Below are 229,146 nucleotides of genomic sequence, written 5' to 3' on the forward strand. Positions count from 1 at the left end.
TACAATTGAAGCACACCCATTTTTTTTTTGTGGCAGTATGACAAGTTGGGCATCTTCCAACATTTCACAATCTCAACCTGCTTTAGCATATAGTTTTATGTTTGTCCTTTGAAAGACCTGAAATTTTCATCAGAAGTGACATTTTGGCAGCATGTTTTAGAACTTCAGATCTTTTCAGGAAATCTTTTCCCTCAAATATTTTGACTGCTGCATTTTCAAATATGGACATGACACAACTGAACCAGCCTCACAAAAGAGGCTGATACTTAAATCAGGCTGATGGCAGTACCGTCTGTGGAGGGTCACAATTTGCATGCCACTTCAGCTGAAGCAGTTGTGTGGTCTTTTTGTATTGCTTTGTGGTGAAATTCATCCCATGGCTTGTACCAATACAAAACCTCTATGTCACCTAAATCCCACTATGTTTCAATGAGAGATATATGGCACACAAGTAGAATAACCTTTGCTGGGGGCTCCCTGGAGTGTTTAATGAGGACATTATTAGAGCTGCCTCCTGTGTCAGAGGAGTGCAAGGTGGAGTTTTTGAGGCTAGATGACCAGTTGCTTGTTGCAACCCTGTGGAAAGCTTGAGCTCATAACTTTAAAATGTGCCGGCTGGCTTTGTAGCGTGATTTACAAGGTAAGGCTGTGCAAAACCCACCAACAGCAATTTGCATACATTTTGGAAAATGGAGCTGGTGTGCTCACTTTACAGTGCTTTGGGACATCCCCTTCCTCTATCTGTACTTTGAGTTTCAGTGTTGTGTGAACCTAAAAACTCAAAGTGAAACTGGCCATAGCCATGCAGACGTCATTGTTCTGTTGTGAGCAGCAAATCTGTTACTGCTGATACAGACTGAACTGTCTTCGATCCCAGCCAAAAGGTCTGCAGGAGCCATTTACAGTTACTGCAAAGAGGAGGCTTTGGCCAGGGATAGTACTGTAAGTCAGCTGCCTTTCCTCTGCACCATGTACTCACATGTACCCTGTGTCATTTGCAACGTTTCCATGTGTATATGTCTGCCTTGTTTAAAGATAGGAGCTGTGTGGAGCAAGAGAATAGACTGGGTGAAAAACAAATTTTCAAGGTTCTGTTTTCAAGTAATTACAAATATCAAGGATTTCTTGTTCGAGTATAAAGCCAAAGTAAATTTCTGAGGTCTGTGGTCTGCAGAGTTTTTACAACTCAGCTAACAGAGGTACTTTTTGTTTTGTGGAACACTCATTTTTGGTTCATATCAAAGAGTCTGAATTGCTCCTGAGTGTAAACTAAACTTGTAATCTACAACTTCAGCAGGTTTAAAAAGCAGTGAGATGACTTTTTAGTTAAATTAGTTTTGAATCAGAAATTTCTGTTAAAGATATGAATATCCATATAAGACAGACACAAGCATTGATGAGAGTAATTTTCTTCATAAAAATCTAGTGAACATTATGTGAATATGAGAAAAACTAACTTTAATTTCACTACATTTCATTTAGGGCTTTACCTATTTTCTAGCAAAACAGCACAACTATTCTGATTTTCCATTTTGTAATGAATACTTGAGAGCTGCTAACAAATGAAAGGCAATGAATTAAAAATGTATGGTTTGATGTAAAAGTCAAGTATTTATTATAGAAATCTACACAGTTCTGGTGTTTTCACACAGCACTGATTTATTACTCTAAATAAAGATTCAAAATTTACAGATAACAGTAAAACAAGTCAATTGACAAATTATTAAAATTCCTATACTGATGCTTCACATTTCCTTACTCAAGTTCATAAAAAATTACCATCACTGTTTTTTTCTCTCTTAGTTATTAAAAAAAAAAAAAAAAGAGAAGAAAAAGAAAGTTTCAGTAGTAGAGAAAAATAACAACTTTTTGCATCCCCTTAAATCAGGGTATTCCGTAACTGCAAAGCAAGCCAACTTATAATTAAACATCATTTATCTAGAGTAACTATCCTGTTGTATGAGAGGACCCCAACCCACAGTTTTTAGAAACAGGTACCAAATTTCAAGTAAATAGATGTGCATAGTTGCTCTGAATTTTGGTTCTGCAGAGAACAGATGTAGAGTTTAGCTCTTAGACTGAGTATTCCCCATATCTGTAGATGTGAATATTTGAGACTTGCCTTTTGAATCAAGGCAGAATAGTTCATTCTGCTGAACCACTTAAATTGTTTAACGAAATCTAACCCATTAACCCTCATCTGCAAGATACAACAAATATTGAACAATTCTGCCTTCTCAAGCACTTTTCAGGAGTTACCACATTTACTGCTATGTGTTCAATGGAAACAAGTCCAAACTCCTTTGATCTCCATCACCTTATCTGAAGAAAATGTCATTACCTGCTTGCTTTTCACTTAGTTATTAGTGACTAACTAAACACATCTCTGTTTCTTCAGCTGACTGCAGAACTTTGAGGTCCTGCAAGCAGCTCTTGCTGTATTTGCTCTTTCTAGAATTGCCCTCAACTATATCTTTCTCAGGGCAATCACATCTCAGGTCTTCTTTTGGATAGAATGAGTACACTGCTGATCACAAGAGGCATCCAGACTGTACTGCGGAAACAGAGTGAGAGGGACCTTGTGGACATGCACACACATGCAGACTTGTGCACACACACACACACACACAGAGGTTTGAGCAAACACACAGAGTACTCAGCCTGTGCTAATAAGGGGACTAAAACCTGGCAGATCTGCAGGTGATATAACCCTGTCCATCTCCTGACGTTTCTGCCTGATTGCACAGGCTGACTGGTTTTGAACATGCAGAGAGAATCTTTGCCATGTGATTGTTACTCAGACACCATCTTTGTAATTTAGATTATGAAAAGCTTCTGGTGACTTTCAGGTTTTGTCATCAACAGCATGTTTTTGGCGTGGGTGGTGTAGCTGTGACAAGCCCACTACATCGTGATGAAAGCATAAACTCTTTCAGGTACTCTGCTATGATAACTTTGCTGTGCTTAATTAAGTCACAGATTAACCCAATAGGAAGAACAATCAGGAATACATCTGTTCTACAGTGTCTGAAGCTTATCAAAATGATAAGTCACACATGGAGGCCTGACCTTATGGGGAAAAGGAGGAGGTATGGTACCCCTGGACTCCTGCCACAAGTGGCACACTCTTCTCATAGTTGCATGGTGCATAAAAAGCCCTGCTTGTTCCGGTTGTGTGCTGGCAGCTGGTGTTACTATGCACACACAGCAAATGTACAACCTCACTCCACCGCATTTTCTGAGATACAAGTTTGTTGGGATATTAAACTCCTCCTGAAACTTTATTTCTAGGAAATGGTCACACACGTGCCTAAGCAGTGACTTGCATTGGTCCTCTCTGCAGTCCTACAAAGGTCTGCCCACCCTTCCTTCTATCACCCTGTCTCTACTAAGCTTTCCAATAGCTGTCCAGGCTGGTGGTCTTTGGGATGAGCGTGCAGAGATGCTCTCATATCACTGAAATCTTGGCTGTTTTTCCTATTCTCTTTCCTTCCTCCCCTGATTTCCAGTGCTTATTTTAATTTATAGTGATAGAAAGTTCTTTGTTGGTTGGGCAGTTAGGACCAATCAGATCAGGTGGGAGAACTGTGCATCATTAATTTAAGTGGAGAGTACAAATTCAATGCCATAATAAACCTGAGCTTGAAGATCATTTTTTGTCCTCTGGAGAGATAGATAACATATCACAGGACAAAACTGCTAGGCCCTGCTCCCCACTTTGAATGGCCATCAACTGTGGTGTATTGAAGTAGGAAAGAGTGGGTGACTCAGTTTCCTGCAAGTACAGACTTAATGATGCTACACAGTACAGCCCAGAGAAATGAGAGCTGGTGAGACGCTCCATGCTTGACCCTAATGGGCAGTGTTCAGGATGTTGGTCAATGTTCTTCAAACAAAAACAAACTCCAGTTTGTTCTATAAAATGAGGAATGCAGCACAGAAAACTGGGTCTGTGCCGCAGAAAGCCCAGTGATAGTGGTAACTAAGAATTTTGTACTGTGTTGAGTAATACTGCTCTGCAAGGCGATGCAGGAGAAGGAACAATTTAGCACAGTGTATGTTCAGATTTATAGAAAATCAGCTCCATGGAAACTGCCAGTAGAGCAGTACTGACGGGTTTGCATTAAGCTAGCACAGCAGCAAAGCAAAACAATGCTGGGAAACAGATTGGTTTTGTTCTCAGCTACTATGCACAAATGAAACTTTATTAAGACATGTTGGCTTGCTCTGGCAGCAGCCTGAAAATTGCCTCCTAAAAATCCAATGACCTAGGATCTGCTCCCTCTCCCATTGCCACTGTTTGTAAGTCAGTGTACAGTGAACTGGTACATTAAAGCTTTTGGGGCCTAGGAAGCGCAGGAACAGGCTGCCCACATGCAAGCTAAAGACAGTTGCTCTGCTCTCCAGTGAAGCTGCATGCATGGAGTAGAGAAACGTGTAATCACTACCAGCTACTTGGCAGTTACTTCTGTAAGTTTAAAAGATAATTGCCGTGTTGGGCCATGTGGTCCTTGCAGCTCATGTATACAGCTCTCCTTGAACTCATGTAGATTTGCCTGGAAGGAGCAAGGGCAGTGTAGGATCACCCTTATATTTTCTCAGGAGTAGAGAAAGGAGGAGAAATCATGCTTTTACCTTTGCAAACTGAAAATCTCCCTCCTTCCCCATCTGACAGCTGTGCCGTGTTTCTATGTGCAGCTGTGCCACAAGCTTTTTTTTCCACCTATAGGCTTTTTCTGAAAAGCAGCGAATTGACAAGGAATCTGTTCTGAAAAACTCAAGTTAGGAAAACATTGCATACTAACATCACGTAGACTGGAAACAGATTTATTTCTTTTCAGGCCAGACTTTCACTCCGGCCATTTCCATAACAGAATGTGCTTTTACAAACAAAGCAAGGAAAATTGGTGAGCAAAGGTAAATCTTTTATTACCCAAGCTGGGGAGAACCAGACAAACTTCAAGGCAGACCAATTCTTCCTTAGATACAAACAAGCACATTCATGAGATCTGGTTTATCATATGGCTGGCTGCATTCATGTCTTCTTTGTTTCATTTTTCCACAAACACTTTCTGTTTGTCTGAATGCCTGTGGTGATGCCAATTTTATGATCTTTTTAGACACACATGAACTAACACACTTCATGCCATTCTCAATTCTACATTTTAAAGGAAGTTACTCCAGAACTCACCTCAGGAAGAGAGGGCAGACAAAGGCAAGGCAGACAAAGCCACTATTGATTTCTAGTTCATCCATTAAGAAAGGGCACAGTATTACAAATGTCCTTTTATCACATGTACATGTATTTTTACACTACACATTGTGGTTTCTAAATTACTTGCAAAACCTACTGCAGATTATGTTTTTAAAATTCAGAAAGTGTGTTTGCAAAATATTTCCAGATAACTTACACTTGTTTTGTAAAAATTTATGTACAAATATGCCAACCCTACCTATGATTCTACGATTCTATGACAATATATACTATAGCAAAATACTGATCATACCTACCGCGCTATGCAATGAATTATGGCTCAGTATTTTCACATGGTGGCATACAGTCTTACAGATTTCCAACGGCACTGTTGTTATTCGCTTCCACCATGATAATATCATGTGGCTCCAGTTAATATGAGAGCTTGTAATTAGAAATTACAATGGTAAATGCTGTAACTACACAGTAAGAGACTTGTCCTGAAAATCCTAACCAGCTGGCAGGAGCGCATTTAATACAATTTACGCTAATAATTGTTGAAGAACTTGCATGCATGGGCTGGAGCTGTGGTCAAACCCCACTTTCAGGTTGGGAGCTTAACCATCTGTATCTGCGTGACAGCAAGCCATCTGTATTTCTGTGTGCACTTTACATCTTATCACACTCTAAGACCATGCATGTAGCAGATGTTAATTTTGGTGTTAAAACTCATCTTGGACTTGGCATGAGGCTGAAAATGCTCATGCTGCATTTTGTTGCGCCTTATTTTGGCAGATAACTTAAGGTTTATTGTAACTTCTACCAGTGCAGTCTGACGGGAGGGTCCTACTGAATTTTTATGTGAATCTGTGACTGAGAAATTGCCTTCTGACAGCTGAATTTTCTACTGACCTCCAGCTCACACTAATTTTGAATGCACACTTGCAGAAATATGTCCTGAACATACTTGTGAAAATGTGTCAAAATCATGGAGGAAATACTAATTAGATTTCACTTCTGCTGTTATTCTCAGCACTCTGCAGGATCTTAAATTTGTAGATGTGTGGAATAACAGAAGACTTTTCAGTTAATTAAAAAAATCTTTGCACTGGCTGAGTACAGAAAGCAACTTTATTTAGTTTACTTCACTAGTTTACTTTTTGCTGGTTCATTTTCTGTAACCTATAGATCTTCCTGATCTGATACCTCATGTATTCATATGACTACAAATGCCAGTAAAAGTGAGAGACCAGAAATGAGCAGTAGAGTGGAGGGACTGACAGATATTATTTGTGTGAATTATACTGTTTGTGCACTATATCTATATCCAGATATTTACCATCAACTACGTTAATCAGACTATGTCCTGACATTACTAACCCTTTATTGTCTGAAGCTTCCAGAGATACTTTAGCCTTCAGCATGTTAAAAGGACCTTGGATGAATGGAGCTTTTTTCAATCATAAGTAAGTTTTCAGAGTTAGCTTACTGCAATTTCTGTTCTTGAAAGGAACCAGATTAACAAGCAGGCAGACTTTGACCCACTGCAAACTGCATTGGTTCTTCAGTTCACATGGCTAGAAGGGACCATCACGCAGCATGAAAGAATAACTCAGTCCCTGTTCCCATCAAACCCTTGACCTCTCTGTGAGACTGCCAACATGGATACCAGTTATGGAAGTAATCTAATGCACAAACAGTATTTACCAGGAATTAAACTGAGACCACCAAACAAATTTCACAGTGGAGTCCAAACAGCCATTAGGCTGAGGCAATTTTAGGTCACTACCAACTTGGGTCTGGTTCAAGAAAGCAATCTCAAGATAAAAGTCTCTACATCTCATCCTCCAAGTCCCTGAGGCATTCGATCCCTGAGTTCCTTTTCTGTTATAAACATAATTCCTGCACGAGATAAGAAGTTTTACTGTACATTCAGTAATCCAGGAAAAGATTAGAAACAGAAAAGAGGGGGGAGGAAAGGCATTTGAAACATTTTGCAGAGACAGAGAAAGTGCAGTATTCGTGTGAAGAAGTGGGAAGAAGCTCCAGAACTCTTTCCTAATGTAAGAGCACTTAATCACTCTATGGGAGAACCAGTGATCTGTCCTTCAGGATCTAATCGCTGACATCACACACTTTGTTATTCCATAGTGCTCCCTTAATAAGATTCCTACACTGAGTTATTTTAATTGTCTGTATGCGTTTGTTAATCTTTAAATACTTCACTTCTGCTTTGTTTCTGTCTTCATTTTTTTTTTGTTCCTTCTGTGAATACAAAAGTAAGGATGAACTGGCTCCTCAGAGAGAGTTCAACCTCCATGATAATGGGCGAGTGCTTTTAAGAGCACAGTTTTTGTCATAGACATGCAGCTTTTAGAAGGAGCAGCAACAAAGGGTACAATCCTGACTGTAAGTAACACAAACTATGTTGCTAGTAGAAAAGCACGGAGTATACTTGTTATGTATTTGATAGTGTGTTTCAGCTCTTGCAGGGAGCTGGTTTGTTTTCCTCACCTATTTGCTCTCATAAATGAAAACTCTTCCACCCCTTCCTGCCCTGCATATTTGCTTTCTAGACAAGGAGGCAATGTCCAGGCAACATTACACACACACACACACACCCTCCAAGAGCGGGACACAGTAAATGTGTGTCTGACTAGGAACAGAGCGGTGCACTCTTACCCGTTGTTCAGTACTAGAGTGCAGCCCATCCTATGGATGTAATTTAATGTGTCAGCAGTCAGGAATATTAAAAAGATTACCTACCTGATTTTGTGCCTGTAGATGAGCACACCCCAGCATTCCTCTCGTCAGTGTCCTCTCATCACTGCTGGAGAAAGTGCTACTGTGCTATGGATAGAAAAACCACTCTCAGTCAAATATATCTACCTACTTACTTTAGCACTGAGGTCAGAATTATCAGGGACTATCCCTCATGGTATGGCTCATTCCTTTCTATACAGTTATTACTGGTAATAAGCTGGCTCATCTCTATATGAGACTTTAAAGCAAGAGAAGTTTCCTAGTTAGTTTAACCCAAGTATAAAGCAGTGAGTATGATAAAGAAGTTTAGTTATTATGTGTGATAATAGTCAAGCCCATGTCTTCAGTAGTGGTTTTTCGTTCAGTAGAAGTTAATGTTTATAAAAGAAATGTGTATATTAGATTAAACCTGAATATGAACCCAAATATGGTCATTATAAAATAGCAAGAACTAAGGCTTTGGGTTATTAGTGTTCTTTAATGTGGGGTTTAAAATCTAGAGTACATTAAGTTTTACTAATTAATAGAGGTAAATTGGAAGCCTGATTGTTATGCAAATGCAAAACTGGAGTTGAAATCCAAAGTTCAAAATCAGGCCAATCTTTTGCTGTTGCACTGAGATGCTATGAATAATTAGGTAATAGTCTATGTTATTTACTCTAGAAGAAGGTACTCAGTGACTAATGACTGTAAGTTCACAGCAAGAGGTCTTTATTCAGCTCCTCTTCTGGCATCAGACATACTATATCACCAACTAGAGAAATGCCCGACACATGAAAGACTAATGAGGAAACAAATAAGTCACACATGAAGCTAGCTGTTGGCCGTAACAGTGGGAAGTAGTTGGCTGTCCATCACTAGAATGAGGTCAGACGGGGGATAGGGGTGGTTAGGAGACTAAGTGGATTTACAGAGAACAGCAATATAATATAAGTATCGTATTTTGAGATGTTGCAACAGATGATGATCATGGTGATATGACATGTTCTTTCTGAAACAAAGCAAGCTCTGGAGTGCTCATGTTCTGCCAGAGCTGTTCCGTTCACAGTAGTTACCTCTAACTTTTTTTTTTCTTTTTCAGAATGTAGTCATAAAATAGACCATCTTGCATAAAACAATTTAGAAACTCTCTTCCTTCCTAGAAAATGCCTCCTGCCATTCTTGTAATTTGAGTAAGTCACTGAAAGCATTTTTTTTTAAGCAGCACTTCCTTCCATTTGCTTGCTCATTTGTGGTTGAAGTATATTTATTCACTTTGTAGCTCTCATCCTGCCAAGGAGCAAACATGCAACACAGGCCTCTAAAATAAACGACAGAGCTACTAAAGGCAATTTCTGTTATCCCCATTGTAAATCTAGAGGGAGGCCCAGATCCACAAGTTGTTTTGGCTCTAGGATCCTTGTTAGATGACCTCAATGGACAGCAGGGCACCTGAGCTGGAGTGAGGCCCCATAACCTTTCTTTGTATCTTCTTTCCACTAATGAATACAGACTCACAGTAATATAAATAAGAATAATAAGGATACTTGATAAAAACCTTGATAAAGTGGGATGCAAGATATTTCACTGTTGTCAGTATTTTCAGTGTCACACTTAAGCCTATTTGGTAGAATAGAGGGACAAGTAACAAGGAAGACTGAGCACAGTCTCTGTGCATAGCCACAAAGCCAGGGATTTAGTTTTTTTGGGGACAAGGAATGATTTTCTATGGCAAGCAAATATTCTTCACCCAAATAAGCTTGAAATTTTAAGTTGGCAAAAAAGTTTAAAGGAAAATTTCTCACTTGCTAGAATCTGCATTTGGTGATACAGAGTCGCAAAAGTTAGAACAGCTCCTTTTTCAGAGATCAGCATCCCAGTTGTTAGAGTAGCAAAGGGTTTCACAAGCAACTTTGAGGCATTATCTGCCTGTGACAATGGTAACATTTCCCATCACTTCCCTGCCTTTCTCTAAAGATTTTTAGTGGAAGTGCTGAAGGTATTAGCACCTGTCCATCCAAGTGTTTCCCACCTCCTATGACTGCATGTGTGTTGCAGTAAAGCTAAACCTTACAAACACACACAACAGGTTCTGCCTCTGGGGAATGGCCAGTGCCAAGCGATAGCTCAGCCTGAAGACACCTGTGATGACAGAGTTCATCTGGAGGAGTGTTTCAGTGCCCCACACCTCCACAGACATAACACCCTCTGCCTTTTCCATATGGCAGCATCATGCTTTGATGAACAAAGAACAGGAATATCTCTGCATCAGGTGGACCTGAAATTGCACAGGAAAGAGTGTGACAAGACATTTTCACCTTGTGGAAATCTTGTTTGCTATGGTCAGTTTTGCCATGTATAAAACCTTTACCCTTTGTGGGTTGACGAAATGCAAAGTCCAGCATCTGAGCAGGGGCCATCATTGAAGGACCATCTCAAGACAATCAGAAAAAGACCACTCCTTAAAAATTACAGAGACTTTTCTTCAGCAGTGCAGGCAGTATTCTATTTGGTTTAGGTTGTGTTTCACTGGCTTTCTTGACAGCGGGCTTCCTTGTACTTCCATTACTGCCTGCCACAGCAACAGGCAGAGCCATCACTAGCTTGGAAGAGGTGATTAGCATAGGAGGAACACAGGCCCAAGGAGAGACAAGAACGACGTCTGCATCCTTTGGTAAACACCTGGGATGAAAAAGGAAGGCTGTGCTTTGTGTTCTTGTCCAGGCATGCTGCCAAGTGTTTGCAGTTCATCTCTGACTAAGAGAAAGTTAAAGTAGGCCTGCTCACGGAAATGTGACCCTTCCAGAGTCACTTTTGCAAGAATGAGAGAACTTCTGGAAACGTGGGTAGGAATTACTTGCTGAGGTGGGGTAATAGTGCCAGTGTGATGAGAAGCCCATGAGAAATGCTGTACTTGCCCAGGAAGGAACAGCCTGTACTCTGATTACGACAGTAAGAGAAAGACCAGTACTGAGTATGTAGCCAAGGTTTCAGAAGTTACAGCCCCACCACACACACCCAACCAGATCCAAAACCCCAAACCCCACCTCCTTCCACCAATACAGAGCTTTGCAAAGAGTGGCAGGAATGCCCTCCCAGGAATGTCCATTAGGAAGGTAAAAGGGCCTTATGTGCTTTTGCCTGATTCCCTTGCTTTAATCTTTTTCTCCTTTTTTTTTTTCTGATAAATGCTTCCAGCATGCATAATGCTAGCTCTCTGCATACTCTCACATCTTCTCCTTCTCTTTTCAGATCAGTAGAGTAGCCAGATTCTTGCTCTCATGTATTAGAACTCCTTTTACAAGCTACTCACTGAACTGAGTAATTTTACTGGCTCAGGACAGGTACAGTCCCTCATAATTACACGCCACTTCCCCACTCTGAATGGTAGCCAAGTCTTTGTGCTGTGTGTTGCTTATCACAATAAGATTAAAAATAGTTTTATAACAATATGCAAAGTGCTGCTAAATCTTGTTCTGCCCACATTAAAAGCAGATGCCCAGGCAGACTGAATAAGATTGAGCAAATTTATTGAGTTAATTTAGATGCATAAAAACTTCACAAGGATCAGCTTAAGTCTGTGTTTAAATAGGACTGGCAATATTTTCAGATTTAAGAAAATACTGTTTCAGTATAGACTGAACCCTCTTGTTTGGAGTTACAGTACCCTCAAGGTCCAGCCCTGATACCAGTGAAAAATCAACAGAAATCTGGATGGATAAGGAAGAGTTCAGACTCATTTTAGGGTATCTCTCCCAGCCTAAAGAGTGTATGTGTAAAGAACCAAATTCGTTATAGTAGCAGGAGTTACTACAAATATCCCCCCAAAATAATTATCTAATGAATTAAAACTTTAAAAATATTAGAAGTCAGAGAAAATAAAATGTTCTGACTATTCACAAGGTTTTAGGTAAGCCTTGTTTCTCTGCCTTTCACTGCTGCTCCCTGAATTCTAAATCAAGAGACTCTCAAAGTCAGGAAGCCAGACAGACTTCCAAAATATGTGGTGACGCTCAGGGGCCTGTGAACCGGAAACGGACATTTACTGTCTTCTTTCCCAACCCAAATGGCTCCAAGTATCTGTGGCTGATGTTCTGGGATTTTGGGTTGTGGCCAGAAGACCTAACCTGAGCGACTGGCAGCGCACAGGTCATGGAGGTCATGAGTCGCTTCATCTCCACCCACTTCTCTTGCAAGGAGAGTTTACAACACTGGCACTTTCACAACAGGAGAGAGAGGAAAAAAAAAAAGAGGATGTTTTTAATCCATCAGACTGCTGCTGATTCAGTAATAATAAACATGAGTCGGTTTCCTTGATTATTCTGTACACAGCAAACATTTGTGTAATGTGTCTGTTAAGTACGTGCTCTGTAAGGACCTCTCATTGAAGTGTGTCTGCGTCAATAACAAATATATGAAAATGTGGCTTTGTGTGAGTTTTTGCGTGCCTGCATGAGCAAGAAAGAGAGCAAGAACTCAATTCCCAAAACCCTTAGTCATCCTCTGATCTTTATTTCTGAGGGTGATCAAAGTACCAGCTTTTGGGAAGACAATTTGTCTCTGCTAGGCTAAAGATATTAAGGTCAGAAGATAGCATGGTTCCCAACAGCCTGCTAGGAATGAATGCAGTAAAAGTTTTGGATGTTTGCAGTCAGCAAGAAGGGAGTTTGTTGCTGCTGTTGCTGCTGCTTTTGCTGTGCCTCTTGCTGTGTTACAGACATCTTGACTGGCCTCACTGATTTAATGATGAGTGTTTGTTGGCCTGCAAAATGCAAACACATTGTAAGACTGTTTGTATGCTAGCTAAACTTTTGCAGGCAGTTTACATGCTAGAATGCGCTCTTTGCACACGTTGGTCTGTATTCCCAAAGTGTATTTTTCTCTCCCAGTGCAGACTTGCTTTTGCTCTTATTTCACCTTTATGTTGCAAAACACAGTAATGTTGCCTAACTTTTGATCTTATGAGTAGAGTAAGGTCATTTACATGACAGCTAGGCTAATTTACAATTTGTTGAAAAACTACAACTGTATTCAGAAACAAAATAGAGAGGACAATTGTACAGAAAGGTCAACATTTAATTTTGAAACACTTCTTACATTTCAGTATTAACCTCATTTTTTTGGGGGGGAGGGGGAAGAGCTAAATCAGGCCAACACTAAATGCTTTATTTATTTCAGATACAACATTTCAGATCAAAGGAAAATGATATATTGTATGTTTTCCATTTTCCTTCCCCTTTCTCCATATCCCATCCCTCATTTTTTCCAGCTTAGTCATGGCCTGAAACATTTAACATTTACACAACTGTATCTCATAGACTTACAGAAGGGGAAGTACTTAGGGACTTTGCTGGATCATGACTTACATTTATCATTGGTATTAAAACGACAATATATAGGAGAAGATAAAATTTGAAGTTTAAACTAAAATACATATGGTAGCTGATACTGTATGATTACAGTGTATTGATATGATATTAGAAGTGACCAAAAAAAGCCCTACATATTAAGGTTACAAATACAGATAGGAAAAGAAATACAAAAGGAAAGCCAAAGGACAAAAAGCTGCTGATTTTTCTTGCCACTTTTCTTCAGATCTTTTTTACCTCTTCTATTTTTAGCAAAATCTGATCCACGCTTCTGGTGATCTGCGTCTTGTATCTCAGTGCCACGCTAGACCAGAGCTCCAGGACTGGACTACTTCTAGATGAAGGCTTTTAACATTAGATCTGACTGTGCCATTACCACTCTGTCTTTTGTCTCAGTTCTTAGACTCAGCTAACGCAGAAATGTAGATCTGAATCTGGATCCAGTGCTTTAATACCAGACTATCTGTGTTTCGACGTTTTATGCAGCTGCTCCTTCCACCCCCCCAAAAAAAAACAAAAACAAAAAACAACCCACAAATGACAAAACAACATAAAACAATTAATGAAACACACAGGGTGAAACTTTAGTCCTGCTGAACTCTCACAGACCTTAATAGAACCTGAATATCATTTAACATACTTACTTTCTGGCAATCAACCAAAAACCCTTCCCAGTAGCTTGAGAAGCCATATCCCCCTCTATCCCAGTTTATCTTTCCATCAAGGCTTTGCCAAATAATGCATCTCACCCAGACATAGCGTGCAACTCCTAGTAATGTTATGTTTCTCACTCCTGCCACTCATCCACTAACAGCTGTAGTTTCCATTGCCTCCTCCCCACAAAAGATTTCTGCCTTCCTTCCCCACCATGGCATTTCCTATGCCAGAAAAAGACACATCAGATCCAGTCTCCTTTTCCAACTCTCAGGACTCCTGTTTTTTAGTCTGCTAAATTCAGTTTATTCCCTCATTTAGAGTATTACTCATAAACTTCAATTACTGAAATGTCTTCATGGATAAACAAAAAGCAACGAGTTAAAAAGCAGTAAGGAAGTTTCAGGTTAGACACTAGGGAGAAACAATAATCTGGAAACTACTGACATATCTCATAAATATTTGGGAGACATTTTCTACTTCCAGATGTCACTGACTGCTGAGAGAGCTCTGGGCTAAGCTCTCCATCTCAAGATGAGCTTCAGTCATACAAAAAATCAAAGAGAGGAGGCACATGCAAAGCCTGAACTGGGGACAACATAGTCCTGTCTGTGCCAGCTCACAGCGCCACGCAATGTGCTGTGTGCTCTGAAGGTGTGTGGGAGTGTCCTGATGCCGTTGTGCCCCTGAGAGCATGGGGGCATGCACACCACCATCTCTCCAAAGGTCTGTTGACCTTAAGGCAACCTTTACAGTGTATTTCCTAGACATTGTTTAGGATTGGTGCAGAAGGTTTGCATGTGTTTCATGGGACATGTATGGGTTTAGGAGATGAGGCGCTAGCTGAGACGGGAATTTCCATCCAGCCCAGCAATCCTGTGACGTTTTGCGATTTACGCATTGTCTGTCTTCAGCCAGCTGGACAGCAGTCCCGGCTCCTTGGCACTTCTGGCACATTTTTCCAGTAAGCTCTAATAAAATGCTTCCTATCGTCCCATTTCGTTGGAATGAGGAGGGTTCCCACAGAAAGTGTGCAAACTTGGCCTAACACAGCAAAGACAATGTTATCCCAGCACAGCCGACATGAAATAAACCTTTCTTATCATGCAATAATCAAAGGGCTTTTCAGATGACTCTGACACTCCTTTTAGGTACTGTGGGATAATATGTTAGGTGCCAGACTGTCACATTTATCCTCAGTTCTCCTCTGAACTGGAAATAAGGATAAAAATTTTAATGACACTGTCCTTAGACATGGCTTCGCAATATACTGCATGTCTAGACTGCTGCAAAATTAGAAGGATTTTGTTTGAATGATTTGTTTATATGACTCCCGTAATAAATAGCCCAAGTCTCTCTAGTTGTATTAAAAACACATTGGAGCAAATTCTATGCCTCATTACACCACGGCAAGTGCACCGTCAGCTATCAGGAGTTACTCTTTGAGAACGGAATTTGTTTTGCCATGTTTGTAGTCATTGCACCGATGAGAAGTTTGGCTCCAGGGTGTTGCATGCATTGGAGTATCAAGGGGTGTAAAGCTGGAGGAAGCCTAAGGCTTTTGAACTAAGAGGAGAGAATTAAATCAGGTTTTGACTTCATCTAGTCTCATAATTCATCTGCAATAGAGATGATGCATGAGAAATGCAGAGTACTGAAAGATTCAGAAACCAGTGCCTAGCCCAAAGGAGAACAAATGGAAACATCATTGCCTAGAATTGATGTGTTTGTGACTTCAACCTAAGCAGAAGCAGGCCTTGCAGAACACTGTGTCATCCAGAAGATGGATGCTTTGCTAGAGAAAGTTATGATGCTTTCTCTGTAACCCATTTGCTCCAGACTTTGGCTGCCCTGCCCTGATTGTACTCAGACTTATTCAGTCTTGCAAGTTAAGTAGCTCAGACATGTCTGGTCCTTGAATGTGAGAGTGGTGGGAGGTCCCAGTTACAAAAGTCTCAGGCCAAGAAGATACAGCTGAAGAATCAGTGTCTGAGCCTGCAGGAGCTGGGATACTGCTTAGCCACACTACCCCAGCCTTGTTTAAGCAGACAGCCAGTTTCTGCTTTACTTTTTTCTTACACATGCGGGGGGGTTCCCCAAAGCTGTGTACTCAGAGCTGGGGGAGTCTCTATGCCCCTCTGTATTCATGGCAGGCTTTGTGCATTCTGAGACAGCATCTGCTGTGCACCAGGAAATGCCCAGAAGAATTTAACTGTGAATCACAGATTTCACAGGTTGATGTCAAAATCACATGATTTTTCTTTCCCTGTGCCATGATCAAGTTCTTTTGGAGTAGCTGACTCAAACACCCAAGGCTGTCTGTCATGAGCTGGAAGGTTTCTGTGCCAGGAAGCTCATCCCCAGGGCTCCAGGGGAAAAGCTGGTGGAGGTGCTGCCTTCAGACAGCAACAATTTTTCCCCAGCACTACCCAAGCAGTTGCAGCTGTGGGTCTCCACAGCTTTGCCCCCAGCTGCAGAAGCTGCAGAGAATGAGGTAAACAAGGCTGAGGGATACAGCTACTTTGAGGAGGTGCTTCAAAAAGGGCCTTTTTCTGAGGCTGAAGAGCCCAGCTTGCTGAACGTGACAAAGATGCATTCTGTGTGGAGGAAAGAAACCTCAGTTGCTGCCAAAAAATTGTGTTCCAGATGCGAGCTGACGAACTGTCACTGCAGAAGGTTAGGATGATACAGGCCACCTTCCAGGAAATCTGCAGGAAGCAAAGCACTGAGCTGCAAAGGCAATGCAGAAGAGGCAGTACAGTAATAGAAAACCTCTTATCTCTTCAAAATCATGAAGCCATCGCCATCCTGCCTTCTGCTCAACAGGTTGGCTCAGGTAGGTCATCTATGAGGCCACGAAGATGAAAGCTTACCAAGTGAGATCTCTCCTTTGCATATGGAGGCCTGTGCTATAGTTAATATTGTAAGTTGGTCTGGAAATGTGTCCAGTGCTAAAATCCTTGGGAACTCCTGTCTCTTTTTCTCTGATGAAAAAAAGCTCAGTGTGTGGCTGGCAATAGAGCCAGCAATCTACAAGTGATGCTTTTTGCTATTCTCTGGTCAGTGGAAACATTTGCAGAAACGACAGCCTGGTGACCCTGGAGGAGTGCTAGCACACCTGATGACATGCCAAATTGAGTGTGACAGCGCACATTAAGCCCATCTGTGTGGCTTCAGTCAGGTCCCTTTCTCAGCAAGGAGCTGGTGACTAACCCCTAAGCGTTAACAGGGAGCAAGTTCCCTCAGCAGTAGCTGAGGCTGGGAGCTGAGAGAAGAAGATGTCATTACTCTGATGCTGGTTGCCATCACCTGACTCAGGCATTTCAGGGGAGACCAGCTGTTTAGGTGAGCCACCTTTACTTTAACTGTTTAACTTTGCCTTGAAGAGGCCAGAGGTACTTAGTATGTCAAGCATCCTGCCCCACTCCATTGACCATGCCCCTTTACAGGCACTCATCTTTGGCTCTGCATGTGAAAGTACAAGTCAGGAAGCTAATATGAGCTGGAGAATCAAAAAAGGACTGCCCTTGCAGGTGCACTTTTGTAATCCCAGTACAACCTGAGTGTGCCAAATAGTACAGTGTTTAGTGCAGAATTCCATTTGGATCCAGGTAGGATGCCTCAAGCATTTTAGGCATGGGAACTACAGCAAGTATTTTTCTAACTGAACCATGCTGTAACGCTTCAGTGAGGATATCAAGAACATGGGAAGGAGAGAAACTGGACTGAAGCTGCAAATCTTCTTCTAAAAGAGAAGATGGTCTTAATGATAGTAAAAGCCTGGGAGCAGATTCCAGCCTTCAAGGCCTCTGGTATGTAACAGTGACACCCAATGTTCTTTGCATTAACCATAGATTTTTTGAGGGGGTCACTTTTTCTTTCTAGGGTTCTGTATACTTCAGGGCATTTTCATTCTGCCTAATTTTACACACCTAATTCAGTCAGTAATGTGACAAGTCTATCTCCCCAGACTGTCTTTACCATTAACAGAGAGACAGATTGGTTCTTTTAGAACGGTGTAGAGCACAAATTTACCTTGGGTACCTCTGAATCCCTCTGAGGTACCTACTAACTTGCGATGGAGCCTGTAGCATCATAAATCTGGGAGTCAGTGTCTAAATTTATGTGCTGTAAATAAGACCCTCAAGGCCCATTTCAAAACCATTTTATAGATTTCACTGGAGTTACTCCATATTTACGTCGCTGTTTGCAAGATCAGAATTTGACATAGCTCTCATTTTCATTCTGGCACCTCTTGGTCTTCATCAGGAGGCTGCTGGTGGGTTTGAATTTTGTTTTTAATGTCACTGCACTCATTTGCTAGTTTTCGGTTTGAGTGGATGTGAGCATCGGCTTCTCTATCTGAGAAGCTTCTCCATCAGTGGGGGCAGCCTCAGCAGACTGCACTTTGTATTCCCTTCCCATCCCTATGCCTCAGTGCAGCAGCAAGCCAATTATATGAATTAATCGCATCACATTTACTGAGACAAATGCAAAGCAATTACACTAATCCTAGAATCCCTTTGGTGGCATAAATATGTTTAAATCACATTTACGCTGTGCTGCATGACTATATTTGTATAGTCTGATTAGTTCTCCCAGTCTACTCTCGGGAGCAACAGACACACTAGCAAAAGAGGGGAATTTAAGCACAGCTGAAGTGAGACATGGCTTGATGTGCACACGCAGTGCCACACACACCTCTGCTACAAGCCTGCCCAAGCTAATGGACTTCCATCAGAACCACATTTGCCCCATGGTGGTTATGTCCTATGAAGGCCCAAGGCCACATTGCAGGTGCAGAAAGCTTGGCTCTGTACAGGGTGAAGTTGGCAGCCCCAGAGGGATTTACTCTCTCACCTTCTGTCAGACAGCTGGCCTGTGTGAACGCAAGGTTGGTTTGCTTTTGATCATACACTACCAAGAGGTAAACGTGCAGCTTTACTAGCAGGGCCCTGGGCAGGGTGGCTGCCCTAAGGCTGGCACACAATGAGGCTCTCAGTTCAACCAACCGCCACCAAATCCTGGCTTGAATCCTCATCTTTTAGAGGACAAAATGTGCAGTGCTGCTGGTACCCATTTGACTCTCCCAGCTGTTGCAAAGGCATCCATATAATCATAGGATCTAGGGAGGTGAGTGCCCCCAGGTTTTCTGCAGCTCCATACTGGCATATCCTTAGTCATTATTCATAATATATGGAGAGGTTCAGAAGTTCTGCAGTCTTTCTGTGCTCCTTTCCATGACAAATTTATGCAAAATCTCCCTAGAATGAATGGATGCAGAGAGAAATGACCTCCCTGGAGCAGGTTAAAACAGTAAGAAGCAAGCAATAACTGGTGATGAATATCCAGCTAACCCCAGAGACACATGTCTGGGTACTCACAACTCCTCCATGAGATCACATACTGCAAATGTCAGTTAATACTGCATTTAGTGCCAAATATTAATCACAGAAACAACCAGCAGTTGTTAATAATGACACCTATTTCAAATAAAGATTTGGAACACAGACTGAGGTGAATTCTGTGAATTTATTATGATGTGGATCAGCGCTCATCTTAATGGTGCTGACTTCAACCAGGAAAACTGGTTCACTCCAATTTTCTCCAAAGAATTCATTGGTTATATCCAGATGTTAGGACTTACAGGGTTGGTTATGTGGTGGGCTTTCACAATAAGATGTGAATTGGTCATGGAAAAAAATTCAATAAAACTGTTTTTCTCAAAATAATTATTAGTTTGTAGTACAGTGTACACCAAGTAATCAAGTTTATGGTAAGCTTGAAAACCCATAGTAATGTAGGAAGTCTGCTCCTTTGTGGACACTGTCATTATTGTCACACTGCAAATCATTACACTGCAGACACTTGCAAAAAATCATCACGAAATTATGAAGAAGGCAAGGAATGAAATCTGGGAGGCTTCACATTTCCTCCTGGTTCAGCTACAGGCTTTCTGTGTGACCTAAAATACTGATTTTTTTCATTGCCACAGTTTTCCCTCAGTAAAATGGAGATAGTGTTTCCTTTCTTTCCAAATTCTTTTTTTCCTTTCTTTTCTATTTAGATTGGAAACTTTTTTAAACCAAGAATATCTCTAACTGTATATTCATCAGAACAAGCAGGGGAGCTCCAGCAACCACAGTGAAAATAGCAAAATGAAGAAACAAACAAGAAGAGGGTGGAAAAAGCAGGATATCTGTAAACAAAGAAGAATGAAAAAGTGTCCTGAGTTTAAAAAAACAAAAGGAGAGAGGTAAGGGAAGTAGAAGGGAAGCATGAGTTCGATGAATTGAAGAAACAAAAGACAGAAAGCAGACAAAAATAGAAAAATCAACAGGACAAAACCCCAGAATCAGAAAAACAAAGTGAGGAGGAAGAAGCAGGGGGAGGAAGACAGAAGACCTGAAGCACTGAAGATTAGAAAAATGAAGGAAGCCAGAAATACAGTGTTAAAATAATTTTAGTATCGTCTCAGACTGCGCTAAAATCCTAATAATGAGGGAGACTGACCTCTTGGTTTTGGCCCCCTCTGGCATACTCTGAGTATCTAGAACATTGGTGAGTCAGTTGCAGTTTGGGTCTCTGAGAATACAGTGTTGAGCCCTTATGGTGCTCCTAGGAAAAACATACAGAACCATGCCTAGAGCAGTCTTATGCAGGAGTGGTGTGATGTCAGCATTTCCTGGGGGAAGAAAAATTTCTTGCAGAACACTGAAAATCAAAAGTGATTTCCAGGAAGCAAAAACCAAACCATCAAAAAACAACCCAATCACGCATGAATGATAAGCAAATAGAATTCACTTTCAGCCATGTAGCTTTGAGTCACAGGGCAGTGCATGCATTCTGTCTATTGTGTGACTCAAAAAACAATGGGGTGTTTGCAACGTGACAGAAAGTCTGTGTCCATCTTGCATGTCACCTTTCCCACGAGGTTTCAAACAAGATAGACTAATTCCTCTGACAGGAAAACCCACTCCAGATGTAAAGGTCAAGTATTTTTAAAACTCAAACCATGTTGCTGATGGGGCCTGTGCCTTTCTGTCTTGAGGAGTGGTAAAGGGGACCAAAAAATGTGTGTGTGTGTGTATATATGAGAGAGAGAGAGGGATGGGTGAAGACTAAGATTGCTTAACAGCAAGGATGCACCAAGGACAGCTCAGGAAATCCCCTCTCACATGTTCTCATTTCTTATTTTACATTGGAAGCTTTGCATTCCAGCTTGCTGTGGCTTGGAGCCATGTATTACATGGATGCCTTTTCCCAGACAAGTTAAAAGAACAAGTAAAACACGCCTTCAGTAGCTGTGATTTTCTATGTTTAATTTTTGGCCGATTTACCTCTAAAATAATGACAACAGCAATTCAGTATTTACAGACTGCAAATGCCAGTACTGTCTCATGAATGAATCCAATGACACTTCTGCACAAGACTGAAGTATTTGTTCCATATAAATACACTTTAAACAGCACACATACTAAGAAACACTTTCCTACAAAGCAGAACAAAGGAATCGTGAAATGAAGCATAGTTGGATCTTGCCCATAAAGAGTTCAGCATAAGGAATTCTTGTTGCTTGTTATGCTATCGAAATAAAACCTCCTCTTTCTCTGGAAGACCTCTAGCACTCAGCTGTGCTAAGAATTGTAAAATATTCATTTATCTACCACCTTTTCTTAAGTGAAATATTGTGGCTCTCTTTGGCATCTCAAAACATTGGCAAACTCTCCAAAGAACAGATGGCAAATATCTCCCATATTAATGTAAGAAAAGGGTTATTTTTGAGTCTGAAAACATGAGCAATGAAGAAGAGATGATTTTCTGACAAAACAAGTAGCCATGCTAGAGTGAGAACTTCTATCCTGATGTACCCCAAAACAGAAGTACCAGTAATAACTGTATCAGTTTTTAACCTCATTTGTATTGTAGTCACAATAAGGTAAATTGATGTAACTGAGGTTTCAGCCACTACTGCAGTAAGGAGCTGATCACTCCTGAGTCAACATGACAGCCCATCTTGGTGCTGGAGGAATAATCCATGATGCTGAGGTTGCAGCTGGAGGCCAAGATGTTTCACTTGAGGCTGTTAAGGGATGTGATGTTCCACAGAAACCCTGGGAAATGGCCATACAGTAGATGCTTCTGTTCCACTGAAAGAGCTAAATCTAGCATGGGTGACTGAGATTCTGCCTGACTTTCATATAGCAAATAACTAAAGCTGTTGCCAGGATGTCTCTTAAATGTGGTCTCCACTTGAGAGGTATTTCACTTATTTTTCCTCTCAGTTCATCATTCTTCATATTTTAAGAGTGAGTCACTGACATCTAGCAAAGTACAATTTTTATTAGCATTGCCTGAACCTCAGGTTGTCAGCTCAGGTCCATATGCTTGAGAAGGCACAGTCTTCCAATAGAAAATGCTCAGACTCTAAACTCATCGGACAATAATCTCATGATTTGAGTGAATAAAATGTGTTAAATTATGGATAAATAACACGTATAAACATTCTCATTATTACAGACTGGGAGTTTTTGTTTGGGTTGTAGCTCAAAATGTACAGGGAGAAGCTACATTTTGGAAAGGCAGTAAACAGTATGGCAATCCGCTCAGTGTCAACTTTCAGATTGATAAAGCTTTCCATTACTGGTCTTCTGTACATGCTATTGGAGAGGGAGAAATGATCAGTGATGTGGTTATGTTCCTTCTGAAGATGGGGTGACATGTACACAGATTTGGCCACAGACCATTTCACATGACAGGTGCTTATAAATCACCCAGGGTTGCTTCCCATAGAGCAGAGATGGACAATTTTTCTGAAAAACAGAAAGTAAGGTGTACATTGGGCTCTCAGTGAGTTCATTTCCAGACCTGAAGGACTATATAGCAATGCATGTCCTTATAAGTGAAATATTTAGCAGTAAGGGAGCCAACCAGGTCACACAGCCTTAGAAAAAAAGGTCCCTGTTGGGTTTCTGAAGGAAGTCTTAGAGAAAGGACTGGGAGCTAGGAAAGATGCTTGAGGCTAATCACTATTGCTGTGAGAGAGCATTGAAATGTACAGGGACAGGTACCAATTAACATTTGGCAGGAAAGCAGAAAAGCCTCAGTAAGATGACAGAGGATTTAATCAGGATAAACTTGAAGTAAAAAATTCAAAAGCACCATATGGCATTTCCAGAGGAACTCCCTGTTATCTGCAAAGAGAGATTCACTGTCTTGCACGCGGGGGAGGAGACAAAACTGTAACACAATTTTCTGGGAAGAGAAGACAGGTCTTCCATACTCTGTTGTTGAGAAAGAAGGTAAATCCACGATGTGTGGGTGAAGTGTGAAGTTCTGCAAGCTTCCCTTTGAGTTTCCCAATGAAATAAGCATTTCCGAAGCCCCAGCTTCGAAAAAATTATTCTTAAAAGCTTCTCTCTAATGACTACTTGTCACAAATACAGCAGCTATATACCAAGTTAAAAAGTTCTCTCATAAATTACATGACAGTGAGTGCACTGGGGTGATGATACTTAAATTACATTGCAGTAAGCTATCTTGATTCAGCAGGGCTGGAACTGACATGGCTGAACTGAGCTGATTACACATAGCCAGCTGGTTTTCTACTCCATCCCATGTTGCCCATGCACGATTTTTCCATTGCCTAGGTAAAATTCTGCCTCCCATTTGTCTAAGTAATGGTAGCTGGCTGTATCTGGAGCCCTCAAAATGACATAGAACGAAGTGTCATTCTGGATCATCTGATGTTATTAACAGTTCTAAAATAGGACATAAAGCAGAAGCACTAACAGTCTGGAGACAGAGTGTTTAGGTGGGAGATTTTAGAGCAACTCTCTAGACAGATCCACTAGGATTGTACCAGTAAATTGCAGAATGTCAGTGCCATGGACTTGGGTGCTGAGATATGGTCATTCTATTAAACTGTTAGAAAGCTCCCTGGCCCAATTTTAGCCCAGGCCTGCTACCATGGCTCAGGAGTCAGCACTGGTTATCATCCCAAGTGCTCCAAGTGGATGCGAGCATGCAACAGGGTGGCCCTAGCCAAGAAGGTACCACAATGTTGGAGACTACCCCAGCACTGCTTCCCTCTTGGTTACAGATGTAGCTGTTTGGTCCTGCTTGAGGCTTCTACATCTCCTGTGTCTTGAGTGCTAATTCTTTGCTCTGTGTGTGTGAGAAAAGGGCTTAAAGGCTTTTGATTCATCTTAATGAAGTGCAGATTTATTGAAATAAAAAAAAGTTTTTAAAAGTTTTGAGAGAGAGAAAACATTGTTTCCTGTCTGCTTTAGCCTCAAGTCTAATAGGATGAAAGTTTCATTTATGCTGTATTAGATATGGGAGCAACATGCAGATAAGAGATCTGTGTCTTTTCTAAGACAAAAATGTGCTGGCTTCAGCCCTGAACATCTTAGCTTTTGCAGTAGATCAAAAGTAACTTAAAGTAGGGCCAATGGCTTTCCAACAGCACAGACCAAACCTCCAGACTTTTTATTAGTCCAACAGTTCTGAGCCATTTCAGGCCAAATTGACACCAAGACCATCTTGACCCTACAGTAGGCTTGGGGAGAAGCAACTTCTTACCTAACCTAATGGGAGGCAACATTTCACAGCTATGTTGCTGTGAACACAGCAAGAAAACTGTGTTCAGATTTCAGCGATTTTCTTATTGCTTCGAGAGTTGAAGTACGTGAAAGGATGAGATGCTCTCAGTGTACCAGGTTCCTGTTTTGAAAGAAAGAGGAAAGTACACAGCAAGACGTAGATAACTTATCTGTGTTTTTAACAACGTTTCTTTTTTTCTTTTACACTATATGAGCAAGAAAAACTATTTACAAGGCACACAAACTTCAGTTTACAGTTAGAAAGATGTTTCTCTCTGTCTGTGTTGTCTCTGCAAGTGTCAAAACAGACTTGTATTTCATACCAATAAAACATGAATTTCATGCCAAGAACAGCAAGAAACAAAACAAAATGAAGCTATTTCCTTGGAAAAAAAAATTAAAAAATCAGACTCTACAAATCTGCCTCTGATCCTGTAATTGTGCTGGTGGGAGCAGACACCCTGGGAATTCATATAGCAGCCTGCCTGTGCGGATCCATTCCAGTAGCCACCCCCCCCCCCCCGTAGTTTCTAAGCCATAGGGAGGGTGTTTCTTTCCCCTGATTAGTTCCTTACTTCTCAAGTATTCCAGTTAATTTCAGAGGGTGAAAGGTTGTGAATTTAGCCCAGAGTGTGAAATCCAGAGTTACTGCTAGCGCTGGTTAAAAATTTTTCCAATTGAATGTTTTTTTTTCCATCAGAAAATGCCTTTCTGTCAAACCAAAACTACTCTCTAAGGCATGTTGATTTTCACAACCTTTTGTTTTGGGGAAAAAAATTGGGAAGAAGTATTGTGAGAAGGTCAAAATATTCCATTTCAACATTCTTGTAATGGAAGCTAAGGGGGAGGAGGTGTTTTTTCAAAACTACTTTTAGTTTCAAACTGTAATTTGCTTTCTATCACAGAAAGAAAAGTATTGCGATACGAGATTTTTTTTTCACTCAGGGCCATTCATTTGTATTCATTCTGATTCAGAGCAAAGTAAATGTTAATTTCCTAGAACTCCTTGGAAATGGAAATTTCTTGTGCTTTCACAGCATTAGTTAGGGCTATATTATTGTTGTGAATATATTGGAGGTGCATTTTATCCATCAATCTTCACAACAAGTGCTTAGATGGTTATTTGATCCTAGCAATTTTCTCGGTTAAATGAAAACCAAATTCATACAAACAACACTTGGCCTGAATAAATGTTCACAGATAGTGAACAATGAAGACATAAAACAGGCAAATGTGGCAGCTGATTGTGATTTGTCATAGTATTCTTGTACAAATTCTTAACCAGTCAAACAGATTTCATGCTTGTTAACTCTGAAATAAAGAGAAGTAGTAGATCTTAATATATTTTGAGTAATGTTTTTAAATGTGGCCCTGCTTCAACAAGGAAATTAAACTTATCTTTAGGTTCATCCTAGTTCAAATAGGATGTGCTTAATTACACTAGGCCTAATTTTTCTTAGGTGTTAATTAAATATTTCGTCTTGCTTGTATTTCCTTAATGCTCTCATTTTATTTTAATCATTTGATGTATTAAGACTGTTAAATCACACACAGCATGTAGGTCAGTCACAAATGAATAAACAGATTGAACAGTTTGTTATCTGTGCTTAACTCTGAAATAGCACCTTACAGAGACCTCCTTATATTTATACTTTTCTAGCTATACTCCATACCTTGACAATTTAAATAATCCAGAACTGTGTGTTAACTTATCCCAAATTTGCGCATCTCAAAAGGCTGTTGAAAAACTAAGGGATCAAAGATGTTAGAGCATATTGTGGATTTAAAACAAAAAGTAGCAGTATTTGTTTGATCCTGTTAGATTTCTAAAATTATCATGCTCCTTAATAACAGAGTGCAGTGACACATAGGAATCTAGAAACTTGGCCTTGGTAGAGACGTATCACCAGCACCTTGCAAGCAGAACAGACAAGTCCAGCACTCCAAGAGAGAAGTGCCATCAACACAAGTAACAGCCTCTCTTTCTACTGCTTCTACTTGCTCAGCGCAAGTCAACAACTTGCAGGCCTGCCAAGTTAGTCCCCTAGAATTATGGGAGTGGCTTAAAAACCTCAGGGTCCTAAAAAATGAGGAATGTCAGGTCCTTTTTTGTTGCCTTTGGACCTTTGAATGTTTTGATTTCATGTTCTAAATACATGTTTGAGCCTTACAGACAAGAAATTTAATTCTTAAAGACAGACTGATTTTCAGTTACTCACCTTATGTCAACAGATGAATTTTGATGTGGGAGTAAAGAACATTGGAGAACATCAAACATACCCACTTCTTCAGACATAGCCAGGCTTTGTCATTTGCAGATGCAGAGGTGGTAAATCCTGTCACATGTATGTTGGAAAAGAACAGCAGTAAATATTATCTGTGATCAGCAAAGTATTATTCTTTCTTAAGGGAGTAACACTAGATCTTCAGCTAGTATAAGGTATCCTAGGCATAGCTAGTCCCTAAAGGTTATGAAGACAAAAAGTGAGAACATTATAATTCAACTCAACTGGAGCAGGACTGGGCCCTAAGTTGGACCTTTCATTTTCATGTGTGTACAACAAATTGCAAGAAAATGATCAAACCCAAAGTGCATGTATTGATGGGTGAATTAGAATATCTGTGTGTACATACAAATTCAGCATGCCAATTTGTAGAAAGTTTATGTGCGTATGTCCTTTCTGGAAGTATTTATAGGATGAAATAATCAAGATCATAGTTACAGAAAACTCGGGTCTTTATAGTGCAAACTGTGTTACAGTTTTTAAAGAGTGTCACATGAGGTTCTGTCTTCATAAGGCATTTATAGAGACAATAAAAACCGGAGGGAAAAAGCTTTACTTTGCAACCCTTACAGGTTGCTTTTCTTACTCGTGCTGTCACTACACCCTTCCGTTCCCGCTTTCTGTGGCAGAGCATCGGCACGAATTCCCCGTTTATACTTCCATTTCATGCCTACCTCAGAAAAAATCACTTCTTCATCCCTTCTTAGTTTAGTTAGAATCTGAAAGTGGACATTGTTCAGAGGTGCAAGTGTGGAGATGTAATCCTACCAAGCAGCAAGGGGTCCATATAAATTTTAGTTGCTTTATCTGACAATTTCCTGGACTCGGGTGACAGTTCCTCAGTTGACCTTCTGCAATTTTTTTCTTTCTTTGCTTGTTTTTGATTTAGAAGAATGGGCTGGAGTGACCCTTTCCCTACCCTTTTTTATATGGCTTATTGCCATTTGGATTCCTAGACAATAGAGCAAGTCCTGGGCTCTGTTAGAAACTGTATTTTTTAAGTCATATTGTCTTTTCTGACTCAACCACCTATGTCAAATGCACAGCCTCAGTGGGACGCCACAGTTAAACGGAGAAAATGGAGGTGTCAATTGCTTGAGATGTTCTACCAGGAACAAGGAATGTGGTTTTGTTGGTTTTGTTGGTTTTTTTCCTCTCTCTGAATAGATCAGGGATTAAAACAAAAACAGTTAAAAGAATAGGAACCATGTCAGAAGCTGTGTAGACATGCCTTCGATCAGATGTGGACAGACTGCGCCGCATGGGCTCTGAGGCGGATGGACCCCAGCCAGCTGAGCGCGATGGCAGCTTCTGAGGGGTGGCACAGAAGAGCTCAGGATCTCCTCCCAGGCTGGCTTGCTGCGCAGGTGGAATGGCACCAACCAGGGGCACCAGGCTGCACAGGCATACCCAGAGTCTTCTGCCAGTCAGGTTTCTTTTCCAGTTGTGTTGTGCCCTAGGCACTCTCTTAGATTTTCTCAGGACATTCAGGATGCTGCTCTGACTGTGTCCTCCCCAAGACTCTCATTGGCTGCCCCAGCAAGTACTGGCACACACAGCTGCATCTGTCCCTGCCACTGCTTTTTTTCCTAGTGATATCTCTGAGCTTCAGCGAGAGCATGGCTTGCAGGCAGTGCTCTCCCTCCTTCCCTCTGTTTCCAAATAGAGTGATTACCCTCTCCTTCATTATGTCCCAGTGGAAGAGTTGCTACTACACACACCCACCTAATAAGGCCTGACCCAGCTCACTATTGCAATAATAACTGACACAGCCATGAAGTACCTTTAATTCCCCAAGCACTTACTGCTCCCAGCTCATCACCTGGATCCTCTTTCATCTGTTGCTCGTGACTCAAGTCCTGGGTCTTCTTGTCATGTTAACAGGGGTCTGTGTGAGACTATCTGACTGTTGGGGAGCACCTACAGGGGATACAGCTAAAGGATCCCTTGAAATGTAGCCAGGATTCTATCAGCTGCCTAATGATATGATCAGTGGCGGTAGGTGAGACTGAGGAAAAGTAGAAGGGAATATTATGCTTAATTGAAACATTAGGGATAAAAAGCTTGGCTTGTTTATCTAAATGGGATTTATCACACTGAAGAAAATTACTTAGACTGCTCATTTTCTTTGCAGTTTTATAGTCCCACAGTGTGATTTAATGCACAAATTCGTGTAGCATTTCAAGGTACCAGTTTCAGTCTCCTGCACTGATGTCTCCCTCCCCACCCACACTTGTGTACAAGTCTTCTGCAAACAATGTGGCATACAGCAGGAATCTTTGGTTTGATAGGAAGTTTTCCACAATTACATAAGTGCAGCCTGAGAGCTGATGCAGAGGTAGCCGAAAATGCGAGAGTGAGATTTACAGTAATATAATTAGATCACTTACAGTAAGAGGGAATGCTCTTTCCCGCGTTGGGACGAGCGCCATAGGAGCCTCCCACTACTCCTCTGAGTCATCTTTCCAGAGGCACTTCTGAGAGCCAGCCACCCTCAGGTGTTGAGCAGTATTTGTTTGTGCTGTGGGTGAAGAAAATGTGTACTCACACACACAACCCTGATTTGATTAAGCAAACAAGGACAAAGAAACCAGAGGGCTGTGGTTTCTTTGAATGTCTGTCTGTCTGCTTGGTGACAGAGCCAGTGCTTACAGTCTCAGCCACAATACCTTGACTCATCATGCAGTCTAGAAGCAGTGTTCATCCTGGGAAAGGAGGGCGGGAGCTAAACCACCACACGCACCAGAGAGTGGCTGGGAGAGCACTGACAGCCTTATCAGCCCTTCTCTTGGCTCCTCTTCCATGCTCATCCCCACTGTGGTAAACCAGAAGTCCAAGATGTATCACAATGGCACAAGCCTGTACTTTAACTTTTGCCAGGTTAAATAACTTTGAATGCACTGCTTTGGCCTAGGGATTTAAACACATGGTTTGGAGCAACCCTAAGTTCCCTTGCAGGCTCTGCCTGGGCAAGTTGTTTATCTTTGGTGTACCAGCAACAGAGTACTGTCTCTCAGCTCACAATAAATAATGGCTTGTGTGCATAATAAACCTTATCTACCTCCCAGGCATGTTGTGAGAATGGATGGATGTTTTTAAGGAGTTTTGTAAGCTGTCCATGATAAGAGTTACAAGCGTGCAGTATGTAATTATTGCCCTTATCTTGCCCAACCATCCAGGTACTGAAGGAGCTCTGGCTTTATACATGTGAGGCAGTAACAGCGTACTACAACACCAGACTTGCAGGAAGAAAAGAGGTTTCCACTCCATAGCAGTTTTGGGTAAGCCTCAGTACTTATTCCAAGTGGAGCGAGGTATGGGACTGATATGATTATTTTATTCTACATCAGCTGGGTGAATTATAGGTACTGGGTAAGCTACAAAAGCCTGGAAGTAGGGACGAGAAGCCAAAACAGCTTTGTTCCAAATGACTGCTACAGCCACTGGCATACAGAGTCATGCTTCTGCTTCTGGCTCTCTTTGGTCCTGTTAGATCCTTCTGGCAATGCAACGCAGCTTTAATTCAACCAGTGGAAAGTGCCCCTGGCCATACCAAAGGGATTTAGCATTGATGATGAAAGGCAACTGAAATCACAGGTAAAATCCACAGAAATGGCCTGTGCTATTCACCTCTGAGTCATAGACATTTTTTTAAGCAACACGCTGCCAGGCTTGAGCACAGCTGCATGCAGAAAGCAAGACAACTTTTGAGTCAAGTGCTATGTTCTGACATAACAGACTGACCTGAGTCATCACAGGCTTGAGCCAAGACTTCATTTTTCAATTAGGAGATGCAGTTAGAGAACTACCTCAAAGCAGTAGCAAGAAGAGTCACATGAGAGCCAGGTTCTTATACCCACTGCAAGGGAGTTATATCCCCTGTGAGCAAAAAGAAGACCCTCAAAACCTCAGAGTGGGGCAACTGCAGACTATGCCAACTGTCCTGCACTTTATATGACATGGGGCCCTATCTGTAAAATTCTGAATAAGCTTGACCTGTGTGGTCAAGGGATGCTGTAACAGATCTCTGGCTAAAAAGAGAATGCTAACAGCTTCAAAGCACTGAAGCATATACAAGAAGGTGCCTAAGATCAATATTTTATAGTTTACTTTAATGAGGTAAGAGAAAGGAAGTAATATCCTCTTTATTTTAAATGAGCCAAAGACCACAAGTATCTTTCTGGAGGTCATCTGGGAGCTTGTCACAGAGGCAAGACCTGACTAGTGCCTTTTTCCTCTTGGAATACCTGTCCTCAGCTTGGGATATAAATGTGCTGATTCCTAAGCTAAAGTGGCCCAGTGACAGAAGTGCATCTGTGGGCTATAAACTCAAAAGGGGAATGGGAGGGAGGAATGTTCTGTCTGTGTGAGAGAGAGATCTGAAAGTGTCTATAGCTAAAATGAGGATGTGAATTCCTATAGCTCGGAATAAGGAAATAGCACTGATGCTTTCTTTGGTAGTGGTAAAGTGGGTTTTGTGTCAGCTTCTGTGTAAGTGAACCTCATCCGTGCCCTGCTTTCCCAGGTAAGTGCCTGCTGCATTTGACAAAATGTGTAATCTGTAGAAAGAGGGTAAAATTCCTGTTACTGGCAAAATCTTACACAGTCACAGGATGATTATGTGAAAAACCCTTATACAGCCCCTGTGGGACAACTGGTTTAACTCCGAGCTTTTGCTGTAGTTTTTATGGTTGGTCTTTCAGAGGATACACATGGCTCCATCAAAAAATATTAGATTTTTTATTACTCTTTAGACCTATGGATCTTCCTAGGAGCTAAACTGTCATCCCACCTTTATGATGGTGGCATATTTTCCACATCAGTTCTGGTCTGCTAGAGCCATGCTGCATGGTTGACAGAAAATCTCTTTGTAGTGAGAGTGAAATTCTGCAATCTCACCTCAGAGGCTCCTGAGATCTTGCCTGTCTGTTCTCAGCATACAGAAAGCCTTGTCAATTTGCAGACACAGACCCCCAAAATATTTGCTCTGAACATCTGAAAAGCAGTCTGAAATCAGTATCCCTAGGGCTAATTGCAGTGAGATCTTTGATTTGAAGATCATTTTAAGCAGGGCAACACGAAATTATGTTTGAACGTTTAGACTTTGCAAGTAGCCAGTAGTCTCAAGGACCTCATTTCACCATTTCTTTAAGAATAAAGTACACTCCTGTTATGGTCAATATGGCAAAGTAGTTTACCATGCCCTTATTTTTGGCCTTCACTGTTGCAATATAAACAGCTTGACATTAGCAGAATACTCTTATATTGATTTTAGTTTTTTATTGTCTTGTATTTATTTTATCTTTCTATTTTATTTTCATTTTTTCAGATTCTACTCTATTTCTACATTTTTCCAGGGAACAGAATAGGAAGAAAAAGCCAGGGCTTGATTTGAAGGCACTGCAATCAGGCAGCAGACTGTCCTTTGCTTCAGTCAAGCAAAGTTGCGTGCTGTTAACCAAGACTTTGAAAAGCTTTTATTTAATCTCTGACACAAAACCACCCTTCTGCTGCCTTGTCAAACCATAAAAAACAGAGGCAATTCATACTGCTTAAGCACCGGAACATGTTATTAGGAAAAGCTATACCAACCACAACGATATTCTGCATGCCAAAGGTTGGCTTTTCACTCAAGTCAGTGGTATTGGTGGTAAAATCCAAGCCCAAGCTGAGTGGTTTTTCTGGAGAACTCAAAGACAAGCATGTAGAGTTCTTGTTTTTCACTGCAGATGTGGTCTGAGAGGCAGACTTTATTATTTGCTGGGAAGTAGCATAGAATGTAGGCTGGATTTTGTCCTCTTGATCCCAGCAGGCTAAACAGTGGCTTGCAGAGAAAACCCAGTAGTTCTCAGAAGTGGGTCTGTCCTCTTCTAGGTGAGATGGTTGTGTTTTCTGAACTCTGGCAAAGAACAGCTGATTTTGCAGAAGGGAAATATTTAGAGTAAAACCACTACAAACACTGATCCTACCAGAAATAACCAGCTCTCCCTCCCCACTGTTTGGAAACAGGGAGTACAAAAATTGCAGGGATTCCTTCTTCTACCTACCAGAACAGGGAGAAAACCCCGCCTAAATAAAAGTGAAATATTTTACTCAGGCAATATGACTTTACATGAAATTTTGTTAACCCCTCACTTTGCGGGAGTTTGTGGAAGACAATGAATACTCAAACTTCATATTCAGTTCCTTCCTAAGAATTCCCCTGAACTGTGTTGGCTGGCAGGCTCTCTCTGACCGACCTGGTCTCATGGATTTCCCAATGATCTTCTCTCTAGATAAGAAGAAACCTTTGATGGCTTATCCTGTCTGAGTTATTTTCTTGAGAACAGACCTGTTTGGTACAGTGAGGCCTCCTTTCGTTTCCCCCTATGCCCTCAGCTACCTGGCAGCAAGCAGACAACTTTCTGTTCCTGAGAGTCCTGAGCTCTTCTCTGTACCAGCATGCTTATGAACAGAGGCAGAGAGAAAAGTGCCAATATTCAAAAGGTACCTTTATATAATCAGTTTTAAAAGTTGGTACATATTGGTTACTTCAAGGCAAGGCTGAACCCGTTTGGTTTTTTTTATCTTTTCCTGCTCTGGTTACTGATCATTAGTTAACTTATGATTTAAAAATCCTGATGTTTCTAACCTGATTAGTTTTTCGTTCCTTGCCCTTTCAGTAGCTCAGTTCCTTCATTCATCAATCTGAAGTCAAATGGAATTGTTTTGTACAAGAACAAAAAGGCCAAGCGTTTAAAATAAATCATATCAATTTGTGTGCGTGAAACAGATAACCACAGACCACTTATGCCAACACTGCCACTCGTGGGATTTTATTTCAGATTAAATGTGCCCTGACTTCCTAGTACTTCACATCTTTGCATTTTGTTTGGCTTTTTTGGGGTGTTTTTTTGCCTTTTTTGTGGGTTTTTTTGTTGTTTTTTGTTGTTGGTTTTTTTTTAGGCTGAGAGAGGTCTGATTACATTGTAATTCATTAAGGAAAAGAACTGGCTACAAACATATGACTTCATACTGCATCAGAGGGTTTGTGGCTATTATGCCAGAACTACAAAGCGAACACTGTGCACTAGCTGGTAGATGAAAATAGATTTAAACATATGTATGCAATGGGTAGACACCATAGTTGAACCATCACAAGCTTGCTTAATGAACCAGGATTTTTATGAGTCAAGAGAAAGCACAATGCGGGCAAGTAAAGCAACTGAGCTGCAGCAGCTGATCCAGTGACCACATTTCAGACATAAAAAGCCAGTGTGATCAAGATGGCCAGTGAAGTTCCCAAGCAATCAGATGCTGTGGTAAAAGTATCACAAATTCAGTGTTTGGTCTAGACATGAGTGAGAAGTGAGGAGGAGTGGGAACAAGATTTAGTAATTTTAAGGCACAATGCACTGTCATAATAGGTCAAAGAGGTTCAGTAGTCCATTTTGCCCCTTCTCCTCCTTGTGCATGTTAAGGCCTCTTTAATGCTTCTGATCAGCTCTCCTTCCTATATCAGATGAGAACTCAATAGTGACGTGATGACTTAATACACAGGAAAGGTGAATTTGTGGCTGTCAGTCACACAAAGCGTTCTTAAATCCTTCAGAGACGTGCAGTAAAATAAAAGTTTCATGTAATTGACAGCTTGAACATTTGTATCTGCAGAGGAAGAAATATATAGTTATTTGGGAGTCATCGCCTGACTGCTTAGGTGGCCACTTGCTAAAACTCATTCAGCGCTGAAATTAATTGGCACACCCACTGGCAGCCTCAGCAGAGAAGTCCAGCAGTAACAATAAGATATCCTCTAACTTCCTGGGAAGTTTCCTCTAGGCTTGAGTGACTTAAGCACATGGGCTGCTCTGCTTGAGCACATCTGTGGTACTGTTGTCTTTCTCTCCCTCATTTACAGCTTAAAGACTTCAAGGTTGGCCTTTAAAAGCTCTGTTTTCCACTCATTTTTAGGTGTGTTTTCTGCCCTGCAGTTTCTAAAACTGTGATGCAAGTCCCCAGACTCTATAGAGATTAAAGAGCATCAGCTCCGCATGCCTAAATAGTAACATTACTCCTTTGTTTACCAAATGGCTCAGTAATTAGGTCTGTACCAAGGGACAGGTGCCTGCCCATTAAGATTTATCCAAGAAGATTTTATATTACTCTTGAAAAATTTTTTACTCTCCATGGAGCTGATTGATACTTCTAGGTCTGTTCAGCACAATGAATTAGGCAACGCAGAGCTCAAGGCCATGACGGCCGCCGTGTTTCTGGTGGAGGGGAAAGATCAGTTGCCTGGAAGCCAAATCAAGCTTAGTCAGCGCTGCTGCCGTTTTACCCTTCCCCAGCTCATCTGGGCAGGCAGCCAGCTCTCAGGGCTGCGCTAGGTAAAGACTAACCCTACAGAGCAAAACAGCGCATTTCCACCTAGCTCAGCTCCCTGGCTGGGCTTGTGGTAGGGAGGGAGCAGGAACATGCAGCTGGGGTAGGAGAGCTCTAGGTTCTCACTAGGACCGACCTCCCTCTGGATAAGGACTTTCAACATGAAAATCTGGGGAGGGGAGTATACCTTTAAGCAGGGTTTTGAAGATCTTCCCTTGAGAGCAGATAGTGTAACCCTTGGGATTCTACCCTTCATTCTCCAGAATCCTTGACTCTTATTTCTGCCCTACATTTTGAATAGAAAAGTAGCATGCAGCCGGCCAGGTTCAGCACAAAAGAATCTTGCTCTGGTTGCAAAGCTGTTCATGTATTTGTTCCTCTTGCTTTCAAAAGTCCCCATCTCCAGCTGTGATGTGCTTTATGCTGTGAATTTGACTATTCTCACTGGTCTTTGTTAAGGGAGTAGCACAAAAGCTTCACTTGTACAAAACTTACGCATTTTGACCTAAGAGATGCCTACCAGTTGGATGGGCTAGCCATGCAGAAATGTAAGGAAACTTTCTCTGCTTACATCCTCCATGAGCAAGCAGGACACAACAGCACTCCCTCTGCCATGGGCTTGTTTTTTCTTAATGCCCTTCATGACGCAGACCACTTTAAAGGGGGCTGGAAGGCACTCTTTGTCAAATTTCTAGTAACACATCATGGATCAAGTTTATTTTACTTTTTTTCTGAACCATAGTTACCAGCACTAATTGAAACCTGACAGTGCTGCTGAGGCCAAATTTCATGAGAACAACAAAGTTACTTAAAAAAAAATAAAATGATTCATTCCCCACTTAGTGCACTGTCAGTTACTGGTACTCCCCACGCTTAATGCCTGAGGTAGCTAATGGCATTAACACATGAAAAGAATCATCAACATGCTTTTGACTCCCATTGGAATCCTTTATTAAAATAGTCCTGACACTTTTTTCTCTGTTTGTAGAGCTGGAATGCCAGCAGCCACACGACCAGGACTCTGACCAACAGAGTGATAATTCCCAGAAATACAGCATTTGCTTAGACTGCTCCAGACAGAGCCACCTTGACCAGATAACCTCTTCTGAGCTTTGCGGTGCCGAATGAGTATCTGTTCTGGCAAGGCAGGGCCAAACTCCAGCAAGGAACATGGCTTTCCTGGAGCAGCATTCAGCAGGAAAGATGAAACAAAAATGTCTCCTGTTTACAGCCACCCTGTGCAGTTGCTCTGGAGACTTTTCCGTTCTTTTCCTCCTGCCCCAGGGTGCACACATTTGCAGTGTGCTCAGCAGCCAGGGAGTCACAGGGTCTCCACAGAGCGTGTCAAGGGAACCCACTGGTGCCAGAGGGACTCCCACAGCCAACAAGCAACCCACCAGCCATTATAAAAAATGTGCATGGAAAAGTAGAAGTATAGATACTGGTGGTAATATTGTCTTCTGTGTAGTAAAAGTAGTGGGGCTTACTGCCAGAAAATAGTTCCAACAACTGAGTGTCCATTCATCTGAAGAGAAAGAAAGGACAACTAGCTGTGAGCTTTAGACTTCCCCTACACTTGTGTTGCTGTGTGTGAGCCACTGCAGCCATGCTGCTTGTTTTCCCTTCCTACCCTCCTCCCCCTGCCCTGCACCAGTCCTTTCCACCCAAAAAAAGCATACTTGTGCGCATAAGGAGGAGCGAGCCAATGGGGAACGAGCAGGTCTTGCTGCAGGAGGCACTTTACCCTAATTATCAAAGCTGTGGATTCACCTCCAGACCATAGGCAAGTGGTATTTATCTAGCTTCTGATCAGAAGAGTTGAGAAGGGAAGCAAGCTTTAAACAGAAGCAGAAATTACTTTGGAAAGATGCAGAGGTTTAGATAAAAAAGTTGTGGTCTTAAACAACAAAAGCTTTCACCTTTATGCTCATCAGATAGAAGTAAAAGCAGTGAATTATAATCTCAAATTATAGCATGCATTTGTACACTACGTCACCTTAAACAAGTGTTTACCTAATAACATACTGCCCTCATATCTCTTGCACTATGCTGTATAATTCTACTACTTTCAGAGTTGTAGCTCCCAAGACCCACTTATATTGCTGGTCAGGTCTTTTTTTTTAAAATAAACCTGAGCCAATCTACTACCAGGAAAGTAAAAAGCAATAATCCAAAAGTGATAAAAGACAACTAAATCAGTGGAAGTGTGTCTAAATCCAGGACATAATTCAGCTCTCAGACGACCTGTTATTTTGAGACAGCTTCAAGCTCCAAATAATTGCAAAATCTTACAATGGTGAATCTTCTCCATAGCTTCTGTGTTAAACTGAAATCCCTGAGGATTTGTGGGAGAGATATATTTCAGAATTGGGTTATTTTTTTTGGTCCTGGGTGGAATAAAAAGTCACATTTCCTGCAAAGCAAAAATTCCAAAAATTTCAATTTGCAGCCACAGAAGCATTTTGTCAGTGTCTTACAGCTAATTTGCAGAGACTTGAGCAGTCCAGAAAATATTTGACAGACACAGCATATGAAGCATATTGAAGTTGTATTATAGTAGTAATATTCCAATATATTACCTTTTTATGCATATAGGCTAACACAGCAATTTATCTTAAAGAACCCCAACAAACCATCCCCCCCTGGTCACTCAGCAGCGGTGAACTGGGCACATTAAGAAAAATATAATCTGAGTTGCTCCCTTCAAATAGTCCCTCTTCCTCCATTTCCCTCCTGCCTCTTATTTTCTGTAGCCTCTCTGCAGTTGTGCCATGCTTCCAGAAGCAGCTGGGAGTATCCCCAAGAAGAAGTGGTTAATTCTATGGGGAAAGAATACTTGACTTGCCAGTGTCACAAAAAAATTGTTTTTATTTCAGCAGTTGACTTCTGCACACTGAACTTCAGCAGACAGATCCCTCCTGTGGCCATGACTGTAGCTTTTGGACACAGGAAAGCATCATTTTACTGTCTGGCTGTGGTTTGTACTTTCTGTATAGCGGTGAGAAACATTTCACCTACACAAAACCCAAGTCTGGCTGGACTGTCAGTGTTATTTAAAGGGGGATTTGTCAGAATCATGGGACAGTATCCAAGTTGGCACTGCTCTAATTTTTAAATTCAGCTTCTTTAACACTAATACCCAGTTTCCCCATTCCTTGAGTGTTTGCATGTCCCGTTTTAGCTGTTCTTTCGTGACAGTGGCTACCTGTGGGCAAATGGCAGAACCTGAGACACGTGTCACTCACCCTTCTACAGACTATTTCTTTTGCATTGCTTTGTGTTTGACCTGGTTTTAAACACACGAGACCTATTTTTACCAGGCTGCATAGGTACTCTGAATTAGCTCATGAAGTAATTAGCCACTCATTTGGGATATTAAGCAACCACAGCCTAGACTACTATTTGTGCATGTGTGAGCGTGGCTGGGGTAGGTTTGTCTCAGCACGTATTTATTGCTGCAGCTGCCACGGCTAGCAGTGAGCATGGAAGACTTTCTCTTGTTTTCCCTTCAGTCTTGAGGTACATCAAATAGTTCATTCCAGGACTCCGCTTCTGGTAATTAAAATGTCCATCCACCTCAGAGATAAATCTCCTGAAGTAGCACTGTGCACCCTTAGCTAGGAGAAGGGGTCCACAGCTGTAGACCAGAGTTTGAGCTAATTGCTAACTTAGCTTTAACCTACATCACCCCAGGAGTGTTCTGGGCACTGCTCATCAGGAGTAGCAGGAACTGTTTTTCTGCCATGGCCCTCTTTCCTGGACTGGCTAGCTCTCAGCTCTGACTTGTGCTTTCCCTTACTCTCCTCACTGCTACATGGGAGAGTTGTGCACTTGCTCAGGCCATTTGCACAGGGATGCACCGTACTGTGCATGGCCCCATCCTGCACGCCGTCACTCCTAACGCAGCAAGACTGAACATACAAAGGCAAAGTGTGGTTTTGGTTTTGGACATGCAAAATGCAGCTGCTTGGGTTTAGCCAAAACCACCTTTTCCCCTGCCTGCTTTAGCCTCCACTTTCATCTTGGTGTTCAAAAACATGTCCCCTCTGGGATTTATCTAGAGATGTGCTGTTGGACTAAAAAAGACATAGAAGACATCTCATTTTCTCACTGGAGTATTAACAGAATAACAATCGTAAGCAGTCCAAAATGTTCTTGTCTTTTTTTTTCAGTCCTGTCATAAGTGTTACTTTTGGTGGTGGTGGTGGTTGTTTATTAACCCCGCAAGCCTTAATTACAAAGTCTTGAGGAAAAAAAAACAACAGTTGCGAAATTTCCAGAGCTGGCATTGTGTCCCTCTTGCCCACAGCACGTAGTGTTGTTGCTTAACAATCAACCTAAATACTCCTTGTCCCTTCACTGCTGAATACATCACAAGCGTCTGACGCCTTGTCTCCTAGACCAGCTAGGAAGTTTAATTAACTCTATACTTAGGCAAATGTCATTGCAAAAAGCCAGGAAGGATGAGCTTAGGTGGACCTAGTGCTACCTCTGGGATTTTTGCTGATCAGCTCAGGGTAAGATCTTCTGGGTGAAACTCAGTGTCTCTTCTTCCATGGTTAAGTAGTTGCCTAGGCCTGATGGATGGTGGCTTTGTGGACTCTAGTTCTGATGATTTATGAAAACAGTGAAACTTTAGAACCTGGTTGTGAATGTCCACCTTTCTCCTCCAAATTTGAGTGGTCCCATAGCGGGCTCTGCTGGTAGTATTGGCAGTGCCTGAAATGGAATCACTACAAAAGGCAATCCAAAACCAAACAAATTGCAAATAAATATAATATTCCTCACTCCTTTGTCACTTTTCTCCTTTTGCTTAAAAAAAAAAACAACAAACAAAACCACACAAAAAACATTATGCAACATATTCTTTGCTTAGTAATGCACTTAATCTCCACAAAAGAAACAAATGATTCATTACAGTTCAATGCTTTACCTCCTGGATGAATGTTCTTCAAATTAGGAATGGGTAATTGCTATGAGGCTAAATAACTGAGTATTTTTGAGAAATACTTTTTGAGGTAAACAGCCTTCTGAGAGACATGAAATATTGCTTTCCAGATTTTCCATCATCAGATCTTGGAAAAAAAAACATGTGATCTCTTGCAAAGCTGCTAACACAGTGCCGTTATGTTCAGGGTCTGAGTAGATATGAGTGGAAAATCCATACTTGCTCACAGGAAATAAATGCAAATGCCTCATACGGAATATGATCTGGATGGAAATAATCTTTCAGCCTCTGATTAAACTTCTGATTCAAAGCAAACAAAAAAACCCCAAACAACAAATCCAACCTAGAAATATTTCCCAAAACTGTGTTTAAAAAGAAGAGTAAAGAGGAAATTTGGCCAACAATGTAAGAGAAAATTAATCCAAGTCTGTCTGAGATCATCTTTCCTTCCACAATTCCCAGATTACATTTTTTCGAACAGAATCCTAATCAAAAGATTTATCTGTAACATGTCTTCTTCGAAGCATAATTAGACAGATTAAGAACAAGAATCTGAAAAGGGAAGGAGGATCTTTCATAGTTAATATTCCTAAAGTTGTATTTTTGTCCATATGTTATGAGCTTTTTGCTGTGTTCCGTGGTCAGTATTGCAGGGAAGGAAATGTAGTACTTGCAACAGCTAGTTTTTGCTTCAAGTATTTCAAGGATTAAAATAAATCTAAGGTATCTAATGAGAAGGAAGTGTAAAAAATTTTTTCTTTTCCAAAGCATTGAACTGGAGTTTGCAATTTTTCTCAGAAATATTGTTCTGCCGAGCATTGAATCTCAATATTCCATTTTTACATGAAAATTTTAACTGACTTATTTCAGAGGGAAAACATTTTCTTTTTTTTTTTTTTCCCAGGAATAAAACTAATTTATGAGAAGATAAAATTAACCTTCATTACAATGTTTTCCTTTTGTGCCAAACAAGCAGGCTGTAGAGTGCTAGACTTCATGATATGTTTTGAAATGCTTTCTTAAAATCCATATACTATTCTATGCTATTACAACATTATTTCAATTTGAAATAACTTCATTTAAAAATGTAGTGGTGCAGTGACCCACATTTAGAGTTGGTGTACTTAATCAATCCACACATTTATAATTTAACATTCAATCCTGGATTTTCTAATTTTGTTTAAAAATATCTCATTTTGTCTTGTAAACTCTGTACTTTGTAAGCCTGCATGGCCTTTTCATAATGAGGAACAAGGATGTCAGCAGTTACCGCATCTCAGTTTAGCTTTGTTTATTAGTTAAGAATTGGCTTCTTTTGTATTTAACATTACTTCTTTTAGTATTGCCACTACCTGCTCAGCAACTTCAGACTTTCCCTGTTCATCTTACACCTTGCATGTATTAGATGCTAACAGGTATCACAACAGTTAAAATTCTTCCTGAAGAAAACTTCCTGTTTTGTGTTAACCCACAAATCAGTGTAGAAACTCCTGATTCCCTCTCCTACCATACTCTGCCAATCTGGACAAAACATAAGCGTTTTCTTTTGGAAAAGGACAACACAAAACAAAACCAAAACAAATGCACATAATTTGGACTTTTTTTTTCCTGGCACACTTCGCAGAGAACTTTTGGATTTAAGTTATCACTCCGAAAGGCAAAAGAGGCTAGCATAAAACTACCAAATGAAATATTTCCATTTGAAAATGGAGCTATAATACCTCCTAGGGGATTAGTCTGGGTGTCCTCCATCTCCCAGGTTTTTAAATCTCTGATCCATGGTTCTTTTTTGCATGTTTTTGGACAACTGAGATACTAAGAAAGAGATACTCAGTTTAAGTTGTTCACCCAAGGGTCTGTGTTTCCACTCAGAGATTTGGAGGTGACCACACTGATGAAGCTTGAAAACCACTGATCTATAGCCTAGGATGGAGGTAATGGGCAGCTGCCATTTCCCTCCACTGCAGGGCTAAAAGGGTCAATGCCAGCCTGAGAAGTGCAAGCAGGAACCTGGCGTCAGAACAAATGCTGACATTCTCCCTTTTCCCCTTTTTTGGAAGCTAAGTGTGGAGAGCCAGCTGGCTGGCCGGGACATTCCATCTGTGGAGGTTGTGAAGATGCCAGGCCAGGCTGTTCCTGGGGGGGTCCCCCGTTTCTGCCTTTGGCGGGTGACACAAATCCACGTGCATGAAACCCTCCGGGAAGGGAGATGGAGTTTCCATTGTGAGACCGTCTCACCGCTTGTCTGGAAGCAGGGTAATTTTTACCTGGCAGCTCAGGAGCGGCTGGCACCGTGCTCCCTCCTGCTGGTTTTCCAGGAAGGTGATGCGAGGAAACTCCCTGCAGCCTTCCCCAAGGGCAGGGGTGAGTCATGGGATCCTGCAGCTGGGGTCAGATCCTTACAGACCAGCTGTCTGTCTACAAGCATACTACAACCCAGCTTGTATAACCCAGCCTGTTGCAACTGTACTATCACCCTGGGGGAAGCTAGCCTGTCCCAAAGTAACACAGACCTGAGGCACGCGTCAGATATGGGTAGGAAAATCCTTTGCAATAAATCTGGAAGGACTGTGCACAGAGAGGTAAGCCTGCCAAGAGGATGAGAGGGGAGGTATAGGAGCAATGGCCACCCATCCGACAAAGAAATAGGAAGCAGCCTTTCCAGCTTCCCTCTCACATTGCATTTGCGCACATTGTTCTGGAAAATATCCTCAGAGAAATATGAATGGGCTTGAAATGCAAAGACTTTTAGCTGATAGCCTTTAAGCTGCTCTTTAAACATTTACATGTGAATTGAAAACCCTCAGTTTTTGATTTTTGATTTTTTTGTTTGTTTGTTTGAAAAACTTGCTTGAACTTTCGCTCTGTGCAAAAAGTGTCTGAGGCAGAAGTGTCAAAAGTTCTGTGGAAAAAACATCGTTAAAATGTTCACAACTTCACATACCCAGTGCTGAATCATTGTTTTGAATTACAGGCAGTTACTGTGGGTTGAGACATGGGTCTGGCTTGTTTTCTCAACAAAGTATTCATATATGAACAGAAAATGTATCATGTTTTCAACTTGAATTCTGTTATGATAGTTCAAAATCATATGTTTTCTCCACACTGCTTTGGTTGGAGTCATTAGAAACTGCCCTTATCTTTGTTGCTAGCAAAGCTGTGAACATACTTAAAATACATGTTCCCATGAAAAGTCACACTGACTGCAAAAAGAAGAAGAATGGATTTTTCTATGGACTACATATTTGCTTGTCATTGACTAAAAAAGGGCATCAATCTCTCAGAGGTCTTTTGCTGTTTCTAAAATGTAGCAGTGACAGAACATCAGATGCAATGTTTTACTGAAATTTCCAAACACTTTCCCCTGGAAAAATACAGTGATTATGTGCTTGGGACAAATGCTGTATCACTGAGTTAGGGGTTACAAAGGGAACTGAGGAAACCACGTTTTACCCCTCTCCACCAATGTCTTTTCTTAACATTATAACCTAAATTTTAATAAGAGGGTTTTTTTTCAAGCTATTTAAAGAGTGAATTCTGCAGTGCTCATTTTTCATTAAATTCTTTCTCAATAAGAGACAGTTTACAACTGGAAATGGACATACACTTATTGGAGTGTCACTCTTGAGATATGACTCCAGCTGTGGCTCAAGAAGGTGCTTTCCTCAAGTGGGATGACCCTCTCTCTACCTTTGGAGACTCCTCAGCTGTTTCATTCCCTGCACCCCAAGTATAATTGGTAGCTGGCAGTCACTGTGTGCAAAAAGAGACCTTGTCATCGTTCACACACCTATATTTGCACAGCTTACAGGCACTAAAGAGAAAAAAGACTAACAGGATCATTTCATATGATCAACAGCAATTACAGGCTGTAGGGTTGCCTCCAGAAATTCCTGCATCATCTCATAACCTGCGGCTGAATTAGAACATATCTTTTTGAGAAAGCTGTAATCTTGATTTATTAGTTTGATTTGATTTCTTTGCTTTATCCGCTTGTGGTTTGAGTTAGTTCCAGCTATGTATTTTTGTTTGAAATGGAATTCCTAAATTCCCAAGTGAAAATCAATCAGGCAGCAAGTTGTACTCTCAGGCATATCTTGCACTACTGGTCCTGGGCACAGACACTGTGTGAATTCTTGGCCTTATTTATAATTTTTCAAGTATGCCCCAAAATTGAAATGTAAATTGATGACATGGCTGTGGGGAACATAATACCTGAAACAGTCCACTGTGATACAAATACACCTGAGCTGCATTTTAAATGGTCTCTGCTTGCAAAGAGTCATAGCTGTAGGGTGCCTCAGTGCTGTGGGTTCTCACAGCAGGATAGCTTACCACAGCTTACCTGTAGGCTCTTGAGACAGCACGGACCAAGCAGAAATCTCTGACTATCTGCCCTTAGGCATGAACACTGGTGCCAGGACTGCTATACCCCAGGTTCCCTAGCTCCGAAATTTGCTCCCATTGAAAACCTGCCCTGGTTTCTGTGGGATGGGGTTCCTGACAGTAGGTAAGGAATGTTTATCTGATGTAGTTTTCCAGCTAATCTTTGCTGTTGATTGACTGACTCCTGCCATGGAGGAAAGAAGTATGGTGATGAAGAAGTATGGTGACGGTGATGCTAGTCCCTGTGGGTGATTTCATACAGATATGGCTTTTAAAACTCTTAGGTGGCCAACTTTCCATTACAGCTGTAAAACACTTAGGGTTACTTTACCATGCTGCTCCACTCATCCTTGTCCTCTTTCCACCAGTAGAGGTGGAGGGGATGCATTAGTAATGGAGGTACTCACTGTTATGCTGTGTTTTCTCTTTAGTCTCAGAGAAAGAATAATTTTTACATATACAGCGTTCTTACTGGAGTCATATTTCTCATGATCTGATATGTACTATTTTACTGATCTGTCTTTCTTCTGCTGTAAGAGGAGAAAGCAGGGCGGAGCCAAGGAAGGGGTAAGTAGCACACACTACAGAAATATTGAGAAATGCTGAGTGGGTGGGGGAAGGAAATGACTTCAGAAACTGAAGGAATTGAAAGAGGAAATGACTTCATGCCACACGTTGCCATGCAATGTCCCAGCATCCAATCACAGGGAACAAGGCAGGTAAACAGGAAAGGAGAAGAAGTAGGTCATTCCCCACTGAAATGGGAAAGGAGCACTGCAAGGGATCAGGGTGGCTTCAGGAGATGTTCTGAACAGTTAAAGTAAGAAAGGATGCTTGCAGCCTAGGCAAGGCTGGTCATAGCAGCTGCCAGGCCTCCTTAGCAAGTTACCTAGGGACTGGAAAAGCTGTGGGACCTTCTTACTGTTTAGTCTTAATAATGTGGTTTTGGTTTAGTTTTTGAGACTTTAATCATTAATACAAAAGTATATGCTACAAGCAAACCCATTTTTCCATACATAAATGTCCTGCTAAAGATGGTTCTGAATAAGCTTACAAGCAACGCATTTCCTTCGTATGGACACAGTGATCTTTAAAAACAGAATTATGGGCTGTCTCCTGTGTGCCCTGTACAGCTGAAGTAGTCCCAGCAGGTAAGTCATTCCCAGCAAGTTAAGCATGACCTGGACTGCTGTCTGCCAGCACAGCGAGGCCCAAATCTGTTTGTCTCCAAAGTGGGACAGCTGCATCAAACTGCCCATCAGCTGTGCTGTTGTGATCCCTGGCCATGCTAACTTTCAAGTGTGCCCAGGAATGGTTTGGCATGAGCCAACACCATGCAGCAGAGGCTGTACAAACAATTTAAGAGAGGCTCTCTTTCCAGTGCCTGGGAACACTTCCAGTTTTATTTGCTTGCATAGACGGAGCCTAAGTGCTCCTGCACTAAGCTGCGTGATGTGGTTTAGGGGTTTAAACCCCGGGGTCTGTGTGCATGTAATCTCTTCCAATACTTAACATAATCTAGGGAAGTTTCTTTGGCAGACAGTAGTACACTGGATTAGAGCCTGAACCACAAGAGTCTCCGGAGAATAGGTAGCACATTTGCAAGGCTCTCTTCTGACCTAGCCCAGCTAGTGGCAAAGATCTAGGAGGCTGATAGAGAAGCTGTTGTGCTTCTGCTAACTGCTCTGCTCACCCCCTTGGTGACTCCTGCCTGAACCAGCCGTCAGGAAGCAGCAGTCTCTGGCTTTGGTTCTGTGCCAGCTTCTGCAGCCTTGTCCTGTCCTGGCAGTACAGCGTCCCTCACCCTGCTGCAGCCTTGCCTGTAAAGCATGGAGGTTTATTATTTTTTAATTTAATTTTTTTTTTAAAATGTTCTGAGTCTTCCTTAATTTCCTCTGGGGAATTTCACAACAGCTGGATCAGCTGAATAACTTGGCTCAAAGATGCTCCATTTTTACTGATTTCTGTGATTACAGTGACAAAAGTTGTGGTATTGAACAGTGTTTCACTAAGGTCCAGACAGCTATATAAAAGAATAGTTCTTTGGGGGCTTCCAGTGCATGTGATGTATAATGCTGATGACTGTGGATCTGACCTGTTCTGGCTGCTTTATACAGCTCCACAGGCAGTCCAGGTTTATGACTGTTTTGCATCACAAAGACTATGCAAAGCATCCCAAGCGTACTGGTGAATGTGGCTCACCGATTATACCATATTTCTTGATACCTAAGGGAGATCATTGTTCTTTGGACTGGAGCACTCTTTGTGATCTTGACTCATTTTTGATTGCAAACATAGGAGCCAGTACAGGAAGAGCATCCTTAAGCCAAGTTTTCCCGCTCACCCAGCTGCTAAAAATTCCCCAGAGGAAATGAGGAAATACCCAGAATTCAGGAAAGTCTAAAGCTTTGCATTACGGATGTATTAATAATTGATTTACTGTCCCCTTTTGGCCAGTTCTGTGTTAACTTTCATTTGTTTTCTAACCCTAAAGCTATAATGCTCCTAGGCCTAATAGTCTGGCTTATGTGGCTCAGTTCTGGATAAGCATCTGACCTTTGGAGAAGGGGCTTTATCCTGACAGAATCACTCTGCTTTTTGATAAGCATGTACCTCTGATCAACCGCTTCTCAGAAGAAAACAGTTTGGAAAGTACATGAAATAACTTGCTTTGGTATTTTAGATCAGCTTTAAAATGTCTGAAAGTTACATCAAATAAGCTATGAAGAAAAGAATGAATGTCCTTCCCCAAATCAACTGAATGAAAAATTTGCTGTAATCACCTGGCACTTTCTCCTTATGTCCACGTGCAGAGAAATAAAAATCCTGCTGAAACAACTCCATTGTTTAGGGAGACTGTTTCACAGGAAAACCAAGAACATGCTGAATCACATTAAACTCTTGACGATTGCTTTCTGGCTGCACATTAGTTAAACATGCTCCCAGATCTTGTATTTCAGCAGTCATGCTTTTGACTGTTTTTGCTTGATCTCATTCCTGTAAGCTGCATAACGAGGAGGAAGCTGGAAGGATTGGCTCCAGCTAAGGAGTATTTTTCTGGAAAAGTCTAAGTCTTTGATACTTGAGACTTAGTTCCTGATGATGCCTGTGGCACATGGCAATAGAGGTGGGCTTGACAGCATAAGGGCTCAGGAGAAAGACTATCAAGAACTAGACTTGTGTCAAGGCCTGCTTTACTGAAGTGCTGGTTTTGCTGACTAAGTCAGTCACACGTTTTCAACTAAACTTTCCTGTTCAGAAAATTTGCAAGGCTTTCTTGGTGGTAGCAGAGGGATAAGACCTCTCTGGCATCCTTTCTTCTTCCAGGCCCACAGTCCTGAATGCATCCCTGAGTTTCCTTGCTGAGATACAGGAGCTGATTCTCTGTGAGTTTTCTACTCAAAACAAAAAACACACGTGGAAAAAGGATTCAGGGTGTTACACTCCAATGTGGGACACTGTGGGAACAACAGCTTAGGCCATGAAGTAATTCTCTGGTGTAAATCTGTAAAAACATACATGAAAAACTTCTGTGAGAAAACTGATGACCTGCCCAGGAAACTGAAAGAGAGTTTAACCCAGCTGGGGAGAAAGATTCTGTTTGTCTGATACTTTGGTGTCATCCTGACAACAGCCAAGGCAATAATTAAGTCATTAGTGCCAGGGTTCTTTTGCATTCATTTCCCCTGCAGAAGCATGCTGCACTGAGTGTGCTCATTATGTTGGTTTTAGCGAGTGTCCTGTTGTAACCAATTTTTATGGATGTTTGTAGTGTTTCCCTCAAACCACTGAAAAAAAATGGAGTAGTTTACCATAATAAATGGGTAGCGATGATTTCACTACAATCCATGTTTTAACAGTTGTAAAATGTAATCATTAAAGGAAAAAAGTTGCTGGTGCTGATCTCTCTGGACATCTGCTCCATCCTGGTTCACAAACATGTGGAAAAAGTAAGACATTTCTAAAAAGAAAAAAAAAAATTCTATATATATAGGTTTAAGGAAGTAAATTTTACACACATCACTCACTGGAAAAAAGAAATCCTCTCCTGATTGTCCAGCTGAGTCAGACCCAGGCTGCATCACACAGTAGTAGCTGGCCTCTGTATCTGTGGGATCCTGCAGTTCCACCAGAGCTCCTGTGGACAGTTTCCCACTGGGTGCTTGCCCCAGGCTCCCCTCCATCTGCAGCAACTCTCCCTGTGGAGCCAGCGCTGGGGAGTTGGGTGGAATTCAGGCAGTCTGAATGTAGCCCCGAGGCAATCAATAAAAGGCTATGTTACTTTGATCTCCACATCCAGAAGAGTTAATTGTGAGCAGCTTCATTGATGTAGGCATGGTGTTTTGCCATAGAAAGATACCCTGAGATACGTACTGAACTCAGGCTACAGAAGGGTTGTGCTCCCCTAACTGAAAGCAGATTTGCTGTTCTGCTTGGAAAAAATCAACAGCAGAAGCAATAAACAACTGCAGCTATTATCTTTAAAATAAAGGAAGGATTTCCAGTTGGCTGGTTTTCCCTTATAAAACTATTTATGGTGCACATTTTTGTATATGGATAAGAATATTAAGATACAAATAAATCAGTTCTCTGAAGACTTGTGGAAAAAAAACCTTTGCTGATCATGTGATCAGTAGTTATTTTAAGTGGAAAGGGGGAAAAAAAAAGGTATGGAAAGTGGTGGGGAAGGTGAACAGTCTAAAGAAATTAAGTCCTCATATATATTTCAACTGTGTCTTAATATGCAGCTCTCTAGCAATATGAAATCTGTATAGCATGACCTTCCTCAGAGTGTGCTGGTCCTAAGACTCTCAATCCTATTTTCAGCTGAGAGCCCAGACTTGGTTCTGGACTTGCCTGAGGCAGTAAAACTGTCATGGCTTGAGGTTTTATTTTGCCTTTGCCATAGCCCTGCAGATGTCTACCAGAGCAAGTGCTGCCATCACTTTTGGGAGGGCTGTGATCTGAAGACAGTTACTACTAGTGAGAAGGTGAAGCCCACCTTATCCTTGGGGTCACTCTGTTGTCGATTATAAATCAGCTGAAAAGAAGTGTAAGCTAGTTCTACTCACATTTTCAAATTAGTTCTGAAATTCCTGGTTCCTTCCAGGGAATAGGATTCTGGAGGAAACTGGGAAAAGAGTGAAACCCTCTCTGTCCACTTCATTAGTGAGAAGATGGATGGGCTGGGTAAGGTCACAGTGCCTTTGCCACCTGCAGCTGTCACCAGTGTATCAGAATGAAAGCATTCAGGTCACACATTCCTTGGCAGCTCTTTGTCCTCATCCTGATTGGGGCTTTTAAGTTTGTTTTTTAAGGTACCTAATTTCAGCCTTTCTTCTTAGCTGTACTAGCAGTTGCTTCTGTGGCATTCTCAAGCGTCTGACAATATTGAAGTCTCAGGAAAGAAAAAGTGGGCATTTTTTGCCATATTTTACAACAATCCTAGGTTAGCGACTTTTCTGCTAGACATAACTTTACCTGCTGCTGCAATCTGACTGAACTGTGCTTTGCATTGCTGGCTTAGCAATCCTTTTCACCCCTGTATGTGGATAGGCGCATTAGCACACAAATAAGAACTCGCTTTAACCTACCACAAATTCCCTTCAGTGTTTGCTAGAGAACATTAGTCAAAACTCTTTTTTTCACTGGCTCCAGGTGTATGCAGTTCTTCTGTCATTCTCATTTTTTGCTTCCATTTGGTTTCTAACTCCAAGAATGGAGATGCCAAAACCTCTCTAGGCAACTTGTTCCAGCATTAGACCACTCTGATGATAAAAATTGTTTTCCTCATATTTGAATGGAATTTCCCGTATTTTAATTTGTGCCTTTTTTTTCCAGTCCTGTCACTGGATATGACAAAAAAGAGCCTGGGTCCCCTCTTTTTTAATTCCCCCAATCAAGTATTTATACACATTGATCAGATTCCCCCTGAACCTTCCAATCCCATAATTATCTTTGTTGTCCATCGCTGCATTTGCTCCAATTCTTTCTTGCAATGGGGAGCCCAGGACTGCATCCAGCACTTCAGATGTATCTGTAATTTCAGATTATCTTAACACTCTACTTGAAGAGTTGGGTACCTTTCCATAGGCAAATATAAACACAGGACATGGCATTCTTAAATAGAAGCAAAAGATCATTAGTGGAAAGTGTTGCCAGTGGATGAGCTAAACATAAAACAAGAAACCCTTTGGACAGGTGTTTCAAAGTGATCATATACATCAGGTGCTGGATTATTTTCTTGATTATGCATGTATAGAAACCATGATTACAGAAAGTACAAGTGCTTTTACATCCAAGACCTGGGTAGCAAATAACCAAAGGTTTAAAGCTACACACTCTGTGCCCACGTGAGTTAAGTCAGCCCTTTCCCTCCCTAAATGAGATTGACAGCAAAGTACCCTCCCATATATACTCTGATACGGCTTGCCAAAAAAGCATTGAAAAATGAAGGTCAGCCTTATTAGGACAGTAACTGTTAGGACAATGAGAAGTAGACAGCAGATGGCTGAAAGGAAAGGAGCAGTTAAGGAGCTAAATTAACCCCAGAGAGAAGAAGCCTCCTCTGGTGTCCTTTCCTCATATCTTACAGAGTTGGAGAGAGAAAGCTGAAAGAAGGATTCCTATCAGAGTACTGTCCTACCAGTACTGTCCCTATCCTCAGGGATAAGGAACTAGCAATTTCCCCATCTGATGTGATGACCTTTGTAATAAGGCACACCTTTTACAGAGCAGAGACCTCTTCATATAACAGACCCAAGATCAAGCTGCTCAGCCTACAGTCTCTTAAATGAACTTGCCAAATCCCAGCATTTGCCTGGGGTTGGTTTGTTTGTAAATGGGAAAATAAGCAATACTCCATGCTCTCTTCCCAGGCCCCATAAGTCCTGGTACATAACCTTTTGCTGCTGTCACCCAAATATTCTTGTGACTGAATTTTATTGCCTGAAACATATGTTGAATGTTTTTTTATGGCATTACTTTGCTTTAGCATGAAAAAGTAATGCATGTCAGATATTTCCCTCTTCCCAAATATTCTGTGGACCCTTACTGGCAACAGTTCCCTTTTCAACTTTATAGGAAAAGGAGATTTTACAGTCTTCTGTTTGTTCATTGTGCCAAATGTGCTTGAAGAACTCCATCACTCTGAATAAGTGCCAAATATGATAATGAACTTCTTCGCCCTTCAAAGATGCACACGCAGGGGATTTTGTAGCAACAAGTCCCTCTGAGCAATCTTTTTGCAGGCTAATGATAAAAGTTTCACTAGCACAGACATCACGTACTGATGTTGACACTTGTTAGTGACTAAAGGATAAATGACATGCAGCGCAGTTGCCTTGATATCCTGTATTCCGACCAGATTTAGCTCATCTTCCTGCCTAATTTCCTTTGTCTTGTTTGTAGTTCTTTTTCTCCTTAATTGCTGCTCTAGCCTGTCTTTATAAATTGCATTCCCGCATGTTTACTCGTCAGGGGCACACAGTCACCATGTGACAGGACGTGTGTGCTCAAAACTGACAACGTGTGTGGATCAAAGCCAGCAAGGCAAAGAAAAAGCTTCATAAACAATGCTGTAAATAACATCTGGCTGTCCAAATATGGAAGAACATGGTAGTTTTCCCTCTTTGTTGTTATTTTGTTTTGTCATGGACGTCTCCCTATAGACACAAACAAGTCTGAAGTCAGTAATTATGGTACAGATTATTTTAAGCTAATTCTCATCACCAAATGCATATAACAACATGCTGCAGATGGAAAAACCAGACAAGGTGAAGTGAAACTTCAGGAAATGAATGAACCAGTGGTGGAGAACAAAGCCAGAAAAAAAAAATCCAAGCCAATTAAGAAACACACTGAAAATGATTAAAAGAATCTCAGTAAATGTCCTCTCCTTGTCCTACTACAGAAGATATTGATACACAAGTTTTTCAACTTATCTGAATATCAGAAATTGGAATGCAAACAAAGAAGAAATGTCCAAACCCACAAAGGAGTGGAGGTCAGACAAAATCAGTCCTGGCTCTGAAAATGCTCCTGCTTTTGTTTTGTTTTCTAAGTCAAAATTGGACTGGATGCTACTTTGCTAGAATTCCTGGCTGCAGGTGTTGAACCTAAGCTGCTGCTGTTGCTTTGGCGATTTGGATAAAAAAGTGGATGAGAAATTCATTTGCCCACAACCCCAAGGATATCAGACACCAGCTTTTTTTCTGGAATCAGTGTAGAAAGATGTGAGGTGCATATAAAGCTCCTCCGGTGGACAATGGGCATCTGCTACTACTATAAAATGGGAATAAATTGGGAAATATCATTCCTTCTGTCACTCAATTTAATTTTTTTAACTTTTTCTATTGGGAACTTTCCTTTTCTTTGTACAGGGTCCTGCTCTATAAAGCCTGCTTTTAGTTGGAACCTCATAAAGGTAATGGTAAAGACAAATAACTTTATAAATGACTAAACTAATTTGAACGCCAGGATCTACAGATTCAAGAAGGCTTTTGTCTCTGTTAAGATTTTTGAGTGTTCAAACAAGCTAGGTGATACTGAAATATGCTCTGATTTTCAGTAGTCTCTCTTCAGAGAGGTAAACGGATGCTTCGTGGATTGTGTTAGCTATAACTTAGGGTGGTGGCAAAAAAACACTTTCCTCAGTGTCTGTGGTCTTATATAAAGGGGAAACATAATTAATCCTCTTTCTTTGTGTGTAAATGTAACATCTCATGCATATTCAGAACAACCTACTCTTTTAGAATTGATTAAACATACTGTTATGTCTTCCCAGAGACTTAAATAGTGTTCAAATAAAGCTGACAAAATTTCATGGTTTCCAGGAGGATGCAAGGCATTCCTGACTTTGGTTCATTGCACAGGTGCAGAAAGAAATTCCAGTTGTTGCACATTTCTGCATGCAACAGGCAATATTTTTCTGTATCAAAATTGCTTCACTCCAGACAGGCAACAGGCTGTCAGCAAGAGCCCCACTGAGGCTGCTAAAAGCTCTGCATAACTCTGGGGATGTGATGCTCATCCCAGCTTCAGCATAGAAAAGGGACTTACAGCTACTCAAACTGATAATGAAAGGGTTAAAATTACTTGTTTTCTGTTAGAACCTTATCTGAATCTCAGTGAACTCCAGCAGAGGATGCTTTAGGAGTAGGTGTCAATAAATGTCCTCATCTTCTGTGAATCCAGAAGATGATTGAGTCCAGCAAAGATAAGCTGATTCTGGGAATTTCTGGTGCTTTCTGTTGGTGATTTTTGTGCAGTTAATGCTTGTGTTTGTAAATAATTCTCCAACCATTAAAAAGAGCTTGCCTCTTTTTCTGCAGGCTACCCATGCATTTGCAGGATATGTATACAAATATGTATGCAAATATGGATCTTAAACCATATGGTCAATCCAGTTGAGACTCTTGAGCAGCATTTCTAACATTGTCAAGAAAAAAGTATGTGCATTTAGACGATATTCATGCTAATAAAGTAATACACATTTACTATCCCCCTAAATCTGCAGGCAAGTGCTCTTTCAAAATGTATTTCTACCACAGTACAGATGCTGACCCTTGTAAAGAACAGTTGTATTAAAACCAGGCATAAGGGAGTAAGTGGGATATTTTAGAAGGGCAAAGTCTGCATCAGGACAAGCCATCGTGCTCTTTACAGATAAAAATAATAGAAGACTGTGGAAGATGGTCATTTGCAGGTTCATAAAATCACATGGATGCAGCACAACAACTCTGACTGGAGCATCTGCTGCTACTAGGTGCCGACTAGGATGGCGAGTATTTGCATCATGTATCATTTATCTAGAAACATCTGGATAGAACAGGTATTTAATTACCCAAATGACTCTATAATGTGGATTGTTTTGTCATACCACCAACATACAGAAATAGTCAACTCGTACACCAGAGCCTGCAGCATTTCCTGAACTTTTCCCACTTTGTTGTGAAAATTTTGCTTTCTTCCCTGTTCTGGTCAAAGTAAATCAGCTCTCAAATAAACAACAATGTATATGAGTCTTCAAAGACAAGCAGAGTTAGGGAGAAACTCCGCACTGCACCATTTAAGAAGTGCAGATGAGAACATCTGAGGAGATGATACTTCTGTCATATGAAGCCCCATGTTGCCTTCTCAGCCCTGAGCTGTTCCAGGCCCTCCTGGCATAGAATCATCCTGGCAGAGAACTGAAAGAGAGACCTGTGAGCAGCTAAAGCTGCAAGAGCCTCCCCCAGCCATCTGACAACCTTCAGTGCTCCCCGAGGCACTGCCAAACTACTCTGCAGCCCCGAAGAGCCTGCCTCTGCCAACGGCCTGTGCTTGGCCAGCTGCAGATGCCATAGTAAGAGATAAAGCCCTCAGGAGGCAGCCACAGGGCTGTCTGTCAAAGCCTGAATGAAGGAATCCTTTTTGGGGAGAGCATTACTTCTCTCCAGCATGACTCCAGCTGGTGTGGAGGACTTAGAAGAGCATGGATAAGGGATTGGGTTGGGGAGACAATTCAGTCTTGGGAGTTAGCGTTCAGACACTTGCCCATTTTCAGTCCGTTTAATTTACCTGCCTTTTGGTGTATTCAGAGGATCTGTCAGCAGCAGACGAGTTTCCAAGAAGTGATGGAGGGAAATGGCTGGGCTTGGGTCTGGGCAGGGAGAACCATCAGATGAAAGAGCTTATCCCAGTCTTTCTTCATGTCAGTGGCACAGTTTTAAGGACTTGCCTTCTTCCTCTAGCTTCTAATGGATCGTGGGGGATATATGACACTTCAGAAGGCAGGAACAGTGACCAAAATCAGCCTAAACATTAACACAAAAATAATTATTATTGGCATCACATAACAAGAAAAGGTAGGATTAGGGTAATGGTGTTTGTTTTTAAACTGAGACGGTAAGTTTCCAGAGTTGATAGAAAAGCACCGATGAATGAAAATTATAAACTCACTTTTTTTCAAGGCTTTTATTTTATTTGTCAGTGGCAGCCTGATGTTGGCATGTATCTTAATCAGGGCATTATTTTTGTGTGTTTCCTTTTATTCTTCAGCCCAAATGACACATTCCTGGAAATATATAAAAAAGACAAAGCAGGAGGGTACCATCCCACATTACACCTAGAATATCTATCTTACTTGGTGACTCCATAGGTGCTATGTGGATGTTTCCCTACATGAGAAGAGGATGGCTTTCATTAAGGATTTAAATAAGAAAAACTTCAGAAGGAAAAAAAAAAAAAAAAGAAAAGCATTAATAAACCAGAAAATTTTAACAAAATATTTCATCCCAAAAAGAGACTTTTAAAATTATGTGCCTGATAATCTTGCTGTCTGTTTCAGTTTCCCTTTTGGAGGAAAGCCAGTGGGAAGCATGATGTTCACCTGAAATATTGATTTCCTTAAATCTGTAAATTTAGATTATGAGCTCAACTATTAGGAAAAAGTGTCATCAATCATTCTGTGTGTGCAAGAGACCAGAATGTCTACAAAGTTCTTTAGATTTGTTGTAGTCTTTGATATCAGTGTTTTGAAGATTTATTGATCTGCCTACACTAAAAGTGGAGGATTTTGTTGGCGTTAAGTAGCTTACTTCCTGTTTTCTCTAAGGAAATGACCAGAAAGCTACAGTTTTGCCCCAGAGGCAGGGTACTTCAGGCAGCCGTTTATTAGCTGTCTTACACAGCATGTGCAGATGATCTCCACTGGATCAAGTGAGAAGGAGACACACTTTCTAAAGCAGTCTTTTTGCTGATAACCTCCAAATAAGTTTTTTACATATTTTGTCTGGTGATGCAGCAGGTAGAAAGGTGAGGTGAGAGCTATCTAGGCTGAGTCTTAGGTAAGTGAGAGAAGACTTTTATGTTCAGAAGTGCATTCCCCACTTGCATTGCACCCACAAAATCCAAGTGTGCTCCCCAGTCTTGCCAGCAAGTGTATATATTAAAACAAGGAGAAGAGTTTTTTTCCTTAAAAAGTGCGTGTGCATGTGCTCACTCGCTCTCTCCTCACTGTAGTCACTCGTGTAGACTCTTTCTCCATCCCCATCCTGCCTGGTTTCCTGCTACATGTCTAAAGAAACAGAATATATATCCTCATATAAATAATACATAGTCATTGGTTCAGAAGAAAGAATGTCACCATTTGAGTTAGCAGGAGTATTTCCTTCTGCATCAAGAGGCCTGACTGTGACAGACGCGTCTGACCTGGGATTCAATATTAACCAAGCAGATATAGTTTTGACTTTAGGATGTTAAAAATAAGCCAGTGATAACCAGGTAACTGTCTATTTTGAAACAATTATTTCCTTGGATACAGAGAGAGACAGTGTGTGTGTTTCTAACATCTGCACTTTTTCTTATTTGTGAGTGTATGAAAACAGGAAAATAGCATGAAAGACCTGAAATGGAATTTTTGTTGTATCACAATTCTGCCAATGAACTTCCACTGGAAAGAAATCGACAGTTTTAATTGTGTTTTTTAAACATGTAATATACAATTCATTATTGTGTTATGCATCCTATGATTGTGAGATACTCTTTATTACTCATCGTTATATCAGGCAACATTTCTCTCCTGCATACATCTGGTTTTATGTAGTTCCTAGCAATGGAAAAAAACATAGCACATGCTTTGTGGCATCTCTTCACAGATGAATTTCCTTTACTTGCTTTTTAGAGAGTACTTAGCATTTGCTTGGAACTTGATATTTTTGAAGCAAGTCTTTATTTACAAGTGATGACATTAAAGATGAATAACACAAAGAGAATCAGTTCAGCAATATAATTCTGAAGTCAACCAAGAAACTCATAGTAATTAATAGATACTTCATTTTAATCTCCTACAACAGATGCATGTGCTTCTCTTGGCAGTAAACTGCTTTCAGGCACTAATTTGACACCATATGGGTGTCAGATTTCTGATCTCAACAACTGCTTAATTAATTGATGTCTTTATCTTTGAATGGGTTGTGTCGGCTCAGATCAAAAACATAAGCATGCTATACAACTGTCAATAGAGACAGCTTTTCTTAGAGATGAGTGCAGTATAACACCAAAATTCTGGATATGTTATGTTTATGATTGATTTCACTTGGATATCATGTTGCCATAGGTGTGAGAAAGAGAGAGGAGCCAGAAAACAAAGGCAGCGCTGGGAAGCACATACATAAAGTGTTGCTGACCCCCAAAAGCATGAATTACTCTCCCTAATAAAAACAACTAAACAAAAACAAAACCCAGAGATGGTCCTGAAAGCAGCATGCTGTAGAAACAGATATACAGAAACTTCAGGTTTCAAAATTTTCTCTAGTCCATTTCAACAAATGGAGCCTGGCATTTGGAAAAACTTAAAGTGTATGTGATTTGACATCAGATGCTCCAGGACTGTTTCCACTGCATTTCTGCTCACCCCACCTCTAGAAGATAGAGAAGACAAGATGCAGACAAAAGGTTGACAAATGTCATGAAAGGTATGGAATCAGTAGAAGAATTATAACCCTCAGCTGGTAAAAGAGATTACTAATGCAGCTAATCTGCTATATTGACTGGTATAAGAGAAGTGAATAGGCACCATAGGTGAACAGGCACCATTTATTCACTATTTCTTACCATTCAAGAACGTATACTGGGTTGAAATGATGAGGTACAGTGCTTGCAAAAGAAAGCAAGCAATTTTTTCACCCAATGCATAATTAATTCACTGTCACAGGATGTTGTGGAAGCCAAGAGATATAAATGGAATCATAATAGGAATACAAAATTTTACAAAGAATAGGTCCATTGATGGACATCAAAAACAATAGCCCAGATGCAACCTCTGGCTCACAAATTCTCTGAACGCTTGATTGCTGGCATGGAAGGGACATTTGAGTTTGCCTGTTTCCTTCTGTTCTTTACTTAGCCAACCTCAGCTGACTAGTGTTAAAGAAAGGCTACTGGGCTAAATGGATTTAGTTGGCCCTATCATGGTTTTACCATTTTAAAAAGAAGTTAATAAAAAAAGTGGAGCTTCGTGAAAGTTCTACATCTCTCATCTCTATCAGTTGTGTCCTGTTTCTACTGTAATCACAAAAGGACAAAGAAAAACTTAAGTGTGTGGGGTGGGGAGGAGAATATTGCTGGAAAAATACTGTCATTTTACACAAACTCTGCATGTTCACAAAGAAATACGAATTCTATCAATCAGGAGAATCAAAAGAGCTACGCCTGGGACCCTGATCAGGAATTGTCACAAATGTCTTTGAAACTATTGCATTCTTCCTTACTTCATTTTTTTTCTTTTTAATGATGCTGTTTCTTGTAACTGTAAAGATGAAAAGGTTATGTTGTTTCTTACAGCTGTACCAGAAAGGGAATTCCCTATTTCTGTGAGGAACATTGAGACTTCTGTCAAGCATGTTTCTTATACCACACTCTGAGGACAGTAAAATTTAACTTGTGCTTTCAAGCATGGTTTTAGTTCCAGTTTAAGAGGGGGTTTCTGGATCCAGAGTCTGAGTTCTTGCCTGATCTCTTCCAAAAGTTTCAAGCCAATGCTCAGTATCACTTTCCCTCCCACCCTACCCAGGAATGTCCATCTCCCTTACCTATTCCACATCTGTGCCATGGACCTGCAGGCTACACTGCAGATATGGTTAGCTAACTGCAAATAACATCTTGAGTTAGCAGCTGCATCCTGCTGACTATAAATTTCATCTTGCTTTTTGTTAACAGCTCATTCCCACAGAGGACGGATATCACTGGAAGCATTCTACATCATTTCTTTGGCTACTGCTGTTTCTCTGCTAGATGGAATTCATAAGCTTCCAGAGACATCCTATTACAAGAGGATGAGACTTGCCTGAAGTAGATCATTCACTGTGGTGTAGTGGGTGACACTGCTGGGAGGACTCACAATGCTCTCAGTGTGAGAGGGCCACAGCAGAATGGCATGGAGATCATCAGCTCACATCCTCGGAGAAAAGGGGTGGCATCAACCTGCATATGTAGTTTTCAGCTTCTCATTTCCTGGAGGTATGATGTGGGAGCATGGAAAACAACTCCTTTAATGAAACTGAATAACTCAAATGTAACTTGCTTTATGAAGTGTCACCAGAAGTCTGTGTGAGACAAGGAGGTGAGTTAGGTCAACTATACAGGCTCCTTAGTATGACCTCCTTTATGAGTTACTGTTTCAGTAACTGTTTACTATTATCTTAACTTTATGCTCAAACAATCATATGATCTTTACCACATAAGGAATAGTATGAAAAATGAAAATGAAAATTTCTTTGGGATTGCGAGAAAAAGGAACCTCCAAATTAAATGCCAATTACCATCAAGTACTGCATTATTCCAAATGATGCATGACTAACATTTGGTGAAGTCTGAACTTTTCAGGTTTGTGGTTTCATCTGTATTAGTTATCAGTAATGCAAAAAAAAAAAGCAGAAGTGTGTTTTTTTTAAAGTAAGACTTTCTTACTGACACTTGTCAGCGAGAACAGGACTGTAACTGACACAAGTCATGAATCATAATTATTGGAAAGCACTAGAAATACATTTGTCTCTTCCTCTACTTTTTCTCCTGGAAGAATGCTTCCTTTATGGTTCTCATCAAATTAAATAGCAGTAACTCGTCAGGTGTAGACTACGAGTGGTTTTCATGCAGGCTGTAACTGGAAATCTAAAAATGCACCATCAAAACCTAATAGTGAAACTGGGGGCTCAGATGACTGATGAAGCAGAAAGGGTAGGTGTGAGTTTCTAGCGCAGGCTGCCTGCTGACATCAACCCATTTCCTGCTCACCTTACTCTCATGAGTAGCCCTAAGGAGATCAGCTAAAGCAATCATGTAATCAAAACTGCTTCTGGACCTCTTGCAGAAATCTCTTAATACAAGACTAGTAATTTAATGTACAAATGTGTTTACTATAAGTCCTTATAGCATCTTACTCCCCCTTTTAGAAGTCAGTTCTTTCCCCTTCAGCAGCTTTGCCCACCTCACTCTCTTTCATCCCTCCACCCAGAGAGTACTGCTGGAACACTGATTTCTGGCCCCCAAACTAAGCAATGTGCTAGAAATGTGGGTTTATACACTGTAAGCAACTAAATATGATACAAATACTGAAAGGGGAAAACCAGAATTCAGAACAACCAAAGCAGACATATATTGCAATGACTGCACAGGAAACACTAGTACAGAGAACCAGCAAAACACAGATGACTGATTGCATTTGGCTTCTTGCTTGGACTTGTTCCAGATATCCAGCCACACACATTCTGCTCAGTATCTCACTGTGGGATCTTAAAAAGGTGCTGCAGAAATTGTGAAATTAGTGTCCAGTCTGATGCAATCTCATCTAATCATTTTCTCACAGCCGTACATTGCAGCTCGTGTTTCCTGAGTCCCACAATCACGTCTCTCCTTCCCTTCCTCTTTTATCTCCATTTTTCTCCCCCTCGCTTCCTTTTCCTATTTGACTAACTCTTCGGTACCATTACCCTATCCCCTGTTCTCCCAGACACATATTCATCAGCTGGTGTAAATGAGCATTGATGTCACTGGGAGCAATGTCAGCTAAAAAGCTGGCTGACAACACTTGTTTGAAATGCAGAAAAGCAGTCTTTCACCCCTGCCTTTCCTCACCGTGAATGCTTTGCCTCTGCACTGGATGTCCGTGCCTGGCGCAGGCCCTCCTTGCCATCTCATCCTGTTTCAGTGTGAACCATTTACAGGGCTCTCATTTGATGTCAAGAGTTAAGGCAGTGGGGCAAAAAGGACCTGCCATCCCAACAAGAACAACTTTGTGTTGCTGTAAGGCCACTACTACAAAACAATTATTCAGGCTGCTGTTCTGCAGTGTCAAAGCAGCTACACCAGGTAAATCCTCACTGCAACTCAGCAAGACCAAGCTCTCAATCTTTCTGCTAGTCTTCTCATAATTCTTTAAGTCCCTATCAGCCCTTTCATGCATGCGCATCAAACACTGATTGCAGGCTGGCGGTCTTGTCATGTTAAGAAAACAATGGCTTAGGTCCAAGCTACAGTGTTTTTCTTTCTGTAGGATGATCAAAGGCTATAAACAAAGGCACAGACAAGGTCTCCCAAACAGGTTTCTGCAGTGATTGCACTAAGGTTGCAAACAATGGGCAAAGTACAGTAAAATCAGTGAAAGTGAACAAGGACTGGTAGAGAAAACAATGTTTTCAGAGGCTCAGAGAACCCAGTCAGCTCATGAAAAGGTGATGTAGTTACATGTAACTGCCCCCCTCTGACTTCTGATTAACTCAGTGATAGGCCTCATCAAGAGAGTTTGGGTTAGCCTGTTTCATTTTGATGTTTTTATCTCCTTTACCTCATGACACTATTGTTCTAGCCTGTGGCCCCAGAGAGATCCCACTCGCCCGCCCCAAACTATTGTAAGAAGAATGGTAGATCCAAGGGTGTTGGAAAAGCCTGCAGCATTGTTCTGCTGTCATGCAAACCTGGCTACATTATCATTATTATCATAGACTGACATCTTTCATTGCCTTTTCTGTTTTCCAAGACAAAAGAGCCAGCTGAGACTGGAACAAAGGAGAATACAGGGAAAAGGAGAGAATATGTCAAGCAAGAATAGTTTGGAAAGGGCCAAAAGTGGAAAAGGAAGTCTAATTCTAGCCTTATCCAGGGGAAAAAAGTTTTTTGAGAAATGTAAACAAATCAGGAAATCCTGGCACTTACTCCAGTTCCGATCTGGTGAAACACACCACCCCTTTCTCTGTGTATGAGCTGCTGTTTGTGAATGAAATCCAGATTAGGCTGTTCATTGAGCCCTGCCAGTCCCACAGTTTCCAGGTTTCCTTTTGCCTATGGCATAGCTTAAACCTTAAAATAATAATAATAAAAAAACCATATGCATGTTATTAACTCTCCATATTCAAATGGAAATACAATGCTATCATAAATCTCTTTTTTTTTCTAATGTAAATTCCTTTCTCCAGCATGAAGCTGCAGGAAAGCCATTGTATCTGTGCAATCTAAACTTAAAAGGGAATTTTTGTTAAACTAGTTATGATAGGGGAAACATGTTTTTCACTGAGTTGAAAGATTAAAGTTGGCCATAAAAAGGGGTGGAGGGGCTGGGGGAGGATTATTGGTTGCTCAACTAATGATTAGATACAGGACTTCAAGGACAAATTAAGGAGCACAAAAAGAAAGATTTCTGAAGATAAGTGAAACCAGTTCCAATAATATCAAATAAAAGATGCCTTGTTTATCACGGGTTTTAATCTCCCCCAGTTCTATTCTACCTCTATTAGTCTAATTAGACAAAGAGTGTAAACTCCAAAAGAGGCAACCAATCTTTTGTAGACCTTGAAGACTACCCAGTGTATCTGTCTTCCAACTTACCTTTTTTTGCCTGTCTCTCAGTGCAGGTAATTTCCCTCTCTTTTGTGATTCCAGATTAAACAGCTTCTTTGTAATATGTTTTTCTCCCCTTGATTTCATTTTTGATTCCTTACAGAAATATGACACTGGTTGCCAAAATTCCCTTTTTCCTGATTCAGAATGGTTTCTGGCTCATTAATGCTGCCTGTTTAGGGTAGGGAGGAGGAGCAGGAAGAGGAGAGGGGATTGAATATGGCTGCTCTTACCTCAGGCAAGTTTTGGTTTTGCTGCAGTGTAGGGACTATTGAGGGCTAAGCTAAGGATACATCAGGAGCCATAAAAATAAAGTACCTGGTAGTGGTGGAATTCATCATGTAGCTCTAAATGGCCCAAACAAAGAAGTGTACCATGTCCATGAGAAACAAGAAAAAGAGCTTCATGACGCCAAGTGATTGCAATGACGAACTCTCATTTAAAGTCTGTCTGCACAGTGAATTGCAAGGAGTTAAGGAAAAAATCCCGGCTAATTTGGGCCTTATGGGTGGCTTTGGCTAAGGACTGAGAAAGCCAGGAGCAGTTTCATCAATGCTGTAAGGTGGGCACACATGGAGAGATGCAACTGAGATGTTGCCTCTGTGCCTTTCACGCTCTCAGTCCAATCCTTGTGGAATTAAAATGTTGGAAGAGTTACTTGAATTGCTGAAGAGCTAGATCTCTTCAAGCAAGGCATCTACATTTTACCATGGTATTGCCATAGCATCATTAGCCTCTTTTCTTTGTGGAATCTTCTTTACTGTGATTTAGCTGGTAAAACTAAAGAGACAGTATTTGATTTCAGTTTCTTTTTTTAGTAGGAGCTAAGCTCCATTTCCAAAAATGACATGGCATAAAATACAATTCTGCAAAGTTTCTCAAATTTTACTTTTCTGGGGAGGGGGTGTCCAAATACTTGCCTTTTCTTAGCACAAATACAGAAATATTTAAATATTCACCTGGACCCACAAAAGCTGCAGCCCAACGCCTGTTCTTCTTCCCTTTCTGAAGGGTGCTGCTTTTGGGGAGCAGGAGGTGGGAAGGGGCAGACAGAGGTGGACTGAGGCCAGGGAAGGCTCATTACATGCCACGATGGTGGAGCCTTGAGCTCCCAGCTAAGCTCCTGCCTCCCAGCTATGCAAGCCACAGGGAATGTCAGACAGAGAAAGGAGACCTTATTTAGGGTTGACATTCGGGAGACTTTTCTTGTAGGATTACTACCACCTTTCAGTGTAGGTAGGATCCCTACTCCTTGCACAAAGTAGAGGGCTTTCCATAGTCTGCAGAGGCAGTAGCAATGAGTCAACTATCCTGAACATAGCATTGTAACTGCATTCCTGCATTCAAAAGAGATGTTTGTAGGACCTGTAAAAAAACAAAGATATTAAATATACATTACTTTTCTGGTCTAAATTTGCTGTCAGGGTTTTAAAAAACAATTATTTTTTATTTATTTATTTATTTTTAATGCTAGGGCACGATCAATGATTAATAAAATAACCTGGAGAGAAATGAAGTTACAGACCCATCTCTGACTGCCTTCTGTTGGTCTGGAACAAAAGCCAAAATCCAGCACATGTGTCTGAGCACTCAGAGGAGTGCTTGCAAAAGCCGTAGATGGTACATCTCTGTTGCCCTGTCAAGGGAAAACTGCAGCAGCAGAGCTATTAATTTCAGGCTGTTTTCTGTAGCCTGCATAGTGCTGTATTCTCCAGTGCAGAAAAGAAGGGAAACAGGTGCTCCATCTCCTCAGCATCTGGTTTGGATGACCACAATACACCAAACACCTGCACTTTGCAGTCCCGCCAAGCCTTGCCTGCTATTGTATTAGGCAGGACTGGCTGCCTATTGCAATAAAAGACATTGTTTATCAGTTGTACCAGAGGAGCGTGGGTTGTGAGGAGGGGACAGAACAAACAAACCTGGAAAAAAATCCCAACAAAACAACAAAACCCCAAACCACTAATAGGAAAGAAAATCTGTTCTGTAGCTTGAATGCTTCTGACCATGGAAAGTCTTTTATTATTTTCTTTTTCAGAGTCTGGAAAAGGGAGACCAGCCCTGTGGCAGGTTTTCCTGACTGAACAGACAGTTGGCACTTGCGTTAAGAGGGCTTTAGTATCAGGTATCAGGTTTTAGGACTTGAAGAGGAACTGCAGTTTCACATTTTAATACAGAACTGTTTTTACAGACTGTGCAGAGTTTTATCCATGTAGCTCTGACTATAAACATGATGATTCACATCTTACTAAGAATGGATTTAAGGCTATTATGATTAAAACTGAAACTTTGCCCAGAACCTTAGATACTGCAGTCTATTCTATTTTAGGTTTCCTCTTCAGGGCTGGCAAAGCCATCTCCTTGAATGTGAAACAACTGCTACATTCAGAAAACCGAGTCAAGGGCAGCACATTTTAGAAGATGCTGTAATGTGAGCTGTCCTAGCGAAGCCAGAGGCATCACTCACGTCCTTAAAATCACACACAGAATTTAGGATCTCTCTAAAGATGGTAGGTACTAAAACAAAGGATCAGTAGATGATCTATCTAGCCCTTGTGAAAGATGCTTCATTCAGGGACATTTTACTTCTTACCTGCAAAACCGGGATGGTGATGGCTCCTGAGTTTGCTTTTGTTTCAGCGGGAGGAGCACAGAGCCTTTGCGTTCCCCCAGGGGAAAGCCTTTCCAGAAGCGGGGGGCCCTTCCCTCGGCCGTGGCCAGGGTGCAGCCCCGGGCAGGGACCGCTCTCTGGCGCGACGACCGGGCGCCGGCTCCTCGGGGTCGGCCACCGGGACCGGGCTCGTCCCTTTGCCCCGAGCCCCAACTAGCGACAGTCCGGCGGAACTGCAGCAGCGCCGGGAGGCTGGAGCGAGAGTGGCAGACTTCAGGCGAGCTGGTGTCCGGCGGGGAAAAAACTCACCCAGCCCCCTTGAGCTGGGGTTGTTCCGCTGGCCTTAAAATGGCAGTGACATTGGGCCTGGATGCCAAGGAAGATAAGTATCTTATCTCTCTGCCTTTTGGAAAATGTTTCAGGGTGGAAGAATCATAATAATCAGAATCACAAAATCATAGAATGGTTTGGGTCAGAAGGGACCTTAAAGCTCACCCAGTTCCAACCCCTGCCATGGGCAGGGACACCTTCCACTAGACCAGGTTGCTCAAAGCCCCGTCCAGCCTGGCCTTGAACACTGCCAGGGATGGGGCAGCCACAGCTTCTCTGGGCAACCTGTGCCAATGTCTCACCACCCTCACAGTAAAGGATTTCTTCCTTACACCTAATCTAAATCTCCCCTCTTTCAGCCATTCTCCCTTGTCCTATCCCTACATGCCTTTGTAAAAGTCCATCTGCAGATTTCCTGTAGGCCTGCTTTAGGCACCGGAAGCTGCTCTGAGGTCTCCTTCGAGCCTTCTCTTCTCCAGGCTGAGCAAGCCCAAAATCTCTCTTCCGACTGGCATGAGGAGCACTCTGCTGGCAGAAAATACTTCTGTGGCATGGTGGATGTGACGATAAAAACAGGTAAAGAAAATCTGACAGTGCTTAATGCAAAAAGTAGAGCCATTAAGTACTCAGCTCGAGAACATAAAAGGACATCTGCAAGACAACATATGGAGCCCTGGATTTTGTTAGATAACAGCTTTTTTTCTTTCTGTCTGCAGTGATCTATCTAACTTCCCAATTTGCTACATCTCACACTTAAATGCCAGTGTTTAAGATCCACAAATATCCATTAAGATGAATGATGGCGTAAGACATAAAGCTGAAATAGGCTAAAACATAAAGTGGAAAAATGAGAATAGGTGAGAACTATTGTTAAACTCGTCAGAGGGCTGACATGTGGCACTCACTGCTGCACTCCATGGACATAGTTAAAGACAGAAACTCATGCTCAGAGAACTTTGGTGTTGCTACACCAGTGAAATTATACAAGAAAGGAAGTATTTTCAGTTTCTTGGGACTTCTTTTTTCTGTCTAAGCAGATGCATCTTCTCAGAGTCACTCTGTTTTTACAGTAACCACAATGACTAATTGCATATTTGGATAAAGAATGGGGAATCTTATTGCCAGCACATGAAGTGTCGTGAATTAGCCATCACTGAAATCAGTCCCAATCCTGGATTAAGTTATGCTCTTGTTGGCCCTTATATACAAATTATGAAATTTAAGGCTATGGAGATATATCTCCATATATTATATATGGAGAGAGAGAGAAAGAAAAGAAAAATATGAGAAGATGTACATTTAACTAGTAGAAGCTTGGATTTTAAGCTCATCAGTTTGCAGAATGCTCCTGATACTAAAGCTGTGATTGGAGGGTGGTAAATTTGAAACATCATTTTTCAAATTGGTTAAATGATGAGTTGCACTCAAAAAAGTTGTTAAACCAAGTTCTGATTGCTATGAATTGAGTACACTGGCTATCGTTTGTGCAGTCAGGAAAATCCAGTTCTTAGGAATGACCATTTATTCCTGGTAATGATTAAATAGGTTCCACAAGATCATTTGAAAAGTGGTTTGTTTAAATACCATTTATTTGCAGGCCATTAAGTCTCTAGAGTTCAAGGGTAGCAAGGGAGATAATGTCAAGGCTATGATATCACATCTCTATTTTATGACACCAACTGAGCCATAGATCATACTTTGTACATGATTTAAGTGTAGAGAAAATTCTATTCTATTAATCCATCTTATCCTTCGCCTTCTATCAAGACAGTTCATATTAAGAAGGAGGCTGGGAGGATAAGGAAGTTAAGACATGAGCCTTAAGCAATCTGTTTATCAAAAGCTAGTCACTGCGCTGTGAGATCTTTTCTGCAGTGAAATTTCTTGTCATGGTGCCATTATGATTCACCATCTTCTGAAAAACAGTTTTGTGTATTTGCTTAAAATCAATCACCTGCTATCTGGATATATTTGGGTGCTGTTTCAAGGCTCCAGAGGTACCACTGCTTGTTTGTCTAGTGAAAAGCAGAATGGGTGGAAGCCCAGCTCCACGGAAGTGGGTGGTAGAGCTCCAGTTGTATGAATCGAGGCCAGGATCTTTTTTCCCATGATATTCCCATAATGTGAATTAAAATAAAAATAAAATAAATGTGAAAGTAGGACACAGCACAGCTCTCCAAGATCATAAATTTGCACCATATCCTGCCATTCATACACAGGCACCAGTGCCTTTGAAATCACTGAGTCAATGGGAGATTTGCCTGACAAAGAATTACAGGATTACATCCTCAAATTGTTGAAGTTCCATGTGTGTAACTGAACCGAGTTTCCTTTGAAATGAAGACAAAAATGCTAGTAAGGTTAAAAAGTGAATCTGAATTTTGTATGTTTCTGAGTCTGTAGTTCTTGCCTTGGGTCTCATTTTCGGAACTATAGACTTGGATGTGACCCAAAACTTTTTCAGCACCTCATCATTATTAACTCAGTGTTTCTGCGTGAGCATAAATTTTCCAGTCCTCTCTGACTAGACAGGCAGACAAAGCTAAATCAGTCAGGGCATGTTTGACATATCTACTACAGCAAAGGAAGAAGACGGGAGGAGCTTTAAAACTGAGCATCAAGACACAAAGCAGTTAAAATGAATGCAGTTACCCTAACAGGGCAGTATCAGAGAATCAAATAAATTGATGCCTGATGAGAAATCTGTAGGAAGCAACAGTGGAAATACGATGTTTAAAAGCAATGGGATTTACTATAAAACAGTATTTGAGTTTACCAGAGGCCATGTGAACTAAACCAGCTGCTATGTATATGAATGATACTCATCTAAATAGATGGTTTACCATGGGTTCCATAGCTTGCCAGAATTTTACTGTGTTTATAGTTTCTCTGTGGTGGCCATATAATTTCTGACCAGAGCATCATACAGAGTCAACTTCAATGCACGAAAGAAAAGCTCACCACCAGCTACCTATTTCTGTCTCACAGTCATACATCAGCATCTGTTTCTTTTTCACCTTCATGTCTTGCCCAGATCTGGAGCACAAAGAGGTCTGACAACTTAGGCAATTGCACAGTGAGTCACCAGTTTAGGTGGGATTATGGCCTGAAACTCTCCCAGTTCCCACCAGTTTGCTGAAACTGCTGGGCTTTACAGCCTGCCCTTGGGACAAAGTATACGGAGCTGAATGGGGAGTGGGAGCAGCAGCTGGTGAAAAACCTGACAGATCTCTTTCAACACTTACTCTCTTTTTTGCAACTCTTGCCATTTAGATTTCCACTTGCTTAAAGGTGCCTTTATCTGAGAAGAAAACAAAGCCTTACATGTCCATTAAGAAAAGGCCTCTGTGCTTGTCGTGTTCCAGCTCTAGCAAGGACATGCTTTCTATCAGGGAAATGACTCCTGCCTCAGCCCAATCCTCATACCTAATGGGTAGCCACAGGCTTGCCCATGAATATGTGTGAACACACACTACCTGGATTCAGCCAGTGAACTTTGTTTGGTGACTACTGTTCAACTCTTCCAGGCATGTTTTTTATACCGCAAGCTCCCTGCTGGCTGCCAGAAGGCAGCCCTCCTTCTGAAGAAAGCCATTGAGATCCCTTTAGAGGTTTTTTAGTTCTTTTTTTCCGGACAACTCACTTCTCTGCTCTGGTCCCACGAAAGCCTCCAGGTAGCGGAGAGTATGGAGTGGAAAGGAATGATTGGGTTATGTGCCTAACCAATCTAAACCAAATTTGTTAGGTCTGGAGAGATCTCAGAGGGTATGGAGGATAGAGTAAAGAAAATAAAGCCTATTTGCACCAGTTACAAGAAATCAATGTGGCATAAGTTCTGTGATTCTCAGAGTTCAACCCTCGTGAAGCATCAGAGAGTTCACATGGGAGACAGCAATAGTGAATGAATGCTCCTCTTGTGTGTAAAGCTTCAAGCAAAACTCACACCTTATTAGATGCCAGAGAACCCAACCACAAGACAATTCCTCGCAGACCAGGCTCCATTGGCTCTGCTGTTCACAGACCTACTCATTTCTTTTTACTCTTTGATAAAATCTGGTGGTTTAATGCAGCTTAACCTCTATGCAGTGGATGAGTGAAAAGGAACCAAGTTATTGGAGTATTTTCTGCTCTCGCATAATGAAGTGCAGTAATTCCTGCAGAGGAGTCAGGACTGGTGACCCTACGTGTCAGGCTGCTACACCAGCAGTTTAGGAAAGACCCTGATAGGACTCCCCCCCCCCCCCCCCCCCCTTTGTTTTCACCTATTTCTAACCTGTCTGTGTCAGATTTGCAGTACTCGTTCCCTTGTTTCAGTTTGAAAGCAACACAAGTTCTTTAAGAGGGGAGATTTCATGAAAGAAATAAACCAGGTTGATCATGATGGTCAATATTATGAAAATACAGGCTTGCCCTGGGGTCTGGTGTTTGGTCAGGTCTAACAAAAAAAGACCATATTTTTTTCACCATCCCCTGTGGGAAACAATTCCACAAGGAATTATGGATCTTACTGTAAAGAGATTTTTCTGCTGCTTATTCCTTTTGTTTGTTTGTTTTTGTTTTTGACACACATATCTGCACTACCTAAATTTCTCAATTATTAGAAATGGTCCCCCTTTTAGAAATATGTTTAATACCTCTGATCTAAATCTGCTGTTATAAATTCATCCTTTCTGACTCCACATAATTTTTCATACAGTTTTATCCAACTATGGTATGAATCTTTTGGTTATCAGGGAAAGGAACAATTTCTATGACATCTATCTGTGCCAAATATTGTTTTGGTCCTCTCTTGTGACCCTATTCTTTCAAAATCATATTTAATATTTTGTTCATAAAAGCTGGCCAAAAATGGTAATGGTGTTTCATGGTCATTTTGGAGAAGACACAGTGACTAATTTCAGACCTTTTGCTGATTGAATTTTAGAAAGGACTCAGTTCAGGATTTTCTTTCTGTTGACTCCTCTCTTTTCCATCTCATGACTTTTTTCCAGAGACCTGAAAAAGAAAAAAGGCTAGAAAGGGAAGAAAACTTGTTGAATTATTTATTTATAGTGTTGTTGCCCCTTCCTAACTCAGAGAGACTCAGTTCAGAAGCTATACTAGAATCTTCTTTTTCCCCACAGAAGTAATTATTACACCAGATCTTTAAAACTAGTTTATTATTCTCCATGCTTACTTAGAAAACCTTTCACAAGTCCAAACTATTTTTCTCCCTAGTTTCTGCAGCCCTCTCCTCTCAGACCTTCCTGACATTCACCTTGCCCTGCTTCAAATTACTCAAAATGCATCCACAGTACACATCAAAAAGTAAATGGGGAACAGAAAAACTAATTTGTAAGTACAAAAAGTTTACTTAATACTACCTGGAAATGACTGCTTCCTGATCAGACTGGCAAGAGAGGTGACAGATGAGTTATCAGGGTGCTAGAAAGCTGGTAGAGAAGAACTGATGCTGGCCTGCCTTATGAAACAGGCTAAGGTTGATACTGCCTTCTATAAAGACCTTTATATAATCTTAAAATCAACTGGGTTGGAAATGACCTTTAAGATCATAAAGTCCAACTGTTATCCCAGGACTGCTAAGTCCACCACTAAACCACGTCACTAAGGGCCTCATCTACATGGTTTTTGAACATTTCCGGGGACAGTGATTCCACCGCAGTTAGTGACAGATTTGTACCATTTCAATTAAGACTTAACTATGTAACTGAAATACAAAGAAGCCATTCATTGGGCATGCTGAATTCAATGCATGGATTTGGATTACGTGTCTACTAAAACACCTGTTGAGTTTGCCGATTCCCATTATAATCTCCAGAACCCAGCTCTCAAAGTGGCAAATGAACATAGTTCAGTACTTCATAGTTTGGTATTGAGTTCATAGTTTCGTGTTGAGTTGTCAGTCACAGGAGACAGACAACTCTAAGGAGTACCTGGGGATATTGTAGATTTTTCTTATGTCATTCTTCCCTCCTGTCTGCATCTACACCATGTTCTAGCGTGGGGTCAGAAGCAGATCTTCTGCTGGAGCTTGCACTGTCCTGACCATCTCCCAGAGAGTAAAAGCTACCAGACCATTTTGTGCAAAACATAGATGATGTTATCCAAGATTCTCAGCCAGTGGCTTAGTTCACTTTGTAAGTATTTCTACTCCACTTCTTTCTAGCTATTCCTCCTGACCTTTCATTTCAATTATTGAGAAAGTGGGAAAACATAACCAAAAAAAAAAAAAAAAAAAAAAAAGAAAACTCCCAAACCAGAAAATCAAAACCCCTAAGGTCTCCAGGAGAAATGCAGCAGACCAGTAAGAGCTGCCTGACTCACGTTATCCACCAGCATCTTCTAGCAAAAGCAGTGGAGAAGGAAAAACACGAGCCAGACAAGCTCTCAGCCAGCCGCCTTCTGCCCTTTCCCCAGGGCTGTCTGCACCTCTGCCCAGCAGCCCATGGAGGACACAGCAGCCAGACTCCACCTACCCACAGCTAGCCCATCTGGTTGCCTACATGCACTGAGAAAGCTTCTCCCCATCTTCCCTCCAGGATTTCAGAGACAGGACCCAGAGCACACACAGTGAATGAGCATGAGCTCTCTTGTCATTACCAAGTGGTCATGGCAGCCCTCCCTGGGACTGCACACATTGGTGTGAGAGGACCTGGGGCTCATCCTTTCCCCCTTCAGCAAGTCAGGCACAAATCAGTAATGTGGCATAGCCTCACAACCCGGAAGTAAAGCCTGTTAATACTGCCTGGGATAAAACACACGTGTTCTTCCAAGTCACGTGGGCTGTGGTGAGCTGGCTTTGTAGCCTGTCCCTTAAAGATTAACAAAAATACTCAGAAATGGGGAAACTGCCTTCAGCTTCCACAACCTGCTCCACGGGGGACAGGCATTTGCAAGGGAAACTGTTCTGGCACACTGCAATGTGCATTAATTGCGCACAAACTGCATTAATAGCATTTAGTCAAGCATGGACTCTCACTCTTTCCTCTCAGGCCAGCCTTCCAATCAGGCTGGTAACTTAGCCAACAGACCCAGAAAAAATCATTAGGTGATGGATCTTTAGATAGGAAAACCCGTGAAAAAAATACTATCCCTATGCCCTCCCTATGGCCTGTGTTGTCGGACCTGCTCTCCTGACAAGCTTAAGCTCCTAACCCATCAAAGAACTGGTTTGCAAAGAAACTCACTGTGCAGATGGTTTGAGGCAGCTCTGGGAACATCTAAGACACACTGCAGAACAAAATAAGTAATCATTTAAATTATTCCCAGGACAAAACCAGTAATCATTTAAATTATTCCCAGGACTCCCTGAGAGACATTTGTTGCAAACAGGAGAAGCAGCAGCAGAAGGGATGCGACTCCCAGGCTACTCCCTGGGCCCAGGCTCTCTCTCTCTAAGAAAACTTCCCAAGGCAGGGTGTCTCTCCAGAGGTGTTTATTAGAAAACAGGAATGCACAGAGGAGTCTCTCCTTCTCTTGCCAACACAGCATCCTGAACAGTGCTGAGCTGAGAGGCCCTGGGGACAGGGCAGTTCAGGTGAAGGTACTGGTAAAAGGCAGCTAGGGAGTGTTTTGTCTGTAATTTGAAGAAGTGGAAGAAGTCGGGAGAGAGGTGAGCCCTGTGAGGGAGCAAGAAATGGGTCCAGACCAACTGCCTACAATGGTCACAGCAGTTCCGGAGCCTATTTCTCAGTGGTTTTAGACCCTCCCCACCCTGATGTCTGCACTGTGCCTACCAATGTGCAAGCAGTGCAGCCCAGGGAGCCATCTAAAGCACTGCTTCCTAGAAGCTGTTCACCCAGCCAGCTCTCTGTCTCTCCGCAGCACAAGGCAGCCAGCTTTGCAGCCTGCTTTTTCCTAAGCAGTGGACTCTGAGCTAAGACAGCGGAGCTTGGCTGGCTCATAGACACAGGAGGCAGGAAGGGGGAATTGTTTCCTAAGAGTGTTTGGCGGGACCTGGAGTACAAAGATCCCACGCTGTCTGGCAATGAGTGATGGTGCCAGGTCAAGCTGCTCTGGCATGTGTTTGTGACAAATGGTTGCCCCCCAGGAGCTGGACAGTCAGGCTGAAGTGTGTTGTGTGTGGCCACACATTGTCTCACCCCCCTCCATACTGTCTTGCTGCTTCTCTGGGGGTGAGCTGGAGGGAAGGCAACCAGCAAGTTGGAACACCGCATGCCCTGGAATCTGTGCCCCATGGGGAGTATTTTGCACCCGAAGAAAGACCACTCCTATTTATGCTGCCTGCTGCCTGCCTGCTTGTGCATGGTGGCTCTGGACAGTGCTTCTGTCCATTCCAAACAGCAGGCATGTGAGCAGTGGATCAAGGACAGTGCCTGAGCAAGCCACGCTAGTGAAGCTGCACCAATGCACAGGCACTCTGTGAGAAGTCATCTAGATGTGGCCAGTTTCTCACCAAACATGGGGAGCCTGGAACCAGAGCAGAAGGGTGGCAGCGTGTCTTTGCAAACCAGGGTCTGGGAGGGTAGCGGGCTTTGTAGCTGTGTAGGTCCCACTGAGAGGCAGTGGCGTGAAGAGAGCCCTGTCCCTAAACATGGATTGCCTTTGGGATGAGACTGGGCATGCAAGAAGTAAAGGGGTGTGTGTGGGTGACAGTGGTTCCTGGGGTGCTGACAGGGACCCTGTAACAGAACAACATGGGCAAGGTCTGTACAGATTAGAATAACCAGTGGTGAGCATGAGCTCAGTAGTGTCTTGGCCATGAATTCACAACAAATAAATCTTTCACTCAAGGGAGAAGTTCTTTTGTTTTCAGCCAAAGGCTGAAAATCTATCTATAGCTAAGGCCAAGTAAATATGCATTGACTTTCTGCTTTTTAGAAAAAGTATTTCAAAAATCATGTTTGAAACTACACAAGAACTTGTGCCAAGAAGTTTCAATGGAGGAACAAAATTAATTCATTCAGTCTCTTAAATTCTAATCAGAAATGTGCCATAACTTTAATTTATGAATACAACTGATGAGCATAAACATAAAATGAAGTGAACTTTGGCATATATCTGTTGAAGAGATGGAATTTAATTCTTCATGCTAGGGATGAGTGGATTGGTAAAGCATTTAGGAATATCCCTTTTTCTTACTTCACACCATTGCAGTATTTCTGCCTGGATTGCCAGCTAATAAAATACCCTAATTGCTCTGGTGACTACCATTTGAGTAAGGATTTGCCTGTTGGGGGAGAGAGCAGAGTTGGACAACTGACTCATCTCATGAGATCCCTTTTCTAGGCAAGTATTTATCTCATTCTCCAGTGACTAATTGCCCACTGAGGTCAGATTCGGAAAATAGTAGATCCAAGCGTAGCAGCGTTGTTTCCTTTTCACGTGGATACACTGAGGTTAGAAAAGCTACTGTGCATTCACCAGAGCTCCCCATTACCCCTCTTGGCAACACTAAGACCAGTCTGGTCTTTGACCAGAGGGAGAGCAAACCATTTCCAGCATTCTGGACAAAAAAGTAAGGCCAAAATAATGAAAAAATTGGCTGATAATGCTTCGTGTCGACCTTACCCTGATTTGAGTCCTTATGAGACCTTTCGTACAGGAGCCTTGAGTCCGCTTTGGTGTCCAAGCATTTTGATGACAACAGGGGGCTCCCTTGAGAGCCCTGAGTGAACCAGCACTGGGAGACAGAGGAGGCTGTGCCCCACGCACCCCACTCACAGCTACTGCAGTTGCAGCACATGCAAAGCTAAGCAGGCTCAGCATGGGTTTCCACCAGCAGCCCCAGAGTGCCTTACAGCACTATCAAACAGCCCTGCTTGGGCAAGCCAGACGGTGCATGCTCCTTGCTGAAAAGGCCCATGTCATAGGCAACCAGATCCTCTGGGGCAGGCAGGGCACCTGGATGCTGAGCTGCCCTGAGAACAACAAGGGTTGCGTGACACCCACACCTTGGCATCCAGGGCCAGACATGCAGCCTTTAATCATCCCCTGACCTGCATCTCACCTTACAGCATGCATTTATCCAAAGAAACTTAGGTTTGATCTGCCAGGACATACCTGGCTAAACAACGGGTGTCAAAATAAATTCAACCTTTTCTGAAGGATTTGGGGAAATCAGGGTGAAATTTGTTGCCGACCTGCCAAACAAAGAGTAAACACCAGCTTATTTGTACGTAGCTGGGTCAACGATTTGTTAGTTCAGCTCCCAGGACTATGTTACTAACTGTTCTTTCAAAGCAGGATGAAGGCTAGAAATTTCCCATATGGATCTGAACTGAGAGGCTCTGGACAGTCTGAAAAAGAACAGGTGGAGGGTTACACCATCTTAAGTGACGTCAAATTGTACCCTTTGACTTACATATCCCTATCTTCAGTAATCCCCCTGACAATGACTTGATGAAAAGCTGTTCAAAACCCACAAGACTTAAAGCTCAGATTGAAAAAGTTTAGTATGTCAAGAGACATACCTAAAGTAGCCTTAGGAGGGAGAATCAATCAAGGAAAAAAACATCTTCTATACACAAGAGGAAATAGTGTCTGACAAATAGCCTTTGGTGAAGGTGTAGATGTTGCATCTAGTGCTCAGAGTCCTTCATGCTATGCATTGCCAGTCTGAAAAGCCTGGGGTGTTTAATAATGTTATCCCTCTTCATCAGGAAAACAATCTGTCATTGCCATTGAAAGGCTGAACTTGTGAGAGTTTTGAAAAGTCCTACCGCAGGTGAATGAAATAAATCACAGGTGGAGGCAGGCTGCTGATTTGGATTCAGTTACTTTTATGTGCACATACTCATGGTGGTGATAATCCAGGAAGCCAAAGGAGACAGAAGAGACTGTAGAATAATGCACCTCATTCAAATGTATTTGAATAACTTTATTTGATCTCTATATATTTGTAATGAGAGACATTTGTTAAGCAGACTTTAACACTGACAGAGAAAATAAAAGCAACTTTGAAATATGCTGGATATTAGGATTATCTGGTCACCAGCAAGAATGGATGATTCAATACAAAATCTCCATTTTCCATGTAAAGGGAGATAGGAGGTTCCTTGATGATGTAAAGATTTATCTAAAAATCCAATATACACCAAAAGCTGTGTGGCTGCTGCCGGCACCTTCTAAACCCACCTATTTGGTCATTTCTGCGCAGCTGAGATCTCTTAAAAGTATTTCTTCAAAATAAAATGAATCCCTCTTTCAGCAGATTTAGTGATTAAAAATGCACTGGGTTAACCTGTCTGAATTCTTGAGGAAAACCGTTGCAGATCAAATACATTGAGTGTTTCACAGAAGAGTTGTGCCAATTACCAGATCAGACATATGGAACTGTGCTGTGTGAACAGGTTTTTTGAATGTTTTACTTTCAGACTCGGTGAGAAATGTCTGATGCACCACAATCAGTTTATTCGTTTGGAAGATTTAAGCCTCATGCTGGGTGGCTGCTGAAAGCCTGCAACAGTTTTCTAACCTAAGGCTGGGCTGGCTGTTTTCAGGCAAAATGATCTGATTAAGTAAGACATCTTGGACACTGGCACAGCCACCCTCCATTTTATTGGAGCTCCAAAAGAGGAGGAGACATCAGTGTCCAGGACCTCTTCATCACTAGGGAGATACTTTGCTTTTGCAATTTAGGAGGAATTGAGCACTGTTGGCTAGTTCAATACCGTATCAGTGTATGATGGTTTAATCTGTCCCCTTTTAGCATATAAACATAAGGCAAATAAATGTAAACCAAGCTTAGGCCACTGAATTTGGGTAACTGTGCTAGCCCCTGCAGTTCTTCGGAGCTGTATTTGCAGACGCAGGGTGGTGACTGCTGAGCTGGTGATACATGAAACCTCCCCAGGAGTAGAGAGCTTTGCTCAGGGCACAGCAGCTGGGCTCATCCAGTGACACTAAGAGGCAAGAATGGCACTGTACTGCCTGCAGAGTTTCCTGTTTGCTGGCACATAGCTTGAGAGTCTGTGGATTGACACAGGATTGTAGTGTAGTTTCACCATCTGAAAGCAGCCAGCAGACTAGCCCCTAAACCCCTACTAACCTAGCTACTCCTATACAGACTTATCTGTTCCCACTCAGCACAAGGTCAGCAGCACAAAATAAAGTTAAGGTTTTATTTAGAACAAAGGCAATATAGAAAAGAAACGTCCAAGCCTATCTCAAAATAAGACAACTATCTGCATGCTCACTGGTCTGCCTCATGGTCCCTTCTCTGAAATGAAAATCCATCTCCCTCTCCAGCTTCACAGAGTCATTTAAAGGCCACTTACCCCACTTAATCTCCCTCATTGTTTTTCAAGTTTGTTTGGAGATACTCTTATCTGGGACAGTGTTGCATTACCTTCCTGGTTGTTCTTCCAGCAGCCCCCAGTACATTAGTGCAGGAAAGGCATACAGCAAATAGTAGACAACATAAATTATTTGATCTGCCTCCGAAAGAAGATTTTGCGGTAACGTCCTTGAAAATATTAGGCTCTACTATCCATAGGCACACATCTCCACTTCATACCATGGCTGTGGCTCCCTGCGGCACTCACTTCATTCACATGCTGTAGTATCTCACTTTTACCTAAACCAGCACATCTTCCATGTGTTATCAAACCCAAGTTGCAGCCTTTTATGAAGGTGGCTGGAAATCACCCCACCTAAGTTTACACACGTCTACATATAATTCCTCTGGCCTATTTTAGACACATACCTCTGAATGAGATATATAGAACCTGAGATGTGCCAGTTTCTCTTCAATGCTTCTAAAAAGAGCCTTGAGAACTGACTCAGACGTAGATGCCTACATGGTAGACATCCAGTTTTGGACCAGAAGTCCCATCCAGTATAGCAACGCAGCAGATTCCTACATGGTTCCGTTCTGACCTAACCAGACATACACCAGGACTCTGAAAGTCATGTAGCTGTGCTATCATGGCAGCAAGCCCAGACTAATAAACCGTATTGCTGGAGGAGTATGGGGCAATAATAAAGTGGCTACCTGACTTCTGGAAGGGAGTAGGGTACAGCCTGCTGTAATTATAAAGAGTGAAAAGGCAATTGCCTGCACATGTTTGTGTACCTTTTTCTGCATTGTTTAGTCTTTATAAAAACTTGTGATTGGCACTGGTTTTGTTCTGGATTCAGGATTTTGATTTAAGCGTTGGAATCAAGTGCCTTCTTCAGTGCACTCATTAGGTAACTTCTACTGTATCACATTAGTGCAGAGCAAGTCAAGAAGCTTATGCCTTGCCAACTAAAATGTTATCCAGCCTACGACTTAGTAATTCTTAAAAGTCTTGCCAGCTTTGCTATGAAGTGTGAAAAATTCACCTGAAGCACAGTCACATAGCCAAAAAACCTCTGATGAAGATATAATTACATCAGCAAAATATCCTTCAGTTAGTGTAGGTTTTTTACATCAATAAAAATAATAGTTTGCTTATAGCTAAATTTAATATGCATCCTTGTTGTGCCCAGACACTTTTAGATATCATATGTATATATCAGCTGCTGTGGTATACGTAGATATACAGCAGACTACCATTAATGAATACAAAGACTTTGTTAGAGGAAGATTTCTGCTTATGCTTTTCATGATGTTGGATATGTACATTGTGTTTATGGAAGGATTGCACACGTTTCCCATTCTTTCTTAACAGGATATAGGTATAGTGTTCCCAGGGTAGGTTTTTAACATGCTGCGGGTGGGTTATACAGGTAATTTAGTTGCATTTTCCTAAATGAAGAAATGTAAGCTATTCATAGCTTTTCTAGTAAACTTAGAATGCAAACAAAGTATGGTTTGAGACTCAACATACAACAATTTAAGTATTTGAGTTTATTGGTTTGCCCAAGGCTAATTAGGGCTTGATCCAAAGCCCATTTGAAGACAGTGGGAGTCTTTCCACTGCTTGTACTGGATTTTGGATAAGGCTTGGAGGGTTACAGAAAAAAATAGAAAGAAGAATGTTGTCACAATTCAGCCAAATAAATGAAAGCATCTGTCACTTATCATAATTTGAAACTAATTGCATGGAAAATGAGATTTATGCCCCTAGAGATGTGATGAAATCTGAATTCAACCACTTTCTTCCCTTTGTAGTTTAAAATATTTTATTTTCATTTTGTTAGCTCATTTTCAAGAAATAATCTCCACCCCTTCCTGTAAAAAGAATAGCTTCATCCTGTAAGAGCCAAATGGCAGAACTGATATTCATGGTTTTCCAGAAAAGAAATTCAGTTCCAGCTTTGTTATTGTGATAATTGCAAGCTTAGTTTTGCGTGTGAAAAGAGAGAGGGTGAGAGCTGAGTAAACAATAACACAGATCAGCTTTTGCTGCTTTTGCACGCAGTGGCAAAGCACTAGTCCTTCTGGCTCCCTGTACCTGAACCCTCTGTGTCCTCCCTCCCTGCTTGCTGTGCCATGGGTAGGGACCCTTCTATCCCCAGGACCCACTGCTGCTCCCCACTGCCTGGGAGCCCCTGCATGGAGCATCTCTCACTGCAGCCTACAGCCCTGCCACTCGGCAGGCACAGGAGCAAGTGCCTTCTCTGTATGTTTCAGACCCCAGTTCCCCAGCTCTGCTCTTACTTGCACTTTAGTTGACTTCTTAAAATTGCTTGCTAAGTAAATAGATTTTTGACCCTGCTTGGAAGTGATTTTTGAAGAAAGTAAACGGATTGCATGTGCCCTTCTTAGGCAGCCTTAAGAAACGGTTTATAAAAAGCAAGAAAATGAAAACTGGGGACTCTCTTTGATCTTGTTTTCTTGCTTAAGCAAACAAAGCTCTGTTTGGTTGTTTGAGACAGATTAACATCGTGGGCCAAGCAGATTTGCCAACTAGTCTATTCACTACCCAAAAAAAATACTCCACTTAAGCAATCAACAAGACTCATCCTGCCATTTCCATGTGCTCACTATCAAAGAAGGTGAGCTGAAAAGCCCTGTGTATGAGAATGCATGTGGGGGATCTAGGGTGTCCTTCTAACAAACCATGTTACAACAGGCTTTTTGGTACACAGCCACATTCCAGTGTTTCCCTTATGAAAGGGAGACATGCAGCAGCACATCCTCCTGCACACTAACCCAGGAGCTGCAGCAAGCTGTTCATCAGGGCCCTAAACAAGGGATGGGTGAAATTGTTTTGTCTAATTTCCAACCCACTTGAATGTCATGGGTTTTAAAGTTCATCAGCCTTGAATGGTTATTTGGTTTGCATTCCTCCGAGGTGAGGCTGCAAGGGTGGGGTGAAGCAGAGAGAGGTCCCGGATGAAAAATGGGGCAGAGGAGACAAACAAAAACAGTGAGACAAGGAAAACAGGAGCAGAGAGGAGGAAGGAAAACAGTTAAAAAAAATAAGCATGGACTATAGGTATCCTCTGTAGGGCATCTTATTGTATGGGGCTGGTGTGCTTCAAAGCCAAATGCAATTGTATTTATGTTTATAAGTCTCAGGCCTTAGGGGCATTTAGGGGGTGAGAGAGGGAAAGCAATAAGGGGAAGATGATTTTATAGAAACATGGAATAATGGGCTTTCCCCACCTCAACAGATATTTTTGGTTTAGTGTATGTAAACAAACTAGAGATGGGTTAAGGGAAAATAAAAACATAAAAGCAGGGAGAGTAGTGATTAACTGAGTTGGGAGTTTGGTTCTTGGGATGGGATTTAATTATGAAGAGATTAGTTACATGGAAAGACAAGGAAGGGAGAGGAACTGCAGGAAAAACTCCAATGGAAAGAGAAAGAAGAGGAAAAAAAAGGAGGTAAAAATAGTGAAGGTACTGGCTGGAAGAAGCTGCGGTGAATGGCCAGCCAGTCATTACAGCGTCCCCATTTCTCCTGCAAATTCTGCTCTCATGTAAGACATATTGCCAGCTTGAGGGCATCATAAGGACTCTTCTGTGAAAGTTTTTTTTCCTCCAGACCTCCATCTTCTGCAGGAGTGGCAAAAGCTTGTGCTTAACCAGATGAACACACAAGGTCAATCTGTGCTTGCAAAAATGTGGTTTCAAATTCTCAAAAATGAAAGCTCTAACCCAGTCTCCTGAGCAAGCACAGAACAGGAGCTCACAATGGCTCCTGTCCTCTCTTCACCATGACCTGGATTCCCCAGGGAGCAAGACCCCTTGGAAAGCAGCGAAATGGCTTTTTCCTGTTCCTGGGATACTCCTGAGGGCAGAGAGAAGATGGCAGATCTGCACTACTCTCATCTTTCCCTTTGACTTTCCTTCTAGGGGAGCCTGGTGCAGCACAGGGACATAGCTGCAGACCCCACCAGGTCACCCTCTGTTCCTTCCTGCAGTCCAGGAGCTGCGAGAGGATCTTCACCTCTTGTGCCTCCCTTCCCTGAGCTGCCCCAGGGCCAGCGTAGCTCTGCGCCACCCCAGTTACCAGCCTGGGTTTAGAGAGTACATTGAGTTCCCAGCTATTAAAGAAGGGGTTGGAGGTGTTGTGTGTGCTGTGGGACACGTGCATCATGCTAGATCACTTTTCAATAGAAGGAGTGCCATTAGCAGCTGAATGGGTGGTGTGAGGTAATGAAACATTGAAAGAGTGTACACTTTTTTGGCAGGCTCTGAGCATAGCTCTTGCATCACCGACAGCATTTGGCTTCGCTGAGAAGGGTGGATCAGGTACCTTGTTGCTCTCTGCAGCCATATCCATAGCTTGCACTTTTCCTCCACATATGACTACCCTGACTGATATCGAGCCATCAGCACCCTCCTTTGCTCTGCAGGGGGGGCAGGCTACCCTTTTAGTGTGGTAGTCACCAACTAGTCTGTAACTTTCTGGTAGGATGCTAATGAGAAATGACAGCAAAGTGGGTGCAGTAACAGAAGAAATGCTAATGGGATAATATCCTACTTTCATTATCTCCACCTGCCTTCTATATTGACTTACCTTCAGAGATAATCCCTAGCATTTTATTTAATGAGCTTTTGTGCAGGCTTGCTAGCAGAATGCTTTCGATTGTATTTTTAAAGCAGAAAAGCATGCTTATCAGGCAGGATTTTTTCAGTCTCTTGCAGCTGCAATTAAAATGTTTGCAGAAAAAAAATAATAATAATTATGTGGTAGGTTTCTGATGACATGCTTGTGGTCTGCATTGTTTTTGGGATTCAAACAAGCCACCACTCTCACCTCACATGATAAAACAAACCTGACAGACAAGAGGATCTACACACGATGCTTTTCACAAATTCTTCAGAGCAAAGATTTGAAAACACATTGGGTTTTATTTACCCTTTTGAATGAAAGTTTTTAAGTTCCCCTCACTTACTAGAAAATTTGGGGGGGGGGGGGGGGGAATGGATATTTGCATAATATATTTCTTGGGCTCTTGGTTCTTTCCATTTCTGAGATCTCTGTGCTTTCAACAAAGGAAAACACCTTTTTCTTTTTTAATCATTATCTGGAGTTAGAAAACAGAGAGCCTGACTGATGTCTGACATTAAAAATGAGCCATGATTATTGTACAGATATATAGTTTGACTGATAAGTTCGTTAACTAGCAGTAAGATGAATTCAGGAGTCTTTACTATTGCTATAGCAGCATGAAACCTGACATTGCTTTTCCATGTGCAGTATCTAGACCCAGTGTGAGACATCACCTGCTGCAAACCCCATGCAGCTGAAACGTATCCGCATTCAAAGGACGAGGAGCAAGAACGCAATGTGCTAGTCACAGGCGGGAAGCTGAGACATCCAACGATGCAGTGTAGGTCTGTGTCAGCGCAAAAACCAGGACAGGTTCCCTGAGTCCCTGGTCAGTGTGTCTGGCTTAAGATGTCTTTTTTTCCCTACCACCAATTACTATTGCTTTAATCATTTGTTGGTATGGCAGCAGGAGTACCACCAAACAGTTTGACATCCTAAGAGCAGACCTGACAAATCATGAAGGCTATCTGATGATACTTTCTGCAGCCCATGATAAATCTCAGAGTTACTTTTTGACCAAAGGTGTTGCCTCAGACAACCCAGGGAGAAGAAAGTACTCACGGCTCGGCTCCTCAAAACAAAGCAGCAGAGGAGAGGCAGTCGCTGCTCACTGCTGCCCTCTCTGCCCACTTCCTATTTCTCACAGCAATCGCTGAGGATCACTCCTAACCTATCAGGATATGTCTGTGGCATCGTTCCAGGCAAGTAAACAACACTGGACAGTTTGGGAAAACCAGACTAGGAAGGGTTTAGAAGCACTATCATGTCTGCCTTTTTCATTGTGTTAGCAACTGAACCACCCAGTGCTTGTTTCCTCCAAATAGCAGCCCTGTAATTGTTTCCTCTTGTCTAGTTCATTTTTAGAACTGCTTTACTTTTGCCTATTGTTGACCCTGCTAGTTTAGTCTATTAAACTTTACATATACATGGAAAAAAATAACAGCACCTAACTTCCTGCCTTCCATTAGCCTCAAGAATAACTCTCAGGGCAACACACACAAGGAACCGGGAAAGATATATTTTAAGCTCTGATACCACCACTATATTTATATATATATATATATATATATATATATATATATATATTTATATAATTTAGAATGTTAAGCTGGGCAGGATTTAAGGCATGAAAGACCAGCTCATCCCAAGCGTTGTTCACATGTGTCATGCACTCTGCAAGTCAATGAGTCTGGCCTCACTAGCTGCAGAGATGCTACCCAAGGACTGGCTTGTTGCAGCAATATATTACAGGTGCATTAGTTTGCTCTGGTGTTACTTCACACTTCCATTTTCTCCAGACAAAATTCCAGGCTCTTGGTGAAATTCTTGGGAGATGCTGCCTATTTCAAGATGTTTCAATACTTAGTATTTTGATCTAAGCTCTCTGGCAATTTCCCTTAATATGAAATCTTATCTCTATGTTTAGTGAACTGAAGTGTCTCCACTCAGAGCCATTTTAAAAGAATTTCATCTGATTTCTCAACAGTGTTCATGTTAGCATGTCATAAAGTTTTAACAGTGTACTGGCTTAATGTTCATTTATAATACCTGGCTGGTGCTGGAAAGAGGAGCTCATTTTTTCTTATGCACCTAATGGAGTAGCTCCTTCATATGGAAGACAGCAGGTTCTGTTTTGAATCCTATAAGCTTTGGATTGGATGGATCCTGGTTACTAAAATGTGAGAGTCTCACAGATAGCTCTGTGGCCTTGTTAATCCATACCTGGATTCATCCATACCCAATGCCTTTCTAGGTGACCTCCTGGTAACCTTCAGCACTTGATGGCGTGTACTGTCCATGACAGAACAAGAATGTACTGAAGCACATGACTCACAACAATACTAAGTGTCTATTATTCTGGGAGAACAGTGTTAGGGCCAGCTGCCAGAAGGAATTTCAGCCTTGCAACAACCTACACACAGGCTGAAGCACCTAGCTGTGGAGGGGGACTTCGCAATGCTGGGTGAGGTACCTAGGAGGCTGAAGGGAGAGAGCTGAGCATCCAAGAATGAATAAGAATCCTCTACTCAGTATGGCAGGACTTCCAAATCAGATTATAATAAGCACCGAAAAAAACCCAAGGGAGTCAGGAATATTTTTCTCTTGCTTGAATTTGGCACTCTTGTGAAACTGTCCTTCAAAGCCTCAGTGTGCTCAGGGAAGCAATGTTATACCCATAATTCCTAAGACTGGATGAAGAAAGTACCCATGCTCACCTTGTGCCTTGATGCCACAGTCCCCTCATCCAAGAAGCAGGAAATCTGGCTTGTATCCTCAGCCTCAGAGGGCTTGATTCCAGAATTCCCACATCCCAGAAGAGCCCTGCAACCAGCAGATGGGTTCTTCTGAGACAGATAAACCCCCACCCTTCCTGCTGCAGATGAGTCAGGGTGAACTACGACAGGTCAAGCCAAAGAGTAAGTAAGAAAACACCTGATGCTGTGCTCTCCTGAGGAAGATATGTAGCAGGGGAGATGGGGTATTCATGTCTGCCAAAGAGCCTTGGGTATAGGCGCCACAGCAGAGGGTCCCAACAGCAGCAGTTCATGGAGAACTTTCCTTCTCTGTTCAGAGATTTGACTCCAAGCAGAAGCATTTTGGTTGCAAACACTATAGTGGGTTTTGTTTTCTTTTTCCAAGTAAAATCTGTTTTCAGTTAACTTTACATAAAAATCCTGGGAGAAGCTGTAAATTTCAGGGGTTTATTATACTTAAACAAGCAAGCATATAATATATAGACAGAAAGAGCAGGAGATGATATATGATACGTTTATATACTCAGCCCTTTTGTTGACAAAGCAATTTTATCATCAAGAAGAACTGTCATGACTGGTAACCTTAATGACTTTCACTTGTTTACAGTAGGGTGACAAGAAATACACACAAACCCCTGCCTTTGGTTTTCTATACATATTTGTCTTTTTATCTTTTCATGTCTTGTTGCTTTCTCAGAGCCATAAACTGAATTCTCCAGTTCTTTTCAACCACATTTCCCTGACTGCAGTTTAATTTCTATTTTTCGATTTTAAAAGCAGCACAAAAAAAGGGCCATAAATATATAAAAAAATAATCGAGGTCTAATTGAGGTGCTGTCTGTGAGTAAAGGCATGGATAGTAAAGAGGGACCCATGTCTCTCTTCTATCTGATGCGCCTATGCAGGAAGTATGGCTCAGTCACAGTAGGAAGGAGGCTTTGCACCATTAGCTGGCAATGGGAACAGAAGAAAGATTGTGTCACTGCTTTGATTAGGAAATGCAGCAGGTTTCATTCATGGCTATATCATGAATGAAACCAAAAATCTAGCAAAACCTAGTGATCTTTGGTTTGCTACAGCTACAAGCTGTACGGTATTTTCAAAACACGGTTCCAAAAATATCTCTGTGGAAGACAAAAGGGCACTTCTTTCATGCGTGCCAGTGATATCATTGCCAAGTTCTGATTCAATGGTAATGCATGCACATTTCTGAGAACTGGAGACTTAGTTATTTCTATTTCAGGGTGCTGCATTAATTTATCATAAAGTATGAATCATATGACACTAGCATCTACTTGAAGTACAAGACAAAATCAAATGCATTGAGCTTTAGTATCCTTTTTCTGTGTTTATCTCACAAGGTACTTCTAAATGTTACTGTATACTTCTTCAGTATTTACACTTGAATGAAACATAGTACTCAATGTAACAATGAATTCTAAGTCATCTCTAAACATTGATTTTGCTGTTATCAAGTAAAATGCTAGCAACAATAGCAGAGCATCCCAACAATGAAATAAAAATCTGGAAGCTTTCAAGTATTTTGAAAATAAATTCACGAGGCCTCATATTAAAATAGGGACATATAGTTTCTCTGCTTACCAGGCATGCTTTTTACCTTCATTGTAACTACAGAGCTATTAAGAAAACAAGGCTTCTTGAGCTCTTCACAAAGACAATTGATAATAGGTAGATATTTCAGATGTTTAAAAAATTGCAAGCATTAATTGAAGTGCAACTCTTTAAGCACTCCTGAAACTCCAGTGCTTTATCTATTATCCTGAACAATGTGAGTGATGTATCATGTAAAGCACAGTGACAGTGTTTGCTAACATTCTCATTTGCAGAAAGCAAGAGGAAACCTAATCCTAAAAGGATCCTGATAATGCTGTTGCCAGATTTCTTAATTTTCAAGGAAGGGATAGCTACTGGGTGTTAAATTGCATATGTCAGTATGCTGCTGCTTAGAGAGTAATGCATGAGGGAAAACCCATTTATCAAGACTCTGGTTGCATGTTACTATGCCCTAAAAGTAAACACATGACAGCTTCTCTCTGCTCTCTGTGCCAGTTTGTATGACTATAATACTGTTTACCCATCTGCACGTGGCTCAGCATGTTATACAGCCTGTGCCACAGTATTATAACTACTGCTGTGTCACTTGAATGCCTTTCAGTACATTAAATGACACAATGAAATGAAGCAGAAAGGCTGATGTGACATTTCTCAATAGGAAGTGTTTATCTCTGTTCCATCAGTGTTTAATTGACTTGCAAACCACTCAGGACTCTACAAACATTAAGTGATCTTTAGCAGACAGTAGCAGTTTACACTAAGTGTCTTTAAGTACACTTGTTCATAGTATAAATGTTCAATAAATGACACATTTTAGATACACACACAGTGAATATTAACCATGACATTTACCTTTGAGTTCCCCTATCTGTATAACTGGAAGAAATTTATGCTTACCGTGCTAGAAGTATTTATGGTGTTACAAAATGAAATCTCTACTTGCCCATATCACTTTGGCTTACTTTATTCCAGTCTATGTTTTAGTCTTACAGCTCAATCATCAGAAGTTTGCAAGTAATTGTCATTAGTACAGTAAGTAGCACAGTTAGTGTCTATCAAATGCTGTTTGTTTTCTCATCTTCTTCCCAAGAGGAGAGGCATGCAGTGAATTGTTCGGTTTTCATACATAGTTCTGGACTTTTTTTGCCTTCCATTTGTTTTTTTTCTAATATACACATTGCTATGTGGAATATAAGACTATCCCAGACTGGGATACAAAGAACAGGCCTAAAAGGATGCTGAGCACATGTATTCCATATGTCTCCATCTGCCACAACCCATATATTTCCCGGCATGCCAAAGAAAAAGATTTGTGAAGATTCTTGTGGGACTATGTAGTGCCACAAGAAGGGAGCAAAAGAAATCAAGATCACTGACAATGTCCTGTTTATGTTTGCTGTTTGGCTTGCTCACAGGGTCACAGGAAATGATTTATTTGCTCCTCTATAAAGAAGCCCCCACTGCCTCTCAGACAGCTGTTGGCCTCACCAGTTTGGCATGAGGGAAAATGTGTTCCTGATCCCAAATCTGGTGAATACTTTATGCACCTAAGATAGCAGGTTGGAGCCCCAGCACATCTGCATGATATCCTTGGTCTTGCTGTAGATTACTTTTATTGCTGCAGAAGGAACAAGCTGAAATTATTTTAAAAATAGATTGGGAGCCAAGTTTAATATCAAAGAAGAGAGAAAAAGTCCTTGGTCTCTGCAGGTGGTCAGCAGAAACATGAAGCCTTATGTTAATGTGACACAACTCATCTCATGAACAACAGAGATCACATGTACTTTCATTACTGATCAGCAGGTCCAAATATGAAACAGAGACTGGTATCTCAAACATTAATCTGTATGCTGGGTTCATTGTATCTTGCCATATAATCCTATCCATAAATTTATCTTAGAAGTAATTTTGGATTATTTCTTCCACAATTCTGATAGGAAGGCTATTTCAGAACACACTGTTTCAATGGCTGAAAAATGTTTTCTCAGTTCTGTTCGAAATATAAATGATTACTGTAGGGCAGGCAAGGTCCAAGAAAGGGGCCTCAATGTGCCAGGCTCTTGCAAGGAAAGTTGGTGGAATTTATGATATTTCTCAGACCCCATAGGATGTAAATAAGCAAAGCCAATTTATCATCTACTGTGATTAGATAGAAACTCTTCAGTGGCCAGAGACAACAGAAAAGTGGCTGTGTTGTCATTTAGGATGAGCAGGACTTCAACAATATTTCTAGATTACAGTCCAAATAAATCTATTAAAGCCAAGAAAATTATTCACTATGACTTGAACATCATCTAATTACTTTACACCATCCAATCACATTATTTCTATCATGGCTTTATTTCAAATCAATCACTCTTTAATCATAATTTGACCTCTCCAATAAATGGGCTATTCTGGTAGTAATAGTGTAAAAGAAAGGTGAAAGAGATATAAAAATTAGGACTTCCTCAAGTGAGATATCAGTTTAATTCATTTACCTGAAATCCTACTACTTCTGTCAGTGGAAACTTAAATGCTAAACAAGGGTCTAGGAGACAGAAATGCATGCATATTCCTATAAGCACACCTATTCACTGGAATCATGGAGTAAGCCATAATTTTGACAAATTGCTATTGAAAAAGTAGGTTGCTCTGGATCTAAAATATTACTTTCAAGAAGATAAGCTTGTAAATTACATTTAACTCCTCCAGATTTACAAGAGGTATGTTTGTCTAATGGTATTTGACTACCACATAGTCACATGTCTGTGCATTTGTTAAGAGTAAGGAATACATGTTCTCCTAGTGAAAGAGTGGCAATTTCATTTCAGAGGTCCCCCAGTGGAACTTTGTTTCACAAGTGAGGAAGAATACATCACTTCTCTGTCTTGAGCTGAGATTTGCCTTGGGTGTTAGGAGCTTCAAAAGTAAATTAAAGAACAAGCAATGCAAATAAGCTGCTGATTAACAGGTAGCAGGCTGTTTGAGAAGGCAACCTGTATATGTACAGTGTTTTTTACAAAGGTGCTTAATATGTGTTCAGAGCACTCCTTAAATGATTAGTCTGAAAGTAGGCTGCAGGCACTCAGGGTTGAGGAAGAAAGGCTTGGTGTCTTCCGTAGAGTGGATGTAAGGATGCTTCTAAATTGTAATGTAGCTTCAGCATAGATTTTTGAGAGTTTTCTGTAATTGATCTGTCTGTTTAAGCTTACATGTCTTTTTGCACCCATTGGCAGCATCGTGGCGCATTGCATGGAAGTTTTTTAGAAATAATCTGTCAGTCCTAGAAATATTTTCCATCTATGTTACTACAAATACCTTCCTTATAAATAGGCCTTACTGCTTTCTTTATTTAACTAATCATAACTGACTTCCCTTTGAGAACCTGCTCAAATATTTTGGCAGGCAGTGGGAACAGTTAATGACAAAGTCTGTAAATTTCTGTGTGCTGCTCATCATATTTCTATTATGTTAATAAACTTTACCTCGTTTGTTTGCTTTTTTTTTTTTCAAAATGTGAAATAATCTTTGGGTAAGCACGTCATTCGGGTGCTGCAGATTTTTCCCTGTGTTTAAGATATATTGCAGCAAAAGGATTTAGAAAACAGGGGAGAGAAGAGGTTATTACACCTCAATGACATCAGTGTGGTGGTCTGACAGTGCACATGGCACTCTCGCTCCTAAAAGCACAGTCAAGACAAGGAACTCAAGTTCTTGCCCCAACACGTTGCAGACATTTATTTAATTTGCACAGGACTAAGGACTGGTGTCTGTGATCAGCAAAGCTTGTGCCCCCCCCCCACCTGCCAGTTACCAGGCTGGGGCCTCACCTGAGTAGGTGTCAAGGAGGCCCCACTAGTGGCAAAAACTCTCAGCAGCACATCTGCTGGCACATCTGTAAGAAAACCCCCTGGGAAAAGGAACCATGCATGCCCTGGGACCCCAGGTACAGCTCTTGCTGCCAGGCCAGTTTCCTCATTTCAGAAGGGAATTTAAGCAGGACTTTATGTCCTAAGAGAATGTACAAGATTACTTTTTTTCCCTAAGTTCCAGTTCCAGGCTAGTGAAATTTCTTAGTACAGTATATAATTTTTTAATACCTGATATACCACGTAATAGCATGTTATAGCAGCAATGTGAACTCTCTTTCTATCATCAGCTACGCAGATATAATAATATCTTCTGAAATTTGTGCTGTAAACAGAAACAGCTACTTTTTATTACTTAAAACACCTCGTTCAGCTTTCATTGTCACCAAGACAAAATGGCTTCAAACATAAAAAACCTTCTAAAATAAACAAACGAATGAATCCTCAAAAATAACAATGCCGCAGGTCTATTTTGGTAATTCTCTTGGCAGAGTAATATGGAAGCTTCTCTCAAATGAACTGCTTCCAAGTTTCAAGGGAACAGGTCATAAATAGATTGTTCAGGAAATTCACAAAGTTTGGGTACGATAATGACAAAGTAGATGATTAAAGGCAAATTTTGAATTTACCTTTCTAAGTTACAGAAGCAGTGCACTTGTCCCCCAAACAGGGCACCAGTGTATTCCTTTTCCTTAACCCTTTCTGGGTTGTTTTGTTGTTTTTTTTTTCCTAAATCGAATCTCAATCCTTCTCTTATTGGTGACTTTATCTCCAGAGCCAGAGATAGCCTTTGAGCCACGCAAGGAGAGAACACAATACAATAAAGGACATAGAGGTCTTTGTGATGACAACAGGAAAAGCTCAAGGAAGAAGAGAGAGTGTCACTGAAGGATGTGTGCCAGAGAAGGACCAGGGAGGGAGGGGATACTGGGGCCAGAGAGGGAAGAAGGTGGAGGAGTCCTGGAAGTCACTGTTATTTCAAGAGATGGCACAGATAGGCAGAGAGCAGACTACAGAGTGCAGCCGCTGACCTTTCATGAGCTTCATGTTACAGCAGCCATTGGCTGCAAGCACCGTCAGAGCTGGTCCATCTTCAGCAGGACTCTGAGACACCCCTCACTGCAACTCCTCTCTCCTTATGGACAATATTCGCTTTCCACAGCTTCCTATTTTAAGCCCCTGTGAACCTCCCCATTATTCAAGCAGGCTGCGTTCACTCAGCATGGAGCTGGAAACAATTTGACACCACAGGACAGCAGGAGGAAAGGACATTTCAATTTCTTCACCAAAATATGCCAGTTTAATCTTGTGAAAGAAATCAAAGTGGAAGTCTGACGCATTTCCAACTTTTTTATCAAGGGGAAAATACACATAGAAATGATTCCATCATAAGGGAATAATTTAAAAGGGACAGAAATTATGTGGGAAAATTTTCTCTTCCTTTTAAAACCACCTTTCTTCTAATGAATAAGTCTAGAAATCTTATACTCTTTTTTTTTTTTTTTTTGTAGAAATATGGAAAAAAAAAGGCATTTCTCAATTATTTTTCTATTTCAAATTTTATCTGAGTAAGAAAGACTAACTTCCTTCTAGCCATCTCTCCATATATATCTATATTAAACTGGGGAAAGACACAAAATAATTGGCATTATAAAGATTATTACATTAGTCATAAAAAGATAAAGCACGTTCAAACTTGCCATGTTATTAATACCTAAAGTTAAGGATTAATCCAGGATCCTAAAGCATTTTGGGAAAAAATGCTAAAAGATACAGTGGTGTATCATTGGCAGTCAGTCATTCTTCTGTTGAAACTCAGCACCTTGTTGGGAGCGATAGTACCCAGTTATTTAAGACAGGAAGTGAAATATATTTCATTTAATTACAGAAATAATGTATGTGGTTAGAGCAATACTTTGATATGGCATTTGGTCACGTCACACATTTAATACCTGTGTTATTGTCACAAGTGCTATGCAATTCTCCACAGCTCAAGTGGTTAACATAATTTTATCTGAATCACAGTATCTTCAACAATGTAGCACTACCCTAAACATCAGCTGGGACACTGATTCAGTGCTGACTCAAACATCTAACATGCTAACATGCTAAATTACAAACATCCTTCTCTACACAGTCTGTCACCTGGAGATTTTCTCCTCAAAGCATGATCCCTGTTAAACTTACTAGTTTTGAGAACCGAGGAAGACCTAGTACATAAAATGAGAAAGACTCCTTCAGAGAACTGCAGTTACCATTCATTCTTTGTTTGCTCTGCTGATCTAGGTAGGCTGCAAAACAAAAACAAAATAAAGAAACAGTGCAAGTTCTGTGGGATTCCAGCACACATTTGATTATAGACTGAATATATTCTCAAAACAACTTTCACCCTGTTTTCCAGAAAATTTTTAGAGAGTTTGCTTTCTTTAAAAATGGGATAAATAGCAAGTTAAATCTGGCAGCTAGACTTGTTCAAACCTGTATGTCATTGATCATCTCCATTGAACAAATACAGGGGCACCGCAGAAGGTATCACATCAAGAAAGTGCAGTACAGCTTCTTGTGATCTCAATAAAAAGCCTGTTGTGCTTGTTGTTTCGAAGCTTTTTGTATCTTTTGGCTATCCCCTTGTCCTGGAACTGTTTCCTGAGGTATGTGAAGAAGTATGGCCTCTTAGTTACCTCCCCCAGCCCATTTTGTGAGAGTAAGACAAGTTAATTGTCCTTGACGATATGGATGACCCTTTCAAGTCATGTAAAATGATACTGCTCTGCTTATCACAGGTAGATAACCATTAATATTATGTATACTGTCTATGGGAAGAGAAAGGGTCTTGTTTATTTTGAATGTTTTCAAAGGTAGGAAACAAAGGGTCCTGTGGGGACACTGGCACACAGCAGACAGCACAGCCATACAAATTGAAGTTAAAAGACACGAACCTGCAATAAAAATGGGTGAAAGACAAAAACCTAGCTGTTTCTTTATACTGAGGCTAAGGCATTTCACTGAGGTGTACAGCCCTGCAGAAGTAGAATAATGTCATATTTAACTCAAGCAGAGCTCCTGGACAGAGCCTGAAACTTTTGCATTATTGTAACATTATTCATTACAGTTTAGGAGCACAGATCACAGTCCTTAAATCTAACTATAAACAACACATCTCAGTACAAAGATCTTTCTTTGCAACCATGAGCACCACTCATCCTACATTCAATAGAGGGGCAAGGGCAGATGAGGGAGAAACTAATCAGCTGGGTAAGTGATGGGAGGATTTCTGAGCTTAATTTTACCTTGGTAAAATATTTAATATGCACAGAACAGAACTTACAGCTTGATTCAGCTTTCTGAGACCTGTGGACTTTGGAACTAGCTTTTAAACTGCTTGTTTAAACAAAAAAAAAAAACCAACAAAAGAAAACCACACCAAAACCACAACTCCATAAAAAGTCTGAAAGTAAAACGCACCTATTGCTTTGTAACATGCAACATGTATTGTGCTACGATGAATTACATTTTTAAGTCAGTGGAAAACATCTCATTAGCTTGAGCTGGCTTTGGATCATGATCCTGAAGGTTTCGAAAAGATATTGCCAGTGTCTGAGGGCTTCAGGCAGCCTCATTTTTGGAAGGGGAATATAATAGTTTCTTGTGCTATTTTACAATTGTATAACATGCACTGTGACATTTGTGGTAAAACCACATGATAACAAATACCGAGTTTATATTTCATTTGACAGATTTTGTGTTATCTGTAAAATCAGGATGTAAAGTATAGAATTGACAGGCAGGCAAAGAGCTGATTGAGGAAAGGGATCTCTCAACAGAGCTCAGTGGAAACACAGTGTTTCAGAGAATAATGAAGATCCCAGATCCCTGGTGCCTCAGTCGTTTGGAATAATTAGGGGTTCACTGGCTAAGGGTCAGGTAATTTTGTTGACCTCTAAACTTTCTGATCTTTAGGAACCTCCTCAAAACAGGCAAAAATTAAATAAGAAGATGGTATCTGCCTTTTAAAGTGAGTTTCAGGAAATAAAAAAGATACGATTTCTCTGACATTAATTAAAACCTTCTAAAGGTTTTGGTTTTGAAGTTCTTCAGAAAGGCAACTGTTGCCTCAGCTGAGTGAAAACATAACATATTACTCATGTCTTACAGAAAAGAAATGCATTTTCAAAATTACTCCAAAAGAAAATTACTGTTGCTAGTTGCAAAAGAAAGCTTTTTCTTAGGGCAAATATTTTTACATTTTGATATTTTGTTTTCATTGTAGAAAAGATGTCAATTTGAAATTTCTTGGGAAACCAGAAATCTGGGGGGAGCAATCAGTCAGCTGATTTGTTTTGAAAATACTGATGAAATATCATGGTATTAGTTACTAGATAGAACTGAAACAGTCAGCACATATAAATTTGAAATGTATGGTTAATAAAATATGCCAACATCAAAATATGCCAAATCTCAACATCATGGTGTTTGAAACACTTTCATAGCATGTCTGTGGACAAAGAAACATAAAAAAGAGAAGTTGAAAAATGAATGTTTTGTTAATGTTACAAATGCAAAAATAAAATTACACACTTGTTAATGAAGAGAATGTGTTTACTTGATTTACATAAGTTTGCAAAAAAACCTATCACAGTGGATTTACAGGGCAATAGCATTCAATATTGATACTGCTATGTTGCATTTGAGAAATAACATCATAACGGCTACGTGATTTTCATTCACTTGTAGCATGAGACACTAAGTATTTTAACTTGAAAGAAAATCATACTATTGTATACTTATATTTTTTCCTGTTATAACAGAATAAATGCATCTTCTGACTTTCACTGGACACTCCTGATACTGCCATGAAACATAGCTTTAAAATGTTGCATGAAAGCTTCCTTCTTTTCAAAAAAATCTTACCATTGTAAGAATTGCTCTAAAAATGTGTTTACCTTCTTCTGCTAATAAAATAGAATACTAATTAGCAACTCCACGAAAAGTAACAATCTCTCTGCTACTCTGAGGAAGCACCTCTCAAAAAGAAGTGCCAGAAACATCATGAAATTCCCTTGATCTTGCTACTGCCCTTGATTTTACGTAGAGAACACTCATGTACCTAGTCCCTTTGAAATCATACTTGTTAGGTACTTAAATACCTTGAAGTATTTTGGCTTTATGGTGCAGTGATAGGCTGCAGTGTGCAGCTCTTAGGCAGACAGCAGTGCTCCTCCAAGCTCATTTTGCAACAGTAATAGGAATACTTGATCACTTTGCTATTCTGAAGTAAAACTCCTCTTTAAAGCAGTTTTCACAAAATGTTTCATTTTATCTACATGAAAATACTCAGATATTTTGCTGAATCCTTTAGAAAGGCCCTATTGACCTACAGGGAAAATAATTTGAAAAAAGCCCCACTGTGAGCACAAATTTTAGAGCTCTCATAAAACATTATGCATGGGACAAGTGAGGCCATATTACATGGAAAAGTGGACTCTGTCCATAGAGTTATCAGTGAGGTTAGTGGTTAATATGTAATCTTCAATCTACAAACACTGAGAAATGAACTCTCTGCACTCCATACCTCCTCAAAAAATGTATGGGTATAGTCACTTTCCATGATCTCATTGCTTTATCACTGATTTTGTTAACTTCACAGTATTAAGCTGAGCCAAAATTTTCCTTCCATTTATTTTTCTGCCACACTTTTCATGCTAAAAAGCTACTTTAATAGTTCTCCTGCTATGTGTAGTTTTATTACAACAGTTTTACCTAGATAGAACATTGAAACTATTTTATGCTTTCCTAAATTACATGATCCAAAACTGTAACACAGAAATATGTGAACATCTAGAAGATGTATTTTCCTTAGTTTATTTAAGGATCTAATATACCATCCTATATAAGATCCTTACCATTTTAACAAAATTAATCAAGCAAGTTGCCACTTACTTGAAAATTTGGTAGCCTTTTTTTTTCTTGTTAGTATCTTTTTTAAAATCTAAGCTGTATTATACTGGCCCAATTCAAATGCTGAGATTTTTTTACTGCATTATCTTCTTCTCGCAAACCATGGGATACATACACATAGTGCAGAATATGCAGATGCCTTTATAACTACTTTATTTGTTGCTACTGCACACCTGAACTAGAAATCCCACAGAAATACTATCTGTGCTAGGCAAGAATGGATTTGGATATGCTGTTTTCTTTTAGTATCATTCACACCCAGAGGAAACTGTTCCTCAGACAGAAATGAGACACATACTCCAAGCTTCAGGGGGATATTGTGTTCACTAAAAACCCTAAATAAAGACCTTTTCCATAAATTAATACCCTATTCCCTAAATAAAGATCCAACAAATCCTACCTAAGAAACTATGGAAGTGACTGAACTTTTATTGAACCTCAAAGTTTTGGCTTATCTCTTGGGCAATGGCTGGGCTGGTTCTTATTTATATCCCTATGTAAAACAAGCAGATTAATTCTTGGGTTTGCTTTCAAATTTAGTCACAAGTGGAATGTCTTAATTGTTTGTTAAAGGAACAGCAGGTTGTGGTCAGGGTCAAATGCCCTTGTGCTCAACAGATTTTAACTTTGCATAATACTAACTCTTCAGACTATGATAAGCAAGCAAAGCAAATCTAGAGAAAGATCTTCAAGCTGTATGTGAGGTAAATGCTGAGGTATGCAAAGGCAGGGGAAAGGGAGAAGCAAACCTGAGTTCATGGGACTAGTCATTTTTTATCATGTACTGGTAAATGGACTTTCAGAGCATGCATGTTGGGGAGTATGAAATTCTGCAAGATTAGTAGTGAAACAATGCAAGTTGTCTCCACTGCAGAGTTAACTTGCATGTTGGCAGAAGTGTTTAGGTATATGGGCTGGAAACTGATTCTGTGCTCACTCCTGCTAGTAGGTTCACTAGCAGGACTTGCTTTGTAGGTTCAGGCTGGATCACAGACCTGCTGATGGTCCTCCAGTGCTGCCATTCCAGAATTCGCTGTTTTCCTAGACCAGGTGAGGTTCTTGCTGAGTCACTGGAGAAGGATCTTCAAGTGGTTTAGTCTACCACAGCATAAAGTATCATGAGACGTCTGCTCACAGGTGGTGAAGATGTCCTTCAGATGTATGTAAGGAAAGGCAAGAGCCTGATGGAGTGACAGAACCATGAGGTACCACAGGAAACCTGCCTGTAGGCATGAGTCCACTGGTTGGACTAGTGCAGTCATGAGAGCCATGTGCTGGTTGGGTGGTTTCTAAGGCAGACTCCCAGGGAACTGGGGGAAGAAGACCCTCTTCATCATTGCCACACTGTCCTTCCAAGCCTGATCTTGACCATTCAGGGACAGATTATGAAGGGGATTGGAGTGGTTGGATGGCAGTGGGGAAGATATGGACAAATCTCTTTTAATGTGAGCTGGGAAGTCTCAGGTTCAGGTGTAGCACTGCCTGTGATGACTAAGTCCCTCTCCCTGCTGGTGAGCAAATACTCCCAGAAAGGAGAAGTTAGCAGGAGTAAATAAGGGGAGCTCAAACTCTCCCAGATGTGGTGGGCTGGAGGAAGTGGATGGCTCAGCAGGCAAGCTGCCTGTTCCAGCCCAGTGGTTGGCACAGTGTCTTTCTTGCACATCAGGCAGCCTCCAGGGAAGAAAGAAGAGTTAATTTAACTCAGCCATGATTTCAGCTCTGTGCTCTTCTGCAAGAAGAAACAGAAGAGCTCTCCTGTGTTTAGGACCAAGGGACTAGTTCTGTCTGGTTCCCTTGGAGAAGACTGATTGCCAACTTTTCCACTCCCTGGAACAAGGGAGTCTGGCTTGATTTATTTCCAGCACCCTCCAGGAAATGAGGCTGTTAGGTCTATTATCCTGAAGCTAGAAGGCCAGTCCAGTTTCTTTGGTAGGTGTAGGGGCAGAGTTACAAAATTTACTACATTTTTCCAAAGAGATGAGCCTTGGAGCAAGTCTGTTATTCCCTGATATATATTATACCTGATGCCCCGATGTGTCTCTTGCTGAAACCTGCCAGCTTGAATCGTGACCTGCCAGCACGAACAAAGACCTTATGAAGGTAGAAACCTTTAGTTAGCTCTGATGAAAAAGAAATCCTAAGAGCTGCGCAGAAATATGTCTATTTCCATGTCCCTGCAGTTGTGTCTTGTATAATACTGAGAGCAGCAGTGATACTGGTGAAGGCAGTGAGTGCACAGGTGATTAAGGCTGGTTTACAGCAACATGCCAGCCTCCTACAAGACAAAAAGAAAATCCAGGTAACATTACACAAAAGAAAGGTACATTTCTTTCTCTGATCTCTTTAGTGCTTACAAGATTTAGATAACATGCTTATCATGAAGCAAATTCAGATATTTTGCAAGTTTTACTTTGTGTGGTAACAAGTAACACCCTTTACCCCTTTGCAAATACCCTGAAGTTTGCGAGAGTAAGGGCATACATAAAGTGAATAAACACAGCCTAACTCCTAATTCCTCTTGGCTTTTCACAGACATCTCTAATTATATGAAGAGGATAATTTTTTGTGAGGTTGTAATGAAATACAATTATTTAAATAAATACCTGAACAAAATGGTCATACGGCCAGAATAAATTACCATCATATTTTTAATTACTGAAGTAAGTTTTGATAGGAGGGAATAAATAATATTAAGAGATTTAATTAGTGAATTCAGAGAGGGGTTATTTACAGCACTAACATCAACAACATAACATCTGACATAATTACGGATCAAAACCTGACTACTACAACACTAACATCTAACATAATTAGACATCAAAGAAAGTCTACCAGGCAGGCAAGACCCTTCTTGCAGAAGAAGATGTGGTCTCACAGTCTTTAATTCTTGCTTTTTTCTCCTTTCTTTCCCAAGTACCTCTATTTCCTCTATAATATTTAACCATAGATAGTTAAATAATGTTTGTAATGGATCAAATAACCTGCGGCAGTAACCTGTGGGATCTACAAAAACTAGATCTACAAAAACTAGACGTCAGAAATGGCTGCTGGATATTGATTTCAGAATACCACTGCATATGAGAAGAAAGGGGCAAGGGGAAACAAGACATATTACTATTATTTAACACAAATGCTGATTTAAAATTTTTCCCCAAGATGCATGAAGGATCCTTCTGACTGGATAATTTAATAGTTCCTCTGTAAAGTTATGTGGCAGAGGCCTTCTTCTACCTTGTTCTGTACCTTTTGGTGACTGTCAGGCATGTGCTGCATTTAGAATAGGACTCACACCAAGAGATAAAAATTAGTAAGATTTAGATTCAGTGAATTAGAGGAAAGTTTGTGAGGATTTTTTTGAGGAATTTTCTGCCACCCAATGCGCCCTACTTATTCCTGCAATTTCTCTGACTTGCTCCATGTTTCCTGGCCATGCTCAGGAACCTGTTGCAGTCAGTGAAAATGATGCCTCCTCTGCCTAGACTGGAGGCAAAGGGAGAACATCTAATAAAAATGTTCAGAAAAGGAATTTATTTTTATGTAATTTGTCTCAATTTCTCCTTCCCCTCATTTTCTAACAAAATTTGGAACCCTCTAGATTAAAAAGTAAATGAAAAAAAGAAAAGCTTGCAAAAATTTCATGAAAATGATTTTTTTTTCCAGAAAAATATTAAAGTTGTTCTAATATGTATCGGCTTTTTGAATTTTCTGTTCCTCTGAAATTCCAGCACACTCCTCCTGGAGCAGGGAATAACAAAATACATAACAGGCATTCGTTTTCAGTAATATTGTTGTAACTTAAGAAACTTCAAATTAATCTCCAGAAGTGACTATTTACTCAGTAAACTGTGTAGGGCTTCTGTACCAGCTCCATACTGCATTAGAATCTGTGTCTTCAGAAGTTTTGATAGTAGGATTTAAAATCAGTTATAAAAAGCTTTTATTGTCAACAAATCACATGCTGGAACAGGAGAATAACATGCTTTTGTTTTTCTCCAGCTTTCTGTGGGCTCCAAAGGGCTCTGTCCTTGATCATCTTCCCTCCTCCCTCTGGAGAGGGCATCTCCTCCCTGGGGAAGCTGGTCTGTAAACACAAGACAAACTTCTCATACTGATGACTCAAATCCACCCATATGTTCCTTTCGGACCAAGCCCAGAGCTCAGCCTTCTTCCCTCTGAATGTCTCGACAGCGGCTCAAGCTCAGTATGTCTCACCAGAGCCTTAATCCGTCTTCTAAGCTCTCTTTGCTGCTGCTTCTTCCAGTCACAGTGGCTAACATCACTGCTGCCCATCTGCAGTGATGGCCCATCTGCTGCTTGGGCCTTGAACTTGTCACCACCTTCAGACTGGGATTTTCTCCATGTCAGCTTTTCATATCAAGGCTCTGTGTAAATCTTGATACATAAAACTTCAAAGCTATGACCTTCTTCATACTTCCATAGAGCCAAAATTACCAGTTCAGTTTTCATCCTTTCACAACAAGATGCTTCTCCCTGCTTCTGACAGAGCCCATTTCCTGCTCTTTTCTTCATGTCCACAACTTCAAGTAGGCTTCCTCTCTCATCCCATCTTCCCACCAGCTCCCCCACCATCAAGCACAACGTAATTCTCCTCCGTGCAGATTGCAGCCCTGCTGCCATCTCTGACAACTGCCACCAGCCGTCACGGCACATTACTAAACCTTTCACACCAATAACGTCCTTCTCCTATACTACCTTGTGAGCCTGGGAGGAACTCTCTATAAAAGCATACCTCACCCTGCCATTATGCACCTTCAGAATTTCCCCAGGAGCTTTCCTTTTTCACACTGTCTGCAAAAAAAGCCATGTTGCTACAAGTGTTACATGCACAATGACCTGTAACATCATATTATTTTTCTTCAGGCCCCTGAATGTTGTTTTGTGGTTTTTTTTCACTTTGATTGTAAACATTAAATCACAAATGCATTGAGCATCTCTAGCATTTAGGAACTGAATTTTTTTTCTTATTTTTGTCTCCATTATGGAATTGCAGTGGTAATATTTTAAATGACTTGTTACAACAGGGTGACTAGAGCACTACTGTGTGTGATAACCTTGCACACTGTCCAATGTAGTTCGAATTTCAGATTCAGTGGTCTGTGAATTGCATACAGTTTTCTTTCTTTCTTTTGTTTTTTCCTCATGTATTGAGAAGTTATTCTCAATGGTATGTGTAAGTCTTGCTTGAGATCACATTTCTGGTGCTCTGACTTTAAAGTTCATTTTTTCTGCAGGGATCTATCATTTCTATAGTGTTATAACCCAAACCAAATGTTTGCTGAAACACAATAGAAAGCTCTATTTCTAAGCCATTTGAACACATATATTAGAAATGTGTTAAACATGGGTACATGGTGACTGCTGAAGAAGATATTTCTAGATGTGGAGTCTTTTAAAATGAGCTAAAACTCTTTTCTTTTCCAAGAAAAATATATCAGTTTCACTACATTTAGTGTATTCCAAATTCTGTCAACAAGTCATAAGCTGTTAACAGGAAGCTGCTTTCTATTTTGCTTGCTGCCAAGATTAGGGGTGACATTCCTACCCTCTTGAAATCACGGCAAAACTTCCTTTGACTTCAATCAGAAGAAGATTTCATCCAAAGCAAGAAAATTATTATCCTTACATTTTCAGAACTGAAAAGAATAACAAGCCTCTTTTCAATTCATACTTACCTCTCTTTTCAGATATTGCCATGTAAGAATTATTTTTATCACCATCTTTTTCAATATGGTTATCTTAGTTGGTTTTGATGCCTGAAGACAGGAATCAGCTTATAAAATGTATTTTGCAGCATACAAGAAAAAATAGTTCAGAAAGGAAAAAAGCAAACACAAAAAAATTATCACTTCTCTTACAATTTTATTAATATGGATTTGCTATCTTTCCCCACAAAAAAAATGAGTAACTTTTCATTAGACAGAAAATTATGCTTATAAAAGTAGTTCTGTTTGAAGAATGATGTTTGGTGGGAGGAAGATGGAAGACAGGTTGATTCAAAGATCAGTGAAATCAGTAGTGCAAAAAACTAGATAGAAAAACTTCTACTGATTGTCACTGGACTTTATGTCACACCCTTTCCCCTGTTAAATACTGTGTAGCAAGGGAAGTTCAAGCCCTTCTAACTTTTCTGCAATAGCCTTGTTAGAAGAACAGCAAAATACATGGTTCATGGGGTCCCAGCCGAATTGCATAACATTAGGATACACTTCCAGAAATGCTGGAGTAAGTGCAACCTAGGTGTCAGGAATACACAATGATCTGGTGCACAAGTAGACAGCACCTAACCTTGCAAACACTGGGGACCTCCCTGATAACCTATTAAAAGAACCAAACACACCAAATTCAGTGAAAGCTGAGTATTGACTATCTATGCATGGACACAAGGACCCAGATTTCCCTGTGTGACCTCTGGTATTTGAGAAATCCTTCTTTTAATGGCCAACTGTTTCCAGTTAAAAACTGAAGAATAAAACCAGAGCATCAATGAAAAACTGTGGTCATCAGCTTCTTCTAGGATTAGAATTTTTTCCATTCTTCTTTTCACAGATAAGGTCACTACAGAAGAAAAAGGTGAGCCTAAACACCTTAACTTTCATCTGCCTGAAAAAAAAATCCTTCAAAAAAAAGTTACTGTTAATTTGGTGTAGTTATATTATGATCTCTGTATTGATACTCTTACATCAGTTTATATACATTTATTATACCATAGTTATGGTTCAGTTTGTCTCCCTGATCAAATACTTTGAAATACTACTTTGTAATTGCTATTCCATACTAACTCCCCATGTGGATATCACTACATTGCTTAACTGACTTCACCAGTATTGTAAGCACACCATTGCAGAACCCCAGGGCAAGTTAGGGTAGGATTCTGTACCATGACACTGACTTAAATGCACCCATCACGTCCCATGGTGCGCAGAGCAATTTACCACAATGAAATATTGCTTTGCCTGATGGTACTTTCAAATACTGACCAGACCTCCATCAGGTAGAAGTTTTTGTAACTGAGATAACAAAAAAAATATTTTGTTATGTAAGCCACTTAATAATTCAGCCTATAAAACTAAGCAACTCTTCAATTATCCATAAACAATACACAATTTTCATAATTATTATGTACAGTAGATGAACATAATTTAGGAATCAAATATTCATACAAAATCAACACGAATTAGGCTCTTGAGTCAGTGCTTTCGAAACAGAATTTCAGCAGGACAGACACTTTCAGAGTCACATTCCTCTGAAACTCGAGTTATTTGTACAGCTCAGCACAGCTCATGATTGTGAAAGACTGAGGTTCTGCTGACACCTGCTGGTAATTGTCTGAACAGCAGAACAGTCTGAACATTCTTACAATTAGGCACATGGAATAAAAAAAACATATGTAGGAAAACAAGAATAAAGGTAGAGATCAGGCTTCTTTCTATCGCAGAAAAGTTTCCAGTCATTGCTAAGTCATAATGGTGGAGTAAGGCTGGGGAAAGGACAAAAAGGAAAGGTAAAACCAAAATTTGCTGCTAGATTTTCTGTCAAGGACTATGAAGTCACTTCCTACTGAGTCAATACACTACTTGCAGTGACTCATTGTGGAGATGCTGAGTAAGCTGAAAGAGATTTGCTAATGACTGGGTGATCAGCATAATTAATATCAGTAGAGACCAGTATCTGGTTTTGAAATGATCAGATTCATGCTAACATGAGAATGCAGTAAGATGACAAAGAAAACAGAGATATTTTCAAACTTTATTTTTCCCCCCAAATATAGGAAGAAATTTCTTTTGCTTACTCAGTAGGTTATCCTCAAAATTCAGCAAATCTCATATCTGAACTCTGATGGGGTTGGTTAGGCCCAAGAAAAAAGTAACAATTTAATAGAATTTTACTTGTTCCTATAACACCAAACAATTAAGATAAGTTTCAAATATTTACTAACCACTTTTAACTTTGTGTTAAGCAAACATTCTGAAAAAAGAAGATTGCTACACCTTTCATAATAAGTATTTCTGCTAACAGACAGCACACTGAACACTCCATTTCGTTTGTACAGCGGGTGCATGGTCCCTGGTAAGAAAAAAACTGGTTTGGGCACCGTTTTAAACACTATGTAACCTGCATAACTGCTTTTCTAATAAGAAGAGATCAAACAGCTTAGATTTGCTCCTTTTGCTGCTGTTAGTGTGTCATCCTTCCCTGCCTCCACCCTCAAAGGAGAAATTTACAGTAAAGAGAAAATTCGATTTCTGTCCCTGGTGCTCACCTTTGAAAGAAAATTATTGCTTGTAAAATAAAGGCCCAAAGATCTTATTTTGGACAACCATGTACTTGGGTTTCTTTGCATATTCCCGCCTCCTCTGTATCTGGGATGAATTGGAAGGTATGGTAATGGATAATTACTGTGATTACTGGGTGCTTGCCAACCCATTCAGGAATTACCGTGCCCTGGATTGAAACGATTGCTGAAGCCTGAAAAACTCCTGGCGCTCTTGTGTGCCAGCTGCAGTCAGGCTGCCCTCTCCCGGCAGGCCGAATCTCTTCCGTTGCCCAAAACTTCCAACACACTCGAGGAGGACTGCTTTGACATCATGAAGGTGATCTACGGGGACATTATGGAAATGCCCAGGATATGTGGATGTACTGCTGCTCAGCCACAGCTACTCGCAACCCTGACTGAGGGACTAAACATCAAGAAATTCTTGACAAATGTGAAATGCATTCATCCTGGAGAGCATCCTGAGGCTGGAAGTGGTTTTCTTCAGGCAAACTGCAGCTCTGAATCAGACGCAAGGCCTTTGCTGTGTATGAAGTGAATCTGCAGTTGAGGATGCTTAAAACTCTCAGATACATGTGCATGTAGACTGTCTGTGTGGCACACAGGCAAGCTGAATGCTTCAGAGAGGTGTTGAACTAATAATTCTCCCATAGATGCAAATTTCTGTCCATACATGATCTGTGCAGGAAGCTCTAGACAGAAATGCAGCAACCTTTGCCTGCCATTATTTATCTGAGCAAGTTGCTCAGACAATTAGCAAGCTTTTATCAGCAATGGGCATGTCAGGGCATTGCCATTAACCACTGTGCTGGTTGCCTGTTCGTGAGTGCCACAATGGACCGTGCAGTGGGCAGCTGTGCTCCTGCCTTGCAAAGAACAGAAAAACAAGGCAAAAAGGAAAAATGACCAAAGCAGATGGAACAAGAGACAAGAAGCTGTGTAGGTGTTGTTTAGGATGGAAGTGAAGCTGATGAACACAAGTTATGTCAGTAATAGTCATCATTATGGGGCTGGCTTATTTCCTCTTATGCACACAAACCTCAGCCTCGCCACAGGATGCTCAATTAGAGATGGCAACTTTTCATTAAGAGTAAATGAGCAGGTAACTATAAACGCTTGTTGCCATTTCTGAAATGTTTTACATCACTGTGATTCGGAGAAAACTCCTCGTTTCAACTGTCATCCCAGGCAGTTACTTTATTCACAACTGTGAATGCTCTTTGGGCTGATGGAACCTCTGAACACCATGGCATGCAAACCTTGTCTCCAGCTGGTGCCACACATCCCACCTACACATGGGTTTATCCTGGAGGAGCTGCAGGGAAGTCTCTCCCAGGCTGATAGGACACCTGGGCGAGGCTGCTGCTGCAACTCTGAAGGAAGGACTATTTGGAAGAACACCAGTTCAGCCATGCTGCTGGCCAAACAACAGCTCATCCTCTGAGTGTTTCCAGTGTACGGGGGGTTCCCTGGGTCACTACCTGGAAGGAAAATATTGATGAAGGAAAAACGTTTGCAAGTTTTCTAACCCAGAAAACTATTGTAAAACAAACACCTGGGGGGTGAGCCCGAGGTCGCCCACTTGAAACACCAGAGTGGCTGCACAGGCCGCAGACCAGAGCCCCTGGCACAGGCAGTGAGCAAGACAAACACCACCCAGGCTGGTATGCTGGAGCTTCGCCTTTGCTTTTTAGGTGAAGGGGAGATTCGGTAACGTGCAGAGAAGCGTGTTTGAAATGGAAATGTAATCCAGGTTTGGGCGAGCCTTGAGCAGCCTGAGCCCCCACCCGTGAAACAGCTGCTGTCTTCCCGGCAGTGCACAGCCTGAGCTCCCCACACAGCCTGCGTTAAGCTGGGGAGTGAGAGGAAAAATAAGCTGAAAGAATAAAACCCCGTTATTCTTTTTTTTTAAGCATTCGGTATGGGGAAGATGGAACACGCTCTCCACCTGGTGACAGCGAAACAACTCCACTGCCGGAGCAGGGCGCGCCAGACGGGACGAGCACAGACCAAGGGCAGTGCACACGCTCGCGGCCCGCTCGCCCGGCCCGGCGCCGCTCGCGCGGCTCTCAGCAGTCCGCCGGTGAAAGTGCGGCGGCTCCCTGCAGGCGGCGCTGTGCGGCTCGGCCCACCGGCAGGGGGCGGGCCGGATGGCGGCTCCGCTCCGCCTGGGCCGCGCTGCACGCTTGCTGTCGGCTGCCACTACAGCTCGAGCCGGAGCCTCGTGCTCGTTTCCGCGCATCTCTTCGTCCTCCTCATCTCCCTCGTCCTCCTCATCTTCCTCTTCTCACCGCCTCTCTCCGCTGCCGCCCGCCATGCAGGCCTTCCAGTACCCCGAGGTGTACCGCGACGAGACCGCCGTGAGTAGGACACTCGCCGGGGCAGCCCGCCGGCGTGTGGCGGATGGCGTGTGGCGGATGGCGTGTGGCGGCTGCCGGGCCCGGCCGCGGGACAGCCTCTTTCGACAGCCCCCTCCGTGCCGCGGTGTGCCGCCTCGGGGGAGGGATGTTAGTGCTTTCTCGGCGTTCGAGGCTTTGTTCGGCCTCGGCCGTTAAAACCGCAGCGGGCTCTCTTCAAAGGGTGTGGGGTTTTAGCGGCCGTGGGCCGCGGCGTCTGCCGGGCCTGGGTAAAAGCAGGATTCTTGCCCGTCGTGCCGGTGCCTGCGGGCACGTCTCGCGTGTGCGGGGTCAGCGAGCCCGAGGTAGGCTGACGGGCCGGGAGCCGGACCGGGGCCACAGGGTAGCTGTGGGAGCAAGATTCGCGGCTGCCGGGCGGGCGTGCAGATCCCGCCGCTTCAGTACGGCTGTGCGGACAAGGAAGTCCAGGCCTCAACGAAGGCTGTAGTTGCGTGCGGAAGGACAGGTAGTCTGTTTTTAAACGATGGTTCCATCTGCTTGTGATCCGTAGTAACTTGATATGCAAGGATTATAGTGGAAGTTTGGCTGAAATGGGTTCGGTTGCCTTTGCCTTCTGCAAAGGGTTGAGTACAGGAATTATTTACAGAGCTGACATTACTTTTGAACAGAAATGTTTGAGAATATGAGCCAACACTGGAAAAAACTGAAGTATTTGCTTTCATAGTTGACTGAAAGGCTGAACTATGCAACTCCTGAGGGCAGGTGTCTGGTCTTATTTTGTGCATTGGAGGAAGGAATTAGATAAAGTTAGTCTTTTGTGTTTTGTTAGAGTTTTTTGTTTGTTTGTTTTAGTTTATGTATGTACTTCACTCACATGTTTGTGAGTAGCAGTAGTAGGCAGGGCATATTTTGGGTGCATCCAGTAATCAGGTTTTGTGATTTGACTTGGACACTGGATTTGGAGGAGGTTTGGGGTTTTTTGGGGGGGTCTGTTTTTTCATCGTTTCGTGGTTTGTTTTTATTCCTATTATTACTTTATTAGCCTTATCTTGTACAAGGAATTTATATTCATGTTCTGTATTTCCCTGGTATTTTCTGTGTATTTTCTGAGGACAAGTCTGCTGCCTTGGTGCCAGTAAAGGGTGGTAATCTTAGCAACTCATGTGTGAGCAAGGTGTTGCTTTTCTCTTCCTTTGCTGCTTAGCGCTATCTTCTTTTATGAAATTCAAAAATACCCTTCATCTCAATGCCTGTCATTTCTTGGTGAATAGCATCTGTGCATATCTTTTTTTAAAGTACTGTCTTTTATAAATTCAGGTGTTGGATTATCATGGCTGTAAAATAAGCGACCCATACTGCTGGCTCGAAGATCCTGACAGTGAACAGACAAAGGTAACCTTTCTTTGAATGGGAGTAGCTGTCTCTACATGGTTCTCTTTTATAGACTAGGTGCTGTTTTTCAAGGATCTGCCAAGGCTTTTTGGAGCCAACAGCAATGCCATTATTTTGTACCTTTGTGTTAGTGGGGGAAAGACTAAAACACTTGGTATCACCTAGATAACAGAATCTGGTAAACTTAAGGCCTTGTCTTGGCCTTGGACCCATTTTTCTTGGACGATATGAATGCTGAAGATGGTGTCATCACACTGAAGGGAAACACTGATTTTTAGAGTGCTTTATCCACTGTCCTAAGTGCATCTAAATTTGTCATAATAAATAATAAATGCCATAATTGCCATAATAAAAAAGGGTAGAAAGGAAACTCCTTTGGCTTGCTTTCTTCATACAGTGACAGTGTATGAATCTTTTATTTTCTTATCCCTTTTTAAAAACAGACAAACCCATTTTCCTCCTGAAGTTAGGCTTTATTAGTCTCTCTTATTACAGATGTTGCAGTGTTTTTCAGCCTGCATCTGGTGTAGCTAGCCTGTGCTGCTGGAACTGGTCTTTTGCTGAGAGATAATCCTGAAAAAGAACAAGTGTGACTGTGAGCCAGTTCCTCTGATAGTCAAGGCACAGGCAGGGGGTGATGGCCAGAAAGTGGTAGGTGACAGTGTGGAAGGCATTTCCTCTGTAATGGCTGATTTTGTGATAACTGTAGTTCCAGATCTAAATCACTGGTGTATCTCTAGTATGTGTTACAGTGTCAGAAAGATGATGGAGGGCAGGATCTCTGTTTAAAAATATTCTGCAGGGTGGCTTTCCATTAGTGAGATTTCTTCTAGATTCTCTCATCTACGTGCTTGCATAATAGATCTTGATGAACTAAAGGGTAGTCAAATAGAACTTACTGTCTGTACAGTTAGGATCCAGTTGCCTTCTTACAAATCTATCAGCATATATAAAGACTCATGCGGATTAAGAAGGTCCATTTGAGAACAGGGTTTATTGAAAAACTCTGGCACTGACATTAACATTTTTCATGGTTTAAGCCCAGCTGGTAACTCAGAACCACACAGCCCCTCTCTCACTCCCCCACTTCTTTCTCACCCCGTCCCCTGCTCCCGAAGGGGTGGGGAGGAGAATGAAAAGAATGTAACTCCCATGGGTTGAGATAAGAACAGCCCAATAACTAAGGTATAACAAAAACCACTACTCCTATCACCAATAATAATAATTATAAGGGAAATAAGAAGGAGAGAATACAACTGCTCACCACCTGCCAACCAATACCAGCCTGACCCGAGCAGTGATCTAGCCCTTCTGGATAACTGCCCCCAGGTTATATACTGGGCATGATGTGCTGTGGTATGGAATACCTCTTTGGCTAGTCTGGTTCAGGTGTCCTGTCTCTACTTCCTTCCGGCTTCCCCTCCTCCCTGGCAGAGCATGAGACTCAGAAAGTCCTTGGTCAGAGTAAACATTACTGAGCAGCAACTAAGAACATCGGTATTGTCAGCACTGTTCCCAGGCCGAAAGTCAAAACCACAGCACTGCATCAGCTACTAAGAAGGAGAAAAATGACTGCTACTGCTGAACCCAGGACAGTATCCACCCCTTATTCCATACCCTTCATGTCGTGCTCAGATCCCACATTTTTCAATATACCATCACTCATCTCATATATATATATATGTGTATATATATATATATATATATATACACACACACACACAGAGTGAGAGATATCATTCCTTAGTGCATGGACCAATCCCTTTAAAGCTGCTGAGTTCATCCGGTCCATGATGTCAGGTTCCGTCTCTTGTAAGAGTCTTTCAGAGCAGGAGAGAGAGTATGATATAGTCAGTCTGCCAGGCTTCCTTGTATTTGTACTTCAGCCATCCTCCTCCATACCAAAGAGGCTTTAACCGCTTGGCTTGCTTAATTGCAGCATATGTTTCACACTCGTGAATAACCTGGGCAATAGTGTCCATTGTTAAGTCCACCCCTTGATCACGAGCCCATCTGTATGTTGCATCTCTGCCGTGATGGCCTGAGGTGTTATGGGCCCACCAGGCCAAAAATAATTCACCCTTATGTTGCCAATCTTAGCCCGTCTGAGCCACTTCAATCTTAGCAGCTTTATCCACTTGTTGGTTGTTTTGGTGTTCCTCAGTGACCTGACTCTTGAGTACATGAGCATCTATCTACACGGTGTACCTTCACCACCAGGTTCTGCACCTGGGCAGCGATATCTTGCCACAGTGCAGTGGCCCACATGGGTTTACCTCTGCACTGCCAGTTGCTCTGCTTCCTTTGAGGCAACCATCCCCACAGGGCATTTGCCACCATCCATGAGTCAGTATAAAGTACTGGCCACTTTTCTTGTTCAACAATGTCCAAGGCCAGCTGGATGGCTTTCACCTCAGCAGACTGACTCCATTCACCCTCTCCTTCAGCAGTTTCTGCAACTTCTCGTTGGATACTCCATACAGTTGCCTTCCATCTCCGATGCTTCCAAAGCACTGGAGGGGCCCACTGGCCTAGATACTTTCCCATACTGTCCCACACACCCTGCCACTCACAACTGTCCAGCCTTGGGGAAAATCTCTTGGTCCTCCTGTATCATCATCTAACCCTAGACAAGACCCAAACCCGACTCTGCTTAACTTTTGAGATCAGATGAAATGGTCATGGGTGAAACACACTCTATACGTGTACCAACATGCTAATCCCCATCACAATGAGCAGGCAGGTCTTAAGGGTACTCAAAGGCCATTCAAAACCTTCAGAACTCTCAAATGATGCTGTAAATAGACTGGTGGGGGAGCTGGGAGCATAACGGAATGTCTCCTTCATAGGTTGACCACTCAAGGAGGAAAATAAAGATGTGTAATTGCTAAACACTTCCATTATATATCTCCCAAAGTATAGAGGTGATGACCACACTGGGAATTCAAACCAGAGCAGTTTTATGATCAGTGAGTCTATTGTATTACAAGTCATTAGCATAAAGTACAGTGAAAAAAGAACCTTAGCCCAAGCCTTCCAGCCGATAAACACTAAACCAGCAAATACTGGCTGTAAGTAAGGTTCAACATGCTGAAACTCTGAAATCAAGAGCAGCAACTTTGAGAGCCAATAAATCAGCATTGTGACGAGTGACTATTAATCCGAAACAATAAATGCTTATCACAAATACGATTAGACACAATCCAGTCAGATCTGTTGTTATCTCAACCCTTTGATGCCCCATGTTGGGCACCACAAAGAACTGTCATGGTTTAAGCCCAGCTAGTAACTCAGAACCACGCAGCCCCTTGCTCACTCCCCCCTTGCTTCTTCCCCCCTACTCCCAGAGGGATGGGGAGGAGAATCAAAAGAATATAACTCCCACGGGTTAAGATAAGAACAGTCCAGTAACTAAGGTATTAACACAAAGCCACTACTGCTACCACCAGTAATAATAATGATAAGGGAAATAAGAAAGGGAGAGGATACAACTGCTCACCACCCGCCGACCAATACCCAGTCTGACCCGAGCAGTGATCTAGCCCTTCCAGGTAACTGCCCCCAGGTTATATACTGGGCATGATGTGCCGTGGTATGGAATACCTCTTTGGCTAGTCTGGTTCAGGTGCCCTGTCTCTACTTCCTCCCAGCTTCCCCTCCTCCCTGGCAGAGCATGAGACTCAGAAAGTCCTTGGTCAGAGTAAACATTACTGAGCAGCAACTAAAAACATCGGTGTTATCAGTGCTGTTCCCAGGCCGAAAGTCAAAACCACAGCACTGCACTAGCTACTAAGAAGGAGAAAAATGACTGCTACTGCTGAACCCAGGACAACATTGAAAATTAGATACTTAGAAAGTTGGGAGTATTCTGATTTTTTGATTTTGGCATCCTTAAGAAATAATATACGTACAATAGTTTGTGCCAGATTCAGAGGGAAGTATGTGTGGGGAGATATGGTTATGTCTGCCTTTCAGCAGCCTTACAAATATCTATTGAAGTGGTTTACAGGATCCTATGGAAGAGTTAGGATTGAGAAAATGTCAAGACCTGACAGTGTTTAATTCTCTCATGACACATTATGAACAGGTTGGGTGAGAACAGTTGGAGAAGGGTGAATCTCATTCTCCAGAGGTTGTAGCTTATACAGGAAGCAAAATAAGGAATGGGGGATTATAACATCTTCCTAAAAATGCAGCAATCAAGACACAAGATGTCATGTTGGTGGAATGAAAATATTGTTGAATCTTACCTGCCTACACTCTAAAAACACATGGCTTGGCAGAATTTTGCAGTGCAGTAGTAGTATGATGCAAAGAGTAGAGGGAGTTCTTTTGTATGTCATATTTTTCCAAAATTCCAGGAATTAATGATCAAAGGGAAATAAAGTATTTTGCTTTTTGTACCTCTTTCATAGAAGATGCCAAAAAAAAAATAAATCTTGAAGTCCTAAATTCCTTTCATCTGCTTTATTATCCACTTCTTTGTGCTCTGCAGCAGAGGTTGCTGATGGCCACTCTTGCTAACTTAATACTTTTATCTCCCAAGTTCTTGAGATAGTTTGCAGAACTCCTGCAGAATAGCCATTCTACACCTACCAGATCAAAGAATAACCAGACGCTAGTATAGAGGCAGTTGGATGACTGTGCAGTCTTCACAGAGAATTTGGAGCATCCTTTGTAGGCTTTTCAAGCCTTCATGTCACTGACCTTGAGATCTGTGTCCTTCCCATTCTTCCTCCAAGTCGCTTTCTCTCTTTATGCAGTCCTTAATATCCTAAACCTGCATTTATTTTGGAGAAAAGTCAAAATATCCTGTGTAAGTTTCCAACAATAGGTTACTTTTAATTTTCTTTGTCTTAAGTACAGAACTAGAAGAGGAATTCCTTGGTCATCCATGCTCATTTATAGTGAAAGAGCCCTTATTTGGTTCTAGTTTACAACATGCTTGCTTGTTTTATTTGAGTGCGTGTAACACTGAAAATTCTGGTTTATACCAAAAATGGAGACTGAATGTCATTCATTTACTAAGTTAGGAATCTTTTTGTGTGTGCGAACAATCAAAATTATTTGAATGTGTGCTGTTGATTAGATACAGAGATATGTTGGAATTCTGCTTTTCTAGACGTAGCAGAAATAGTCACGTCAAGCATAGGTGTGGTCACAGAAATAATAAGTGGGAAGGCCTTTGTTTCTGTGTTGATAGGATTGGTGAAACATCAATTTTACTATTTCTTGAAGCATGGAGAAAGAGGCAAAGGCAAATGAGGTTGTTTTTAACTCTAGAATTTTCATGGTAGTTTCACCTGATGCCCACTGTAGGGTTAACAGGGCTGTGACTGAAAGAAATTACCCACAACAGCTATGAGCATAAAGAATAATGCTCATTGCTTCTGTGGCTAGTCCAAATCATCTTGTGGGCAATTATCAAAGTTAGCAGCTTACAAGCAAGTGAACATAGAATGGTGGGATGGTGGGTTTTTTTTGGTAGTTGGCTTAATCAGGTATTTTTGCAGTGAGAGTACCTGATCTACTATAGTTTGCAGGTTTCCATTAAGTCAGGTAGTTCTGTGGTTTCTCTCTGTCCTCATTCTCCTTCTTGCACTAACAGGAATGCTTCTGTCCCTCTGTTGCATGGGTATAGCAAGGTGATGTTCTGGGAAAGAAGCCTTTAGTGGATTAGTTTTTTATTGGCGCATATGTTTAATCTAGGTCACCCCAAGGCCACATGATAGTTGGATATAAGATGGTTCCGGAATGGGATCTTTCCTGCCTACAGCCTACTTTTAATTAGGTGAAAGCCAAATAGGTCTAGAATTTTTCCATCCGGGTCACTAACATGATCGTATTTCATATATAGTGTATATATAATCTGCTACAAAAATGAGATTATTGAAATCTGCAGGTGGCTAAGCAAAACTGTTTCTTGTCAGATGCTCAGTCTTATTGCTGGTTAAGCTCAATCAAGCCACATCCTCTATCTCATTTGGAAAAGCGGTTGTTCAAGAAGTATGTTCTTTCATGTTCATGATCTGCATGCTTTTTTTTCCCCTCTGTATGCTTGGCTGGAGTAGTCATGTGCAGCCGTAAGCAAACAAAACTCCTTTCTCCAGATACATAAATAAAAACTGAGCCCCTCGTCAGATGGGAAAGTTCCTACCTCATGTTGGAGAGAGGAATTGGAGAATGTGGGTTCTTGCTTTGCTACTACCTTTGCACTGACCTTCAAGATAGACTGAGGAATTATCCCCAGCATAGTTGTAAAGTTGTGTTAACACTGGTAAAACACTTCTGATGACAACATAGGCCACAACTGCAAATGTACACTTTTACTGTGGTCTTGGGTTTGACTTGGAGGGACTTCTCAACTTCTTGGTTTGTTTTTAACACTTTGTGGGAAATAAGCAGTTTTTTAGACCATAGCAAAGTCTTTCACCTAGACCCTTATTCTGTCCTTTCTTCTGCTAGCAAATTCTGTCCTGGTTTAATGCTTACGATCAATCAAGAGATGTAGATTTCTACAGGCAAAATAAGAATCTTTCTGTATAGGCTTATGAAGATACACAGTTACTGTTAGCCCTATAGCCTGAGTGGCATCTGTTTAGCTCAGCGTGATGGATGGAGTTGGTTACTCTGAAAGTTTCTGCTGACATGTGTTCCTGTAGGGCAATATTTCAATTATATATTGCTTTTTGAACGTAAGTACAACCTTGTACTTAAAAGTGTAAGAACAACAGAGTTCCCAGATTGGGCTGGATTCTTCTCAGTGGAGCTCTTTCAAAAACCTGTAATTTGTTCCTCCTTTTTCAGATAGCAGCATCATTCCCTTTTACAAATAGTCTTCGAATCTTTGTTGCATGCTAAGGGTAAAGGAGAAAACTATATTAAGTTTCTCTAGAAACAGAATTACTACTGATTCAGCTGTGAGTGCAGTAGTTAGTATGTGAGCATGCTGTTGTGCATTCTTACAATGTTTGTAAAGAAAAGTTTGTGTCTTCTCTTTGAATGAAATGAAAGTAATGAAAGCAGATGTGCTAAGGTGTGGCTGTGCAGTTAAAAGTGAGTAAGGCACAGTTCTAGTATGCCTTTGCAGCAGTGTTACTGTTTCGATTGCACTGTTGATAGATGAAAGAGGTGTGTGCCACTTTCTGTCCAGTAAATGCAACTGGAAAGTGCTTTTGCCCATTCAGTGCAATGGATGGTTTTATACATGCTTTTTAAAGACATCTTTGCTCTGAAAATGTCACAGCAATTTGAGTAGTTTATTTGTGTAGCATGTGCTGTCTAGATTTTTGTGTATGTGGTCTTTAAAATTTGCATTTCCATTTAGAGAAAACAAACTCAGATACACATAATTCTTGGGTAGAGTTTGTTAAGTTTTTTCATCATCTGATTGTGGGGGAGTGTGGGGTGTGTGTGAAGGCTGCATGTTATTTTTCACTTACCACTAGGATGTGCTGTGCTGCCATGCTGGGTATTAAAGCTGTCTGTTGCCACTATGATCCTCAAAGGGAGATCAGAAGCAAAAATTTGCCTTTCTTTGGCAATGCATTCACCTTTTCCCTTTTTCTTAAGGTGTCATTTCCTGATTTGATTCTTGCTGATGTGTAAAGTCTAATTTTGAATAAAGGTCCAAAAGTCATCATTGTCAGCCTTCTGAATCTGTTCATTTTCAGTGCTATAGTGCTTGCTTTCTTATGTCATCCTTGAGTGTTGACTTGTGTGTAGCCAAACCATGTGTTGTTAAACTAGTATGTTTCAGCACTTAGCCCAGTGCTCTTAGAGCATTACTAATTCTGCACTCACGTGTTTAAAGCTTATCAGTTTCTGTATGCTTTGCTAGGCATGAACAAACACATCTCAGGGGGAGACTGACCATAATTAATGCACTTTCACCTTTACCTTTTGTCCTGGCAAGGCTCTGAAAACACAGCTTGGCATGTAGTGCAGCTCTTGGCTAGGCATAGCTGAGTCAGCAAGGTAAATGGGAGGGAGAGTTTCTCTCTACTTGCCCCACGTGCTCACTTCTCACAATGTGACATGTCTGTAAAATGCTGCTGAAAGGGTTTTATGCTGTATTCTTCCATCTTTTCACCTGAAGAATTAGTAAATGAGTAAACATTCATAACAATTGGTGAATGTATGCCAGGTACTCTGTACAGCAGCTGGCTTTTCTGAAGAACTGTCAAATTCAAGTTATGGAATATGGATTGTAGCCCTTCTGTTTCTGTGGGTTATGCCCTGCAATGCAGTTCACTCTTGTCGTTTGTAGTTGTCCTGTGTTCATATGCTTATTGTGTGACTGATTTATAGCATCTTTCAGAGCAACTGGGAAAGAGACCTGTGTAAGCAAGAGATGAGTGGACAGCGTTTAAGGCTGGAGGAAAGAGGCTGGGGTCCGAGAGTGGTACTGCAGCCATCATTGTGATATCTGGCAGTGAATCAATCACTTACACTGTGTCCTGTCCTTCCTGCTCTATGTTAGAGACTGAAGAGCCTGCATGTCTGCTTCTTAGTAGCTGTGGTTGCCCTTAAGACACTTAGGTATTAATTTTATGTTAATGTATTGTGCTATAAATAGAAATGGTCTAACACTGAGTGCCATTTTTTTCTGTGCATGCCATGGGAGTGGCAGCCTATACAAAAAGCTGGAGTAGTAATGGTTTTGGCCACTGTCCTTAAGTGTTTGTGACTCAGAGAAAGAAATCAGACTCCTCAAAGTTACCTTCTCCAAGATTAGGTACTCTTGACTTTTGTAACTAAGAACTGATCTGTGGACAGTGCTTTGACCTTTCCAGGAAATACTGTCTGGGACTAATCCTCTGTGTTATGTTAATAGGATGAACAGATGGTGCACATGGTGTTTTGTATCATCTTTCAGCCCTTTCCGAGTCTTGAAATAGTGGTGCTGTCTGTGGGCAAAAGGGACTCTCTTCTTTGTTTCTTATTGTAGAGTATTGGAGTGATGTATATTTGTGATGAAGTAAGGGAAGATGGAGAAGATGGTATCTCAAGGGTATATACTGTAGCTTTTCTATGCCATTTAGGTAAATATAAAGACAGTTTTTAAAAGCATAATGCTTGGGTGTTTTTTTGATTTTTTTTTTCTTTTTAAGAGTAATGGCAGGAATCTGGGCTGTTTTGGGCCAGAACATTGGCTTCCTCAGTGCATGCCATGGAGAGAAGTTTTTCAGGATATAAGATCAGTCTTATTACAGTATTGTGGCATAATGATAGAATAATTAGGATTGAAAAGGACCTTAAGATCATCTAGTTCCAACCCCCTTGCCATGGACAGGAGCACCTCACACTAAACCATCTCACCCAAGGCTCTGTACAAGCTGGCCTTGGACACCCCCACAGGGATGGAGCATTCATGACTTCCCTGGGCAAGCCATTCCAGTGCCTCACCACCCTTACAGTAAAGAACTTCTTCCTTATATCCAATCTCAACTTCCCCTGTTTAAGTTTTAACCTGTTACCCCTTGTCCTATCACTACAGTCCCTAACGAGGACTTCCTCCCCAGCATCCCGTAATGTAAATGTATAAGAATCTTCAGGTGTAACACTCTGTACAACCTATATGCGGGGAAGATGTCTGTGATGCATTGCTTCAGAAAATAGGGTTTCCTGTGGGAAACATGTTTCTGCTTGAGTTCATGTCTCTTTTGGGGGGATTGTTTTCTTTCAGGCATTTGTGGAGGCTCAGAACAAGCTTACAGTACCCTTTCTCGAGCAGTGTCCTGTCAGAGGACTGTTCAAAGAACGAATGACTGAACTCTACGATTATCCTAAGTACAGTTGCCACTTCAAGAAAGGAAAGAGGTACGTGAGGAATGTCTTTGTAGTTGATGGTGAATGTGAAGCAAGCCAAAAGCAACTAGTAGTAACAAAGCAAATTATAAATTGTATTAATTCCTTTATAGTTGGGAAGTAGGAAGAGTAAGCCATTGTTAATATATATGGTTGCATGATGCAGAGCACAAAGTGCTTTGACTGTCTCCAGTTCTCAATCATATTATCTTCTTGGGGTTTTTGTTGTCTTTTCATAGGAAGATTTGTGAGTTTATCAAAACTCAGACAACTTTGTAGAATGAATTTTTTAAAAGTAAAACTTCTAGGAGTTCCTTTCAGGGTTTGTCACTGTCAGTATAGTTAAAGGCACCTCATGCTGAAAACAGCACAAGTCTGTCATGTGCATATTGTTCTGAATATTCACTAAAACACTGCTCTTATGTTGGTTGTACTTTGAACAGCTGGTAGGATTTTTGTTTAGTCATAACCAGTGGGATTCTCTTGTGAAGAACTGATCCTGTACCTGAAGAGGATAGGGGAAGAATCATTTGGAGGACTTAAGGCAACTGATGCAAAAAGATCTGTCTTCTAAGAAATAAACAAACCTTCCTATATTCCAGTATCTAGCCTACTTGTTTTAATGTTGTGGTTAGGCAAAGAGATGGTGCTTCTGTGGCTTACCCGAGGTCTGGAGACTGCAGCTGCTACTCAGTTTTGTGACCTCTTTGAGAAACACTGACAATATCCTAGAGGAAGGGAGTAAAAGGATTAAACTGCTGGTTAACTTAGTAACATCTGAAGACTATTCTGGCAGTTGAAAAAGAGATAGTGTTAAACAACTAGCTATTCTTAAATCATGTGAAACACAAATTGTCTTTCATGGCATTTTCAATTTGTTTCATCTTTGTTGAGTGGACACCCAGGCATACCAGGTATATTTTCACTGTCATCCATAGGAAAGAGCAGAATATGTCTCATTGCCTTAAGATTTCTGCACATATATTGAGGAAAATCTGCTACTCTTTAGTTCTCTGTCCTATGCTGTGAGGAAGATGCAGGTACTTGTTACTAAGGGAGGAAAAGTCTGTACTGTGTGGGTTTTTGTGAAAGTACACTGTGAGGAGTGAACCCAAGCTGATGTTGGTTTGTCACTGATGTAGCATAGCATGTCAGTGTGAGGTTTAAGCCCAGAAGCTGTGGAGCTGTTTAGGGCAGTGCTGTATCCAGAGTAGGCCTTTTTGAGCGAGTCAGGCAAAGAATATTTTGTATGTGCTGCTCATGCAAATACAGCTATGCTGAATCAGATTCTTGAGCAGGCCTGGTCAGTGACTGCTCTGGATTCTTGGACCCATTCTCCATGTACAGTGCAAACATGCCTGCATGTGATTATCTTCAGTACTGTTGAAATTTGATGTTGCAGAAGTGTTCATGGCAGTGATGAATATAGTCTCCACTAGAGATAAGGCTTAATTTGATGCAACACACTGTCCTCCAGGAAGAACATTTATACCAGGAGTTCAATGTGCTTTAGCTTATGACAGTTTACTTTAATTTTAATAGATGTTGTCTTAGGGTTTTTTTTTAGTATTACTCTTGTTTATTGACACATGCTAAACTTAAATCACAGGGGTTTAAAAATTGTGTGTTACGGTGTGTGAGGTGATCAAGAAGGATCTACCAAGTTAAGTAACACTTAGTAAGGGGCAGGGAGAGGAACTGTTCTATTTGAAGAGCTGTCTAAGCTTCCTGTGACACTTAGAAATTCTTAAATTTAATTTCTCCAATGTTCTGCTGAAGAATAGATGCTAAAGACAGTGTCTGAAATGCTGTTTTGTAGAATCTGCAGAAGGGAAGAGTGCTCAGGGAGGTGGTGTGTCTGTCACAGTTTTTGACCTTTGCTTCCAAGCTTATTGCCCAGTATTTCAGAGATGGAATTTGCTAGAAAATGTATGGTCAGATGGAAAATTATGTATCTTCTACTCCTCTGAATCTTGCAATTTTCACTCATTGAACATTATTGTTAGTATTTGAACATATTACTAATTCAGATTGTTAGCCAGGTCTTTGTGAATATAGTTTCCCCTTCTGGGTTTACCAGGTTCCCACAATTGTATCCAAATATTGCACAGTCTCAGAGAGTCCTACGCTTCCTTCAAGCTTTTGTTTGCCTTATATATTTATCTTTCTGTTTGTTTGTTTTCCACCTTGTAACAATCTCATACAAGTTTTTCATGCTTGTCTAGCTAAAAATCTGAGTTCTTCCTACTTATTTTTGCCTCTTGTGTTCTTTTAGGTATTTCCACTTCTACAATACAGGACTGCAGAACCAGCGAGTTTTATATGTACAAGATTCCTTGGATGCCGATGCCAAAGTTTTTCTTGATCCAAATAAGCTTTCTGATGATGGCACTGTAGCTTTACGAGGTCAGTGAGATGGAAGTTCCTGCTGAGTAAGTCTGTGTCTTTAGCAGAAGTTGGAAATGGTTTCCAGTTCTTCACCTACAAATGTATGGCTAGAATTGCTTGTTTTAATTAAAGTAGTCACAATAGACATGTGGATTTGTGTAGTGTTTCAGAAGAATACTTCTAAATCTACATTGTATTCACAATTAACTTTGTTTAGTTTCTCAACATCTTTTTTTACAATTTTGTAGCAAGTTTCCACTGAAATATGAACAAATCTTGATGCTGTCCATAGCAAGGAAAAAAAAGCATATGTATTTATATTGACTAATTTTCTTAAAACTGTGTTTTGCATCTTTAACACAAGTCAGTAAGTTAGAGACTGTGGAGGAATGTAACATTAACTTTTATGAGAATCACAAAATTAGTTGTGTTTACTTTGTTGCTTTTAACTTGAGTTAGCTGCCCATTTTCCCACTCCCTGTTGGGTTATTGTAGAAGCAAGAGTCTTGGACCTAGAAGCCTTTAAATCTGTTCAAGACCAGCTGATAAAAATGAAGGGCAGAATCAGAATTAGTGGATGCATCTCTAAGTGTGATCTAGTTGAAAAGAATCAATATGGCTTTTCTTAGTGAGAAGCCTTTCCTTAAACTGTGGGTATAAGGAATTGGGTTCATATAACCTTTCTGTATTTCTAAAAAGCTTATGACGAAGTTTCTTTCTGAATGCACTTAAAGAACCAACAGCCATGGAACAGGAGGAGGAAACTCCTGATGTTGATACGTAATTGATTTAAAGGCAGAGACAGGAATAGCTGATCAACTGTCAAAGTAGAAATCATAAGTAGAGTTCTGTCAGGGGCTATGCTAGTACTCGCACTGTTCACTATGTTCATATTTCTTAGAAAAAGGAGTGAGCAGTGAGGCAGAAGTGTTGGTGAAGATACAAAGTTATTCCAGGTGAAAGCTGAAGAATGAAGAGCTGCAAGAAGATGTTCGCAATAGCAAATGGTCAATAAATTAACAAGTAAAAGTCTCTGTGCAGATAAATTACGTGAAGCACAGGGACAAGCAATCCAAATCTCATTTGCAGAGGAATGGATGGAATGGACTTTGAACTGACCATGACCACTTGGGAACAATTCTTAGTCTATAATAGTTCCATGAAAATGTCAGCCTGGTTATCAGTAGCAGCCAAACAAGCACATCAAGTATCAGAAATTATTAAGAAGGAAATAGAGAATGAAACAGAAAACACCATTACATTAGCAACCCAGAGATTTATAGAGTAGCAGGGAATACTAAATATAGTTCCAGTCCCCTCAGCTCAAAAGGGGCTCTGAAATACAGTTCAGAGGAGGGCAGTAGCAACAGTCGAGGGTATGGAGCAAAGGTCAGAGACAACTGAGAGTGCCTGGATCAATCAGCTTGGAAAAGGGACAGTTTACGAGGTATATAGTAAGAAGACTATGGAATCATTTGTGTCATGCAGTAGCATGGAGAGAGAGCTAAAAGGGGTTGGTTAATCATCCTTTTTCTATTACAAGAATTAGGGGATATCAAATTAAGGCAGTAGAGTTGAGTCCAGAGCAAATAAAAGAAGGTGATGGTTCATGCCACAAGTAGATTTGTAGAACCCCTTACCAATGGACATTAGTGGTGCAAAAAACTGGGTTTAAAGGCAAGCTGACCAAAGTCAAGGAAGAGGGAAGCACTGAGGATTATTAACCAGCTACTTCATGGAAATGAAGTCTCCTAAGCTAAAAGCAGTCAGAGGTTGCAAGAATGAGGAAAATAGTACATATGCTTGCATTGTTCTTACTCTTGTAAGCATCTCCTTGGGGTTACTCCTGAGGACTGCTAGGTGGAATCTTGTTCTGAATCAGAATGGCCACTTTTGTGTTCTTATGGGGGAGAGTATGTTAGGATGGCACAATGGTGCCTCTCAAACCTACGACTTCTGTGAAATGTGTCTTGTTTGTGTGTTTTTTCAGTAGTTTGAGGTCTGTACAGGCCTGTGATAATTTAATCTCCTCACTTGAGTTGATTTGCAAGAGTGAGTTCGATACTTATCAGCTATGCCGGAAGCTCTTGAGTTTTTTTCAGAATCTTGTTTTCCTCAGTTTGGATAGAGCAACATATATATCAAAGTTTTTAGCAAAGCATACTGGGGATTAATCCATTTGCATCCGGTGGCGAATTTTTCCAGTTACTTCAGTTTCAATGGTTTCTGCAAGGTCTAGTTTTCAGTGACTCCAATATTGAAGTGTTATTTGCTATATTTCAGGATGCATTGCTTGCATCTTAATTTCTGTTGGCTTCTTTGCTACTGTTTCTCTCCTGAAATCTCACTTCAAGTTCTCTACCTGTGTGCATTTTCAGTCTCCACTTCTTCTCCTCCAAACTCAGGGAAGGAGAAGTTACTATTACTCAAATCATAATTCATTTGTTGGGGATAAGTGATGTATCCATGTTTCCCAAGTATGCATGCCTGGACTCATCTGATATCTGTGAACAACTTGAAATCCACAGAGACTAGAAAAGTGCTGTGAATCCCAAGTGATAGCAGATATAATTGCTTGCACTGTCTTTTAGAGAACATGCCCTCTTCTCTCAGTGTTCACTGAACACAGTTAAGTATTTCCTAATTTCACCTCTCTTTCATTGGGACTTGGCTAGCGTGCAGTAAAAAATAAGTTGTGTGGCAAAATAACTAACACTTTCTTGAGAATATTGATCCCTTTTGCTGCTTATTACTTTATTTTGCTTGACTCCCATTTCCTAGGTTATGCATTCAGTGAAGATGGTGAATACTTTGCGTATGGCCTGAGTTCTAGTGGCTCTGATTGGGTTACTATCAAGTTTATGAAAGTAGAAGGTCCTGAGGATCTTCCTGACACATTGGAGAGAGTTAAATTCAGTTGCATGGCATGGACTCATGATGGAAGAGGCATGTTCTATAACTGCTATCCAAAACAAGATGGGAAAAGTGATGGTAAGTATGGCTGTACTGATTGCATGCTTTGGGGAAGCAAAATTACCTTTTCAGTAAATTGGTGTAACAAACAGCTCTATGAGATTATATTGAAATAACTGGCTGTACTATTTTATACAATTAAATATCATATTACGTCTTGTATGACCAAAACCTATACTCAATTAGTGTGAGTATCCTCTTGTCTGTCTGTCCGTGTCTTTCTCTTAAAAGTTTGCTGCTTCTTTTCTTTTTCTCTGCAATGATTTATTTAGCTTTCATACAAAGTGTATGAAAGGCTGGAATTTGATGTCTGGTGATAGCTTGCTTAGATCTCCTTATTCATTGTTGTGGGATAGGTTAAGTGGCTTGGGAGATTGACCAGATATGTCCCAGAAATCTGGGGCATAAGGTTTTTGTTATACAGCCAGAATAATTCACAGCAACACAAAATGTTTATGCTAGCAAAATTCAAGGAACAGTGCAAAAAGTGGAATAAATTGCTGAGGAGCATCAGTAGGGAAGGAATTTAGCAGCTCTTATTATAAGGCAGTGCTACTGATGAAGTTTCTTTTGGAGCTGTGCTCTTTATTAAACCTTTGAGAAAGCTTTTGCTTTTGCAGCCTGTCATTTCACCAGACTTGCAAGTTTTTTACTTTTAATTATGTTTGTATCTCAGAAGGTGAAGTCTTGAAACAACAACAACAACAAAATAATCAAGTAGTACCTCATGCAGTGCTTTAAAAGACTGATTTTGTTTTCAGCAAACGGAAATACGAAGGTTTCTAGGAATCTTACTTAGCAATAAATCTCCCTTAGTTGCCTAGGGTAAAATGGGACCAAAAATAACATTAGAGGGTGGCAAGGATTGTTGTTTTTCTTTGCTTGGTGAGTATTTGTAGAAAGTAGATCTTGATGTGGTAAATCTTTAAATTAAAAGAATGTATTGTCAGCAATAAAAGGAAAGGGTAGCAGGTTCGCAGCATGGTTTGATGTTCTGTTTTGTCTTGTAGGGAGGTGTTTGTTTTGAGGTGAATGGTTGTAGACTGAAGCAGTGCTAGTTCTCTCTGCTAAATTATTCTTTTATATGCAAAGGAATACAGAATTTTCTAAGGGTTATTTGGTTGTTGGATTTCCTTAAGAGCTGACTGGTTTAAATATCTTCATTTCACTAGGTACTGAGACCTCCACTAATCTGCACCAAAAGCTGCATTATCATGTGTTAGGAACTAACCAGTCAGAAGATATCCTTTGTGCTGAATTTCCTGATGAGCCAAAATGGATGGGTGGAGCTGAGGTATGGTAAACACCTGGAAGCTTGTCATTGTTATATTCAGTTTTTCAGTTTCTAACACTGATAGTAGCTACAAATCAGGAAACATTTTGTTAAACGCTTTTCCTTAGTGTTGCAGAGTTGATCACTGAGCTAAGAATCCTTGACTAAGAATTGCTGAAAATAAGATTGTCCAGTTTGATTTACATTGGTCCTCAAGCCTATAATGACACAATCACATACCCTTTTTCTTCACTGAGGACACTTCACTGATACACATTCCAGGACGCAGAAGGATCATTTGGTGGACAATGTGTCACTATACTTGTTTCTTCTTAGTCAGTGTTGAGCTGCAGCCTTCAGTCCCTGCACAAAAAGCTTATTCTAGTAATCAGCATGTCTAGATATTCTTTGCCATGTATTTATTTTATTTAGATTTATTTCTGTGATGTCTTTCCTGAAAATGAAATACATCTATTCTGCTTACTTGAAGAATGGAAGCATTCAAGTTAAAAACTGTTAATACTGTGTACTTTACAGTAGAGACTTTACAGAGGCTTTACAGTTTCCCTACAGCAAGTTTTATTAACACAAATATAGTGTGGACTGTGTCACTGGAACTGAAACAGGTGACTGCTAGAATTGATTTCTTAAGCTTATTTTGTTGAGCTAGTACTATCTTATGCAAAGTCTCAGTGAACAATGATAGGTAATATATTGTGCTTTCCATGAATGATTCAACAGACCCTAAGTTCTGTAATTAATGTGTGTTTTATTATTCGTATTAGATTTAACAGTGCTTGATTGAAGGCACCGTTTTAAGTGTTGTTGGAATGTAGTGGTGATCATTGTGTTTTATCAGGGAACTGATGTGTTTTCTGCAGTGGTGTCCTGGGTTCAGCAGTAGCAGTCATGTTTCTCCTCCTTGGTAGCTGGTGCAGTGCAGTGTTTTGACTTTCGGCTCGGGAACAGAGCTCTGTTGTAATTCTTCATACTCTCTTAGCTACTGTGTTTAATCAGTGCATTTTGTTTCTCTATAGGGTCTCTTTTGGTTTGATGCTTTTGATGAAAATGAAATGATTTTGCCCTGATTTGGGGTATTCATTTTATAGAACTACTTTTCCCTATGTCATCAAATGTGACACTTTTCAACACGTTAACCTATGAATATGGTGGGGGTTTCTTTTCTGTGGGCTGCCAGAAAAGTTCTTTCAAAGAATTTGAGCAGTGGGATTCAAAATGAAAGAGTGAGTAAGAATGTGAAAGGCTCTTCAGCAAGGTGACCACACTGAGCTTTATACAAATCAGACTTACCTGTAGGTTCTGTGAATAAACAGAGCCTTTTTTACATGATCTCATCAAATAGTGAAACATACCTTTAACAACTGACCTGAATAGCAGTGTAAACTTGCAAATAGGGCTTTGGGATTTTTATTTTTTTTTTTTTACTGTTTAAAACCAGTCAGTTATGTTGAATTTAACTGGCAATAAAATAGAATTTGGAAATAGTTATCCTTATTTTTCCCTAGTTCCATAAATAAATGGGTTTTCTGTTTGTAACAGATGTCTTGTAGTGATGTATCCACTGATTCATATGAATGATGCTTATTATTATTGCTTTGCGGTGTCGTGAGCTAAACTACACATGTTGTTATGAAGGCAAATTTAGTTCCGTGGGGGAGGGCTGTTGTAGTCTGATTCATTAGACTATACATCTTTTTAGGATAGTGAAAGTTTGCAGTCTCAGATGCTATTAAATCCCATGAAAATGTTATCTTCTGTATTGGGTGTAGAGACACCTTTCTCTTACAAATAGCGAAACCACCTCTGAGAAAATAGCATACTAACAGAGCCTTTTCTTATCTAAGTTGAAGGAGCATCTCAAGATCAGAAATAACAGAAATGACTATGGGAAGGACCACGGAAGAGAATTCGTAGTACAGTGCCTGCAGTGAGTAGCAAAGAGTTTGCCTGTCCAAGGTGCCCAGAAGCAGCCTGCATCTCCTGGCTCTTCTATTGTGAAATAAAAGGTTGAGGCCAGCCTTGAATGTAAAAGAAGTATCTTTTTATCTGATATGAAATCTCTCTGGGAAATTTTGTCATTAATAAGAATATATAGCTCTTACATTAAATGCTCAAAAGATCTTTGGGGTGGGAGGAAGGGACTGATAGTAACTTTTGCAGTTAGGATAAAAGAATAATAGAATCTAGTGCAGCTACCAGTTCTGAAGGCACTGGAATTGAAACAGCCCTATAAGTATTGGGAAAGCGGGGAGGATGTTGAATAGAGAAACACCCCACTACTCTGGGTGCTTGTTTACTAAATTTATATGGCTGCTTATGACATCTAAGAGGCATAAACTTCCAGAGATGCTGGTATTTAAGAAGAAATGCTTCTTAAGGAGGCGTGATAAAGGAGAGATACACCTTGGTAAATAAATAAGAGCTTATCTAAGTGGAAGTACTTTAAAACAGCTAATAATCTGGGGTTGTGCTGTAAGCTTCAGCTGTAAAATGTGGCTATGTCATCCTTACACTAATGAAAAATGGATTTTAGTGGTCAGGAAGAAACATATTCTGCAATTAAAAACCCCAGAACACAACTGCAAAATGCGCAAAAGTGCAGCTGCAAAATGTGGTTTCATCCTTGTGCAGTAAGTAAAAAAATCTTCTTTTAAGTTATTCACACAAGTTTTATGGTAAGTTTTATCTATTTGAGAAAGTGGAACACCACAAAGTAATGGGGGAAAATTAAGATATCGCTAGTGAAAATTAAATTATTGTGCTGAATATTATTGCTTGATGCTAATATGCTGCCACAGATTTTAAAATACAGCTCTGTGCAGCTCAACGTTTTGTGAAAGTCTGCTTTGATGCATTCCTGTCAGATTAACAAATGTTTTTATTCTACAGAGCCTTGATAGGCCAGATATTTAGATACATTTGGTTATGTTTTACACAAGCTCCAGTGAAGACAGAGAAGGACGGTCTAGCCAAAACTACCAAGCCTTTGTCTGTAGTGGGGACAGCTTGATCTTCCATATTTGGGTTTAAAGCAGAATTTGCAGGTCTTGAAACCGTTGGGTCGAGGGAGAGAAATACATTGCTTACAAGTGAAAAACACCTGATAAGGTGCTTCTTTTGGAGACTTCAACAAAAATAATATTGCCATGATACTTAAAACTCAGTAATCTCAAGTGCGTTGTAGGGAGTTGTTGTGGTATATATTTTCAGCTGAGAAACTAGGTCCCTGACTAGGACAAAAAAAGGGTTGTGTAAAATCTCATCAACTTAATACGTTTACAAGACAACATGCAAGAAAACAGCTTCAGTTTTTTTTGCCTCATTACACATTCAACACCAGCCCCTAGTATGTTTGATTCAAAATCTGTGGTGCTTAGAATGGTGTTGGCATAGAAATACAGATGCATTCCAACTCCTCACTTGAATGGATTGCTTCTGAGGAAAAGATAAAATCTGTTTATTGTTAGTCGGATGTATAAGTTTTAAAAAAGAGGGTATCAAACCTTTTCATTACTCTAGAAAAAGCATGTGTATTTCTGGTACAGATTCTGGGCTGGCGGAGGAGCTGCGAAGAGCAGAGGCAGAGTTTATTTGAATAACATCCCAGTAGAGGGCAGTCTGGTATGAAGATTTTTGAAACCTTGGCAATGTCACAGCTCCTCGCAGCAAAGGGGAGCTTCCCGTTCTTCTGTTTAAGTGGCGTGTTCTTTTTCTTCTCCAGACTCGCAGAGCATCTCTCTTTCACAGCCAGAGTGTTACTCTCAAAGTTAAACAAAAAGTTATGTAAGAGCCTTTCACAGTTGGTAGTGTTAAAAGTGCCTACGGTACCAGCAGGAAAGTAAATTGTAAAGAAAGGAGGGGGTGAGGAGAGCCCTCCCACCCTCCCATCTCAGTTCTGCCAGCAGTAAACCAAGTACAATTTCTCATATTGTCTAAGAAACACAGTGCACAGTCTCTGAACTGACTTTTTTAAATGTTTAGAGCTGTCAGTTACCATCAATGGCTTTCAACTATGGAGGTGATCTTGCAAATGAAATTCAGAGCCCAGAGGAGTAAGCTGTGCCAGATGTATGCAGGCTATGGTGTATTTTTACTGAAGGAGTGTGGAAGTGCAGCACCCATAGGGGAAGAGCAAGCAGCATGAAGGGGAAGGGCTCAGAACATTGTCAGTTTGCTTGGGTGAGACTTGCCCCTGGATAAAATGGGTCTGTGGGTATTTTTCTAAAGCCTTACACTGCTTTTGTCAAGGCTCAATCTGGAATAGAAGCCTACTATAAATATCTTCCTACAGCCATGGAATAGGTCTGGAGAATTTTAGAGTTTTACTATTAAGAAGCAGGTAGGAAATCTTTCTGGCTGTGCATTATGCTGTGGAAGCTATGTAATCTCTTAAATAGCCAGGTTCCTGATGTTGTGGTACTTTCGTTGCACTTGAAAGCAAGTTGAAAACCACAGGAAGAGTCACAAGTGATGTTTGTCACCTTAGAATAGAATTCTGTTGGACCTGATGCTGAAGTTCTGTATTCCTATAATCACCCATCATTAGGGCTGCTGAAATCTAGTTTATTAAATCAGTATGATGCAAATAGAAAAAAAATGAAGCATTTGCAGCCTTAGAGTACCAGTTTCGGGATGGGGGGGGGAGGGGGCTTAGGTTGTGCAGACAGTCGCAAGAAGTCTCTTAGTGGAAGGAACTTTTTGCTGCAATCATCATCATGTTAAAAGGCCAAAAGACTGCTAGAGCATTAAAATGTGACACTTTGATTCTGTCTCTGATTTTTAGTGAGCTTTGATGTTATTTTTTTTCATGTGATTCATTTGCTCCATTTCATTGGAAATGTATTAGATAGCAATGACAGCTGCCTTGTTCCATATGCAAAGGGCACTAGTGTATGAAAAGCAGTAGTTTGTGAAATAACTGCAGATGGATTTTAGGTTGTGGATTGTAGTAGTGTTAATGTGTGTAGTTAAAGTAGAAGTCAGTTTATCTTTTCCTCAATGTAACTGTATTCTCTAATAACTGAATCTGACTAATTTTTTAGTATTGTGTTATGCAGAAGCAAGTTATACCATGATTAGTGTTTTTCCATGTTGATAATAAAAAGGGCAGAGGTGGTAAAACTTTTAATTGGTTAGCTTAGAAAGGAATGATGTGTATATACATATAGTTGCCTTAATATAATACTATGCACTCAAAGGGCCCCTATTTGTGAACTAAAAATGGAGAGCTCTTCCTTATCCTGAATCTTGAAGTGGTGACCCAGGTAGTATTAAAAAAAAATAGCATTAATATTCACTGGGTTTGCTGTCATGTGCTTTACATGGAAGCAAAGCACTTTAATGTCTCTCCTATTGACATTTTAGTTGAGGAGTAATACATGAAGTCAGGAAGTCTGAAAACCTGACAGCCTTCTCCTGCTCCTTATTTTTTTCTGGTTTAGTTTAGTTATGTATGAATTTTTGGTTTGAAATTTGCTGCTAGTAGACAAAATATTTAACTTCAGTTTCATTGTGGATTGTCGTAGATGGTTACTACTGTTGTAATAGAATACAATGTAAGTATCCCTTTTGGGATCCCTTATATGGAATCATAGGATAGTTAGGATTGGAAAGGACCTTAAGATCATCTAGTTCCAACCCCCCTGCCATGGGCAGGGGCACCACACACTAAACCATCTCACCCAAGGTTTTGTCCAACCTGGCCTTGAACACTGCCAGGGATGGAGCATTCACAACCTTCCTGGGCAACCAGTTCCAGTGCCTCACCACCCTAACAGGAAAGAATTTCCTCCTTATATCCAATCTAAACTTCCCCTGTTGAAGTTTTAACCTGTTACCCCTTGTCCTGTCACTGCAGTCCCTAATAAAGAGTCCTTCCCCAGCATCCCTATAGGCCACCTTCAGATACTATAAGGCTGCTATGAGTTCTTCAAGCAGCCTTCCCTTCTCCAGGCTGAACAGCCCCGACTTTCTCAGCCTATCTTCATACGGGAGGTATGAAGGGAGGTATGAAATTAACTATATTTTGTAATGAAAGAAAAAAGTAATTGGAAAATTGTTACTAATTAGGCTTTAAATAATTTATCTTTTTAATGTCCACTGATTTATTGAAGTTACAGTTAAACTACTTCTTCTCTTGATGATTTTCAAAGCAGTGGCTACTTTTAATCAAAATAGAGCAGGTAACATTGAAACAAAATCTGCAAAATTTGTAAACCAAAACTTCGCAGTAAAGATTTTACTTCCAAGAGTCTGGTTCTTCAAAGACTAACAGTACTTGGGAGCACAGCTATTGTAATACTTCTGCATGTTTGTATGGTGTAGAGATGGTTGCAGCAAATATTTCAGAAATAATAGAGCTAATAAATTCAAAATTGCCAAGTGACTGAATGGCAGCAATGAAACTACAAACTGTGTTAGTAGCATCAGCTCTTTGAAATAATCCTTCCTTTACTAGTGCTGATTTAGGGATTAGTGCTGTTTTATGCCAATAAAATCATTATTATGATGATGTTTTTTAAAAGCTCCAGTTGAAGGGCTACAGGATTTCTGTTGTCCTATTTTGACAGGACCTAAATATATTTTAAAAATGTTCTATTACTTTATAGCCTCCTTACCTTTTACTGGTGGGTGTTGTTTGAAATTATAGAAATTATTTTAATGGGAGAAATGTGTGCTGGCTAGTATTGCAGATCTCTTAAGAAATTCTTGAGATGTGTTTTCTTTTGAGCTTGGATGTGGGAAACTGGGAGAATTTACTTCTGATCGAGATTGTCAGTTCTGACTTTACAGCTGTCTCCCTTATGCTGAACCATGAACGCATTTTAAGATTTGCATGGAATGCTGAATTTCAGTTCATAAATTTGTGGGCCAAGAGCAAGGATTGCCATTCAGCTCATGAAGATGATGTAGCAGCGTATGAATAACCCAAATGATAGTGGGGAAATCCTATTTCCTTTTGCCGTTCTGAAACCCAGACTTTTGTCTGCTTATGGTGTAGAAGGGTCAGTGGCATTAAGGCTGTGATAACACATTCATCAGTACTGCCATCTGAGCTGCTGTAAGCAATCTCTTCCGCTGTTATTCATGTTTCCAGCTGCTTGCTGCAGTATGTTAGCTCAGCCATTTGTGCAACTGCACAGTGAACTGACCGAGATACTAATGTGGCAGAAGAACTGCTTTTATTCTGCTTCTTTTTTATTGGATTTTTTGTTATGTTTTGGGTGGTTTGTTTTTTGTTTTTTTTTTTTTGTTTCTTTTAATTTTCTTTTATTACTTTTTTGGGTGTTTTGTGGTTTTTTTTGTGTGTGTGTGTGTTTGTTTTTTTTTTTTTGTTGGTGTTTTGTTTTTGTTTAACATGCTGCTTTTTTTCAGCTGGATCAGTTCCTCGGTCTAGTTTAGCTCACAAATGGTGAATGCTTGTACTGACATGACTAGGAGAATGAACTTATAGGGATACAAGCAACCATAGCCATAAGAAGAACTAGAGGTGGAGACCCCATAAGGAGGTGCTGCTGCCAGTATTTGCTCATCGAATTGTGACTTTGCTGTGTGGATGTCTAAATCTGCAGTATAATACTAAACATTCTAGCATGCTGCAGTCAATAGTGTCTTGTCCTGTTTCTGTCAAATTCCTTTGGGTTATAGAACTCACTGATGTAATAGAACTCAGCTTTAGTAATAGAGACAGACCTAATTGGCATCCCACCAACAATATGCTTTGGGAATTCCTACTTCAAATTAAACATAAACTGCTATGAACTTTTCACTAGTCCAGTTGGGAATGTGGAAGGAAAAAATTCATTAGATGTACTCACATTTGCTGTCATCAGAGGTTCTGAATTGCCCTGGCAGCAACAACATCAGAAATTTGTGAATAGGTTTTTTTTCTTGGGCAAAACAAGTGGTCTTCTGTTAACTCACATCATCAAAGAAGAAATTTATGTGGGTTCTGACTATGACTGAAAGAATTTTGTGTGTCATACTCTTGAGTTTAACTGAAATTTGTCTTTGTATATACTACTTGAAACTATTTGACATGTTTTATGAGGGAGAGAAGGAGACTTGGTGCTTTTGCAGTATGAACAGTTGTTTAAGAAGCATATTGCAGGCACTAATTTAATTAGAACTGATACTCGCAGTTGATGTTTGTCTGAAAATGCTGAAGATGCTTCTTTCAAAAAAGATCACCTGATCTTGGTTTCTATTTCTGAATATACTCCCATCTTGGAAGAAGGAGGCAAAATGTCTCGATTTTGCAGACTGTCCTGTTAAAGCTGTCTTAGCTGTTTCATACAATAGGGGTTTTTTGGTCCAGTAGGAGTCTTGGGTGTTCTTTTCTATTTTCCTTCTGAGCTTTCAGCTGCATGGACTTTTTTTAGGGGTATAATTAGTTGTTGACAAAATGCCTGTAAAAAATGCAATTTACAGACACACCTTTGGGATTATTTTTGTTTGTTTTGAGGGGTCTTTGGTTGTTGGTTTTTTTTGTTAGCTTTCATACATGGAGCTTTGCCTCTGTATTCTACTAAGTTCCTTTCTTGTGTCTTCAAAGTTGTGGATGTGTTTGAACAGCATTATAATTGGGACCTAATTCGTCTGAAATTTATTTTGTGTAACTAATTCTAGAGATACTTTGCACAACTAATGTTACAAATATTAAGGTGAATTGAAGAAGTAATTACAATATATAAAAATTTTTTTGAAGATGTGTTTGAGGCCAAATGGAAAGCTTCCAGAACTAGGTTGTGACATTTTCCATGAGATATTGTCATATAAGAACATGGGCAGGAAACAGCTTTCTCTATCAGCTGTTAATAAAACACCTAATTCTGGTAATTTTGGAATACGCTCAAAACATCTTAAGTCAGGAGAGGAAAACTTTGAAGCTGATGACTTCTTGTTACTTCCTGCCTTTCCTTGATGGACTTGCACTTTCAAAAAAGCTTTGCCAGGACACAGTGTGTTTGCAAAGCCTGAATAGAAAGAACAATTCATTAATGATGTTACATACCATTTTGGAAACTGCATTGTGTGCGTGTGTGTGTGTGTGTGCAAAAGCAAACCAGGAGGCTTTATCAGAAAATCTGTAATGTGGTTGTAGCTTTAATGTTCATTTAACAGCAGTGTTAGATTTTAGTGTATGTAAACCTAGTGAAAATGTCAACTATTCAAACTTTCTAAATGTCACTTAGCTTGCCATAATAAGCAGAAGTGTCCTTAAGATTATCAGCTTGGATGGTTTCTAAGAAATTTCATACTGCTTTGTGACAGAAAACACATCTTATTAATTCTGTCACTTGAGAACTTGAGGGAAAATCTGCTATGAATTAAGTGATTGTCAATTCAGATGGACTAAGCTGCCAGCTTTTTTCTGCATCTGAGATGAACTTCTGGTAGGTACTTTAAGGCAGCCAGAAATCCAAAGCTAACCTCTACCACTTGGGTAGTTCTTCCTGTTGTATGTCATTTTGTGAATAACAGCATTAAGTAGATGAGTATTCATCTTTTGCTTTTAAAAGTTGGATTGGCAAAGCAGCTATGTAGAGCAAGTATGTTTGCAATATGCCAAGAGCTGACTTGATGGTGTTCACTGTCCTGCCATTGTGAGCAATTGAATTTTGGTTTTCCCATTCAAGCAGCAGGTATTGTATTATCTTACAGGGCTCAATTCATAACAAGTGTGAATCTAGAGTTGTTTGAAAATCCTGGATTTTGGCATATCTAGGATATTCACAGGTTCAAATACTGACTGTATTGGATATGGTAGAGAGAGGAAGAATGGTGAGAGCTCCTCATGTAAAGGAGGCAGCATACAGTTTATATAGTCCTGTAAGATTCACTGAGGGCCTGTTTTAAGAAGCAGGTTCTATTTAGCTGACAGGTTACACAGTAAAATAAGTAATAAAAGGGCTTACACAGGGATCAAAATAAAAACCTGGCTGAGATAAATGCCTCTTTCACTGAAGTATTAGCAGTTTTAGCAGCACAACTTTTGCTTTGGTTGATGAGCAAGTGCAGTCCTGGTGTACATCTCTGCATCTTTTAAAATACTTGAATTAATATGTATATCCCAAATTGCTGATTTTCAAAGAGATACTTGCAACTGGGCCTTCTGATGTTGCTTCTGGGCTGTTTCCATAAGATTATGGGGGGGAGGGGAGAGAGATGCAAATACCTTTTTGCATGGTATTGATACCTTGATAAAGGGGTTTGGAAGTTCAAAAGTTTTGACACCATCTTCAAGAAACCTTTTGGGTATTGTTTGGACAGAAGCCACTGGTTGCCCCATTTTTTTGGTTTTGTGAGTTTTGTGGGATTTGTTTTGTTTGGGGGGCTTTGGATGGTTTGTTTTTTTTTTTTGGTTTAATGTTTTCTGTTGTTAGTTTGGTTTGTTTTTTTTTTCCTCCTTGCCAGCAGGTTGGCGTTTTGGACTGTTTATAGTGAGTCCATTCTTAATTACTAAAATGTCACGTTAGTGCTGTGTGTTAGCTGTGGGCATATGTGGTATATTTCGGTACTGGGGCAGTTGCAGGGGTGACTTCTGTGAGAAGGCACTGGGGCTAACCTCATGTGCAGCAAAACCGATGCCAGCTGGCTCCAAGACAGACCCACTACTGCCCAAAGCTGAGCCCATCAGCGATGCTGGTAGCACCTCTGTGTTAAAATATGTAAGAAGATGAAAAAAAAACAACTGCACAACAGAGAGAGAAGTGAGGATATGTGAGAGAAACAGTTCTGCAGACACCAAGGTCAGTGCAGAAGGAGCAGGCACTGGAGCAGAGATTCTCCTGCAGTTTGTGGTGTATACCATGGTGAGGCAGGCTGTCCCCCTGTAGCCCATGGAGGCCCAGAACGGAGCAGGTATCCACTCTGACTCAAACACCTTTTTAGCTGTAATACTTTTAATAATCATACTTTTTTCACAGTGGAAATAAGCAGATAATGCTGTTTGAGTTTCATCTGAAATGTCAGCGGAGTATACTTACCTTATTTGTTGATGTAGGTGATGAATGTGGGTTCTTGGTGAGTTCTCATATTCCATACTTGTTTGTTCACTTAACTAATTTCAGCATCAATTTGTTTTTTTGATAGGGGTTTATAGACTAACTTTTCAAGTTGTTTGGGTTTTTTTCCCCCCCCAGAGGGTGAATTGTCTTTGATTTTTCTGTAACTTCTCACAGGTATCAGATGATGGTCGATATGTCTTGCTGTCTATCCGAGAAGGCTGTGATCCAGTGAACAGATTGTGGTACTGTGATCTACAGAAAGAGTCTCAGGGTATATCAGGTATGTGTTGTCTTTCTTTTGAAGTTTTGCTTAATTTTAAGACAAGACTTGAAATACTATAAGCTTTTATATATATAAGATCTAACTGTAACCATTTGCTTGCATGAATTCTCCATTTTATAAATATTGGAACTCTCCATATCTGTGTCACTAAGTTGCCTAATGTGTTTTCAGTGCAAAGACTCTTACATTTACCCTTGTCTTTCTACCTCCATGTTAGTAAGCACAGGCCTAACAGTAAGCATCTGGGATGCTTCCTAGAGTTGAAATGTAAATACCCCAACCCACTGGTCCTTCAGCCTTTGATGGCCAGAGGCAGTAAGTTGAGCAAGCAGTGATATATGTAAGCTTAATTCTTGGCTCTATCAGTCTAGACCGCAAGAGGTATGATTTCAGTTCAACTTGTAATTTTTTGGGACAGAAGGTGTAGAAGGGGTTGCTTGTGAAGTTAGGATAAATTAATGCCAAATTTCATTATTTTAGCTGTTTTAGAGAAGTAAATGAGCAACTCTAGAATAACAAGAGTTTAACTGCAAGTCTCTCAAGACTTGCATTTAACTTCCAGTTTATACAGACTGTTCAGTAATATATTTCAAGCTATGTTCAGACGGGTTAAGTTTAAGTGCTACTTAGAGAATTAAGTATAACAGAAGCACATCATTAACAAAACCATGAGATACAAAAATACTGACTCCTGGCTCTTGTTACGCCAGTAATAGAATGCAGTGTTCTGGACAAGGGTCTATGTAAGTATCAAACCATACCACTTGTTATGAAGTGTTAAGAAAATAAAGCGTCTTTGAGAAATACCTGTACTTTTAAGATGTATTACATTATCCTTCTGTCTTTTAGAACAAACTTTATTTATGGGTAGACCTCACCTTTGGTGACATCTAAGATACTTCTTGTCATTTTCTTCCTTCAGAACTGTTGAGTGTTTAATCTGAGCCTTTTTACTTGACCTGTTTACAGTATTCTGTTTGTTCAAAACTCTGTTCTGGAGTTCAGAATATCTCATCTTGGTTTTGGAAAGCATATGAAGGAAAGAAAACTAGGATAGCTAGTGGGGTTTTTTAAAGTGTCCTAGATGGTACTTAATACAGATAAATAATCAGAATTTCAGACACTTTTTTCCTTCCCTATTTTTTTTTTAAATCCAGGTTGTCCAAGAATACACTAGTTCTCTGGAGTGTTTTCTTTTTATGCTTTAGATCTTTCAAGTCTTGAACTTCTTTAGACTTGTTCAAAGGCATCAAACACTAAAGGCAATGAGGTCTTTTCAAAAGTAATAGGCAGTAATATTTTACATGGTGTCCGTTACTTACACCACATATTTCTTTGTGAGGAAGTAAGAGCAACTGCAAAGCAAAAGTTATTGGATGAGATTCTGATTCTCATGAAGTTTGTGGCAAAACCCTAAGTACAGAACAACATGCTTCAGCAGATTGTTTTTAAAGCTACTCTGTAGTGTATATTGTTTATAAAATAATATTTCAATCATGTAATCATAAACTGCTCTTTTCTTAAAAATATTTCAATTTCAAGGTAAACGTACTGCTGCATAGTTCAAAATGCTACATGTCAAACCATCAGTTAAAGAATTTTCTGTTACACAGAATTGCACAAAAATGCGAAGAACTGCTTCTTATCTGTGACTTACTACCTGAAAAATCTATTTCAAAATGTCATGTTAACTAACTAAGGGACTCTTCTTGATTTTTGATTGTTAGTAGTGCATTCCTTTCCTTTGACAGAAGGCAGTCCAATTTCTTGGTTGTTTAAACAGTTTTCTAAATGTTTGTAAAAAAAGAACACGTTCTCATAATCAATATGTACAACCACTGAAGAGTGAATTTCTTTCCGTTCTGATTTACTGAGGCCTTGTAGTTAGTTGTCATTCTGTACTGTTTGTCAGAGATGGTGGTTGCAGTGATAAAGGCTGCTTATTTGGCCCCCTTGCTAGCAAAATTCTGCAAAGAAGTCATGAACTTCTGTGTTCAATGAAAATAAATGTTGTTACACTTTCTGCTTCTGAAAAAGCAGAAGGAATTTCTTGGAGATGGGAGGTGCAAAAGTATCTCTCTTTCATTTTAGGAACTATAATAGCCAAGAACTAGAAGAGGAAGAGAAAGTGTCCTCTTATCTGTAGATTAGCTGTGAATTTGTAGAGAGTAGGGTTGAAAATAGCTGAGTACATTGAAAGAGTGAATGTGTATGCACGCTTGTTCCCTAAACAACTTTGTCTTCTTTTATAGAATTGTAGAATAGTTAGGTTTAAAAAGGACACTGAGATAGCACAGAATGGTTGGGGTTGGAAGGGACCCCTGCAGATCATCTGGTCCAGCCCAGGTCCAGCAGGTTCACCTAGAGCAGGTTACACAAGATCATGTCCAGGTCAGTTTTGAATTATCTCCAGAGAAGACTCCACAGCCTCTCTGGGCAGCCTGTTCCAGTGCTCTGTCACCCTCACAGAAAAGAACTCCTTCAAATTCAATTGGAACTTCCTGTGTTTCAGTTTGTGCCCATTGTCCTTTATCCTGTCACTGGGCACCACTGAAAAGAATTTGGCCTCATCCTCCTGACACCCACCCTTAAGATATTTGTATGTATTGGTTAAGATCCCCTCTCAGTTGTCTCTTCTCCAGAGTAAACAGGATCATCAAGTTCCAACCCCCCTGCCATGGGCAAGAACACCATGTACTAGACCATGTCACCCAAGGCTCTGTCTGACCTAGCCTTCAACACCACCAGGGATGGAGCATTCTCAGCTTCCTTGGGCAACCCATTCCAGTGCCTCACCACCCTCACAGTAAAGAACTTTCTCCTTATATCTAATCTGAACTTCTCCTGTTTAAGTCTGAACCCGTTACCCCTTGTCCTACCACTACAGTCCCTAATGAAGAGTCCCTCCCCAGCATCCTTATGGGCCCCCTTCAGATACTGGAAGGCTGATGTGAGGCCTCAAGAATGCACTGGGGGTCAAATGGCCAGGGAGATGTGAGACCCTGTTAAGTAAGGGCTGTGGCATAAACCTGATCTTGTTATACCTTGAAGATTCACTCAGATGAGCAACATCATGGTTGCCTGAGGTATAGAGAGGACTTCAAAAGAAAGTTGTGCCGTCTTAGACTTAAAACACTTTCAGTCATGGTTCCATGTGGATTATCAGAGACGTGAAAGATAATGGAAGTTTGTGGTTCAACTGTTACATTCTTACCAGCTCTCTTCTATGTGTGTTCTGTGATGGCACACTGCTTATGCGGAACATTATTATGAATTGAGGTAAAATGTCAGCCAAGTTTATATAACTCTGTACATCAGGTTCCATTAGTTCCAGCGTTCAGAGACTTAAGTGTCTCTTCATTGCATGCAACATTCTGTTTATGCTTTGTAGTCTTTTAAGGGGGTCCCTTGTGCATTTGTTTACTCAAATTGTGATAGTGTTCGGCAGGGCTTTGTCATTATGGTGGACTGTGATCTGAGATGACACAGTTTCAGAACTGATCCATGGATTAGAAGGAGCAGTAGTAAGCACAGCTAGGTTTCTAGAGAGCTCCTTAAACAGCCTGATTTCTATGCTGACTTTTCCCAGAGGTAACAACTGTACGTCATAGGTCAATTTATAGTATGTTAGACAAGCGTGTTCTCAGAGTTGAAATAAAGTCTAACTGCTATAATTGGGAAAATTCAATGAAATATCATAGTAAAGGAATATTAGCTGGTGTGGTGTATGATTTAAAGGATGTATAGGGTGGATAAATAGGGTAGTCATATTTGGTTTTAAATTTGTATGCTCATTTTCTTGAATGGGCTATTAACTGAGAAGTCAGTTGGGTAATAACAAGACGAAGTTGCTCTAAGTCATAGTGTTCATTAAGCTCTTCTGGCAGCTAGTTACATCAATGCTGTGAGATCCAAACTGTGGACGAGATGTTCATGAATGTTCTTATATAGTGCTGTCCTGCAGGAATTCGGTCACTGCCGGATTATGTGTTGGAAGTAAAGTGAGAATCAGTTCCAGACCCAAGATATGTTAGAGGAGATGACGGGCTGAATTTACCTGTTTAGACCATTAGCTGGGACTCCTGTGTTCTTGTGCTATTATGCAGAAAAATTCTGTGTGGAATGCGAGTCATCAAGGATGATTCAGTCGTGTGGAATAAGGGCAGCTCTCTGGAGAGGTCTGGACCTCTGTGCTGATTGCAGAGGGTGCCCATGGCTGTTAGGTCACATGCTTCTAAAATTAAAGGGAGAGAAATAAAAGGGAAAGACTGCAAAACTGAAAGCCACTTTCCAAAATTAGAAAAGAACATTCCTTCTGTGGCATTTGAAAAAAGTGCAAAGCTTAGGTGAGGCAGAAAGTTATGTAAGACACAGGTGTTTGTGAAAGAAGATCTCAAAGAGAACTAGTTGCAGAACTATTTAAGTCAATATTAGTTATTTCAGAAATTGTATTGACTGGCGAAGAGGGAATGCAGGAAATGGAAAAATGAAAGAAAATGTTGAGATATTATAGGTAGCCTAGGATCTAGCAGATAATGCTTCTGGTACAGATCCTTCTTGTATTTTTTAGGGGGAGTGCTTTGACAGTGAAACTCCAATTTAGTGACCTTAAAGAAAAGATGAAATAATACTAGATTAGAAAGAGGAGAGCTCTGATTGTTTTGTTAAGAATGCTTTTACATCCTGGAGATACTTGCTGAGGGAATGATGTCTGAATTTGCAACTGAAAGTTGAAAAGGTGACCACTGTATTTTTATTTACGTAGGTTTTAGCATCATGTTAAGGTGAGACTGACTAAACTAGTTACTGGATTGTTGATTGGCTAAAGAAAGCTTCTGTTAAATTTGCCAGACACAGCTATGGTTGTGTAATGAGCTGAAAAAAAATTACAGAGCTGGTAATTAAGGGAAAGGACCTAGTATATGGAATGCACCTCAAAATTGAAAGAACACGACTGGTTTTCTGATATTATAATTGGTCTTGTAGTAACTGCTGACACCCCTGTTCCTTATAACATTTAGTGTTTGGACCTGTACTTCAAAGTCTCACATAGTCTGGTTATAGGAGTATCCTTTATTCTGTTAAATTTCTTTGAAATGCATCAGAATTTAAATACTTTTAGAGCCATGAGTCAAAATAAGTGCATGTGCGTATACTTGAGGACTAATGCCACACTACCACTGTCGAAACTCACATGCTCAATGTACTCAGTATGTTGCTTTACAGCAGCATCTTGGCTGTAGCAGCAAAGGTAAATAGGCAGATCTGATTTCTCATGCCTATATCAGGCAAAACAAAAGGAAGGGCTTCCCTTAACTGCAAAAGCATCAGGGTAATAAACTATTCCTATACCAGACACAACATGGTTTAGTGGGAGGTGTCCCTGCCAATGGTAGGGGGGTTAGAAATAGATGATCTTAAGGTCCTTTCCAACCCTAACTACTCTATGATTCTGTGGTTCTGTGTTACTTGTTGCTAGTTGTTCTCCTACTGAGTAGTAATGTTCTGGTTTCTAGCCTGAGGCTGTTGTAATAAGTGAAGACATTTGTGTTTCCATGAAATGATTCATAGTTTGGATCCCTTTTATGGAGTGCTGTACAGTTTATTTAGAAATAGTAATTGCTTTCATAATTTTTCTTGTTTAAAGCAGGACTTAAGAAAAAAAATTAAATTCCATGCAATCTGGTAATATTATACTGGATATTCTTAAGAGGTTGGGAGGTGGCAGAATTCATATATGAGCATATACAACTGAAAGTCTTCTCTGTCATGTGTTGAAATTATTGTACAATTTTTCATTATTATGCTTATCTTTGGGGGCTTGAATGATTTAGTTGAACTAGTCTGTTCAACACATAGATGGGCTTGTGGAATATTTCAAGTCTGGTATCAACTAATTTCGCATAGTTCTGAATTTATATTGTAAAGTCATAGTTTAGAAAAGTTACATTGCAGTTTCTCATGACAGTGGAATAAATATGTTGTACTCAGGGTTGTTAGAATTAAGGTTGGCTGGCTCATTTGTGGGATTTGTTTCTATCTTTGTGTATATTAGAACCTGGTACAATTTTTTATTTATGTATTTTAATTTTTGTACCTATGAGTTAAGAGAGCTGCTTGCTCAGTGTAAAGTCTGAAAGACAAAAAAGAAAAAAAAATTCCCTCAAAGAACACAGTATCCGGTTGAGTTATTTTGCTTAAATTTGGAGTATAGAATGGAGAAGGGAGGGGGGCATCTATCTTGTGAAAAGAAATAAAAAAAAGGAATGCAAATGGAAGAGTATGTTTCATGTGTGGAAATGGGAATCACTTATCAATGTCTGCCTGACAACTCAGAAGATGACTGAATTCAGGGATGAGTCAGCTACTCATTAAGAAACATAATGTATCTCATACCAGGCTTACAGTGGTTCAGTTATTTCTTTAGGAGATGAAAGGAATGCATAGTCTTCCCTTTTTATTCTTTTTTATATATAGCTTGTTTTTATAGCATTTCCTTTTTAATTTCAAATTAAATTCAGTAGTTTCTGTCTGTTCTGAAAGATTAATTCAACAGGATAAGCATATGAAATGGAAAAGCTGTAAAACCCTTTTTGCCTCCTTAAATTGTGAACGTTTTCCGTATTTATGCTCAGTGATGTGCCTGTCCTGTTTTTACTACATATCTAGACAATACAAATAGATAAGTAAATCTGCACCTTTTCTGAGACTGAAAGGGAAGATCCAGATCGTCTCACAAGTATCAGCAACAACTGGAATGGAATGAAAGAGAAAGTTCACTCCTTTTTGCTAACAATCCCAGATGGGGGGGGGGGAGGGGGGGGAAGGGGGGTCCAGCTCTTTTAAGCTTTTCATTAAACCACTGATCTTGTTTTCTGAACAAGAGTCTGGCAGGCAGTGATGATAAATCAAAATGCCTTACTGTTTCAAGGTGCCTGACTTAGGTTTTAGTTCGCTTACCTTTGTTTGTCTTTGTTGGTTTAAATTATTTCCATTTTTCACAGCATGTGTTGCTTCCGTTTGGAAGAATGGAAGTCATCTTCAGTCACTTTGTTAGTGAAGAAAGATTACTGGGCCTTAAAAATAAGGAACATAATGTATATTTTCATGGGTTTTATACCATATTGTATAGATCTGTAACATCACCTGGACATTACAACTCTGAAATACTTCAGTACTTATCTTCCAGATGCTTTGCTACCCTGTGGAACCTGCAGTCCTGAGCTACATTTCTAGTCTATAAAATTCAGAGGCACGGCCCATAGATAAGGATGCTTGATAACCTGCCAACCTAGCTACTGAAATTAGGAAATAGAGACAAAGTTGAAACTACATGGGATGTAGGTACTCCATGTTCTGTGTTGGGCAGGAAATGATCTTGACTCTGAGTGGAGATCACATCTTATAAATGAGAGCAGACTATTTCTAAATGTTTAAGAAACTTAAAGGATTTGACTTGCTTGTTTGTACATTTGAAACTTTTGTGTCAGCCCTTCCCCCTTTGCTGTGTGATTACTCATGATATTTAGTCAGCAGGTGTAGGTTGAGTTTGCACTTCAATCTTCTGTAATAATCCTTGTCAGTTTGTTTTCCCTGGAAGATAAACTGAACAGTGTTGTTTCTGTTTCTTTCCACGAACATTACAGGAAACATCTGAGCATCTTTTCTGCTTCCCAGATAGCTAAAATATTCTTTATTTTTCCATTCCCCCCTTCACAGTCTTTCTCCTGTATACAGACTGAGTCATTTTCCTCTTCAAATATTCAGGTTGTTTGCTAGGTTTTTAAGTAGGCCATTGTGAGCTCTTTGTGCCAAGAATGCTCCTTTTTAGAACAGAAAATTACTGGGATAAGTAACTTATGAAAAATACATACCTATTTTTATGAGAATTTTAAATTAGTCTGAAAGATAAGAGGTTTAGGGGATATTGTTTCCCCTGCTCCCCTACTACCACGTGTATCTTGTGATTCTCACCCCATTAAACCAGCTTGTGGCTTAGTTTTTACCACAAAACTCTTTGTGTTAGAAATGAGCAGGTTTGCCAACTGGAATTTTATGTTTATAAATATAAGTTTACAACTTAACCAAATGCACTTAAAAAACCAACCAAACAAAAAACCTGTTATTATCTCATACAAAAAAGTGTTTTGCAAATATCTTGTACTGGCAAGACAATAGTGTGAGTAGACACCAATGGGAGAAGACAGCTGAGCTGTTCTTTAAACTTTTGGGGGAACTTCCTTACTATATATACTCCAAGTGGCTGTGGATATGCGGGCTTTTGCCTTCATTCTTGCCTCTTGTTCCTTATGCGGTGGAGTTTAAGAAGATTTGGGAAAACAAATCACGGGATTGTTGCCAGGTAGTGAAAACTACCCTTTGTCAGCCACTGAACCAACTCATGCAGTTTCATTTTGCTTTATGAAATTTCAGTAGCAAAGCTGCAACAGCTGTACATTGTGTCTGGAAGGTCAGCACTGTAGGTTCATGTTCAGGTGGCTATCCCTCATTTAGGACTCCAGTTTTCCCCACTTACCTTGCCAAAGTGCAAGTAGGGTTTTCAAGACTCTTAAAACAAATATTTTAAAGTGATCTAATGCTAAGTGTTTCTGTAAAAACCAGACACATATATTTTCCCAGTAGCTGAGCATTGTAAAGCACAATTGTTTTAGTAGCCAGAATACTGTTAGCACTCAAGTTTGCTTGTATGTTCAAGCAGTCAAACAGGAAAATTTCTCTCATCAATGTCTTTATATAAACTGTTGTTCTTGGTATACCTGAAAGTGCCTCATACTAGCCAAACAGCTGGATACACACTAATCAAGCAATTATATATTAGCAAGCTGTTGTACACTTTACAAAAAACAGAAACAAAATACAAACCATGAAACAAACAAACCAACCAACCCACAGAAAAATCCCACAAAAATCAAACAACACAACCCCCCCGAACCCAAATGAAAACCCAGCAGTGCTTTTTCTATAGTATGTCTCTTGCTGTTTCTGTGGCTGGTGATAATTTTGGTTTTCCCTTTCTTTGAGAAATGAGATCGTTTCTTTTCAATTAGGTTGTCAGCCTGGACTTTCGATTGTGTGGTTTGGTGCAGTGAAGAGGGAATTTAGCACAAATCTATTGGTGTGCAAAATAAAATAAATGGAAGGTCTTTAATCAGAAAACATGAGAACCTAAACATGAGAACAGAGGAGGAGAGGAAAAGGAAGGATATAAGGCAGCATGGGGAGCAGAAGAAGTAGCTCTCATTATAACCTCTGGGCGCGTAAAAACTCGAAAAGGCTGCTGTGGCTTCTGGAATACAAAAAAAGTTGAGAGGAATGTCTAGATAGAAAGCATAGCCCGGGTTGTTGGATTGGAAAAGATTGCACTGGCTAGAAGCTAAACATAGGTTTATGTAAGTTGGAGGTACAAGGAGTTTAGGGAGAGAGAACGGTATTAGGGACTCTTATGCTTGGATATTGGGCTGCTTGAAATGGGCAGTTTGTGTCTGTTGGAAACAGTGGAAGGTGGTGGGAGGACACATACACAGGAAGAGGAGCTATTTGAGAACCACTGGCTTGGAAAGATGCAAAAAGAATTGAGCAAAAACTGAAGTTCAGGCTTGCTGGTTGCTTAGTCATTGTCAGCTGGAACTGCTTTGCACTGGACTGGCAGAGACTGGTTGCAAGAAGGAATTGAAAAGCAGGATTATCAGCCATAAGAATTTTTATTTTGTGTCTTTGTTTAGAAGGTTGGTTTTTTTTCCCCCCACACTGAAGAAAGCATGTGTGTGGCTTGAGGGCAGGTGGAAAAACAAAGGTGATATTTGTCCACTTCCTGGTGAAAATAGGATTATCTGGCTTTTTGTATTTTAGTTTAGTCTTGCAATTTATAAGACTCCCTTAAAAGTCATTTTAAGCACAATGAATAGTGCTATATACAGTAACATCTAAGGGATGAGTCAGCATCTTCTACAAAGCTTGAAAAAGTAGATCAAAACCTTTTTAATGAAAATAAACAAGGAAAAAAATGATAGTGAGGAGACAGTAGACATCAGCTAGAAAGTAGAATGTGGAGAGAGGGAGAGTACTAGTCTTTTTTTATTTAAAGACTTTTTTGTGATTAAAGTAACTTTAAAAAAAAAACAAACACCACTTTCAAAAATGAGTATTGAATTGAAGCCTTTATATGCTGGTTTCCAAACAACAGGGAGAAAGAGAGTCAGTTGAGTCCTGGAAAGTATGTGGAGGCCTCAACAATAGAGTGCTTATTTAATGAAAAGATTCTTATCCCTTAAATGGTAATTCCAAAGAGCTGTCAATGTTTTGGGGTGTTGTTTTTTTTTTTGGTGCTTTTGTGTTTTGGTTTGGTTTTGGTTGTGTTTTTTTTTTTCTAATTAGAGGCAAATCATTAGTAATAAAATTAAATATCTTACTGTTGATTTGAGCAAGGAGATCTTCATGCTGCTACTGTCTGGCTGGACATTGCATTTATAAATAGTATTGACAAGTTACTTTTTAGATAATGTCTTTATGCCTTTCTTTGTATATATTAGAGAAAGTGTGGAGTGAGAGAAAGCATATATATTCTCTTTCATGGTCTTTTGAGTCATCATCCAAATGAAGGTAAAATAGAATTCTTGAAACTGATTGAGAAAACTGCTCATAAAAGTGCTTGATTTATTTCTTTTGGGCTAATCTTTAATATGTCTTGACATGTCTGAACTTTTTAACTCAAAGGAATAAATATTGCCTCCTTCCATTCATTTATTTTTTAAATTGCAAATACATTAACTTTCCATGATCATTAAATAGCTGTCATCCATCATCTGCAGGATGAGTGGTACTTGAGAGTCCTTTGGGTACAAACATGACAAGTTGCATTCCTTTCAGGGACATCTTAATATGTCCTCTCGAGTATTCCCCCGCTCAGACATCATAAGCGAAGTCAGGTCCCAAGAGATTAAGAGATCTTATTTTCAAAGACAGTCCAAATTGTTTGAAAGTCTCTTTTGCCTTTGGAGACCAAATGAGACAATTAAATATTTGTGGTTGTGAAGAAGAAGGATGCAAAACCCCTGAATTTGTTTGCATAGCTGCCTGGCTCAGAAGAGACAGCTTGAGAGCAAGATGGGTATTGCATGATTCAAAAAGAAATTTGATTCTGTTGTTGGATGTCTGAGTGAAAGGCTGTGCTCTGTCATTCATTTCCCAGGATACGTTATAGACATACCACTGAGGCCCTGAAACAGTCTCTATCGATCTGAAGCACACTGTGTACCGTGTCTTCTGTTGAACATTAAAACCGTTGTTGATTAGTACTGTGACAAACTCTGGACTAAATGCCCATTTTTTTCAGAATCTCCTCATGTAGACGATACTTGAAATCTGGAAGCCTTTGAGTGTATGAATTTTCAGTGTCTGAGGCGTCTCTTAAGTAAGTCTGATGGATCTGACTTGCTTTATTTAGCAATGAAAATGTGCTTCTGGATGAAGACTCAGGTACTTTTTATATGGTAACTGCACCCTCAACCATGAAACCTTGTGCTGTTAAGCTGACGACTGGTATGAGCAGCAGCGGTGAAAATTAAAAGACGAACCTTCATCTACCTGTCAACTTAATAGTTGCTTTTGTAGGTTTTAAGCACTACTTTCTTGTTTGTTTGTTTCTGTTAGTGTTCTGGGGCACCAGGAAAGGATGATGACTGTTGTCATGGTTCAGCCCCAGCTGGCAGCTAAGGACCACTCAGCTGTTTGCTCACTCCCCCTCGGTGTTTCTCACCAGGTTGTTATTCCTAGCCCAAAGCAGATGGCCTAAGGCAACAATAGAACATCTCTTTCAGTTACAGACCACAACGGGATCAACTGCAAGTAGCCATAGAAATGCATCGTTTTATTTCTGGTATCTCTCTTACTGCAAACTGTTTCTTCCTTTCACTGTAAAACTACAGTACATACTTTGTATAGCAGCAAATGTACCTGATATAATGGTCTCTTTCAACTGCTTGTAATTTCCTCATTACAAACTCTTAACTTAGACAAGATATTGGTAAATTTAACCACTTCAGTGAGACAGTGATTTAGAGGTAATTAATTTGCAATAGTTGTCTTCTAAGGACTATATCCTCTTTAACAAGGAAAATGCTCTAGATTTTATAATAACAACTTAGTTTGTCCCTGTTGAATATCCACTCTTGCTTTTTTTACTAGCTGTTCATTTGGGAGTGGATGAATGAGTTGCAAGGAACAATGTAAATCCCTATTGTCACATTACTGTTCTTGTTTTTCATGGAATCCAACTTCTGTTGCAGTCATGGAGGTATGGTTATTGTGCACATTTACTGTTAGAAAGTGTTTTTTCCAAGAGTCTGGGGATTCATTTTTATGGAGTCTTGTTCGGTAGTATGATGGTTTCATTCTATCAGATACCAAAATACAAGTTTTACAATATTGTTACTGTGTTATATTGCAATTAAGTTTTTATTTACGAAAACACTTTTGCACGTGACTTGGGATCATAAAACAGTTTCACTGGTGTATATCACAGTTCACTGTAGGCCGGATTTTCTTTATTTTAGTGGGCATCAAAGCAGGTTTTTTTCTACAGAACTCTGAGCAACTGGAGAGACTTAGCAGGATATTTCTTCAACATGAAATCTCTTCTGAAGGACAAAACTTCGGACCTCAGCGAAAATCAAGATTTAACATGCAGTTGGTTGATTCAGAGGCAGGATACTAAGTTGGCTGGATTGTCTGCATAGTTTGTATTACAGCAGTATGAAAAGTAGAATTTAATTGGCTAATCTATCATATTGCATGAAAAGACAGGGAAGTTTTCCTTAAACCAAGACGGCAATTAAGAGATACAAGCTTCATGAATATACTAGGCCTGGCTATACTCTTATTACATTTAATGACCTTATACATCGCACTGCTTCCTCAATTATCCTCAATTATTCTTTTTTTTTTTTTTTAAACTCACAGTAATTGCAGCTCAGCTATCATCTACTTCCATTATTCTGCTGAGCTTTTAATACTATAAAATAAGCTGATGTGCTGTTTTAGTAACGTGAACATTGAACTATAGGATTTCATTAACAGATTAACAGATTTCATTAATCTGTTTATATATATATGTTTATATTAATCTACACAGTTTATGTGTTTATACTTAAAAGACTAAACCTTTAGTTTTAGGAAAGAGGCAGAGGATGTGACAAATGTTATTTTAAAATGCAAAAGCTTTGATTTCACATATCAATAACGATTCTGATTTTTCAGCATAGCTAATGTACGATGCTTATAATATTAAGTTTGGTTGATAGGTTGTGTTGTAGATATAACATGCATATTGCATATTCGATCTAGCCTTGCTGCTTTTTCTTTCTACTGTTTTCTAAACCTACTGCAAAACAGTAAATTGTGAATAAAAAGTAGTGGAGTTTTTTCAGTCCCAACTCCAGGTTGAGTCAATATTAATGTTATGATACAGAGTGAGTAAACTGAGGCAGTTCATGCTTGAGAGAAGTACCCTTCTATTAGAGAATGTGATATTCTGGAAGGTTGATAGGGAAAATGCAATTTCATTCTTTGCAAACCCAGAAGTTAACATTTTAGCTAACTGTCTGTACCTGTTCTTTGGATGTGGCAAGCTTCTGCAGAACAGCACTTCTGGAATATTGTTTCTGAATCGACAGGGAAAATCCTGCTGTTAAAGTTTGTTGTGCTCATTCAGATAGCATCATCTCTATTCTATGGGAGGTTCTGGGCTTGTAAGGATGATAGAAAACTTTCCACTTTAAGAAAAAGTAACTTTTTTTTTCAGAAAGACAAAAAACCCCACACCACCACAAGTATTTATTTTATCATTAAATATTTTTTTTTTAATCTACTAAAAATAAAATCGAGCTTGGAAAGTTTAGTTCAGTCTTGACTCAGCTGCGACTCCCCATTCCAAGAAGTCTGTAGAAGTAGGGGCTTGTGAGCTCCATTGGCAAGAATCTGACGTGCTCGGTGGCATCATCTCCATGGCACCTTTGCGGCAAACATCTGAGCTTTCCAGCAGCCTCTTAAAACAGGAGTGAAATGTTAGCCATAATTCTGTCAGTTTTGTGCAGATATTTTTCTAGAAATTCCTCAAAACTATTATGTTAACATGTTCATGAACTGGCATTTTTCAACTGTAGCCTGTTAATCTGGAGAATTCTTTGTAAGTTCTCTCCACAGCTGCACTTCTTGTAGTTGCTGCTGTTTTTCGAGAAAGAGCCTAAAGCAATTGTCAGGAATGCCTTACTCTCATGTGTTAAAAGGTTTTGTTACAGAAGGTTAAGAACTTACATTGTATGTTTCATCTTGCAGGAATTCTTCAGTGGGTGAAGCTGATAGATAATTTTGAGGCTGAGTATGAGTATGTCACCAACGAAGGAACAGTGTTCACTTTCAAGACAAACCGCCATTCTCCAAATTACCGGTTAATCAACATCGACTTCAGTGACCCAGGGGAATCCAAATGGAAAGTTCTTGTCCCTGAACATGAAAGAGATGTTCTAGGTAAGACTTCATGTCAAGTGAAAGACGTTCTGTTCTTCTTTTTTCAAACTGATGCAGTGATTAGTCTATAGAGAATCCTGCACAGACCTTCTTACTTTTTTCCTGTGTTTAAACTTTGTTCAGGATTCGGGTTTAAAAGATTGCTGAGATTCGAGAGATACAGGATCTATTTCTATCTCTAATGTCCTGTGTGGTCAAAGGGAAGTTGCTTCATCTGTCCTTGTTTTAACTCTGTGTTTGTAGGAAAATACTGTCCTCTCATTTCCTGCTTCATGTCTATGTAGTAAATATTTACTAGATAGTTGGAGATTACAGCAAGAGGGACTTGGAAGCAGAGAGAAAGAGTGGCAATAGTGTAGCACACTATGAACAGACTTGTTCAGAGTTTGAAACAGGATTTTCTTTTATTCATGGGATAAGACAAATAGACAACACTTGGAAAAAAGCCTGAAGAAAGTTGAAGGGCATGGAATTCTCTAAATATAAAAGCAAGTTCAAAACATTAATTTTTTTTTTGTTTTGATATAATTAATATGAAGATGTATTTTTTTTAGTCTCATCATTTTGTGGAAATTTCTATGAAAACTTTGAATTAGTTTCAGATAATGCAGAAAACCCTTCTGTGAGCCGTTTTTTGAAAATTGCTTTGTGTACATTTATGTAGTGTGTTGTCCATACAATAGAGGGTACAGTTATGATTTATCTGACTAGCATATTTATAGCTATTCACAAAGACCGCTTGTTGTTTTTTGTGGTTTTGTGGTTTTTGTTTGGGTTTTTTGTGCTTTGTTTATTTGTTTTTTTTTAATTATTAAAGCATCTTTGTACAAGTTCATTGATCTTTGCTACTTTTCTGGTGAAGAGCTGCTTTATAGAATCAGTAGAATTCTGTCTTTTCTCACTGAGACAAACATATTTGGCTACTTTTTTAAATTCCTCTTGAGATCTTGCTTTTCAAGACACATAAAAATATAATCTCTGTCTGCATTTCATGGTGTGCTCTGCATGTTTTTTTGCCACAGCCTAGGTAAAGTGTGTCCCCACTGTGACATAAATAGTGACTCTGAGCACACCCAGAATTGCAGTGATGTTGCAAACCATGTTGGTAAACACAAAACTAGCAAACTGTAGCTTGGTGAGACACAACTCTTAAGACTGTGAACTGTTTGAATCAGGAGCCATGTACATCTTAGAGGAAGTACCTTTCAATTCCTAAGCAGGTAATAAATTAGACGTGTAAGTGAAAAATTGCTTCCAAGTCTGATTAGGTTGCATGCAAATTTGCTGCCAGTCTGTGAAGCCATGCTTAAGTTATGAGGAACAGCAATTTATAAAGTGGGACCAAGCTGAAGAATTGACTTGGGGATGCTGAGTGTTCAAATAGAATGGGACAGAAGCATGTGATTGACATGAAGTTTAGTTACTGTGTGTGGATTTACCCGAGATGTGGTTTGGGCAGCATAAGGAGCTTTGACCAGTGGCTATATATTCCTTCCCAGTAAGATAAAGGCCACATCTGCTCTTCACTACACTGCAGTATTTAGCTGAACTCCATTTTGCTTTCATTCTAAAGGCAAAGTCATGCTGAGTTCATGTTTGTGCACATGAAAGAATAATTTATTGCATGCAACACTCCATTAATGGCTTACACATGACAGCCTTGACTATACAAACATAAGAACTGCACTTAGAAAACAAAGTTCTGATAAATGGGTTTGCTGAGGGCACTGGCCTTCATACTGTAAACACAACAGGCATTCAGCTCTTAAACACTTGAAAGCAAACATAATCTGTCGTATAAAACCATCAGGGTGACTTTCAGGAGTCTGTTGTGTGTCATTAATCTCCTACTGTATTTGAATGTGAAGCCAGAATAGGCTTATGTCCATTTCCTCAGCTTTTTGGAGTCGTATGTAAAGGAATTGGATTAAATTAAAAAATCAAATTGTGAGTTTTAAGTTGATCTTAACGCTACAGTAAAGTAAGTTTGGATTGTTCAGTTGCTTCTTCATGGCAGACAAAGCAAATTAGTGTTGTATTCTCAGCATCAAGGTAAGGGATTTTGGTTGTGTTCAAGAGGTTGTAGCCCTCAATAAATAAAAATACTCCTTCACTTGATGAAGTCAGCAAGCAAGCCAGTCTCTTTGTTATGTTTTTTTTTTTTTAATAATTCCAAGATTTTATTTAGGTAAACATAATTGTAGCAGAAGACGGTTAATAATTCATTGTCTTGAAAGCCTTACAGTGAAGTGAATTTGATTTTCTGTGATCCAGAGATGACAATCTAATGAGACCCCTTCTGCAAAAGCTAGGACAGCAGTGATTGAAAGGATAAAACAGTATTGCTGCATGTCCAATATTAAATATGTGTGAGAGTGACAACTAATTACATCTTCATAAAAAGTATTAGAATTTATTTACAAACATTGTATTTAGTGATGCTTTAGGTCACAAATGTGTTTTACTGAGATATATAGGTACTTGGCTCCAAAAGTCTCCTACTCTGGTGTGAAGAGCCTGGTAGCCATAGCCTTCTGCATAGATTCAGTTCCATAAAAGATGCACTGTGCACACACAGGAATAGACTTATTTATGAATAATTAATTCAGGATTAAGAATTGCCAGCATCTATCAGTGCAAAAAGAGAAATTCCACAAAGTATCCTAATGAATTCTTAGAGAAAATGTTAAATAGCTAATGTAATCTAAAAAATTAACACATATGCCTACAAGGCCATGTGAATGTCATTTGGTTCCATCATGTTCTTCGAGACAGACTTTTTTTATTGGCTTTGACCTTTTTTGTTTTCAGAACTGTTTATAAATAAGCTAATTTGGGAATTACAGGAAAAAAACCAAACATACTACTGCAATGAGGTCGTACACCCACCTCATTTTACACCTTTCAGCAGGGATTTCACACAGAGCTGAGGTAAATTTAGATCTCTACTCTGAGCTGAGGGGAAGAATTAAATTGCAGCTATTTTAAAATGAAATTGAGGGGAGCCTCAGAGCATACTGAAGTCTGATGAGGTTCATTTCCTCCCCATTGGAGTTTGTTTATAAAGTGTTACTTTTAATTTTCAGGGAGTCTAAAATATAACCATAGGAGAGATTCACATCTTAACATTGAACTAGGGCTTTAAATGACCACATGGCTGCAAGTAGGTGTGCTAAATTACTTAAAAGGCAGCTATGAAACCATAAATGTAAACTGATCATTACAGTCACTGCAACACTGGTTCTAAGGCATAGGATAAACTTGCTGTCTTTAGAAGCCTAAATAATTAATTTTGAGAACTCTGACTCCCCCCAAAAAGTGCTTAATGCTGGTAGCACAAGACACCTTGAGAACAGCAGTTATATCTAGCCCTGTACTTGTGACAATTTAAAGAAAAACAGAATAGATACCCTGAGTAAGGAGGGCTGGGAAATAAGACATATTCCTGAATGTATCACAGATAAGATGAGTGATCCTGAACAGTTCCTTGAATCTCAGCCATTTACCAAGCAGTGTCTAAGCCAGCAATGCTCCTGTACCTTGCACACATCTGCCCATCTAAACTCAGTGATAAAAACCTCTTCCTTTCCCTCAGCTGGAATGTGCACTCCAGGTGAAACAGAGTATTTTTCTTCATACTTTTAATCTGCTAGCTAATTCAGAAATGCTTAAGAATTGCAGTAACTCCCCTCCCAGAACTGAAATGTATCTTTTGGCACTGTAGTGAAACCAGGAGGAAAAGTCTGGAATATGCACCAAGAAATTGTTGATCCTGAGTGACTAGGATGTGTGTGCATGGGTGTGAGTAATCCCATGTGTTCATCTTGGCTGTCAGGAAGCTTGTGTACTCTGTTACCCTGCAGTGTTTTTCAGAGTACCTGTAGCCTTACACTCTTGGGAGTTTTGCTTGCAAAGCAGGTGCATGAAGGATTGTGTCTCTGTTGTGAGGAACAGTTGTGTGACCACCTGTGTACAGCTCAGAGGAAACATCCTACAGAGACAGCTAGTGCAGAAGTGTGGCAGTGAGGACAGAAATGGCTGCAATGCAAATGACCAGATTGATAATCTTCTAATATGAAATGGGACACATATGCAGACACACAGTCCCCCCCAACAAACAAACCAACTGGAATGTGGCTTAGCTCCAGTGTTTCCCCGCAATAAAAAGCACCCCCTAAGTTCTGGCCAAGCCAGATACAGTCCCTCAGTCACTGAGAAGATGTGGTCCAGATGAATGTTCCTGACTGAAAGTTTTATTCTGCTCCCCTTACAAGGCTTTTGTGGCTTTGTTTAACTCTCTTTACCATGGAAAAACTGCATCAGTCACAGATGGCTAAAGCCTTAGGTTACTTAAGGAAGCGTTTCTCCTAATGTTTGCAGCTTCAGAAGAGCTTTGAGGTTTCTTGTTTGTGTGTCATGCTGAGAGGATGTGGGATATAAAATACTTCTTGAAATTGGTTGGAGCTTTTCCATTAACTTAAACATGGCAGGCTGTCACTGAGGATGGCATGTCAGGGAGAAGACACGTGCTTTATGTTGTGAGGGCTCATCAACATTTACTCATGTTTCAGAATGATTGATGTCTTATTCTCTAAATTGCTCATGTTTTTCTTTCAAGTCTCTCCATAGGTAGCCTTGAGATGTGGTTACAGATCATTTTAATTGAGGTCACCATGGATACCTGTTCATCTTGGAGACACTGTGATATGTGGTTGCTGTCTGTGATGACCAAAGAAACCAAAATGATCATCCAGCTACAGCTTTGTCAGTCCATGAAAATATATTCACTAGTTGTTGAGAGGATGCGCAAGCACACTGTGCAGCAAGTAACTCAGCAGTTTTTTGCTGACAGCTCATGACTACCTAGCTTTTCTTGCTTGGCATGTTCTCCATCAACATTTCAGTCTGCATCTGTCAAAGCATGTTTGTACAGTTGGACACTTGACGTGCTGTAGCTACTGCTGCAGAAATGAAAGGTCAGAGCTGTCATAAGTAATTAAGGTTAGTGGCACAGATGTTTGGTGTGAGGATTCAACCTTTTTTTTTTTCTGAAACTTTTCAAAAAGTTTCAAAAAGTTGTTCATAGCAATGTTGCAGGTGCCAAGTTAGTGGCATGCCTTTGCTACTAATAAAGACTGTCGAAATACTGAAGGTTTTGTAAAGCAGCAGTATATGAATTTTTAAGAGGTTGAGCTGCAACTTCGAGGTGGTTGAGCTTAATTTTCTAAGCCTTCTTAAGAGGTATAACTCGTCTAGCCCAAATTTAGCTGTTGAAAAATTGTGTGTAATCTTTTGTTGTTATCCAGGTGGTCATTGTCATCTTCAGAGAGAAATGGTCAGTGCCAATAATTCTTCACATCTATTTTCAGTACCTACCAGTGCCTCCAGCTGTGTCCATCTCTCTGATGCCTGAGCCAACAGGCTCAGGTTGGAAGAGGCAACCTCTACTTGTTTATTGTTAAATAAGTCCCTTGCCTGAATGGGTATTGTAAGTGGGTGGATTGTAAGTATACTGAAGAATAATTGATAAATTTAGATGTAACTGTGAAAATAACTGCTCTGTTCATCGGTATTAACTGAAAATAAACCAACCTTATATATTAGAGAGGTATTAGATGGTTAGCTTATTATAAAAATCCCACTTGTGTTAGAGAAACTGCTCAGCGAAGAAGTTCACAGTATCCCAGAATGGTGTATCCAAAACAGTTGGGTGAACTGCATTCTAAAGGTACTTTTTTTCTGCCTATTGTCTATAAAGGGTGCCTTCAGGAATGTTGTCAGGTTTAACTTTTAGGTATGTGAAGAAGGTTCCAGGAAGTGCAGAGGTATGCAATATGTGTTCTGCAAAGCATGGGCAAAACCAAGGAGTCTGCTAATGCAACAAACTCAACAGTATCTGCAGTTATCTGTGCCAAGCATGGGAGTAACAGAGACTCAGCATATAGCTTGCAGTCAAAAAATACCTCTTGTTAATAATTCAGCATTGTTTTAGCTTGCTATGTATAAACGTAGGTTCTTAGTGTCTTTTTTTTCCTGCTCTTTCATGTCTGCTTCAGTGTTTTGCTCTGTTTTGATTCTGATTTGATTTAATATTGCTGTTTCTAGGCAAGTTCTTCAGGAATCTTCACATAAACCAGCAGCAACTGCTTTTTTTTTTAGTAAAAGAGTAATATCTCTTCGTAATTTAAGTCAAAGTAATAATGTGCTTCAGCTTTTAATTAAAACACTCATTAAACAGCAATGCTTCATAAAATTATCAGTGAGGAATTAAGGGTCATCACAATTTAATTGTAAAATTGCTTAAGTAGTATTTTTGCTGAAGCAAATCTATATATTATACATTTAAAGTTTATCTGTAATCCATTTTGTGAAGCTTTCAAGTGTCAGGAAATTTCAAGAGTAAAAAAAATGGACATTTTAGTTACATCTGCAAGCAAAAATAGTGTGTTACTGTAGGGATGCTGTTTTTTTAAATTCATATTTGCGTTAAACCAGTTATACAAATGAATGTTAGCAGATATGTGCAGTGACAATGTAATAAGTATTTTACTGCTTATTCTCCTTGTTCATACAGCCAAGAACAATGCTGTATTTCAAAATATGTAATTGGATATAATGATTAAACTTACAAAGTTTATTCTGTTCTCTGGCCTCACTTAAGCAGTTTAAGTCACTGCAGAGCTAAAATTACACACGAATTACTAATTTATAAACAGTGTTATGTTATGCTGTATCTTATTATTTCAGGTCCTGGCTTCGTGGCTGAAATTTCAGTTAGTGTTGTACTCCGGGGCTTTGGTTAGAAAATTCCCAGATTTAGGCTGGAAGCTCATGAGGAAGTTGGAATGTCTTAGGGTAAAAAAGTATTAATAGTGATCTTTGTGAAGAAAAGAGTACTAAAACTTTATTTTGGTGCTTATGTAACATAAATTCGTATGGCTAGAAAGTCAGACTAGTGTTAAATTCAGGTCTTTCAGGAGCAAGCTAAAAGGAAAGTAGACTGTATTGAGCTATTAGGATTTTAAGGTCTTGGAGCTGTAGGGGGTCATGACCGACCTGAACTGTATATGAAAGCAGGGACTGTTAAAGAAGCTAAATGCTACAGAATAAAGAATTTTGACCTACAATTCAGAAAGACTTTGTTAGCCCTAATGGAAGAAGCACATGATACAACTTTGAACTTTTGTTCTGGAACCTGAATGTGCAAAGATCCATTTATAAAAAACTGTCTTCAATAAAACTCTGAATTCAGATTATTTGTTTTTATAGGACTCTGGGGAAACTCAAAAGACCTGCTAAAATGTGCATAACATAAAACTGTAAAACTGAAAATCAGTCAATTTTGGCTTGCTTCTGTTTTGTTTCCGATGTTTTTTTCCTCCAATATTGGTATTTTAAACTCCTCTTCTCACAGTGCTACTTTGACATTACTGCGTACCCCTGTTGGTTCTACCTAATTTTTCTTGCTCATTTTATTCCATCTTTTCGGGTTTTGCTTACAACACATTAGAGAAGTCATTTTCCGTGGTACCTTGCCATAATTTAGGTTGCCAGTATGAGAAGCTGCACATCTGAAGTTGGTAGAGGACAAGAATCATCACTTCACCTAGTCTTACAAACAAACAAACAAACAAACAAAAACGAAAAATGGCCTTCTTTCCTTCCAGATTTTTTTTTTCCTTGACTTTTAACCTGGTTTGTAGTTTGTCTTGATTGTGTGTGATTTGTGACTTAATGAGAAGAAGTTGAAATACTTTTGTTGCAAAGTAGGGTAGCTATTTTTTTAAATGACAGAAGTAGTAAGAGAGATGAAGAGGTTTCAGTCTTTTTCCTGCATAAGTAAAGAAATAGAATTTGTCACTAAAGATCTAAAGCCAGTGGCAGAGGAGACAGGAGAGAATGTTACATGATATATTCCAGGTAAACTGGAGCCCTGAAGAGTTTCTACAATTCACAGTTTAGCTTTCCCAAAGTCCAGTTAAGAAAATCAGCATTCCATTAAAAAGTTCACACATTTCTGGTAACTGTTCTGAGGAACAAACTCAGAATGTGAAAGGTTCTTTGAAACAGAAGCTCTCGTGCCTGCACTGCCGAGGTGGGCAGCTCTGCAAGGTCCAGGACTGCCGGGAGAGGTATAAAGGAAATGACCTCTGTAGAGGATTTTGTTCCTTGATCCTTTTGCCAGATTATGTTGACTGTGTTCCTACTAGCATACAGTCTGAAGAATGCCGTTTAACATAAGCTTCTTGAATAAACATTTTTTTTGTGACGATGTGTTGAGGATGTCACCTCAGACTAATCCTTTTCTTATATCCAGTAGAGCTTACTTAAGAGAATTGCTTCCTGAATACTTAAGGTGCTATATTTCAGTGTGCAGTACAGGACATGTCTGTCCTTACGAGTTTAGCTTAAGTCTGAATCATAATGGTTGTTTCTGTTTTCATGCATTTCCACAAGTATTCCTGGCAAAGATCAGTGTTTTTCTTCGGTTTTACACTGAAATATGTGGTATTTAAGAGCAGTAATGGTCTATAAGCACCACAAATGTATAAGTATCTCGATTGAGCAGTTCATTACTCCTCTGTCTGCATAAATTAGCTTCAAGCATCGTGGGTGGTGTGTTTCCAAAGAATGTCAGCCTTTACTTTTGGGTTCACCTTTTTGTTTCAGAAGGCAGGTGACTTCTAAAGATTTAACCTCAATGTGTGTCAGAAATTTTGATTCATGTATTTAGTAATGCTAAAGAATTTTGCAGTCAGATTATGTCTGATTGTTTTCCCTCTTAACAATTCTTTTCACTGTATTTGTTTCTCTTTTCTGCAATCTGCAGAATGGGTTGCTTGTGTGAGGTCCAACTTCCTGGTTTTGTGCTATCTGCATGATGTGAAGAATATCCTGCAACTTCATGACCTAGCTACTGGTGCACATCTCAAGACTTTCCCCCTAGAAGTTGGCAGTATTGTGGGATATAGTGGCCAAAAGAAGGACACCGAAATATTCTATCAGTTTACTTCCTTTTTATCTCCAGGTAAGATTGTTTTCCCCTAGTTATTGTTACTTTTCTTGGAAACGGTATCTTTCTCATTTTCTGTTTAGTAGTTATTAGGTATCTCTAAGATACGGTGAAAACTGCTTCCCCACCATGTAGTTAAACAGTGGTTGTGCACTTCAAAATGTACCAGGCATTGATCCATGAGGCCTCAATAATAGCATACTAATATTTGAGAGCTGCATTGAGAAATTACGTAAGACTGGCTTGTACTAGAGAGGAAACCGTAGCATTCTCACAGCTCTTGCTTCATACAGCAAGATACAAGTTTACAAATTCTGTTGAAGACAATTTTTAATATATTCACTGGGATTTTTCATCACAATTTTGAAGAACATTTTAAAAAGGCACTTTTTTTCTGATAGCTTTGTGATGCATTTATGCATAGCTTCATAAGAGCATTCTTACTATCTGTGCTTACATCTGTTGGATTGCTGTAGGAATCCTCTTGCAAAGCCAGAGCTGTCCAAAATATTCTGTAATACATGTGTGGAACATCACTAAGTATTCTAGGATTTTGAATAATAAGGGAGTTTCTATTCAATTGTCAAGCTAGTATATGACAAGAAAATGTGTTTGCTGTTTTGGGGGGTGGTGGTGTTTGTTTGGGGTTTTTTGGTTGGTTGGTTGTTTTTGTTGTTGTTTTTGTTGGAGTTTTTTGCTGTTGCTGTTTTATTTTAAATTCCTTTATAGCCCAAACAATCAATAGCTAATGCAGGAAAGGATTGAAGTATGGAGAGGAGAGATAGGCTTCATAATCTTTATCTTAGTCCAGGGCTGTAAGTGATCATGAATCGTAAGATGATCCAAACTGTTCTTACAGCATCTGACATATATTTTTCCTCTGTTTGAGTTAGAGCAGAGCCACGTTGCAAAATGGCTGTATGACAGTTTTGATAGGTTTTCTGGTTTTCCTAAAGGATTGTGTCAAATTATCAAAATTATGTTTCTGCTTAGCAGATAAGAAGGGTGATGGATTTCCTATTATTATCTTACTGTTTGCATAACCAGAAATACGATAGGTTTCCAGTTCCTCTTTTAAACAAACTTTTAAACAGCATTCAGATCATTGCAACTGGAGAAAAGCTCAAGGACACTCTTGAATTTACCTCTGACTTCATCCCAGCATGATGGTTCAGCTAGCTCATTTGCTCACATCCCAGCTCATGGGCAAGAAGTTGCCAGTCTTACAAGCCTGCACTGTTCACATCTGCTGAGCCAGCAGAGTCTCTGCAACTGCTAAACATGTGGAGAGGAAGAGCCCAGAGATCTCTTTTAATCTGTGGCTTGTCAGCCAGCAATGGCTGCTCTCATTGCCTGCTGGCTGCTTAGGCAGACTTTTTATCCACGTGCTTGGCATCTACAGAGAATTTGCGATGAGCAACCTGGAATCTAGAAGAAATAGGAAGGAAAGAAATGGAGGTAGACTGTATGGGCATAAGGAAAGGGTAAGGAAATCAGACCAGAGAGACAATTTTTAGGTAGGTGTGTGGATATTTTTTTTGCATGCAGCTTTCATTTGCCCCATCAGTGGAATAATCAGACAAAAGGTATGGAGCTGGTCCTTGATAAACATAGATCTTCATACTTTGCAATTAGACATCAATATAATTTGCATTTGTATTAAGTTGTACTTTTTTTTTCTAATGAGAAATAAATTGACATTTAATGTTAATTCTTGTTTATTTATGCTTAATACCCAAAACAAAAGTAATAATAAACGTATGTATGAAATAATGAAGAAAGCAGTTCTAAAACCATAGATTCCGACACCATAAAAATAATTTTTGCTGTTCCCTAAAAAATATGGTTATCCATGCTGTCCACTCCAGTAGGATACTTAAGTGAGCACTCTATTGTTTTGCATTTATTTGCCACCCAGCAAAAGAGTGCAGGCACCAATGTTACTATGGTTTTGCATATTAACTGCCATGCCACTAAAAATAGAACAAGAGATGCAGTATCAGGGATTCAGTTGCATGTTACTGTAATATTAGGTTGATTGACTCCTGAAATGCAGTCTGTGACTGCGCTTATACTTTATCATGTGGTTTCCTAATACGCAGCTATTCGGCCTGCTCTGTGTGTAATGTTTGCCAATACATTATCCAGCTTGGGTGGCTGTAAATATATGTCAAATGTCTGCTCTGCCTGTTACCACCTCATGTGCTTTTCTTTGTGCTTTGGCATGACTTTCTGGATCCTAATCTTTAAGGGAAATGCTGTTTTAATACTTGTTTGTACCTGTCACCCTGCATTAGGCTCGCTATTTACTTGTGATAAATGAAAAAAAATTAATTCCCAGCAGATAGGATTCCCTATTAATTCACCATTATAGAAAGTCTTTATCAGTTATCAGGAATGTTAATTTTCATCTCTGTTCCTTTGCCAATCTGTCTTTTTGATTTTTCCACAGTCAGTGATTTAATGAGAACAATCTCTTGTATCAGATATGTTTCCTCATTATTTCATGTTTCAATATATTTTTTATTGCTATAACCTCTGTAATAATTACTTCTGATTTCCTGAAAGTATTTAAAATACAGACAATACAACAGTATTTCAATCAAGTCCTGTCCACCTTAGTTTTATGACATTGAGGAGCTTTTTGCCTTAACTTTCAGTGTTCTTTTCCTTAGTACACATTTTAAATTTTATAGAGACCACCTTTTTGTAAAGCTGAAAAACAAAGAATAATTGACACCGAGGTTAGTTTTATGTATCAGATGTATCTGCAGTATATCCATGAATATTAGGATTTTGTAAAATGTTACCCTAAGTGTTTATGCTCAGATGCTATTAAGGATGAATGACAGGAAATGTAATTCATAGTCTAAATACAGAATTCTTCTTGGCTAATTACATGTCTGTTTAATATCTAGATTGCTGCAGTCTCTAAGATTCTGCCTCTGCTGCAACCTAGAAATCTTATACTGCTTATATACATAAATTTTCTCATGCGCACAGTCCTTTGGAAATCATGGGTGCAACTCAAGCAAGTCAAGTTGCCTTCAAACCTGCAGGATCAGGTTGTGAAATAAATTGCATGAGACCAAATTCTGTTCAGTTACACAGGTAACTGTGCCAGTCTGCTACAATTTCAAGTGAACGCTTAGCTTTTTCCGTTATCCAGCAGTCTGTTTGAATTGTATTTTCAAAATACTCTATCATAAAGAGAAAAATGTTGACCTGAATGAAATTCTTGATATATTTAGTCTCAGTATGGTGGCTCTAGAGGAGATGTTTCAAAACAGACATCCTGTTTATTTCTTCCAACATCATCATTTTCAATAAGTGCTGTGTAACTTTGTGAAAACAAGGATTTTTCCATTTTGCTTTAGCCACTTTGGATAGCTGGCTTTATATGGGCACAGAGATTTATTCCTTCTGTACAGAAAGTCTTTGCACCCTGCCTAGATGAAGTGCATATATGTATGTGTTAAATTATATATTAACTGAAAGAATGTGTCTAGAGCTACTGTTCTTCACCTTGCCAAGTTACCTTTGCCATTCTTTATTCCATCACAGCACTTAAATCAGCATCCTTTTAATGATAGACATACACTAAGCTGACAACTTTGCACTCTATTTTAGGTATTATATATCACTGTGATCTGACCAAAGAGGAACTGGAGCCAAGAGTTTTTCGGGAGGTGACTGTGAAAGGATTTGATCCTTCAGTTTACCAGACAATTCAGGTAATAAACATGAATCCTGCTGTCTTGCTGTAATCACTTATGCAAGAGTTTAAGAAAATTGCACTTGGTTAAGGATGAGAGTGCTTTAATTAGCTCCTGGTTTGAGGTCTGTTCTCACTTTGAAGGAATTCTACCAACTCTTAATTAGAGAGATTGGAAGACGTCACTGCAGGTAACCAGGGCAGACTCAGTCCTCACTTTCCTTACATTATGAGACAATATGTTCTTTACTTTTTTTCCCATATTACGGTATTCTTTGATATTTGTTTTAACATCAGGCAGCTGCTTTTCCATGTTTTTTCCAGGGCAGCTTGCCATGGCTGCCATAGGCAAGTGTGTCATAGGGCAAGACTTAAGAGGCAGTGGAGAAATAGAGGAAGCTTGGATTATCCAGTCATCTTCCCAGCTATTCCAAAGTATTCTGAGGCCCACTGGTGAAAGTGACAGCAATAGGTGAAACATTCTGTGTTTCAGGACTTAACCATGATTATTTTGAAGAAAAGCAGGGGAATATCTAGTGGTGTGAGCAGAAAAGTCATTTTCATGCATGCTGTGTAAGAATTTTGAGTTCTTACTCAAAAGGTTTTGAGTCCACCTTTCCTCCAGTGCCAGAGTATATTGTGTTCATTAATGCATCAGTGCAGTTACACTTGGAGAAACTAACTTTGATTGTCATAAGAGCAGGATTTTCTTGCAGTGCTGGAACTAGAACAAGGAGCAAAAGGTAAAAGCAATTTTAAATACATACATACATATATATAAATATTTCTAATAAAAACCCCTGTGAAGCAGTTAGTGACTTTTTGCCCTGATAAAACAAAGGCCCCCACATTTAAAAGTTTGCGCAAATGGAGTTAGTTACAGACATCGATCATTTACAGCCTAGTTCTGAGAGATGTGAACATGGAGAGAAATGAGTGGAGTCTTTCCTAGCAAGGTCTAATGACATTCAGGAAACTCCTCAGAAACCTAGAGAATGAAATCTTTGCTGATAAAGTACTTGGAGTTAACAAAGACTGGCAGATAACAAGGATGGCAGGTTACTGATTTATAATGATGTCAACTGCTTATTAAATGGTCCCATTATCATAATCTGCATTTCAGTATAACCAAGTGTGGGTGAGACATCTGGGAATCAGGGAGCAATTTATCCCACTTCAAAATCTGAAATCAGGTAGGTTATGTCAGTGGGTATCCCAGAGCTCCCTTTGTAATCCCTGGAAGGCCATAAGCTACATCTACAGTTACAAGAAGTGTGTCTTAGGATTCATAGAAATTTGCTGAAATCATATAATCATTTAGGTTGAAAAAGACCTTTGTGCTCATCAACTCCAAACACTAAGACGGCACGCGTAGTCCACCACTAAACCATATCCCTAAGTGACGCATCCACATGTCTTTTGATATCTCCAGTGATGGTGACTCAACCAAAATAATTAGGGGTCTAGAAAAACAGTTATACTGTGGTGCTTAGCATATTTAATACCTGCAATTTATAGAAGAAATATTGAATAGTGGATTAATTATTTTATATGTAGGATTTCGCATCTGTAAATTAAGAGTGGAATAGAGGATTTTTCTTTCTATACACAAAGGTATACCAAGATCCAGTGCATAAAGTGGAACTTAAATAAGCTTAGGCAGGAAAAAGGTGAAATGACCTAGGGAGATAGTTAAGCAACAGTGTGACAGCATAACTTGGAGTCTTCGAAAGGAGGTTAGATATTTTTCTTAATCTCTTATTTTTAATTTTGCTTCTGGCATATATACAGGACAGATTCTCTAAAAGCATAATGACAGTAGTATGTGTGCATGTCCTGGGTTCAGCAAGGACCCAGGTTTACAACCACAAGGTGGTTGTAAACAGTCCCATATGTCTCTGTGTCTCCAGACAGAAATAAAAGTGTTGTAGAGGACAGTTTGCTGGAAATGTTCTCACAGAGGATGTGTTTCTGCTGCTTTTCCTAAATTCATTAAGGGACTTCCTCAGGATAACTTCAGGGTATAGTGAGCTGAAAAAGAGAAAGAAAACAGCATTCTCTTTAGGAAAGAACTTGGTACATTGTAATACTGCCATCAGACTCAGAAGGATAATAATGGAACACAAATACCCATGTAATTAAAAAGAGTTTAGAAGGAGTTGCCATAAATTAGAAATAATGTATTTTTGCAGTAAATAGAATTTTATGAAATGTCTGGAAAAACAAAATCTCATTTTATGTTTAAGTCAATTACATGCTAAAATAAGGTAAAGTAGAAGAATAATACAAATAATTTCAAGGAGGCAACATGCTGTTGCTATGCTCTTGGAAGCCTTCACTTTGTAAATCACTGGCAGAGCTTCACCGCTAGGCTGTAATGCAATAGGTCAATGGCACTGTTTCTGGTTTTCTCCCTACTCCTGTTCAGTACCAGCTCTAGGGAAATGCGACCCATGTAGTTACACTGGGATCAGTGCTTATGAAAAGCAGTCTTGTCTCACCACTCATCTAGTGTTACCTTTTATCAACAAATTATCTCAGTATGGTGACATCTTGGGAATTAAGTTTTCCCTTATCATTCAAATAAACAGAAACATCTCAGCTGAGCTGAGAAAGAGGCTGTTTGTCAGAGCCAGACCTGGGGCTGCCTGGTTATGTTTATAAGTAACTCAGCCTGCCAGTGCTGCCAACTTCTGCCAGTCCTTGTGTCCATTTGTGGGGTCCCACTTGGACCCTTGATGATGCTGCTTCTTGGAGGAGAGAAAGGGAAATGGCAGCTTACCAAAGCAGCTTATAAATGGCTGTCAGCCTAGATGAAAGCCTTGCATAGCCATTGCAAAACTCAGGGGGAATTATGAAAGAAACTCAGAGTTAAGAGTTCAAGATATATACTGAGAATAGGCAAAGATTGCTGATTACAGGACAGTGAACACCACTGTGGAATTTATTTCTTAATTTTACTTTCCATCAGAATTACTAAGCAGTAAAGAAAAATGTTACTGACTGTCCTGATCAGTGTCCTTTATGAAAGGCAGGTCTCCTGCCAAGGTTCTTCCTTTATTCACATATACCTTAATAAATACCTGCTAAGGCTAGCTAACTTCCTAGCTTTCTCTGTGTAACATATATGAAGCTTTAATGAAGAGTTGTTCTTTAGCAGTCTTTGAAAATAACCGAGTTAAGAAGATTTGAACTGAGGTGTAAGGTGTCGTGTGTATGAAACCTGAATTAACAGCAATTAGAAATTGCCAGTGCTTGTTTCTTATTCTTTTGGATCCACTTTGCAGTGTTTCACAGATGCTGTGCAGTGCAAGTGTAGACCAGTAATAAAGTTTACTATGCTAAGTATAATTATGGTAGAGCAGCTGCTTTGTAATACCTGAGGTTAAGTTCTTACCCTTTGGCAGCTCAAGAGCAAAATAGCCAACTTAGATTGCACGGAAGGGAGAGATGTTTCAACATACCTGACATTTCCACCAGGCTAAGAGTATACCTGTAGGTTGTTGGCTCTGACACCATGGAAGTACATAGTCTAACTTACTGTGCAATAGCTTGTGTATATGCCCTTACCTTGGAAGACTCTCTGACCTTCATGAAAAAGTCACTCTGTTTAAAATGCTTGCCACATCAAAAAATTATCCTGGCTACTTTTATTAAATGGTATATTAAGTTGTGTTAATGACTTTTCCTCTGCCAAAGGCTCCTTGAAATCTGTCTTTCCTTCCATGCACGCTTCCATCCATCACGATGACAAACTTTTTCAGGATATGGCCTGGGCTGGGTTTTACAGGAGGAAAAAAGACTTTTACAGGAACTTGGAAATGGCACTTGCCATAAACTGTTTGTTGCATCCATAATACAAATGCTCCTTTAAATAAAGAGTCTTTACTGTTTGTTGTGTCAATAATACAAATGCTCCTTTAAATAGTCCTTATTTTTTATCTTCACACAGTTGCCAACTAAGTTCTTGCATACCTCTCCATATTAACACCTCACAGTGACACTTAATTGTGGATAAACAGTTATCTGGCCTGGCTCACAACTCGCCTACTTTTAGGCTGATATGCAGGCTTGTAAGTGTTGAAATCGCAACAATAAAAATGTTGTTTGGCTCCTTTTGCCATACTTTGAATACCTTCCAGTACTGCCCTTAAAATAGTTTGAGATGAAACAAAACCAGATGTTGCTATTGACAGATGCACTTCAGAGTAGCCCTTGCAGAAGAACGGTGAAATTTGTAACACAACTTAGTTTTACAACTCAGTTTGATTCAGAAGCAGCTGCTGTTTAGATACTGTTGCAGAGATGAAAGAAGGACAAGAAGGGTATTTATTCTTCAGGGGGGGACACCTGGGATTAATTTTTTACTCTTTCTTTTGCAGAAAGTATTTTTATAGGTAATGGTTTATTCCTCAGCCTTTTACCCCCATCTTCAAGCCCTTACATCCCTGATTTCAAGTTATGAGTCATGATAGGGAAAATTTGTCTACAGTCATTTTAATACCTAGTGGAACTCTGCACCATACAGTTTGGCACAGGAAAAAGAAACAGTTTCAGGAAAACACAATACTGAAAGCAGATGAGTCAGGCTTGAGGCTGATTGGCAGAGCTGTGGGAGAAACTTGTGCACAGCATCTGCCCACGCTATTCCTGGATCTCTCCATTGCTGCTGGTGTCATTCCATGAGCATTAAATTCCCTCATTAAGATAAAAAGTAACAGAGCAGCAGAGGAGGGCAGTGTCCTGTGGGAGATGTAGTAAGTTCAACCTGCTTAGCAATGCAAGAACTGGTGTTATCATTGTTTTTTCAGTATGGCTGTAGTGATAGTCTTAATGTTGTTTATTTTCCTTATCTGTGTGTATATGAATTAATCACTGGAGTTTGGAAAGAAATTCAGTAGCTTTGACTGTCTCTGTTGAGGAAAAGCATTCTCATACCAGAGAGGAAAGGCATAGACTTTTTACATTAATTCTGAACAAAGAATTGTCTTCCCTTCAGGGGAGTAAGTATTTCTGGCATCATTTTCTTCCCTCTTCTGAGAATCCATCACAGCCAAAAGGAGTGGTACTTCCTTGCTTCTGACTGTACTTGGAGTTTCAGTCCTGTCTTGATCTTACAGAATGGAAGGATAGAATTAATACTTTGGGGAAAATAAGTGTTGTTGTTTGTTTCTATTTTATTGCTTTTATTTCCTTGTGGTTCCACACTGCAGTAAGGAAAAAAATGAAGGAATATTGGGGGGAGGAAGGAATGTGAACAAATCATAGAATGCACCAATTTTAGTCATTGCCACAGTGTGGCAGGCACCTGCTCTCTTGAAGGGGGACAGTGAGCTTTGAGCTGCTTCCGTCGGAGCTCCTGGGAAGAAGACTGAAGTCTTCAGCTCTGAACTCTGCCAGTTTGGCAGTGTCTGTGTTTTTGGCACCAAGGCAACAGGCTTGCTCTGGAGGACATCAACAAAATCACAGTGACAGCTGTGGCAGTATTGGCTGTTTGCCTATGTGAATTTAGCATCTTACAACCGTGGCATGTGGTTGTTACAAACACACCACTTTAATCTGCTTTTACCTCTTCTAATTGCAAGTCACTGAAAAAGCACTGACTGAAAATGTAGTCCCCTAATTTTAAAGCCCTAAATTTCTTGAAAGCTGAAAGATTGTGTATTAAATATGTTACAGATTTGCAAGCAGAGTACATGTAATTTTAAGGGGGAAAATTGGCATTATGAAGGACTTCCATGCTAGACTTCATACATGTCGAGAAGAGTATCAAGTGAAGAATTTCCCATAATGACCTTATGTGCTCTTGACCTTTTAAATCCGTATGCCTGAGCAGATGAGTAGCAGTTGGTTCTACACTGATTATATTTAAGGAGCTCCATCCAGTACACTTCACATAATTCTTACCAGTAATTCTCACCAGTAATTCTCACAGACCATGGTATTCCTTAAATGTCTGGAGTAGGAACCAGATCTCTCTATTCAAAGTAAGAGGATGAAGTGGTAGGACTTCGCATTGTTTTCTTTGCCAGTCCAGTTCAAACGCTGTTTTTAGGTCTAAATGTCTGGTATTGCTTTCTCCCCTTCTTCCATACCGCAGGGGATTGTTGCATAGTTTAGGATGGTGGGAGCTTTTGTTCAGCAGAATGCAGAACAATGGAAATGTGGCTTGGGATGAGAGAGTACAGAACTGCTCTTTGGAACAATCAGCTCAATACCAGACCACACTGTATGGGGGATAATACTAAAATACCAGTCTCTGAGTTCATTTGGATTGTCATACAGGCTTTGTGATTCACTGGTTCCAAGCTTTTAGTACTAGATTGCTTATTTTTCTGTGAAGTGTGCAGGGAATTGAAAAGCTGCTTAAAATGTCAGTCTGTAGGACCTTCATGCTCAAGACATGTTTTAAGCCTATGAGAGAATTGCTTAGTAGTTTAACTAAAACTTATTATGAAATATTATTCTTATGCCTTAGTAGAACTTTTTTTTGAACTTACAGTGGTTTCTTTTCCACTTTTCTAGTGGATGGAGATATTAGTTGGCATGCTTGATCCCAGGCTGCATTCTGTGCTCCATCGCTGTCTCAGAATTCCTTAAAACACAAGGAGAAATAACATAGAATAAAACAGAGCTATAACCATTGAACATAGTGTAGTGTGAGCTCCCTTTTTACACACAGGAGTTTTAAACAAGAGCTTAAGCAATTCTGATGGAGCTTAAAGGATTGTTTTACATCTTCCCTGTCTTAAATTATTCAATTTTTAATTGTGAATTAAAAAAATAGTTTTCATTCTTACAATAAATGGTGAAATATATTTCCTATCAGGAAAAAGATCTTAAAGGCCATTCACTCAAGGCACCTTAAATGAATGTGTGTGTTTAAGCTTTCAGGAATCTCTGTTGGTAGATTCTTTACTGATACAGGGATTAAAATGAGACTGTTGTTGCAGTAAAAATGCTTGTTTCTTGTCCTCTTTCTAAACAAATCACTGAAGACTTCTTCCCTTCTCTTTTTTTCTCCAGCTTTCATATTCATTCCTGTGATTGATCTCATCTCCAGTAATTAACCATGAACATATTACTATTTTAATTAACTCTCTTACAAAATAAGTGAGAATTCTATTTAATGATTCTCATTGGGAATCTTCTTTCAACTTTTCTTCTCCCTTTTGTGTAAGATACTGGTGTTATTTTTCAAAGGTAGTGAGTATTATTAGCTCCATTCTACAGGAACAGGAAGATTCAGAATGAAATTTGTCCGTGGTTTGATGAGGTTACACTGGGAATATGTTTTGATGGTTTGCTATTCTAGTGGCAGTAGTTTGCTACTCCTCTTTTTGCTGATCCTCTGAGTTCAATCTTCAGATATGGTTTAAAAACTTAATCACATCAGTTATTAAAGTCTTAAACAAGTAACAGTTCATAAAACTTCAGTATCATTAAAAAGCCCCAAGTCTCGATCTCTCTAATAGTATTACATGCTGAGAAAACCCTGTCTTTTGATCAGTATGGTATTTGTGTGTCCTGTATAGTGCAGATTGAATGACTAATTCCATCAGCACAGTAAAGAAAGAAGTGGTAGCTGCCACTTTTATTTTCTCTGTCCCTTTTCTGAGGCTAAATGTCAAGCTTCAGCATGCCAGCATTGTTCAGAATGAGAGTGCTTCTCTGAGAGTGTGGGAATTTTTCTGTCCATCTGCTTGCCCATTACTTTGCCTCATAGAGCCTAGCAGGGAGGGTGTTAAACCATAATGATAATGTTCCATTGAGGACAGATGCTCTGGGGCTACAGTCATTGGTTTTATTCACACTGCTGGGAAAAGATTATTAGATGACTGAGGTTGTCAGTCATCACTGGTGTGGGCCAGCGTTTGAGCCATTGATCTAGTAGCAAAAAGCATTGAATTCCTTTATCAGGCCACCAAGACAACTAGACTTTCCTGGTTGCCTTTTTCAGCACTGTGCTGGCAGAGTTGTGTAAGTCTGTTGAAGAGTCATTAGGTTTCCAAAGCAGGGAATGTGTTACAGTCCAAGAGGTAGGATATTGGCTTTTCCTGCGAGACAGAAACCAGCTGTTATTACCCAGCAGGTGGTGGCAGCTGTGAAGTAAAAAACCTGTAGAACTGCTGTGATAACCAAAAGACAGAAAAACAGGGAAAGAGAAGAAACTAAAGTTCCTGAATGTGGTTGGAGGTGGTGGTGACATGGGCATGTACCCATGTCCCAAAACTGACCATTGTGGCTACCACAGCTAGAGCATACTGATCTGTCCTGAGCACAGTGGTAGGTCACTTCTGCCTGTACAGAAAAAAAAAAAAAAAGCCTGGTTGGCTTTTGTCTGCCTTGTACTTAAAAGCCTGCAGTCTCCCTAGGCAGTCTGTTCCAGTGTCTCACTGTATTTACTGTTAGAAAGCTTTTGCAGGGAGCAGAGTTTCACAAGCACAAGGTCTCACGTAAATTCCCTTGCCACAGTTGAATTGCTTAATGTCCCTCACAGACATGGAAGACGGGTTATTCTCTTCTAGTTACAGCAAACTTGTGCATATTTAGAGATTGACATTGTTATGTCCTTGCAATTTTTTTCCTTTAGACTAAAAATATATAAGAAAACCCCTGCACTCTGTTTTTTTTAGCGGATTGTATTGGCTGGGCCTTCTATCACTCTTCTTCCTCTCGCTGGAGTCTCTTTAGATGCTCAGTATATGGTGTGCCATGGTTTAAACTGAACACAGCACTCTAGCTGAGGCTTCGCAAATGCTGCATACAGCAGAGTTATTTGTAAGTCTTGTGGTTGAGACTTTGGCTTAGATGTCCCACTCTAGGGTTTGCCTTTTCCTTAGCAATTCATTGTTCGTGTAAGTTCAGTTTGGCATGTACTGTATCTCCCAAAATACTTCTCTGAATTATTTTTTAGTCAGTTGTTCTCTGACTGTATGTGATTGCACCTGTCAGAGTATAGTATGTTACATTTCTGGCCTTACTGGATTGCATTGTACTTTTTCAGGTAGTTTTGCCTTCCCTTTGTTATGCATTCCAAAAAGCACTCTGTTGTTACCTCTTTTCTGCAGCATCTCAGTGTTTCCTGTTAGCAGTTAAGCTTCCCAGCAGCTCCATATTCCATTTAAATACTTTACGTGGGATGCATCTCTCATTCTGAATGGTGTCTTTGTAGACTATCAGGGGACTGGGATGTTTTCAGAATAGAAATGACTCTGGCAGATCTGAGAGGTTTGTGTTTCAGAATTGCAGGACTCCAGTGCACACAAGTTGGTAACTAGTTTGTGCAGTCATCTATTAGGCTTGACATGTGACTGATCCAAAGAGGTTTAAGATAGTACAGGAGCCTGTGGATAACAAAATAGAAGGTTGGTGCTTCTGTATGCACTTGCATTATTGTAGTACTTTAGAGTCTTAGTCATGGACCACATTCACCGGTGTGCTGGATAGCACAGAAATGCAGGCCATCACAGGGCCCTTACCAACAACAGCTTGAAATCAGAACAGCGAAGTAAGTTGATTTTGGAAGATTAATGATAACTACTCATTTACTGCATACAGGAGACAAATTAGAATTGGTAATATTTAAAACTAATGAAAAATGCATATAAACTTCGGACACATATCACACAGCACAATGAAATTATACTGTCTTCACCCAGGGCCAAAACTGCTTGGTGGATTAGGATTTTTTATGCTGATGTTAATTAACATTCATCATCGTGGTGGAAAACAGATTGATGGAGTTGAGAGTGGAAAACAGCAATTTCAAATATTGGTGAGATTTTACATAGACTTGTTTCAGACTTGGTATAACTAAGTTGTTCATAGGACAGGACCAGGAGCAAAGTAAATGAGGCTGTGTAGCCACTGCTTGGAGCAGACTGCAATTTAAAGGAAAAAAGCTAAGCAAATAATAGCATGTCTTGTAAACTGAAGCTACAACTCTTGCTTTCACTGTGAAAGTGATTACCTTGGAAAAGTATGAATATTAACCTCTCTAGTCTGAAAAGGCTCAGCTCCCTCAGGCTTTCCTCATATCATAGAATCATAGAATAATTAGGGTTGGAAAGGACCTTAAGATCATATAGTTCCAACCCCCCTGCCATGGGCAGGAACACCTTACGCTAAATCATATCACCCAAGGCCTCGTCCAGCCTGGCCTTGAACACTGACAGGGTTGGAGCATTCACAACCTCCCTGGGCAACCTATTCCAGTGCCTCACCACCCTCACAGGAAAGAATTTCCTTCTTATATCCAATCTAAACTTCCCCTGCTTAAGTTTTAACCCGTTACCCCTTGTCCTATCACTACAGTCCCTAATGAAGAGTCCCTCCCCAGCATCCTTACAGGCCCCCTTCAGATACTGGAAGGCTGCTATGAGGTCTCCACGCAGCCTTCTCTTCTCCAAGCTGAACAGCCCCAACTTTCTCAGCCTCTCTTCATACGGGAGGTGCTCCAGTCCCCTGATCATCCTCGTGGCCCTTCTCTGGACTTGTTCCAACAGTTCCATGTCCTTTTTATGTTGAGGACACCAGAACTGCACACAATAACACAAATGAGATCTCACAAGAGCAGAGTAGAGGGGCAGGATCAGCTCCTTTGACCTGCTGGTCATGCTCCTTTTGATGCAGCCCAGGATATGGTTGGCTTTCTGGGCTGCAAGCGCACACTGCCGGCCCATGTTCATTTTCTCATCAACCAGCACCCCCAAGTCCTTCTCCGCAGGGCTGCTCTGAATCTCTTCTCTGCCCAACCTGTAGCTGTGCCTGGGATTGCTCCAACCCAGGTGTAGGACCTTGCACTTGTCATGGTTGAACTTCATGAGGTTGGCATCAGCCCACCTCACAAGCGTGTCAAGGTCTCTCTGGATGGCATTCCTTCCCTCCAGCGTATCAACCGAACCACACAGCTTGGTGTCATCAGCAAACTTGCTGAGGGCGCACTCAATCCCACTGTCCGTGTCAGCAACAAAGATGTTGAACAAGACCGGTCCCAGCACTGATCCCTGAGGGACACCACTCGTTACTGGTCTCCAGCCGGACATTGAGCCATTGACCACAACTCTTTGTGTGCGGCCATCCAGACAGTTCTTTATCCACCAAGTGGTCCATCCATCAAATTGATGTCTCTCCAATTTAGAGACAAGGATGTCATATGGGACAGTGTCAAACGTGTTGCACAAGTCCAGGTAGATGACATCAACTGCTCTACCCCTGTCCATCAGTTCTGTAGCCCCATCATAGGAGGCCACCAAATTGGTCAGGCAGGATTTCCCCTTAGTGAAGCCATGCTGGCTGTCACCAAGCACCTTGTTGATTTTCATGTGCCTTTGCATGCCTTCCAGGAGAATCTGCTCCAAGATTTTGCCAGGCACAGAGGTGAGACTGACTGGTCTGTAATTCCCTGGGTCATCCATTTTCCCTTTCTTGAAAATGGGGTTATATTTCCCTTTTTCCAGTTATCGGGAACTTCACCTGACTGCTGTGGTTTCTCAAATATGATGGCCAGTGGCTTAGCAACTTCATTCGCCAGCTCCTTCAGGACCTGCAGATGGATCTCATCAGGACCCATGGACTTGTGCATGTTCGGATTTTTAAGATGGTCTCAAACCAGATCCTCTCCTACAGTGGGCCCAAGGTCTTTATTCTCACAGTCCCTGCATCTGCCTTCCAAGACTTGGTTGGTTTGGTCAGAGCCTTTGCCAGTGAAGACCGAGGCAAAGAAGTCATTCAGAACCTCACCCTTCTCCAAATCCAGGGTAGCCAGTTCTCCTGAGAGCTTCCTGAGGGAGCCTATGTTCTCCCTAGTCTGTTTTTTATTTGCTACATACCTGTAGAATCCCTTCCTGTTATCTTTAATACCTCTAGCTAAGTTTAATTCTAACTGGGCCTTAGCTTTCCTAACCTGGTCCCTAGCTTCCCGGACAACATCCCTGAACTCTTCCCATGCCATCTGTCCTTGCTTCCACTTATTATAAACTTCTCTTTTCATTTGAATTTTCCTCAGGAGCTCCTTATCCATCCAAGGAGGTCTCCTGGCCCTCCTGCTGCACTTCGTTCTGGTTGGGATGCAACACTCCTGAGCTTGTAGCAGGTGATCCTTGAATATCAACCAACAGTCTTGGGCCCCTCTGCCCTCTAGAACTGTATCCCATGGAACCTTACTAAGCAGGTTCCTGAAGAGGCCAAAGTCTGCTCTTTTGAAGTCCAGGGCAGTGAGCTTGCTGCACGCTCTTCTCACTGTCCTGGGGATCTCAAATTCAAGCATCTCATGATTGCTGCATCCAGGGGTACCCTGGAGAGTCACATTTCCAACGAGCCCTTCCCTGTTGGTGAGCACGAGGTCAAGCATGGCACCTCTCCTTGTCGGCTCCTCTTATTACTTGGAGAAGGAAGTTGTCTTCTACACAATCGAGGAACCTCCTGGATTGCTTGTGCCGGGCCGTACTGTCCTTCCAACAGATGTCAGGGTGGTTGAAGTCACCCATGAGAACAAGGGCCTGCGAGTGTGAGGCTTTTCCTACCTGTCTGTGGAGTGCTTCATCCGCAGGTTCTCCTTGATGAGGCGGTCTGTAACAGATCCCCACAGTAATGTCTCCCATAGCTGTATTCCCTTTAACCCTGACTCACAAACTCTCTGTTGACTGCTCACCTGTCCCCAGACAGAGTTCCATACTCTCCAGCCTATCCCTAACGTAAAGGGCAATTCCCCCTCCCTGCCTGCCAGGCCTGTCTTTTCTAAAGAGCCTGTAACCTTCTATTCCAACACTCCAGTCATAGGAGCCATCCCACCATGTTTCTGTGATGCCTATTATATCATACCCCCGTAGACGTGCACACATCTCTAATTCATATGAGAGATGCTCCAGACCCTGAGTCATTCTAGTGCCTCTTTGCTAGAGTTGCTTCAGGAGCTCCATGTCCCTTGTACTGGGGAGCCCAGAAATGGACATGGTACTCCAGGTGTGATATCACCAGGGCTAGTAGAGATAACCTCATTTGACTTGCTGGCAGTGCTCTTCCTAATGCAGCCCAGGCCACTTTGGCCGCAGGAGACATTGCTTCTGGCTCATGGACAACTTGTTGTCCACCAGGAGCTACCAGATCCCTCTCCACAGAGCTACTTTGCAGCAGGCCAACCCCCAACCTGTACTGGCACATGGGGTTATTCCTCCCCAGTGGAAGGAGAAATAGTGCATAGTCAATAGGATTTTATCTAGACAGATTTGGTAGATTAGTTTTCCTTAAATTGTCATTCACTGGTGAAGAGAGAGGACAATTTGAACACCAAGTGCTTTGATAAGTATCCAGAGATGCAGTTGTGAACTTGTGTAAGTGGACCATATATGGGTGGGATCATTCAGGAGACTTCAGTATTGTATGCTCACAGTGTAAGATCAGAAGTAATAAAAAATTAAAAATTATTAAATCTTGGGGCATTCTGGAGGAATTTTTTTCCAAAGAAACAGAAAGCCAGGCAGCACTTCACTTTATACCCAGAAACAGCTCATCCACTAATTATGAGAGCTTTTTTTTCTGTGGGCTTTTGTCTGCTTATGATCCAGTACAAATTCATCAGTGTGCAGTATTTATTATTGAGGGTAATTTGTAGTTTGCATCTTCATTTAGCAGTTGATTTAATTTTATCAACACTACCCAGAGGTACTGAAAGAATATAATCTATCCTAAGATTAATTATTTTTGATCTGTCCTTGAGACATCTCTCAGGAAATTTATGGAGCAAGGGGAGCCTCTTAGAAATACTGCTATTATTCATAGTAACTAGTTTTTCAACTGTGTAGATGAATGATATAAAGAAATGGATGATTTCCTTAGTTCTGGCTTGCTATTCTCACAGACAGGGAAAAACTGAGACATAAATTCTCCGTGACAGTTCCCTGAAGTGCTTGCTTTTCAGCCAATTTGTCAATTATTTTTGAAAGTAGTAGTGCACAGAGATCACTGCTAACAAATAAAAATAGACAAGATGTAGAAAAGCTTCAAATCAGGCAATCTTTTACCAGTAGGAACATCCTTAACTTTTTCCTTCTAATACTGGTGTTTTTTGAAATGTTAGCACTCACTCTAGTTGACTTGAGATCATTAGGCATTTGATCTGTTGATTTGTTAGTACTTGAATTCCTTATATCTGATACAAGTTTGTTGAATTGTTCACATTTTGCCTAAGATTGTTGCGAGCTGTCCTTAGTCTTATGGCTTTAAAAAGAAAAGGCATTCCTGTTTTCCTCATTTTTCTCCTCCCTCTTCCAATAGTATTATAGGGATGCATCAGTACACATCCTGGTGTTCCTGTTACGAGGTAACTTAAAGTCTTGCTTACCATGTTTGTCTGGAAATTATGCTGTCACTTGGAATTTTTACTGGGTTGCTTTATACTAGTTTTGGTTTAAATTTTTCCCTAAGTATTGTTATAACAGTGTCATAGCAATTAATTCTCATAATTCTTTTATTCTTCTTGCTACTCGCTGGGTGATTTTTCTTTGTTGTACAATGAGTGCTGCAAATCTGAAAACAATAGATGAGCCTGAAATATTGTCTCCCGGCAAGGGGTGGTCACCAGACACAAATGTTGAAATCAGTGGCATCTGAATCCTTAGTTATTGTCTTCTAAGCTAGCAACCCAAATATTTTCTAGGATTTAGGATTTTAATACTTTAGTTTATCCTTGACCATTCTCAAGGGATTTTTTTTTTTCCTGCTGCTGATGTTTTAGTTTTGTAATGATGTAGGGACACAAATGGGTAACTTTAAATTCAAGCTGAAATCTCAGAAAATAAATTATTTGTAGCTACAATGTGAGTGAGAAACGACACAGGAAGTGCTTCATAATGCTTTTATGTGACCTGTTTATTCCAGTAAGTTCTTCAGAATAAATATGCACAGGGTGATTGACCTATGACTGATTTTGAAAGATGTATTATCCAGTGTAGGTGATCTCTGTTTCTTTTCAAACCAAAAAGAAGGAGCCATAGAATGGTTTGGGTTGGAAGGGACTTTAAAGATTATCCAGTTTCAACCCCCTGCCACAGGCAGGGACACCTTCCACTGGAGCAGGTTGCTCCAAGCCCTGTCCAACCTGGCTTTGAACACTGCCAAGGATGGGGTAACCACAGCTTCTCTGGACAACCCGTGCCAGTGCCTCACCACCCTCACAGGGAAGAACTTCTTCCTAATATCTAATCTCAATTGACCCTCTTTAAGTTTAAAACCATTTCCCCTTGTCCTGTCACTACATGCCCTTGTAAAAAGTCCCTCTCCAGTTTACTTTCAGGCCCCCTTTAGGTACTGAAAGGCTGCTCTAATGTCTCCCTGGAGCCTTGTCTTCACCAGGCTGAACAAGCCCAGCTCTCTCAGCCTGTCTTCACAGGAGAGGTCCTCCAGCCCTGTGAATGAAACGTATCAGCTGTTTTTTCAATATTATACTAGTCACATTCAGAATTTTTTGTAGGTGTTTAGTGATTTATAGCACCTCTGGTTTTGGGTAACCAACTTGATACCTATAAACATGCTATGATACTCTAAGGAAGAGAAAGCAGAGTGCTCTGAAATTGTCCAGGGATTGAAAGTCATAAATAAAACATCTTGGCAATGTTGAGTATGTGGGTCTTCTTCAGGCATTAACACAAGCTGGGCACTTGACATTACCAGTGTCAAGACTGAATTTGTTCTGTGCAAGAATTTTTGGATACAGGTTTACAGGTGAAATTTGAGCACCCTGAACCATGTAGGTGTAAGGGAGAAAAACCAACAGTGGTTGTATAATCTTTTTGACTCTTGTAAGAGCTCTGAAGCAGGGCTGGGTTGAGGTAACCAAGCCAGTTTTGAGCAAGACAAAGACAGAAACAGAAAAGCTGAATGAGACAGTTACTGTTTGAGGTGAATATATCTTTTTCTCACTATGTCGAATTAGATGTATATACCTATAACAGTGCAAAATCATAAATAAGAATAGTTGTTGTGGAGTAGCTTATATAAGCTAAGTTCTCCCCTTGCTTACCCCATGGTAAGTTGCTTCTACATTTTATTTCTTGTAGTGTTTCTCACTACAGCTTGAGCTGATACCCAGCATGGTAAAGATGAGTAGTGTTTACTTTCTAATGCTTACACGCTATTACAGTGAGTTGACTCCTGCCAGAGCAGTTTTTTCAATGAAGTAAAGCTTGATTTAATGAAAGAAATTGCACTACCCAGCACCTGTTATTTATGTTTTTATTTATAACTGTGCTCGTCCTATTGAGACAGTACTTTGCTTATCTCATGCTGTACTACATAATAATAATTTCTCGAATGTGTAACCACAGAAGTAACTAGACTGTAACTAGTTACTGGGGCTCCTGGGACACTTTTCTGTTTCACATGACTACAATGTATATTTAGCTCAAAAGGTAAATGTTACCTATCTGATATCTGGCTGTCTCTGCGCCGTACAGAGGCAAATTGATAAAAGAAATGAAAACGATGTGGCAGATGCTAATTCTGCTGCAAGGAACTCTGAAAGGGGCAGAGGATAAACATTTAGAGAAGAAGTAAGAAGTCATCCAGGTTGCAAAAATGGAGTAGAGGGGATTCTCATTGCATCCCATTTGCTTCTAATGCTTTATGCAAAGGGAATGCTGCCTTTTAACTAATGTAGAAAAGTGTAATTTAAAAGCGCATATCAGTCTTGCAGGATTTCTGAACTTTCAGCTATATTTTTGTCTTGCCTTCCCCTCCCTCCTCCCACTAGCCTGTGATACACCTCCCTGCAATCATTTGGAGCTAAGCAGCTGAACTTAGTAAGGAGGCATTTCTTCTAAAAGACCATCTCCTGGCACATTGCCTCTATCAGCATGAGGCTGCTTTTTGTGCCAGTGAGTGGGTTGTAAAATCATTTCTTCTAAAAGGTTTCTTGATTATTTTCACAGTACTTTTGCAAATGACTGTTCTCCTTTCTGGGTTTTACCTGCATGAATATTTACTGTGCTGAGTAACTTTGGCCCCTGTCCAGTTCTGTATTAAGCAAGCTTCGCAACCCACGCAGAATTGCTTTGAAGCTAATTTAAGAGGGCTAAAGAAGATTGATGAGGATTCCCCTCTAAAGAAAAGAAACCTCAGATCCCGTGGATTTGCTGTGTAGTTGTAATCGTTCTCTATTACTTCTCCTGGCTTGTGGTTCATGCTGTATATAGGAATACAAAAACTGGTTGTAAGAGCTGCTCTTACAGTGGCTGTTGGCTGGCTGCCAGAGTTATCCATGGGGCTGCTGGTGGTCTTATACTTGGGTCTGTGCCAATGCTGCAATAAATAAGATGTTTTGCTTGTGATGGGCTATAATCTTTAGCCTCACACTGGTATCAGATTTTTTATATGGTCTGAGGCAATGAGGGATGGAATGAGATGGGGTGGGGGAAGGTAGCATGTGATTCTGTGTGAACAGGTGAGATTTCTGCCTTGGTATCTGGAGGAGAGGATTTCTCCCTGCTTGCTAGTGCTGAAGGGAGACTTGTGTTCAGACTTGCTGGTGTGAAGGCAGGGTCTTTGTGACTTGCCTTCCTGAAGCAAAGAGTAGCAGCTATTAGAACTTGTCAGTGGGAGGTGTTGCTATGTAGCATTGTTCAGACTCAGGCACTGTTCCTCTGTACCCAAATACAGGTTTGAACACCCTTTTGCCACATCTGTGTAGGAATACTTTCTCCAGGGACTACTCCGTTATGTTTACTCTTCCAGACATCTTTCAAATAGTTGCGGGGGACTTTTAAAATGCTGAGCCTTTAACAAAGCATTTGCAGCATTTGGGAAAGCATGAGTGACATTACATGATTTACTTACACTATGCTTTCCTTCCCCAAATCTCAAAGCACAAATGTGTGTAAGTGTGATGAGAAATCTTCATCTCACACTTAATGAAGGAAGTACTTTATGTGAAACTGGACCCTTGAAATGTAATTCCAGGAAATAAAAACTGAAGTAGTCATTCCTTTTGATCAGCTGCTCAACACAGCTCATCAGCTGCTTCACTTGTGCCCATGGGTGGTGTGACTGAACAGGGCATTACACTTCTCTACTACTGTCTGTAACTTTGTGGTGGCCACTGGTGGAATCACAGCAGCTGTGTGTGAGGGCAGCCGCTCTTACCTAGAAGCAGAAAACAGCTGTTAAACTTCACAAGACTGCTGCATCCCATATGTGTTTCAAATGAAAAGAATTATCTCAGTAAAATTCTGTAGAGGACATTGGAACAAAACTCTTTTTAAAGGCTTTGTCATGGTGTTATTAAACCTAAATTGTGGATCATTCATTCTTAATAAGGAGTATTCCAGCATAATTTATATGCCTTTTTAGTTGCTTTTTGTAAAATTCTTTGGCATTTCGCACAATGGATGGCAATCTAATGACAAGCGTAACTCTTAACTGGTTTTGATCAAGCACACAAAGACATGGAAAGAATTGATATCTCTGGTATGTAGTACCTAATCTTGAAAGAGAGGTTGAAAGAGCCATTTTTAGAATCACTAGTGGCTTTCTAAGAATAATTAGTCTACTGTGACTTAGGGGGTGTTTTCAAGTCCCAGAAGTCAAAGTTCCTTTTTATATGTAAAATTCACATATAATCTGCAGGAAATAATTCTTACTAAAAAGCCAAACTAATCACTTCTGAACTGGATTTTATTTCTCTTTGCTATTAATGAATCATAGAAATTCTAAAAGGCTTGTGGACATTCAAGTATTGCTCACAGCTTGAAAATATATCCATTAAACCTGTATTTTTTATTTTTGTTTGTGTTTTACAGCAGTATTTCAAACTGTTGAATCTTGCCTTTATAAGGTTAATTTTCAATCTGTAAAAGTTCAAGGTTGAATTTTGCTTAGAAGAATTTTTGGTTTTGTAGAAGTAATATTATTTCAGGAGTACAAACCCTATCACACAGCCATTAACTATATTTACCTGTAAAACTTACTATGTAAATTGTCTTGGAAGGAAATTTCCGTTGTAATTTTTAGGTGAAAATGGAGTGTAAATTGCTTTCGAATGCTAAGTTAACAAAAAACAACAATGTACCACTCTATAAATATGTATGTATGCACTAAAGAAGAATGACTTAGATTTGTTTTCATGTAGCTTGTATACATTAATCTTCCTGTAATTTATAGTAATGAGTAATTGCGCAAAGAGTGACGCTTTCTCCCTGGGTCATAAGAAGAAGAATAAGGGCTATAAATTCATGCCTCAGGTTCTGGCAGTCTGAACTGAAAGTGATTCTTTCTGGCACCATGACCCCTCTGCTGTGTGACAGATAGGGACATTAGTGTGAGATGAAGTGAGCTACTGCTATTTCAGGGCTGCTGTTCCGCTTCAGCGATATGCTCCTAGAATAGCATGAAGGCTTGCAAACAGCAGGAGTGCCCTGTCAACCACACAGCGTTGTGGTGCATTTCTAGAGACTGAGATTACGTATTTTTAGTGTGAGTCTCCATGAATAGTGAGTTTCAGCATTCATGATAATAAGTCTGCAGCATTGTTCTCCACCCTTTTCCCTCCAAAATCACTTTGCTGATATGTCCTCCTCTTACGTGCTAATGTCTGTAGTAATGAGTCTTTATTTGAAAATATATGAGCAATGGGTAATATAATGTGACCAGTACAAGTGGATCACTCTTATCTGTGATAAAGTAGAAACCAGTAGTATCCGTTTATTAGCATTTAGTGCTGTAAAAGCCGACTGCTTCTAAAATAAGCTATGAAATACCATCTTGGGGAATTCTTTTTAGGGCTTGCCCTTTCCAGTTTACCTTAATCTTTGAGATAGAAGCACGTTGCTTTATTGGTTACATAAATAAACCATTGGACTTGCTTCAGAGATAACACCCAATTTAAAGGTGAGATTGAATCAGTTGTTGAAAATAGTCTATTTGGAGAAGCTTAAATAGCCTCACCTATCTCGGTGTCTCACTGAATTGATTTCCACCCCCTTCCTGTTTGTTCATCTTGGAGGGAGAGATAATCATTATTTTAGCAAAGATAGGAGTGAAAACTCTTAAATTGCAAATGTCACCTTGACATGTATCGTCTTTTTGTTGAGTTTTCATTTAATGGTATGTTATTTAATCTTAACTGATGATGATAAAAGCCCTACTGAAATCAGTTTTCAGGGAGTTGTTTCAAAAAAATGCCCTTGTTCAGAAAGAATCAGTAAAATCAGTGGCATCCTTTAATCATCAGGAAAGGACTGGCCAAAAGCCGGAACTGCTGTAAGTGTAGGAGGGCCAGGTGCTCATTTTGTATGAATTGCCTGCTGCAACTGGAGTTGATGGGTAGCATCTTAAAGAGGAATCTGTGGAGCTCCTCATCACCAGCCTCAGCTGTTCTTCTGTCCATGGAATATTTTAATTTTTTAGAATCATAGAATAGTTAGGGTTGGAAAGGACCTTAAGATCATCTAGTTCCAACCCCCCCACCACGGGCAGGGACACCTCGCACTAAACCATCTCACCCAAGGCTTCGTCCAACCTGGTCTTGAACACTGCCAGGGACAGAGCATTCACAACCTCCCTGGGCAACCCATTCCAGTGCCTCACCACCCTCACAGGAAAGAATTTCCTCCTTATATCCAATCTAAACTTCCCCTGTTTAAGTTTTAACCTGTTACCCCTTGTCCTGTCACTACAGTCCCTAACAAAGAGTCCCTCCCCAGCATCCTTACAGGCCCCTTTCAGGTACTGGAAGGCTGCTGTGAGTTCTCCATGCAGCCTTCTCTTCTCCAGGCTGAACAGCCCCAACTTTCTCAGCCTGTCTTCATACGGGAGGTGCTCCAGTCCCCTGATCATCCTCGTGGCCCTTCTCTGGACTTGTTCCAACAGTTCCATGTCCTTTTTATGTTGAGGACACCAGAACTGCACACAGTACTCCAGGTGAGGTCTCACAAGAGCAGAGTAGAGGGGCAGGATCACCTTCTTTGACCTGCTGGTCACACTCCTTTTGATGCAGCCCATGATACGATTGGCTTTCTGAGCTGCGAGCGCTAAATACTGTTAGGCTAAATACTGAAATTGAAAATCCTTTCTATCCTACTTCAGTGAGTTCTGATGAGCACTTGTCAGTAAAGTTGTAGCAATAGTTAGAAACAGTGATAGAATCTGTGTAAAAATGCCTTTGGGCTTTTGTTCTGAATTTTTTCATCTGCTGGGAACTGTGAAATACCAGATTTTATCTGGAATATGTCTGCAGGTTTTGGTGAAGCTTTTGGAGCTAGATGTAGTTTCATTAGAAATTTCTCACATTTCCTTAGCAATGATTAAAATTAAATGCAATTATTCTATTTTCAACATGCCATGTGGATTTACTTGTTTCACATTACAGTCAATGCTCAGAATAAATGTGTTGCACAGGTTCATATTACTCATGAGGTTCATGTGTTATAAAAATAGATACTGATGATCACATGCTTTATAATAAAGCGTGGTAGGTCTCTTTCCTTTAAGAGCACAGGGGTTGTAAACATGCAACAAAATGATAAGAATGTCATTCTTTATTTACCTCTTCTTTGTTCTAATCAGACTAGAAGCTGCAAATAATGATGCTAAAGCCAAAGCAATGAAAAGTAGTCAACCAGAACTTTAGGACAAGCAGTTATCTGCATTCACACCCACATATTTTGCTTGACTGGCAAAATAAGACGCCCTGGATCCTAAAATAATGTATGCAGGCAGGTACGTGCATCAAAACAAGATATGGCAACCATGATAAAGCAATTGCAATCTATGTTTGCGTGCTTGGAATTTAGCTTTTAAGTCCACACAGTGCTGTGGCAGTCATGGAAAGACACAGGAAAGCATGTGCTATGCGCATACTTGGCGTTTTGGAAGCTGATTTATTGAAAGCCGACAGATAGTTCTGTTTTCTTGCTGGATGGATTTGGGGTTCTGCAGTGTTAGGGCTCCTGGTTCTAGCTGCCAGATAATATCTGAAAACGCACCAAGTGCTACTAATGTTTCTGTCATGGCTTATGTTACCACCTTGATGAGGTGAAGTGATTGATGAGACAAGCTGGAAAGACTGGCTAATGCTTAGTCCACTTTACTAGATAGAGACTTGCTTTGGTGAAATCATGCTGCAAGTATCAGTGTTGAGATGTCAGCTTTTTTCTGTTTTCACAAGGCTTAGTAAGAAACAGTGTCATCAGCTATTCAAAATCTGCTCTTTTGACTTGAATCTTGTGTATGAAGTGACTCTTAAGAAATTTTGTTAATGCTAATGTATTAATACTAAAACCAAAATACTGTGACTTTTAAAATATCTTTGGCCTTCTGCTTGTGATTAAATTTATGTTTTTACAAGCAAAGACTGCTGCATCAACTGATGTAAAGGAATTCTCTGATTTCAGCAGTACAAGACAAGATCTTCATCGTTTTACATGTTTACTGGTAGTAGCATAGCTCTCTGTTATCCAAAACAATGTAATGCTTAGTGGGGTCTCAGTCACCACCCTATCATGAGTTTTTCTTCTCTGTCTGCTCTTCTCTAGCATCTGAAACTTTGAATTTTTAAAAAGGAGAAGGTTTTAGCACTTGTAATTTTAGACGGGAAATCTGGTTTTAGTTCTGTTCATTCTCCTTGCCAGCTCAGTCTTTGCTGCTCTCATATATGATGGTCCACACAGTTCTTGTGTTTTCACAACACCAGTCTTCCCTTGCAGAGAGCTGTATTGGTTTTGCAGCATTTTCCTAAGCCCTGTTGTATGTAGAATTGATGAATAAGACACATAGAAATGATGTTGTCGTTCCCCTTGTATTGTCTTATTTTGATACATTTTCCACAGCTGTTAAGCAACAAGATGGGTGATGGCCGTTACTGAACCTGCCCTGGACAATTGGTGCAGATTGCTTGGAAAGTTTTACTCACTGGACACCATGAAAGCAATTGCTTCTGGTTCTTGTTAACACCACTTGTGGAGAGTTATGACAGTAGCAGCATTTCAGATTTCTTTTTCTCTTGTCTTAGGTTTTCTACCCTAGCAAAGATGGCACTAAGATCCCAATGTTTATTATTCACAAGAAAGGAATTAAACTGGATGGTTCTCATCCTGCCTTCCTGTATGGTTACGGAGGCTTCAACATATCAATTACACCAAGTTACAGGTAAGCAGGGTAATTTATACCTTCTTCTGAAGTATCAGGTATCAACAACTGTCACAGACTGAGTAAGGGTGGACTGTGGATCTCACAGAGTAGTGCATTTCAGGTCCCTGAGAAGCAAGATGGGAGCCATAAGGACAGCACATTGGTGTCCAGGCATTATTTTATCTGCTTTGTTAGTTCTGAATTCAGGGGTTTTGCCCAGGGTCACAGAATATATCTGTCTCAGAGCAGAGAAGTGGTTTTCTGAGGTTTACAACAGGCACCCTGCCCTTTGGATTGCACCTTAACCTCTTCCCATTCCTACACTGAGCTCAACAGAAGAGCGTATACATTACGCAAGTATTTTTTCCAAGTTATGCAATTACCTATGTTTACATACTAAAGAAACATTTGTTTAAATGAATGTAAATAATTAAAATTTGGCTGTGTTTTTGTATTATACTTCTGAGGAGATTACATTAGAAGCAAAATCCTACTGTGTTCCCATATGATCATGAAAGAGGAAAGATGATTGTCTTGAGATGCAGTTGCTATGGGCTCTGTGTATGCAAAGCAGTGCATTGTAAACCAAAACTGCTGTGTGCAAAACAGGATTTGTAGACCTCAAAAGCCATAAGCTTTATTGAATAGATGATCTTTTTAAAGAAAAAGCTTATTTCTTCAGCAAGGGAATTTTTATAGAATTACTGGTTGTCTGTAATACATAAGAAATGCTCTTAGGCAGGGGAAAACAAATGCAGAGGACTGAATGGAAAGCAATTTTTCATATAGCAGAAGAGCATCTCACCAACACAAAAATAACCTATTATGAAACAGTCCTATTAAGTTTAGGTGCTATCAGTCTTGCTTTAGACTCAGCACATTTCAAGAAATCCTTTGTAGTACTTGCTTTTCCAGGTCACTGCGATTGTATTTCTAAATAGCATTTACAGTTTCCTGTCCTTTCTAATAAATACTTTGTTTAACAGTGGGCCTCCCATCTTGTGTCCACGATTATTTGAAGGGTTTTTATCTGCCTTGTAAAGCTACATGTTTAATTTCCTGTGGTTTTTGAGTGATACAATTATATTACCAGAATAGTTTTTAAATTCCTTTTTTAGATTAGGCTGAAGCACTGACTAATTAGAGTTCATTGTAGATGCTGAAAACTGTGATAAAACTTAATCATGTTTTCTTTCTTAAAGTAAATATTATGTATCTGTTGATTTAAGGTAAAATTTGAAGTACTACAGAACTGACACCAGCTGGCCGCTGGCAAAAGAAGGTATCTCACAGTGCCTCCTTCCACCTCCCATCCATTGGCCCTGGTGCTTGCTGGAATCTTTGCTAAGCTGATTTACCTTGGAAGAATGGCAAAAAAAAACTATCCCAACAAAACAGAATGGGTGGGTTTCTGCCATTTTGGCTAGTTGAAAATTGGTTCTAGTAGAGTCTGCCAAACAGCAGCAAGAGGGTGCAGGTGACAATCAGAAGACAGGAAGATGGGAGGTGGGAGCAGTGATCTATGTCATCCTGAACCCTATGAAACCTTTATTAACACAGTTCATAAGAATATGAATCTGTTATGGTCGCTTAAAAGTAAACGCACAGAGAACTGTCAGTCATCACCAGATCAAAACACATTATCCCACTGACAATGTAAATAAAACACGATTGGGCACACATCTGTCATTCACTCCCTGTGATATCAACATATCCCTTTCTCAGCCTTTCTCTTCCTAAAAGACAGATAAGAACAGCCAAAGCCTTCAAATGCATCTTTATGGTTAATAACTTGATAATTTTGTAACTTAGTGAGAAAGTGTGCTGCAAAAATAGGTAGGTAAGATCAGGGAACGGAAATTCTGATAAGAGAATTTATGCCAGAAGGACAGGACATTCAGTTCCCCTTTACCTGATAGATTCTAGTGATGTTTGACTATATCCCTGTTACTGTTTATTGCAGTATTCCACAAGGAGTTACCAGGTTCAAGGGCTGTTCCAGCCGCAGCCCAACACCGTGACTCGGTCAGGTTTTTTGTAGGTGACCACAAACATGAGTGCTAGAAAGCAGCCGCAGGATGGTCAAGGCGGAAGCTTGCCACGTTGTCCACCTGATCCTGAGCTGAGACATAGCTACAGAAATGCAGCTGAGTAGTAGCCTGCTTACCTTTAAAGCAAACAAACGAGTTACTGGGTAAAGATTACTGATTTTTTTATTTGAACTTAGGGTTCTTACAACTTTTTACAAAGCACTCCTTCTTCTCCTTTACAGTGGTTTGTTTCTGTCATGTGTTTCTTCAAGCTAGTACAATGTTTTCTCACTGGTATTTTACACCAATTAATGTCAGACAGCTTTCTGGCTTGGGGAGCTTATTTTTGTGTGATTCAGAATCTGGTGTTGCTTTTCATTTTTTCCCCAACACAGAAAAATTAAAATCTTTTTCAAAGCAATAGAAACAAACCAACAGGTTAGAGGATCCAGAAATAACTAGGAGAATGATAGGCCAAAGTCATTAAGTCAGTTACAGTAGTGGTTTATTTTTGAGTGCAAGCATGAATCTTTTATATGCTCCTCAAGACTGAAGAGCTGCGTTTAGTAGTAGGTCACGTATGGTGCCCACTAGAGCACTGTCATTAATTATACAGCCTGCGTAGTGAGCACGAGTGAAGGCTGATGGAGCTGACACCAGTGGCTTGTCAGAGCTGCTGGGGAAATGCCATGACAGACGTACCACTAATGCCTCTGATTCGGCTAATTACCCTGCAGGAACCAGTGTGTTTCCCTTCACTGTCCTGTATGTGCCTTTGTGGGTACAGGAAAAGCAGTTTCTAATGCATCCTGGAACAGAGCTGATTGTGAAGCAGACTGTGAAATTGCATTTCGCTGCTACAGGACCAGGTTGTACCAAGCCTTTAAGCAAAGAGGTAGTGCAGGGAAAGACTGCGGGGCCAGAGAAAGGTCAGGCAACATAGCAGCCATGGTGCAGAGTGCAAGATTAGTCTTTTCAGTTAGTTTGGTACCACTCCCTCCTACTCCACAAAAGCCAAGAAAGCAACCAAGTCCAGAGACTCAGGGATGAGCAAAAGGCTATAGAGACTTCTGGAAGAACAGGGACCAAGACTTCCCTTTGCAGAATGAGGTGTTTCATAGGTATCTAGGGTGACTGGTCAGTTTGCAGTGACTTGAACTCAAACCTGGAAGCAAGAACCCACATGGAAGAACACAGGAGGCAATAGCAGGGTTGTATATGAAACCTGAATATTGTGCTGTCTGATCACTTGGAATTTTCACTTTAAAAAAAGTTAATTCCTGATTATATACTTACAAAACTTAGTCTCTTGAACCTAAAAGTCACTTTGAGAAAGCTTGTTATAAGCTCTAGGCACATCTGCCTCAAAGTGTTGGGCAATCCCAGGCACAGCTACAGGTTGGGCAGAGAAGAGATTCAGAGCAGCCCTGCGGAGAAGGACTTGGGGGTGTTGGTAGATGAGATGCTTAACATGAGCCAGCTTCAGTGTGCACTCACAGCTCAGAAAGCCAACCGTATCCTGGGCTGCATCAAAAGGAGTGTGACCAGCAGGTCGAAGGAGCTGATCCTGCCCCTCTACTCTGCTCTTGTGAGACCTCACCTGGAGTATTGTGTGCAGTTCTGGTGTCCTCAACATAAAAAGGACATGGAACTGTTGGAACAAGTCCAGAGGAGGGTCACGAGGATGATCAGGGGACTGGAGCACCTCCCGTATGAAGAGAGGCTGAGGAAGTTGGGGCTGTTCAGCCTGGAGAAGAGAAGGCTGCTTGGAGACCTCATAGCAGCCTTCCAGTATCTGAAGGGGGCCTGTAAGGTTGCTGGGGAGGGACTCTTCATTAGAGACTGTAGTGACAGGACAAGGGGTAACGGGTTAAAACTTAAACAGGGGAAGTTTAGGTTGTATATAAGGAAGAAATTCTTTCCTGCTATGGTGGTGAGGCACTGGAATGGGTTGCCCAGGGAGGTCGTGAATGCTTCATCCCTGGTGGTGTTCAAGGCCAGGCTGGACAGAGCCTTGGGTGAGGTGGTTTAGTGTGAGGTGTCCCTGCCCATGGCAGGGGGTTTGGAACTAGATGATCTTAAGGTCCTTTCCAACCCTAACTATTCTGTGATTCTAAGTTAGAGTCCCGACTCACTTTACTGCTGACTGTACCAAAATGGGTATTAATTAATAGTCATTAGCAGGAACATTACTAGATGTATATGTTGGAGTATACGGGGTGATGTTTTTTGAAGTACCTAAATCCTGGTAGTAGTGGGCACAGATGTACTAAACTTTACTTATAATTTGAGCAACATAATGATTGCTGCCAAACTCTGGACTTTGTCCCATTGAGGGTCTGTGCAACAGAAAGATTATTTGCTTTTAGAAATGGGGACTAGCTTCCTATAATGAGTACTGCATATCCTGTGAGAGGCTAAGTCAGTTCGACCCCTCTAGAAATTATCATCAAGGTGCCACCTCTGTTAGAGAGTCCATGGACAGGATGGGATGTACTCAACAGGATGGTTTTGCATTGCTCACAGATTCTTTGCTGTTTAAATATGCTGATCCCTCAGCACGTTTCTTTCAGCAGGTGGAAGAGGATGGACTCTGTGCAGAATATTCTGGGAGGTTTTGTGGCTCTAGCATACCAAAAAAAAAGAAGTCAAAGTCTCATGAGGCATCTTACTGTCAGGCTACTCCACATTAGCTGTGTAGCAACCTGTCAAAATTAGGCATCCTAGAGTCTAACAGAATAATGCTCTCTGACCTTTGCACAGTGTGCTTAGAGAATATCAATCTTGGATCTGATCAGCATGTCACAGCAATCTAAAGAAAATACTATGCGTAGTGATGGACTTCAGAACTGATTTTACAGAAGCAGAGATAATTCATGCTTCCTGAGCCATCTGATGGCCACAGATAACCAGCCTAGGTGGAAAGGTTTTCCTTTGATGGATTTTCAAAATACAGAAATCTGCTATCAGTTATCCTTCTGCTTTTCTTTTTGTTTTCTTAATCCTTGGTATATACTCTGAAGAACAAGTGGCAGTGCACAGATCATTGCTTTGGAAAGTATGAAAAATTTACCTGTTTTGACATTACATCCACATGAGACACTGTAGGACTGCCATCTTCTAAGACATTTCTTATAAGCAGTTGGGGAACTTAAAGGTAGAAGGGTCCAATCCTTGCTCTTGTGGTTGAATAGGAATAATTTCTGCAGGCAGTGGTTTCTTGTATGAGCAAAGATTTCAAGTAAGAAATTTAAACCTACTAGATGGAATAAACCCAACTGGTTGGGATTCAGTTTTAATCTTTCACTGGTCTCCTTGGCATATGTGTGGTTTGCCATCTGCAGCTTCTGCTGTGTTAAGCTTCTGCTTCAGCAGATACAAGATCCATTTCTCTTCTTAATTGTTAAATATAATTTAAATTATTTCAGTCCCTTTTATAAAGATAGCAATAGTTTTGATACTTTTGCAGTCTGGCATTAAAAAAAAACACTACGTAATATGTTACGTTAGCTTTCAAGCAGGTTCTAGAGCTATTAGGAAAGGCAGAATTTGTAATTTTATTTTTTACTATTTCTTGTGTATTTAATAGTGCAAGGGGAAAATAAATAAAAAGGTGGTTGGCCTTGAATGCAGAGCCTGACACAAAACAACAATAGAAGCAGTTTTTCTTTGCAAATACAATTTTACAAAAGTGAAAAAAAGAAGGTACATCAAGCAGAAGTGCTGAAAATACCTGTTCATAAACAAAGATCAAGTGCTGATCTTAATTCTTTTCTTTCTTCATCTGGGCTAAGCCTTCCATTCCTCTCGGAAAAAGGTGGAGGACACACAGAAGAGAAACAGTTCAGGAAACTATCGGAGTCCAGCGGTACTGCATAGCTCTAGTCCCTGCACCGAAGGCTTTGAAGATAAAAAGCAGGGGGTCTGTTAGGCAGAACCACTGGCTAATCTCCTCCAAAGTGCAGAACTAAAGGAGGAAGAATGGACCACCACTGGTTCTTTCCTCTCTCAAAGCTGCAGAGGGTTTCTTTTCCATGGGTAACTACTGAAAAAATCCTGGCTACTCAGGTTTGCCATCAAGGGAAACTTCATGATTTCATGATTGATTTGGGGAGAGATCTTTGCCTCAAAGTGGCACTTTATAAAAGTGATAAGGATATAAAAATTGGAAATCAAAATAATCCTCTATTGGTTTGCTTTTTCAGTGTGTCAAGACTTATTTTTGTTCGACACCTTGGGGGTGTTCTAGCAGTGGCGAACATCAGGGGCGGTGGTGAATACGGAGAGACCTGGCACAAAGGTAAATCAGTCCAAACAGAGGAAAAAAACTGCAGCCTAAGCAATGAAAATTACAACATTTTCTCTTTTTTTTTTTTTTTTATTTCTTCTGTGTTACATCTCTACATTGTCTAGTGTTAGTTGATGGTTTTCTTCAGATTGTTTTAATTTTTATAACCTACTGAAAAATGGTTTTGCACAGACACGATACTTTCCAAGGAAATTATTGCGTTTTTTAAAGCAAAGTCATGTTCCCTATACCTAAGGATTTGAAAATGCAGCGATTTACCTTGAATTGATTTAAAAAAAAAACCTGTTTGTCTATACTGCAGGAGGCCTGGATTGCTTTCACATACCTCTCTCATTATTTGCAGTTGCACGTGGCCCCACAATTCAACAGTAACTATTTGGACTCCTTTTGGTACCACACAAAAAAAAATCCCTATTTCCAGAACCTGACAGAATATGTGAACTTGTGAGTTCAGAATGTAATTCTTCTATGCTGTTTTTGCACAATTTATGAACAGAACCTTTTGTTATTTTTAGTGAACATTATCGGAAAAATTTCTGCACTGAAAGGGTTGTCAAGCACTGGAACAGGCTGCCCAGGGCAGTGGTTGAGTCACTATCCCTTGAGGGATTTAAAAAACATATAGATGTGGGACATGGGAGCATGGTTTAGTGCTGGACTTAGCAGTGTTAAGTTAAAGGTTGGACTCAAAGGTCTTTGCCAACCTAAACAATTCTATGATTCTGTGATAGAGGTTCATATGAAAACAATCGGCTCTACACGTGCAGTAACATGCCATACCCTCCACACTCTCTTAGGGAGTCAAACTTCTTGTAGTCAGGCAGGTTTTTAAAGCTGATTTTAATGTCACAGGGAAACCAAATCACTCACTATAAAACCCTTTTGATCTCTTTTCCCTTTTTCTTAATACCTTTGATGTGTTTCTTTCCATGTTTTTCCAGTCTAATCACTGTCTTAATCCTGTGATTGTCCACCTTCCTTATTGTTGACAGTTTAGTGCATCACTTTCCCAGAGGAAAAAGATGGGAAAAGTCTTACTCATCTCTGTAACATACCCATAATTATTTAGTGGTGATGCCTCATTCATATCCCAAGAATCTGGGAGATAAGTTGCTGGAGATGTTGTCAGCAAGGCAAATGCACCAAAATGCACAGTGGTGTTTATGATGCAGCAATTTGCTATGGGACTAATCCATAATAACTTTTTATGAAACAAAATAGTATTCCCAGATCATTACATCTTGGTTTTACTATTTCATGTGTGGTAACTTTTTGTCTGGGTCATTTCCTTACAATTGAGTTAAATATGTAATAGTTTCATAAATAGAAGCTATATATGCTTGCAGATACAGGATATTATTGCTAAAGATGAAGTATCCTTCATTAATTTTAATTTTCTGATTGGTTTGTAATAGGTTTTAATAAAATTTATTGTAATATGATAATGCTTCTTTGGTCCACCTATTTCCTGCTTAATTTTGACCCAAGTCTTTTGTTGCAGTTGCATAATAAGAGATGTATCTGGGTTTTGTTAACTCCAGAAGTCTGTTTACTTAGGTTTAATGGCATAGGTAGGATTTTTACCTAACACCAAACCAGAACTTTGAGTAAAGAGTAAGATTTATTTCCTCTTTATTGCCACACATTTGAAGATTACTTTGTGATTTGTATGACCAGGTATCAGAGTTACCTTACCAAAGCTTTGCAACATAGAAATGAAGCATCCAGTGTGAATAGGGTGTCTAGGGTCACTGGATGAACAATGGAGATAGACAAACCTCCAGATTATAGCTCAGCTGACTTATTTAAGAGTAGAATTAATTGTCCCACAGGTTCCTGGGTGACACTGGGAACCTCAGCTTCGAATAAACATCCAGCTTTTAAAGTAGAAGGAACTGGAGTTCCCTTTCTGCATCCACTGAGCTCCTCTTACCTGCCTGGACCACAGCCTTTGCTATAGGCATATGAGGAAATTCTTCCTAGTTCCTATTTCTTACTAGCATATAATTGCCTCAGAAAGAAGACAACACGTCTTAAGATAGGATAACCTTCAAGGAGAAGCCAGTTTTATATCTTGCCAAACAGGCATCTAAAATGGGAAGATCGTGAAATCTGATCAACTGTGTGTTGTGGGTTGATAATCTTCTGCTCAAATAGCTGAAAGATTGTAGGGGAAACCATGCTTTTCCTTTCACATCCCTCCATGCAAAATTTTTTGGTTTGAGAACTGAATGATATCCGATGATATCATTTGGACCTACATTTTCAGTCATGATTTATTGCTCATACGTCTCGTCATGTTTGGAATTCTATTTAACAGGATGGCAGCATCTTAAGCATTTCCATATTGGTAGTTAATAAAATTTCAAACCAAGATGCAATTCCGAAGTCCCTGTTTGATCATAGCTATATATCATCTGATTAGAAAGCAACTAATCAAAAAATAATTGTCAGCCACATATTCTGTGCCCAGGAAATTAGAAGTGCTTATTTTATATAGCTTATTTTATAAGCTGAGGCTTTACTGCCATAAGAAACTGTCACTGAATTTAACGCTGTTAAAGTCCCATTAAATCAAGCCTCAAGTGGATTGTATGTGGTCATTTTGTATATGTTTTGCAATGCAAAGCTTTTAGCTTTAATTAGAAGCATTACCTGGCACTCATTCCACAGTATAGGTATGTATTATTCAGTTTCTGAAAGTATTAGTGGTATTGACAGAACCATCTTATACCCTCTCTTTGTTGAAAGAATCTTTCATTTTTGCTGTCTTTCTGAGCTGCATCAATTATTAAAATGTTCATGAAACTGGAATTGTTCCCAGGTATTTTTGCATGCATGTTTCTCTGAAGAGGTGGTATCAAATGGATTTTATGGTATCAACTAGTTTGTTTTATTTGTGTGCTAGGTGGTATCTTGGCCAACAAACAAAATTGCTTTGATGACTTTCAGTGTGCTGCCAAATACCTCATCAAGGAAGGCTACACATCCCCAAAGAAGTTGACTATTAATGGAGGCTCAAATGGGGGCCTATTAGTTGGTAAGAACTGATTGTGTATTTCCTGGGTTTGGTACTGGGTTTATCAAAGTAACCACACAAAAATCTACCAGATCCTCTTTTCAGAAATTGCCAGAATATCAGTGCATTTGTCTATACCAGGTGTAAACACATACAGTTGTACTTCATTTGGTGTTTGCATAGGACACTGGGATTCTGCAATCTATAGCAAAGGCTGAGTGTTAAAAGCCATACTTAAAATTACTGTCTTGTGCGGTAGAGCTAACCCTGTGGTAGAATAACACAATAAGTAAGAATGCTTAAAAAACATTTGGGTTTTTTTTTAGTTTTTTCTTTCTTAAGGCTAACTATTACAAAATAATTACTGAGTAACCAGAAATCTGTAATGTAGAATCAGGAACTTTGTGTTATCTGTAGCATAAGCCAGAAACCCATGTCCTGTGATCCTTCAGCAGAGTTTCTTACTCATTCTTTCTGTGGTCATAAATTCTTGTTCTTAGAGGGCAAATGAAAACATGACAGTTCTGTGATTAAAGCCTTAAACAGGGACATGTAACAATCTGGCTCTGCTTTCATTGTATAGTTAAAACATGCCCACAAATAAAATCATTAATGTCTCTGGTGAGACATGTAAAATACAAGTACAGCTACCTGAAGAAGTCATGAGCTTTTGAGGAACTGTCAGTTGTAGCACTTTGTTATAAATGCATCTTTTTCACATGTAATTCACTACCATGTTCTTTAATCCAAGGAAATTAATAGTCTCCTCTTAAACAGAAAAATGTCTCACAGTCTAAGCAATATTTAAAGAACTACAAAATGAGTTTCTCTTAAATCCCTCAGTCTGAAAGTAGTGGAAGAAAAAGGGAGATTTTATTCCATTTTGAAAGGAGAAGGGAACACAAATGAGTAATACTGTGGTTTGTATTTTTTTAATAGCGTGAAACGCATGTGACAGTATGACAGAATTGAGCTACTCGTGAGAAGAAAAAAAAAGGCATTTCAAGTCCGTAAATGACTTGATTTATAGAAAATGAGGAGACTTACTAGGCCCACTCTTTGCTTGCTCTTCTTTTTATACTCCTTCCTATTTATCTGCCACTGAATACTGGCTCTATTTATTTGATTTTATTTTTCAGTGAAGTAGCATCCCGCATAAGAAGCAGGATTTGGAGTCATACAGATATTTGATCTAAGTCATCTTGGCTATTCCTGCATTCTTATTTTTAAAATAGCAAGTATATGTAAAGTGGAATTTTTGATTTCTGCTTATATACTACTTGGTTAGACGTGGCAGGAGTTATTTGTGCATTCTAAATAGGAGCACCAGTAGAAATGAATGCTATGGTAACAGATTAAAGGGTTTGCACACCATTGCACAAGTCTATTTTATGTGAGTGTAAATATATAATTGGAAATGCAGTTAAACTTCCAACATTTTACATAGCTTCCAAAAACACTGTCTTCTGGTTATATGGACTTTGTTTCACTCAGGATGAGATTCATCCTAGCCATCTTTAGTCACCAAAACCCCTGTGTTTCTGGCTGAACAAGTCAGCTGGGCTCCTTAGTTAGGTAAGGGGAGGCAAGTGACATCTGCAGAGTGTACTTCATTCCAGTAGGAGGCAGGTGTTAGTAATCTAGACCTCCCTGCTCTGAAAATTCTGTTTTTAGAAACCTCTTTTACTCGTAGATGGATTACAATCCATGTATTTCCATGCATTTGATGAGCCAGAAAGGGATTTTCCTAGACTGGGTAGAATTAGGTGAATTTAATAAATTCTTGTAAGTGGTTTTTCATCAAAGCAGAACTAAATTTTGCAATAGTTGTTCATGCAGCACTAGGGAGCATAACTCCTGCTTTAGGTGGAAGGACCCACTCCCAGATTTTCTCAGTTCTCATTTACTGAAAGAAAAAGTGACAAGGAAGAAAGACTATTGTCACTCTCCCAAAATACCGTTTCCTTTTAGTCAGACTAACAGGAGGTGTCTCTGAGGAATGCAGAGCCTTCAGCTCTTGCTTCATTCAACTGCAAAACAAGACTTCTTTGTCCTGCAGTGTGATCCCCAAGCTGAGTAGTGCCACAGCTGTGAGCTAAAAACCTCTTTCATGCAAATGCAGTTTGACCTCTGATGTTTGCTTAGACAAACAGATCTGAGGTTTTGAAATCTTAGTTTTGTACTGAATTTTAAAGCTCCAAGTAAATGTAGGGAAGTAAAATTCACAAATTTCTGTTCCAGGTTACAGTTTATTAATGCATATAACTAAGTATGATGGCTAATTAAGGAGTGTAGTGGAAATGGATGAGTGTCTCCATAAATGATTTCTTACTGAAATAACTAGTTAGGGAACTAGGAGCAGCAATTTTTTATGAAATCCTGAGCAACACACAGTGCTTCAAGAGACACTCTGCAATAAAGAGTGCTAAAATGAAACATTATACAGTAGTTGTTTTGGCTTTTTTTTCCTACCAGAATATAATTTATGTTCATAAAAGGAAATAACAGGAAGGAGAGGGATATGATCAAAAGTACTTTTGAGAGTTTTTACACGGCAGCCATTTAAGGTGCCATATATATCTTTCAAAAATCGCTCAGAAAGGAACCAGAAAGAGTTAGCATAGCTTCATAACAGAGATGACCAGAAGTAAAATCGCATCCTTCAGAAAACAGAAATCACGTTCAAAAGTAGAAAATGGGGTAGAGCATAAACCCTGAGAGAGATTGATGGACTACAGGAGACTAATGAGCAAATTGCTTCCATTATAAACATTAGCAATGAAAGCTTTCTATGTACATCAGAAGCAGGAAGCTGGCCAGAGGATCTGTGGAGCATATACATCAAGTGAGGTGTAAAAGGAGTACTAGAGGAAAGATAGTGACAGAGCAGAAAAACTAAATTGTGTGTTTATATTGATGTTCCCTCCTGAGGAGCTGGGGGAGTTCCCTGCACCAGAGTCTTTCCTCATGGGGAACACTGAGGAGCTGATTCAAGCTGAAGCAACAGCGGAAGAGATTTTGGAGTAAATCAATCACATGAAAAGTAGTGAGTTGCCAGGACCAGATGGTGAACACTCAAGATCCAAGTGAGCTCTGATACGAAATTGCAGACTACTAAGCCTGAATATCTGAGGAACAGAAGGGGGCAAGTTTAATGCCAATTTTTAAATGGTTCATGGTGATCCACAAGCTGCACATGAGTAAAGCTGCCTTTTCTAATAGGCTAACCAGCTGAAACCAGTAAGTAATAGCTGGCAAGTGAGGAAGAATTTAGCAGGCTGGAGTTACATCTTGCAAATCTATTAGAGCTATTGGAAGGAGCTGTCAGACAGTGTATTTTAACAGTGATCTTGGGGAGGAGTTATTCTTGGATTTTCAAAAGCTTCTGACAAGATCCCTTGCATAAGGTTGTGCAAGAAAGTTCTTGCTGAGCAAAAAACAAGGTCGTGTCATAACAATATCCTGGTTAGCAGGAGGCAAAGAATGGGAATAAATGATCCATTTTCACAATGGATGAAAATGAGGAGAGAGATAGAATAATTTGGGAAAGACTGTGCCTACATGTGGATGTACAGTGATTAGCTCTGAATAAAGACAAGGATTCTGGGATCCATTGTAGTAGGTATGTGAAGATTCCAGTGCTCTTACTTCTTAAAATTCAAAAAAAGCAGAAGAATTTGTAAAATAACCAGACAACAGATTAAAATCAAGCAATAGAGACTGGAATTGAAGAACAGTGGTAGGAGACATTACTGTGGGGATCTGTAACAGACTGCCTGATCAAGAGGTATCTGTGGATGAAGCACTCTACAGACAGATAGGAACAGCCTCATGTTCGCAGGCCCTTGTTCTCATGGGGGACTTCAACCACCCTCATATCTGTTGGTGGGACGATTCCTCGATTGTGTGGAAGACAACTTCTTCCTGCAAGTAATAGAGGAGCCGACAAGGAGAGGTGCCGTGCTTGACCTTGTGCTCACCAACAGGGAAGGGCTCGTTGGAAATGTGATGCTCCAGGGCAGCCTTGGATGCAGCGATCATGAGATGGTCAAATTCAAGATCCTCAAGACAGTGAGAAGAGCGTGCAGCAAGCTCACTGCCCTGGACTTAAGGAGAGCAGACTATGGCCTCTTCAGGAACCTGCTTCGGAAGGTTCCATGGGATATAGCCCTAGAGGGCAGGGGGGCCCAGCACTATTGGTTAATATTCAAGGACCACCTACTGCAAGCTCAGGAGTGTTGCATCCCAACCAGAACGAAGTGCAGCAGGAGGGCCAGGAGACCCCCTTGGATGGATAAGGAACTGCTGAGGAAAATTTAAAGGAAAAAACAGGCTTATAAAAGGTGCAAGCAAGGACAGGCAGCATGGGAAGAATACAGGGATGTTGTCTGGGAAGCTAAGGCCCAGTTAGAATTAAACTTGGCTAGGGATGTTAAGGATAACAGAAAAGGATTCTATAGGTACGTAGCGAATAAAAGACAGACTAGGGACAACATAAGCCCCCTCTGGAAGCTCTCAGGAAAACTGGCTACCCTGAATTTGGGGAAGGCTGAGGTTCTGAATGACTTCTTTGCCTTGGTCTTCACTGCCAAAGGCTCTGACCACACCAACCAAGTCTTGGAAGGCAGATGCAGGGACTGTGAGAAGGAAGACCTTGGGCCCACTGTAGGAGAGGAACTGGTTTGAGACCATCTTAAGAATCTGAAAGTGTACAAGTCCAGGGGTCCTGATGAAATCCATCCGCAGGTCCTGAGGGTGCTGGCAAATGAAGTTGCTAAGCCACTGGCCATCATATTTGAAAAATCATGGCAGTCAGGTGAAGTTCCCGATAACTGGAAAAAGGGAAATATAACCCCCATTTTCAAGAAGGGGAAAATGGATGATCCAAGGAACTACAGACCAGTCAGTCTCACATCTGTGCCTGGCAAAATCTTGGAGCAGATTCTCCTGGAAGGCATGCTAAGGCACATGAAAAACAGCAAGGTGGTTGGTGACAGCCAGCGTGGCTTCACTAAGGGGAAATCCTGCCTGACCAATTTGGTGGCCTTCTATGATGGGGCTACAGAACTGATGGACAGGGGTAGAGCAGTTGATGTCATCTACCTGGACTTGTGCAACACGTTTGACAATGTCCCACATGACATCCTTGTCTCTAAATTGGAGAGACATCAATTTGATGGATGGACCACTTGGTGGATAAAGAACTGGCTGGATGGCTGCACGCAAAGTGTTGTGGTCAATGGCTCTATGTCCGGCTGGAGACCAGTAACGAGTGGTGTCCCTCAGGGATCGGTGTGGGACCGGTCTTGTTCAACATCTTCATCGCTGACATGGACAGTGGAATTGAGTGCGCCCTCAGCAAGTTTGCCGATGACACCAAGCTGTGTGGTTCGGTTGATACCCTGTAGGGAAGGAATGCCATCCAGAGGGACCTCGACATGTTTGTGAGGTGGGCTAATGCCAGCCTCATGAAATTTAACCAAGCCAAGTGCAAGGTCCTACACCTGGGTCCTAACAATCCCAGGCACAGTGGAAACCACTTGTCTGCCAAAGCCACGTGCGATCGCAGTAAATACAAAGACTGGGTCAGAAAAATGTCAAGAAATGTATTTACAAAACAACAAAAAATAAACTAAACAACAAAGAACAACTGTTTTTCTCAAACATACAACTCTTCTACCTAAAACTACAACTATTCTACCTTAAAGTACAACTCTTGTTCTTAAAACTACACCTATTCTATCAAAAATGACAACTCTTACAGAAAAATGAACAATCTTCTTAAAAAACAACAATCTTCAAAGAAAACAGGAGGTCTTCTAAACGAAACTTCAAGCACCATGAAAACTTCCCTCTCCACCAGCCCTGGAAACAAGCAGCACAAGGTCATTTCAGTGAGGCTACTGATGGTCATTGTGTTTGCCACACACTGGGTAGGGTGGGACTCTGCCACAGGGCTCAGCCCTGGCTGGGGCTGGAGCCAGGCTCTATGCAATCAGACTCGGCTCGCGTGTCCCAAAGGCAGCGCAGGGCAGCGCAGTGGTGCCGCTTGTGCCGCCAGGATGAGGCCACCGGGCACCGTGTCCCTGCAGTGGGGCCATCACACACACCCCCAGCCCCAGCACGGCAGCAGCCAACCCACTGTCACTGCCAGCAGTGGATGGGGGGGCACGTGCTACCTTACCACTCATCAGTCCATATCCATCGCCTCGTCCTCCTCCACATCCACCTCCATCACCTCCTCCACCTTCACATCCACCTCCATCTATTCTTCGTGCAGCCCCACTTGGGTCCTGCTGGTGGCCTCTTCCTCCAGCTCCCGCATGTTTTGAAATAGCCTAAGGCAAAGGCCAAACAGAAGAGTGCATCGGTGCTGCCCAGAGCAGTGGAGCGCAGCTGTGGACCAGGGGTCTGGGCACCCCAGTCCCCTCTCACTGCCCGGGCAGAGCCATGGGGCGCTGGGACCCCAGGCACATCCCCAGCAGTAGCTGGCGGGAGGCCGGGGGCTCCTTGTCCAGCAGCACCCACCAACTCTGACAGGCTGGCACGTGCATCTGGAGGATCCTGTGCCTGCTGCGCTTCAGCACCTTGCGGGGTGGTAACAGTTTCAGGACCTGCCAGAGCAGAGAGGGCAGGGGTGAGCAGCCGTGCTCCCTGCCTGCGGGCTTATAAAAGGTGCAAGCAAGGACAGGCGGCGTGGGAAGAATACAGGGATGTTGTCTGGGAAGCTGAGGACCAGGTTAGGAAAGCTAAGGCCCAGTTAGAATTAAACTTGGCTAGGGATGTTAAGGATAACAGGAAGGAATTCTATAGGTACGTAGCAAATAAAAGACAGACTAGGAACAACATAGGCCCCCTCTGGAAGCTATCAGGAGACTGGCTACCCTGGATTTGGGGAAGGCTGAGGTTCTATAACCTATTGCTACAGGATATGATGAACACTAGATCTCTTGATTTAAGGAATGTAACATTCTTCCTAGGTGTAGCTTTTTGTAAAAGAAGTATGAAATAGATGGAATCTTTGTGACTTAATGCTAGATGAATAAACTTTAAGAAAGGAATTAGATGTATTTACAGAGGATATGTGTTTTGACGGCTGTTTTAAAAGGATGGCTGCAGGTAACTAACTCAGGGAAAACCTAAACAACTAGTTCCAAAGCTGAAAATGTACAGAAGTATCTCCCAGTAGTTGCTTTACGCGTTTTCCCAGAGCACATGCTAATTGCCACTCTTATAAACTGAACACTTAGCTAGATGGGCCGTGGTTATTTTTTAAATACATGAGGCAAGCATTGTTCTTGAAGAAATTGTCCTTTCCAGTAGTAGGAAGATGGAGGCCATAAAAAAAAAAAGAACATATAAAAGTAATTTGTTCTATTAAGATGAGGCTGTTCCTCTGATTTTTGTAGTATGCTTTTATCAAAACTATTTTCATATGGGTTTACATAGTAATCATAGAAGAAAACTTTCATCAGTTCCTTAATGCCCTTTTCTTTGTTGATGTTAATAATAACGGGTTAGACAGTGAATGGTTTAGGAGCCTTCAATTCAGTAGGCCAAAGATCACGTTTTAAAAGTGCATTTCTCCTTTAAACCCAGTTTGCTAGTTTGGAAGACGATTTTCAAAGAACAGCATGTTTGGTGCCTGAAGAACAGGGAAATTGCTCTTAAGGAATTTTGAACATGTCATCTTGGGAGTTATAATTTTTATTTGTCAGCATATTTGCTTTTGGTTTTGCTTAAAAGTCTATTTGATTTTGTATTCCCTGGCAGTCTTCTCCCAGTGCAATTGGGTTTATATCAGATACTTTGTACTGAAGTTTTTTTGTTCCAGGTGTTATATGGTAATCCATATTTCTTCTCACATTGTTTTAACTTTACAGTTTTTCTTCTTTTTCTTGTTTTTAAGTAACTGAGTTTATAAAACATAACTTTTTGAAAGTTGGTCTTTCATGAACTTGGCAGTGGACCTTTCACTGCTGAGCTTAATTCCTTAAGATATTAATGCTAATAGAGTTGTTTTCCTGTCAAAGCTGCCTGTGCTAATCAGCGCCCTGACCTATTTGGTTGTGCTATTGCCCAAGTGGGAGTGATGGACATGCTCAAGTTCCACAAGTACACTATTGGCCATGCTTGGACCACTGACTATGGTTGCTCTGACCGTAAAGAGCAGTTTGAATGGCTGTGCAAGTAAGTGCCTTTAAATACCTCTGTGGTTGTTAAAATGCATAGTCTGCTGAACAGTTTCAGGTTGTCATGTTCGATATCTAGTCTAAGAATTACTTCGTCCTTTCCCACACTAGATTTGAGGAATGCAGCATTTCCTTACAAGTCAGTTTCGCATGAAAGATTATCTTCAAAGCCCTGCTGAGTCAACTGGTCATATTTTCAAAGACCTTGTTCTACACAGCTTTACCAACTTGTAAGGTTTTCTTTCTGAATAATGACTCCTTTAGGCTGTCACAACAGAATATTCTCAGGTGAACTGCTACGTAAATGGTGTTTTTTACAATGGGGAGAGACAATCACCATTGTGAATTATATTATACAATGTGAACGGGATCTATTTGTAAGAATTAAATGGCCGTCACAGGGTATTCATTCATTTCCTAACTCCTTGCTGAGAGGTCTGGAAAGGTTATTAAAAAAAAAAAAGATAAAAATTAGAATTCAGTGTCAAGTCCAAATACTAGATGATCAGGTGGGACCATTGTAATTAGATTGTTTCAAAACCTTCAGTTGTCTAATCTAAGTCTTCCATGGAAAACATATTTTTGTGAATATAGTGCATGAAACAACTAACATTTCATAAGTTTTTATCAATGGATAAATTAGATTTTAGATAAAAGATTAACTCTTTTCCAAACAATCTTCATGATTTTGGACACTGAAATTTCCTTGCACATCTGTAAATTCAGATACTGTGAAGAGGCAAAGTAGAAGCAAAGTTTTAAATTCATTCTGTGATAAATACATCTGCAGCAAGGAGTCATTCCATACCTACTTAAACACATGCTTACTCACAAAATCTCAATGCATAATTTTAGAAACATCTTATATGGCAGAATCTGAAATATTTAGAATCATAGAATCATAGAATAGTTTGGGTTGGAAAGGACCTTAAGATCATCAAGTTCCAACACCCCTGCCATGGGCAGGGACACCTCACACTAAACCATGTCACCCAAGGCTCTGTCCAACCTGGCCTTGAACACCGCCAGGAATGGAGCAGTTACAACTTGCTTGGGGAACCCATTCCAGTGCCTCACCACCCTTATAGTAAAGAGCTTCCTCCTTATATCTGATCTAAACTTCCCCTCTTTAAGTTTAACGCATTACCTCTTGCCCTGTCACTACAGTCCCTAATGAAGAGTCCCTCCCCAGCATCCCTATAGGCCCCCTTCAGATACTGGAAGGCTGCTATGAGGTCTCCACGCAGCCTTCTCTTCTCCAGGCTGAACAGCCCCAACTTCCTCAGCCTGTCTTCATACGGGAGGTGCTCCAGTCCCCTGATCATCCTCGTGGCCCTTCTCTGGACTTGTTCCAACAGTTCCATGTCCTTTTTATGTTGAGGACACCAGAACTGCACACAATACCACAAATGAGATCTCATGAGAGCAGAGTAAAGGGGCAGGATCACCTCCTTCTTTCCCTCCTTTTCAATAGCTGGCAATTGCTTATCAAATTTAGGAATATTTATATTTAATGTTGCTTAGACAATACCTTTACAGACACTCAAAAAATACATTAAGGCAAATAGTGTTATGTAGTGGCTGTCATTTAACTTCTTTTCAAAACATATAATAGTCTGAAAATTCACTTACATTGTTCCATAGATGAAAATGAGGAAGCCAGGGATCTGCTAGGTTAGACATTCAAATGTTGTCACGTGTTCTTAAACATAATTTGGAGTTACTTCCTGGGTAGTCCTGCAAGTGAGAAATTCATTCAAAAATAAAGCAAAATTTCCTTCTGTATTTCCTGTCATGAAATAGGGGGGAAAACAGTATCTTACTCTTGATTTAAGGTATGTAAAATTCTCCGTGGGTTTAGCTTTGTCTAAATGAAGTATGAAATGTTTAGATGGAATTCTTTGTGGCTTACCTTTAATTTCTAATACTAGAGGGTACTTTTTGTTGAGGTATGTAGATACACCTTTTATGTTAAGTTACAGTAGCTAAAAGATGCACATTCTCCTGCAAAGAAAGGGAATTTTGAAAGTTAGATTGTTCATTGTTCAGCGGATAAGTATTGAAGTAATCTGTCAAAAGCAGGAAAACTTACAGCTCTTGTTTCTGTTTCCTGCATGGTGTTCCCTCAGTTTCCCCACTGCCTATTCCTGATATTTTTGGCATTTCTAGGTGGTGTATGCATATGCTTCTCTGAAATTAAAAAAATGTACTTGCTTCACACTTGAGAGCCAGAGTTTTGTGGCCACCATCAGTAGTTGCCAGTAATGCAGTTCTGATATATGCAACTGAAAACTGTAGTATTCTGGGTGTTATCAAATGCTACTGCGATGATTTCAGTATGAGACGACCTTCTTGTTGGATCTTGAGGAAAAAATATGTAAAGATTTGTGTGCTCTTCTCAGGTACTCTCCGCTTCACAATATCAAACTACCAGAAGAAGATGGCATCCAGTATCCCTCTACGCTGCTTCTCACAGCAGACCACGATGACCGTGTGGTCCCTCTTCATTCACTGAAGTTCATTGCTACTTTGCAATATGTTGTGGGCCGAAGCCGTAAACAAACCAATCCACTTCTCATCCATGTTGACACCAAGGCTGGGCATGGAGCAGGAAAGCCAACTGCTAAAGTTATAGAAGAAGTGTCAGATATGTTTGCTTTTATAGCACGATGCCTAAATCTTGATTGGATTGAATAGGCAAAATGCTTATTACTGTCTCCTATAGAAAATAAGGGCTTTAACACCATTTAAGACCAACCAGACTACTACTTGGTGTAGTACTTATATTTAAGAACTGCATTTTAATATTTTATTGATCCAAGCGGCTATGGAGTTTTGATCTTTTGTGCTTCCCTCTATTTGGCATTTCTTTGAACTTCTTTTCTACTGCATTCCAAAGTAACATTTTTAAACGCATGTTCAAATAAATGGCTGAGCTGCTGTTGGTGCTGTTGTGAACATTTAGATTCCAGGGTTAGTGCTAGTTGAGCTTATTTCCTGTAAACAATTTTAAGGTATTTTGCACCTATAAACATATCCAGATCATCTGTAATTAAATGTAAGTACTGTCCAAATACAGGCACTCTGAGCGTACTTTATTTACACAGTAACTTATTTAAGAATGTAAATTGAAGGTGTTAAGTGATAACCATGAAATACCGAAGAGATAGTAATCTGGGTAATTAAGTCAAATATTATTAAAAAGCTTGTATTACATGTTGTTCATAAGTGTGTTACAGTCTATAATAATGCTGTTTCTAAATTATTCTTTCTTTCCAAAGAGACTTTAAAATGTCACTGGTTTTCTCTTCTGTCATTTATTTCCACAGAGAAAATTGAAGGCTGGAAAATTTGAGGAGTTCTTAGATTCTCACAGTAATCTCAAGCAAGCTATACAGATACTGTTCAACACTGCATCTGCTGTCAGCTCTTTATCTATTCCTGAAGAGTAAACTAGACACTAGTTAAAAAAAAAAAAAAATTACAAAACATACACACACACCCCCCACCCCCCCAAAAAAAAAACAACACAACCCACCACCAAAACACCAAAACCATGGTTTTTTTTCCAGATTGTTCAACTTCCATTTTTGCTGATGTCTTTGACAAAATGTTCTCTAACAAGGCAAAATCTGAGCATCCGTATATAACCTAATTCTGGATGCAGAACAACAAGAGCTCATAGTCAGACTCCCTAATGTTTTGACACAGGCACAGTATTAGAGCTGCCATTTCGTATCTTTCCTATCTATAGATAGGCTTTAGAGCTACAAAGTCGATGTATTTGCCTACTCCATCAGTCTAGTCTAAACTGATGCACTGCAGCAACTAGGGTTTGATTTTACAGAGAAGAAAATCCTACCAATTATTATTAGTCTTGTTCCTCCAGAGAACACTGCTGCTTCTCAGTTTTGGATAAACTTTCTTCTAGAATCAAGCTGCTTGTTATATTGACACATAGACCCTAAGGCCTGTATTTTAACGCTAAGCAAACAGTGTCTCAGCACAGGAAGAGGAGGGAGTGGTATTTAAGAGGAGTAGGCTGCTGTAAACAGCAGCAACATTAAAAATAAATTTGCACCACATTCACTGTCTGTTCCTGTCATGCTCTGGGGCTTCTGCTGATTCCCTCTGCAATCCAGGAAGGATCATCCTGTCTAGGGCCTTATAATTTGATTTTAGGAAGGAAAAAAAAAAAAACATGTATTTCTGATTTCTTATGAAATACTACACCTAAAACCTGTATGTGATCTGGGTTTTATTTGTGATCCATGAGCATTATGGTTTTACCATGTACTTTACAGGACTGGTGCATTCTGACCACTACATTGATTTAAACAATCAGAATAGGGAGTTGAGGGAGGTATGTTTTTTTTTCCCCTCCAGGCTGCAAAACCAGGGCTCAGGTTCAGCACCCCCTATTCCCAGAGGTATGTGAACCGTTTTCTGTGATCCTCTGGGGATTTTCAGCAGCTTCCCTGAATGGCAGAAACAAGCGCATAAAGCAGTAGCATCCCCACTTGTAATACCTCACAGTTGCAGTATCTGGCCCTTTATTGAATGTCACAGTTACCAAGAGGACGAAGCTGCACCTCTGAGACAAGAACTTTGCGGGATAGTGTGTGTGGGAAACATGGTCCTCATGCATTCATGAAATAGAATGCACTGTGTCAGTGCATCGAATTGCAAAGGCTTGGGCACAGCCACCTCAATCATGTCTTGAGGTCTTTGTTTCTAAAAATGTTTTTCCTTCTTCTCCATAAAACTTCTGTCACAGATTAAAATTCATTTTCTTCCTGAGGCTTTCTGCTTTCTGCTCTCATATGGGGAGTTGGAAACAGGAATTTCTCTTTGAGCGGCAATCAGTAGTATTGAAGGTGGGTTACTAGAGACACCACTCACAAAGTAAGTGTTCAGAAGTATCACTTGTAGAATGCTGGTATCTATTGGGAAGGTGTTGTGCTTCTGTAACAGGGTGTTATTGTTGACATTTTTATTCATCTTAATCAGGATGCCAAGTCCAGGATTCAAGTGCCATAAAAGTAATGTTGCAGAGCTGTCTTATTAGCCAAGTTGCTCGTTTGGGTGCAGAAAGGGTCATGCTGCAACTGGGATCTGTCATTAACTCTGAGCGAGTAATGCTCTTGTAATACAGTGGGATTTAAACCTTCAGAGTTTGTATTAAATAGACCTGGAGCCAAACCATTCCTGCTGTATGAAACCTAATAAAATCTTTGTTAGTCTGGTTTCAAGGTTGCCTTCATTTCTCTACAGTGGAAATGCTATTTTATGAAGAGGCTCTGTATTTTATGCCTTTTATTTCCAGTACATAAAGCAAAATTCACTAGCTGGGTAAGGTAACCTCCTCACAACTACCTGCTTTTTCAAAATCATGTTTCTTAGAAAAATAGTTACCAATGTTTTGTGGCAAAATCAAAACCAGAAAAATCTTTGAAGTCCTGTAAGAGGACTAAACATGAACTAAAATCTACTTTTAAGTGGAAATAAATTGACTTTTTTGGATAATTGCTCCTTCTGATACTCTTCACAACTCATGTAAAGCTATCTTCATAATCTTTGCTCCCATGAGATTACTTTTGCATCAGATTTGGTTTCTCTGAAAAAGGTCAGAAGTATTTTTAAAAGCTGAGAGCCTTCATATTCTTCACAGAGAGAGTTATTTAAATTCCTTTGCATCAGAGTTGTTATATTTTGGTAGCTAAAAAAATAAAAAGTACTGACTTGAGATTGGTGCTGCGCCCTCCCCAGCAGCATAACCACCAAGATCTATGGGTGGAAAAAAGCATCTGGCCTGAGGATGTGTAAGAATAAGGGACACTCAAGACAGAGGTAGGAGACACCTGTTCCTGGCACCTAGAACCTCTCCTATTTCACCAGGATTTTCTTGACTTGACTCTGCTTTGCCATCTGTTTGTAGGAAAGCAGAAACATGAGCAGCAGTACATTAGGAGTCGATACGGCAAGCAAGAGCTTTCAAACATCTATGTTGTTAGGTCATTTATTTATTTTCAGCCTGAGGTAGCCCCTCAGGATTGCCTGAAGATTAGACTCTTCCTCACAGCCTTTTCTGTGAAAGGGATTTTCCAAGCCGAATAGGATTTAGGAGGAAGGGACTTGGAAGCCAAGCTAGTAAACAACCACCCCAATTTTCTGCCAAGCTCTTCTACTTTGAAAATCCTTAATGGACAGCTTTTGTGCAATTGCCTCTTTGTGCAGACCTCTCAGGATTTGGATAGTCAATGCTGTTTGAGCAGCCAGGGTTGGCAACTTTGTTCATTTCTCCGTATGTTCTTTTAATTACTTCTGCCTTACCATACTGCATGCCAGGAAAAACAAAAATGCAGAACTCTGGCTTTTTTAGTTTTTTTCCTTGCAGGAGGGGAAGATGGGGTAGCCTTCCAATTCTCATGTCTCTGAAGGTAACCAAGGTGTGTCCTCAAGATAATGTTACTCTTGATTAGCCATTTCTGAATAAGCTCATGTCTTTGGTTTATTCATGGCAGAGAAATCCCAGTGATGGAGTCCCTCTATGGGGGCTGGACTAGCTACTGACATCTGCAGAAATGAACAGAAATTCTGGACTAGGAGGACTGTGATTTGGCCATTTCTCCTATTTTTCCATAAGATTAACTGAAAATATAACATTTAAAACTGAAGCTGAGCAATAACATGTCAGTAAGAGTTTCTGTTCTATAGCCACCCCTCTGCCTGGTTAGCAAAACTAGCAAAGGCAAGGAACAAATGTGATGCTCATGTCCTTACCCATAATAGCAAGCAAGTTTAATGCGGAAAGTCTGAAAGGCAAGAGTCAGCTTGTGATTTTCACTAAATATTTCTAGCTTCCACAGCAGCTGCACCACGAGAACTGAAGTCCATGGATGACAGTTTCTAGCCCACTGTGTGCTGTTCAGAAGACGACAGTTTGTGCATGTGCACTATTTGCAATTCCTCTTAGACCTTCTGTGTGCAAAAATGAAGGAGACATTGTTCTTGAACCCATCAAACTGGGGAGCACATGCTAGTTTTAATATGCCTATTAGGTGGGTCCAAAGAAGGGTAACAAAGCTAGTGAAGGTCTGGAGAATAAGTATCATGAGAAATGGCTGAAGGAACTGGGGTTGTTTAGTCTGGAGAAGAGAAGGCTCAGGAGGGGACTTTATTGCTCCCTACAACTACCTGAAAGGAGGTTGTAGCAAGGTGGGAATTGGTCTTTTCTCCTACGTAGCAAGCAACAGGACAAGAGGTAACAGCTCAAGCTGTACCAGGGGAGACTTAGATTGGATATTAGAATGATCAGGTATTGGAACAGGCTTCCCAGAAATGTGGTGGAATCACCGTCCCTGGAAGTGTTCAAAAATTATGTAGATGAGGCCCTCAAGTGACATGGTTTAGTGGTTGTGTTGGGAATCCTGGGGTAATGGTTGGGCTTGATCTTAAAGGTCTTTTCCAACCTAGTTGGTTCTGTGATTCTATCTGATAGTTCTAACTGAAGCATTCAGATCTTTGTCTATAATCTAAAGAGGGCAATATTAGACACAAAATATTGTCTATGATTTTGATCTTAATTTTCACCTATAATTTCCACTGACAAAATACTGGGGAAATAATGAGAAGAAAAGCAATAGAAAGGGCTTGATTTTGTGGTATTCATATTAATTTGACCCTTTCAGTACTTCAGGAGAGTGGATGAATATTCAGTGTGTGGGTTCCAAAATAAGCATTCCCGAGACATGGAGGGGGGTAGAATTTCCTGGGTTTAGGAAACAAAGCTGTATTATGAATGTAAGATTGCACATGGTGAAGGTACAGACCAGTTGTAGGTGGAACTGCATGAAATACTTTAATTCAGCAGGGGCACCTGAACCTGTAGGTGGTAATTCCATTTAGTTCTTTGCACCATCAGTTTCGTGCTGCTTTTCTTTCCCTGCAGAGACCTACACTTAACCTCTGACATTTCCTCAGTAGAAGAACAGATGAACATTAAGATATATTGCATTTCAGTGATGCCATCAAATACATACTCTTCTCCTCTTCTGACACTTCAAAAGTGTCAGAAGAGCAACAGCAAAGAAAATTATTGTTTGCTACCTAGTCATTGAACAGCCATGGGCATACTAAATAACAGAGGACTTTTTTCATTAGTTAGTTATGCACCAGTTAATGAAATTTTTCAGAAGTCTGGGTGAGAATGCTTAGCTGGTAAAAAGCACTTTCTGTGCTGCTTTATGTTTTCAGGCCATTTCTGGTGTGCAACAGCAGCATGTCATTTCAACAGCAAGTGACAGAGTGCTGTACTGTGCAGGGTTGTTTCTTTCTGGAGTAAGAAACTGAATGAAGGGCTTGGGCATTTCACTAGTCAGAATCCTTTGGAGCTGTAAGGGGAGCAGATAAACAATACTTAGTGTCTTCTGATTGTTTGAAACAAACCAGTGTCATTTTCAGCAGAATATGGTGTTTTCTGGAAGTGTTACATTTCAGAGGAAGCTCTGCCATAGTAGAGCAAGCTTTTAAATGTAAGTCTATGCAGGTATCTGTGTCAGTAGGTGGGCCAAGCTGCTAAATACTTCCCACTTCATATATTTAGTGTTAATAATTAACATGCTGCTGCTGAAATTGCTTTTTTTGGTTTAGTTTAAAGCTTCTCAGTATGAAAAATGTGTTTTCATCATGAATGGCATAAAGCTGTAGACCTACAACGATTCATAGGGACCCAAGCTTCCGCTCTTGTATGGTTTACCTTCCATTTTGCATTTCACTAGGCACACACAGGTACTAGGATAACTGCATTACAGTAAAAAAACAAAAGAAATATTCATGATTACTGCCCATAAATTGCAGATCTTGTCAAACCTCTGTTGTTGACTGTATTTTGAAATGAAAAGCTGTATTTTGAAATTAAAGGGATTACTTTTCCTGATTAGAAATGCTCAGACCTCCTTGAACTTCAAGGAAGCACAGATCCAAATCTGGTCTTTGCAAAGAGCACCCATCACTCGAAATGCCTAAAAGCAAAAGCTTTTAGGCAGAAGTTCTTGAAATTCCCTATATTCACAATGTGATTATCCTCCAGCAAAGCTGTGGCTGCCAAGGACAAACTGGAAAACATCCTCCTCTCACAGATGACAGTCACTCACACAACCACCCTGTCATTAAACAGTTTGCTGCCGTAGGCCTGCTGCCCATGCTTCCTGCCTGGTGGAGCCTTCCAGGGCCTTTGTGTTTGCCAGAGGAAGTCGATTGAGGGGGTGGGCTATCAAAGTTTCAAAATCGCTTCCAGCTAATGAATTAGAAAGCTTGTTGAGACCATTTCATGGGAGGGTTTGGGCAGCTTTTGTTATTTTCAATGTGTGTTCCCTTTGGTGAACATTAGGCAAGAGTGTCTGTGGGGGGCAAGGCATCCATTGTAGCAGGACTGGTCAGAAACATGGGCAGAGTAATCACCAGTCAAATACAGACATGGCATGTCTCTCAGTGGATGACAGGATCAGAACTGCGTATCTTTGTTTTCAAATGCACAGGCCTATGGAGCTCCTGCTTAGGGAGCTGAAGGAAGAGCCATTCACCCCAGCTGTCAGAAGCTGTTTTTGAGATATGTTAGCTGTAGCTCATCCCAAGGTCCTACACCAGCCGTTAGCTGTAGTCACTGAGCCATGAAAGTTCTCTATTTGGCTGTTATTTTGGGAGCTGAGGATGATGTACCAGTGAGTTGAGGAGGGATGTGATAGACTGAATCATTAAACCATTCAGCCACTTCACCCTGCTCTGCAGGCCTGTGGGTAGATTGGCTTTACTGGGGTGTCCGCAGGCCAGAGTGCCACAGGGTGACCTGCAGCCATGGCTGAGGGCAGCAGCCTCTGAAATGGAGGGCGGATTTTGGTCAGGAGAGATGGCCCTGTCTAGCCAACTGGAAAGGCATGGCAGCCTCTAGCCAAGCATCCCTTTTGGCTACCACCAAAAGGCTGACAGGGATCTAAACTCCTGCAATGGGGGAATCTTCCAAGACTGGGACAGTGCCCCGGTGCCACTCCATCTTGGGCTCCCCTGAGGGGTGCAGGTCCTCTGCTTAGCAGCTACCTCATCTTACCTGTCAGCTGCAGCCTGTGCCAGGTGATGTGGTCACCAAGGCCGAGTCCTTCTGGACAGCCAGTTTCCCTGTGTGGCAGCTAGGAGTGGCCTCAGCTATTAGCTGAGGGAGCTGGGAGCAAAGGGGGTGCCAGCACAGACCATGCTCCCACCAACTGGTGCAGTCCCACAGGAACAAACAACGATGGGCAGATCTGGGGGCTGGTAATGGGGCTCATCAACAGCCCCTGACATGGCAAGCAGTGTACCAAGTCCAGCCATGGGCACTGGACAGGAGCAAAAGGAGATGGGGCCACAGGCAGGGCACATCCAAGGGGTACATATTAAAGACAGGCTACCCACAGTGCATAGTAACAGGGGCTACCCAGCACCTGAGATAAGCACTTGCAGTGTTAGTTTTAGAAATAAAACTGAGATTTATTTCCTAGTCACTGGATAAATAGAAGCCCCTCCTTTCCAGGAGCAGACATTGGAGCCTCTCCCAGGGAGAGAATGGGGTATTCAGACATCCCTTCCAGGACCTAACGGGGGCCTGCAAGAAATCTGGGGAGAAACGTTTTACAAGAACATCTAGGGATAGGACAAGAGGGAATGGCTTTACTCTGAAAGAGGATAGATTTAGAGTAGATATTAGGAAGAAGTTCTTCACTATAAAGGTGGTGAGACACTGGAACAGGTTGCCCAGAGAAGCTGTGGATGCCCCATCCCTGGCAGCATTCAAGGCCAGGTTGGACGGGGTTTTGAGTAACCTGGTCTAGTGGAAGGTGTCCCTGGCCATGGCAGGGTGTTGGAACGAGATGAGCTTTACAGTCCCTTCCAACCCAAACCATTCCGTGGTTCTATGACATCCCCATAGATGGAGGTGTGGGTGCTCTGGGTGCTGCATGACTTCAGACCTCAAGGTGCCTCAAATGGGTAGTTGGTACCTCCTTGTGACTTAGTGCTCCTGACAGCTACTGTAAATCCCATCTGAGACTTAGGTTTACTTCCCCCTGCTCTTGTAGAGGTCTGGCAGACATATTTCTGAACAAGGACATCTCTTTCAGAAACCTAGTTTCTAAAATTAGGTATTGATACACCCAACTTACACTGGCATTTAAATCCCACCCCAGAGTTAGCCTGAAGCATTTTCACTTAACTGTATAATCCTCTTGGGGCTTTTAGCAAAGCCTCTGCCTGGGTTCAGTTTACTCAGTTCAGAGAAGTCAGTACCTCACTTGGAGCCAGGTACTAGCTGTTTGCTCTGGTGTAGTATTTTAGGGGATGTGATTCAGCAGACATTCTCAGAGCATGTTTTAACAACCTGCCAGGACAGAGCTCCCTGTGAATCACATTTCAATCTCTCCCTTTTCAATTATAGCAGCAGCCTCAGGCTGGGGCCCTCCCTAGGGAGAGGAGTTTCTGGTTGGGTGATGCTGTAACCCTCCCTGGCTGGGCAACACCAGGCTGCAATGGTAACTGCAGGAGTCACGCTACAGGCAGCACACAGCAGCAGCTTAACCTCTGCAGGGGTGTCCTGGGCTCTGACACCAGCATCCAAAGCAGTTTCAGTGTGTTATCCCATGATACAAATATCAAATACCAACAGGGGCTAAGGCAATTTTCCTCGTAAATACCAAACTGCAGAGCTGGGGGCACTCTTCTTTTTTTCCTCCATCCCTCTACTTCCTGAAGTCCTTCACTTGTCTCAGACCAGAGGCAACTGCTTCTTTGAGTAATAGGGAAGAAAGGGGGACCTGCTCAAGCTGCACACACACGTAAGTGAGTGCTCAGCCAGGCAGCTAAAGGATGCACCTTACAGCTTCTGACTTGGGCCCGTCTTTTGCAAATGTAGCCCACTGTGAAAAGTTTTGTACCTCTTTAAATAAATCCCTCTTCCTGAAGACAGCTTCCAGCGTTGCAGACATCTGGTCAGGCTCAAACAGCTGGTGATAAATCATTCTGGAAAAAAAAAATATTATTTCTTTTCTTCTTCCCCTTTTTCCCCAAACGCGATGTTTTTCCAGCTGACACCCGCCTCAAGGCAGAAGTCTGGCATTAATCGTTTCTGCCTGGCTGCTGGGGTAACAATCATGCACCACTCCACATGAGCATAACACATGCCCCCCTGCAGCAGGCAAGCCCACTGACACCGTGCAGGCAGACCCTGAACTGGTGAAAGTACTGTGCAAGGTGGGAGTGCTGGGATGCTTGTGCCTGCCTCTGCAATGCAGAGCCTGAGGAGGACTCCTTGGAGAGGGGCTGCCAGCGCCACAGCCCTACCTGCCAAGGCTGGAAGGACAGCCACTGCTGCCGGTGTATTTAATACCTCTGTCATCACTCACACTAATGCACCAGCCCGCAGGAAGGATATGCTGCCTTTGTGCATGCCAGAGCAGTGCTGGTACTTGACATGGGTCTTGGCTGCCAGGGAAAATGGGCATCCATGGGAACTCAGGAGATATATTTAGAGGATGAGGTCCCTAGGACCACCTGCCCTCAGCAGAAGGCCTGAAAGCTGCCAAGTTACAGGGGAGACCTTTCTCTTCCTTTAAGTATAGGCATCTATTGCACTAAAAGCTATATTTTTTTTAAGTTTATTAGCGTACTCAGTTCATTTGTGGGTTTTCTTCACTATTCTGGATGACAACAGATGTCTAGGGAAGCTAACTGTTCAAGCCCTAGAAGGCTGTGCAAGCCTTTTGGGAGAGCATGTCATCCTCATCTCCAGCACAAATTTCGTTGAAAATGTCAGTTTAACTTAGAAGCCAGCTTCCCACGAGTCTTCCTCTTTACAACCGAAACATGGAGCTGATCTTCTTGGCCTGCCAGCCCAGGACCCACACAGACCTATACATAACTGAAGGGAGATGCATTAAGCCCCTCAAACCAGCAACAGCAGCCAAGGCAGGGGAGCTGGGGAGCCCCAGCCTCTCCAGGACTTACCAAAATCCTACCACCAGCTCCTTTGAGCTGTCCTGCTGTGCTGTAAAGCACAAGGATGACAGGACAAAAGGCGTACAGGGGCCTAACTGTGCCATTTAATAACCGAGGCCTGCCATTCAGTGCAAAGGAGAAGCCCAGCTCAGGTCAGGGCTTGGGTGCGACTGAGACCTCTAGCTACCAAGAGGGCTTTCTGGCACACGAGACATTTTTGGAGGGAAGCAATGGATTGACAGGGATTTCTGAATCGCAGTTTCAGACTTAAACGCCTAGAGCCTGTCTGACAGGTCCTCCTATTGACTCTGAGCCCATATCTTACAGCAGCAGCTTCATCCTTCTCATTCTCCCATCCCATTCTCTCTACACTGTATTACATGTTGCAGTAATATCTTATTTTCTTTATCTGCTTTGACCTCCACAACAGGCTCTCATCTTTCCTAATTACACTAAGCATGCTCATTTTTCATTCTTTGACCTTCTTGATGTTTTAACTTAGTCTACTACTTGAATTACCTGAAGGTTCAGCATGCAGGAATCACTACAAAGGCAAAAACAAACAAGCTGCAGACTCTCTCACACACACACATTCGCAGAGGAAGACCTTTCCTCAGGGCTTTGCTTAATATTCTCTCTGCTGTGTTACAGATCACTTATTAGCAATTCAGAAATCCCTTGAGCCAGCTTCCAAAGACTAGCTGTTCTCCTTGAGTGACATATGGTTCCCACATACATGGCCCTCCAAAGACTGTGCTTCACTGAAATCTGATTTCAGAGGTGCGATGGGGACTTGAGACAGTGTGTTTATTTTCCATGGATGATTGAATCTCACCCGTTGGGAATGTTTGGTACCAGCGTTACAATTCCTGTTCTGCCCTCTGGTTTTAATCCTTACTTTCACTGCACTTTCACCATCTGCAGCTAACTCCAGCTGTCAGCTTTTAAAGAAATTCATTTTGAACATTAGTTGTGACTCTGACAAACCTTTTCTCCAGGTGCTTCTGTGAGAATTGAATGTCCACGGTTAACAGTCAGCACTATATCTGATGCCCAAGACATACTGCTGCTCTGAATTTCCTCCTTGTCTGTTGAATTAGCTTCTCTAGCTGGAACTAGCTGTGGTTTAGCTTCTGTTGTTTTTTCCTTTCCTTCATTTTTTCACCAGGGCAAGCTGTCCCTATGGACTGCTGCCACTTCTTGTGCATCTCCTTCATCTTGTTCCTTGAAGTTGTCTGCAAAAGCACTCTGTATACATTTTGCTTTCCACACTAGAAGATGGGCAGCTTGCAGAGCTTTCAGCCCTGATGGTGGCTTCTCCTTTACAACAGCCATTTGTCCCAGTATTTGTCTCAGAAGCACAGGCCCCCTGAGATGATGTGGTCTTCTCCTCCTCCAAACTCCATGCTGTTTTCATTACTGCATCTTTTGCGGAGACACAAATAATATGTCTGGCACTACATTTCCCTATTCCCATTTCATAGAATCACAGAACCATTAATTATTTGGCTTGGAAGGGTCCTTAAAGATCATCCAGTTCCCACCCCCTGCCATGGGCAGGGACACCTTCCACTAGACCAGGTTGCTTAAAGCCCTGTCCAGCCTGGCCTTGAACACTGCCAGGGATGGGGCAGCCACAGCTCCTCTGGGCAACCTGTTCCAGTGTCTCACCACCCTCACAGTGAAGAACTTATTTCTAATATCTAATTTAAATCTACTCTCTTTCAGCTTAAAGCCATTCCCCCCTTGTCCTATCCCTGCATGCTCTTGTAAGAAGCCCCTCAGGTAAACACAGCCAACAAGGTCTAAATTAAACAGAACCCAACGGAATGGAGGAGTTTGGGGATCCCGTAAACAGAACCACCATTTTCTCACCCCAAGGTTTTCACTACTGGAAGTTGAAAACTCACTGGCAGCAGGAGGCAGACTTCATCTAAAGTACAGCAGTTGGTGTGAATCTTCCCGTTCGGCAATCAGACCCAAAAATAGTGGGGAAATTTTCATACTAATGTAATTTTGAAGGTGCAGCAAATACAGTGCAAAAGGATCCTCGAATACCTTTTGAGATATTTCAGTATAACTTAACTAGGGCAGTTCTGCTAATTTTGTACCTATATTTAATTGAGTCCTTGGACAACCCTGGGATCTGCAGGTCACTGATTATCATGGCCAACCTCAGTGATGGGGCAGGTGAGAGCACATGTTATGGGACAGCCAAAAGAGGGTCTGTGCATAGGTAGGAGACCAGGGAGCTGTGACCTCTCCCCAGGATGCTCCCCAGCTGGTCCCATGCCAGCATCTCTGTTGGGGAGTCTTGTAGGGTTTCCTAAAACAGCAGCTTCCTCTCAGCCCTGCTCTTGGGGAGACTCAGCATTAGAAAGTGGCAGCCTGACACCCTACTGTAACAACTCACTGCAAGCCCTAGGAAGTCCCAACCTAACTTATGCACTATCCACTAAAAAATTACCCACAAATACATTTAGAATTAAACAAGCAAACAAATCCCAAAACTCCTCAGATCCCAGCACTGGTAAGGAAGAGGAGAGACAATGAAGATATTAATCCTCCTCCAAAACTGGGCATTGAACTGCATTGGAAAGACGAAGCAAAAATAGGAAAGTGCATACAAAAACCAGTCGGTCAGATGGCTGCTGGGAGGTACTGAAAAATCAGGAATTGTTCATTCAGAGAAAAGTGAAGTGGGAGAGCATGAAAGATATATTGACAACAAGCACTGCAGAGATGGTAAACTGGATAATGAATTCTGCATTTTCTCTAGAAACAAAGACATTAAAAGGAAATAAAGAGACAGAGATTTTACAAACACTGAAGGGGAACAGTTTCACACAACACATGATTAATCCACAGCACTTCCCACCACAAGATTTTATTGGAGTTAAGTGCTTAGCAGAACTTGAAAAAAAAATTAAACTGCACATTAGATGCTAATAAAAACACGCAATCCTCTGTGATAGATGAAACTTAGGGAAAAAAATCTGCACAATATTTAAAAGAAAGCACAAAAGGTAGGAACAGCTCATGGGAGACGACTCTTACCACAGAAGACAATCCCCCCTGAATTGGAGCCAATCGGTTTTACACACAATTTGCTGTTGAAATATATAAAAAAAAAAAAAAGCATGAGCATTCTCAAGTATCTGTGAAGCATCCTGAAGATTATTTAGGATAAAGAGATGGTGGGAGAAAAGTGAGGAAGAGGTTGTGAAAAGGAAACACCTTCTGTCATTCTTAAAACCCTTTTCAGCCCTAGGGATCTCTGCCAGATGAAAGAGCCATAGCAGGAAATGACTGAAGCCATCTAACATTAAAAAAATATTAATAAGATTATAAGGAGTAATCTCAAGTTTTCTTTGAATGTGATGCCCCAACACTGGTGAGATTATACAGACAAAAAGAGTGTACATCTGTGATCAGTCATTGTGTTTCTTCATCCCTTGTGATGATCTGAAGTACCTTTGCCAGCCTGTGGGAAGTTTAAGCAGCGCAGTGTTTTGAAAGAGACATGCTCAGAGGCTGTTTTATGCAAGGGCTGTGTACATACTTGTGCATTACTGCTACATTACCACTTGGATTCATGTAAGGGTCTGTCAAGAAGTTTCCTGAGCTCTTTGCTTTCTGAACAAAACAGAATTAAGCTTTTGATGCCAGATCTTATTACTAGAAATGCCTTTAAGCACCTACACATCTTTTGCTCTACTTGTACTTAATTATGAACTCATTTGACAACTGACAATTAACCTGATTTCCTTTCATTCTTTTTCCTTCTCTCTTCAAACTTAACTGACTGTGCTATAGATGCTAACATTAACGCCAGTGCAGACCTGATGCCTTTTCACTTCAATTTCCCTGCTACTTGTACAAAACCTGGGTTTCAGTTTTCTGGCCAAAATCAGAAACAATGGGTTCAGTGTCTTTTTCTTTTATTTTTCCCTCACTGAAACACATGTCCTAAAATTCATTTCTAATTGAAGACAATGTGACATTTATCCAGGAAAAAAAAAAAAAAAAAAAAGGAAGCACATCTATCCCAAGAGGGAATAAGAGAAGCAGTTTGAAAATGAAATTACTTGAATTTGCCAATATTTTGTCAGTCTCTTTCCTAACAATTCACTGAATTTTTTATCAGCACATTACTCTGTTGTCCTAAAATATGCCTTCCTGTTTGCTCATACTGTTGCCCTTCATAGTCCTTCATGCACTAAACAAACCTACATTATCTTAAGACCCCTAAGCTTTTTCTGAAGCATCTGTAATTGTGTGAGAGATTTTTGGAATTGTTCCACCTTTTATAAAGCTTTCTCAAAGAATTGGGCTGCTTCTGGTCCTCATGTTTTTTCCTACCAGATTGCTGCTAAAAACATGTAAGCTCTCAACAGGAGCTAGTGCATGATATCATTAATCAGTGCCATCTGCCAAATTCTTTCCCGTATCTCAAAGTAGCACTTGGGGGACTATTTCTCTGCCTCCATCCATAATCAGTGATCTCTCGCTTATTACTTTTACTGCAGCGACAGTTTTGCTGGATGAAGTGACTTCCACACATGTCCTTTATGGGATTTTCTGCAGTTACATTTTAGTCTTCCTAAATTCCTATTTGGCTGCAAGTTTCTTCTCAGTTTTAAGTCTTATCTTCAAATGCTTCTGCCCAGTGTGAAAACTGGCTTTGACACTTCTTCAGTTACTTTGTGCAATGGGTCTGCAACACAGGAGGAGCACTTTTTCTTCTTTTCCCCATTCTGCATGCTTTGTTTTCCCTTTGCCTTCCAGTCTCAGACAGAGGAGGCAGGTAAATCTCTAATCTTCAAGTCTGAAACAATAGTGAGAAATTGTGGGTCTCAGCCTCCATCATTTTTGTTTTTCAGAAAACAAAACCTAACTCACAGCTACACAGCAGCAGCCGTGGCCAGGAGCCACCAGCCTCCCAGGGGTCTGGTCCCACAAAGGCAGCCAAGCCCTGCTGTTCTTAGGCATCGTGTCCAAGGCCTGGGTGCATCACCTCCCACTGGTGACACTTTCTACTAGTGGCCACTCAACCTCATCAAGGAAGGACCACTTTTCCTACCAGAAAGTGTTACGATGTTGTATATGGCAGACTTACAGGGAAAGCCCTGCTTAACAAACACAATGCTACGGTGAATCTCATAGACACATCTTCAGAAACCAAAAATATCTTCTAGTTTGCCAGAAGCAAAAAACACACACACACAAAAAAAGAAGTTAAGATTAACTGCTGTTGTCAGCTCTGTTAAAAATGTCTTTTGCAGATTTGTCCAATCTCAGTGTTATTTTCATGCACAGTGAAGTATTATCTATTGTCTCTGTCGTAAGCAAAAAATTCCATTTCTTTAGCAATGTGCTGAAACTTGAAAAAGAAAAATTGTTCTTCATAATTCCTGACAAGATTCTATTATATTGAAAGGGAAAAGTGATCTTCTATTTTATGTACCCAAAACCTGATGTCTTAAAGGCTGTGATGCCTCTGTTACATAAAGAATATTTTTCCACATCAGTGCAGTTACTCTTAGACAACACATCAATTAGCCCCCTCCAAATCTTTATTTCATCTAACATGGGACTATGTTCTGTGGAAGACACATAATGACTTTCATATCACATCAGAATTTATTGAAAGATCACAAAGAAAAAAACATTTTTTTACACAAAATCTTTGAACATAATTTATTCTCAACAAAAATCTGTGGTTTATACTAAATAGATAATGATTAACCACCTGAATAAACTACAAGATACTGCTTTAGCATATAGTTTTGCACCTCTGGGGCATTACAGCAAAGAAAGCTGGATGAATCCAGGATAGCTGAAAATGAAAAAATAAAATCTTTCCCTCATATAAATTCTCCTAACTTCCTCAAATTCAAGCAAGCTGTAATGATTTACCCTTCTCCAAAGTGTTTTCAGAACAGCTTCTTTGGTAAACAGAAGGATGAAAATAGGAATAAGAAAAGGCAGGATTATGGATTAAAAAAAAAAACAGAGAATGGAGACTGCATGGGGACTGCAAGGGACCCCTATTCAAATGTAATTCAGCTAGGAAGTGTGTGTGCTCTGTGTTGTACAGAAAAAAAAAGATACAATTTTAAAAGATATTTAGAAAAGTAACTTAGTAGGCCCTGCACAGCTCCTGTGTCAGGTAAACTCATTTGTGATTGCTGAGAAATACCACTTCAATGGTGTGTCATTAGGGAAGCAGTTCAATTGCTTGCACATGGATGTCTAATGACATGTGAGATGCTCTTGGGCATCCCCCCAGCCTCCAGATGCTCTCCCACATGGTGCAGATTTCCTGTGTCTTGTGAGTTATGTGCCAGTGCTGCACAAGCATAGCAGACACCCTTGGGCATCCCAAACTGAACAACCTGGTTATGTCTGGGCACCTGAAACCTGCCCCTGGCTCTAGATTAAGATACCTAAACGTAGATACCTACATGTGTCATGGTTTAACCCCAGCTGGCAACTCAGGCCCACACAGCCACTCTCTCACTCCACCCTGGTGGGATGGGGGAGGGAATCAGAAGAGTAAAACTGAGAAAACTCATGAGCTACAATAAAGATAGTTTAATAAGTAAAGCAAAAGCCACATTACGAGCAAAGCAAAACAAGGAATTAATTTACTACTTCCCATTTGCAGGCAGGTGTTCAGTAGGGAAAGCAGAGCCTGACCTCAGCTCATGTAAGTGCACTGCATGTATGCCCACAACACAGAGAGTAAAGCTGAAAGACTTCTGCAGGGAAAGCCTTGAGTCACCTGAGCATTAGCTACCCCAGAAAAGTTTAGTTATTTTTACCTCCTTTGCCAGAGGAGGGCTTGAAAGTGGATGCCCAGTCACACCTCTTCCACCCAATATCCATGTTCTGAGTATCCATTACTCATAACTTTACAATCCAAGCATTTAAGTATATTTTAATACTACTCTGCTACCACAAATGCATAATTTATTCTCTGCTCTCTCTTGGCTTCAAAAATAGAAACTGACCAGCAACTACAACTATAGTCTTTATTAGATGGCATTTTGTTATTATCTTTTTTTTTCCTTCTTAGGTGACAATGAACTAAACTCGGAAACCAATTTAACTACATTTCAAGGGTAACATTTCAGCACGCAAAGCTTTGTAGTGCAAAGTTTTGTGGTTACCAATGTATGTACTTCAGGTTGGTTTTGGAGTTCCTTCAAAGACTGGCAGCTTAGTTCATCCATTCAGATGCTGGCTCTTTGCTGTCGGAGTTTATTTCATATGCCCATTTTCCAGTAAAACTTATTTATTAATATTCTGAAAGACCTGAAAGATGAAGCTGTTTTATATTGGCTTTCAAGTGATACTGGCTTGGCATTTTTTAACTCATGTTTTCTTCATTCATCTGTTCAATAAAGGAAATACTTTGCACTGTTTCAGAGGTGGAGATCTCATCCTGCACCTGGTTAAAAGTCTTATGCACTCACTCCATACCTACTCTGATGTGCCCTAAACAGAGAGAGACACAAAAAGCTTGGGCACCAAGCTACCTTGTCTCTGCAGACCCCTAAGTTTAGTGCTTAGATATAGAGTCTGGAAATTTTTACTTGGATAATTTCCAATTCTGTCATACAAGCATCTAGACTTAAGTGCCTAAATTTCTTAAATGCCATCTTTGGCCATGCAAACACATGCTCTGACTGAGCCTAGAAATAAGGTATCCAGCTCATATTTAAACTTTGTTGTGTCCTACAGGCTAGACACTCAAAACCAGTGAGTAAGGACTGATGCCATATCCTCACTTGGCTGTGAGGCAAATGCCCCTGTTGTAAGAAGAAACAAGCTCTGGTGCTTATCGCAGCCTCATGGCAAGGTAAACCAGTCACAGTCAGTTGCCTTTTTGGAGCTCTAAATCCACTTAGGTCACAGGGAACAATGTGGCATTTCTGTTAGCATTTCTCAGACAGCTCAGGCAGCTTCCCAGGCAGCATGCTGGGCTTTAACAGTGGCTTTAACTTGTGCCTGTACAGACAATGGGGATCCAGAGTCAGTTCCAGTCCCAGAAAGTGCTGAGAAGTCATGATCCTCAGTGGTTTGCTATATTGGATTGCTGCCCTATAGAGTTATTCTTCTGCTGGTATATGCAACAGAGATCTAAAAGGCGGCTTTTTGTCCAAGAGATTATTTCACAGAGGAATGATTGGTCTATTTAACAAACAGTGCAAAGAGCATCTGGTCTATACAGAAAAAAACAACCAGCTAATTATAAACAATTCTGTCTTTAAACCACGACACTCCTATCTATTCCATATTTTTAATTCCTTCTCTGATTTAATTTCATTTTAGTATCGTTTCAGGGAAATAAGATATTTTGCTGTAAGACTTCATCTGCTCTTGCTTGTCATATTTTAGAAGCTAATAATCTTCCTCAGGACATCACACACTCTCACTGAAACCCATTATGCCAAGGACAAAGTATGACAGTCTCAGACACAGGGAATAAGAACAACAGATGAGAGACAGCAACAGATGCAAATTAACTGCTGAAGACAAAGAATTATATTGTACCCTTCCACAAGAAAACTTCGGGAGGAAGGCAAACAGCCCAGCAGTGCTGTTTGTACCCCGAGGATGCTTTCTAAAATCCCACACCCATCATTAGCAGCAATGGAATTGATCAGACCAACGCTTGTCTTCTTCTCAGAGGAAATGTAGCGGGCTAACAAATGACAGCTAAAACATGGCGTTAAACACAGCTTGGCACTTAGTGCAACCAACTCATGGTTAGCCTTAAATTGCTTTTAGTACTAAGTAAAAGCACGGCTTTACTCCAAATCTTACTCGAAATCTGTTTTCTGGTTTCCCATGCACTTTGAAATTATGTTTGGTACTTTTTAAATTACTATATTTTCTCTGATCATTTCTAGAGGATCAATAGTGCTGTCAGGTGAGCTGGGTAGGAGTGATAAAAGTGATTGTAACATTTTTGATAGCCCCCAAGCCTGCTCAGTTTCATGTTTAATGTGATTTTGGCCAAAGAAGTCATAGGTTTACTGGAAAACCTAATGCTGTCAATAACATTGCATCATACTATGGTCAAGCGTTGAAAACACATTCAGAGACCATCATGGTCACAGACAGAGCTTTTACACTCAGACAAGGGGCTCCCCATGAGTGCTCTCAGCTGGGAGAGACAAGGAAGGAAGTTGGGCTCAACTATCATGTCCATCTTTTCACTGTAGGTGTCTGCTTCCAAACTGCAGATCAGGAACCAAATATCTTTGGCCAAGAAATGTTCTACCTGTTTTTTTTTTTTTCCTTAACATTTGAAACTGCTTTTAGAAACATAAGAGCAGAAAGGTTCTTTAAGGTGGTGACTTGTCTCCAGCACTGACTACAATCAGGTGGTATCAATATTCCACGGGGAGAGTACAAGAACATGGCAAACATGTATGGTCCTACCAAGTACCATAGTAAATTCACAGCTACCAAGTAAATTCACAGCATCCTGTAACCCTCAGCAAACCTCTTTCCCACGAGCTTGTCCTTCACCCTTTGAGTCCATGCAAATTTTGAGAACCCTTGATGTCTGTGAGCAGAAGTTCACAGGCCAAGGACACCCTGATAGTGGAACAACGTCCTGTGCCCTCAGCTGAACCTGCTGACTACTACTTTCATCTGCCGATGCCTCATTCCTCTACCAGAAGGAATGTGCTGTTGAATCCCTCTTCTAATGCCTTACATGATTTCATAAACTTCTGTTACACTCCCCCTCCCCCATTTAGTTGTCTCTTTTTCAGACTCTTTCTCTCTCTCATTGCTCCTCATACAGAAGCAGTTTCATACTTTTTATCATCTTTGTTGCCTTTTTCTGAAACTTTTTCATCCTTTCTACACCTTTCTGAGAAAGAAAGACAGACCAGAACCGCATGCAGAACTGAAGGATGAGGAAATCATGGGCTTATACAATAGCATGATGATGACAGCCTGTTTCCTCTCTCTTTCTTTCCTGGCAATTGTTAATACTTGCTTTGCCTCAGACCGCATACTGATAGAAAGCACAAATGGTTTTCATGGAGCTACCTGTCATAACCCAGAGCTTTTGCTGCTGAGGGAATCAATCAGTCCATCTTTTTATACATGAAATTAAGATTGTTTTTTCCCTCACTTTCATATTTGTCTACATCAAATTTCATCTGTCATTTTATTGTTCACTCAATTGAGCAAGCTCCTTCTGCAACTCTACACAATCATTTTTGATTTCCTGAATAAATCATTAACTTATAATAAGCAAACTTCACTCCTCACCCCACTTCCACGCCACATATGATGGTGTTGAATAACATAAACCCTGCTACAGATTTTCTTTCAGGATTCCCTTTATGATCTCACTTCACCATGAAGAATGACCATTTGCTCCCAGCCTCCTGTTCCTTTCTTTTAATGAATTAATTATCCACACATGAACCTTTCCTCTTGCCACACAGCTGCTGTGCTTCCTTAAAAGCTTTTGGTGAAGTGCCTTGCTGAAGCCTTTTGGAAATTCAAGTAGACAGCATAGCTAGTTTTTTCCTATTCAGTTGCTGTTGACATTTCAAAGGACTAAAGGTCTGAGAAGGTGATGTTCATTTATAAAAGCTTTAATGATTATCCCCCAGCTAAAGGGATTTCTGTTACTCCAACCAGGAAAACTTCGTTTGTGGAATCCAGCACTGATAAAATGGGTATTTTTCCTTACAACATATTACCCAGCACTCATTTCCAGAAGAAATCACTCAGGTCAAGAAGCCAGCAGGATTTAAAACAAGGTTGTGCAACCACAGTCAGAGTTCTTCTGGCTTGTTTTCCACTGGGGTAAAAAGAGATACTGAAACTCATGAATCAGGGATTAAATGATTGTCTCTATATAAATGATCATAATGAAATCTAATGAAGCTTAGTAGATGATCCCCGTAATTTCTCAATACTCCTTCATTTGAACCAGATCTGACAAAAAGGCATAAAATTGAAAGGGCACATTAACAGGAGAATCAGCTGCTCATCAGCCATGGAGATGCAGGCTATGGGGCCAGTCAATGGAACTGCCTTCCTGCTGATCACCAGACTGCCGTACCACTTGCTTGGCCTGCACATGAGGATAAACACTAAGACTAAATTATCTGTGAAACTTTTCAACAACTTACTGATCTTCATTTTAATGCTGAAGCTTGGGTTATAATATAAACTGTCCAAAATCTCAAAATCTTAATTTAAATTACAAAATATGCCATTTATCATCCTCATAAAATAACTTGTAACACTCTAAACGCAGTCTAATGCTTGTGCTTAGTATGTTTCTCATATTGGTTTGTTTTTCCATTCCTTTCTCTTTGCTTCCCTTCCCAGCAATTTGCAGCAGGATGAGATTCTCACACTGTTCAAGCTGAATCTTGTGATATTCAGTGTATTACAGCCAGTGCTACAGCATTTCTTAATGATAAACGTAAGAGCTGATCAGCA

General features: G+C 40.5%; 1 protein-coding gene and 2 long non-coding RNA genes across 3 annotated transcripts; 2 read left to right on the forward strand and 1 right to left on the reverse strand.

The window, feature by feature from the left end:
- The first annotated feature begins 16,660 nt into the window (after positions 1 to 16,660).
- On the forward strand, positions 16,661 to 17,489 carry LOC133273422 (uncharacterized). Its single transcript, XR_009744786.1, has 2 exons — positions 16,661 to 16,795; positions 17,409 to 17,489. It is a non-coding gene; the product is annotated as an uncharacterized LOC133273422 (long non-coding RNA).
- An 89,821-nt stretch (positions 17,490 to 107,310) lies between these two features.
- PREP (prolyl endopeptidase) lies at positions 107,311 to 207,711 on the forward strand. The gene is made up of 15 exons (XM_061460197.1): positions 107,311 to 107,544; positions 108,859 to 108,933; positions 118,622 to 118,755; positions 121,019 to 121,149; positions 123,913 to 124,122; positions 125,277 to 125,398; positions 136,582 to 136,687; positions 151,043 to 151,234; positions 160,065 to 160,262; positions 163,878 to 163,981; positions 186,965 to 187,101; positions 193,319 to 193,413; positions 196,331 to 196,462; positions 204,475 to 204,631; positions 207,036 to 207,711. Exons 1-15 carry the CDS (start codon positions 107,335 to 107,337, stop codon positions 207,328 to 207,330), a joined length of 2,298 nt encoding a protein of 765 aa, XP_061316181.1. The 5' UTR covers positions 107,311 to 107,334; the 3' UTR covers positions 207,331 to 207,711.
- Positions 195,395 to 206,865, reverse strand: LOC133272748 (uncharacterized). The gene is made up of 4 exons (XR_009744547.1): positions 206,726 to 206,865; positions 206,546 to 206,637; positions 206,266 to 206,422; positions 195,395 to 195,511 (listed from the first exon to the last, which is right to left on the reverse strand). It is a non-coding gene; the product is annotated as an uncharacterized LOC133272748 (long non-coding RNA).
- Positions 207,712 to 229,146: the final 21,435 nt, after the last annotated feature.

This window comes from Pezoporus flaviventris, unplaced genomic scaffold (genome assembly GCF_033815535.1).
Source record: "Pezoporus flaviventris isolate CSIRO_AGI_PZ_B2104156 unplaced genomic scaffold, CSIRO_AGI_Pfla_v1 ptg000031l, whole genome shotgun sequence".
Lineage (NCBI taxonomy): Eukaryota > Metazoa > Chordata > Aves > Psittaciformes > Psittacidae > Pezoporus > Pezoporus flaviventris.

Coding starts and splice junctions, on each gene's coding strand:
- PREP (XM_061460197.1), top strand. CDS start 107,335: ATGGCGGCTCCGCTCCGCCTGGGCCGCGCTGCACGCTTGCTGTCGGCT. Junction 124,123..125,276: donor ACAAGATGGGAAAAGTGATG/GTAAGTATGGCT, acceptor TCATTTCACTAG/GTACTGAGACCTCCACTAAT. Junction 125,399..136,581: donor AATGGATGGGTGGAGCTGAG/GTATGGTAAACA, acceptor AACTTCTCACAG/GTATCAGATGATGGTCGATA.